Source organism: Schistocerca nitens, chromosome 4 (genome assembly GCF_023898315.1).
Source record: "Schistocerca nitens isolate TAMUIC-IGC-003100 chromosome 4, iqSchNite1.1, whole genome shotgun sequence".
Lineage (NCBI taxonomy): Eukaryota > Metazoa > Arthropoda > Insecta > Orthoptera > Acrididae > Schistocerca > Schistocerca nitens.
In genome coordinates this window covers 154521506-154792735 of record NC_064617.1, presented here as the reverse complement: position 1 = coordinate 154792735, position 271230 = coordinate 154521506, and the positions used below count along the sequence as shown (strand labels likewise).

Below are 271230 nucleotides of genomic sequence, written 5' to 3'. Positions count from 1 at the left end.
GCTAAGCGGGTGTTTACACTTCTTTTCGTTGTTCCAATATATACTTGTCCACAACTGCATGGAATTTTGTATACCCCACGTCTTGCTAGGGGATGTCGGGCGTCTTTTGCAGTTCTTAAATATTCCTTAATCTTCTTGGTGGGTCTGAAGATTGTTTCGATCCCATACTTGGCCAACACTTTCCCGATATGGTCCGTGACCTTATTAATGAACGGTAGGAAAACTTTTCTAGTAGGTGACCATTGTTGCTCTGGATTCTTTTCTTCTTTGATGGAGAGCTCGATCAATTTTCTTGCTGGTATATCCGTTTTTCATGAAGGCTGACTGTAGGTGATTCAGTTCATCTTGTAATTAAGCCGGTTCTCAAATTTTGTTGGCTCTGCCCACCAAGGTTTTCATGACACCTCTTTTTTGCCTAGGATGATGGTTAGATTCCTTGTGGAGGTATCGATCCGTGTGAGTGTTCTTTCTATATACCTTGTGGCCCAGCGTCCCATCCTCCCATTTAATTAGCGACACATCCAGGAAATTGAGTCGACCATAAATCACAGGTCCCGTTGAGACCAATTGTGAGTGCCATAGGATCTCCAACACAAGAGGTGGCCAGATATCTCACCTGCTTGCTGCAACCACACACAGGCAGAACCAACAGTTACATTAAAAACTCGGTGCATTTTATTGAAAAAATGAGGGAGATTAACGTCAGCCCAAGTGATATTCTTGTGAGCTTCGATGTGGTGTCATTGTTTACCATGGTGCCTGTAAATGAAGCTATTTCATATATAGCAGATATTTTTATGACTGACATAGTGGCTTTATTTAAAAACTGCCTGACAACAACTTATTTTAAGTATAACAAAGAGTTTTACGAACAGAACGACAGGGTGGCGATGGGAAGCCCTCTCAGCCCAGCTGTTGCCAATTTATTTATGGAGATCTTCGAACAGCGAGCGCTGTAGACTGCCAGTAAAAAGCCTGCTAAATGGAACCGCTATGTTGAGGACACATTTTTAGTGTGGACTCATGGTAAAGAAGAATTGGATGTCTTCTTGGTGCACCTGAACTGCATTAACCCGAAGATACAGTTTACGATGGAGAAAGAGAGCAACGGTTGACTCAATTTCCTGGATGTGTCACTAATTAAACGGGAGGATGGGACACTGGGCCACAAGGTATATAGAAAGAACACTCACATGGATCAATACCTCCACAAGGAATCTAACCATCATCCTAGGCAAAAAAGAGGTGTCATGAAAACCTTGGTGGGCAGAGCCAACAAAATTTGAGAACCGGCTTAATTACAAGATGAACTGAATCACCTACAGTCAGCCTTCATGAAAAACGGATATACCAGCAAGGAAATCGATCGAGCTCTCCATCAAAGAAGAAAAGAATCCAGAGCAACAATGGTCACCTACTAGAAAAGTTTTCCTACCGTTCATTAATAAGGTCATGGACTGTATCGGGAAAGTGCTGGCCAAGTATGGGATCGAAACAATCTTCAGACCCACCAAGAAGATTAAGGAATATTTAAGAACTGCAAAAGACGCCCGACATCCCCTAGCAAGACGTGGGGTATACAAAATTCCATGCAGTTGTGGACAAGTATATATTGGAACAACGACAAGAAGTGTAAACACCCGCTTAGCCAAACATAAAAGAAACTGTCGCTTAGGACACGTCGAAAAATCGGCCGTAGCTGAGCATGTTTTTCGAGATGGGAATCATGAAATTAAATTTAATGAGACAAGCACGAACATCCCATTATCATGTGTGCATGTATAGAGAAGCAATAGAAATTCACAAATACCATAACAATTTTAATAGAAAAGAGGACAAAATATGGATGTCGACGTTGTGCCAGCAGAATGACAATCGATTACTCTTAATCGAGAATGATGACACCTTCCAAAGATAGGCATACCGTCGGCATCACGTGACGCGCTATAAATGTGAGAGTACCTGGAGCCTCAGTGGCAGTAGCCGGACAACCTCAGAAGATGTCTCCCGCAGATGGAGATGAAACCTCAGATGGAAATTTTATACATCGACCACGGCCTCTCAGCCCGGAAGTTTCAACTGAAGACAACGCTGGCCGTGAAAGCCTACATTGTATGACTAAAGATGATTGTTCCACAACTAAAACCAGTTATGTGGCAGCTTCTTTATGTTGTGATCACAACAAATAAATTCAAGAGATAGTAACTACTGAACAGTAGGTGTAAAACAAACCATAGGGCAATAGAGACAGAATTGTGATACATGAACCCTTCAGTGACTATCTTAGCAAAACTGTATCAAAACATCTCTCACTAACTGTAATGAAATTCTGGTCATATGTAAAGGCTGTCAGTGGCATCAAAATTAGTGTCCAGAAACTCTTGCATTTCAAAGGAACTGAAACTGAGGGAAATAAATCAAAGGCTAAAGTGAGTAACTCTGTAAACACATTCTCAGTTACAATGAAAAATACAGAAGTACTGTTCCACTTTAATTCTCACATCATGTCTGAATGAATGATACAGATACTAGTGTCAGCAGTGCTGAGAAATGCCTCAAATCTGTAAAACTCAAACGGCCTCAGGGCCCGATTAAATCCTCATCAGATTCCACACAAAATTTGTGACTGAGGTAACCTCTCTGTTAACTGTAATATACCATAGATCATTGAAATAAAAAGCTATGCCCAGTAGTTGAAAGAAAGCACAGGTAACATCTCTTTACAAGAAGTGTAGCAGAAGTGATCCTCATAACTATCATCCAGTACCACTGATATCCAGAACATAGATAAGATTAGATTCAGTTTTCATTCCACAGACCCAGACCCAAAAAATTATATGACTCTTGTGGGTGTGGAACATGTCAGAAAGTATAACATAAAACATTTGAATATAATACGTACTACCCTGATCATTTGTCAGGAATTGTCAAACTAGGTGAATACAATACAGTAAACTGGAACAGCAAATATTTAGAGAATTAATATGCTGTCAAAATGAAACATTGTTATGCAGTATTAATAAATTTACCATACACAAAATACCTGATCTTGAGTGTTGTGACAAAGTGCTGTCAAAACTGAAATCTAGCAGACATTGTTACTTAAGCTGGCCTACCAGTCTCTGTTAAAATATTCATGTATAGAGTGGAAGGAGTTGCCCATCAAAAAGCCTTTCAAACTCTGTTTAAACTGTGCTCCATCCGAAACCAAGTTTTTACTGGTTGCTGGCAATTTATTGAAAAAATGGGTTCCTAAATACTGACCCCTTTTTGGAGCAAGGTAAGTGATTTTAGGTCTTTACATAGATTATTCTTATTCCTAGTATTGATACCGTGTATTGAGCTATTGGCTGGAAATAGAGATGTATTACTTGCAACAAATTTCATTAAGTAATAAATATACTGAGAAGCAGTGGATAGAATACAAAGTTCCTTGGACATGTTTCTACATGATGTTCCCAAATTTACACTACAAATAATTCTTATTACATGCTTTTGCACGCTAAAAACTTTTGCTCGGTTTGATGATTTACCCAGAATATGATCTTGTGTGACTCAATAGAATGAAAGTAAGCAAAATATCATTCTTACTGCAAATACAGACTTGTTTAGGTGCTTACGCAATTCTGTGATATGCCCTTCCCAACTGAATTTATTAACAACTTGTAATATCAGAAATTTAACACTGTCAACCTCTTTGATCTGCATGTCTTCATATGTTATACACATGGTGGAAGGAAATCTCTTACAGGTTCTGCACTGCATATAGTGGGTCTTTTCAAAGTTTAATGACAGTGAATTAGCTTTAAACCAATAATTAATGTCAGTGAAAATTTGATTAGTAGCTATTTCTAAATTTGTACTTGATTCACTACTTATTACAATGTTTGTATCATCCGCAAAAAAACAAACTCAGCATCTGGCAATGTAACAGATGAGAGATCATTAATGTACACAAGTAAAAGCAATGGACCCAAGATGGAACTTTGGGGAACATCGCATGTAATTAATTCCAAAACATATGAAGTCTGACTGCTTACTGCACAGGTATTTCACAACAATGCCCTTAGTTTATTGTTAGTTAGATAAAATTCAGACCATTTCGCAGAACTGACAGTGACACCGCAATATTCTAATTTACTTAAGAGAATGGTGTGGTTCACATAGTCAGAGGCTTTTGACAGGGCGCAGAAAATGCCAGTAGTCTCTAATTTATTATCTAATGAATTAAGTACATTCTCACTGTAAGGGTTAATAGCTTTCTCTATATCAGAACCCTTAAGAAATTCAAACTGTGCCTCGGGCAATTTATTGTTTGCAGTCAGATGCTTAAGGAGATGCTTGAACACAACCTTTTCAAATATTTTTGAGAAAGTTGGCAGAAATGAAATTGGTCAATAGTTCGATAGTATCTCTTTATCCCCCTTCTTGTTAAGAGACTTAACTTCAGCATATTTTAGCCAGTCTGGAAATATTCCACTGATAAGAGCCTTAATATAGAAAACTCACGTAAGCACTCTTTGATTAACTTCATTCATATATGTCATCTTACCCACTAGAATAATTAAGATTTTAAGGGTTTTTATGATGGAAGCTACTGATTTTGGGAGATTTGTGAGTCATTTCCATTTTACTGAAGTTATTTTAGAGACAGGTCTCAGATACTCCATTGCACTGTGAGCTGAACCTGATAACCCCAAGCTGTCAGTAACAGAAATGAAGTATTTGTTTAAGAGGTTTGCAACACTAGATGCACTTGTTACCAAAGTCTCATTTATTTTTAGAGCTATCTGTTCCTCTTCCTTTTTTAGCCTCACCTGTCCCTGTGTTTACTACATCCCATACTGTTTTTATTTTGTTACCCAATGTAATTATCTTTTTCTCAAATAAAGCTGCTTTGACTTCTGGATTACTTGCTTCAATATTTTGCAGTATTCTTTGTAATGCATTACAGTGCTAACACAGAGGTGTTCCTAGATAGTAGATACAGTCTCCTTTTTGTCCCACATGATGTCTTAATTCCTTGTGTAATCCATGATTTATTTTTTGACTTCTGTGTGATTTGAGTTACCTTTTCACTGACAGCACTTTTCAATAAATCCACATTAAAATCACCAGCAATGACTATTTCCTTGTTTTTTACTGTGAGATGGGACAAAAGAGCTTCCAGATTTTTTATGAAGAGTTAAAATTGCCTGAAGGTGATCTGTATATATTTACTATTATAAAGGACTTATCATGAAATACTACTTCTGTTGCACAAGCTCCTAAGTGCTGCTCTGAGGAAAATTTATTAATATCAATATTCTTGAAATCAAAAGTTTCTGACAAATGTAGCATCTCCTCTTTTCTTCATATTTTCTCTACACAAGTAAGAAGCAAACATGAATCCTGCAACATTTAACATATCTATACCAGTGATTACATGATGTTCAGAGAAACAGATTATATTAACTAGTTTGCCCAACTTTAATTCTTCAACACAAATAAGCAACTCATTAAGCTTACCCCTTTGTCCTCAGATATTCTGATGCAATAAGGATCACCAATTTTGTGCACTGGCTGAATTACAATTGGATGAACCTAATTTTCTTGTCAGTTTTTGAGTGTGTCTAGTTTCAATCAGAGGCTGTCTGCATGAATTGTGTATCGACGACCCCATACCTGATCCAAGCAGATGTTCCACCTCTAGAAGAGTTTAAATGAGGCCAGTAATGATGCCTCAGAACACACACAAGCCCACCATCAGTATGTCTTGTTGCTGAAACTATCTTTACCAGGTCAATCTCAGTTGTATAATTAGGGTTCCTATCTATGTTGTTGCCCATCCCACCCACTATTACCATACTGTCTTCCTTTGTGAAGTCTTTGCAAAGTGAACCTACATCCTCTATCACCTGACCCTGACTCGCACTAGGTTCAAAAAAACTTGTGACCTGGTAACTTGATTCCAGTTCATCCTTCAACAGTTGGCAAAAACCTTTACCATGTGAACAACCTAACAACAAAACTTTCTTCTTTTTCACAACTTTTTCTGACTTTTTACTTTTCAAACACTTTTTGAAAGTTTGTTGTGTCTTGTCTACCCCTAAATCTACTTGTGACTCATCAGTTTCCAACTGTGGCAACAGATCAAACCTGTTTTCCATATTGACAACAAAACTGTCTGAGAAAGTCATATTCCCATTTCTTCTACAACCTGTTGTCACTTCCCACCTCTCTTGTCCCTTCTCCCTCCTTAACCTTGTTTTGCTTTATCTAGTTCCACCTGAAGGACAGCAATCTTCTCCTCCTGTTCCACTATCTTGCTATCTCTACATCAAATCCTTCACAACCAGTGAGCCTTGTTTATTTCCCCAATCCCCACGCCACTACAGTCACCCACATGAAAGAAACTGCAACAACTCTCACTCCACACCCCAGAACTAACAATCCTACAGCAAGTTATACACTCCTCACTCATGGCAAACAAATTTTAGCTTTAGTGTATTTTAAAACAAGAATAACTTCCTAGACTACTCACTTAATATAATAAATTTCTTAGAAAGTTTAGGCCTAAAGTTTGGATGCTAATTCAAAAGTTCCGGAGAAACAAAAACTATTTAACCTGTATTTTTTGCGTGATGAAATAAAAAGTAAGCACAGAACTGAGCCTACACTATACAAACTTTTCACTTATTTTGGAACTTCCCACTTCAGCTACTTACTAGAGAATCAAATGGATAGCGTGTAAGAATACACTAACAGCACAAACTTTACTTTATTGAAATATTCTGAGCTTAAGCACAATGAGGTATCTCGGACAGAATGACCTCCTCCATGCCAACCAGAATGGATTCTGTAAACATCAGTCGTGTAAATCCAAGTTGTACTTTTCTCACAAGACATCCTGAAAGCCACAGATCAAAGCAGTCAGTAGATGCAGTATTTATTGGATTCCAAACAGTTTTTGACTGATTGCCAAACTAATACTTACTAACAGAAGTATGGTCATATGGGGAATCAAACAAAATTTGTGACTAGATTGAGAATTTCTTGGTGGGGATAAAACTGTGTTATTTTGAATGGACAGTCATCAACAGATGTGGAGATAACTTAAGTAGTGCTGTAGTGATGTGAGTTGGTGCCCGTAATACTCATGTTGTATGCTGATAACCTGGTAATCAATATTAATAGTAGCCTCAGACTCTTTGCAAGTGATGCTGTTACAGTAATTAGGTAGTATTGAAAAAAAACCTCACATATATTCAGTGAGATCATGATACGGTTTCAGAGTGGTACTCAGATTGCCAACTTCTTTAAATGTTCTGAAATGTAAAAATGTGCACAACACGAAACACAAAAACACAGTGACCTATGATTACATCATCAGTAGGTTGTAATTGGAATGTCAAGTTATATAAATATTTGGAAAGCTATAGATAATGCAAGTTGCAGACAGGTTTGTTGGCAGAATATCAGGAGACTGCTTGCAAACTTTTTGTGCAACCCATCTTAGAGTACTGCTTGAGTGTGTGGGATCCATACCAAATAGGTCTAACAGTGAATATTAAACAGATACAAAGAAAAGTGGTATGGACTATGACAGAACTGTTTGACCCATGAGTGTGTCACAAAAATGGTGAAAAAACTGCACTTGAAGATTGATCTCAACTATGTCACAAAAGTATTTTACAGAGCTCAAGACCCAACCCTAAGTGGAAAATCTGGAAATATTTTGTTGCCTTCTATGTATCACTCCCACATGGCCCACAAACACAAAATTAGACTGTTTACCACACACAGAGCCATTTAACCCGTTCGTTGTTGAGGGAACACATATGACGCTCTAAAGTAATATGCAGTAATGAGAATTAGGGCATTGATGTCCCATATCTATCATATGCTGTTATCTGGAGAGAAGCTTTTGGATCTTTGAGCAATGAGCTGGATATATAGGGGATTGTGAGTGGAGTGACGTGTGTTGATAACTGGAACAGTGCTTCTGTTTCACGAAAATCAAATCACCATCTCCTCTGTTCCAAGAATGTCTGAAATGTGTAAGTGTTGTTTCCTTACACATCATAGGAATTGTTTTGAAACTTTACTACACTCTTCAGTAATTCTACTGGTTTGTACATGAGTTGTAGTTAATGGGATGTATACAGTTCAGCAAACTTCATCGAGTGGGAGAAGCTCTGGTGTGTGTATGTCCATGGGTGTCAGCAGAATTTTTTCTAAGAGGGAGCATGTGTCAAAAGTTGCATTTTGACATAACTGATGGGCGAGTTTGAAAATGTGAGTGCCGCATAAACCAAATCTGGTGAGCGGCACACAAAACTTACTGTATCTCAAAATATTGATAGCTATCTTGGTATTTTGAACATGATTACTTTGGTACCTAAACATTAAAAATATTTATGTTTCTATAATACATGCAAAGTACATGTTGTTGTTGTTGTTGTGGTCTTCAGTCCTGAGACTGGTTTGATGCAGCTCTCCATGCTACCCTATCCTGTGCAAGCTTCTTCATCTCCCAGTACTTACTGCAACCCACATCCTTCTGAATCTGCTTAGTGTATTCATCTCTTGGTCTCCCTCTACGATTTTTACCCTCCACGCTGCCCTCCAATGCAAAATTTGTGATCCCTTGATGCCTCAGAACATGTCCTACCAACCGGTCCCTTCTTTTTGTCAAGTTGTGCCACATACTCCTCTTCTCCCCAATTCTATTCAATACTTCATCATTAGTTATGTGATCTACCCATCTAATCTTCAGCATTCTTCTATAGCACTACATTTCGAAAGCTTCTATTCTCTTCTTGTCCAAACTATTTATTGTCCACATTTCACTTCCATACATGGCTACTCTCCATACAAATACTTTCAGAAATGACTTCCTGACACTTAAATCTATACTCGATGTTAACAAATTTCTCTTCTTCAGAAATGCTTTCCTTGCCATTGCCAGTCTACATTTTATATCCTCTCTACTTCGACCATCATCAGTTATTTTGCTCTCCAAATAGCAAAACTCCTTTACTACTTTAAGTGTCTCATTTCCTAATCTAATTCCCTCAGCATCACCCAATTTAATTTGACTACATTCCATTATCCTTGTTTTGCTTTTGTTGATGTTCATCTTATATCCTCCTTTCAAGACACTGTCCATTCCATTCAACTGCTCTTCCAAGTCCTTTGCTGTCTGATAGAATTACAATGTCATCGGCGAACCTCAAAGTTTTTATTTCTTCTCCGTGGATTTTAATACCTACTCCGAATTTTTCTTTTGTTTCCTTTACTGCTTGCTAAATATACAGATTGAATAACATCGGGGAGAGGCTACAACCCTGCCTCACTCCCTTCCCAACCACTGCTTCCCTTTCATGCCCCTCGACTCTTATAACTGCCATCTGGTTTCTGTACAAATTGTAAATAGCCTTTCGCTCCCTGTATTTTACCCCTGCCACCTTTAAAATTTGAAAGAGAGTATTCGAGTCAACATTGTCAAAAGCTTTCTCTAAGTCTACAAATGCTAGAAACGTAGGTTTGCCTTTTCTTAATCTTTCTTCTAAGATAAGTCATAGGGTCAGTATTGCCTCACGTGTTCCAATATTTCTACGGAATCCAAACTGATCTTCCCCGAGGTCGGCTTCTACCAGTTTTTCCATTCATCTGTAAAGAATTCGCGTTAGTATTTTGCAGCTGTGACTTATTAAACTGATAGTTCGGTAATTTTTCACATCTGTCAACACCTGCTTTCTTTGGGATTGGAATTATTATATTCTTCTTGAAGTCTGAGGGTATTTCGCTTGTCTCATACATCTTACTCACCAGATGGTAGAGTTTTGTCAGGACTGGCTCTCCCAAGGCCATCAGTAGTTCTAATGGAATGTTGTCTACTCCCGGGGCCTTGTTTCGACTCAGGTCTTTCAGTGCTCTGTCAAACTCTTCACGCAGTATCTTATCTCCCATTTCATCTTCATCTACATCCTCTTCCATTTCCATAATATTGTCCTCAACTACATCGCCCTTGTATAGACCCTCTATATACTCCTTCCACCTTTCTCCTTTCCCTTCTTTGCTTAGAGCTCGTGATATTCATACAAGTTGTTCTCTTTTCTCCAAAGGTCTCTTTAATTTTCCTGTAGGCAGTATCTATCTTACCCCTAGTGAGATAAGCCTCTACATCCTTACATTTGTCCTCTAGCCATCCCTGCTTAGCCATTTTGCACTTCCTGTCAATTTCATTTTTGAGACGTTTGTATTCCTTTTTGGCTACTTCATTTACTGCATTTTTGTATTTTCTCCTTTCGTCAATTAAGTTCAATATTTCTTCTGTTACCCAAGGATTTCTACTAGCCCTTGTCTTTTTACCTACTTGATCCTCTGCTGCCTTCACTACTTCATCCCTCAGAGCTACGCATTCTTCTTCTACTGTACTTCTTTCCACGATTCCTGTCAACTGTTCCCTTGTGCTCTCCCTGAAACTCTGTACAACCTCTGGTTCTTTCAGTTTATCCAGGTCCCATCACCTTAAATTCCCACCTTTTTGCAGTTTCTTCAGTTTTAATCTACAGTTCATAACCAAACGATTGTGGTCAGAGTCCACATCTGCCCCTGGAAATGTCTTACAATTTAAAACCTGGTTCCTAAATCTCTGTCTTACCATTATATAATCTATCTGATACCTTCTAGTATCTCCAGGATTCTTCCATGTATACAACCTTCTTTCATGATTCTTTAACCAAGTCTTAGCTATGATTAAGTTATGCTCTGTGCAAAACTCTACCAGGCGGCTTCCTCTTTCATTTCTTAGCCCCAATCCATATTCACCTACTATGTTTCCTTCTCTCCCTTTCCCTACTCTCGAATTCTAGTCACCCATGACTATTAAATTTTCATCTCCCTTCACTACCTGAATAATTTCTTTTATCTCATCATACATTTCTTCAATTTCTTCATCATCTGCAGAGCTAGTTGGCATATAAACTTGTACTACTGTAGTAGGCGTGGGCTTCGTGTCTATCTTGGCCACAATAATGCATTCACTATGCTGTTTGTAGTAGCTTACCCACACTCATATTTTTTTATTCATTATTAAACCTACTCCTGCATTACCCCTATTTGATTGTGTGTTTATAACCCTGTATTCACCTGACCAAAAGTCTTGTTCCTCCTGCCACCAAACCTCACTAATTCCCACTATATCTAACTTTAACCTATCCATTTCTCTTTCTAAATTGTCTAATCTACCTGCCTGGTTAAGGTATCTGACATTCCACGCTCCTATCTGTAGAACGCCAGTTTTCTTTTTCCTGATAACGACGTCCTCCTGAGTAGTCCCTGCCCGGAGATCCGAATGGGGGACTATTTTACCTCCGGAATATTTTACCCAAGAGGACGCCATCATCATTTAATCATACAGTAAAGCTGCATGTCCTCGGGAAAAATTACGGCTGTAGTTTCCCCTTGCTTTCAGCCGTTCGCAGTACCAGCACAGCAAGGCCGTTTTGGTTAACGTTGCAAGGCCAGGTCAGTCAATCATCCAGACTGTTGCCCCTGCAACTACTGAAAAGGCTGCTGCCCCTCTTCAGGAACCACACGTTTGTCTGGCCTCTCAACAGATACCCCTCTGTTGTGTCTACACCTACGGTACGGCCATCTGTATTGCTGAGGCACGCAAGCCTCCCCACCAACGGCAAGGTCCATGGTTCATGGGGAAGGCAAAGTACATATCTTTATGTTATTAATATAGATGGCTCTGAGCACTATGGGACTTAATATCTGAGATCACCAGTCCCCTAGAACTTAGAACTACTTAAACCTAACTAACCTAAGGACATGGATGTCACATTTTTGATATAATGACCTGAAATTTCAGCCTCATACAGTTAAATCCAGGCTGTCCAAGGATTTACAAAATAAAGCTTGAAAACATTTTTGAAAATAATTTATTTATACTCACATGTTATTAGGTTAAACCAAAAATTAAAAATCTTAAATATGGACAAGAGTCATAACGAGTAGAAAATACTGCTGGATACCAATAAAAATGCTGCATTAATACCCCTCCAAGTGGAGAAAAGAGGGAATAAGATTTAAAATAAGACTTCTTCAACTTTGATACCTTCTGTATTACAGTTTCCTTATAAAACTCCACATCTGTTCATTTTAATGGATTTATTGTGTTATTTTCTTGATTTATATCTTTTACAAAATTGTTAAGGCTTTCGTGGCCACTTGTTGACAAACTGCCAATTGGCTTCTGTCTCGGGTTCTTCGGCCGACGTTCATCTAATGATTTTTCTGACGTTTCGCCAGCACGAGTGGCTGGCATTGTCAAAGCTTCACCCTCCATTGCCGGTGGTGAACTCGAGCCGAGCTCGGGGGCGCAGACAATATGTACCTGGCGCGCCAACGTCCGAGGGCTTCTCCGCGGTCATTTCCAGTGCGGTTCTCTTCTTGCTACCTACGACGGTCGTTCGCTGCAGTACGGGAAGCCAGGATCCATTGACCTTAAGGTTTTCCTCTTTCTTGTTCAAACTGTTCGCGTGTTTTTGTATTTCTACAGCTTCTCTGAACAAGCGCGTGTGATAATGCTTCTCTACAGCCAGAACTTCCGTGTCGGCGAATTTTATTACGTGGTCAGTCTCATTCAGTGTGTGCTCTGCCACGGCCGATTTCTCCACGTGCCCCAACCTGCAATGTCGCTTATGCTCTTTGATCCTGGTGTTGATGGATCGTCCAGTCATTCTGACATAAACTTTTCCGCATGTGCATGGTATACGGTATATTCCCGACATTGCAAGTGGGTCTCTTTTCTCCTTCGCCGATCTAAGACACTCCTTGATCTTCCTTGTTGGTTTGAAAATCGTCTTTACGCCATGTTTGCGCAATATACAGCCGATTCTGTCCGTCACTCTGGGAATGTATGGCAGAAAGGCCGTACCCGACATTTCTTATTCTGGTTCCTTACTTCACCGAGTGTTTGGCTCTGTTACACTTCTAATATAATTTGTGGAGTACCCATTGCTCCTCAGGACAGTTTCCAGGTGTTGCATTTCTCGTTTGAGGTGTTGCGGCTCACATATTTGTCTTGGTCTCGTTACGAGCGTACTAATCATGCCTCTTTTCTGGCTCGGGTGGTGGTTTGACAGTTTGTGCAGGTATCGGTCCGTGTGTGTTGGTTTTCGATACATGCTGTGTCCCAGGGTTTCGCCGTCCCTTGTGACCAGCACATCTAGAAATGGCAGTTTCTTGTCCTTTCTACTTCCATGGTAAATGTTATGTTGGCATGGAGGCTGTTCAAGTGTCTTAGGAAGTCACCGAGCTGTTCTTCACCATGGCTCCACACCATGAAAGTATCATCGACGTACCTGTACCACACCTTAGGTTTGCAAGTTGCCGAGTCCAGTGCGTGTGCTTCGAATTGTTCCATGAAGAAGTTGGCCACCACTGGACTTTTACTGTCAACTGACGTTATTATGTCTCCATGTTCGTCATCAAATATGGGGTGTCTAGGAACCTGGTTTCTCAGATCACTAGACAACATTCAAACACATCATATTGAAGAGTTTTATTACAAAAAAGTAATTGACAATACTTTGACAATTAAACAGAAGCGTCACAAGCAAAGGCTGACATATGAAATAATGAATCCGGTTCAGTATAAACAATTCCAAGTCTGTACAAGTGAAGTAATGAGTGTTGACGCTCTATCCATGTGCCTAATCTTGAAGCTGCTGCTGTCATGTTGTCGTTCTGGAGAGGGGTCGGTCAGCGTGCTATTGGTTGACGTCTTCTCACAGCCATCTCTTCTCTATCATTCCCGACTAGCATGCCAGTGCTTGACTTTACACCATAACAGACGTAGCTAAACAGAATATGTTTTGAAAGGTACATTATTTGGGTTGATTATGTTAAGTGTAACCCAGGGCCAATAAATGAATAGATGAATGTAGGAATCATCCCAAAACCATTCTCAAATTGGCTGGTAGAACCAACTTTTAGCAGCCTAGGATTGTACCAGGGTAATCATTGTGTCTCCAGTTTGTCACACTGTTGTGCAGCATGCCAATTGGAGGGCAGACTTCATAGTTCTGTGACTGCATGAGGCACTGTGTTGGTACATATAAGCTTTGAGAAAGTCCCAATCCTGGAGAGGACATCGTGACTGACGTGTTTGGGGTGAAGTGTAGATATCGATGCGTTTGGGATTAAATGTAGATGTGTGCAGATTCGCATCCATAAAGGCTTCTCAACAGAGAAACCAATACGTGATCCCACAAACTCTGTTATGGCACACATAAACAAGACAACATGCTCTGTTATCATTTTCAAACAGTGGAAAATCCAGGATAGAATAATGTCAATATTATGAAAAGGATAGAGTGCTACTCACCATATAGAGGAGAAGCTGAGCTGCAGATAGCCACAACAAAAACGTGACTATGCACTTGAGCTTTCAGCCAAAAGGTGTGTTCTAAAGTAGAAAACACACACACACACACACACACGTCTTTTCTACTTTTGTAATCATTTTCTCTAGACCCTTAGCAGACATCGGACCAATGCCCTTTTTTTCATATCCTTGAGTGTCGAGAAGTTCTGCAGGGCTACTGGCGTACAATCACTGTTCTTGTGAAACAGCTTTACCAGCAGCAAGCAATTATTCATGGAGGTAGTTAAATTGGGCATCTTGGATGCAAACAGAGGAACAGCCATGTGCCACACATCTGTTGGTGTGCATATTCTGATGCTTACAGCACCATCTATTGGTCAAATTTTCTTTTTGTTCCATGATGTTTCCCCTGCATCTATAATATGCTGTTCAAATCTGACATCATTCTGCATAGGGGTTCTCTTTCTACAGCACAAGCAGAAGACTGAATGGAAAGGAAACTAATATAATAAATGTTTTCCATTATATACTGTATCATCTGACGAATAAAGATACATTCCTGAGAACACTGAATAATTATCTGTTTTGGACACAACAACAATATGGGTAAGACAGATTGCTACTCACCATATAGAGGAGGCTCTGAGTCGCAAATAGGCACAATGGAAAAGTACGCTAGAATGGTTCAGCTTTCAGACTATGTCCATCATCAGAAAGAGAACCACCACCACCACCTCCTCCCCCCCCCCCTCTACACCCACCCACCCATACACCCAGTGCCTAGAGGCGACTGAGGCCATGTGTGTGAGGGTGCTTGTGAGAATGTGTATTTGTTTTCTCTTTCCGATGAAGGACGTAGTCTGATAGCTGAACAGTTCAAGCATACTTTTTCACTGTGCCTGTCTCTAACTCAGTGCCTCCTCCATGTGGTGAGTAGCAATCTATCCTTTGGAAATTGTTGTTGCTCCTTCATGTGCTCTCCATTGTTTAGTTTAGACATAACTGAGAATGGATCTCAAATGAGCCCAAAACATTAAGGTCAAAAGTTACTGCATTATTGTAAAATGTCATCTTCACCTTCTCTCACAATATTTTGTTCCTGTTCCACAAGGCTCTTTCTTCAGTGATCTTCACTTCACTATACTTTCCACAGTGTGTGAACTTTCCACAATTTACTTAGAAAGCAGTTTTCTGTAATGACAGCTGTTACTGTTTGATTTGCTTTGATGTATGAATACTTCTTTCCTTCCCAGTGGATGCAGAGAAAGAGAGGTGTTGGTAACTACGGACACAAACAAGTTTGTTGTCAAGTGTTCCTTAGCTCCCGACTGTCTGACTGATGCCACTCGTTTCTCTAGTTTCTACGCTTTTGCACGACACACATTGGTGAGTTATTTTTGTTATATCAAGGGGGTGGAATTCACACCCCTGGAAATATGAAACAGTCTTCCCTGTTGTTTTTTGACTACTATCTTTGGAACAGCCTGGGATGCCTCACTAGTCCTAGGTGAGATTCAGTTACAGATTATTATTCTACTTCTTCTTCCTGAATCATTTCTGCTTATGCAGGTTGTTCACAGAGCCTCTTCCAAGCTTCTCTTTTCTTCCACAGTCTATCATTTAGCATCTCCTCCAATTGCTGTCCCCTTCAGTTCACATCATCCTTTACCCGATCACTCCATCTTGTTCATAGCCTTCCAATTGGTGTTTGTCAAGATTTTGTCCATTCTACAGCCCTTCTCGGAAGTCTTTCTGGTCACATTCTTTTATTGGGGCCAAACCATTTAAGCCTATTACCCTCCATAGTTTCTTTTAGGTGCTATATTTGCAGGGTGTTTTGGAAATTGTTTTATTCCTTATCCTATCCGTTCTCATCCTAACCCAGGATCACTAGTAGAAAGTGCATTTCTGTTGCTTGTACTCTGCTCAGATCTTTCTATGACCAAGCCCAAAATTCTGATCTATACAGCAAAACTGACAGATAATATGACTTGTATATCATGATCTTTGCTTTGGGAGGTACCATCCAATTATGTCCAGTATACAATAATACAATTTCAAACAATTTTCTATTCTCTCTGAAATTCCTGGCTTTTTTGGTTAATTTGCTTCCTAGTACTTAAAAAGCATCTACTTCTTTAATAATTTTTCCATTGCAACTTACATCATTCGTTTTTCCTGCTGATTTTCATTACTTCACTTTTTGTTAACCTTATTTCCATGTCTGCTTCTCCAATTACTCTCTGCCAGGTATTTACTGGTTCTTCCAATTTCTGCTAATTTTCTCCCCAAGTCATCACACCATCTGCATATGCTATGATTTTCATATCATCTGCTGTTCATTCTTGGTGAGCTTTCATTACGATGTTGTCTGAGACTATTTTAAAAAGCACTGGTGGGAGCCTGCTTCCTTGCTGAACCCCTCTGTCCATTATAAATCATTCTGATTTTTTGCCATCTATTATAACACAGTTCTGGTATTTATTATATATGTTTCTGATTCTCTCTTGCATTTCTTTTGACAATTCCAGCCTATTCAGATCTTGCCATATCTCTTCCCTTCTAACAGTGTCATAAGCCTTTTTTTAAACGTATGAATGCAACTAATATGTCTTTCCCAATTTCCCATTTCCTTTCTACGACCTGTCTGGTTGTAAATAAGTCATCTATAGTTGACCTTGTAGGTCAAAATCCTTGTTGTTCTCTTAATTGTGGTTCTATCTTATTCCTTATTTTCTGTAGAATTTTCTTTTCGTAGTTCTTCACGCAGTGGCACAGTAAAGTGTTATACCTCTGTAATTCTCACAGAGTGCCTTGTTACCCTTCTTAAAGATAGGTACAGTAATGGCATTTGTCCAATCGTCATGAATCTTTCCATATGTCCATACTGTTCTCATTATTTCGTACAGCCATTGAGTTCTGATAGGTCCTGTGGCTTTGATGATTTCCAATGTGATGTCATCTACTCAAGGAGCATTGTCATTGTTCACTTATAACACAGCTTTCTCTACATCCTCCATCTGCAGATCTTCTCTTTCGATTTCCTCTATGATGGTGATATTTCTGTATTCTCCCTCAGTCTCATGATGTGTATTTGTTTCACCTTTTCTTCTCAGTTTCTGGAAGTTCTTTTTCCTTACTTTCAAAATTACTTCTTTCTCCCACATAGGTTTTCCTTCTTTAAGACTTATGAAGTATTTTCTTTTTGATTCTTTCTGTTACCTAATATGTGGTATATCTCTTTGTCATCCTAAAAATTCTCATCCATTTGTTTTTAAACTTTTCCCAGCACTATCATTTTCCTAGCAGCTCTGCTTAGTCGTTTCCATTTGTCTCTATTATATTCCATTCTGTTTTTTAACCATTCTCTCCATGCATTATGCTTCTTCTTCTTCTTGACAGTTTCTGAAATTCCATCACTTTATCATGGAGTTTTGTTGTGTCTAACTTTTGTTGATGTCCTTCCATGTGTTTCTTCCACTGCCTTGACCAGAGCCTGTTTGAGCATCCCCCGTTCTTCCATGACCTTTAACTCATTCTACAGCTGCTCATTCTGTGTATGTTCACATACACTATGGCATCTGCATAGACACGATGTCTGCAGATCATTCTCTGAATCTATTTATTGGCTATAAAATTCTTTATTTCATTTTAGTTGAAATACATGTCAGTCCATTTTTCTCGAGGATGTTCCCTATGGGGTTGGTCACATTTTTAAGAAAAGGAAAAGCACTCCACTTATTCTCCTCATGGTAACAACTTTCCAGTCATTCATTTCTTTTTTTCTAGTCTTGACATTGTACCCATTATATATAAATTCTTTCACATTGCTGACTGCTGTGCCTACATTTCCTTGCCACCTCAGTCAACATGTACAGTACTGACTGCTTTGGAAATGGTGATCATGTGATGGAGCATTGAGGAATCAGCCAGTACACATTGATTTTCTCTACCGTTGACACTTTGGAACATCACTGGGGGTTGCTATACACCATAACATCTCTGAATTGCAAGCTCTCTGTAAACCCCTTCTTCAGTGTTAAAGAAATATTGAGATATCTGGATGCTGCTCCGAAATAAATTGAATTATATACTGATTAGGAAATGAGGCACTAAAAGAAGAAAACGAGTTTTGCTATTTAGGAAGCAAAATAAACAGTGGTTGAAGTAGAGAGGATATAAAATGTAGCCTGGCAACTGCAAGAAAAACATTTCTGAAGAAGAGAACTCTGTTAACATCGAATATAGATGAAGTGTTATGAAGTCTTTTCTGAAGGTATTTGTCCAGGGTGTAGCCAAGATGGAAGTGAAACATGGATGATAAACAGTTTAGACAAGAAGAGAATAGAAGCCTTTCAAATGTGGTACTACTGTAGAATGCTGGGGATTAGATGGTAACTAATGAGGAAGCACTGAACAGAATTGGGGAGACAACAAAATTTATGCCACAACTTGATTAAAAGAAGTGATCAGCTCATAGGACACATTCTGAGACATCAAGGTATCAACAATTTAGTATTAGAGGGAAGTGTGGGGGTTTAACATCATAGAGAGAGAGCAAGATATGAAGACAGTAAGCAGAATCAGAAGGATGTAGGTTGCAGTAGTTATTTGGAGATAATGAGGCTTCTACAGTATATAGTTGCATGGAGAATTGCATGAAACCAATCTTCTGACTGAAGATAACAACAACAATCACAAACAACTGTACAATTACAGAGTAGCTTTATCCATTAAATAATTGTGGCCATACTGGCTATGTCTGAGAATTATGATTTTTTGGAATAACTATTTATTTGTATTTTTTGCGATCAGTCATGTTTATTTGTTTTATGTTTAACATAATTTCAGTTGTTTATGCATACAGAAAACTGATACTTAAAAATAAATTCTCTTATACTAGCTTGACACAGAATTTTTTGTTTATTGCTCATTGCTGGAGGGGCTGTTGGGGTATTTGGAGGGAGGGAGTTGGGAAGAGGGGACAGTGGTTGACCAGAAATTGATGTCCAATGATGTCTTCTGCTTGTGTGGAACTGTGTTTCATTGTTTACTATGACTATCACCACAGCTTGTGTTGTAGGCAAATAGTTTTGCATCAGTTACTATGTTGTGAAAAGTGTGTGATACCCTTTTCTTTATGACTGTTTTATCCATAATTTGTAGCTCAGAATGTTGCATAAAAACTTCCACAATAAATGAGGATATAGGATGACGTGTTGCAGCAAAAAAACTTCCTAAAAAATAACTGATCTGAAGGTAGAGTTGAATCATGCCACATACATCTGACACCAGTGACTTCTCAAAAGTTCTAAAATTTCCAGACTGGGAATATTCATAAACATTGGTTTACTGTCAAAGCTTATCATCAAATCTGAGGGGGCTGAAGAATACCCCTGGTGAATGGATCCTCCAATGGCACAGAAATCTTGAGGAAAAAAAAAAAAAACAAACAGAAAATGATGCAGCATGATAACCTAACAAGTTTTGACCTAAACTACAATGGCCATAAAGGCACACCCAGATATATAAACTCAAAATAATACAGTGTGAGTAATGACATTAAGGTCACTTAAAAAACAGCAGGGATAGTCAACATTTCTGTAAGCATATGGAGCTCTTGCACACGTGCGGACCTCTTGCATCCAGATGGTTCTTCCATCTGACCGCACACTTTCCCCACTGTCAATGAAAAGCAAAATTATATTGTAACTGACTGTTGGTGCAAGAGAATACTGTATATTCATTTTCTTTATTTATTTATTTTTTAAGCTGTATCTGCAACTACAAAACACCAGCAATATTGTGTGTGGCACATTGTTTCCTGTAGACTCTTACAACAATTAAGCTTTCTTGAATATAGAAAGAGAGTCAGAAACAACTAGTCTCTCTAGCACGAAGGTAAAGGTGGAGCAAATGATTCTTTTATGTGTAGTTACAGACAGATTTTACTATCTGGAACTACTATACTGACATTATAATGGCACCATTTCTCAGTAACAGAGATCACAAACAAAACAAAATATTCACTATTATTTATTTTTTGGTTTGCTGAACACAAAATAAAATTTTTATCACACACGAATGGTTGACACAAAGACAAACACAGATTGTTTCACAGATTTTCCTCAGGCTGCCATGTAATTTTGTTGTTTAGTTCAAAAAATGGCTCTGAGCACTATGGGACTTAACATCTGAGGTCATCAGTCCTCTAGAACTTAGAACTATTTAAACCTAACTAACCTAAGGACATCACACGCATCCATGCCCGTGGCAGGATTTGAACCTGTGACTGTAGCAGTCGCGCGGCTCCAGACTGATGTGCCTAGAACCGCTCGGCCATTGTTTAGTTTTTTTTTAACCTATAACATTCATATATTGACTGACAAACTGATATAACTTTTGCAGTCTCATTATGGAGATACAGAATTTCTTCCAAAGAAAAACTTCATGGAACTAATGGACACCATTAATGTAAGAAAATCTGTCTTTTAAACTGGAAATGCACTGCAGATTGATCAGTTCCATATGCATCTGCACAGTGCAACTTTCAACTGAAAAGATAAACAGTCTTGAAAACTACTCAAAAATAGATGTAAGATTGGCAGTGTTCTGAAAACATTTCGAAAACTGTTCGTATTATGCTTTCTATGTGCTGTAATGAATTCTTCAAAATTTGCATTTCCTTTGAAGAAGAGAACCTAGGGAAATTGTCCCTTCCAAAGTCAGATTTTCTTTTTAATTGTTTCCACTTCCCCATAAAATGAGAAATACATTGCTTCTCATCTTTCAATGCACAACTTGGATGTTCAAGTGAGAAGTCAATTCTATTAAAAATGTGAGGTCTGCAGTAAAGTCTGGATTTTGTAATTCTGGTCCATGCTTTCCCATTTCCATTAGAAATTAAATGATAGTGGGTCTTAAACTGAAAAACTGCTGCAGGTATGAACCCTGTCTTAACATTTAGAATGCCGGCCACATAAAACTTACTATTTCTTAGGATGTCAGCCATTTTTATGGCTGTTTTAGGGTCTACATGTCTCCTGCAACACAATGAAGACCAGTCAAACCCATCAACATATGCGATTTCATATTTAAAATTGGGAAAAATCATAACCCATCAAATTGACTGATCGACAGTCTCCCGAAACTTTCACATCCCATCAATTGATGGCATTGCAATGAATTTCACTGTAATATATAACATCCCTAATCTCATCATCCAATTCCATAAAAAACTATTGAAACTGACAAGTATAATAATTCATTTGACTTATGACAATTTACTATTTGTACCACTAATTTCATCATGTGCTCATGCTTGGAAATTTAGTACAAGGTGCTTCTTGAAGTACAAAACAATGAATCCTACAAAAATCGTGAGTTGATCATTGTAATTTTTTGGTTTTTGCTACCTAAATGTTTAAGTTCTTCAAGCATCATGCCATGATACCACTCTATAATAAATTTTTGGTGCCCAATGATTAAGCAGCTGCATAATAGACATTGAAAATTCTCATCCTTCTCTTCAAAAAAGTCCTATGACCCCCCTTCTATTTTAAGGCTTGTGGTGATAGATCACTTGACTGCCTATTGTTCCACTGTGTTTGTCCCACTGCAACAGCCATTTCCTTTGTACCACAAGCAAACAGTGAGGGATAAACAGTACTGCCACTATGATTCTGCCAAACTGAAGAAAGTCATGCCTACTGGAAAATGGTGCACCACATGCTGGAAGGAATAGTCTTCCATCGCACTTCTGAATGAAATGTCATGCTGCACCGAGCAGTTCTGAAAAGGACAAAATAAAGCTGCGATGAACCTTGAAAAGCAGATATGTACCGAGTAATGGTGAGACGGGCTGAGTAATGGAATGAATGCGTGCAGTACACGGAGCACATGTGAAGTTTTGTAAGGCTTGGCTGACTCTGTTCTAAGGTATGAGAATTTGAACAAATGACACTGCACAATTCATGAAAAACACTGACCAAGTTATACATGTTTTTCAATAGATTAGATTAGATTAGATTAATACTAGTTCCATGGATCATGAATACGATATTTTGTAATGATGTGGAACGAGTCAAATTTTCCAATACATGACATAATTAAGTTAATTTAACAATATAGTTATGTTAATATAACAACGTTTTTATTTTTATTATTAAAAATTCTTTTTTAATTTTTTTTCTTTTTTTCTTAATTTATATCTAAAAATTCCTCTATGGAGTAGGAGGAGTTGTCATTCAGAAATTCTTTTAATTTCTTCTTAAATACTTGTTGGTTATCTGTCAGACTTTTGATACTATTTAGTAAGTGACCAAAGACTTTAGTGGCAGTATAATTCACCCCTTTCTGTGCCAAAGTTAGATTTAATCTTGAATAGTGAAGATCATCCTTTCTCCTAGTATTGTAGTTATGCACACTGCTATTACTTTTGAATTGGGTTTGGTTATTAATAACAAATTTCATAAGAGAGTATATATACTGAGAAGCTACTGTGAATATCCCTAGATCCTTAAATAAATGTCTGCAGGATGATCTCGGATGGACTCCAGCTATTATTCTGATTACACGCTTATGTGCAATAAATACTTTATTCCTCAGTGATGAATCACCCCAAAATATGATGTCATATGCAAGCAATGAGTGAAAATAGGCATAGTAAGCTAATTTACTAAGATGTTTATCACCAAAATTTGCAATGACCCTTATTGCATAAGTAGCTGAACTCAAACGTTTCAGCAGATCATCAATGTGTTTCTTCCAATTTAATCTCTCATCAATGGACACACCTAAAAATTTTGAATATTCTACCTTAGCTATATGCTTCTGATTAAGGTCTATATTTTTTAATGACATCATACCATTTACTGTACGGAACTGTATGTACTGTGTCTTATCAAAATTCAGTGAGAGTCCGTTTACAAGGAACCACTTAGTAATTTTCTGAAAGACATTATTGACAATTTCATCAGTTAATTCTTGTTTATCAGGTGTGATTACTATACTTGTATCATCAGCAAAGAGAACTAACTTTGCCTCTTCATGAATATAGAATGGCAAGTCATTAATATATATTAAGAACAACAAAGGACCCAAGACCAACCCTTGTGGAACCCCATTCTTGATAGTTCCCCAGTTTGAGGAATGTGCTGATCTTTGCATATTATGAGAACTGCTTATTTCAACTTTCTGCACTCTTCCAGTTAGGTACGAATTAAACCATTTGTGCACTGTCCTACTCATGCCACAATACTTGAGCTTGTCTAGCAGAATTTCATGATTTACACAATCAAAAGCCTTTGACAGATCACAAAAAATCCCAATGGGTGGTGTTCGGTTATTCAGATCATTCAAAATTTGATTGGTGAAAGCATATATGGCATTTTCTGTTGAAAAACCTTTCTGGAAACCAAACTGACATTTTGTTAGTACTTCATTTTTACATATATGTGAAGCTACTCTTGAATACATTACTTTCTCAAAAATTTTGGATAAAGCTGTTAGAAGGGAGATTGGACGGTAATTGTTGATATCAGATCTATCCCCTTTTTTATGCAAAGGTATAACAATAGCATATTTCAGTCTATCAGGGAAAATGCCCTGTTCCAGAGAGCTATTACACAGGTGGCTGAGAATCTTACATATCTGTTGAGAACAAGCTTTTAGTATTTTGCTGGAAATGCCATCAATTCCATGTGAGTTTTTGCTTTTAAGCAAGTTTATTATTTTCCTAATTTCAGAGGGAGAAGTGGGTGAGATTTCAGTTGTGTCAAATTGCATAGGCATGGCCTCTTCCATTAACTGCCTAGCATCTTCTAATGAACACCTGGATCCTACTATTTCCACAACATTTAGAAAATGATTATTGAAAATATTTTCAATTTCTGACTTTTTGTTCATAAAGTTTTCATTCAATTTGATGGTAATACTGTCTTCCTGTGCTCTTGGTTGACCTGTTTCTCTTTTAATAATATTCGAAACTGTTTTAATTTTATTATCAGAGTTGCTGATTTCAGACACGATACACATACTTCTGGATTTCTTAATAACTTTTCTTAATATAGCACAGTAGTTTTTATAATGTTTGATAGTTTCTGGGTCACTACTCTTTCTTGCTGTCAGATACATTTCCCTTTTCCGGTTACAAGATATTTTTATACCCTTAGTAAGCCATGGTTTGTTACATGGTTTCTTACAAGTATATTTAACTATTTTCTTGGGGAAGCAGTTTTCAGATGCATTTACAAAAGTGTCATGAAATAACTTATATTTTAAATTGGCATCAGGTTCACGGTACACCTCATCCCAGTCTAACTGCTGTAGGCTTTCCCTGAAATTTGCAATTGTTAAATCATTGACTGAACGTACTACTTTGGAGGACTGTTTAGTACTGCTGAATGGAGCTATGTCATATATTGTAATTAGCTGTGCACCATGATCAGAAAGACCATTCTCAACAGGCTGAGCATTTATCTGGTTAAACTTATCTGTCAGTGTGCTGCTATCCTTTACCACCCGAGTAGGAAAATCAATAACGGGTGTCAAATTGAAAGAACCGAGTAATACTTCAAGGTCATTTTTCCTATTAACCTCCTTCAGAGAATCTACATTGAAGTCCCAACAAATAATAATTTGCTTCCCCGTCTGACACATAGCACAACAAGGAGTCCAAATTTTTCAGAAATAGACGAAAATTTTCCGATGGGGACCTATATACAGTTACAATTATAAATGTGCCTTTATTTAATTTAAGCTCACAGGCACATGCTTCTATATGTTTCTCTACACAAAACTTCTTTGTTTCTATACTTTTTGCACAATGATAACTTTTGACATATATGGCAACTCCTCCTTTCTCCATATTTTCTCTAATTACATGTGCAGAGAGCTTATATCCACTTACATTTACCTTATCCATATCAGTAACAATGTGATGCTCAGACAGGCACAGTATATCTATTTCATCCTTAGCTTCTAAATCTTCTAAACAAACCAGAAGCTCATCTATTTTATTCTTTAAACTCCCAATATTTTGATGAAATATACTTACATTATTTTTAATTATACTTTTATGAGAACCTTCCCTTATTCTAACATTTGCAGTGCTCTCCTGTCTGAGTTTCTCGTTGTGCTTAGACCTAGTTCCTATACCAGTGGTCACATGGTGTTCAGAGAGGCAGATTATGTCAACTGGGTTGGATGACTTTAATTCATCAATGCAATTACCTAGGACTGAGATACAACTTGGTGGAGATAAAATTTCTGGTGATTGGTGAAAATTTATAATTGACAGCTGTGATTGGTGATCCAATGTGCTAGAATTGTGCTGTTTAATTTCTTTCCTAAACTGAATATTTGTTTCAATCCTGACCTCTCGTAGAACTTGACATCTTTCTGTCTTACCTATCCTAAAAAAGGTGCTGCTCCAACACCTGTAACCACTGGTATTTTACCATTCATGGCAGTGCCTCCCCCCCCCCTTACATTTCCAGCAATTATACACTCTTGGAAATGGAAATAAGAACACCGCGAATTCATTGTCCCAGGAAGGGGGAAACTTTATTGACACATTCCTGGGGTCAGATACATCACATGATCACACTGACAGAACCACAGGCACATAGACACAGGCAACAGAGCATGCACAATGTCGGCACTAGTACAGTGTATATCCACCTTTCGCAGCAATGCAGGCTGCTATTCTCCCATGGAGACGATCGTAGAGATGCTGCATGTAGTCCTGTGGAACGGCTTGCCATGCCATTTCCACCTGGCGCCTCAGTTGGACCAGCATTCGTGCTGGACCTGCAGACCGCGTGAGATGACGCTTCATCCAGTCCCAAACATGCTCAATGGGGGACAGATCCGGAGATCTTGCTGGCCAGGGTAGTTGACTTACACCTTCTAGAGCACGTTGGGTGGCACGGGATACATGCGGACGTGCACTGTCCTGTTGGAACAGCAAGTTCCCTTGCCAGTCTAGGAATGGTAGAACGATGGGTTCGATGACGGTTTGGATGTACTGTGCACTATTCAGTGTCCCCTCGACGATCACCAGTGGTGTACGGCCAGTGTAGGAGATCGCTCCCCACACCATGATGCCGGGTGTTGGCCCTGTGTGCCTCGGTTGCATGCAGTCCTGATTGTGGCGCTCACCTGCACGGCGCCAAACACGCATACGACCATCATTGGCACCAAGGCAGAAGCAACTCTCATCGCTGAAGACGACACGTCTCCATTCGTCCCTCCATTCACGCCTGTCGCGACACCACTGGAGGCGGGCTGCACGATGTTGGGGCGTGAGCGGAAGATGGCCTAACGGTGTGCGGGACCGTAGCCCAGCTTCATGGAGACGGTTGCGAATGGTCCTCGCCGATACCCCAGGAGCAACAGTGTCCCTAATTTGCTGGGAAGTGGTGGTGCGGTCCCCTACGGCACTGCGTAGGATCCTACGGTCTTGGCGTGCATCCGTGCGTCGCTGCGGTCCGGTCCCAGGTCGACGGGCACGTGCACCTTCCGCCGACCACTGGCGACAACATCGATGTACTGTGGAGACCTCAAGCCCCACATGTTGAGCAATTCGGCGGTACGTCCACCCGGCCTCCCGCATGCCCACTATACGCCCTCGCTCAAAGTCCGTCAACTGCACATATGGTTCACGTCCATGCTGTCGCGGCATGCTACCAGTGTTAAAGACTGCGATGGAGCTCCGTATGCCACGGCAAACTGGCTGACACTGACGGCGGCGGTGCACAAATGCTGCGCAGCTAGCGCCATTCGACGGCCAACACCGCGGTTCCTGGTGTGTCCGCTGTGCCGTGCGTGTGATCATTGCTTGTACAGCCCTCTCGCAGTGTCCGGAGCAAGTATGGTGGGTCTGACACACCGGTGTCAATGTGTTCTTTTTTCCATTTCCAGGAGTGTAAATTCATAACAGCACAACAATATATATTGCAACATATTTGGAAGAGCATATCAGAATTGTGTCAGAGGCACATTCTGCAAACTGTACAGCAGTAAAAAGTGTACTTTCAACAATTATTACTGTAAATGTCTGTTTCATGCACTTATATTCTAATAAAGAATCAGAAGGTGTACATTTTATTGATGAAATCAACTGCCATTCTTTCTTGATCTTTCAGCATTCTGCACCTTTACTCTGATTGTGGTAAGGAAAAGAAAATACTTTTATACTTCATACTTTCAAAGTTACAAGAGGCTCCTACAATGGAAGAACACAGTATAGATAACTGTTACCTAGGATGTTGTCTGCTTAGTATCAGATGAGAACAGAAATGAAAATCAGATAGATTGACACACCATGCTAGTCTGTAGCACCCCAAGGCAACAACTGGAAAAGTGAATTTATGTTTTGGTTAATCACCTTCACCAGCACATTATAATCTTGTTCTGTAAGGCATAAAAAATAATTTGTAATTTAATCTGGGATTGTGATGGGCAAAATACCAAATAAAAATTGTAAATCAAACTTTTCATTTACTGAGCCAATCAGATAGTGGTATATTTATTTCAGTTTATGTACAGTGTGTTGTCATTTATAAGGTCTTCTGTAACCATTATAAAATATAAAACTGTGGTTTGTCTGTACAATACAACATCAACATCATCATATACATATGTATAAAAGTGCATTCTGAAGAACACACTAATAAATATTTTCAACCAATATTTAAGTGCGAGAAAATTTCATACAATGATTCAAAACAAAGCAAAAGCAGAAAAATTGTAGAAACTGAAGTTTATTTTTTTTTTTCACCAGCCCTATCTTCACATATTACTCTCTGGCATTCCTGCTATATACAATGCTCTATACTGTACAATCACAATACTGTTTCATAGCAAGCATGAGCAAAGCTAATCTGGTGGTGAGCCGTTTCCCTCACTCATGATGCAGCATAAGTGCATGTTGCATATCACACCATAATAAATATCTATATATCAGTTCAGCATCACCAGCAGCAGATATATGCAGTTCAATGAACGAAAAAAAAAATAATAATAATAAAAGTATAAAATAAATGCAAAGAAATGTGGGAGTCTGAAGTTCCATTTCTGACCTTTCCACAATTTCTATTATATGTATACTGATTGTGTAACAATTACACTATAAAGCACCTATTTAATTCTAACTGTAGCAGCAATTAACAAGAGAAAACTGTTGATCACTGACTGTTATAAATGTAATAGAGTAAAAGCTGTAAAGTTGATGGAAAAATGGTTTCTTTGAAGCAAAATTGTTGAACAACAAGCTTTTCAAATAGTTACAAAATCACAGATAATGAATAAGGTTTAATAAAATGGTATCAACAGTAACTGTACTCAATATAGGGGAGGCTCAGTCAAAAAACTGCAGTCTGTTGCAGAAAAATTAATAATCTCAGAAAATGGACAATATGGATCACAGCTGCTTCATGCACCATATGATCAAGTAGCATGCATTCTGGGATACATTCCGTTCTCTTTACTTTAAATTCGTTTTCTCAGGAAGGTGACTCCTTTTTTAAGAGCTGGTCAATCTGAAACAAAAAACTCATTTTTACTTTCTAATTAAATTTATAACAAAACAATAGTGTAGACGAATCTGAATATAACTTAGATCCTCTTTCTTTTATTTTTCCATGGTAAGTTGATATAGGGAAACATTCCACGTGGGAAAAATAAATCTAAAAACAAACATGATGTGACTTACCAAACGAAAGCGTTGGTATGTTGATAGACACACAAATAAACACAAACACACAGACAAAATTCAAGCTTTCGCAACCCACGGTTGCTTCATCAGGAAAGAGGGAAGGAGAGGAGTCCTACAAATGTGCAGGTCCAAAAATCTGCAGCCATGACCATCACAGAATCGATGGAGCCTCTGGTTGATGAGACCAAAACCAAAGGACCCCAACAGATTCTCGATACAGTGCCACAAATTGTGAGCTCTGCTTGCAGGCTGCGAGTAAGGCCAGCAGTTTTCACTACTTCCACTATCTGCCTGTAGGAACTGAGGTGGTCCTCAGAACCCAGCGGTGCTAACATAAGCAAGAACTTGCACACTTCTGCACCCTCCACCCTTGATAGCTGCAGGCAGGGTGTCCATATCTGGGACGAGCCTGGGCCGCAAGTTTGGATGCTGCCCAACATGAGTCCATGGGATGTTCATCATCCACCATAGGTCCATGATGTGTACCGTGGCCTAGACCCACACACTTCTGCAGCAGAATCGAAATCAACTTTGGACCCTACCATCCTGGGCAGCAGCTGGCTGTGTCTCCTTGCCCAGTGGGCCCTTTCGTCCCCTAGTAAGATGTGCAACTTACATTGAGTTTTTCTCACTACGGATTTTCACAGTGGCACCAATTGGCATTGATCCACTATCCCTCCTGGTCGGCTTCTCCAGACCACGCACCACCTACATTTTTCTCCCAAGGCAGTTGCTGTTGGCAGAGGAGGGGACAGCAATGAAGTGGCACCAATTGTTACTATGGAAACTGAGTAACTGCTACAACATTACTGTCAGCTTCTGTGGTACCATTAAGCAGATGGCACTTCTAATCAGGAACACCCTCTGACAGGACAATGTCAGACCCCCACATAAAAATTGGCCCAGGGCCTGTCTGAGTCGATAATGTCAGACTCTGACGTAAATTGGCCCAGGACCCGTCTGAGTAAGCTGTAATGAAATAACAAATTATGCATCATAGGCATATTGGTTTAATTTACAGTGTTAGCATTCTGGACTCCTGTTTTTTTACAAAATAGCTTGCAATGCTCTGGACATGTTCTGTAATAGATCTCAAATTGTCTAAGTAATCAGAGATAAGTCTCCTTCAGTTTTGTGTGCAACCTGCCTTTATAAAAGTCTGACTTGGTGTTCTCTCACACTACAGTTTCAGTCAGGGTTACTCAAACCAAAGTGTAAAATAAATAGTGATTTATCTCTTAATATTTTTTGTTTTGTTTAATTATTTTAACATTCAAACATAAAAATGTTTTACATCATCAATGTTAGTATTACATACCTGAGTTTTATACATTTCTTTGACATCTTGCAGGTCAAGTTTGAGTTCTTGTGTCTCTTCCACTTTCTCTCCATACATCTGCAAAAGAGCATCATACTTGTGCTGAATATCTTCAAACTGAGCTCGCAGCTCTTGAGCACTGGCGAGAGCTGTCTCCTGTTCTTCAATGCGTGCTATCAGTGCCGATACTTCCCCTGTAAGTGCTGCCCTCTCTGCATCCCGACGTGAAAGTTCCCACTGCAGCTGCTGGACTTCACCTGAACAGAGCAAACAATGACTATAGCTTTTTGGATACTTATTATCTGATATTCTGTCTCATGCAAAAAACAAAAAAAATTAAGAGGAGCAAATGACATAATTACTTAGATAAATGATTAATGGAAAATCTCATATAAAGATGTGAAACAAATACTGACAAATAGATAGAGGGGCTGGCCAGTACTTACCTCAGCTCAGTACAGCCGATAGATACACATAAAACAGAACCGAAAATTTAAGTTCCTAGCTTTCGGAACAAATGTTCCTTCATCGGGGAGGAGAGAGGGGAAAGAAAGGGAAGAAGGGAAAGGAGATTCAGTTACTCACAACCCAGGTTATGAAGCAACAGGGAAAGGAAAATAGGGAGGGTAGCAAGGATGGAGGCATGGTTGTCAGAGGGAAGCCAAAGATATTCTACTGTAAGTACTGTGCCAGCTTCAAACCAAAGAGGATGCATACAGAAGTAAAGAGATATATAGTATAAAGATAAACACAACTATGTAGGATGAAAAGATGCGTGAATGGCTAAAGAGGAAAGGGAAAGAGGAGAAGACTGAGGAGTGAATGGGAGTGAGGTTGTTTAACGTAGGTTCAGTCCAGGGGGATGGCGGGATGAAAGGATGTGTTGGAGTGCAAGTTCCCATCTCCGCAGTTCAGAGGGACTGGTGTTGGGTGGGAGAAGCCAAATGGCACGTACGGTGTAGCAGGTTCCTAGGTCCCTAGAATTATGCTGGACGGCATGCTCCGCTACTGGGTATTGGGCATCTCCTAGGCGGACAGTTCGTCTGTGTCCGTTCATGCGCTCAGCCAGTTTAGTTGTTGTCATGCCGATGTAAAAGGCTGTGCAGTGCAGGCATGTCAGTTGATAAATGACGTGTAGTTTCACACGTAGCCCTGCCTTGAATTGTGTATGTTTTGCCAGTAGCGGGGCTGGAGTAGGTGGTTGTGGGGGGATGCATGGGGCAGGTTTTGCAGCGGGGTCGGTTACAGGGGTAGGAACCGCTGGGTAGAGAAGGTAGTCTGGGAATATTGTAGGGTTTAACAAGGATGTTACGGAGGTTAGGGGGGCGACGAAAGGCAACTCTGGGTGGTGTGGGGAGAATTTTGTCAAGGGATGATCTCATTTCAGGGGTTGACTTGAGAAAGTCATATCCCTGGCGGAGTAATTTGTTGATGTTTTTGAGGCCAGGATAATATTGGGTGACAAGGGGGATGCTTCTGTGTGGTCTGGGGGTAGGAACGTTGTTGTTGGATGGGGAGGAATGTATTGCTCGGGAAATCTGTTAGTGGACAATGTCTGCAGGATAGTTGTGGGAGAGGAAAGCACTGGTCAGGTTATTGGTGTAATTGTTGAGGGATTCGTCACTGGAGCAGATACGTTTGCCACAAATACCTAGGCTGTAGGGAAGGGAGCGTTTGATGTGGAAAGGATGGCAGCCATCAAAGTGAAGGTACTGTTGTTTGTTTGTGGGTTTGATGTGGACAGAGGTGTGGATGTGAGCTTCAACAAGATGAAGTCAACATCCAGGAAGGTGGCTTGGGTTTTGGAGAAGGACCAGGTGAAATTCAGATTCGAAAAGGAGTTGAGGTTATGGAGGAAATTAAGGAGTGTTTCTTCACCATGAGTCCAGACCACAAAGATGTCATCTATAAACCTATACCAGGCCAGGGGAAGCAGCTGTTGGGTCTTCAGGAAAGCCTCCTCCATGCGGCCCATGAAGAGGTTGGCATAGGACGGAGCCATCCTGGTTCCCATGGCCGTTCCCCTGATTTGTTTGTAGGTTCCGGCCCTCAAAAGTGAAGTAATTATGGGTGAGGATGAAGTTGGTAAGTGTGATAAGGAACGAGGTTTTTGGAAGATCTTTGGGTGGGCGTTGGGAGAGGTAGTGCTCAAGGGCAGAGAGACCATGGGTATGTGGGATGTTTGTGTAAAGGGATGTAGCATCTATGGTGACAAGAAAGGTTTCAGGTGGGAGAGGAGTGGGAATGGATTTGAGGCGTTCTAGGAAGTGGTTTGTGTCTTTGATGTAGGATGGGAGTCTGCGGGTGATAGGTTGTAGGTGCTGGTCTACCAGAGCTGAGATACGTTCGGTTGGGGCTTTGAAGCCTGCTACAATGGGACGGCCAGGATGGTTCTCTTTGTGGATTTTGGGTAATAGGTAGAGGGTAGGGGTACGTGGCTCAGGTGGAGTGAGTAAGTCTATGGAAGCCGTTGTGAGGCCTTGTGAGGGACCTTGGAATTTTAGGATTTTTTGCAGCTCAGTCTGGATGGAGGGAATGGGGTACTGGGTAACAGCTTTGTAGGTTGAGGTGTCAGAGAGTTGACGCAGTCCTTCTGCCACACACTCCACACGGTCAAGTACGACAGTTGTGGAGCCTTTATCCGCTGGGAGGATGACAATAGAGCGGTCTATTTTCAGCTCCTTAATGGCACGGGATTCAGCTGGGGTGATGTTGGGGGTTGTCGGTATGTTTTTCAAGAAGGACTGGGAGGCAACACTGGATGTGAGGAATTCCTGAAATGTCTGCAAGGGATGGTTTTGGGGGAGGGGAGGAGGATCCCTTTGAGAAGGCAGTCGGAACTGTTCTAGACTGGGTTCAACACTGGGTCTAGTATTTGGGGGCTGTGTTTGGGTAGTGAAGTGATATTTCCAGTTGAGGTTCCAGGTGAATGAGAGGAGATCTTTAACCAGGGCAGTGTGGTTGAATTTAGGTGTGGGGCTAAAGGTTAAGCCTTTTGATAGAACAGATGTCTCTGGAGGAGAGAGGGATCTGGATGAGAGGTATAGGACTGAATTGGGACTGGTGATATGTGGCATTTGACTGTGGTTATAGTTGAGATTTGGTCTGTGTGGGGTATGTGCTGGGATGGGGAGACTGAGTAGGGTGGCTAGGCTAGTGTGCTAGTTTCATCTTCCTCCTATTATCTTGTTCCGTTTATAGTCCTCTTCTCTTTTTTATTTATTGATTTATTTATTCAACATTCCATAGTTTTAACGTTTGTTATTCGCTGTTTCCCAGCCAACAATCACTGCCAACAATCTCTTCCACACCTACCAGTCTCATCCATTTCCGTCGATTTCTTGTTGCTGGCGATATTTTTGTGCCATTGGCTATCTTTCTCTGCCACAAGAAAATTTTTTTGGGACATTTCTGCGCCACCCGCGATCTTTTTTGCGGCACGCGCGATTTTTTTTGCGGCACGCGCGATCGCTTTTGCGGTACGCGCGATCTTTTTTCGCCACTCGCTATCTCTGTTTTTGAGCAACGTGTGTTCTTTTCCCCTGATCTGGACATACTTGCTTGGTCTGGTCAACTTTTTCCGTATTTTTCTTATTTAGTGGTCTTCCTTTGGTATTGAACATTACCAACACAATTTCTTTCCTTCTCGTCCTTCCCTCCGTGTTTTATTCCTTCTTATGACTACTATTTCAACTTTAGTTATTTAATTTCCCTACCCACCAGTTACCCACTATGTACCCTAGTCCTATACCACATTATTTACATTCATTCCGGAAACATGCATTCACCATAGCCAAACTGCAATCCCACATACTTTTCCTCCGGTCCTGCTTAACCTTTGGAATTACCCCTAAAGGGCTTACCTTAAAAGTTCCCATCTCTGGGTGCAATTCCTCCTTCCACGAGTCTCTCCTGGACTTCCAGAACCTTCAATCCTTAGCCCTTACCCAACTTCTCCTGAATCTCTACACTACTTCATGTAACCACCACTCCCAACAGCTCCTATCTCTCTTCAAAGTCCTCCACCTCTCAAACCCTTGCTTAGAGAACACACTCAGGAACATCATCCTAGAAGCCAGCTGCAAACTTGAGTTCCATGCCACACACCACCTGAAAAAACTATCCACAGTGCTAGTGCAACACCTAAGAAGTGGGGTCCCTCTCCCTATCCCTCACAAACACCAACCACAACAGAACCTTCAACAAACCCCCCTCATAGCCAACAAACCTAGCCTAGCCACCCTACTCAATCTCCCCATCCCAGCACATACCCCACACAGACCAAATCTCAACTATAACCACAGTCAAATGCCACATATCACCAGTCCCAATTCAGTCCTATACCTCTCATCCAGATCCCTCTCTCCTCCAGAGACATCTGTTCTATCAAAAGGCTTAACCTTTAGCCCCACACCTAAATTCAACCACACTGCCCTGGTTAAAGATCTCCTCTCATTCACCTGGAACCTCAACTGGAAATATCACTTCACTACCCAAACACAGCCCCCAAATACTAGACCCAGTGTTGAACCCAGTCTAGAACAGTTCCGACTGCCTTCTCAAAGGGATCCTCCTCCCCTCCCCCAAAACCATCCCTTGCAGACATTTCAGGAATTCCTCACATCCAGTGTTGCCTCCCAGTCCTTCTTGAAAAACATACCGACAACCCCCAACATCACCCCAGCTGAATCCCGTGCCATTAAGGAGCTGAAAATAGACCGCTCTATTGTCATCCTCCCAGCGGATAAAGGCTCCACAACTGTCGTACTTGACCGTGTGGAGTGTGTGGCAGAAGGACTGCGTCAACTCTCTGACACCTCAACCTACAAAGCTGTTACCCAGTACCCCATTCCCTCCATCCAGACTGAGCTGCAAAAAATCCTAAAATTCCAAGGTCCCTCACAAGGCCTCACAACGGCTTCCATAGACTTACTCACTCCACCTGAGCCACGTACCCCTACCTTCTACCTATTACCCAAAATCCACAAAGAGAACCATCCTGGCCGTCCCATTGTAGCAGGCTTCAAAGCCCCAACCGAACGTATCTCAGCTCTGGTAGACCAGCACCTACAACCTATCACCCGCAGACTCCCATCCTACATCAAAGACACAAACCACTTCCTAGAACGCCTCAAATCCATTCCCACTCCTCTCCCACCTGAAACCTTTCTTGTCACCATAGATGCTACATCCCTTTACACAAACATCCCACATACCCATGGTCTCTCTGCCCTTGAGCACTACCTCTCCCAACGCCCACCCAAAGATCTTCCAAAAACCTCGTTCCTTATCACACTTACCAACTTCATCCTCACCCATAATTACTTCACTTTTGAGGGCCAGACCTACAAACAAATCAGGGGAACGGCCATGGGAACCAGGATGGCTCCGTCCTATGCCAACCTCTTCATGGGCCGCATGGAGGAGGCTTTCCTGAAGACCCAACAGCTGCTTCCCCTGGCCTGGTATAGGTTTATAGATGACATCTTTGTGGTCTGGACTCATGGTGAAGAAACACTCCTTAATTTCCTCCATAACCTCAACTCCTTTTCGAATCTGAATTTCACCTGGTCCTTCTCCAAAACCCAAGCCACCTTCCTGGATGTTGACCTTCATCTTGTTGAAGCTCACATCCACACCTCTGTCCACATCAAACCCACAAACAAACAACAGTACCTTCACTTTGATAGCTGCCATCCTTTCCACATCAAACACTCCCTTCCCTACAGCCTAGGTATTCGTGGCAAACGTATCTGCTCCAGTGACGAATCCCTCAACAATTACACCAATAACCTGACCAGTGCTTTCCTCTCCCGCAACTATCCTGCAGACCTTGTCCACTAACAGATTTCCTGAGCAATACATTCCTCCCCATCCAACAACAACGTTCCTACCCCCAGACCACTCAGAAGCATCCCCCTTGTCACCCAATATTATCCTGGCCTCAAAAACATCAACAAATTACTCCGCCAGGGATATGACTTTCTCAAGTCAACCCCTGAAATGAGATCATCCCTTGACAAAATTCTCCCCACACCACCCAGAGTTGCCTTTCGTCGCCCCCCTAACCTCCGTAACATCCTTGTTAAACCCTACAATATTCCCAGACTACCTTCTCTACCCAGCGGTTCCTACCCCTGTAACCGACCCCGCTGCAAAACCTGCCCCATGCATCCCCCCACAACCACCTACTCCAGCCCCGCTACTGGCAAAACATACACAATTCAAGGCAGGGCTACGTGTGAAACTACACGTCATTTATCAACTGACATGCCTGCACTGCACAGCCTTTTACATCGGCATGACAACAACTAAACTGGCTGAGCGCATGAACGGACACAGACGAACTGTCCGCCTAGGAGATGCCCAATACCCAGTAGCGGAGCATGCCGTCCAGCATAATTCTAGGGACCTAGGAACCTGCTACACCGTACGTGCCATTTGGCTTCTCCCACCCAACACCAGTCCCTCTGAACTGCGGAGATGGGAACTTGCACTCCAACACATCCTTTCATCCCGCCATCCCCCTGGACTGAACCTACGTTAAACAACCTCACTCCCATTCACTCCTCAGTCTTCTCCTCTTTCCCTTTCCTCTTTAGCCATTCACGCATCTTTTCATCCTACATAGTTGTGTTTATCTTTATACTATATATCTCTTTACTTCTGTATGCATCCTCTTTGGTTTGAAGCTGGCACAGTACTTACAGTAGAATATCTTTGGCTTCCCTCTGACAACCATGCCTCCATCCTTGCTACCCTCCCTATTTTCCTTTCCCTGTTGCTTCATAACCTGGGTTGTGAGTAACTGAATCTCCTTTCCCTTCTTCCCTTTCTTTCCCCTCTCTCCTCCCCGATGAAGGAACATTTGTTCCGAAAGCTAGGAACTTAAATTTTCGGTTCTGTTTTATGTGTATCTATCGGCTGTACTGAGCTGAGGTAAGTACTGGCCAGCCCCTCTATCTCTTTGTTGGTATTAATTACTTAGATACACTCATAAGCAATTTAATTAGAGTTAGATGGCATGTCATTTGACTGAACAACTGTCAGACTCTTCAGCATGGTAGTTGAGTGGAAGGTTGTAAGAGCACATTTCACTGCAGGCAAATAGTGGGGTCTGGAATGTGAAACAATTCCACTTCAAGTTTGTGCAGGCACTGGGAACTCACTCGTCACAATATAAATGGTAAACTGCATGTAGTTCAATTTGGAGAAAGCTGCCGCATAAGAGTCAACACCTGTTTCGGCAACAATGTATTGATGACAGAGGTTGCCTTTGATTACTGTAGATTGCAGCAGTGGCAGAGAGACTAAAATATAGCAGTCAAGAATAAACCCCAACCTTTCAGAACTACCATCATTGCTATGCAATACAGAAGTGGCCCCTCACATGTGGATCTCTTCTCACAGTATGCCATGAGGAATAGACATTAAGATAGGCACAGTAGCAGCACCACTGCATGCACAAAGCGCAAAAAAGTGTCACGAAGCTGAGAGTTCCCATACATGTGGCAGAGAAAGAATAATTATGTCAAAAATCAATGAGGGGAAGCAACCTGCTTGCCAATATAACACCACTAATACAAATGGCAGAGATGTTCTTTTGATTACATATAATGAAATGGAGCCTCTGAAATAGTTACTGTTACCTCTACTTGCAAATGATGCAGGAGCTTACTGTCCTGCAATGCGCATACATTTTCTCACTTACAGTGTTTTCATTAACACGTTGCTCTACATCAACATTCCTGAATTGTGTCAGATTTGTCTGAGGATGTCCTACAGACTTGAGAGAACCTGTGTGGTATCTAAGATCAACTAACCTTAATCCTTTTGGGCATACCCGAAATTCCATCAAGCAAGCTGTGTGTGCTTTGGCCCCAACTCTGAGTAATCTCCATAAGTTGTGGGTGGCAATTTAGAGGACACGGATCAAGATGGCTCTCCAATACTTCTGGTGTCTCATAGAGCTCATGTCAACATGTGTCATCACCACTGTTAGTGCGAAAGGGAGTGCTATACATTACTTGGAGTGTGTGTAATTAAACAGATGAGTTCTTTATTCAAATTTTTCCGTCAACCACTGACCATGAAAATGACATGGGTTTTGATACGCATGCAGTAATAAAAACTTTAAAAATTACACATTGCTTTTAGATTTTACATTAAAATTTACGTGTTAGGTTTGGGATAATACACTACCACAGAATTCTTCTACCTCATAAACACAGCTGTTGATTAATAGTTTCTGTAGATTGGTTGTCTGTTGGAGTTAAGAGAGACCAAACTGTGAGGTCATCAGTCTCTTCATCCTATCTGTGTTGAACCAGGAATAGTCCTCAAACAAAGGATACAAGAGGCAAATCCTGGGAAGACCAATTAAGCATGATACAATATGACAGAAATAAAATAAAGGAAAAGCAGGAAAGGAGTGAGAGGGGGTAAATTCGGTAAGCCACTCCATGCACAGTGCAGCTGGAGGTCACCAGGACATGATGGGAGACACACCCTCTACATACCACCAGCACAAAGTCACTGTCTGTTACATCAAGGAAATGACCAACACAGACAAGATGATAAAAGCTCTGGAACGATAAAACATTAAAAACAGCAAACATAAAAGAACAATGAGAATAAAGAGGTGGGTCGGGTAGAGGCCAGGCCACACTGCCAAGCAAGGGTCACTATGGCATCCCAGGGCCAGAGCAGCCAACTCCTAAGTTGGTCAATGAGGCTAAAGTCCCCCACCTGACAGAGACAAGTAGAAACTACCTTCACTGGTGAAATGTAAAACCAGGTCTTCCGCTAACACCAGCAGTAGCGTATCAGGAAGGTTAAGAGATTGCCACAAAGCAACCAGATTTGGGCAGTCTAGTAGGATATGGGCCACCATCAGAAGGGCACCATATTGGCAGTAAGGTGGGTCCTCACATCAGAGAATGTGGCTGTCGGTCAGCCAAGTGTGGCCAATGCACAGCTGAGATAGGACAGTGGACTCCCTGCGAGAAGCATGAAGGAAAGACTGCACATGATCATGGTCTCCTTTATTTCTCTCAGTTTGTTTGGGGAGTTCATGGAGAACCATTCCGCATTCAGACATCCAACAACTGATGGTGGTAGAGAGTAAACCGAAGGTACAGTTCTGGAAGCTCCATTTCCAAAATTGGATCCTGGCAGCCAACTTTGCCAAATGGTCGGCATGTTCATTCCCTGAGATCCCCCCATGTCCAGGGGTCCAAACATAGATGACCGGCCATCCAACTTGATGGAGTCAGAGGAGATCCTGGATAGTCATCACTAATGAGTGACGAGGGTAGCATTGACCTATAGTCTGAAGGCTACTCAGGTAATCACTGCAAATTAGCAGCATCTTGACGATGCAAGGAAGAGCATGGATAACGGCTCGTTTACTGGTCACCAATTCAATAGTGGAGACACAGGATACATTTGACAAGGACTGTAGTTCACTGAAATTTGCATGAGGATATGCAAAACCGATCTGAGCTGTAAGTGTATAGCACTTCTGAACTTGGAAATGCATTGAGGACGGCAATGAACAGGTGGAAAAAACACCATGGGGTCAACTGAATCTTTCAGCAAAGGATAAATCGAGACATATGTGAGGTCGGGATACATGCCATGGGGACGTAACCGATAGCTCCCTTACAAGAGGCAACAGTGGGGGAAGTGGATTTCAGAGCTCAGACAATGTAGTCTAACTGTCATTACGACCCTAGTTCTGGGTCTCTGTTGTGGGAGGTGAACCTCCCTACTAGGAAAAAGGACACAGTAGTTTGGATGCTTCCGGAAGCTGTGAATATGTATAGCATAATTGAGTACCTGTTGCTAGCATCTGATCCATAGTGAAGGGACCCTAGCCTCCATGAGTAGGCTTTACACAGGGCTAGCTTGAAAGGCTCCTGCTGCAAGTCGGAACCCACAGTGAAGTATCAGGTTCAGCGACTTTGGGCAATGCCGAACCATATGCCACACTCCCATAACTAATACAGTACAGAATCAGGGCTTTGTAAAGCTGCAGTGGAGTGGTCTGCATCCTAGCTGGTGTTACTGAAGCAGCAAAGTGTATTAATGTGTAGCCAGCACCTTTGCTTAAGCTGGCGAAGATGGGGAAGCCACATCAGCTGGGCATCAAGGACAAGTCCCAAAAAGTGATATGTCTCCACCATGTTGATTAATTGGTCGTCACAGTAAATTTCTGGTTGTGGATGAACTGTGTAATGGCAACAGAAGTGCATGACGTGAGTCATCATGACAGAAAACTGAGAACAATGGGCGAGGGCCCATGACTGCGCCTTTCAAATGGCGCCCTGCAGTCGGTTTTCAGCGACACACACACACACACACACACACAAACACACACACACACTAGAAGAGCAATAGTAAAAGCAAAAATCGTTAGCACATGAGAGGGGACAGGGACTATTAATACAGAGCCCTGTGGGACCCCTTTGCCGTGGATATGGGGGTACCATGGAAAGCACCAACTTGGCGTGGCATGATAAGAAGTTATAGACTTAAATCAGAAGTGGGCCATGGAGACCCCACTCACGTATGGTTGTGGTGTTGCCATGTGATGTCATAAACCTTTTGTAGGTCAAAGAAGACAGTGAGAAGGTGTTATCTCAAAAGCTGTCCGGATGGCAGATTACAGGCAAGCCAAATTATTATCAGCAGTAGAACAGCCTTGACAAAAACCGCCCTGGGATGGAACCAGAATGCCCCGAGACTCAAGGAGCCTACACAGCTACAGGCTCACTATGCATTTGAGAAACTTACAGAAAATATTGGTGAGACTAATTGGGTGATAGCTGTCCATATCTAGGGGACGCTTCCCCAGTTTCAGTACTGGGATGATGATGCTCTCCACTCACTGACATGGGAGCTACCCTCACTCCAGATACAGTTAAAAATGGTAAGAAGAAGGTGATGTCAATCCACTGATATGTGTTTGAGCATTTGGTTGTGGATGCTTTGTAGTCTTGGGGCTGTATCAGCGCAAAGGGCTAAGGTGTTGAAGAATTCCCACTGACTGAATGGAGTGTTATAGGGTTCCAGGTGCTTTGTAGTGAGAGGTAAGTACAATCGCTCAATTCGCTGTTTAAGGACTGGAAAAGCAGGCTGACAGATATCAGATGTAGAGGCTCATGCATAATGCAGAGCAAAATGTTTGACTATGACATCTGTGTTAGTGAAAACAACACCGTTCAAGGAAATACAAAGTACAGAGGCAGAGGACTGATAACCACAGAGGTGTCTGATCTTAGCTCAAACCTGCAAAGGAGGCACGTGTGGTCCAATGGTTGAAATGTGCCATTTTCGGCATTCTTGCTTCTGTTGTTTTATTAAGTGGCAGACCTGGATATGGAGCTGTTTAAAGGCAATTAGGTGCTCGACTGATAGATGCTGTTTATAGTATTAGAGAGTCCACCTACAATCTCTAATGGCCTCAGCAATTTTTGAGGTCCACCGAGGTGCTACCTTCTGATGGAGGGAGAACCTGAAAAACAGGGTTTTGCTAAGTCGGCTGCTGACAAAATGGCTGCTGTTGTATTCTGAACAGCCTCGCCAATGTCTCCATTTAGTGGGCAGTGACACGTGATGTGAAAGCATCCCAGTTGGCATTGTGGTCAGCTCATCTAGACAGGCACCCATGAGAGTGATGCTGAGGGAGGGACAGGAAGACTGGGAACTGTTCACTACCACACAAGTCTTCATGGACCCTCCAGTGGACGGATGGGAGAAGACCAGGGCTGCAAATAGAAAAATCAGTGGCCAAATAATTTCCATGTGCCACATTGAAGAGTGTGGAGGCACCAGTGTTTAAGAGACAGAGGTCAAGATCTGCCAGTAAGTGTTATATGTCTTAACTGTGGCCAGTGATCATGGTTCCACTCCAAAAAAGGGTTATGGGCACTGAAGTTGACCCAGATTAGAAAAATTGGGGGGAACTGAGAAACCAATACAGGTAATATTTTCTGAGGCACTCCACCACTGGGAGGGAGATAACCATTTCAGACAGTAAAATACTGAAATGCCCTTGCCCAAACAGCCACAGCCTCCAAAGTTGTATCAAGAGGCACAAGTTTGCAATATACAGAGTTCAGAACACATGTGCAAACTCCATATGACACCCTATCATAATTGGTACGATTCTTAAAATATCCCCGATAGCCACAGAGGACAGGGGTCCATGTTGCCAGAAGCCAAGTTCCTTGAACGGCAAAGCAGAAAGCAGGAGAGGAGCTTAAAAGATGTCATAGCTCAGTCAGGTGGTGGAAAAAAACCACTACAATTCCACTGGAGAACTGTGCTGTCAATTTACTGTGAGGGCGTGAAGGGACCAAGGAGGCAGATTACATCTACTGGTTAAGAGGGAATGGTATAAAAATGTACAGGTTCTGAGACACGTTGAGTAGTAAGATTATGGATCATAGGCACCACTGGGATTGCTGCTGTAGTCCCTCTAGTACCTTCCGCCGCCGAAGTCGAACACGCGGCAGAAGAAATGGACATGGTCAGCCCATAGAGGGCTCCGCCTCCGCGGCGGCTATTCCGCGCAGCGGCTCTCGCGCAGCGAGGGCGCCACTGCTAAGCCACGTGCAGACAGTGGCCAATAGCCGCTCCCTCCGGTTTTGTATATAGGGACCCGCTCTGCCCTAGTCCAGCCAGTCTGGTACTCGCTCTGGATTTCGTTTCTATCTCGGCGGTACTGCGTTCTGGTCGTTGTTCGTTGTTGACATTTGCCTGGCTCTGGTTCTGAGTGGATTTACGTTTCATGTTTGGTGTTGTGGTTTCCACAAGCCTCTGTTGTTTCTCTCTTCCTTGTTGTGTCGCTCATAGTCGGTAGTGGTCAGCTGTTGTCAGTTGTTGTTGGTCTGTCGTCCGACTCGTCCTGTGTTTACCCGGTGGTGCGTGCTCCACTGCCGGCGGATTCCCCGCCTGGCAGCTCCGATCTGCAGCACAAGGCGTTCCCACTGTTGGTTGTGGTTACTACAGTCACAGAAGCAGAACATGTGGGATTCGGTGGTGTGGGTACCACCGGAATTTTCGGTGAGGGTGCCACCAGAATGATGGGAGGATGACTGGGAGGACTTCCCTGAGTCAGTTTCAGGGACTGAAGACGCTCATGCAGCTCTATGATCAGCAGTCTGTGGGTGCTTCAGCAAATGGCTGGTATCCAGTTGCAGACCAGAAGAAACCTTGGAGGGGAGTGTCTCAAGTGACCCCTTCTTGACATAAGAAACTGGACAAAGATGGTGCGTCTTGGCATCTATGGTGGGTGGGGAGCCATTGCTCCAGAAGTAGGTGTGGGGGAAGCAGCAGGAGGAGAACCCCCAACCATTAGAGGAACAAGCATTGTCGAGCAGTCCCAAGGGCTCACTGTAGGATACATTATGGAGGAGAGCACCAATGGCAGAGAGGGTGATGTCATCATAGCTGCAGCATATGACACTGTCATGCATGCACGATATAGATGCTCATACTTTTCCTTGGCCTCTTCGTACATCAGCCTGTCCAGAGTCTTATATTCCCATATTTTTTTCTCCCTGCAGTCTGGTGAGCAGCTGGCGCAGACAAGGGGAGGAGGACAAGGAATGTTCATATACAACAGTTGTTCACAATCTCTACAGACTGGGCTGGCATTGCAACATGAAGACATATGCCTGAATTTCATACCTTTGAAGTACTGCATGAAGTTGGCAGGATGAAGGGACATATGGTGTCACAGCACAGCGGTATACCATCACCTTGACCTTTTCAGGCAGCAAGGAGCCCTCAAAGGCCTATTGACCTTCGGACCCTTGTGGACACGACGGACAAAAAGTACACCCGTCACTCCAAGATGGCACGTATATAATCATCGGACTGCAAGACGACATCATGATGGAAAAGGATGCCTTGAACCCTATTTAGACTATTATGGGGAGTGACGGCCACCAGAATGTTACCCCTTTGTGGCCAAAAAAAGAATCCACATCTGTCCTTGTACAAACCAGGTATTGGGGAGAGCATTTCTCTTGCTTCTCACTTTGGTGATGTTCCTCCCGTGGTACACCCAGGAAAGGAAATATTTTGGAGTCATATTGCTCTGCCATGGGGAGGGAGTGTTTCTACAGATACCTCTCAAAGTAATTCTATGGTAGGTCTATCACTGCCACGGGTAGTTCAATATACAGCTGTATGCCAGTATATTGGAAACTATTTTGGGGCTTGTTAAATTTAGCCTAAATCTACATTATTTGTGTTCTTTGTTCAGTAATTGTGTATAGAACTTCTCCAATTTAAAGTCTCCAGCTGCTTCATCGGTATTGTCTCTCCCAACTCCATAGAATAACCACCAAATTCCACAGAGATCAGTGAAGGTGAAAGCAACAGCTACAATATAATATCCGTGTTGCTCTTATGAGCCATTTAATTGCAAAATGTGTGTTCATTACATCATTACATGACGTTCCAAAAGATGCCTTGGTACTATTTATTGATCATTTTTTATGGCTTTATGAAGCTTAAACAGTACAACGAAGACTACACTTTTAAATACGGTTGGTACAAATACCACTGACATGAATGTCTGAACCCCCTCAGATTTTCTAAATTAATAAACATGATCAAATCAGTGTAGACCATAGGAACCTAATGATTTTATATAGCACACCTATCTACTAGGATTTTGTTATAAGTGACAACCAACTAAAAGATGACCTCTTGAACACCGTTGATAATCAGCTCAGTAAAGTCTGGCACATGACTATTAAAAAGCTGAAAAACAACTGACATCAATAGTAAACCATTGCAGTAGGCTTTTACACCAGTCCCAATAAAGTGCATTTGGAGATTGAGTAACCTGTTTCAAATCTAGGAAACAAAATTTAATTATGTTTGCAAGAGATGCTGTAATAGTGCAAAGTAGCTAGTAGTGGTTTTCTAATGCAGCTTATACCAGCTGTTCTTGTGTTCAAACAGAATAAACAATCACCAAGTGTACAAACTCATTCAATCATACATTTTACATTATTTTACAATGAAAAAACTATCAACTAAAAAGAGGTTTGGAAGTAAAAAGCAATGTGAAATTCAAGACCACCCTACAGAATAGGCAATCAGTTTGGAGGTATCAACCTGTAGTGGTACCTGACATCAACAGCAAACATTTTTACCAATCATAAAATTTTGGGTGTGGTGTAGAATGGTTGTTGACACCTTTCCCAACATTTCCCCCGTGTTTTCCCCCTTGTTCAGTCCTTTTTAAAATGAAAATTCTGCCATATGTATGATAATGTATCTTACTAATCTGTCTCAAACATAATTTGCAAATTCAATTTGAATTAATACACATATATTCTTAGAAGACACCATCAAGGTGGCCACAAAGAGCAGCCGAACTGATAGAAATTGAATGACATTGTGCAATGTTGTCTGGTGTTAAGCTCCTGCCAACTTACCTAACAAACAACATTATGTTTAATGTCTCTACCTTATCTATGTAAGATGATTTCAAACTCCATTACAAACATTTCAGCGACTGTTCATTCTACAAGTCACTTTTACTTTCTTAGATAAGGACACAGAACAGTGTAATTATTTTCTTCAATGATGTACTGAGGCAGAGAACAAAGTATCTGTGAAAAGTTTGAATTTTATGTTGTGCTATAGTGGATTCCCTTAGACGTTTCTTGCATTTGAGAATGTGATTAAAAGGTTTCATACTTTGTGTTCAGTCCTTTGAATGTGTTCCAAATATATAAATAGATTCAACTGTGTCAGGCATCTTAATTTTAACCAAAGCAAACAAAACTTCTAAGTGATTTTTTTTGTAACAATGTCAGTTATAATCTAATCCCCTAACATGGCTTTGTTATGACTTTCTACTCAGGTGCAGCAAATGCTTCCAAGTATTTTCATCCATTTTTCCTGCGGCAGAAATGACATACTTGAGTTATTTTATCATGATCTTGTCTGCGTGTCAATCACTGCTGCAAAATGTCTCAGAGATTCTCAAGTGTGTTGCAATTTGCTGTTCTATATGCTTTGATATTTATCTTCCCTGGAGTTAATCACATTGATTATTCATACAACCAGCCAAAAAATCTGAATCATATCACAGTGTCTCCAAACAAAAATTAATACTGTTTAATAGTACGGGAAAAAAAAAGATCAAAATGCTGCGCATCCACTGGTCTGCCACAATGTATAATAGTATATACTACCCTTCTGTTATTCCAAATTCCTACCATGCCACATTTTTACCACTGTAATTGACAGTGAGTGTTTAGGTATGTGACTCCTGTTGTATGTGCTGTTACTCATGCTAGGAAACCAATTATAGACATTTCTTGATAAACAGTGAAAGTACTTGCTTAATCTCAAGATGTCATCCAAAATCTGGTGTTTTAGTTCCAAGTGGATTTTTTCCAGCTTCATTACATGTCAATAATGTCAACAGTATGTGTCTAGCAAATCCATGCTCATCATTTTTAGTTTCTTCTATATGGCCACCTGTGACATTATCTCCAGTATATGTTTACATTACTAACATTCTACTTACTCCAACATATGCAACTACCTAAAAAATTTTGAGATTTAATAACAGTGTGCTGCCAACATACAAAAGTCAGAGCAATGTCTTATATTAGTTGTTGATACACAAAGTACTAACCATCCCGTAACTTCAGCTGTGCCTGAAGTCCTTCGAGCAGTGATGTTGTGTTTCCTGAACGCAGACTATCATACACATTGCTTAAGCGCCCAGAATTTGATGCTGTGTCAAATGCCTCATCAGGAAACTGAAACAAATCACTTGTTAATTATAATGTACATTAAATGTACACTCACTGACCGCTAAAGACTGAGAAATTGTCAAAAAGGTTAACTACATTTTAAATCTCTATTTTTGGGTGGAAAGCTAGAGCAACAGTAATTCGTCTAGGGAAGAAATCAATACTAGCAGCCAACTCAGTGAAGTTGCAGACAAATGTAATACTATAGCTATGATTTTTTACCAATTATTCTAGTTTTTCCTAATATTATAAAATTCCCCGAAAAAAATGTCACAATAGATGGAGGAAGGTCAAAACATCAAATCATAGCTGCATTTCATAAAATTACAGGACTTTTCAATAGAAAAAGTACAACATATGTAGGGGACTTCTGAAAGAAAGTTGCACATGTGGCTCCACACTAAGACCACTGCACAACAAGAGTGGCACATTGTCAGAAGACAATACATGTTCTGGGTTTTCTGCAGACACAAATCTGTGTATGACTGAAATGGTGTAGAAAATGGAAATACACTATAAAGTTGAAGTATACAGGAAAAAATGATTCTTATGAGCAAAACATCTAACTTACCATGAAATTTTGGTGGTATATGGACCAAATACAATGTTGCATCAAGTCATAGAGAAATAGTGCCAACAATTCGACCAAGACTGTTTACATATGTGTGTGATGCCAATCGGGAAGGAAGGTCATGAACATCGACCACAGATGACAATATCTGAGCAATTAGTAAGCTGAGAGAACATCTGGGGACAGAGAGATTTTCTGTCAATGAGGACATTCACGCAATGGTTCTTGAAGGTTCAAGGAGCAGATTCTATCACTGAGGAATCGAACGATTATTAGAATATTTCGAGTGTCCTTTATAGATACTTGGTGACTGTGCTGATAAATAGTGAACATATATGCATTAGTCTGAAGTGTGATGCAGCATTCAATGATAGTTACTTTGCCTGCAATATAATGTGTAATTTACTTTTTGAAGTGCTCTTGTACTACAAAAATTTTGCAGTTCTTTCTTCAGATAAAAAAAGATGTGATGGTAGACAATTCCAAATTTATTTAATTTTTACATTTTTTGGCCTTCACTGAACCACTCTAGCCAACTTTATACAAAGAATTTTTCAGTTTCCTGTCAGCCCAGTACTTCTTCATTCTCTCGGATCTCATCCTCTTTCTTCATCGGAAATCACCCTTTCTATTGTCTGTTTGTTGATTCTCATTTGCAGTCTGGTTTGTTCGTCTGTGAGATTCCTGATTTTGTCAGATTTGTTTCTTAGGTCTTCCAATGCAATGTGTAGCTCATCCATATCTTCCTTGATTTCTGTAATCCACTTAATGTTGCACTTACTATTCCACAATTTTTCTATTATTCTCCAGATGATCCTGTTCTCTGGTGTTCTGATTAGATGTCCGAAAAATGAAAGGCATTTCTTCCTGATTGTAGTCATTATCGGTTCTATTTCCTTGTAGACTGTTTCATTTGTAGCTACTCTCCACTGTCCATCTTTCTGGTACGATTTGTTGATGCAAGTTCTGATGATTTTTCTCTCTATTTTGAGTATTTTGTCTATTTGTGCAATGTTAGTTGATTTGAAGATGGTTTCACTTGCATATGTTATTTGTTGTTGAGTGGCTGTTTTGTAGTGTTTCAATTTTGTTGCTATTGACAGGCTCTTTATGTTGTAGGTGTTTTTGGTGATATATTGTGCTCTAGTCCATGTGTTTATTCTGTGTGTCATGTTGGCTTTTCATTGAGGTTATATGTTATGATTTCTCCCAGATATTTAAATTTACCGACAATTTTGATTTCTTGGTTTCCTATGGCAATTTCGTTTACGAGTGGTGGTCAGTTAACATGATGACTGTTGTTTCAAAGGATATTCCAAGACCAATTTTCTGTGCTATTTCCTGTAGTGAGATAACTTGTTGTTTGGTTTCCTGAATACCGTTGGACAAGAGAGCAAGGTCATTAGCTAATCCTAGACAATTTAAACTTACATTGTCTTTGGGTCTTCCAATTTCGATGTATTCTGGGTTAGTCTTGTACCATTCCCTCATTATGTATTCTAAAGCACAGTTGAACAGCAGGGGTGGCAAGCAATCTCCTTGTCTTAAACCTGTTTTTATGATGAATGGCTGAGAGGGATCCCCCCTGAACTTGACTTTTGATACAGTGTTGGTTAAGGTGAGTTCTATCAAATTGATTAATTTTGTATGGAGCCCGAAATTTCTTAAGATTTTTAACATTGAAGGTCAATGGATACAGTCATATGCTTTTTCAAAGTCCACGAAGGTTATTACAAGAGGTTTATTTCATTTCTTGTAATATGCAATGGCTAATTTTAAAGTGATGATCTGTTCTGCACAGCTTCTCCAAGGTCTGAAGCCTCCTTGGTATTCACCTAATTCTTCTCTAGTTGCTCTCTGATCCTCTTGTATAGGAGTCTGGAGAAAATCTCCAATGTGCAGTCTAATTTGCTTTTATCTCCTTTTTGTGGAGTGTGTGGATTATGGCTATGGTCCAATGTTTGGGAAACTTTTCTGTTACCCAGATTTTTGTTAGGGCTATGTTTAAGGACGTTCGAACTGTATCACTGGCATATTTCCACATTTCTGCAAAAACTTCGTCTTCTCCGCATGCCTTATAATTTTTCATCTCTCTGAGTGCTGTTTCCACCTCTTGGATTGTTGGAGGATTTATGAGATCAGGTGGAGTCTTGATGGGTGTGTCTGTATTAATTGCTAAAAGTTCCTGGAGTTCTTCACAATTCAAAAGTTTACTAAATGCTTTGCCATGATTTCGGCATTTTCCTTGCCATTATGTGCCATTTTTCCATCTTCCCTTTTCAGCATTAATGTGGGAGGGGCAAATTTTTGTAATTGTCTTCCAAACATTTTGTAAAATGTCTTTGGAGTTTGTTTTGTGGTAATTTTCTTCTATTGAGTCAATTAGATCTTTCGGTGATTGTCTCTTGGTTTGCCTGATAATTTGTGTGAACTTTTTCCTGATATTTTTGAGATTGGTTGCATTTTCTTCTGTTTTCTGTGTTTGAAATTTTTACCATGCATGATGTCTAACCATGCATGATGTCTTTCTTAATGAATTTTGTCATATTCTGAGTTCCACCAGACATGTCTATTACGTGGGTTCAATGGGGCTAAATTTTCTGCCTGTTGCCTGAGAATTTGAACCAGTTCTTCTAAATTATCTGTCAGTTTTATATTTTGTGTGACATTTCTGTATTTATCATTTCTAATTAATTGGTGGGGATCGAAGTTCCTCTTTTGTTTATTGCACTTTGGTTTCTTTTTTAGTGGTGTCAACTTAATTTTTATTTTGACAATGTAATGATCTGAACCTGTATCTACCCCTCTTAATATTTTAACAGTTTAGATTTCTCTGTGGAAGAATTTGTCCATAAATACATGATCCAGCTGCCATTCTCCTTTTCTCCAATCAGGATGTTTCCACATTATGAAATTATGAAAAGATGATATAACCACATATGAGAATTTGTCATATTTGGACTCTTAATCAAAAGAGAGAGAGAGAGAGGGAGAGAGGTGATTTGTGTGTTGGAGCAGCTGATATGGCATACTTCTACATTTTAGTCAGTTCAGAGCAGTTGGCAAAAGACAGAAATTTGAATTCAGAACCTGATCTGAAATACATTTGTGATCTTCCACATAAGTTCACCATAACAGACAGACCTGTCACCCTCTGTTCATGCTCATATTGACATCAGTGGATGGACAAGTAGTTAGTTATATCATTTATCCAATATGCATTTTATATTTTATAACAGGTTTCCAAAAATCAGGACAACTGTTTTATGCTCAAGTCAAGAAAAAGCAAATTCTGTGACACAAAATATTTACAATGAAGAACTGAGAGTCGCAAATGTGTAATGAACTCAAACACACTTGACTGCTGGTCTCTGTTGGGGTCTGCTGTGTTCATGACACCAGTCATTATACAGTGTGACTCCGAAAAGAGTACTGCTTGAGTACTGCTTCAGGTACTTGCAGAATATCACTTCCGATCTAGGGTTCCAAGAGCATTGTTATCTTTCCTCTGCCTACCTACCTATTTGCCTGAATTGGGAAATTCCAACATACAAAGACAGATGCAACACGCTCAGTTATTTTGTGTCTATTCATTTTTACAAAATGCTTATATTTGGGTAACTGTTAACTGCTAAGCAAATGCTTTTATCCAATCTGAACAGAGCCTGTGTACTGCTGTGCAGGAATCTTGTTCAAGTCTTATGAGTATTTCAACAATTAGACTAATTCAGGAACTAAACGAACTATCTTGATGGTTAAATTGAAGGTGGGTAAGCAGCAATGGTTGCTAGTGAAGGAAACAAGTTTTGTGGCTAGAGAAAAACTGAAAAAGGAGGACAAGGAGGAGGAGATTAGTGTTTAATGTCCCATTGACAATGAGGTCATTAGAGATGCAGAACAAGCTCACATTAGGGATGGATGGGGAAAGAAATTGGCCATACTCTTTCAAAGGAGCCATCCTGGTATTTGCCTGAAGCAATGTAGGGAAATTGCAGAAAACTTATATCAGGATGGCTAGACACATGCTTGAACCATCGTCCTCTTGATTGCGAGTCAGAGTACTAACCATTGTGCCACCTCACTCGGTAAACTGAAGAAGATGCTTCTCGTTTCTAATATTACATTTAGTGTTCTCTTGTTATCTGACTGGAAGCTGTCTTTGAGATGTTACAAGAGCTGTTTACCATCAGGAAGGTTGTGTTGGGAGAGATCACACTAAACAACCAAGGGGTAAAAGCCTCAAAATTCGGATTTCTGTCAGCAAGAATTTAATAGGCTGAACACAGGCAGATGAAGTATGACTGTGTGAAACTGGCCTGCACCAAAGCTACCTGTCATGTATCTGGTTCTTGCCCCAATGATTTCCCTCTAACAAAACTTATGAGAGTAAGAAATGAAGGCAGTGTACTTATATGCATTTTCTTCATTACAATAAACGTTTTACCACACTCTCATTCGAAGAAAGATCAGCAATAACTGCAGTTATGTATGCTGTAGTTTCCCCCCATAAGATTTTAGTAAGCACCCAAATATGAGCCGTACCAGATTTTGTGCTACCACACCAATGTACTGGCTATTGTAATCATATGTCAAAAAGTATCAAATTCAGACAATTCGGCAACTGTCTCACAGCTGAGTTCCTCATGTGAGCCCTTCTTCTCCCAAAGGTGGAAGAGTGCAGTTGCTAGTGCACTAAGAAGCAGAAGTATCTGTTTCCTTCATTAACTGATTTGGAAAGATACATTGGTGCATACAAATTCAAGGTGAAAACTTGGAGAAAAGAAGACATATAAGAGTTATGTTTTCCTGAAAATGTAGATTTGTGTCACCTTCTCATATGGAACTACTGGTTATTATGAAGTGTTACGAAGCAAGACCTCATTAAGTTGACTACATCTGACATGACAATCACACAATGTGTGTACAAGTTTGAAGAACTATGTCACATGTCCTTATATACTACATGCAGCTTTAACACATGGTGGAGAAAAAAATTAAATAAATAAAACTTACAGCAGATTTTCACTGATGAAATGCTCTTGGGTTAGCTAGTTCAATTTTCAATAGATTATATTCATTACACACATTATCATGTGGAACGTGTCAACTGAACAAAGGAATGCTTTTAGCCATTTACAGATTTATAAATGACTACATATGTCTATTAAAGAAGTTTTCTGTGTATAGAACAGGTTGTTATGGAGAAACAATCTGAATCTGGAAACACATATGTTGTCAGTCATACAGCCCATGGCCAGATTATCACAGAATTTTGTATCTCTTTCAAAAGGAAAGTTATCTTCAGAAAACTATGAAATTATGGTACAGACTTGTTGGCCAGTACTTCACATCAGAAAGCAAAATTAAGAGTACTGCCGACAGGCACACATGAAAGTATGATAAACTATCCTATCCATTGTATTATTAGATCCTTTCTTAGGGATAAGTTGGGGAAAGTTAAGAAGGGAGGTCCGAGCACTCATATCCCAGGATGAGAGGAACTTGCCCTCTGTGAGGAGGAGGGTGATCTCACAACAAACGGGTCTCTCTCATCCTGGTATCTGAGTAGCATGATCATCTTTAGTTATCTTTCCCAACTTACCACTTTTCCCTATCCAATGAAGCAGCTAATAGCTTAAGAAACTACAACAGTTTCTTGGACTTTTATGTGTGTCTATCAGCAGTACTAAGAATTTTGCCTCCTTAAGATTTCATAGCTGAGTATTTGTGGTGTCACCGCTAGACACCACACTTGCTAGGTGGTAACTTAAATCGGCCGCGGTCCTGTAGTACATGTCGGACCCGCGTGTCGCCACTGTGTACTCGCAATCCTAGCGCCACCACATGGCAGGTCACAAGATACGGACTTCACCTCGCCCCAGTTGTACGGACGACATAGCTTGCGACAAGACGTATCACGTCTTCCTCTCATTTGCCGAGAGACAGATTAAATAGCCTTCAGCTAGTCCATCGCTACTACCTAGCAAGGCGCCATGTGTATCATTGCTAATTGCTTACTACTATGCAAGAGATGTATTTCAACAAGAAGAACATCATTAAAAGTTAAGTAGATGACAATCTCTCTTCTTTTCTTTATAGTTTTTCATCCAGTCTCCTGTTTCAGAATTTACGCCCGTCTGCGTTAGTTTCGCGTGCACCTAGCCACTCATTGTGTCGAGACCTTAGGGAATCGACACAACAATATTTTTCTCCTCTCTGTGCAAAAGTTAGATTTACTACAGAGAAGTGCAGGTCATGTTTTCTTCTAATATTGTGTTTCTGAATATCTACATTATTCTCACAATGCAATGGCTTGTTGGAAATAAACTTTCATCAGGAAATAAATACACTGTAACACTGTGGTTAATATTCCAAATCACTTAAACAAATGCCAGCAAACTACATGCATGTGCACCACAAATGGTTCGAATTACTTTCTTCTATTGAATAAACACTTTTTGCATAAGCGAGGAGTTAACCCAGAATATTAGCCAGCAGGGCATCAGTGAACGGAAAAATGCAAAATAAGCCAACTCACTATTTCCAAGTCCACATAATCGTCAGTTATTCTTATGTGAAAAGTAGCTGAATAAAAACGTTTAAGCAGGTCTACTATATGGGCTTTCCAGTTTAAATGTTAATCAGTATGGATATCCCAAACTTTAAAACTTTCTACTCTGTTTATTATTTTTTGTTGGCACACAACATTAATATGAGGTGGGATGTTTTTGACAGTAAAAAAATGGACGATCTGTGTTTTTTCAGAGTTTAAAGCTAATACATTCATTCAAAACCAGTCAATCAGTCAATAACTTTAACAAAAGTGTCATTTACTGCTTCCCTGCTATTGCTTATATGTTGGGCTTGACAATAATCCGTATATCATCTGCAAAAAGGGACTAATTCTGCCTCCTGATTTACAGAAAATGGTCGGTCAATAACATATAAGACTACCGTTTTTTGTTACACTTGCATATGCACCATGCATCAGTCCACTATAGGTGAGTGGTCACCTTTCCCTTATTTTACACATAGCAAGAATAGTAATTGGTACATAATCAAAACCTGTGGATCCCCTGTTGTGATTTCTTGTCATGCAGACAACATGGCACCCCTAATTGTACAACTCTAACAGTCTTGCTCAACTTTTCGCCTCTTGTAGCTCAAATAGATACTAAACCAGGCATGTGTTGAATAATGTATTCCATAAAAACTTAATTTCTATTAATAGAACATTATAATTGACATTCTGAAATGCCTTCGATAATTCACAGGGGAACCAAATTGGTGAAGCTCCATTATTTGAAAATTTTATTACAACTTCAGTTAAAGCATAAACATCTTCCTCAGTAGAGTATCCCTTTTGACGTCTAAACAGTGAATGACGAAGTATCACCTAACTACAAAGATGGATGACAATCCTTCAGTACATCACGTCTCAACACAGCTTCGTCTAGGAATACCATTAAGCTTGGACTCTTCTGTCTATCTGCCACTGCCTGTCATCCTACTCCTTTTAGTGAGCCTTTTCCACAGACCTCCAACACCAACTAGAACTAAATTTCTATTCCATGCATTTTTGCATTACTTGAGATCTCTCTTTTATTTTGTACTTCTTCCCTTTGTTTCCACAACAAGCAACATAGTCTTCTTTGGATATAAAATCTTGAGACTGCATCCATTTAATTATACACATCTGCAGCAATTTCAAAATTATTTTGTTATGTGTAACAACTTCATCTATATTATTAAAGTGCTTGCACTATAGAAGAAACTGGTGTCTTAACCAGAAAGTTTTTCCTTCTCCTTAAAGTTCAGTGTTCCAATGACAAAAATTGATTCCTGACAGTTTACTAACTTGAACAATGTAAGAAAAGATAGATTTGCTACTTACCATAAAGATGACATGTTGAATCATGGACAGGGACAATTAAGACACTTACACACAAGCATCCTGCTCTGAGCTTCCACAGTTTGTGGGCAGGGGTGTGTGAGGTGTGCTTGCTTGTGTGAAGGAATGGTGTGTGTTTCTCTTTCTGTTTCTGACAAAGGCTGTGGCTGAAAGCATGTGTGTAAGTGTCTTAATTGTGACTGTCCGTGACTTAATGTGTCATCTTTACGGAAAGTAGCAATCTATGATGTCATCTCTACAGAAAGCAGCAGTCTATCTTTTCCTACATTGTTGATATTCAATCTGGTGTTTTCATTGTTTGAGTTTGATAACTTGATGTTTCTTAGAAGGACCACAAAGAAATCAGCCACTATGTTGTTGAAAGAGCTATTTGATTGTATGTCTGAATTAATTCTGGAAAAAACACAAGTAAATACGCCCAGTCAGAACTCGATTTGAATCCAACTCCCTCTGAATACAAGTCAGCATGTTATCAATATAAGTCCTGCACAACAGAAACATGAAGGCTTAGCTTACAATGTGTCCCTAATTCACACCATAATAATCTCCAGCAGAGTATGTTAGCAGGTGTAATACTGAAGTGGTGGAAGAATTTGCTTCTTGATGTCACAGAATTTGGGGGGGGGGGGGGGGAGGGGGGCAGGGGGGGAGGGGGGGGCGGCAGGTAATCACCATCTGCAGATGAACTGTGAATGGTGCACAGGCACACATAAATCTCATAAAATCATATTAGCATTCAACATTTTGCTCATCTTTTAGCTGCAGAATAGCTCAATCTCACCCTCAACACCACCAACCTGGCCACCACAATATCACACATCAAGCTGACATACTGGACTTGCATTTGGGAGGATCAGTGTTCAAATCCCCATTCAGGCATTCAATTTGATTTCCATGGTTATTCAAAATTGCCTAAGTGAATGCTGGGATGGTTCCTTTAAAAAGAACAAAGCCAATTTCCATCTCTACTCAGACCAATCCAATCTTGTGCTCCATCTCTACTGGAATTTTAAATACTAATCTTAATTTTCTTTTCCCACAAATGCAAAGGATGATATTCAAGACCACAGCAAAAAATGACAAGTGAAGTAGGAATAAAAATTAAAAGACATCTAGCACACAATATTAGCATTGTCAGAAACTAAAATGGTGAACTGATGTGCATCACACAGAGTTCTGGCTGCCCTCTCATATAGGGTTGCTTTTTCTTCACCCATAAATGGAATAACAATGTAGTATATCAATATGTATAATGTCTATTGCTGTACTCAATAAAGAACATAATGGCAGAACATACATACCTGTGGCCAAGTTACACTTGACACAGACTCTGACAGTGACATTCTGCCAAAGCTCAATGTGGGTGATGACCTTGGAGTTCCTGCAGGAGAAGAACCTCTGCCACCAGAACGCTCCTTTTCAACTGCTATGTCTCGTAACTGATCCTGTTCAAGAGAACATTAAACAGTTATAACACCTTTACTATTATAAGTGCAATTATGGTAATTTAGCCACATCATCTGCCTCTCCATTTATTTACATTATATCATGAAAATAACCTGAACTCTCTCATCTGAACATTATATTCCCGACACAACATGAAAAAGATATGACAGTTTCCACTTCTTTATGTACTTGTTTAACACTAGTATGACTTGCTTACTGGAAACACACACATACCAACAAATATCTGCAATAGTCAAATTACTACTACACAGTGAGAAATGACAGAATTTTCAGTATTTTTGTATACAGACCTCACACCCATACAAAGGAATTCTTTGAGAACAGCTACATCTGGAACTGGTACCCAAGAACAACAAGTACAGTTATCAACAGATAATATGAACATTCCAATCAAATCCCGCAAAGAAACACCTGAATCCAAAACAGAAAAACTACACACAAATGTCTTATCAAACGCTATCCCCACATCTAGAAGCATCAGTCACCATTTAGTAAAATCGGTACACAGAGAGGTCTTCCAACTGGTAGTCAAAACATATTTTGAAGTACATGCTCAAGAGTGACGGCCAAGTCCAATAAATGGTTATAAGTATAATTTGCTGTGAATGTGAGCAAAAGGACAGTGAGTAACCAGTACAAACAACACATATACAGTTGATTGAACATTTGGTCCACACCTGACTACTGTCCTCAAACATCTCAGTTGCTGAAGAACTCTGTAGAGTATATTATGGTGTGTGAACAACCAAAAGGGATAACATTGCCAAAAGGATAGTGGAAATTTGTCTCATTAATCATTTCATATATTAGGATAAAGGGTACAACATGAACACAGAGTGGGACTTTGTATGGAAATTGTTGCAGAATTCATACCAATTTACTGGTAATAAACACATGGCAGTACCAGGTACCAGGTTTGGGATCCCCTGGATGAAGGTGATCCACAGAACACACCTGCGAGGAAGTACCAGAGCTAGATGTGAACATCATTCATCCACAGAGACAGAAGTTTAGCAACAGGGACAACATAACAGTATTTCAATCTATGAGAGATCCTGATAGTAAAATCTCAGTTGTGATTTTTTCCCTGGCATACCACCTCTAAAAAAGTTTGCATTATTGTGTGATTGTGGCACTTACAAGTATTATTATTATTATTATTAATATAATAGAGGGAAACATTCCACGTGGGAAAAATATATCTAAAAACAAAGATGATGTGACTTACCGAACGAAAGCGCTGGCAGGTCGATAGACACACAAACAAACACAAACACACACACAAAATTCAAGCTTTCGCAACAAACTGTTGCCTCATCAGGAAAGAGGGAAGGAGAGGGAAAGACGAAAGGATGTGGGTTTTAGGGGAGAGGGTAAGGAGTCATTCCAATCCCGGGAGCGGGAAGACTTACCTTGGGGGGAAAAAGGACGGGTATACACTCGCACACACACACACATATCCATCCACACATATACAGACACAAGCAGACATATTTAAAGTTTTAAATATGTCTGCTTGTGTCTGTATATGTGTGGATGGATATGTGTGTGTGTGCGAGTGTATACCCGTCCTTTTTCCCCCCAAGGTAAGTCTTCCCGCTCCCGGGATTGGAATGACTCCTTACCCTCTCCCCTAAAACCCACATCCTTTCGTCTTTCCCTCTCCTTCCCTCTTTCCTGATGAGGCAACAGTTTGTTGCGAAAGCTTGAATTTTGTGTGTGTGTTTGTGTTTGTTTGTGTGTCTATCGACCTGCCAGCGCTTTCGTTCGGTAAGTCACATCATCTTTGTTTTTAGATATATTATTATTATTATTATTATTATTACTATTTTCATGAATGGGCAGTTTAATACAGATGTAGATTTCCACTGGAAAATGTTCTGTATGACATTTGAAACAAAAGAATTGAGACTGATGTTACTAACTGCCACTAATTTGCAGTACCAGTTAGCAGTGGTCAACTACAAAATAGGATGCTTACAAGCCCAGACACTTCTCCATTCATTCATTCATTTTACCGCTCAAAGTAGTTATTGCATAGCACTGTTTGAGATACTGCTTAGGAGTTATTCCACTATTGCTGACTGATGGCATACAGGAGCATGCTTACATAAGAGGCAATTAAAAAGTTTCTGTTTGAAGGCGATGCAGTCCAGACTCACTATGCCAATCTGACAAAATTGCTGTGAGCATTGAGGCAATCATCCCATTGATGCATTATGTTGAAGGTAAAACACCATGTTCTGTTCTGTGAAGAAGCCGTAACTGCCTGCTTCACATCCTTGTCCAACAGAAACTGTTGACACTTCAAGCCCTTTTTTAAGGGACCGAAGGTGTGATAATTGCATGGGAAGAGATCAGGACTATAGGATGGATGCTCAAGTGTCTCTCACTTGAATTGGACTCCCAGATCGACCGGAGTCTTGTGTCAAATGTGCATCTCTGCTTGCTTGTCATCAACTGGTTCAAGAACAACACCGATTACTCCTATTCTGTATCATTACTGGTGGCAAGATATGGTGTCTTTATACTAATATAAGGAAAAGAAAGGAATGATTGAGCCCAAACAAAGCAGCAACTCTCCGACAAAAACCTGCTTGATTCCAGAAAAGATAAAGTTATGCATCTGGTTGACAGTGTGGTGTACTATGAAATGCTTCCCAAGGTGTAACCATCACTGCTGACATTTATTGTCCACAACTGAGATGTCTTGTAGATGCAATCCAAGAACAATAAACTGCATAAAGTTATGCTACTCCAAGATAATGCCTGCTCACATTCTGCTAGACTGATAAAGAATGCTATATGGGAGTTTGGCTGGGAAGTCATTCTGGAGCCACCTTATTCACCAACTCTTGTGCCCTCAGATTTTCTCATTCTCCACTCTCTATTGAACAACCTTCAAGGCATTCCCTTTTTGGATGAAAATTTGCTCCAAACATGGCTTGTTGAGTTATTCGCCTTAAAACGGCTTCATTTCTACAGCTGTGGAATCAAAAAGTTACCACAGCACTGGCAGAGTATTGTAAATAGTGAAGGAGAATATATTATGGATGACTAAATTTTCTGTTATGTGTATCTGTTGTGTTTGTCAAACTTATAGAAAATCACTATGAACTTATGCACCAAGCCAATATTTTACCACAACTCCACTAGCCTTCAAAGTAATCATCATTAGCTACCATAAACTTCTGACATTGGTTGCACAGCTGTTCTAAACTGCCAGCAAACACTTGTTATGGAATCTCTTGAAGCGCCATGGACATGCACTGTTGGATATTTGTTTGCATCACTACTGAAGATGAGAACTGATGCTACCAATACGATCCGGAGACCAAGTGACAGTCGATGGCATAGTATTCATTGCCTTCCCTGCCTCCCAACAAAAGTCAGCTGACAAAATCCAAAATTAAGACAACATTAATTGTTTTATACAACAGCAAAGGCTTGATCCATAATGAATTTTTACTCAAGGGAGGCAGGGAAGACGACGAACACCATGCCATTGACTGTCGTTTGTTCTCAGATCATATTAGTAGTACCATGTCTTATCTGTAATGGTGTGGATATCCAACAATGTACTACCATGGTGCTTGCAGTAATTCCACAAGAAGCATTTGCTGACAGTTTGCAACAGCTTTGTTACTGATGCCAGAAGTGTGTTGTAGCTAAAGGTGATCACTTTAAAGTCATTAAAGGTATTTACTTTCTAACTATTGTTTCTTTGATTTTCTGAGACCATTCACTGAATTTTTCAGGCAAACCTTGTATAACAACTATGGCATTGTGCTTTTCTAATATTATAGTTTGCACCTGTGACAAGATGTGCATACTACAGTGGGTGTATCATTCACCCATTCCTTAGAATACAATACGTACGATGACATATGAGAGTGTTGTCAACTAGTAAAATCACTTCAAAGCTCTTTTGAAAATAAAACTCACATTTTAAATGTAACAATTATGTGTAGCTTCAACAAATTTATCTTCATAAATTATCAAATAACAGCGTGGTAAAAGTATGACAGAATCAAGTAGACAAATGCACATGCATGGCCCTCTCCCCACACACATGCTATTCTTTAGGGGCACTTAGCACACATATGTTAATAAATTAATTGATGGGACAATATGTTCATAGATGTACTATTATCTCAATATAGATGAAAAGAGCATAACCTGGAGCATGGCAGTTTTCCTTTTCTCAGCTTCTGTAGCAGCACGCTCTACTGACAGCTGCTGCTCTAAACTGTTAATTTGCCTCTGTAAGTCCTTCATCTCTTCTGCCAATGTCTCCTGCATAGACTCAGATGTACGGTGTTCCCTGTGTGGCAGACAAAACTTCTAGATAAACTACTGAAATTTGTTTTAATCCACACACACACACACACACACACACACACACACACACACACACACACACACACAGAATCACAGTGCTTATACAACAGTCTACCAAGGGGCACATGCAGAAAGTTTTCTATGTCTACGAAGCTGCTACCAAAATGAGACACTGCACATTACCATTCACCTTGACTGCAAAAACAGTTGCCTTCATTTATACTAAAAGTGGAAGCCAAAGAAGAAATGAACATGTCTCACTCTCATAAGTTGTGTATTAATATGACTTTATGGCACAATACTGCTGACAGAGATCATCTGGTTTACAATGACATCAGAGCTCACCTAAAAACTGTTATGATACCATCACACCACACAATGCAGACAACTAAATGAAATTGTTGGCCAACCAGAATACTCCCAAAGCCTGTTAGATCTTCACATGAATTTAGGTTAGTGATAATTTAATTCGCTTACCGCTGCTTTTACAATCTGTACACATGTGTGCTTGGCAGATCAAGCACTGCCCAACAATGAGTTCTGACCACGCCGACTTTTTTTTTAAGCAAGGTGGTAGTGGTAATGAATAAATAAAAGTTGTGTGGCACCATGGCCTGGTGCACATCTTTCGACTGGATGCCATTCCTGCGACTTGCTTGACCTTAAAATCAATGACACCCATGTTTCCCCAAACACTCATTCATCCAAGTACTATCCTGGCCCAATGTTGCTTAACATCGGTGATCAGGCAGGGACCGATGTTATCAGTGTGGCAAGGTTGTTGGCTGGTAGTATTGGTCATCTTCAGCAACTTACACTGAGTTATACAAAATTCTTTTGATCTTGCATCATAGCTAAGTGACGACAATGCAGTTCAGTCACACACTCCTTTGGTTATCACACTTGAACTCCACATCCCATAACTACAATCCCCTAGACATTTGGTTATGAAACAATTGATGGAGTTTGTCTATGACCCTCCAGTCAATGATGTGCATAAATTTACAGGATTGTTCTTCAGTGCATGTCAGTTCGTACAACACCCACCAGTATTTTTCATCAAAATACAGAAGCCTGTTATCAGAATAATATCTCATGCTAATTCTAGAACTTCCTACGAAGACATCTACTTTTAATTTTTTTTTTTTTTTAATGGGGGAGGGGAGGTATTCTGACAATTAGTTCATAAATGTCCTTAGTCACTGCCAATATTTCTCTCAAATGAAGCAACAATTTACTGTTTCCAGTCACAATTTATTCTAACAGTAAACTTGTGACTGATACCAGTAAACATGTTGTTTCATTCCATATCAGTAACAGTAACCAAAAATGTTCAGAATACTTCTCTTTCCAAAAACCAGAGAAAAGCATAAATACAGGGTGTTTCAAACAGAATGACCTCATTTTGGATGGTGATAATTACGAAACTTAGGGAGGTGCTGGCATGGAAAAGAGCATTGTTTGAATTGGTGTAACCTAGATTTTCAGAAATCGCTGTTAGATGTCAGTCAATGCGTCTTCTCAGTTTGCAGTCAGTCAGAAGCAACGTAGTATCTGCTTAACAGAAGGAATTTTGTCTGCTGCAGTTTGCAAAGAGTGAGTCATTAATTTCGGTCCAGCATGCTTTTTGTCGGTGTTCTGAAACTGATCGGCCTGCACTCAAAAACATTAGTCGTAGGTATAGTCAATTTGAAGAGACCGTATGATTGCGCAAAGGTAAGAATCCAGGTGGATTTTGCACTTCTGATGACATGGCAAAGAGAATGTGGTAAACAGTGAGCTACCTTCAAAAATGCTGCAGAGCTGGCTCTCTCCACAACTTCAGGAGGATTCCAATGACTTTATTTTCCAAAAGGATAGAGCTCCACTACAATGGCACGACAATGTACATCAGTTTCTCATTGGCACTCTGCCTCAATGCTGGATAGCTTGCATGGGACCCCAAGACACTGTCCTGCATTCTTGGCCTCCAAGGTCACCAGACATAATCCATGCGATTTTTTCTTGTGGGGACATGTGAAGGAAAGTGTGTTGCCCTTTACCTCGTGATACCGAAGAAGTGAAGGAGTTGCCATAACTTCTGTAAAAGCAAATACAATGTGTAAAGTTTATGACAAATTTAACTATCATCTAGATTATGTCCGTGCTGCTGCTGGGGGATATAGAGCATTTTTAACAGCTTAGCTAAAAATTTAAGATTTTGTATTTTGCAATGCACCTCCCTTTGTAGCATGTTTTCATCAATAAATATGGAGTTTTGAAATAAGGTCATTCTTTCTGAAACACTCTCTACAATGACTTCTAGGGGCTAAGATTAGTAAAGAAAAGAGTCGATATATATGTACTCAACAATGTTACTTATTTGCTACTTACTTACTTACACTGACCACATGAATGGAGTTGATCCTTGGCCTCACTCATTTCAGCCTTCCACACCTTTTTGTCAGCTGCATCTTCAGCTCACTGACCCAGTATCTGCATGTCTGCCAGGGTATTATCCTTCCATCTCTTTCTCAGCCGTCCTGGTGGTCTCGTTCCTTTGGCTTCTCCATCCATCAGTGCCTTTATTACTGTGTTTTCATCTCTCCTCCTCACATTTCCATATCACCTGAGTCTTTTAGTTTTCACACTCGCAACAATGTCATGTAGTGTGTATAACTGCCTGATTTCTCATTTTTCCTTATTCTCCACTATACATTTTCTTTCACTGGTCCATATATTTTTCTCAGTACTTCATTTTCAAAAGTGATGAGTTTTTTCTCTGTTTTTGTCAGGGTCCATATCTCGCTTGCACTGTTGGTTTGATGATGGTCTGATATATTCTTATTTCTGCCTGCCAGGATAGTAACTTAGATCTTATGATGTTATGTATAGTTCCTAGACATCTTCCCCTGGCTTGAATTCTTGTTACAATCTCTTGTTCAATAAGGTTTCATTGGTTGACGTTGACACTGAGGTACATGGATGTGTCTGTCTTCTGTATTGTTCTGTTCCTGACTGTTAGATGGTTTGGTCCTAACTGAGCTCTTCTTCCCATTACCATGAACTTTGTTTTATGTTCATTTATGCTTAGGTATACTTTCTTAGTTTCTTTCATCAGTACAGTTCCCATTTTCTTCAGGTCTTCCATGCTCTTTCCTATCACCACAATATCATCCGTAAAAGCCAGAGAATTAATCTTTTTCCCTATGGTAACTCCTGCACATTTTTTTGTTACTCTCCTCAGGATGTTGTCAAGTGTCAAACTGAACAGGGTTGGTGATATAATATCTCCCTGTCTCACTCCTGTTTTTACCTCAAATGTTGCTGAGAACTCCCCCTGTACTTTCACTCTACATTTTGATTCCATCACACACATTTCAGTTAGCTTGTTTGCTATCCCATGCTCTTCTGTTATACTCCACATCTCCTCTCTCACTATGCTGGTCACATGCTTTGTTGAAGTCTATAAACATACAGAAGGTATCCTGATTGTGCTTCCAGTCCTCATCTATCATTTGTCTTAGTGTGAATATTTGGTCGGTTGAAGACTTGTTGTGAACCCCACTTGTGCTGTGTCTAATATTTCTTCATTGTGTTGGTTGAGCCTTTTCAGTGTAATTCTTGACGTTATTTTATAGCAAGTGCACAGTAGTGATATCCCTTGTAGTTCTGTGCCAATGTCTTGTCTCCCGTCTTGTATATGTGACACAGAGCAGCAGTTTTCCATTCCTCCAGCATTACTTCTTTCCTACACATGTCTTGTATCAATTCCGCTAATCATTCACATGTCTTTGTCTCCCCCTCTTTTGTTGAGCTCAGCTGATATCATTTCTATGCCTTGAGCTTTCCCATTTTTCAATCTTTTTATTGCCTCCTTCACCTTTCTCAGAGTTTGTTCATCAACTAATGGTTGTACTTTCTGGTTGTTTTCTGCCCTGTTCTCATTGTTGTATCTGTCTACCGTATTGTTCAGCAGTTCTCTGGTGTTTCCCCTCCAGTTCTCTAGATATCCTTCATTTGTAGTGATCAGTTTTCCATTCTCATCCTTCATTATCACAGGCTTAGCTCTGTACTCCTTTCGATAGCTTTTCATTGTCCTGTAAAACTATTTACTATTGTTCTGGCTATAGTCCTCCTCTGCCTTCTCTATGTGTTTATTGATGGATGATCTTTTCTTTCGTTTGATTGTTCTCGTCATTTCTCTCATGGCTGTCCTGTATTTTATTTGATTTTCGTATTTGTTATTGATATTCATTACTCATCAGGCAGTCTTCCTGGCCTGAACTGCTTTTCTACACATTTCATTTAACCATGGTTTGTACTTGATATTGCTCTTATTGTTATCTCATAGTAGTTCTTTATCTTCTTTCCTATTGCTTTCATTCTCTAATTCTGTGAATCTATTTCTAAGCTTCATCTTATACTGTTTATTCACCTTCTCTTCTTTGAGCCTTTTCACATCTACTCTTTGGGTTCTTTCACCACTGTTGCTCTTACTTGGTTGTTTTGGTAATGATTGTTTCATCTTTATTAGCACAAGAGAATGGTCTGATCCTATCTCAGCCCCTCTCATTGTCCTAACATCTATTACTGCCTTTTTTTCTCTATCAACACATGGTCTATTTGGTTCCTTGTTAGTCCATTCGGTGAAGTCCATGTTGCTTTGTGTGTGTTTCTACGGGGCAATGACGTATTGACTATGTTTCTAACTGTGGCGAAGTTGATGAGCCTTATACCATTATCATTTGATTCAGTATGTAAGCTGAAATGCATATATGTGGTTGCCATTGGTGTTTTTGTCCTATTTTGGCATTTAAGTCTACCAGCACAATTTTCATGTCATACTGTGATAATCTGGAGCACATCTGATTTAAGGGTCATAGAATTCGTCTTTTATGTCTTCCTTCTTGTCCTCGGTTGGGACACGGACACTTACTAATGAGATATTTCTGTATTTACCTTTGATTGTGATGCAGGATATCCTTTCGTTGACATGTTCCTGTGGCATCACACTGACCATTATTTTATTATGTACCGCAAATCCTGCCCCAAATATATGGTGACCAGGTTTGTTTCCACTGTATATGATTGTATAGTTTTTCTTACTGTGCATGCCTTGCCCAGTCCATCTTATCTCCTGCAGGGCTGTAATATCCATCTTGTACTCTGTTAGTTCTTCATCATACTCTGTTACTTCCTCATCAAATATCTTTGTCTGCCCAGCAGCGTATAGTGTTCTTACGTTCCATGTTCCTATTCACAGTCCTTTCCTCGTAAGCTTGAGTTGTTTTCCGTAATATCCATTCCACTTGAAGGCTGGGTGTAAGTTTATAGGAACCCTCCATTTTTTACAATGTAGAATGGTTAGTTCAACAATTAACCCTGCCACTTTATTTGGGCCCGGAACTGGCTGGAAGGCTATCTACCCCCAAGAGCAAATTAAAAGTTATATAGAAAACAAGATGGAGTTTAAGACTGAATTAAATAACTTTCTATTGGGCAATTCTATCCACTCCACTGAAGAGTATCTTCAAAGACACTCTTAAGTTTAATGTTCTACATTAGTTTATAATTACAATTAGCACTGTAATACAGCAACACAAAGTCATTTCACTTTATTGTACTTAAATTACATTAAATGTACATCTTCGGCTTCCATTAAGTGTACATCTCCAGCTTTCTTTCAACAGCTCAGAGACTAGTTTCCATGGGATCAATGGAACATGAGTAATGCAATGTAACTATTACATGTGAAAATTCTTCATCAATCAACTTACTTATCTCGCTCCTCACGTAGTTCAAGGTAGAGTTTCTGTTGACAGCTCAGATCATCCTGCAACTGGGCAATCTCAGCATTAGCGCTCGATAGCCGGTGTTCCAGAGAAGAAACTTGGGAATGCAGAGATATGTTTTGCTCCCGAGACATACGTTCCTGTTCTGTTAGAGCAGACATTCGGCCTTGCAGCTCACCTATGCAATCATTGAAATATTTAGTATTGTTTAATATACTGACACTGCAATATTTCACACAGTAATATTCTAATGAATGGGTGACTAAAAAAATGGTTCAAATGGCTCTGAGCACTATGGGACTCAACTGCTGAGGTCATTAGTCCCCTAGAACTTAGAACTAGTTAAACCTAACTAACCTAAGGACATCACAAACATCCATGCCCGAGGCAGGATTCGAACCTGCGACCGTAGTGGTCTTGCGGTTCCAGACTGCAGCGCCTTTAACCGCACGGCCACTTCGGCCGGCTGGGTGAGTAAGATTATCTTTCATGACCTACTTAACATTTCAAATTTAATACGTACTAATACATTTCTCAATTGGTAGGCTGTGTCTAAAAAGGTAAACTGTGTCCAGTTCCATTTCTGATACAATCACCTTCATGGATCATTCATGAATACATTTCCTCTCTAGTTTATGATATTAGAACAAAGCATCTGCAGTGTGGTAGTTTTGAAATGGGAAAGAGCCAACATAATAACTACTAACATGAAACATAATGCCACACACATGCTGTCCTCTTTGTTTAGTGGCCTATGTCACATGTTTAAAGGTTATAGAGGTTAATACTGTCTTTTGCAACTACAATAAAAATCCTATCACGACGAAATGCATTTTACTTTATTTTAAAGCATTTTCAGTGGTCACTGTAACAATTTGGCTTTTGTTATAAATCTAGGATCATGGAACAGTTCTCATACTTTAACTTACTACTAGAAACAATATTGAATTATTATCATACTTGTGTTTCTCTTTTTAACGTTCTCCTACATATGTGGATTTTTGTATACAGTGCTTTCACTGATACAAAATATATTTATGTTTTTATGTCATGTTGGTCTACCATCCTCTTACGATTTCGTATACTTTCTTTTGGTATTGTGGGTTGCAAACTTCTTTTGTTTCGTTTTGAGGCTAGTTGTAGGCTTAGGAGATGTTTCTCATTACGAAATATGTCTGTTTCTGTTGTGGTAGGAAGGAGGAAGAAGGAGCTTAGTATTTGATGCCCCATCAACATCAAGGTCATTAGGGATGGAGCACAAGCTAGGATTAAAGAAGGATGGAGAAGGAAAGTGGCCGTACCGTTTGGAAGGAACCATACCGGCATCTGCCTCAGAAGATTTAGGGAAATCACAGAAAACCTAAATCAGGATGACCAGATGTGCATTTGAACCACCATCCTCCTGAATGCGAGTCCAGTGTGCTAACCGTTGCGCAATCCCACTCAGCCTATTGTGGGTGGGTGGAGCTTTTCTTGTTTTACACATGTTGAATGGCCCGTGTCTTTGCTCTTTATGTTCTTTATATCTTACTTCAAATGTTCTGCTGATTTGTCCAGAATATAGAGTGCCATAACTGTTACAATGAGGTTGATAAATGCCATATTTTAGATATAAGTCAGTGTCATCCTCCTGCTTTAGACATTTATGTATTGTATACTTATATGGATATGGTGTCTGTGACCTGCAGCCGTCTAGAATGAAATTAGAATTATATATTAATACCTTCAGCTGCTGACGGGCGTTGATATATATCAACGGGGACAGGTGAAACTGTGTGCCCCGACCGGGACTCGAACCCGGGATTTCCTTCTTACATGGCAGACACACTATCCATCTGAGCCACCGAAGGCACAGAGGATAGTGTGACTGCAGGGACTATCTCGCGCATGCCTCCCGCGAGACCCACATTTTCACCTTATATGCCAACACACTACATTCGTAGTGTCCCTACCCAACACACTCGTGGAAGACATTCTTACCAAGTCCCTTAAGAGTTCAGGGAACATGTGTGCATCCGCACAGAAGAAGAAGGTCATGGCCGGTATTGCCAGAACTATATACTTATATGGATATGGTGTCTGTTCTTTCAGACATGGCAGTATGTATAACTACAAAGTCTGTCACATTTCCTGTACTGTTTAGATAATAAAACCCATATTGTTTCAATCCGACAGAAATTAAAGATATAAATGATGCTGCAACACACACAGAACTCAATTAGCTCAAGTGAATAACTCTGAACTTTGATGAAGTAGTTGTGGTGAACAAGGAGTGATTTTTTTTATACATATATGGGAGCAGAGTCAGCAAACCAATAAGCAAGCAAAGGTAGGTGTATGTGAGGCACAAGGCTACAGGGGAGGTAGTTTGACAAAATGAGAGGGTACTGGGAGAACAGAAAGGAAACTGTGTGGGGGAGTGTACATAGTGGAAAGGTGAAGAGGTAGTTGAAGGACAGAGAATAAAAGAAGCCATGGGAATTGTAGTATTGAAGGAGACACTGAAGGGACAGTTAGAACATACAGTATATGTCATGTGTTTGGTGTGAAAAATTTATGCTGTTCAATAGTTTTGAGAAACACTGCAACAATTATAAACATGGTAGAAGCATTCTTTAGCATTCTGCCAGACATATGTTCAGCTGATCCTGTTTCATCCATGAACTTTCACAGACTTCTTTATCCTGCAACCAAAGAAAATATTCCACTACCTCTCATAGCAACACTTACCTATTGTGTCCATGAGTGACTTTTCCTGTTTCTCGAATGTCGCCTGACGACTCGCAGCTGTGGCTTGCAGCTGTTCCAGCTGCCTCAACAGTGGTCTCGTTGCTCCTGAGGCTGCTTCAGCCAGCTCCTCACTCCGTGCCTCTGCTGCCTCAAGTCTACGAAGAAGCTCAGCAGTTTCTTGTCGTAAAGATGCCTCCCGCCTGTAAATTACTCTCATACAATCTACTTCTGTAGTAAACCAATGTGCACCATTAATAAAACACTAACTGACAGAAAGCTACTTACAGTTGGTTATTTGTTTCCCAATCAAACAATACATTTAAATACTTTAGAAAGACAATTTGAAACAGCATTATCCTGGTGCAATTGTCTTTAAGAAGTTGCTCACATGCAGAAGAAAGCGAACTGGGAATCTCCATAAATTCAAAACTAAATTAAAGTCAAACACTGAGGTGACAAAAGTCATGGGATAGAAATATACACGTACACAGATGGCAGTAGTATTGTGTACATAAGGTATAAAAGGGCGGTGCATTGATGGAGCTGTCATTTGTACTCACGTGAAAAGGTTTCCAACATTATTATGGCTGCAAAATGGGAATTAGCAGACTCTGGATGCAGAATGCTAGTTGGAGCCAGATGCATGTTATAGTCCATTTCTAAAATCACTAGAGAATTCAATATTCCGGGATCCACAGTGTCAAGCGTGTGCCTAGAATATCAAATTTTAGGCATTACCTCTCATCAGGGACGACACAGTGGCCAACAGCCTTCACTTAATGATCAAGAGCAGTGGTGTTTGCGTGGAGTTGTCAGTGCTAAGAGACAAACAAAACTGTGTGAAATAACCGCAGAAATCAATGTGCAATGTACAATGAACATATCCGTTAGGACAGTGTGGCGAAATGTGGGGTTAATGGGTTATGGCAGCAGATGACCAATGTGAGTGCCTTTGCTAACAGCATGACATAACCTATAGCACCTCACCTGGGCTCAATACCATATCGGTTGGACCTAGAAGACTGGAAAACGGTGGCCTGGTCAGATGAGTCCTGATATCAGTTGGTAAGAGCTGATGGTAGTGCTTGGGTATAGTGCAGACCTCACCAGGCCCCAAGTTGTCAATATGGCACTGTGCAAGCTGGTGGTGGCTCCATAATGGTGTGGGCTGTGTTCACATGGAATGGTATGGGTCATCTAGCCCAACTGAACAGATTATTGACTGGAAATGGTTATGTTTGACTACTTGGAGACCATTTGCAGCCATTCATGGACTTCATATTCCCAAACAACAATGGAATTTTTATGGATGACAATGCGCCATGTCACCGGGCCACAACTGTTCGTGATTGGTTTGAAGAACATTCTGGACAATTCAAGTGAATGGTTTGGCCAACCAGATCACCCAGCACAAATTCTATCAAACATTTAAGCGGCATAACAGTGAGGACAGTTTGTGTACACAATCCTGCACCAGCAACACTTTTGCAATTATGCACAGCTCAGTATTTCTGCAGGGGACATCCAACGATTTCATGTTGAGTTGCTGCTCTATGCCAAGCAAAAGGTGATCTGATATGATATTAGGAGATCTCCCATGACTTTTGTCACTTCAGTGTATATCATCAGCCATTCCTTTTAAGGATTATTTGAATATTTTGGTTCTGCTTTTGTACAACTCCTATTACCGCTGTATGAAATAATGGTTATTTAAATAAGTCTTGACCATACATCTCATAGTAACAATTGTTCTTTGATAGTAAACTCAAATAAATGTTAAGTACTTTGTAGTACATATAGGTCGACAGAATAGTAAAACTGGAAAATCAGTAGTTTTTCAATTAATTATTGAATGCTTTAACTTCCAGCCTTCTCAAATATGAATAGAATTTGGTCAATGTATTTGTCAAATGATCTGGGATACCAGTATCTATCTTTAATTATGATTATTTATTTAATACTATCCCATCTGGTAAGTCTCCTCTGACCTGGGGTTCTGGGTGACTTTTCGGCACTGTACCCCTTTCCTTAAATTTCTCCAGTCCTTTTCCTTCACCCCTCTTCCTTCCCCTTCAACTCTTCTGCCAGAAGGAGGAGCCACTGGCTCCAAAAACTTTTAAAAGTTAAATCTGTTTGTGTGTGTGTGTGTGTGTGTGTGTTCTCCTTCCGCCGCTTGGTGAGTAGATTTTTTTTTTGTATCAATCCATTGACATTACAAGAACAAGTTTGTTATAGTTGCATCTCTGAGATAATTTATGAAGTGACTTTTCCATCTCTGTAGTACTCATGCTTGAGCATTCATCTTCACGGTCTATGACAGCTTAGGATCCACGAAAAATACTGTGTGAATGATGACATACAACCAAACTAGGAAAGTTCAAGGGATGCTTATGTTGAGAATGTGTTTACTGCACACATCAGCACAGTAACTAGTGTTATTACCAAAACAATATCAATCAAATGTGGCAAAAAATATCTATAACATAATGGAAAATCCAAGATGGAATAACAACAATATGGAAAGGATAGATTGCCACTCACCAAATAGAGGAGTTGTTGGGTCACTGACAGGTACAATGAAAAAGAATGTTGGAAATATTCAGCTTTCAGACATAGAAAAAACACACACATTCACATGAGCTCAATTCTCTCTCTCTCTCTCTCTCTCTCTCTCTCTCTCTCTCTCTCACACACACACACACACACACACACACACACAAACACTCATGCCTACTATCGTTACCAGGCACTAGGCCAGCTGCAATTGCATCTGAGGTGAGCAGCAATCTAACTGGAGTGGGTAGTTGGGGGTACAGAAGAGGCATTTGGGGGGCGGGGGGGGGGGGGGGGGAGCAGATGGGGAATGGGGAGGGATAGCAGGGCAGAGGTGGGTGTGGGGCAAGATGCTAGAGCTGTCTGTGTGAGCTAGAGCTGCCTGTGCGAGCTTGCAGGGATGTAGCAGGGACAGGAGAGGTGTGTTACGTGCAGCATCAGGGGTTGTTCCATGGGGGTGGGGAGGTGGGTGGGGATGGAGGGTTAGATGGCATGTATAGCATGTTTGTGAGCAGGGGAGAGGATAGGCAGATGGAGGGCAGGGACTACTGAAGTTTGAGACAGGGCAGTTACGAGAGCCAAGGATATGTTGTAGGGAGAGTTCCCACCTGTGAAATTCAGAAAAGCTGGTGTTGGTGGGACGAATCCAGACAGGACAAGCTGTTAAAGCAGCCATTAAAGTGATGCATGTTGTGTCGGGTGGCATGCTCAGCAATTAGCTGGTCTAGCTGTCTCTTAGCCACAGTCTGACACTGGCCATTCTTGTGGACAGACAGGTTGTTACCTTTCATACCCACGTAGAATGTGGCACAGTGGTTACAGCTAAGCAGGTAGATCACATGGCTGCTTTCACAGATGTCCCTGCCTTTGATGGGGTACGAGATGCCTGTGACAGGACTGGAGTAGGTGGTAATGAGAAGGTATATGGATCAGGGCTTGCACACATAAGAATCTGGTACAGTGATGTTTAAAGGCTTCACAAATTGCCTTCTTGAATTCAGCATCCATCTATCTATGGTCCTATGGTTCATCAACATTATACAGAAATTGCTGTTTCGTTAAAAGTTTCTTCACAGTTATTGTATACCTTCCAATCACGAACTGTACTAAGTACATATCTCTCCTGTCTATGGTCAACTATTCTTTTAAACTTGAGCCACAATACTTTTGCATAGTGCCCTTGAGCCTGGTACAGCAACAATGATTACTAAAGTGCAACTGGCCACTAAAACAAGTACGAATATTTACATATTTAGTAAAATTATATACTTACCAAGTGGCAGCAGAACACACGTATAAAATACTGTTGTAATTGGCAAGCTTTCAGAGCCAGTGGTTCCTTCTTCAGGCAGAAGGGTTGAAAGGGAAGGAAGAAGGGTGAAGGGAAAGGACTGGAGAGGTCTAAGGAAAGGGGTAGATTACGGGAAAGTCACCCAGAACCGTGGGTCAGGGGAAACTTACCATACGTGATGATAATTTTGTCAATAATTGACTGCTTTCGTTGTTAGTAAGACAGATAAAGAGGCAGTCTGTCACATCTCAAGGAGATAATAAACATTTAATGATTTAGTTGATGAGGAAAGAGCAAAAAACCACAATAATCAACAGAGATTTGTATGGGATTCATTGTTCTGTGCTAAATAAGAAGGTGTGAAGCATGTGATGAAATTGGTGGTACAAACAGTAAATTTTCTGAAGACCCATGCATTATTACATCATTAGCTGTGATAGTTTTTGATAGAACTGAACGAAGAGTATGGAGATATTATATATTACTGCAATGAACATTAGTTGAGTCAACGGGCATACCTGGAACAGTTTTTCAACTTAAGACTTGCTATTGTTGAGATTACAAAGGAAAAAGGAAAGCACGAACAAAAATTAGAACAGTCAGAATGGATTGCAGACATCTCACTTGAAGTAGACTTGACTGCACAATACACACAGTAAGATGCTGCAAGGTGAGAAACAATTTATTTCTGATTTGGAGGGGATGAATTTAGAAAGAAAATTGCAAGAAATCCCGTGTTCCTTGTGTGATTGCTTTCCGATCTAAACGTGATGCATTTGCAGTTTCTCCCTCTTCCCACTCAGACAATATAGATGTGTGCAGCCAGGCAATTCAACTCCTCATGCGAGCGTGAGCACTGCATGCTTGGAGAATTCTTGGCTCTCAATTCATGACATGATGCAAAACTTCACTGGTGGGCAAAACTTTTGCATGATACGTCACTGCCAAGTAACACAGCTTGATGAAACTTGGACCATACATAGAAATCACTGCTATAGTATAGTATGGTATAGTGTAACATAGTACAGTATAGTAGAGGAGATAACTGAAAAAAATATGCTATGAGGCGAACAGAAATGGCACATATATTCAAAGACTATAATTACACTGAAGTGACCATGATTTATGATGGTCCTCTGGACTTTACAATAGGTGGGACACAGTTCTTAACAAGTTGTATGATAACAATGGACAGCACAGTATGCACTGCGACATGCTCCCATGTTGGCCACAAAGATGGTAAGGAATTTTTGTGGTAGTATGTTCAGTTTCTTTACCAGCATACTTGACAACTGCTGGATGGTCATTGGTATATATGGACGTGCCGCGATATGTCTCCTCATCATGTCGCACAAGTGCTCGATTGGATTAAGTCAGGGGAACGGCAGGGCAGCCCATTTGCCGAATGGCTTCTCGTTCTAAGAACTCCTCCACCTGTGCAATCTGATGCTCTCATGAACTGTTGTCCATTAAAATGAAGTCAGGGCTGAATGTAACACTGAAAAAGTGTTAATATTGACCAATGAATTTGCTGTGTTCAAAGATTTGGTGGTAAATAATCTCAAGCGATATTATGCCTCCCTACATCATAATACCTGACCATCAAAATCATCAAGTTCGACAATGTTCCTGGTTGAATTACATGTTCTTGCCTTTAGTCATATGAGGGTAAGTTTTAATTGTGTATTCCCACCTCTAGTCATATAAGGGTAAGTCCAAAATCGCTACTCAGACTGAATCTGTTCACATCTGAGAAAAGAACGTGATCTCGCTTCTCATTGGTCCAGTCCCTACACTATTGGCACCATCGCAAATGGTGCGACCAATGTGCGGGTGCAGGTATCAACAGAACACAACGTACTGGCCATCATACAAAGAGACTGCTCCCATACGTTTGCCATGCCACTATGAAGCATGTTCAAATGGTTCAAATGGCTCTGAGCACTATGGGAGTCAACATTATGAAGCATGTAATTGCTTGTCTTACAATACTGTTAAATGTGGTTGCCATTGCACCCACTGTTTGACATGGGTCCTCCTTTGCCTGCTGCCCAATGTAGTGGCCATCTGCTGCCATAGTTGACAGTGGTCTTTGGGCAGCAGTGCCTGTGGTCCAGAACCTCCCCGTGAATGAGAAAGAATGCTGTGAGCAATACCACACTCCTGGGCTCCACTTGTGAAACTTTGATGTTATTTCAATTTTCTGATTATCCTTCCTCTGTTGTTTCAATGGAGAACACTAACACACCATGCACCACAACTACTCACTGATTGTCACACACTGTCTTTTCCCAATCCTTCAAATGCCTCGTGTTGAACGACTAGCCCCATTTGGCACTACAGTCACGCTTACATCACGCCATGTGACGTCCAACTTTCCGTGCAAGCTGGGAGACCTCTCACACAACATGCTCCGTTTTCATTCATTTCCAATGAGTAGTTAACACGTTATGTTACATTATGTACCTGATCCACAAGTTTTGCAGAGCAGTTTATTTCGTTAACAGAAGTAACCTTATTTTACAGCAAAAAGAACTTTTTTCGTGGAAACCTGACAAAATTGTATTAATGGCACATAGTGTTGAATAATTCTGATTCCTGATAAATGAAAATCATTGTTATTTAGCATGCCATTACATACCCTGAATGCTCTTCTTCAGTTTGGCGCAGACGCTGCCGCAAGTCTTCAATTGTTGCATTTAAGTGTTGCTGCTGTTCCTGTGAATTACGTTTTGCCTCTTCAAGAGCAGCTTCCAGTTCCTGTTGGGCCATGTTTTCAATACTCTCCATAGCCTTGGCAAGTTGTTCTTCTTTGAGTGCAAGAGCTTTCTTACTTTCACTCATCTCCCTAAAAAAGTTATAGTAAAATAACAAAACAGAAATGCAATACTATAAATGGATCAAGCAGTCATTGTATTTTTTTCCTTAAGAACTGTTTTTCTTAAAGTCAATGTACTTGCAGTAATTTTCAAAACAGAGTTGCCTGTCATCATCTCAGCAGGTATGTTTCAAAGTCTTTTAACATTGGTCATATTATGTTATCATGTTTGCAGTTCCTATTAACAGTGCACAGAATTCACACCTAATGGAATGAAGATCACCTGAAATGCAACCCTAGAACACACTAAATAAATAAATTTCTTTTATTTCTGTCTATGAGCACAAAAATGTTTGGACTATAGGTTTCGGCCAGTGATGACAGCCTTCAGATCTGTAGCAAAGCATGGGAAAACCAATACAACTAGTGTGCAGTATAAATCTTATTTTCCTTTTTACCAATTTAACTTTATTCTTGTTTTTAATTTATTACATTTTATCACTGTAATAACTTACACACTCTATAAGCCTACTTTTGTATTCTTCATTTTATTGCTTTCTCTACTATTTTACAACAGAAAAATTAGTGCAGACTTACAGCAGCAACATCTACTGAACTTACAACGCAAACATATTTTGTGGCTACTGTACTACCGTTTGTTATGAAGAGTAGACACTTACCAGCATGACTCGCTAGGTCTGTGGCCTAGTTTACACCACAATGCAAACATGTGTGATGTTGCTAAGCTGATTTTGTATGTTTTAGGAAGATGCCACTGTGGCTTCATTATATTCGGACATGTTTAAAACCAGTATGCTTGTTATATTTTAAGCACAATTTTTCCACTTGTATATGTAATACTTTTCATTATGGCTTTTATTGTTTTAAGAGATCTACTTCCCACTTGTTGTATTTGGTTTTTCCATGTTTTGTTGCAGATTTGAAGATGGTCATTGCTGACTAAAACCGATAGCCAACGGATCAAACAATTTTTTGATTGTAGACGGAAGTAAAAGAAATTTATTCTACAGTTTCTAGATCACTGTTCTAGTCACGATTATGTTGCAGCTTGTGAAACATGAAATAAAAAGTAATTTACAGATTTTGTAGTATTTAGTAATTAGTGATAACCTATACGATAACAATTAGGACTGTAAAGAAAGTGAATTGCAATAAACGTTCAACTGAAAAATGAAAATTAGCAGGGGTCAAGAGAGAACTCAAAAATAATTACTGATGACCAGACAGGATGTTAAAGTTTAGTATCTTGTTGACAGCAAAATCATTATAGATGATATAGAAGCTCAGTAGGATAAACCACCACCACCACCACCATTAGCAACAGCAGCTGCTGCACCAGTTGCATCACGCCTTCTGGACAAATGCTTCCTGTACTCTTTTCATAGGTTTTGGTTTTCATATTGCTTCCGCACATCTTCCATCGAACACTAACTAACTAACTAACTAACCAACCAACTTCCCATTTAACCGTGTCCCCCCCCCCCCCCCCCCACCTCCACCTCTCATACAGCCATTTTTTACGGGAAACATGACAACAACTGGTCAGTATGTGAGGATTGATGCTACCACTTTCAGATGTGTGTTTTTACAATTTCTTTGTCCAGTGCGACCAGTTTTGGTGCTACAATGCACCATCATCAGCTTCTGTGTACATCAGTGTGACAACAGTGTTAGTTATCCAAGAAACATAAAGACAATGTGCCAATAAATGTTATCAAATATTCTTTCTTTAAGAATCAACTTATTTAGGCACATCATCATTGGATGAAGAAAATCATAATAAAAAGTAATTTGTTATGTTCATTAATTATATTAATAGTAAATCTCATATGACTATGAAACAAGTTTGTTGCTTAATAAGAGAAGCCACTCACTGAATAAATCAACCTTCGAGAGCACGTACTGACAGTAATTGTGAATTCAAAATTGCCACAAAACAAGACTGTTGCACCCGGAAAGTAATAAATTATATGTTGTTGTTGTTGTTGTGGTCTTCAGTCCTGAGACTGGTTTGATGCAGCTCTCCATGCTACTCTATCCTGTGCAAGCTTCTTCATCTCCCAGTACCTACTGCAACCTACATCCTTCTGAATCTGCTTAGTGTATTCATCTCTTGGTCTCCCTCTACGATTTTTACCCTCCACGCTGCCCTCCAATGCTAAATTTGGGATCCCTTGATGCCTTGAAACATGTCCTACCAACCGATCCCTTCTTCTAGTCAAGTTGTGCCACAAACTTCTCTTCTCCCCAATCCTATTCAATACCTCCTCATTAGTTATGTGATCTACCCACCTTATCTTCAGCATTCTTCTGTAGCACCACATTTCGAAAGCTTCTATTCTCTTCTTGTCCAAACTATTTATCGTCCATGTTTCACTTCCATACATGGCTACACTCCATACAAATACTTTCAGAAACGACTTCCTGACACTTAAATCTATACTCGATGTTAACAAATTTCCCTTCTTCAGAAACGATTTCCTTGCCATTGCCAGTCTACATTTTATATCCTCTCTACTTCGACCATCATCAGTTATGTTACTCCCTAAATAGCAAAACTCCTTTACTACTTTAAGTGTCTCATTTCCTAATCTAATTCCCTCAGCATCACCCGACTTAATTTGACTACATTCCATTATCCTCGTTTTGCTTTTGTTGATGTTCATCTTATATCCTCCTTTCAAGACACTGTCCATTCCGTTCAACTGCTCTTCCAAGTCCTTTGCTGTCTCTGACAGAATTACAATGTCATCGGCGAACCTCAAAGTTTTTACTTCTTCTCCATGAATTCTAATACCTACTCCGAATTTTTCTTTTGTTTCCTTCACTGCTTGCTCAATATACAGATTGAATAACATCGGGGAGAGGCTACAACCCTGTCTCACTCCCTTCCCAACCACTGCTTCCCTTTCATGCCCTTTGACTCTTATAACTGCCATCTGGTTTCTGTACAAATTGTAAATAGCCTTTTGCTCCCTGTATTTTACCCCTGCCACCTTCAGAATTTGAAAGAGAGTATTCCAGTTAACATTGTCAAAAGCTTTCTCTAAGTCTACAAATGCTAGAAACGTAGGTTTCCCTTTTCTTAATCTTTCTTCTAAGATAAGTCGTAAGGTTAGTATTGCCTCACCTGTTCCAACATTTCTACGGAATCCAAACTGATCTTCCCCGAGGTCCGCTTCTACCAGTTTTTCCATTCGTCTGTAAAGAATTCGCGTTAGTATTTTGCAGCTGTGACTTATTAAACTGATAGTACAGTAATTTTCACATCTGTAAACACCTGCTTTCTTTGGAATTGGAATTATTATATTCTTCTTGAAGTCTGAGGGTATTTCGCCTGTCTCATACATCGTGCTCACCAGATGGTAGAGTTTTGTCATGGCTGGCTCTCCCAAGGCCATCAGTAGTTCTAATGGAATATTGTCTACTCCCGGGGCCTTGTTTCGACTCAGGTCTTTCAGTGCTGTGTCAAACTCATCACGCAGTATCTTATCTCCCATTTCGTCTTCATCTACATCCTCTTCCATTTCCATAATATTGTCCTCATGTACATCGCTCTTGTATAAACCCTCTATATACTCCTTCCACCTTTCTGCCTTCCCTTCTTTGCTTAGAACTGGGTTGCCATCTGAGCTCTTGATATTCATACAAGTGGTTCTCTTCTCTCCAAAGTTCTCTTTAATTTTCCTGTAGGCAGTATCTATCTTACCGCTAGAGAGACAAGCCTCTACATCCTTACATTTGTCCTCTAGCCATCCCTGCTTAGCCATTTTGCACTTCCTGTCGATATCATTTTTGAGGCGTTTGTATTCCTTTTTGCCTGCTTCATTTACTGCATTTTTATATTTTCTCCTTTCATCAATTAAATTCAATATTTCTTCTGTTACCCAAGGATTTCTATTAGCCCTCGTCTTTTTACCTACTTGATCGTCTGCTTCCTTCACTACTTCATCTCTCAGAGCTACCCATTCTTCTACTACTGTATTTCTTTTCCCCATTCCTGTCAATTGTTCCCTTATGCTCTCCCTGAAACTCTCTACAACCTCTGGTTCTTTCAGTTTATCCAGGTCCCATCTCCTTAAATTCCCACCTTTTTTCAGTTTCTTCAGTTTCAATCTGCAGTTCATAACCAATAGATTGTGGTCAGAATCCACATCTGCCCCAGGAAATGTCTTACAATTTAAAACCTGGTTCCTAAATCTCTGTCTTACCATTATATAATGTATCTGATACCTTTTAGTATCTCCAGGATTCTTCCAGGTATACAACCTTCTTTTATGATTCTTGAACCAAGTGTTAGCTATGATTAAGTTATGCTCTGTGCAAAATTCTACAAGGCGGCTTCCTCTTTCATTTCTTCCCCCCAATCCACATTCACCTACTATGTTTCCTTCTCTCCCTTTTCTTACTGATGAATTCCAGTCACCCATGACTATTAAATTTTCGTCTCCCTTCACTACCTGAATAATTTCTTTTACCTCGTCATACATTTCATCTATTTCTTCATCATCTGCAGAGCTAGTTGGCATATAAACTTGTACTACTGTAGTAGGCATGGGCTTTGTATCTATCTTGGCCACAATAATGCGTTCACTATGCTGTTTGTAGTAGCTAACCCGCACTCCTATTTTTTTTATTCATTATTAAACCTACTCCTGCATTACCCCTATTTGATTTTGTATTTATAACCCTGTAATCACCTGACCAGAAGTCTTGTTCCTCCTGCCACCGAACTTCACTAATTCCCACTATATCTAACTTTAACCTATCCATTTCCCTTTTTAAATTTTCTAACCTACCTGCCCGATTAAGGGATCTGACATTCCACGCTCCGATCCGTAGAACGCCAGTTTTCTTTCTCCTGATAACAACGTCCTCCTGAGTAGTCCCCGCCCGGAGATCCGAATGGGGGACTATTTTACCTCCGGAATATTTTACCCAAGAGGACGCCATCATCATTTAATCATACAGTAAAGCTGCATGTCCTGGGGAAAAATTATATACATTAAATTAAAAGTCAACCAATACGAACATGTAAAAAGTATCTCAGGAGCAATAGATGCACTGCAGCAGTCATAAGTTAGTCAAAATGCACTGACAGTCTACGAAGTTCCACTATCTGTGTCTAATATAAATATAACATGAGAAAAATGTTCTTAAATAAAAGTAACAAGAGTAAGCATATAGCTCAACAACAGCATAGAGTACAAAACTCTTACGGGCTGCCCTCCTTCTCCATAATAAACAACACTTATTCTCTTCTCACCACAGAAATGAAGTACGAAGTCAGTAAAAATAGAATTATAAAATAAAATCCTTCCATAAAACCCTGTAATATTATATAAATACTACGCTTTGGCACTGAGTGTATGTTTTATATATACAGTAACTCGTTTAGTGAGGCAACATACAGCTTCAGGTAGGATTTGAATTTACCTGTCTTACACGTTACCTGTACCATGCAGCATGCTGTTTGGTCATGTCTAACCAGTGATAACAAATGGTTTTATTTTGTGATCCTACTTTTCAGTGATTGAAAACTTCCATTTTTGTGGTGAACGGAGAATATGTGCCATTTTTTATGGATGGGAGGGCAGCCCGTAACAGTTTTGTACATTGTGCAGTTGTTGGGACTATATGTTTGTACTTGTTGTTATTCAAGAACTATTTTATCACATTAAACTTATAGGAGACACAGAGGGTGGAACTTTGTAGACAGTCAAGCTACAATCTATATATTGATGGTGAGATACCTTTTACATTTTCGTAATGGTTGACTTTTGTTCATAATGTACACAACTTACTACTCTCATTGAGCAACAGCTCTGTTTTGCAGCCATTTTGAATTCACAATTACTGTTAGTACATATTCTCAAAGACTGTTTTGTTCAATGACTGGCTACTCTTATTAAGCAACAGAACTGTTCTGCAGCATTATGCGATTTACAATTAATTATATAATGCACAGTATAAATTACATTTAATGTATGATTTTCTTCATCTAATGACTATGTGCTTAATTAAATTGTTTATTAAAGAAAGAATATCTGATAGCATATGTTGTAACATTGTTTTTATGTTTCTTGGATAACTAACACTGTTGTCACACTGATGAACATATAAACTGGTCACACAGAATGAAGAAATTTTAGAAACACATGGGTGAAGGAGGTGCCATCAATCCTCACAACCGCCCATTAGGTCATCATCTTGGTCTTTTCAAGTCTTTTGGAATCCAGGAAGGAACTTCTTTCAACCATCATCTATTCATCCACTTCAACTGTATTTTCATAATGGTCAAAATTACATCTTAACTGAAAGTTTTTCCTGGTCTGTTTATTTATTCTCTCTCTCTCCAAGAAATTCTTAACATAAATCTCTCCACTGCTCACCACACAACACTCAGTTCTCTGGCATATTCACAGTCATTTTCCTCTATTTCTGACACAGTTTGCAATGACATGAGTCTTCACAGTAACCGTGTTCCATTGATTGTTGCAAATATGTCTAATTCAGTGTAGTATATTTGACACTGTGTGGTGCTGTTCAATGTTGTTGTTGTTGTGGTCTTCAGTCCTGAGACTGGTTTGATGCAACTCTCCATGCTACCCTATCCTGTGCAAGCTTCTTCATCTCCCAGTACTTACTGCAACCTACATCCTTCTGAATCTGCTTAGTGTATTCATCTCTTGGTCTCCCTCTACGATTTTTACCCTCCACGCTGCCTTCCAATACTAAATTGACGATCCCTCGATGTCTCAGAACATGTCCTACCAACCGATCCCTTCTTCTAGTCAAGTTGTGCCACAAACTCCTCTTCTCCCCAATTCTATTCAATACTTCATCATTAGTTATGTGATCTACCCATCTAATCTTCAGCATTCTTCTGTAGCACCACATTTCGAAAGCTTCTATTCTCTTCTTGCCCAAACTATTTATCGTCCATGTTTCACTTCCATACATGGCTACACTCCAAACAAATACTTTCAGAAAAAGACTTCCTGACACTTAAATTTTATTCTATGTTAAGAAATTTCTCTTCTTCAGAAATGCTTTCCTTGCCATTGCCAGTCTACATTTTACAACTTCTCTACTTCAACATTGATCAGTTATTTTGCTCCCCAAATAGCAAAACTCCTTTACTACTTTAAGTGTCTCATTTCCTAATCTAGTTCCCTCAGCATCACCCGATTTAATTCAACTGCATTCCATTACCATCGTTTTGCTTTTGTTGATGTTCATCTTATATCCTGCTTTCAAGACCCTGTCCATTCTGTTCAACTGCTGCCGTTCAATATGTCTCCCAAAATGCATGTATGTGGTTTTGTCACACACTGAATTTTAAATATTGGCCTCTTGACCAAACTTTTCAGATGTAGCTTGTACATCTTCCACTGACATGCAAGACAAACAAACATGGCTGAATTATTTCGCAAGTCTCTAATAATATTGTATTTGCCACAATAACTAACATCTTTCATGTTTCACAAATAAAGAACAGTTAACAGAGATATATAAAAAAATAAATAAATAAATAAATAAATAAATAAAAAAAATAGTGGAATTGCTTACTTTGATGCAGCTTCAAGTGAAACACTTAATGTTTCCACTTTCTGATTCAGATCATCAATCTGGCTATGCAGAGCAGCTATCTCCTTTTCTTGGTTTTTGGTTCTTGCTGTCAGCTGATGCACTGCCTCAATCTGTGTCCTCTCCACTTCTTCCTTGGCAGTAAGAGATCGTTTCAACCTTTCAACTTCTTGTGACAATTCTTCTAATTGCTCCCTAAAGTTTCAAGATGCAAAAATAAGTTTGCAAAAATATATTTCATTGATTCACATCTTGTACATGATTATTTTATAGGTCCTAAACAGATAACAGCATAACTGAAAATCATTTAACTTATTAGCATCAATAAAAATGTATGTATTTATGCAGCTGAACGTAGCTGGCTTATAGCTATTAGTAACATAATTTCACATTTTTGTTCAGTATATGCAGAGCCAATCACAGTGAAGATATTTGCATGTGTCCTGTGCCATTCTGTGTGGAGAATGTCCTAGCTCACACAGACATCAGACTTAATGAGTTAATTTTATTCATAATTTAGCAAAAGTGCACTTGTCAGCAAAAGCTTTCATCAAAATTTTGATGAGAAACTGCTGCTCATTATAAATAGTCCTAATTGTAATAGCACTTAAGCTAATTTAACTAATGGAGCAGTTGTTGTTAGTTGTGTTTTAGTCTTTACCCTTGATAATAAAAGGAAGCAAGTTCCTGATAAAAATATCAATTCAACTTTTGTTACTTCATTATGTTGTTGCTTCACATTGAAGATACTATACATTTAGTTTTCTCCGTAAAATACTGAATGCAATATTTTTAGTACTTATGCCTTACAAGAGATTTTTGCCTGAATGAAAATATTATAAGGGAAAAAATAAGTGCAGTCATTCAGTGAACTGTTGGTTCATGAAGTTACCTTTTTTTATTTAAATGGAAGTGTAGTGTTTTAAGTTTAACTGTTCAATATTGGTGACAATAACAAACCAATCCAGAACAGTGATGCACCCTGTTGTTGATGCCAAAAGAGAGAGTGTGTGTGTGTGTGTGACCTGTTGCAACTGTGATATTTTCCACTAAGTAATCAGATACGCCACAATTTCAGTAACAAAATTTCAATAAGACGAAGAAAGTTAACACATTATTTTAAAACATTCTTCTTGAAATAAACCTTACTTCTGATTCTTGATTGTGTTGTCACTTTCTTTTTCCTTAACCCTGAGCTTCTTGATAATATTAGAATATTGCAATTGCTGTTTTGACAGTTTTTCTCCTTCCTCTCTCAGTTCTCGTATTACTTCATCCTTTTCTGCCACTAAGCCTTCCAGTTCAGTTTTTGATAATCTTGATGCTGCATCTAATCTTGCTTGCTGTAAGAGAGAAACAGAATTGAACTATCACACTTAACACAATTAAAAAATGTCATTCTTAAAGTAAAGCGTACCTCAAGTTGCTTCCTCAGTGTCTCCTTGTCACGTATAGCTTGCTGGAATTTACGTTCTAGAGACGACAACCTCTGGGTATATTCCTCCGTCACTTGATGAATGTCTTGGGATTCTGACACACTTGACTGTAGGGCTGTTTCTAACTGCCTGAGGAGAGTTTCCAAAAGGTATTGTAAATTTCAAAAGGAACACGAATCTTATCTGTTATAAATAAAATATTTCAGTAATAACACAGACACTTAACAATGCTCATGAATCCAAAATTACCTGGATGATCTCCAGAACTCTACTTAAATCAAAATTTTAAGGATGGGAAAAGCAAAAGAGAGGAATACCATTAGAAGAAAGACAAGCTAAATTACATTTTTAAAAAAAAGTTCAACAATAAAATGTAAAGAGAAGATTAAAGAAAAAAGCTAAATGGAGTCAAGCAGTGATGAGATGTTAGTGAGAAACTACTTGTACTATCCATGGCCAGGTGAAAGAAGGCAATGAAGCCTGGCTGGACATAGATGTGTTGCACATGATGAATTGACATAGAATAGAAATAAGAGAGAGGGGAAAAGTGTGAAAAGTAAAAAACGATGGAGAATTAAAAGAAAGTACATAAGAATAAATTTATTTTGTTTATTTAGTCATCCAATGGCATCTAGAAATGATGTAGTATGTGTCATAACAATAGAACGAAATAAATAGCTCACACACACACACACACACACACACACACACACACACACACACACAGAGAGAGAGAGAGAGAGAGAGAGAGAGAGAGAGAGAGCTTAATGTAAAACTGGGTGCCTAGACAGAGCAAACTCCATCCTCCCAAATGTGAGGTAAGTGTCTTGAAGCAAAGGATGAAGATGTTGGATGTGTTGCTATAGGAGACGGCTCAATGGCTGTGTTTTAAGAAAGAACCAGTTTAAAATATGCTTGCACCCCAATTAAAATGTTTTAAAGGTGAACCCCACCACCCAAATGAACCATGGACCTTGCCATTGGTGGGGAGTCTCGCGTGCCTCAGCAATACAGATAGCCGTACCGTAGATGCAACTACAACAGAGGGGTATCTGTTGAGAGGCCAGACAAATGTGTGGTTCCTGAAGAGGGGCAGCAGCCTTTTCAGTAACAGTCTGGATGATTGACTGATCTGGCCTTGCAACACTAACCAAAATGGCCTTGCTGTGCTGGTACTGCGAACGGCTGAAAGCAAGGGGAAACTACAGCCGTAATTTTTCCCAAGGGCATGCAGCTTTACTGTATGGTTAAATGATGATGACGTCCTGTTGGGTAAAATATTCCAGAGGTAAAATAGTCCCCCATTCGGATCTCCAGGTGGGGACTGCTCAGGAGGATGTTATCAGGAGAAAGAAAACTGGCATACCACAGATTGGAGCGTGGAATGTCAGATCCCTTAATCGGGCAGGTAGGTTAGAAAATTTAAAAACGGAAATGGATAGGTTAAAGATAGATATTGTGGGAATTAGTGAAGTCTGGTGGCAGGTGGAACAAGAGTTCTGATAAGGTGAATACAGGGTTATAAATACAAAATCAAATAGTACCCCTAAGTAGGAGTAGGTTTAATAATGAATAAAAAAATAGGATTGCCGGTAAGCTGCTACAAACAGCATAGTGAACGCATTATTGTGGCCACGCCTACCACAGTAGTACAAGTTTATGTGCCAACTAGCTCAGCAGGTGATGAAGACATTGATGAAATGTATGATTAGATAAAAGAAATTATTAAGATAGTGAGGAGAGACGAAAAGTTAGTAGTCATGAGTGACTGGAATTCGATAGTAGGAAAAGGAAGAGAAGGAAATGTAGTAGGTAAATATGGAATGGGGGTAAGAAATGGAAGAGGAAGCCGCATTGTAGAATTTTGCACAGAGCATAACTTAATCATAGCTAACACTTGGTTCAAGAATCATGAAAGAAGATTGTATACATTGAGGAAGCCTGGAGATACTGGAATGTTTCAGATAGATTATATAATGGTAAGAAAGAGATTTAGGAACCAGGTTTTAAGTTGTAAGACATTTCCAGGGGCAGATGTGGACTCTGACCACAATCTATTGGTTAGGAACTGTAGATTAAAACTGAAGAAACTGCAAGAAGTGGGAATTTCAGGAGATGGGACCAGGATAAACTGAGTAAACCAGAGGTTGTACAGAGTTTCAGGGAGAGCATAAGGGAACAATTGACAAGAATGGGGGAAAGAAATACAGTAGAAGAAGAATGGATAGCTTTGAAGGATGAAATAGTGAAGGCAGCAGAGGATCAAGGTGGTAAAAAGACAAGGGCAATCCTTGGGTAACAGAAGAGATATTGAATTTAATTGATGAGAGGAGAAAATATAAAAATGCAGTAAATGAAACAGGCAGAAAGGAATACAAACGTCTCAAAAATGAGATCGACAGGAAGTGCAAAATGGCTAAGCAGGGATGGCTAGAGGACAAATGTAAGGATGTAGAGGCTTGTCTCTCTAGCGGTAAGATAGATACTGCCTACAGGAAAATTAAAGAGACCTTTGGAGAAAAGAGAACCACTTGTATGAATGTCAAGAGCTCAGATGGAAGCCCAGTTCTAAGCAAAGAAGGGAAATCAGAAAGGTGGAAGGAGTATATAGAGGGTCTATACAAGGGCGATGCACTTGAGGACAATATTATGGAAATGGAAGAAGATGTAAATGAAGATGAAATGGGAGATATGATCATGCGTGTAGATTTTGACACAGCACTGAAAGACCTAAGTGCAAACAAGGCCCCGGGAGTAGACAACATTCCATTAGAACTACTGATGGCCTTGGGAGAGCCAGTCCAGACAAAACTCTACCATCTGTTGAGCCAGATGTACGAGAGAGGCGAAATACCCTCAGACTTGAAGAAGAATATAATAATTCCAATCCCAAAGAAAGCAGGTGTTGACAGATGAGAAAATTACCGAACTATTAGTTTAATACGTCACTGCAAAATACTAATGCGAATTCTTTACAGACGAATCGAAAATCTGATAGAGGCCGACCTCGGGGAAGATCAGATGGATTTCCCAGAAATGTTGGGACACATGAGGCAATACTGAACCTACGACTTATCTCAGAAGACAGATTAAGAAAAGGCAAACGTAAGGTTCTAGCATTTGTAGACTTAGAGAAAGCTTTTAACAATGTTGACTGGAATACTCTGTTTCAAATTCTGAAGGTGGCAGGGGTAAAATACAGGGAGCAAAAGGCTATTTACTATCTGTACAGAAACCAGGTGGCAGTTATAGGAGTCGAGGAGCATGAAAGGGAAGCAGTGGTTGGGAAGGGAGTGAGACAGGGTTGTAGCCTATCCCCGATGTTGTTCAACCTGTATATTGAGCAAGCAGTAAAGGAAACAAAAGAAAAATTCAGAGTAGGAATTAAAATCCATGGAGAAGAAGTAACAACTTCGAGGTTTGCCGATGACTTTGTTTTTCTGTCAGAGACAGCAAAGGACCTGGAAGAGCAGCTGAACAGAATGGACAGTGTCTTGAAAGGAGATACAAGATGAACATCAACAAAAGCAAAACGAGAATAATGGAATGTAGTCAAATTTATTCGGGTGATGTTGAGGGAATTAGATTAGGAAATGAGACACACAACATAGTAGATATGTTTTGCTGTTTGGGGATGTTAGAAGTAGAGAGAATATAAAATGTAGACTGGCAATGGCAAGGAAAGCGTTTTTGAAGAAGAGAAATTTGTTAACATCGAGTATAGATTTAAGTGTCAGGAAGTTGTTTCTGAACGTATTTGTATGGAGTGTAGCCATGTATGGAAGTGAAACATGGACAATAACTAGTTTGGACAAGAAGAGAACAGAAGCTTTCGAAATGTGGTACTACAGAAGAATGCTGAAGATTAGATGGGTAGATCACACAACTAATGAGGAGATAGAATTGGGGAGAAGAGAAATTTGTGGCACAAGTTGGCTAGAAGAATGGATTGGTTGGTAGGACATGTTGTGAGGCATCAAGGGATCACCAATTTAGTATTGGAGGGCAGCTGGAGGGTAAATATCATAGAGAGAGATCAAGAGATGAATACACTAAGCAGATTCAGAAGGATGCAGGTTGCAGTAGGTACTGGGAGATGAAGAAGATTGCAGAGGATAGAGTAACATGGAGAGCTGCATCCAACCAGTCTCTGGACTGAAGACCACAACAACAACAGGTGAAAACTGACATGCACAAATAACTGCATTTTTCCTTAATTATAATTTTATATACAACAGAATATGTTACAACACTGTAGAAGTTACTGAAAACTGAAGCAAAATATTTTTGTTTGTAATCTCCACTACTCATGAATGTCTCAACTTTTCATTTGCAGGACAATTAACAAGCACCTGTCTTTTTATTAGTTCTATCAATTCATCATATTTATTTATTTTGGGTGTTTTAGATGTTAGGCTGATGTTATTGGGAACTGTGATGTCAATAATCATGTGCTATGGCAAGACTTACGCACTACAATTATTAATTATACCAGGACAGTTTGCTATGTTAGTACTGTTCAGCTCAGTACATTTCTCATTGACCATTTTCCGTTACACATGAAACATCGGCATTTGTCATCAGAAACCAAATATTGTGTTAGATAAGGTTCCAGAAGTACTATTCCTCAACTAAGTACAGAACTAGTTTTATCTTACATTCCTGACATCCTCCAATATATTGTCTCTAGAGCATTGTACTCATATTGAGAGTTGTTTACTGTAGGAGTCTCTTGGAGTGTACTTCATGTTGTCTCTTATCATGATATCATGGTTTCTTACAGCCAGGTTACAACCCACAATTTCCAGGAACAACTGCATAAAGGTCAAGAAATAGTATTACCATATATTTCTGTGTTATTTTTCATGTTGACTTCATTAGGATGTAATCAAAGCAAGGATTTTGCCATCCATACATTCATTTTATTTTTACAATTACAGATTTTATGAATTCCTACATGACTGAGATTCAGAAGTACGGGGTGTATCAAAAGGAATCATCTGATTTGACATGTCTATATTTCTGAAACTAATACACATATACAATGAATTTTGTTTTTTTTGATGAACGGGAAACTCAGAAAGTCTTTTTTCATACCATTTCCTAAGTTTTCAATATGACCCCCCCCCCCCCCCCCTTGAGACGCATGGCTTATGTCAATGCAGTATTCAAACGGTCCCCACACTGCAGCGAGCATGTCTTGAGTTATAGCTTCCACAGCTGCTGTTATGTGATGTTTCAGTTCATTCATTGCTATTGGTAACAAAGGTGCATATAGAGTCTTTTATAAACCTCCACAAGGAATAATCAAATACAATCAGGTCTGGTGATCCTGGGGGCCAGTAACGTAAGGCTGAATCATTTGGTCCAGTGCAAACTGATCCATCTTTCAATAATCCTTTGATTTAAAAATTTCCGCACTTCCAGATGCCAGTGTGGTGGTGCCCCATACTGTTGGTACAAGAAATCATTCAAATCAGTCTCCAACTGTGGGAAATGAAAGCTCTCAAGAATATCGTGATATGAACTTCCTGTAACAGTGTTCTCGGCACAGAAAAATGGACCAAACACCTTTTCCCATGAAACTGCACAAAGCACATTAAATGTTGGAGAGTCCCTCTTATGTAGTTCAACTTCTTGTGGTTGTTCCGTACCCCATATTCTCACGTTACGATGGTTCACCTTTCCATGTAAATGGAATGTTGCCTCATCACTAAACACTAAGCATGGAAGAAAACTGTCATCCTCCATCTTGCCAAATACAAAATTGCAAAACTCCACACGTTGTTTGTCACCTTCATTAAGAGCTTGCAGTAGCTGAATTTTGTACGGTTTCATGTGTAAACATCGATGCAACACGTGGCAGACAGACATCTGGGGCATGTTGAGCTGTCGGCTGCATGGCGAATGTATTTCTGCGGACTCCTCGTGAAACTATGGCAGATGCGTTTGACATCTGTGAGAGCCACTTGGGGATGGGCAGGCGATTTGCCTTTACACAAACAACCTGTTTCTTGGAATTGTTCATACCACTGTGTAATGCTCTGTGCTGTAGGAGGATACACACCATACCTAGTATGGAAGTCAAACTGAACAGTTATTATTCAACCACACAGGCCAAACATAGAATACAAAACACTTTCTGTTGTCCTGACACCATTTTTACTAGAACTGAAATGTGTGCACACTGCTGCTACCTAGCAGGAACCATGTAAAACTCAAAAGATGGCCCTTTCCAATACTATGTTGTTCAAGCACATATCTCAATTTTTTAAAATTGGATGATTCTTTTTGATATACCCTGTATTTAACTGTCTGCATGACACGCAGCATGATGTAATGAAAACCTGTGAGAGATTATCTTATTTTTATGTTACTATTGATTTGTAGACTTCGTTTCATGTCTTGGAAGTGTGATTTTTTACTCTTGACTGGAGAACATGTTTGCAAGCTTTTATCACAAACTCTCCAAGGTTTTGATGTAGTTCTTCAATGGTAGCATTTAAGGTGGCTACACCAAATACATAACCTTACCAGGCATCATAATTATTAATGGATTTGACCATGTTTTGCTAATCTGAGCTGTTATTCAGGATCTTATGCCATGAAAATTCCCCACCCAGTGATTTTTTTTTCTTTTGGATATCACAGATACGTGTCACCAAGCTAATTTCAAGATGCCCATAGGTTTAGTACATCACTGCAAAACTGAAGACAGAATACATGTGTGAGGACAGTTCAAGGTTTGCTGATTAACAGCCATGCAGTCACCCCCCCCCCCCCCCCCCTACACACACACACACACACACACACACACACACAGACAGAGAGAGAGAGAGAGAGAGAGAGAGAGAGAGAGGCTGTTACTGCAGCCCAAAAGTGTAACTAGTCAGCTCAAGTGGGATAGGTGAGGAGAAAATCAAAACTTAAAATCAAAATCCATTTATTTGTCTGGAGACAACATTACTGTTAAGTGAGACATCATCTGTATAATAGTCATTTCTTTAACAAGTGTTTCATAATTAACTAATGCATACCAGTTACTTATAAAATATTCACAGTTAGGTATTACACTGTTTACACATGGTAATTTATACTAACAAATTACACTGGTTAAAAAAATTTACACTTCCACATTACACTGATTACCTTATATAACATTTGTTTCAGATATTCTTTAAATTAGTGGCTCATTTAGATTATTATGCATGAATTTCTCAATACTATAGCTCTCTTTTTGGCCAAGGATCTATTACTATTTTAATTTTATCCTTTAATATTTTTCACACTTTGGTGGTGCTTCATTATAAATACTTTACCAATGTGTGCAAAATGGTTTTTGCTTTTGCATAGTCTGGTTCACAGATTATTTATCATACCTCTATTTTTAATTCTGTAAGCATAATTTGGAATATCCTACAAGCTGGGGAAAGTACATATTTTGCATTCAATGAAGTACACTTTTTTCAAGAAGTAGTGCTGCCTAAACCAAAAATGCATCTTTAGAATTTCTTCTGCCAGAAGGAAACATTCTTAGTTCACCAGGATTTCTCCAGAGAATTAGTGCACGGTTCAAACATTTACAGAAAATAGCATAATAAACTATAAGAAGAAGATATTATGGACACAATATTTTGATTTTCTCTTGCTGTACACTACCTCTGACAAGGCTTTGCTAAGAACCACTAGAGCAGCACAGGTGAGTTGTCTACTATAAAACCATGTAAGGTCAATAACACAACTACTTTAACTGACTTGATTGTAGATAATCTACTTTAAAAATTATGCTGTGTCTTGTGTTTAACAGGTTGCCAACTTTAAAAATGTTTTGTCGGTTTTTCTCGTTATTGTTTCAATAACTATTTACATTACTGACACTACTGAAATATGCCTGCTGTTTGTAGGCAAGTTCCTCCTTTTTTATACATAGACAGGACAGTGGTTAAGATGGAGGGGGAATGTGGAAGTGAAGATGGCAGGTGAGGGAGACTATGAAGATCATTTATGTTGCCCATATATGTGCAAAGGGGATGTGGCTTACAGCTACTCAAGAAGGTGGAGAGTATGGTTGGGGCCACTAGATAAGAAGCACTAAGAAAATATCACACGGAGAGTACAGAAAGGCATCTACAGTCGACCTCATCACAGAACTGAGGAAGTTTCTGATTTAGACATTACACCTGCCTCCAGACAAGAGGTACCCAATCACTTCCCTGAATAAAGTTGCAAACTGACAGCTGTTCTGAGACCACAGTAGTGAACCTACCTGCCTTCTTCACTTCTGTCAGCTTCTAGAAAGTTACAAGACAACATTGTTGCCAACAGGAGCAATAATCTGCAGCTGGCTGTATTCAGCATTTGTCCACAGCAGAGTATCTTTCCCTTTGCAGACGATTTCTATCACTGTAGTGTCGGTGAGAGAAGATCCCTGACGGCTTTGATGGCCTTGAGGCAGCTGCTTTGCGTGACTACCACAACTAATCATATAATGCGATTTTGTACGTGTGTCTGTGGCAACGCTTCACTGTTGTCAGAACTCTATGTTTACATTTCACATTTGAAAGTTTGCAACACTGCTGCCAGCTGTCAGGGATCTTCTCTCAGTGACTGTACTACAGGACGCAGACCAAGTGTACACTTGATTTGATCCCCTCTCTTGAGGTGACATCGCATGCCTAATATCGGAGATGCCTACAACCAACACCCCTCGTTTCCCAACAGCGGCTGCCTGAAGCTTGACAATTGACAGACTACTGGTCAAGAAGAAGAGGCACGGTCTCATTATCAGCGGAAGGTAATGACTCAAACCTATTTACTACAACTTTGGTCCTATAAACAATAGCTGTACCAACTTTCCACAGCCATTTAATTTTGATGATTGAAATGGAATAAAAAAAAGGAAAGGAGGAGATCTGTATTTAACGTCCTATTGACAACGAGGTCATTAGAGATGCAGCACAAGCTCGGATTTGGGAAGGGTGGAAAATGAAATTGGTCATGCCCTTTCAAAGGAACCATCCCGGCATTTACCTAAAGCGATTTATGGAAATCAAGGAAAACGTAAATCTGGATGGCTGGATGTAGGTTTGAACCGTCGTCCTCCCAAATGCGAGTCCAGTGTACTAACCACTCAGCTATCTCACTTGGTTGGCATAAAAATTCTGGAATTAAAAGTAAGCACTTTTCTATATGAGGTACCGATTTTACATTTGGAAAAGGACTGACATGAATAAATTACTGGGTAAAATAGTAATTAATAATTCATACGGCACATACTATCCACTGTTCTTCCTCAGAGTGTAACGGGGACATATGCACACCCATTCATAGCAACATGACACAAACTATGACCAAAATACAAATTCTGTGATAAACAGAACATGTAGTATTTTGCCCTACTACATAGGGCTTTTATATGTTTATGTAAAATATTTATTGCTTGCTGCCATCTTACACTGAATGAGATGTTATCTGATTTGCCTCGACTTCATCAGCTACTATTCTTATAATGATTATAATGAGAATTTATATTTTGTTCTACTATTTTCATACACCTCGATAATTCTGTGTTCATATTCCTTAAGTTATATCATTATTTTGTCCTGTTCATGTAATTTTGCTTCATTTATTCCCAATCTGTGTGCTTTTTGAAAGACAGTTTCATGTCTGATATTCTCCAATATTTACTAGTTCTAAAACTCATATTCTGTGTGTTTACAATTTTTGATGTGAACTAATTAATAATAATAAAAGTATCAAACTCCAAAATTAAAACTGAAGAACGAATAACTTTTTTGACAAACCACTAACATACACTCCTGGAAATTGAAATAAGAACACCGTGAATGCATTGTCCCAGGAAGGGGAAACTTTATTGACACATTCCTGGGGTCAGATACATCACATGATCACACTGACAGAACCACAGGCACATAGACACAGGCAACAGAGCATGCACAATGTCGGCACTAGTACAGTGTATATCCACCTTTCACAGCAATGCAGGCTGCTATTCTCCCATGGAGACGATCGTAGAGATGCTGGATGTAGTCCTGTGGAACGGCTTGCCATGCCATTTCCACCTGGCGCCTCAGTTGGACCAGCGTTCGTGCTGGACGTGCAGACCGCGTGAGACGACACTTCATCCAGTCCCAAACATACTCAATGGGGGACAGATCCGGAGATCTTGCTGGCCAGGGTAGTTGACTTACACCTTCTAGAGCACGTTGGGTGGCACGGGATACATGCGGACGTGCATTGTCCTGTTGGAACAGCAAGTTCCCTTGCCGGTCTAGGAATGGTAGAACGATGGGTTCGATGACGGTTTGGATGTACCGTGCACTATTCAGTGTCCCCTCGACGATCACCAGTGGTGTACGGCCAGTGTAGGAGATCGCTCCCCACACCATGATGCCGGGTGTTGGCCCTGTGTGCCTCGGTCGTATGCAGTCCTGATTGTGGCGCTCACCTGCACGGCGCCAAACACGCATACGACCATCATTGGCACCAAGGCAGAAGCGACTCTCATCGCTGAAGACGACACGTCTCCATTCGTCCCTCCATTCACGCCTGTTGCGACACCACTGGAGGCGGGCTGCACGATGTTGGGGCGTGAGCGGAAGACGGCCTAACGGTGTGCGGGACCGTAGCCCAGCTTCATGGAGACGGTTGCGAATGGTTCTCGCCGATACCCCAGGAGCAACAGTGTCCCTAATTTGCTGGGAAGTGGCGGTGCGGTCCCCTACGGCACTGCGTAGGATCCTACGGTCTTGGCGTGCATCCGTGTGTCGCTGCGGTCCGGTCCCAGGTCGACGGGCACATGCACCTTCCGCCGACCACTGGCGACAACATCGATGTACTGTGGAGACCTCACGCCCCAAGTGTTGAGCAATTCGGCGGTACGTCCACCCGGCCTCCCGCATGCCCACTATACGCCCTCGCTCAAAGTCCGTCAACTGCACATACGGTTCACGTCCACGCTGTCGCGGCATGCTACCAGTGTTAAAGACTGCGATGGAGCTCCGTATGCCACGGCAAACTGGCTGACACTGACGGCGGCGGTGCACAAATGCTGCGCAGCTAGCGCCATTCGACGGCCAACACCGCGGGTCCTGGTGTGTCCGCTGTGCCGTGCGTGTGATCATTGCTTGTACAGCCCTCTTGCAGTGTCCGGAGCAAGTATGGTGGGTCTGACACACCGGTGTCAATGTGTTCTTTTTTCCATTTCCAGGAGTGTATTTACCAAATCCGCAACTCTGATACCAATTTGTTTTTAAGTAGTTTCCTTGCGGTAGTCCACAAGGTTACATTTCTTTGATGACATTTACTTAAGCTCACTGCTGATGTCAATGGGTGATTACATATTATGCATACCAGACTTCTTCATAAGTTAATTGCATGCTGTCTTCTCGAAAATTTCTGATAACAGTAGTTGTAGTATACTTATAAACCCTATAATTATACAACAGCAACAGTTCTCTTAATGTCTAATTTCAGAAAGAGATCATTAAAAATAACCTAGATAGGTAATGAGAATGTTATATGCTTTCCAAAACTGTACCAAAGCTATAAAGTTTGTAAGTTCATTGTTCAAATCTTGATCATTCTTCTTTTTCTGTGGTTAAAAGATTGACGAAATTATATATTAATTATACTTTCCTATAATTTCCTAGCAGATTCATGATGGAGCTGTTGCAAACCAGCAGATCTGAATTGACTAACAAGTCTAATACTACGCATAGGTGCACAGATTAAATCTATTCTTGTGGCAGGAAAAGAAGAGTTATTTCTTTGAAAATACGTTTTACTTACTAAGCATACATTTCTTGTCATGTGCATTACTTTAATGGTTATTTACTTTAGCTACAATTTTGATCATTAAAGCCCATAATGTCTGAATAACTGGCAGGAGTTCAATTAGTTAAATTCATCAAAAACTCTTGATATTTTAACAAGTAACCCTGTCTTTTCAAAATACGAACTGAATCCAGTGGTACCCTGCAATACAAACCCACGGTGGGAAAGGCTGTGCAAGCATGAACCAAATAAGATGTTATACAGGGCAACAGACAACACATAATCAAAACTAGCACCACAGTCAATGCGAAATAACAATCGCAGAGGTGTATTGACGAAATACTTATATAAAGGATCCCATTCAGAATTCAAATAAAATCCTTTATCCCTTGTTACAAGCGGAGGACAGTGTCAGAAAAGCATTAGATCAACTGGAATAATGATGATGGTCACCAATCAAAGCAACCAATTACTGTTCACTAATACTACTACAGTGTGGAGAAGTATAACAGGAACTTTAGAATAGGTTTGCTGAATTGTTCTACAAGGTGTTACAGAAATGCTTTTACAAAAATTTTCAGTTGTATTTAAGATCAATGCATTCTGTGTACAAAACAAATTTTTAACAATGATTAAAATTAATTTTATCACACAACTTACAAAAATACAGAACTGCCAATTTCAATGAATGTTTTATATCATTTCCATGTGCCACATTTCTTAATGCTGGCTGGTATAATTAAAGCTACACGAATGTCTGTTGAAAGATACATATTTTGGGCAGTTGGTGGGAAGGGTAAGGTAGGTCCAGAACTTGTCTAGTTCAACATAATAAATTTCCTAAAATCGCCTCAAATTGTCTGGCACAATTGACTTTGAACAGCCTGTGGCTGTAGCATGTGTCAAAAACTCTGGATATACCAGTTTCCAAATTTGATGAAAAATTCACAATTTTCGCCCAACTTCTCATGTGACTCGAAATATAAATCTTTATCCATAAGTAAAGGTTAAAGAGAAAACCTACTCTGTAAATGGCAATGTCTCTCAGTGTCTACTACAATCATTCTACCATAGAAAATTTGTCAGTAAGCTACTACAGGTCTAGGCTGTACATAGACAAAAGGTATAATACTGTGTCTATTAAGTTGCACAGATGGGTGGTGTGGGATGGGTATGAGGGTGAGTGTTCTTCATCTCTGAAAATAGGCAACTGATGACTGCTAAGTGTCAACTACTTCTACTGAAAGAGGTGACCCTGTGGTAAGCACACTAGACTTTCAGGAGGATGATAGTTCAAAACTCATGCAGCCACCCAGGTTTAGTTTTTCCTGATTTCTCCGAACTGCTCCAGACAAATGCTGGGATGGCTCCTTTGGAAAAGGAATGTTCAGTCTCTTTCCCCATACTTTCATAATCTGGGTTATTGCTCCACCTCCAGTGCCCACAGTGTCACAGTGTCAATGGGAAGTTAAACTAAACTATACTCTGCCTTCTATCTACACTCTGTAAGCCACCTTATGGTGTGTGGCAGAGGGTGCTCTGCATACCACGGTCTGCTGGTAAGCTTCCATGCACACTCAAATCTCTTTAATTTTATCTTCAACAATATTATGAAAAGAATAGTTGCTACTCAACAAATAGCGGAGATGCTGAGTCACAGATAGGCACAACAAAAAGACTGTCAGAAAATGAGATTTTGGACAACAAGGCCTTCATCAGAGGTAGAACACACACACACACACACACACACACACACACACACACACACACACACACACACACATGCACGCAAGACCGCAGTCTCTGGCTGCTGAGGCCACACTCCAATGAATGTCTTGTTGGCTGAAAGCTCATTTTCTGACAGGCTTTTTGTTGTGCCTATCTGTGATTCATCATCTCTGCTACACGGTGAGTAGCAAATATTCTTTTCATAATATTGTTACATTCCATCCTCCATTTTCTATTGTTTAATTTTATCTTCATGGTCTATTTACAAGATATATATAGGGAGAAGCAAAATAATGTTTGACTCTTCTAGGACCTTGAACAGTAAATCGTACTATGATGCAAGAAAACTCTCTTGCAGCATCTTACTTAGGTCATGGGGGGTAAGGTGTTTATGGGGCAGTTTGAGGTATAGCATTTCATATCACGTCTATGGTAAGTAAGAGATGGTAGCGGACAGGCAGCTTCAAACAATGAGTCATGGTTACTGCATGACAGATACACTCTCATTCAGTAGATAGCTGCAAGTAGTTACGAATGTGGCTGAAAGATGTCAGATTCTTACGGATTGTGAAGTTATCAAGTAGTTAAACTTTGGAATCAATACTTTAGTTATTGTGATTATTGTGACTGCCATTAATTATTGTTAATTTGTTTACTATTGTGAATGATGGTGTAAATGGAAAGTGAGATATTAAATAAATATTTTATGTCTATTAAGTGTTTTACACATTAGTGTGAGTACTGTGATTGTAGAGAGAGACTGAATCATGCTCTCAAGGGAATTTTGTAATGTACAACTAGTCAGTTCATGGGACTGCGAAAACAAACGTTTTATAATGTTCCTGTTATTTGAAGAGAGAGTTATTTAGATATTTGTGGAGTTTCTAAATTTGTTCATTTAGTAAATTGTTCATAAAAGCTATTACGTTGTGACTGGTCAAATGTGAAACACTTAGGATTGCATGGTTTAATACTAATATCAGATTGGCTATGACTTGTATCAGGCAAACAGAGGACAGTACTTTTGTATGTACACTCCTGGAAATTGAAATAAGAACACCGTGAATTCATTGTCCCAGGAAGGGGAAACTTTATTGACACATTCCTGGGGTCAGATACATCACATGATCACACTGACAGAACCACAGGCACATAGACACAGGCAACAGAGCATGCACAATGTCGGCACTAGTACAGTGTATATCCACCTTTCGCAGCAATGTAGGCTGCTGTTCTCCCATGGAGACGATCGTAGAGATGCTGGATGTAGTCCTGTGGAACAGCTTGCCATGCCATTTCCACCTGGCGCCTCAGTTGGACCAGCGTTCGTGCTGGACGTGCAGACCGCGTGAGACGACACTTCATCCAGTCCCAAACATACTCAATGGGGGACAGATCCGGAGATCTTGCTGGCCAGGGTAGTTGACTTACACCTTCTAGAGCACGTTGGGTGGCACGGGATACATGCGGACGTGCATTGTCCTGTTGGAACAGCAAGTTCCCTTGCCGGTCTAGGAATGGTAGAACGATGGGTTCGATGACGGTTTGGATGTACCGTGCACTATTCAGTGTCCCCTCGACGATCACCAGTGGTGTACGGCCAGTGTAGGAGATCGCTCCCCACACCATGATGCCGGGTGTTGGCCCTGTGTGCCTCGGTCGTATGCAGTCCTGATTGTGGCGCTCACCTGCACGGCGCCAAACACGCATACGACCATCATTGGCACCAAGGCAGAAGCGACTCTCATCGCTGAAGACGACACGTCTCCATTCGTCCCTCCATTCACGCCTGTCGCGACACCACTGGAGGCGGGCTGCACGATGTTGGGGCGTGAGCGGAAGACGGCCTAACGGTGTGCGGGACCGTAGCCCAGCTTCATGGAGACGGTTGCGAATGGTCCTCGCCGATACCCCAGGAGCAACAGTGTCCCTAATTTGCTGGGAAGTGGCGGTGCGGTCCCCTACGGCACTGCGTAGGATCCTACGGTCTTGGCGTGCATCCGTGCGTCGCTGCGGTCCGGTCCCAGGTCGACGGGCACGTGCACCTTCCGCCGACCACTGGCGACAACATCGATGTACTGTGGAGACCTCACGCCCCACGTGTTGAGCAATTCGGCGGTACGTCCACCCGGCCTCCCGCATGCCCACTATACGCCCTCGCTCAAAGTCCGTCAACTGCACATACGGTTCACGTCCACGCTGTCGCGGCATGCTACCAGTGTTAAAGACTGCGATGGAGCTCCATATGCCACGGCAAACTGGCTGACACTGACGGCGGCGGTGCACAAATGCTGCGCAGCTAGCGCCATTCGACGGCCAACACCGCGGTTCCTGGTGTGTCCGCTGTGCCGTGCGTGTGATCATTGCTTGTACAGCCCTCTCGCAGTGTCCGGAGCAAGTATGGTGGGTCTGACACACCGGTGTCAATGTGTTCTTTTTTCCATTTCCAGGAGTGTATTTTCTGGGATAAAGAATTTCTCTGCGAAAGCTTGGAGCACACTCATTCTCATGTTCAGATGCGGACAAAAGGGGCTTGGAACAGAAGTGATAATTTTGCAGAATAATGATTAAACTTGACTGTGGAATGCCACAAAGTGGACACAATGTTTGAGAAAAATGACCAAGTGAAATTCTGATTTCAATACATAAACTGCAACTTTTGAATAACCAAAATCCACACGGCATGTTATACAAGTTGTGACTGCAAACTGAACATTCACAATGGTGAAATTGTGTAATATTTGAGCTAGCTTTCTGTCACATAGAAACTGTTTGGTAATCCTTTTGGTAATGGGTTCAGCTAATTACCAAAGCTGGCTATTATGAGTGACTACAACTCTGTGTGTGTGTGTGTGTGTGTGTGTGTGTGTGTCAGAAACTACCTTTCCATTAATGCTCAGCTAACTTGATACTGAAAAAACATTTGTTGCACCCATTGGATTTGTATAATGCTACTGGTTCTACTACAGTTTTCCCAGAAAGGGACAACATTCATTTTTAACAGGGAAGGTGTGCAGACCGGACTGTACAAGAAGAAATGACCACAAGGTGAGTGAACACATTTCTGAATGAAGAGTATATAATAACTGTGACACTACAAGTTGTGAGTCCTTGTGAGGGGACTATGGATTCAGGATTTGCCGTAACTCAGTTTGGAAGGAAGGAATGGTATCATTAGGAACAGTTTTATATGTTGAGTCATCTGAGAGCTGTCTCCAGAAGCTTTCCCCCCTGATTTGGGATAGATTTATCAATTACATCTTTGTGGTCTGAACTTATGATGAAGAAGTACTCCACTTCAAATAACAGCTTAACTCCTTTTACCAAAATGAATTCACCTGGTCTTTTTCCAAATTCCACACCACCTTCTTTGATATTTACCTACATTTCACTGGATTTTACATCCAGACCTCTGGCCATATAAAATAAACTAATAGACAACACTACCTCGACTTTGATAGCTGCCATCTTTCCACATCAAAAGCTCCCTTCCCTGCAGCCTAAGCATTCATGAGCAACGTACGTGCTCTGCCTCTGAATCCCTCAACATCTGTACCAACAACCTCTGCCAGCTTGTCCTCATCCACAACTACTACTAAGGTCTTGTCCCGCAAACAAATCTCCTGGGTAGTCTCATCCTCTCATCCCCCAACAAATACAACTCCTACTTTCAAAACATCTGTAAGTACACAGCTTCACTCAAGCGTCAAATGCCTCCATACATTATTCCGTCAGGGCTATTGCTTTCACAGGCCAAGCCTTGAAGATAGGTCGTATCTCCCCAATTCTTCCCATATCACTCACAGTTGTCCTCTGTCACATTCGTAACATTCCTGGCAAACCATATGACATTTACAGACCATATCTCCACTCCAAGGTTCCCACTACTGCAGTAAAACTTGGTCCAAGCACCTAGTCGCTAACACTTACTCCATCATCACCACTGAAACTTGTACATCAAAGGTAGAGCAACATGTGAAATAATTCCTACTGTTTGACAACTGTGTTCACTGCCTGCTTTTTATGAAGTAACGACTCCCACTAAACCAGTTGAGATTGTGTATGGACACACAAGAAATGTCCACTTTGGAAATAGCCAATGTCCAGTTGCTGAACAGCATGAATCAAGGGATCTCAAGACACTGAAACACCACAAAGGCCATCTGGATTTTACCACTCTATACTGTTTTGGCGAATTCCAGATTTAGGAACATTCTCTCCAACATATCATCACATCCTCCCACCCTCATGGGCTTAATCCCACTATCTCCTTCATCCCTTGTTTTTGTATTTATTTATTCACATACTCAATAATTTACTGTGTTACTTTCCTAACTTCATGCAAAACGCCACCCCCTTTCTGTTTTCATTTTTTTCCATCTTTGCACCCACTTTCTCTTTAGCTCTTGATTATAATATTTCTTTCGGTTCTCATTTCTCTTCCATTCACTACACTCTGATCCCTTAGAGACTCTGATTCTCTTACTTTGACCTCACCCCCCTATGACACCTTCCCATTCATCTCACTTTGTCTTCACAACAGACAGGTCCCTCTCAAATTAGTGTCCGAGTGACCCACTCCTACTTTCTTTCTAATCACCTCCAACCTATCCCTCTTTCCTCCCTAAAGGACAAACTAAGAATTTTGAAAGCTAGAATGCTTTTTTCTATTTACAGGAATACAAGCATCTACTGGCAGCACTTGGAATTTCACTTACTGAAGACAGTCATTTCGTCACTTTGTAATTTTATAGTTTTCTCAAGTAAATTTTCCTTTTGAAACAACTAAAATTATGTATTCTGCCCATTGAGAGAATAATTTTGTTTGTAATGAAGATAAAATTTAGGGATACAATTATAAACCAGGCACATATGCCACCAAGTCGACATGAAGAAGAATTGACTGACAAATGTATGATGAAATAGGTTACTGGAAGAATCAAGGAAGACAAAAGCCTTATTAAGCTCAATAATCTGAATACTGTATTGTTGGAAATAGAATGGAAGCAGAAATGGCTGTGGGCTGGAATCACAGAAGACACTCTTGTGGAATTCTTTATGGGAAAGAAAAAGTTTCCACAGTGTACACGTTTTTTAATCATCACCCACACAGACGAAATTGCATGAAAATAGTAAGAGACATCAAGTTGGTTTCAGAAATGTTAAACAAACATTTGGAAATTGGGTTAAAGCCTAGAGAGCTTATCTATGCTATTATATAAAGACAAGTCATCATTTAATGTTGTTATCAAAAATCTCAAAAAGTTGTTGACCGATTTACTTCACATAATCACATGATACTCTTAATAAATGTTCAAATGAGGTGAAGGTTACTGGCAAAACCAGTTGATGATCAGTTCAGTTGGACCAGAGGACCCAGTCCCTTCCATGTACACAGCCCACACAATTCTGGGGCCACTACCAGCTTGTCTTGTTGACAACTGAGTCCACATATGAACCCTGTCATCAGCACTTACCAACTGAAATCGGGACTCATCTGACAAGCTCTTGGTTTTCCAGTTGCCTATAGTAAGTTTACAATTAGTTGCGACTTTTGACAGTTCAGTACAGAGTGAGCAGAGTGAATGTAGTTGCCAGCATGTGCTGGGTGTGTCAGCTGGTGACGATAATGCCAGGCCTACTTGGTGCGGAACCTGTCAGGCTCGCTTGCCTGCACGAACAGCAAGCTGCGCAAGCCAGCAGATCAGCTAGCTTTCTCAAACGATTTTAAAGAAACTATTGAGTAAAAAGTCTGATTCTCACAAATCTTGTAGCTTATTTCATCAGCTTAATGTTGAACTGCCTCTGATATTGCTAATGGCCATAGTTACTGCGATATTTTGATAGCAGGTAAACTACTAAACGAAATTCTTAAAGTTTGCAGTGAAAAATAATGGTCGCTATGAATTTCTGTTTGGTGCATGTTACATCATGTGTTGCTGCTTATGAAATGTAGATAACATATTGCATTATTCTTTAAACTTGGATGGATATAGCTAACTGTCTCAGTCTCGAGAAAATGGAATGTATGTGAAGAGCGCACTGTCACGAATGCAGAATGAAATATTCACAAATCCTTTGTATCTCATAAAAGGTCTGAAATATCAAAACGAGATTTTGGCAAATGATAGCACGCAAAGAGGAGAGCATTTTGACATATGATTAATATGTGAAACTTCCCAATCTACTGTGATATTGAAGCACCTACAGATTTTTTTCAATGAAATAATGTAATTTTTAAGGATCATCGATAGCTGGTGAAACGAGAATTGCTGTGGGTTTTGCAACAATATAAGTGAAGATATTTCACACTAATTTTTATACGAAACATGGCCTTTTTCATAAATTATTGGCCTGTCTTGCCCTCAGTTGCTAGTTTAATATTATACTGTTTCAAGATTGTGTTGCAATTTCTTTTCCAGCTGCATCAGAAAGTTAGTGACACCGCAGTTTTTTGGCAAAAGAAGCCCGATTTTAAAACAGCAACAAGAGAAGTTACATATTCCTCAAAACTCATCACAGTCCTTCATGAATCCCTTTCCTCAACTACCTTCTTGATGCGGCTGAGAACTTGAGACTAGTTCTGTGGTGTAGCAGTTGCAATGGCTTCTTTTGTCAGTTTTTCAACTTCACTGAGAGTAAATTTCTTGTTGTTTTTTGCTACATTATTTTTCACTAGGCACATACATTCTGTGTTGGATTTAAAAGAGCATGATACAGAGGAAGTCTGATTAAATTATGCCCTTTAGCATTAGCTAGTTTGTCGATCTGGCAGCATCGAGTGTTTGGATTGCACAGCGCTACAAGTTCCATTAACTATGCCTTATACAAGCTATGTTCAACTTTATCCAATAGACCATTTCCTTCTACCCATAGCAATATATCTGCTTTCCTCCACTGCATTGTTGGGGCACTATCAATCACAACAGAGTGGTATGCGCATTGTCCGTTACTATTGTTGAATATGAAGGACTATTTTGCAGCAGAACGTTATCTTCACATCTGGTGAACATGTTCTTGGACAACAACTTTTAATGCATACCTCTTTTTCAGACGTGCTGCACTGTTGTTATTAATGCAATGCCAACACAAAACACTTGTTCACAATAACTGATGGCTGCAGAACACTTCAACACTGTTCGGTTTTTCCACACCATTTCAACAGGGGTGCTTTACCAACCAAATTGCTAGCGGTGTGGTAGGGAAAGTTGGCTCGACATTGGTGTCACCTGGGCAATGGTGTCACATCCCCTGCAGGGGGCCACATGTCAAAAGTTGCAACTAATTTTAAACACACTGTAGGGCCCAACCTGTATAATCACGAGCCCCAAAGAGGCACTCCAGGCAATGTCGTGCTGTTGGCAAAGGTACTCGTGTGAGTTGTCTGCTGCCATAGCCCATTAACACCAACTTTCGATATAGTGTCCTAACAGATAAGTTCATCATACATCCCTCATTGATTTCTGTGGTTATTTCACACCATGTTAGCACTGACAACTCTATGCAAATGCTGCTTCTCTCGGTTATTAAGTGAATGCCATCAAACATTGTGTTGTCCATAGTGAGAAGTAATGTCTGAAATTTGGTATCCTTGGCACACTCTTGACACTAGGGATTTCGGAATATTGAATTCTCTAACCATTTCCGAAATGGAACATCCCATGCGTCTAGCTCCAACTACAGTTCCATGTTCAAAGTCTGCTGATTCCCAAAACCTCTTCCTGTCACCTGTATATGTGCATATCACTATACATGACTTTTTGTCACCTCATTGCATGTATGCATATTTAAAACAAGAATGGTGTAGCCTACACAACATTGTGCTATTTAGTTTTCTTCCTCACAGTTGGTTTTCACAGAAAATAGGAAAGTTGTATTCATGATTTATCAGGTTTGATTCACATACTACTATAGAATCTGAATTTACAGCAACAATAAACAACACTCAAGGTCAGGGAGAGGGTGGAAATGGAATGGGGAAGGAGGAGATTGACAAAGTGAGGATGTAGGAGGAGATGGAGAGAGATGAGAGATGGGATGCAGGAGGATGTGGACAAAGAGATGGAGAAAAAGGTGATGGACACAGAGGAGGGGGAGGAGGAAGAGATGGATGAAGAGTGGAGGAGGATGATATGGACGAAGAGTGGAGGAGGATGATATGGACAAAGAGGTGAGAGTAGGTGATCAGAGGGTATATCCAGTTCCCATACATGTCTGGCAATTGCAAAGCAGTACGCCATTTGATAGTTTGGGGTACAAAAGGGGAAGTGACTTTTTTTCTAATACTGAAAAATGAGATAAAATTCACGAAAATAACAAAGGAAAACAGATGTAAATGGTACTTAATGCAGGTAACTGTAATAACATCAAATAAATTTGAGTGTTTACAAAGATTAGTGTTCTTGAAGGATGGAAAAAAAGGCGATGACCATAAAGAATGTGCTTTACTGAAGTTCTGAATATGATGGAACACAAACAGAAACAAAAAACTCTGACATTATTGAAAAATAAATGAAAAAAGCAAATAGTATGAGTGAATCTGTCGCAGAAGCGATATCCAAATACTTGTTGAAAGGTTTCTGTGGTTGTACAGTACGCTTGTAATCCAAACTGCATGCAAGACATTGGTGTGACCAGTTTTAAAAAGGTGATAATGTTCTCAAGAAAGCAAACTGGATAAATTGAATGAACTGGAATTTAAGAAAGTTCATGTGATAATTCTGTTACCACCAGTGTGTATCTGGTGTAGGGATCATGAGATTAAGATAAAAGAGTTAGAGTGCACAGCCAAGTATATTTACAGTCACTTTCCCCCTGTTCCATACTGAAATGGGAAAAGAAAATGTACCCTCCACTTAATGCCAGCTTTGGCCTGTGGTTATTTTCAAATGTCAACAATAACAATACCAACAAAAGGAAAAAGTAAAAAACTTTTCCGACATCATTATATTTTGCGTATTGTAGTTGCTTTTACAGTACTTACAGTTGTGTCTTGACACACACACACACACACACACACACACACAGAGGCATGTGTTGAAAATCTGCACATCTAGTTTTTCACATCACATACTGCACAGAGGAGTGCTGTTGACAAAGGGCACCTAGTCCTTGTTTAACATATTTATATATGCGTAAACAGGCAATGCTCAAAGAATGTCTGTGTGGAAACAAGTCCCTGTTCCCAAGTAGAACTAAATAGTTTTTAAATGTGGGGCAGACTATCACTGGTGCAGTTGTGAGTAGTGTAACAGCAGTTATAATGTGCAAAATGTAACAATGTTGAAAAAGTGTTTTACCTTTTTCCTTTGGTGGCATTTGAAAATGACCATTGGGCCAAAACTGGACGGTAATGTAAGGCAACACTTGATACAATAAAAGTCACCTCAGACAATGGTAGATATTTAAAATGGTTTAGCATTCAGAAATTATGGCAAGGCTGTGGACCCTCATGCCATGAAACTACAGGTACACTTCATTGTTCTCTGAGGGTTGGCTTGTGAAGTACATATGCAGATTTGGACATAGAAAGATGTTTCAAAAGTATCCAATGACACCTGTATCAAGGTGCTGCTTTAGCACCATTTCTATTCAAACCTGTGACTGTTGCATCAGACCTGTACCAGTCAGTACGAGGGCTACCTTTTAAATTTTGGGAAAAACATTAAAAAAATTCAGTACAGATTGCTTTATTGTTTTTCAAGAACTTCCTCTTATAAATTTATACACTTAAGTATGTGTTTGAACAAACTCTAGAAACATTCCCCCCCCCCCCCCCCCCCTCGAAAACAAGGTTCAAGAAGGATTCCACACCTTCCTAAAGTGTTTCAAATCAGTGTCCACAAGTTTTTTGTTTGACAGAAGGAAACAAAAAGAAATGATTACGTGATAAATCAAGTGAGTCCAGGTAATGAGACATTAATTTCATGATTTTTCTTTGTGAAGCTATAAACTGATTGGTGTGTGGCAGCTGGCATTGTCATGAGGAGAATGATGTGATTTTATGGTTGACTGGTGGTAAAGAAATTGTTGTACACAATTCAGCATTAACTGTTCTTTGATCCTCTAATGTAACTGTCCTGATGCCATCAAACAAGTGAACATTTTCTTCGGAGGGCTTCATGAACAAGTCACTTTTGTTTATTTCGGTTCATCTTGGAACACCAAAATAACAGATTGCTGTTTAGTTTCTGGGTCATATGAATGTATGTTTTTGAGGTTCATTCAAATTGTGTGGAATCCATCCTTTTCACAACTAAATGTTCATGCAAAACTGAATGTACTGTAGTTTTCACTATACCTATGGACATGTCTATCTCAATGTAGCTCACATGTCAATTATCTTCAATCACACTGTGCACAAAACTGACGATTTTAGAACAAAAGCTGATTCTGGTCAACCATTCATTGCTCATGAGAGCACAACCAGAAAAAATTCTAAAAATGAACTCAGAATACTCTTCTCGGCAGCTGATTCCCAAAAGTTAACTGACGCTGCTTGAGAATCGTTATTGAGTCAGTCCTTTAAAAAATCATCAAACAAAAAAACTTAACAATGAATGTCCATTTACCACAATACCATTTCCTTGAACTCTCACTGTAATCTAACTACTCAGACAGTTTCTGAGGTGCATGTTTTAACATGAATATATCATACATTAAAAAAAAAAAAAAAATTATGTCGCATCTCAATGGTGTCATCTAGGCTACCCTTGAGGCCTGGAGATTTTCTTAGATTAGATTCCGTTTTCATTCCATAGACCCAAAAATGAGATGATTCTCATGGGTGTGGAAGAAGTCAGAAAGTATAACATAAAAAAATAAAACATTTTAATATAAGAGGGTGGTTTGAAAAGTTCTCAGAATCACTACGAGAGGTCAGAGCTAGCGCAACGAGTTGTTCACTTGATATTCGTTGGACCGTTGCCTGTAAACACTTGCCATGTCAGTGCTCTTGGAAGAGAGCTGTGGCGGTGACGTGGCGCTGTTGTTGTTGCTGTTTAGTGATTTGTGAAGATGGAAAATATTGAAATTCGAGCAGTGATTAAGTACTTCGTAAAGAAATGTATGAAAGTAAAGGACATTCATGCCGATTTCCAGAATACACTGGGGGTCTCTGCTCCTACATATTCAACTGTTGCCATGTGGACAAATGAATTTAAATTTGGTCGGGAGAGCTTAGATGATGATCCATACAGAGGTTGGCCAAGATGTATCACTACTCCAGAAATCATTGCAAAAGTGCACAAAATGGTCATGGAGGATCGCCAATTGAAAGTGTGTGAAATTGCTCACACTTGCCAGATGTAATCTGAAAAAATATATCACATTTTAACTGAAGAATTAGAAATGAAAAAATTATCTGCAATATGGGTGCAGCGACTCTTGATGCTGGATCAAAAACCCATGAGAATGGACATGGCAAAATTACATGAACTAAGGCATGAATTGTTGCCACACCCACCTTATTCACCTGATATGGCTCCGTCAGACTTCCATCTCTTCCCAAAACTGAAAATTTTTCTTGGTGGATGAAAATTCACTTCAAACGAAGAATTGATAACTGGAGTTGACAACTATTTTGCAGGCCTGGAGGAAACTCACTTTTGAAATGGGATCAAGGCACTGGAACTTCATTGGACCACGTGCACATTGCATTAACCTACAAGGAGAAGTTCCAAGAACTTTTCAAACCACCCTTGTAATACTCAATACCCTGATAATTTGTCACGAGATTGCAAAAAATATGTGAATACATTACAGTAAACTGGAACTGCTAATATTTACAGAGTTAATAGACTGTCAGAATGAAACACAGTTATGCACTTTGTGACCAAGTGCTGTCAAAACTGAAATCTAACAGACATTTTTACTTAAGCTGTTCTAACACTCCCTGTAAAGATTTTTGTCTATGGAGTAGAAAATGCTGCCTATCAAATAGTCTTTCAAACACTGTTTAAACTGTGCTTTGTCTGAAACCAAGTTTTTAATGGCTGCTGGCAATTTATTGAAAATGTGTGTTCCTGAATATCGGACCCCTTTTTGGACCAAGATAAGGTTTTTAATGTCTTTATGTAGATTGTTCTTATTCCTAATATTGATACTATGTATTGAGCCATTGGTTGGAAGTAGGTATATATTACTTGCAACAAATTTCATCAAGGAATAAATATACTGTCAAGGGAACCTCCCCATCGCACCCCCCTCAGATTTAGTTATAAGTTGGCACAGGGATAGGCCTTGAAAAACTGAACACAGATCAATCGAGAAAACAGGAAGAAGTTGTGTGGAACTATGAAAAAAAATAAGCAAAATATACAAACTGAGTAGTCCATGCGCAAGGTAGGCAACATCAAGGAGACTGTTGGCTTACGAGCGTCGTGGTCCCGTGGTTAGCGTGAGCAGCTGTGGAACGACAGGTCCTTGGTTCAAATCTTCTCTCGGGTGAAAATTTTAATTTTTTATTTTCAGATAATTATCAAAGTTCAGGCACTCACACATAATCAACTTCGCTCTCCAAAATTCCAGGACATGTTCAGATTTGCTTGGACATATACAGAATTTGACGGTCTACGCACGGAAACATTTGAAAACGTAAAAAACATATGTTTTGACAGAGCACAGGGAAAACTGTGCGACTCTGAAACTGTTGCATTCATTTGATGCAGTTTATGTGACAAACTCTTATGTTTTCATGACTTTTTTGGGAGTGATTATCACATCCACAAGAAAACCTAAATCGGGCAAGGTAGAAGAATCTTTTTACCCATTCGCCAAGTGTGCAAGTTAGGTGGGTCGACAACATATTCCTGTCATGTGACGCACCTGCCGTCACCAGTGTCGTAAAGAATATATCAGACGTGTTTTCCTGTGGAGGAATCGGTTGACCTATGACCTTGCGATCAAATGTTTTCGGTTCCTATTGGAGAGGCACGTCCTTTCGTCTACTAATCGCACGGTTTTGCGGTGCGGTCGCAAAACACAGACACTAAACTTATTACAGTGAACAGAGACGTCAATGAATGAACGGACAGATCGTAACTTTGCGAAAATAAAGAAAGTAAAATTTTCACTCGAGGGAGGACTCGAACCAAGGACCTTTCGTTCCGCAGTTGCTCACTCTAACCACGAGACCATGGCGCTCATCAGCTAACATTCTCCTTTATGTTGCCTATCTTGCACATGGACTACTCAGTTTGTATATTTTGCTTATTTTTTCATAGTTCCACACAACTTCTTCCTGTTTTCTCGATTGATCTGTGTTCAGTTTTTCAAGGCCTATCCACTGTGTCAATTTATAACTAAATCTGAGGGGGGTGCGATGGGGAGGTTCCCTTGTGAGAAGCATCAGTTAAATACGAAGTTCCTTGAACAGGTTTCAACATGATGTTCTTGAATTTACACCACAAATGATTCTTATTACGTACTTTTGCAAGCTAAAAACTTTTGCTCAGTTTGATGAGTTACCCAGGATATGATCCCGTATGACATAAGAATGCAATCTTTTTATATGAATCTCTCTTACATCTGACATTCTCACTGCAAATACAGATTTGTTTAGCCGTTTCAGCAATTCTGTAGTTTTCCCTTTCCAACTGAATTTATTATTGAGCTGTAATCCCAGAAATTTTACACTGTCAACCTCTTCAATCTATATGTCTTCATACATTATACACATGCTAGGAGGAAATCTCTTACAGGTTCTTAACTGCATATAGTGGGTTTTTTCAAAGTTTACTGACAGTGAATTAGCTTTAAATCATTTATTAATGTTAGTGAAAATTTGATTAGCAGCTATTTCTAAATCTGTACTTGACTTGCTACTTATTACAATGTTAGTATGATCTGCAAACAAAACAAACTTAGTATCTGGCAATGTAACAGACAAGAGATCATTAACGTACACAAGAAAAGGCAATGGACCCAACATGGTATCTTGAGGAACACCACATGTAATTAAGTCCCAATCAGATGAAGACTGACTGCTTATTGCACAGGTATTCCTCAACAACACTCTTTATTTCCTGTTAATTAGATAAGCCTCAAATCAGTTCGCAGCACTGCCGGTGACACCATAATATTATAATTTACTTAGGGAATACTGTGATTCCCACAGTCGAAGGCTTTTGACATGTCACAGAAAATGCCTGTAGCCTCTAATTTGTTATCTAATGAATTGAGTACATTCTCACTGTATGTGTAAATAGCTTTCTCTATATCAGAACCCTTAACAAACAAAAACTGTGACTTGGACAATATATTATTTGCTGCCGGATGCTTAAGAAGACACTTGAAAACAACCTTTTCAAATATTTTTCAAAAAGCCCGCAAAAGTGAAATTGGTTGATAGTTTGGTGGTAACTATTTACCCCCCCCCCCCCCCTTTTGTAAATAAGTTTAACTTCAGCATATTTTAGCCACTCTGGAAATGTTCTGTTCTGCTAATAAGAGATTGATTACACAAATAACTTAAGATAGAGCTCAAATTGCATAAGCACTCTTTGATTAACTTTGTTGATATGTTATCATAACCACTAGAATGCTTAGATTTTAAGGATTTTATGATGAATGCTACTTTTTTGGGAGATGTGTCATTTCCATTTTACTGAAGTTATTTGTAAAGACTGGTCGCAGATACTCCGTTGCACTGTTTACAGAACCTGACAACCCCAAGCTGTCAGTAACAGAAACAAAGTACTTGTTTAGGAGGTACGCAAAACTACATGCACTTGTTACCAATGTCTCATTTTTAGAGCTATCTGTTCCTCTTCTGTTTTGGTCCCACCTGTCACTATATCCCATATAGATTTTATTTTGTTTCGTGATGTAATTATCTTTTTCTCATAATAAAGCTGCTTACATTTCTGGATTACTTGCTTCAATATTTCACAGTTTTCTTTGTAATGCATTACAATGCTAACATCAGAGCTGTTCCTAGATAGTAGATACAGTCTGTTTTTTGTCCCATATGATATCTGTATTATTGTGTAATCCCTGGCTTATTTTTAGACTTCTGTTTGACTTACCTTTAGGGGAAAAATTTTTTCAAAAGAGCAAGTAACTTTATTAATGAATGCTTTGTATTTTCCATTTGAGCCAGAAGTATTGTAAGCTTAAATCAGAAGAAAGGTCAGCATTGGCCGTAATATTGATGGTTTATTAATAGCAAAACTGATTTTCAATCACATAGTGATCATCTTCAGTGCTGTGGTGTACAAATTGAACTCATAGGCACTGGTATCAGTAACCAAAGCTAAGAAACGATCACACTCCATGGAGTCACCAATAAATAGTATTGTAAGCATCTATCCAGTTTATGTCTCTGAGAAATCTTCTAAAATTCTCAATTTTTGAGTGATTTTTTACCATCCTGTACTCAGATTTAATAGATTCCTTACATTAACACAACATGCTCCACATTATTATCAGATAGCCCATTTATATTGGTTTTGTGATATGACCTTATTTTCCTATCTTAGTCTACAAAGATATTATCAATAGCAGTTTCAGGGCATTTACATGCCCTAGTTGCAAAGTTCACTGTAGGAATTAAATTGAATGACAGTGTTACTTATTGCGATAATTGTTCACTGGCAGAGCTTTTCAATAAATCCACATTAAAAATCACCAGCAAGTGCTATTTCCTTGTTTTTAACTGTGAGATGGGACAACAAAGCATCCATATTTTTCATGAAGAGGTTTCAGTTTCCTGAATGTGCTGTGTATATACCTACTATTATAAAGGATTAATTATTAAATACTACTTCAGTTGCACAAGATTCTAAGTGCTGCTCTGAGCAAAATTTTTTAATACCAGTATTCCTGAAATAAAAAAAAGTTTATGACAAATAAAGTAACTCCTCCTTTCTCCTTATTTTCTCTACAGAAGTAAGAAGAGAACTTGAATCCTGCAACATTTAGCATATCTATACCAGTGGTCACATGATGTTCAGTGGGGCAGATTATATCAACTGATTTGCTCAACTCTAGTTCTTCAACACAAATATGCAACTCATTACACTTACCCCTTAGTACTCAGATATTCTGATGCAATAAGGATAACCGATTTTGTGCACTGGCTGAATTACTACTGGACGAACCCAATTTTTTTTGCCAAATTTTGAATATCTTCAGTTTCAATCAGAGGCTGCCTGCATGAATTGTGTGCATTAAAACTTGCTTCCTGGCTGCCTGTTTTATCAATGTTAATGTCATTTTCAACCTGTCTCTGAATGTCTTTCGTTTCTGCCCCCTACCCCAAAAAACTGCTTTTCTGTCACTTGTAACCATTAGTAATTTAATATTTGTGATAGTTAGGCAAGCTGTTAACGCAAATCTTTGCATGATGGATATATACATAAAATAAGTGATGGCTGAAAGACACCATCAAATTGTAAAATACAACACGGTATTTAGAGTATTGTTTACTTTACTGCCGAAGAAGAAAGTAATTTAAAAAAGCATATAAATGACCAGTGTGGAAAATTTCTTTGTTGTTGTTGTCTTCTGTCCAAAGACTGGTTTGATGCAGCTCTTCATGCTAGTCAATCCTGTGCTGGCCTCTTCACCTCTGCTTACCTACTGCAGACTACATCCATTTGAACCTGCTTATGGTGTTGAAGCCTTAGACTATAGCATCACATTTCAAAAGATGCTGTTCTCTTCTTATCTGCACTGCATATATTTTTTTACTCTTTTAAATGTCATTAATTCAATATTTTATGGTTTATGGTATTTTTTCAATTGTTTATCAATGTGTTTCACATAACAAATTTCAAATAACTCTCACTTTTGACACTCATCTTTCAAACAAATAATCTCATGCACACTACAGCTGTAGTCTTATATGCTCCAGTGTACTAATTAAAAATTAGGGCACCAAAACTTCTAAAACATCTTCGGTAAGCAATCAATAACCAGGGCATGCTAAGAGAAAAAAGCTCTGTAAATATGTTTCCATACCAACCTCTTTAAATCTGTGTTGTGCTCCTCCAATTCAATATTTAGCCTGCTTATTTCAATCAATTTTGACTCCCTTGACTCCAATATCTCTGTCATATCAGCCACTCTCTAAAAACAAAGAAAATTTATTGAATTTTTATATGAGAGAGAGAGAGAGAGAGAGAGAGAGAGAGAGAGAGAGAGAGAGAGAGAAACCAATTTACTCCGTTGGTTATAATTAACTCAAAGCTTTTTGCGAACAGATAATCAATCAAGTTTTCATGAACACACGTACACCATGTAAACCACCCTCATGACTTGCATCATTTCTTCCTTTGTTTCTTTTTTCCCTTTTATCTGAAAAGATTTCCTCAAAAATGTCTTTATCAAAGAAATCATTATTTACAGTTACAATGTCACTAAGGGAAAGCAAACTGGCATTCTTACTGCAGTTCAATACAGCATGCTGTGCTTCAGATGCTGTTCAGCCTGTTAATATCTCTCAAAGGATCACTGCATGTTTAAGCTGTGAGAGCATTGTGACTTTATTGCAAGAAGTATTGTTAGCACAAAAAATTGCCACCTGAAATGGAGTACATCACAGAAACATCATAAGAATATCCAGCTGCTACAGTGACACAAAAATATTAAGATCTGCTTCATAATGGTTCCCCACTGTCGCAACACAAGCTGATGACTGTTACCTACAAATTATGGCTCATAGGTACACTTAAAGGTACACCTAAAAAGAATGCGACTGGGCTGGCTGCATCAACTTTGACAGTATGCTATCATTTGGCCTCTAAGTGTTCATCACACACAAATTTACAACCCCCCCCCCCCCCACAAAAAAAAAAAAAAAAAAAAAAAAAAAAAAAAAAAAAAAAAATTGTGCTTAAAGAAGAAGGGCAAGTATACACATTAAATGGAGCTCTTTATCAATGGCACTGGGTTCTCTTCACAGCTAAGCACTGGATTTGTGTGGTGCTCAATAATCATTTTAGAAGAGTGTAGCGGTGGCCAGATACGCAATGTGATCAAAAGTATATGGACACCCCGAAAAAAATACATTTTTCATATTATGTGCATTGTGCTGCCACTTACTGTCAGGTACTCCACATCAGCAACCTCAGTAGTCATTAGACATCGTGAGAGAGCAGAATGGGGCACTCCACGGAACTCACGGACTTTGAATGTGGTCAGGTGACTGGGTGTCATTTGTGTCATGCATCTGCATGCGAGATTTCCCCACTCCAAAACCTCCCTAGGTCCACTGTTTCTGATGTGACAGTGAAGTGGAAATGTGAAGGGACATGTACAGCACAAAAGCGTACTGGCCGACTTCATCTGTTGACTGACAGAGACCGCCGACAGTTGAAGGGTCGTAATGTGTAATAGGCAGACAACTGTCCAGATCATCACACAGGAATTCCAAACTGCATCAGGATCCACTGCAAGTACTATGACAGTCAGGCGGGAGGTGAGAAAACTTGGATTTCATGGTAGAATGGCTGCTCATAAGCCACACATCATGCCAGTAAGTGCTAAAAGACACTTCGTTTAGCGTAAGGAGCGTAAACATTGGACGATTGAACAGTGTAAAAACGTTGTGTGGAGGGACAAATCACGGTACACAATGTGGCGATCTGATGGCAGGGTGTGGGTTTGGCGAATGCCTGGTAAACGTCATCTGCCAGTGTGTGTAGTACCAAAAGTAAAATTCGGAGGTGGTGGTGTTATGGTGTGGTCGTGTTTTTCATGGAGGGGGCTTGCACCCCTTGTTGTTTTGCATGGCACTATCACAGCACAGGCCTACACTGATGTTTTAATCACCTTCTTGCTTCCCACTGTTGAAGAGTAATTCGAGGATGGCGAATGCATCTTTCAACACGATCGAGCCCCTGTTCATAATGCATGGCCTGTGGTGGAGTAGTTACACGATAATAAAATCCCTGTAATGGACTGGCCTGCACAGAGTCCTGACCTGAATCCTATAAAACACCTCTGGGATGTTTTGGAATGACTACTTCATGCCAGGCCTCACTGACCGACATAGATACCTCTCCTCAGTGCAGCACTCTGAAGAATGGGCTGCCATTCCCCAAGAAACCTTCCAGCACCTTACTGAATGTATGTCTGCGAGGGTGGAAGCTGTCATCAAGGCAAAGGGTGGGCCAACACCATACTGAATTCCAGCATTACCGATGGAGGGCGCCATGAACTTGTAAGTCATTTTCAGCCAGGTGTCCGGACACTTTTGATCACACAGTGTATCAATGCAGGACTTCAGCGTGATATTCCACAGGTTCAGCAAGGATATGGATCAGTCATATCTCTAACATCTCACACCACTATTGAGGTTAATTTGAGAGTTCTGAACTATCGGGACTGTATTCTCCAATCTCCTATCCAGCCCCCATGTCAACATTTAGATGATGGGTTCATCCTTCAAGATGATAATGTATTAGCAAACCGTACTCACATCATTAACATTTTCCTCTGGAAGCCAGGAATCAACAAAATGGAACAGCCTGTGGTAAAGCTGACATGAACCTGATTCAGCATTCTTAGGACCAGTCGAAACTTGCAATGGATCAACCCAGGAAGCCTCCTCACACACTGGATGACTTGACGAGGACCACCATCAAAGAGTGGGGCAGGTTTGAAGAGCTACAATCTGACTCCCTTGTGGACAACACACCAAAGAGAAATCAAGCATATTGCAATGGACTGGGTGGAGCAATATGATACTGAATGCCATCCAACTGAAAAGTTTGATTTCACTAAGTTTCACTTTTATATAGATTACCTCTAGCAAGCAAGACACAGTATTTACAAATGAGCAAGAGAAAAGTACTGCTGTCAACAAGCAAGACATCGTATTTACAAACGAGCAAGAGAAAATGTGAGTAAACCATTTCAAAATATAAAACATAATCCACGAATAACAAACTACATGAAATAGTTCGTCATATCTAAGCTTCACAAAACTTTTACCAACGTTTCAGCCCACCTATACAAAAACACAACTGGCACACAAAACAAATTTATCACAGCTCAGGACTAACCATATAGTACAACGGTAAGGCCAAAAATGGACATATGCCACAGATTTTACCAGAACTACATTTTAAAGATTGGATAATAAACAAAAATTTAATGCAGACAATTTTCTAACACACCTAATGTTTGCAGATGACATGGAGTATTCATTTAGACCTGTGGCTGATTTTGGTTGCCAGCCACAGGACACACACAATGTACAACAAAAGGTAAAGTGCATATACAATATAAATAACAACAAAATCTGATGGACCGTATTTCCTAACCTAAAGATAATCCCTACATATGTATTTTCATGAAAATAAAAAAAAGATACCACTGAGGATGGCATAACTGTGGTGAAACATGTTTGGGTGGTAAAACAAAACAATAATTTGTTTACCGTACTTGCAAAAAGATGGACCCATACTTAATTCATTATTATTTTTCTGCAAGCACAGGAACTGAGCTAAAAAATTCAGATATGAATTTAGTGTATTCATTTATAACCTGTTTTCCTTCTGCTAGTGCCACTGCCTTCTGTACATTGAAGTTTTACTCTATTGCTAGTTTATGGTTTAGGCTGTGGCTGGATTTTAATATTTTTAAATCTTTTCCTATTGTGATTGGGTTATAGTTGAGGGCTATTATGTGACCTGCAAATGTGCTATGGGACCTGTTACTCTCCAGAGCTCTGAGATGTTCTGAATATCTTGTTTTAAACTTCCTGCATGTTTCTCCAATGTACACCAAGTGACATGTGATGTATGTAGGAATAGATGGAATATGGTAAATGCACAAAACAACTCATGAAAATCTATGGCTTTGTGAAAGGCCTATATTGATACCTCGAAACGATGAACCTCCTAGAACTAACTCTTACATACTTACTCATGCTGAGGAAGAAAATGTTGAGTACATCTCTATTAACAGAATGAATGGATGATTCTACCAATTACGATTCTACCAATTATCCAGACCAATTTTTAAACTCTTTTAGCACACCCAACCTTTCATCACACAAAATTAATTTGAAGAATGGCTTTCGAATTACTTTGTTGTGAAATCTGAACCCACTGAAATTGTGTAATGGTACAAGGCTTAAAGTTACTTCTCTCCAATGTAATATCATAAAGCAGAAATTTTGATAGGAAATGGCACAGTTCAGCTGAGCAAGTTTTTATACATGTTAACTGAATCTTCCATCGGTTCTTGGTAGAATAACATTATAATAAATGAAAAGCACTAGTTTGCTTTCGTTCTACAGTATTTAATGCTGCGTTTCTCAGTTAGTTCTACACTGAAGATCTGTGGATGCAATCATAAGCTTTTTTAGGAGTCTACAAGATCACTGGTTATATAAATATAATAAAGACTACTATTCAAATTCCGCTCCTTAAAGGTGGTGCCTGTTTATCATATTTACTTAATTGTAAGATGAGGCTTTTCCCCAACTTTGTCACTTGAAAAATACAGGGTTGTCTTACATTATCAAAATATTAGTACATTTACAGATTAAAATTTGTCAACTGAGGTCTTGTAAAGATTTATTTTGAAGAATCCGGTAAGGTTCTGTAGTGTCACAAAATTGCTGACACTAGCACTCGTACTTCTGCCACTGGTGCAATCACAGACAATGTCTAATTTGACTATGGTTTGTTCTCATTGACTATTATTTAATATACTGAATTCTTTCTTTCAGAAGAGTTTGCTTTCAACATAGATTGGCCGCTGTTGCGCCTGAGAAAACTGATCCATACTATGCTTCTGGTACAACGTAGACCAAACCAACAACAGGCCAGAATGATGAAGCCAACAGCATGGCACTGCATCTGCTGTGCAGCCCACAGATGTTAAGCACGAGTTCCACGACAGTGCATCAAGGGAGTTAGAATCTATTTTAACCTCTTTGCACTGCACAGATGCTGTTCCTTTTTTAACAATGAATTATTATTAATTGCTTTTCAGGACTGAATGGAGAAAGTTGTTACAAAAGTAATAACACTTGTTAATTAGCTTAATTGAGTAAAATGTAATTTTACCACTATTTTTCTTTAGCTATTTTCACAGCAGTGATGAAAAAAAGATCATAACTGAAACCCCTTTTGAGTTAGCTGCCTTTCCATTTGTTGTGTAAACTGAACTGACCTTAAAATTAGACAAATAATCGATAATACTACACATTTCTGCAGGAGGCAATAGAAGTCTTGATGGTGGCGATTGGCATGCTGAAGTGTTTTTTGCAGTAATCCTGTTAATGCTCACTGTGAAGTATGACAGGAAAGAAAGTGATGTGTCACCTGTTGGTTCTATGCAGTCAGTGAGAGAGCAACAGGCAAATGGCATGTTTGGAACAAGAGACAAAGGAAAATATTGCCATATTCTCACATCAGTACAGACACAAAATCCACTATGAGTTTGGTGAGAAAGGGGGGGGGGGGGGGGGGGAAGAGAGAGAGAGAGAGAGAGAGAGAGAGAGAGAATTGTGTTCTCATTTAACTACCTGCTATTTCAGCTGTGCAATGAGGTCCCAGCCTAAATGATACCTCAGAAATCATGACGTACTTAACAGCCAAATATTTGCGACAACCAAGATTATATAAATTTCATTGCTGCACATATGTGGGAATACACTGCCTCTTTTCCTGCCGCTCACTGATTAGGTGAAACTATTATCTCAGATACTAATAGTAATACCACGGGTAGCTGGCTCAAACAGTAAGCAAAGAAGGAACTGAAGATTAAAATTAATGCAAATAATTTCTTTTTGTTTATTTTATTTCCCCTTATATTATCAAAATGTAGAAAATCAATAAATGGCACAAGTTTAGAATTTGTAAAATGTTAACTTTTTGTGGCAGATAATTTATACCATGAAAGTGTTCATAATTTTGATTAGTCCAAACATGTTAAAAACAAAATTTTCTCAAAGAGCCTCTTTTTTTTTTTTTTTTTTTTTTAAAAAAAAGTGTCATGTTATATTCACAGTTGTCTTTTTTGTAAACCCTCATCACCAATTTTGTAAAGGCCTCGTTGCCACTGCTGCGGAAGCCGAGTTGCCGCTGTTGTTATGGTAGGCCGAGTTTGTGAGTTCGTGAAATGGCTTTTGGTACAGTACACCAGTAAGACAATTTCTCCCTGCCACCATTACACAGCTATGACCCAGGGTCCGGTGACAGAATAGGAGAATGAAGGTTCTACAACACTCATACAAATTAATAACAAAGTCACACAAAAAGTTTACTTATCTTTGTGACTCGTTGAATAATGAAGTCTGCAACACTGCTTGTAATATAACACGCCAAAAGGCCATCAATGGTTAAGTGCAAACAATTGTGTGTGAACTTCACAGCACGCAGCAAACACAATTTACAACAACTGTCTGTTCACTTCTATGAGTTCACTAAATGACGTTCCCTGTCTAAGTCAGCCCTGGATGATAAGCTGCTCTTCTATCTTACAGGTAGGCTTCTGTCCACTGTCATCCGGTCATCGGTCGGTTGAACTCGGCTTGCAATTGGCCGAGGCAAAGTCGATATCTTCAGCGCCGCCCATGGTGCTGGTGGAACTTGCATCAGTGACAAGTCTCTATGGCACTGGCACCAGCATCTTTGTGCCTGAGGTGCTTTTGCCCTGGCTGTGTCTTCTTCGGGCGACACAGCCGTCTTTTTACTTAGGTAAATACTGTAATTAATATTTATGGATGGCAAATCAACCAAGCCATCGCAGAGTACCCTCGTGTTATTAGTGCTGCTTTCCGGCAAAAGATATTAGTTGTGCCATTTTGGTGAAGACAAACAAAAACAAAGTATGACTGCCACAGCTAATCTCCGAATTCTTCTGCTGACTGAGAATATCACATTTAAAAGCAGGTCTGTGCAGTTTATTCAGAGGATAGATCTTGTTCTTATTAATAACATTATCAGCCAGCTTAACTTCAATTGATTCCATTAGAACACAATCCAGACACGAGAAGCGGCAGCAACAACATGTTTCTCATCGTACTTCATTTAGTGTTCCTTAGTTAAGAAGTGCTCCACCACAGTGGATTTTTTTTTTTTGGTTATCATAATCTTGTGCAGCAGCAATGTTCTACACACCTATCCCCAATAGCACGAATAGTTTGACCAATATGTGCCTTACAGCAGTGCATGGAATCTCGTGTACACTGGGTTCCCTCAGCCGCAATTCATCTTCAACTCCTAAACGATTTTTTTCCAAATTATATTCCAAAAAGTATTTGTTCTTATAAAAAAAAGTCTTATAATGAACAAAATTATATATAAACATATAAAGACAGCTTTTAAAGCTCAAAATAGTGAGTTACTAAATTCTGAAGATCGCCGATAATAAAATCCCAAATATACTCGTGCACTGGACTTTGACTAAAATATCCAGAAATTTGAAGTCATTTTTTAGTTTCTGTGTAGCTTTGAAGGCCAACCATGTGTTTCACAACAGTATCCCATGAACATAAATCTTGGAGGAACTGGCTGGAGCACAGTCGATGTATTTATCTACTACCACTGGCGACCACTTGTCACTCAACTGACAAACTGTCATCCCTTCAGTCTCTAATGAAGTAACATCACATTCTTCTTCCCTTTCTGAGGTGCTAAATTCAATGTCAAACTCAGGAACACTATATCCATCCTTTTCTGAAAGCATTCACTTTGTTACCAAGTATCCAAAGCTGCAGATGGTAAAGATGACATTGAGTGGAAACCACCTCAACCAAAACATGACAGCCAGGCTACAAATGTAGTACCAGATGCTCTCTAGTGGCTGCACACTTAACTATCAGAGCTGAAGTGGATATAAGTGGTTTTTACTTTTCCAGAGATCTGTTCGTAAGTTGCTCGCTTACACTCGGGATTTTAAGTTTCTGTTAAAATAATAAAAATGAGATAACTCAGGGTTTTAAGTTAAGGGATTAACAGAACTCAAAAGGGCACTAACTTTGGGTGGTGGATAAAACACAGTCTCGGTGTTACAATTTCTTAAAATTATCCCTATTTCAGCCGAAACTTTCCCAGCATATGGTAAGAGAGCAACTGATGTAAACTCATCTTGCTTACTTCCAGTGATGGTCTGAACTCTAGGCCTGATGGATCTGCTTCTTAGAGAATCAGTTCCACTTAAATACAGGCTGTAGGTGTTCAGTGTCCTATAGTAAGCTTTCCACACCAGATAATGTGGAAGCCACTCTTTGCACCAGGATCGCATGTGCCACAGTGTATTGGTAAAGAGGATGACTGCTAACTGCACGCAGATACTGGTCAGTACATCTAGATTTGTTGTAAATGTTATATCCCAGAGTGCCATCTTTCCATTTGTAGACAAGAACACCCAAAAATGTAATTTTTAAGTCAATCTCCACTTCCATGTTGCAACTGTAACCTGTTACACACCTACAGAGCAGCATTTTACTACAGTAGAACCCCAGTAATTCAAGTTAATTAGGGCTGAGGCTACCTTGAATTACAAAAACAGTGGATAACATGGAAATATCACAAAATCCATGGGTAAATAATGATTAAATGTTTAATGAGTGCAATAATGATTAAAAAAATAAATAAAAAAGGTGTAGTACAAACCTGTGTTACATGTACATACATTGGTACACAATTCCAAGTTGCAAAAATATAAGTTACATTTTTAAAAAAATTGTCCTTAGTCTTTCATTTTAAAACAGAACCTCATTTTTTAAATGCAATGTTGCATCATCTTCTAACAAGCATGGTGTCAATTGGAGTAGCTTCTGCTTGCTGTAATGCAACGCAGATAGTGCTGCAAAATCCTTTGCATAAGTGATCACTGGTACAATTCTTCAGGCAATTCCCCATCATCACTGTCTTCTGTGGATTCAATAAGTGTTTCAACAATTGCAAGATTGGTCACTTCAAACAGTTCATCACATTCTTAAACACCACCCGCTTTCGCATTTTCACATCCAGCAAGCTTTTTCCATCAGTTTTGCCAAGGCTAGGTCATTTTTGTCTGTACTCTAGATATCCATTTCATTCCATAAAATCTGGTTCCAAGACATTTTTAGTGTCTTTCCCTTTATTTCGGACCATTAATTGGCTATCCAGTAAACTACATCTTTTGTCACAGTTTTTCTTTTTTAGAAATTTTTTGATGGTTCTTTCATCTTCTGTCATTTGTACAGGCGTCTAAAGCAAATGATGACAATGCCCCCCCCCCCACATTTTTTTTTCTTTTTTTTTTTTTGGGCTAGGTCCATAGGCTAAACCCATCATGTTAGGAGGTAAGAACAGTGCACAAATGCTGCCACACTGTAACTCTTCCTCATCAGGGAGTGAACAAGCATGTCAAGCATTAAGATTGCTTTGGAAGGCCAGTATCTTTTGATCTCTGGAACAAAATCTTCAAAATGCAGCTGGTTATTGTTAAAGTCGTGTTGGTCAGCAATACGAGGGGGGACCCAAAAATAACCAGAATTTCTTTCTAGAAAGCATATACTTAATTGTTTTCAAATACAACCTGAATCTCCTTCGAAGTACTCTCCATTAGCATTAATACACTTGTCCAAACGTTCATTCCAGTGTTCGAAGCACCTTTTAAATTCGTCCTGTTTGATACCTGCTAGCACTTTTATGACATTGCATTTTATGTCTTTCACATTCGCAAAACGCTTCCCTCTCAAGTCTCTTTTCATCCTCGGGAATAGGAAGAAGTCCGTGGGTGCTAAATCCTGTGAATAGGGCGCGTGGGTCAAGGTGGTAGTCTTCGTTGAGGCCAAAAACTGGCGAACGCTGAGAGCCGTGTGCGTGGGAGCGTTGTCGTGATGCAGGAACCACACGTCAGAATCCCACAAAACTGGACGTTTTCGCGACAAACTTCTGCGAAGCCGTTTCACAACCTCCAAATAAAATTTTTGGTTTACTGTCTGGTTTTCAGGGACAAATTCAGAGTGTACGATCCCTTTGATGTAAAAAAAAAATAAAGAGATCAACATTGTTTTCACATTCCATTTCACATTTCACTTTTTGAGCTTTTTTTGGTCGAGGTGAGCCAGGTGACTTCCACTGTGATGACTGTTGTTTACTTTCTGGATCGTTCCCATAGCACCATGACTCATCACCTGTAATGATTTTGTTTAAAAAATGTGGATCATCTTTGAACGCGTCCTTCATTTCGATACAGGCTTGAACGTGACGATCCCTTTTAATCTCTGGTAAGAAGCTTCGGCACAAATTTTGCTGCCTCTCTTCGCATCCCCAAATCGATGGTCAAGATGTACTGGACTGAGCTCCAGGACAACCCGGATAAGTTCTCGAGTTGGTCAATTGTCCTGCGTCGATCTTCACTGATGAGATCATGGATTTTATCGATGTTGTCTTTGCTTCGAGCAGTTGAAGGTCGACCAGAACGGGGCTGATCTTCAACCACCATTTCTCCCTTTTTAAACCGAGAAAAACATTCGTACACTTGCATTTTATTAAGAGCATGGTCTTTGTAGGCTGTCTGAATCATGGCAACAGTTTCTGCTGCGTTCTTGCCGAGAAAGAAACAAAACTTCACTGCCGCACGTTGTTCGTAAGAACTAGCCATTTCCTCGTGTCACGTCTGCACTGTACGCACACTCAAAGAACTGCCAAAGAAACCATGCTTCTCACTGTTGGGTGATGCCGTGTGGCAGAATGACTCAGCAGAGCTCCTACTACAACCCTCTGGCGGCACAACCTGCTACTAAAAGTACACGATGTGCAGCATTACAATTACGGTTACTTTTAGGTCACCCCTCGTACTTGCACCTAATGTTGACACAGTCAATTTACCCTGCATTAAGAAGGCGTAGTTGCTGATATGGGTGTTGGAGTGCTGTTCCTTTTCTAATGTTGTATGTGCTGCCCTTGCGAGCAAGGTACTTGTTACTTGATTGATGCAAGTGCTCCTGTGTTGAGATTGCTCCCACTATGCTGGATTGCCTCTGTTTCTCCATCACTCTGTTTCGAGAATGTATTTACCATTTCATGTCTCTGTTTGACATTATTTGAGTGTCACACATTTGTGTATTTTAAAATTTCCTTTCATTTCAATTTGTCCCTGATCTGTATTGGAAGTTGGTGCTTCCCTGACTGACGTAGCGACTATAAAATTGTCTACAGCTGTGGTAAGCAAATGCTAGAGGCTCAGTGAATTTTGGCTCTTTGCACAATTGGTTTCCATTACTCTGATGAGATTTACCCTTTCAGGAAAATTAATATTTATTGTTTAAAAAAAACGATTAAGACAGTAGTTGTCTGAGCGCTAGCCCTCAGGATTTGCCTGTTACCTTCTAGGCCACTTCAGTTAATGTGACTGAGGGTTGTGTGTGACTATTACATTAAATCGTTATATTTTATTGTCAGATTAATCAGTTAATCATTAATAATTCATTTGTAAATTGCTGGTTGTTACATATAAGGTTTGATTGGCCTGAGCATTTTCATATTTTCTATTATTATTATGCATGACTTATATTTTTGCTTGTTTTCTCTCAGCCTTCTGAGCCTTTGTAGGCGCTGCTCCAGGATCATATTTTGTTACCTGCCAGTCCACTGGGCATAGCTGGTCCGTGTCGTCTGTATACATGCATGCGGGTGGCGTGCTGCTTCCCATCTTACTGCAGCATCTGAGACATTATGGCTCCCTGGTTTGCTACAGCACCCTTTATAAGTCGAGTTTCTACCTCACAGCAATCGGGCATTAATTTACCCAGTAGTGCCCATTGCTTTCCATCTTATTAAAACTTGGGCTGCTCCTTCTGTTGTTTCCCCGTCTGAAGTTTGGCTTTTTTAACATAAAAAGTCTTAATGTTGATGTAATGCTCAGTTGTGAAATGGTATTTTATTATTTTTCCATACCAGTATCTTCAATATGCCAAAGAGCCTTCCCTTATTGATTAAAAATGTTTTTGAAATTATGCCATTCACTTTGACTAGGGTTATAAGGAATTTATCTTTTTTATTATTTATACTGAACCTACTTTGTGTTGTTTAGCCGTAAATCTGAATTGAAGAGTTTCCATTTTTAACATACAAGAGCAATGCTCTATTTTTATGCTTGAAAAGATGGAATAAGAGAATTCAGTGGAACAACATTACGAAAAGGATAGTTGCTACTCACCACATAGTGGAGATGCTGAGTCACAGATAGGCACAACAAAAAGACTGTCACAAAATAAGTGTTTGGCCCACAAGGTTTTTGTCAGTAGTGTGGATTCAGCTGAGACTGCAGTCATATGTGTGTGTGTGTGTGTGTGTGTGTGTGTGTGTGTGTGTGTGCAATCTATTTTTGACAAAGGTCTTGTGGGCCAAAAGCTTATTTTGTGACAGTCTTTTTGTTGTGCCAATCTGTGACTCAGCATCTCCTCTACATGGTGAGTAGCAAATATCCTTTTCATAACATTTTTACAGTGCATCCTGGATTTTCCGTAGTTAAAATTCAGTGAAATGTGTTTTGGTCAGGTAGCTGAATTATAAGATTTATCAGTGCAATAAAATATTGCTGAACTTTTGTGAATGGCCTGCACCTTCCCATGCTGGTTAGTTGTTCCTTTATCCTAAGGTGTCCACTGATATTTTAGTGTTAGCCTCAGAGTGTGGTTGTCCTCCGAGAAGTCATTTGTTACTACCTTCTATATTGTGCCTAATACAATGCGTTACAATTGTTCCAGATTTGAGTTGGCATTATGGAGAGCAGGGCTTGTGTTGGGTTATCTTATTTTTGGTGCATGTGGATTGCTATGAATTACTGCTAAGGAAACAAGAGTCGGCAGGGGTGTTCCCATAACTTGAGATTCATTTGCATACCATTTGGTCCAGACCACTTAATGTCATGGCAGACACTATTGGCAATTTCTACCTGTTTGTCTGCCTTACAAGAAGTTGATTGAAATCTTAAGTTTCCCAGAGACAGCAACACCATCTATAAACAGTTGCTTAGGATACAAGCTGAACTTTGCCAGGTAGCATCTGGCTGCTTGTTGCTACTGCTGATACAGCTAACAGCCACACTTCAAGTAGCCAGAAGTGGGAGAAAGTACTGCTTAACTGCACATGCGTGTGAGCCCGCGAGCAACTCCTCAAACAAACTTAATGTAAACAGTTGTGGACATAACACTCGTCAGCCGCAGTTCACTGTTATGAAGTATTCCACAGTCTCCATCCTAAAGCCTGTTTCATCTATTATTTCTAGCCAAAATCAGAAAAATTTAATTGAAGACTAAAACAATGAAAAATTTCCTGAATTCTAAAACATTCCCGGTTTTTTCCCAGATGAAAAAATTCCTGGGTTTTTCCAGATTTCCCGGAGCATATACACCCTGCAAGAGCACTAACTGACTTTTCCTGTTAGGCGCTTGCAGCGGAGAAGAAGGGGGGAGGGATGTCTTTGTATTTAGTGAGGAAGATTGAGCTGTGTAGGCTCATTCCATGTTTTTACATTCTTGCCTACTGAAGCGTAAATTGCTGGTTGTTACATATAAGGTTTGATTGGCCTGAGCATTTTCATGTTTTCTATTATTATTATGCATGACTTATATTTTTGCTTGTTTTCTCTCAGTCTTCTGAGCCTTTGGTTGCAGTTCCTTTGGCAGCTTGTTGATTACATTGGTGGTCAGTCAGTCATAGTCAGGGCAAAAGAGAGACAGTGGCACATGTGACGTATGGCGGGTTGTGCATGGAGGTTACGGGCGCAGGTTGTCTAAGTGGCTGGTTGTCACCAAAGTTGTGTTGGACAGCAATACTTGGGCCTAATATCGATGCACCTGATTTCCCTGCATTAAGGAAGCATAGTTGCTTATATGAGTGTTGGAGTGCTGTTCATTTTCTAATGCTGTTTGTGCTGCCCTTGTGAGCAAGGTACTCATTACTGATTGCTGCATGTGCTCCCATGTTGAAGGTGCTCCCACTAAACTGGATTGCCATCACACTGTTTCAAGAAATGAATTTATCTTTTCATGCCTCTGTTTGAGATCATTTGAGTGCCACATTTGTGTGTTTTAAAATTCCCTTTAATGGCTAAAATGGTTCAAATGGCTCTGAGCACTATGGGACTCAACTGCTGAGGTCATTAGTCCCCTAGAACTTAGAACTAGTTAAACCTAACTAACCTAAGGACATCACAAACATCCATGCCCGAGGCAGGATTCGAACCTGCGACCGTAGCGGTCTTGCGGTTCCAGACTGCAGCGCCTTTAACCGCACGGCCACTTCGGCCGGCTAAAATTCCCTTTAATTACAATTAGTTCAATGCCTGCTTATTTGTTAGTTGCATCTGAAACTAAATGTCTTATGTTCTAGGCCCCCATATGTGTTAGTGACCACTGGGGTCAAAATTGAGTCTGATTTGTATTGGAAGTTATTGCTTCACTGACTGATGCAGTGGCTGTAAAATTTCCTACAGCTGGGGTAAGCAAATGCTAGCGGCTCAGTGAATCTTGGCTCTTTGCGCAATTGGGTTCCATTACTCTGGTGAGATTTACCCTTTCAGGAAAATTAATATTTATTGTTTCAAATATGATTAAGATTTTAGTTGTTTGAGTGTAGTGCCTAGGACTTGCCTGTTACCTTCTAAGCTACTTTCAACAGTTGATCTGACTGAGAGTTGTGTGTCATTCACATTAAATTATTGTATTTTATTGTAAGATTATCTGGTTAATCATTAATAATTCTTTTGTAAAATTCTGGTTGATACACGTAAGGTTTGGTTGGGGCTACACTCATGCTGAGCTTTCTGGGCATTTTCATATTTTCCAGGGTTATTATGCATGATGTTTTTGTTTGTTTTCTCTCTGCCTTCCAAGCTGTTCATAGCATTCGGAGGCACTGCTCCAGGGTCTTATTAGGTACTTGCCACTTCACTGGGCATAGCATGTCCGCATCAGCTGTGTACATGTGCATGGGCTGCGCACCGCTTCCTGTCTCACCATACCTCTGAGACATTATGGCCTCCGGGTTTGCTACGGCAACCTTTATAAGTTGAGTTTCTATCTTGTAGAAATCAGACGTTAATTAAATCAGTAGTGCCCATTATTTTCCATCTTATTCGGACTTGTCCTGCTCCACCTGTCCCTTCTGTGGTTTCCCTGTCTGAAGTTTGGCTTTTTCAACGTAACAGTCTTATCGCTGGAGTAATACTCAGTTGTGAAATGGTATTTTATTATTTTTCCACGCCAGTGGTTCATGGTGTGGGTTCCTGTAGTCATGTCCTAGTTCATGAACCACGGGCAACGTATGAGTGGCCAAGTAAGTGGTCCCGACAGTCAGGATACCAGTTACTTTGGAATAAGGCTGGGCATCTCGGACATATTCTGAGTCGTGGTCACATTTTTGCTCATACGGCAAAGACTACCAAATCCACTGGTTAGTCCCTCAACCGTTAGGGGTAAAACTCAATGGGACTCAGGGCAAGTAAGGCTAGCAACCTGCTTCCCTGGTACTTTAAATATGATGCTGGCAACAATCAGAGCAAAATGCCTCGGACCATTGGAGGTGACGGAGTCCCACCTCTGACAAACAAGGGACTCCTAAGATACGACTTGGCAAACAAATGGTAATGAGATGGGGAGCTATTAATATCAATGGGGGCCACTCTGGGAAGAAGGTAGAGCTGGCAGAGGCTGCAAATAAGATGGGGCTGGACGTTTTAGCTGTTAGTGACACTCGGGTAAGGGGTGAGAAAGAAGAGGAAGTGGGAGAAGACAAGGTCTACCTGTCAGGAGTCAAAGCAGGAATAGCACAATGGGGTTTAGGGCTTTACATCAGGAAAGAAATGGAACCCAGCGTAGTTGCAATAAGGTATGTAAATGAACGACTGATGTGGATAGATTTGACAGTGTCTAGCAAGAAAATTAGGATTGTGTCAGTATATTCACATTGTGAAGGGACAGATCAAGAGAAGATGGATAGTTTTTATGAGGCACTCAGTGATGTAGTTGTTAGAGTAAAGGACAAGGACAGTGTTCTGCTCATGGATGATTTTAATGACAGGATTGGAAATCGAACAGAAGGGTATGAAAAGGATATGGGTAAATTTGGAGAGGATATGGAGGCCAACAGGAACGGGAAACAACTCTTGGATTTCTGTGCCAGTATGGGCTTAGTAATCACAAACTCCTTTTTTAAACATAAGAACACTCACCGGTATACTTGGGAAGGCAGGGGAACCAGATCTGTCATTGACTATATAATAACAGATCAGGAATTCAGGAAGGCTGTGAGGGACACGTGTATTCAGGGGATCCTTTGATGACACTGATCATTATTTTTATCTGCAGTGAAATTGGGATTGTGAGGCCGAAAGTGCAGGAGGTCAGGTCCACATGTAGGTGGATAAGAGTGGAGAAACTTAAGGATAAGGAAATCAGGCACAAGTACATAACAGTGATCTCAGAAAGGTACCAGTTAGTTGAATGTAGTCAATTACAGTCATTGGAAAAGGAATGGACAAGGTACAGGGACACAGTACTAGAAGTGGCTACAGAATCTCTTGGAACAGTAGTGTGTAAAAGTAGGATGAAGCAAACAGCTTGGTGGAATGACACAGTCAAGGCAGCCTGTAAAAGGAAAAAGAAGGTGTATCAGAAATGGCTACATACTAGAACTCAGGTAGACAGAGAAAGTTAAGTGGAGGAAAGAAACAAAGCCAAACAGATAATTGCAGCATCCAAGAAGAAATCTTGGGAAGACTTTGGAAACAGGTTGGAGACTATGGGTCAAGCTGCTGGAAAACCATTCTGGAGTGAAATTAGCAGTCTTCGAAAGGGAGGTAAGAAGGAAATGACAAGTATTTTGGACAGGTCAGGAAGACTGCTGGTGAATCCTGTGGATTCCTTGGGCAGATGGAGGGAATATTTTGAAGATTTGCTCAATGCAGGTGAAAATACGATCAGTAATGTTTCAGATTTCGAGGTACAATGGAATGGGAATGATGATGGAAATAGGATCACATTTGAGGAAGTGGAGAAAATGGTCAATAGATTACAGTGCAATAAAGCAGCTGGTGTGGATGAAATTAAGTCAGAACTCATCAAATACAGTGGAATGTCAGGTCTTAAATGGCTACACAGGATAACTGAAATGGCCTGGGAGTCGGGACAGGTCTCATCAGACTGGACAAAAGCAGTAATCACACCAATCTTTAAACATGGTAACAGAAAAGATTGTAACAACTACAGAGGTATCTCTTTAATCAGCGTTGTGGGTAAAATCTTCTCAGGTATTGTTGAAAGGAAAGTGCAGGTATTAGTTGAGGACCAATTGGATGAAAATCAGTGTGGGTTTAGGCCTCTTACAGGTTGTCAGGACCAGATATTTAGCTCACAGCAAATAATGGAGAAGTGTTATGAGTGGAACAGGGCATTGTATCTATGCTTTATAGATCTAGAAAAGGCATATGACTGGGTTCCTAGGAGGAAGTTATTGTCTGTTCTACGAGATTATGGAATAGGAGGCAAACTTTTGCAAGCAATTAAAGGTCTTTATATGGATAGTCAGGCAGCAGTTAGAGTTGACGGTAAATTGAGTTCATGGTTCAGAGTAGTTTCAGGGGTAAGACAAGGCTGCAACCTATCTCCACTGTTGTTCATATTATTAATGGATCATATGTTGAAAACAATAGACTGGCTGGGTGAGATTAAGATATGTGAACACAAAATAAGCAGTCTTGCATATGCGGATAAACTTAGTTGTGATGGCAGATTCGATTGAAAGTTTGCAAAGTAATATTTCAGAGCTAGATCAAAAATGTAAGGACTATGGTATGAAGATTAGCATCTCCAAAACGAAAGTAATGGCAGTGGGAAAGAAATATAAATGGATTGAGTGCCAAATAGGAGGAACAAAGTTAGAACAGGTGGACGGTTTCAAGTACTTAGGATGCATATTCTCACAAGATGGCAACATAGTGAAAGAACTGGAAGCGAGGTGTAGCAAAGCTAATTCAGTGAGCACTCAGCTACGATCTACTTTCTTTTGCAAGAAGGAAGTCAGTACCAACACTAAGTTATCTGTGCACCGTTCAATCTTTCGAACAACTTTGTTGTATGGGAGCGAAAGCTGGGTGGATTCAGGTTACCTTATCAACAAGGTTGAGGTTACGGATATGAAAGTAGCTAGGATGATTGCAGGTACTAGTAGATGGGAACAATGGCAGGAAATCAAAGAAAAACTGGGAATGAACTCTATAGATGTAGCAGTCAGGGCGAACAGGCTTAGATGGTGGGGTCATGTTACATGCATGGGAGAAGCAAGGTTACCCAAGAGACTCATGGGTTCAGCAGTAGAGGGTAGGAGGAGTCGTGGCAGACCAAGGAGAAGGTACCTGGATTCGGTTAAGAATGATTTTGACGTAATAGGTTTAACATCAGAAGAGGCACCAATGTTAGCACTGAACAGGGGATCATGGAGGAATTTTATAAGGGGCTATGCTCCAGACTGAACGCTGAAAGGCATAATCAGTCTTAAATGATGATGATGATGATAATGAGTATATTGACTATGCCAAAGAGCCTTCCCTGATTGATTAAATATGTTTTCAAAATTACGTGATTCACTTTGGCTAGGGTTAAGTGAAATTTATCTTTTTTATTATTTATATTGAACCAATTGTGTTGTTTACCTGTAAATCTGAATTAAAGAGTTTCCATTTTTAATGTAGTTGAACAATGCTCTATATTTATGGTGGTAAGATGGAATAAGAGAATTCAGTGGGAATGTATTTTGGTCAGGCAGCTGAATTATAATATTTATCTGTGCAATAAAATATTGTTGAACTTTTACGAATAACAAATGACTTGTGATATGTAGTCTGCACCTTCCCAGGCCAGTTTAGTTGTTCCTTTATCCTGAAGCGTCCACTGATATTTCAGGGATTGTGAGTATTCATTGCAATTAGAGGCAGTGAGTACGGGAACTGTGTCCAATCACTAACTCTAGATACTACTCATAATCCCATCTATATACTCTGCCAAATAGGTAAGGGCGCCTAAATGACTAACAATTGGATATAATAGCATCTCTTCCTTGTGAATTATGGGCGAACCATACTCTCTCAGCAGATTGGCAGCACCGGGCTGCAATTTCCTAATATTATCTGTAAACAATGAGATCTTTTTCAGGACTCAAAATGTCTTCTGTTTTATCATTTCTATTACTGGCATAGACCAGCTAAGAAAGGAGGACCATGGCATTCCTCTTGTCTGTGGGTAAAACTACTAAATCTTTATTTTTTCTGATAGAATGAATAGCTGCCCCTTCAGCAGAAAATATATCATTCTTTGGTGGCCTGATGCAGCATATAACACATGCCTTTCCTGATTTTTTATGCTTCATCCTATGGGAGACAGATCACTGTATAGTGTTATGGTTAAAGTCCAGAGAACAACTTCAGGCAACTGAATAACATCACTTTCCTATATTTTAAATGATTTAAGCAGTTGGGCCAGGAAAGTTGTCAGGAGACATGAATTTTAGGTGTTCCACATTTAATTGGTGTTCAGAGAGGCATCTCATGGCAATGATGGAAGCTACAAGCTCTCATGCCACCTGGCCCAACCTGACTCAGTGTATTTATTAGTAAAAACTGTATCAAAACGTGTACAGTCATTCAGAAGGTTAGCCTTCAAATACAGATGAAAAACATAGTGGGAGGCTTTATGAAATGTACAGAAGAAGAAAATATGCATGTATGTGTAGATTCTGGTAACAATAGTTTTGTATATCTCAGTGGCATAGTGCAAGTTTTTCAATTAAATGCCACTTCACATCTATATTGGTCAACACTGACCTGATCCATGAAGATGTGCAGCCAGCACAAAATGTGCAAACCCCAGAATTGTAAATAGATCATACAACTGTGATGATGGTGTCTCAGCATGAGTGGAGAACCATCATCACTGCAGAGAGTGGTGAAGATAAAATAAGCACTCTCAATAGTGCAGGAATAACCCGCTGTGAATTATGTCATTCACCACTAAATGCGAATGGTCCTGTTTACATAGCAGTGGCTCACTTTGAATTCTTCTCAGTTCAGCCAATATGCACGAAATGTTTATAAATTATATACATAAACCTTACTCAAACAATCAGTCTACTCATCAGCAAAAACATGAAAATCATTACAGTAGTTCCTGAGGTTACTCTGTATGCATCGACAGTAACATATAGAAGACTTCAATTTATGTAAGTAGAGATTATATCCACTTATGATATTATTTTGTGAGACAAATGCATGGTATCTTTGAGCTAAATTAGCTTTAATGTAAGTGTACTTCTCACTTCCCGCCTTTTTATTTACGTTAATGCCATCTAGTATTGAACAAGTTTGGAAGTTTCTTCGAAGTATTATGAAAATTTTTGGTACAAACTCAATGTAAACAGGAAATCAGCACAAACTGAAACATATTAATATAACCCTTATAATGTACTACATATTAATGTACATATAACACACCTTTAGCAGTTTCTCCACCTCCTGGCAGTGACTGTCATCGGAACCTCCACTAGAAGTCTCAGAAAGTTCCCGCTGGTGGCCTGTTTATCATTAAAAGTGTTATCTTTTTTGCACACAAGAGCAATATATATGATGGTCTTAAGGAAAGGAAACAAAAGCTAAGTCAGACCACTAACACTACAAACAAAGGCTTTTTAGCAAGCGTTCAAAAGCTTTTGTAGTCATCTTGGTAAGATTTGTGGAATTTATCACACTTATTATCTGGAATAATATACATTAATTGAAACAGCTGAAAACAATGCTCATCCAACAAAAACTAATGACTTTACTAAAATAATACCATACATATAGAAATCTCTGTCTGTCTGACACACACACACACACACACACACACACACACACACACACACACACACACACACACATATACATATAACACCTTAAGGTAGACCTGGAGCTAATGACTTTACTAAAATAATACCATACATATAGAAATCTCTGTCTGTCTGACACACACACACACACACACACACACACACACACACACACATATATACATATAACACCTTAAGGTAGACCTGGAGTATGTACTACAGATGACTAATAATACTGCTCACCTTTTGTTTTTGGAATTACTGAAAACTTGCTCTCTGACCCATGTGAACTCGAACATTCATGTTCAGCAACTGCTAGGGCTAGTTTTCCTCTTGTGGCTCGCTGTAACAATTTTGCTGGACTATGACGGGAGTGTGTGCTGCTGCTGTCTCCATTTGGACTATGTAACAAATAAGAGTACTGTCAGCATAAACTTGATTACTCACTTATGGATGATATTTCAACACATCACAAAAAAGAACAAAAGTTATTACCACACATGACATAAGTAATATTTTATCACACTGTTTATGGGATTTACTATTTGAAAAATACTTTATTAAGAGTTACATTTGGTACAGGATGAGGGAGGCACAAATAAGTAATTTTTTTTCCCTATTTTCATGAGCTGGATGCCAAATATTAACACTGTCGTCCAAATGTAACCACTTACCAGCTACACAGTGACAACTCTATAATAGCAAAATCTGCAGTTAATCTAGATCACGCCATGACACATTGGCTCAGAACAGACTGCGTAACTAATTTTAAAACATGTGGTAGTAGGAGGTCACAATGAGAATAAAGTGGGAGATGATTTACAATAGATTCACATTAGAAAAAGTTTATAAACCTCTATAATACCATGTACCTCAGATAATGTGCTTCTGTACATAATCATACCTTATTTATCAGATTATAAAATGACATTGAATATAAATTCCCTATTCTGAAGAGGCTTCTTGAGAACATTCTTATTGTAAGCAAATTCTAATGAATTAATTGATTTATGACATCTTAATATTCACCAAAAAGTTAGCACTACTTATCGTAAACTTATTTCAGTTATTGGTTACCTAAATTATGACGATAGTGGGAAAAAATAAAATAAGTAACATTAACCGAACTTTCCATCAGTGCTTGAGAGAACTTGACAATAATAGCAAAAAGGAAACACTTTTCTGACATTCTACAATTGTAATTAATGTCATCACAAACAAGTTTCTGACTCATTAGGCCATCATCAAGTGCCAACTGAATGTCGCAATTACAGATTTAATAACAGGCAACTTACTGAGCTACTAGTGATACAAATAAAGATTGTTTGAAAAGATAAGTATACATTTTCATATTATAAAGGAAATTGTTATATTTTAAAAACGGATAATACCATTGATTTTTACTATTGCAACCTAACATTTTCATAAATGAAACTTATTTAATGAGGGAGTATTGTGTTTAGGCTTCCAAAAACTAACTGTGTTGCCTGTGTATCGACCAAGTATTTCCAGTAGTGTCATCTTTGTTTTTCTTAACAGTGTGTAAAGTGTCACAATGTACATCATGTGGATGGTTTTCAGCTAAAAGACATTCCACAGATGTCAAATCTGCCTTTTGGATTCACTACAGACGTCTTAAGCAAGCTCACTCACTATAGGTCTTTACTTTGTTTATAAATAAGATATATTCTCTGAATACAATGGAAAATCCAGGATGGAATGTAACAATATTAGAGAAGGAAAGTTGCTACTCACCATATAGCAGAGATGCTCAGTTGCGATAGGCACAACAAAAGATTCACACAATTGTAGCTTTCGGCCATTAAGGCCTTTGTCAGCGACAGACACAAGTACACACACACTCATGCAAACGCAACTTGCACACACGTCTGCAGTCTCTGACAACTGAAACTATTGTGTGTGTGTGTGTGTGTGTGTGTGTGTGTGTGTGTGTATTGCTGACAAAAGCCTTAATGGCCAAAAGCTTTCTGTTGTGCCTATCGTGACTCAGCATCTCTGCTGTATGGTGAGTAGCAACTTTTCTTCTCTAATACTGATATATTATGTAAATACTTTTGATAAAGTTTACTCACCTAGAAATAATTTCTATATCAGATGAAGTTGTGGTTTCAAGTTCATCTCCAGATGTATGGCCACTTGTCTGCTCTGACTCTACTTTCACAAGATCAGATCTGCTGAAAATGATGATATGAATTATATTTTATAAAGATGCAAAGGTCATTAACTATGAGCCAAGATCCAAAGTAATACAGTGTAACAGAGTGATGTCCTCAACTTCGAAATGAGGGTTAAGAGGTCTTAAACTCAAACACTGTAGTCAGATCAGTTCAGGAAAATAAAATCAAACTATTAAAATGTTCATGAAGCAAATATTTATCGAGGCACAGATTGATACATGAGCTTACTAAATTGCCAGTCCTTATTTTACAAACTCACATCCCACATGACCTGTTCTATTCATGACTAAATCTACATACTGATGAGCCAAAACATAATGACCACCTGCTTAATTAGTCCATTGTTCTGCAGACTTGGTAACAATTCAGCAGCAGTGCTGCAGGGCGTGGATTGTACAAGTCCTTGGTATGTTTCCAGAGGTGTGTGGCACCAGATGTCTACAAACAAGTCATCCAATTCCCATAAATTATGGGCCAGTGGTAGTGTACTAGATACATTCCATCTGGTGCCTGGTAGTGTACCAGATACATTCCATCTGGTGCCTCATAGTTTACCAGTTACATACATACATACATACATACATACATACATTTAAAAAGAAAGATGATGAGACTTACCAAACAAAAGCGCTGGCAGGTCGATAGACACACAAACAAACACAAATATACACACAAAATTCAAGCTTTCGCAACAAACTGTTGCCTCATCAGGAAAGAGGGAAGGAGAGGGAAAGACGAAAGGATGTGGGTTTTAAGGGAGAGGGTAAGGAGTCATTCCAATCCCGGGAGCGGAAAGACTTACCTTAGGGGGAAAAAAGGACAGGTATACACTCGCACACACACACATATCCATCCACACATACAGACACAAGCAGACATATTGTGTCTGTATGTGTGGATGGATATGTGTGTGTGTGCGAGTGTATACCTGTCCTTTTTTCCCCCTAAGGTAAGTCTTTCCGCTCCCGGGATTGGAATGACTCCTTACCCTCTCCCTTAAAACCCACATCCTTTCGTCTTTCCCTCTCCTTCCCTCTTTCCTGATGAGGCAACAGTTTGTTGCGAAAGCTTGAATTTTGTGTGTATATTTGTGTTTGTTTGTGTGTCTATCGACCTGCCAGCGCTTTTGTTTGGTAAGTCTCATCATCTTTCTTTTTAGATATATTTTTTTCACGTGGAATGTTTCCCTCTGTTATATACATACATACATTCATTCATTCATTACATTACATTACATTACATTACATTACATTACATTACATACAAACAGATGACAATGATGATGATGATGACTTCTAAGGTTTGTTTACAATATTCTCCAAAAACACACATATATCAGTTTTTTTTACATTTTTACACAATAATCAAATTTAAATTCTATCACTGTGCTTACTAGTGCATTACTTTAGTCTCATTGTGAGCAGAATACGTCACAGCCAACATCACGCAACGTTCATACTTCAACAGTCTCTGATATGCACAGTAGCTTGCTGTATGCCAGTCTTTCCTCAGTACAGTATGCAACCCTTTCATACTTTGTCACAAGTGGTTAAACGTTTGGCTTGATGCATCAAGATCATCAATAGAAGAGGAAATTACACATTGTAACACAGAAATAGCAAGGTAAATATATAACATATAGTACAATAAACACACACAAAATAAATGTTGCTTATACTTGCAATATATATAATGACATTAATTTAATGATTTTTAATATCTTTGCAGATTGATCATCATGTGCAGTGTTTGCTAAGTGTCCAGACACACTTAAAATCGTTCTAAGGTTAGTGTTTCTGAAATTAACTGTTTATTCGACATCATTGTTAAGAGTGTCTTTTCTCATAATCCATATTCATTCCATGCTTTACATACATTGTTTTTTTTTTCTTCTTCATTGCTCCTTTTTTCACAGAGTGATACAATTTCTGCGACTACTGTTCTTTTTGGACGCTGTACTAGGCAGGTGGGTTGCCATCGCGTTGCTGAGAACATTTCACCCTCCAATTCCCACACTACTTTTCACACCCATAGTATTCACTCGTTTATATTTGCTTTTGCAACTTGCCGTAGCCCTGCACATGTTTCACTGTACACTACATTGAACTTCAATGTTCGAATTTATCACAGTTTATGGTATCTTAAAACATTCCCATCATTATTTATACAATTTTGTTCATTGTTTTTTATCATTCTAAACACTCTACTATACATTTGTTTATGCAGCAATTCTATGTTTCTTTTATGTCACCATATAATTTCTTCTTCTTTTTTTTTTTTTTTAATTACTAGTGAAGCCTGAAAGGGAAGATTAGGCACAGCACAAGCCACACAACAACAAGGGAGCTCATGCGCATATCTATGAATCAAATACTACAGTTTAAGTAAGAATTAAAATTACTCTAAATTGGGATACAGGATACAATACTTGATGTATTTGTGGACCCTAATCTGTTTTCAAATTTTGTGTAATGATTTTGTACTTCTACATCACTTGTCTGCTTCCTTTGACATTTTACATTATATTCTGAAAGTATGTGGTTTCAGCCTGTGTTTTGAAACGTAGTTCATTTCTAGGTATGATTTCTGTTTGTACTCAGTCTTCGGCCATAACTGTTACACTGTAAATTCCTGAGTGAGTGGCATAACCTTCATTATGCAGCATAATAAATTAAATAAATCGTTTAACATAAGGACATCATTTAAATCATAATAAAGTTTTCTTCTTCAGCATCCCTTCTTTCTTCTTAGCTGCTGACCTAAAATAAAATATCTTAGACAATTTTGTATATTTGTAAGCTGTAGACACGGTGGTGTGCTTTACATTTGTGGTTTGTGATTCACTTACCTGCATGTCTCTTTAATGACTTTGTTTATGCTTTTATATGAAACTGATGTGAATCTCTATGATGGTATAATCCAACTATTTTATTTGTTCTAGGATTCTGTAAAAAATACAAACCAGCTTGTGGAATGCAAGCAGTTATGTATGGACTTTCACAAAGGAGTGCCCAGTTAGTGTTAAGTCGCTTCAATGGACAAGATTTTGTGTGGATATTCAAAAGTAGCTGCACACCTATTGTAAATTTCTGAGTCTGTTTTATAGTTTCGTCCAATTCATGTTTTCTGATTCTGGCATTATTTGCTAGAATAATCAATACATCTCGTATCTTGTTGTCATAGGATTCCAGATGTCCAAGGATCTTCGGAGGGGGATCACAAAAGTCTTTACTTTCCTTTACATCTAACATCATCTTTAGGTGTAGAGTCATATACTGGCAAATATTGTAAACTCCCTCGAAAAGAGACAAATAGTTCACCCACTTGGAATGATTTCGTGACATGTAAGATCACATAAAATAGTTTAGTTTCCTGAAGACCCTTTCACATTGATTAGACTGAGGGCTGAATCCTGAGATAAGGACAATTTTGATGTCATTATTTTCCAAAATCTACCTCCACTTATAACTGTCCGAGAGGATGGCGACAGGTTTGCGGATGCTAGGTATATAATCTCTTCTTACCCGTTTAATGATTGTGTTGGCTATTGTGCATTTTATGGTATACAGTTTCAAATATTTTAAGAAAAGGTCATACAGAGTGAGTACATACTTGACACCGCCTCTACGTCTAGGATACTGTCCACCTATGTCTGTTGCTACAATTTCTTTAAGTTTACTGAGAATAATCGGATTCTCAGAATTTTCCTTTTGACAAATAGTACATGTTTTGAAAATTTTGTGAATTTTCCTACACACATTTGTGAAATAACAGAAAGTCTTTAGTTTCTGTATACATTTCTTTGTTCCATAGTGTCCCAAAGTAAAATATACATGCCAGATAAGATTTGCTTCTGATTCTTGTGGAGTATAGAAGGCTTGAAGAGGCCTGCACAAGATAGACTAGTGTAGCGAGCTGCATCAAACCAGTATGAAGACCGTAAAAAAATTTGTGTCGCACACATTTGGGTTTGAAGAAATTTTTATATATTTGCTAATATGTCATAAAGGATTTGACATTTTTTAAGCCTTGGGTTAATGGCCAAAAAATTTAATGTATAGGCTATCCAATAAGTGTGCTTGATGCACCGTGCGATACTGAAACAATTAGATAATTTACATTAGTCTGTTTAGACTTCTTCCATGTTCTAAATGGAATCAAACCATGGTAATGATGGAACTGATATTTAAATTTATAAGAATTTATCCACTGAGAAATGTGAATGCCAATGTGATGGTTAAGGAGCTGTAGTAGCCACCAGAAAGATCGCGGGAGGCGCACATTGGCACGGCGCGTCACGGGCGGTAGTTGCCGCAAGTAGAGTCCCGTCCACCAGAGGGCACGCGAGAATTCAGACGCGACCTCTGCCGGCGTAACAACAAGATCAACAACAACAACTCCAGCAGCACGGGCCGTGCCCGTTCAGTTAACATCGGGCATGCCTAGGACACAGTCCCGGTCTACGCTAAGTGAAGTGCGACGTAAACGTGAACAGTGTTACTACACAATTGGCGACGAGTAGGGTCGTTCTTTCGCGTGTTGTGTCGTTGTTCCGGTTTCGCAGTTTCTCCACGGCATGGAGGATTTGGTGCGAGTTTTGGTTGCGCAGCAGACGGAACTCATGGCCACCATGAAACAAGTGCTTCCGGCGTTGCTCTCCACGCCGTCTGCTCCGGCGCAGTTCCCTCCTCCCTTTCCCCCGTATGACGAGACGGCGGAGGATTGGGACGCATATGAACATCGCCTTCGGCAGCATTTCCAGGCGTTTCATGTCGCCGATGCGGAGGTATGTCGTGCTCTCTTCTTGTCTTGGATATCTCCCTCGCTGTATCAAGTTTTGCGGCAGCTAGCGCCGTTGCAGGAACCCTCGTCCTTGACTTTTGACGCATTGTGTTCGTTGCTGTCTTCATATTATCGCCGCCGCACGCATGTTGTGGCGTCTAGGGTCGAGTTCTATCAATGCAAGAAACAGCCCCATCAGTCTTACCGGGCGTGGGCCGCAACCCTGCACGGTCTTAGTCGCAAGTGTCATTTTGTCACGGAGCAGTCGCGAGAGTCATATGCCCACGTTATGGTACGCGACGCCATAGTTCGTTCGGCCCCTGATAGGGAGGTCCCGCAACGGGCCCTGCAGTTAGAAGACCCTTCCCTCGAGGAAGTACTATCCATCGCTCAATCGTACGAAGTCTCGCACGCGGCAGGTCAACAGCTGGAAGCGTGGTGCGACGTCGCGGAGGTTCAGAGTGGCGCGGCCGCGTCCACTGTGTCCGGGGTGGACGACGTGCGAGCGGTACAATCCGGCCGTTACGGCCGCTCCCGCACGGCGCGTAAACAGAATTCCGGCCGCCGGCCCCTGTTGCCGTCCTGTGCGTCGTGCTATATACATCACGATCGGTCAGAGTGCCCCCAGCGTTGGGCCGTTTGTCGCAAATGTACTAAAAAAGGTCACATTGCTAAAGTTTGCCGCTCAGCCTCCAAAGCATCGAAGGAAGCAAGTACAGCGGACATGGACGTTGACATTCAGGAAGTTTCATCGGGCCAGGCTCCCGACGCATCGGCCCACAAACTCTTTATCGAGGTGTCGGTTCGGTCGTGTCGGTTACAACTGCAAGTAGATACGGGCGCGGCAGTTTCTGTGGTGTCACCGCTAGACACCACACTTGCTAGGTGGTAACTTAAATCGGCCGCGGTCCTGTAGTACATGTCGGACCCGCGTGTCGCCACTGTGTAATCGCAATCCTAGCGCCACCACATGGCAGGTCACAAGACACGGACATGACCTCGCCCCAGTTGTACGGACGACATAGCTTGCGACCAGACCTACCAAGTCTTCCTCTCATTTGCCGAGAGACTGATAGAATAGCCTTCAGATTATTCCATAGCTACTACCTAGCAAGGCGCCAATTGTATCAGTGCTAATAGCTTACTACTATTCAAGAGATGTATTCCAACAAGAGAATAAAGTTAAGTATATTATTCCAGCTACGTACTTTTCTTCTTATTCATTAATAAGTCTCATGTTCCAGTACTTCACGCCCGTCTGCGTTAGTTTAGCGTGCACTTTCAGCCACTTCGATCTACAAGGTGTTGGCCCCGCTGCCGACACATCACATGGCGACGAGGATGGGATAGTGTTTTTTCTGCTTTGGACTGATTTGTTCTTTTTCCCTTTTTGTGCTCTGATTTGCTTGTGTCATGGCTTCGCCACAATCTCCAGATGTACTGTCCGAATTTTTTCGCTTGCAGAATCAGCAGACGCAGGCGTTATTGGAAGCCCTTGGACAGCTCGTCCAGGGTCAACGTGCGCTGCAAACCGATGCGGCAGCCGCCGCTTCATCGCTACCGCAGCCACACAACGCTGTCGCACCGCCATTTAGGCCCTTTGAGGCCGAGTGCGAAACCTGGACTGAGTGGGCCAGCCAGTTCCAGTTTCATCTCGCCGCGTACAGAATACAAGGTAAAGAGCGGCAGCCGTTTTTGCTTTCTTGTGTCGGTGTGTCTACCTACCGTGTGATAGTGAAATTGTTTCCCCGACGCGACGTAGCAACTCTGACTTACGAGGAAATTTTGTCGGCTTTAGATGCCTATTTCAAAGAAACAGTAAATGTAGTTGCAAAACGGTATACGTTCTTTCGTACAAAACGTACGGCCGGTCAGACTAATAGGGAGTGGGTTGCAACTTTGCAAGGCCTTACTAGAGACTGCGCGTTTGCCTGTGAATGTGGCCTCCCATATTCCGATACAATGGTGCGTGATGCAATAGCACAGAACGTTTCTGATGTTCGCATACGGGAACAGATTTTGAAACTCGTAAATCCCTCCCTTCAACAAGTGATAGACATATTGGATAGGCAAGACACACTTGACTTTGCTCAGGACTCATTTGAAACTTCGCCAGCAGTGTGTCACACTAATCAGCCCGCCGGGCCCGCTGCACGGGACGCTAAGCGGCCCTCGCGCCCGTCGCAGCCTCGCTCGCAAACACGTGCGCCGCGTCAGCAAGCAACTGCAGTGAAATCATGCCCGCGGTGTGCAACTAGACATTCGCGTGAAAATTGCCCGTCACGCCAAGCTATTTGCTTTTACTGTCAAAAGAAGGGACATGTTCAAAGTGTTTGCCAGAAGAAGCTTCGATCAGACAATCGCAATAATTCCAGGCCTTTTGCTTCGCGCCGGAATCGCACCCAGGACAATCAGGCTCGTGGACCTTCGCCCATGGACATTAATGTAGTTCATTCCCACCCGTCCAGTGACACTTTAGCTAACAGTGACTGTGTTCGTCCCACCCAAAGTGTGTGTCGACGTCGCAGGACATCCCGTAAAGTCGCAAGTGCTTCTGTACCTGTATCAGTTCAAATTGCACGTGACAGTCGCTCTTGTCGTCAGCAGGACAATAAACTTTTTGTGGACCTAGACTTTGCAGGCAAAGTGATACCATTCCAGCTCGATACCGGAGCTGCAGTTTCGTTGCTCAATCACGACACGTACAAACAACTGGGCAAACCGCCATTGCGTGCCGCAAATGTTAAGTTAACTAGTTACTCAGGACAGCAGATCCCTGTGTTAGGACAGTGCAGCCTTCTTGCAACATACAAGGGACAAACAAAACTTGTATCATTTTACGTTCTTCGTTCTTCTAGTGCAGTGAACTTGTTTGGTTTAGATTTGTTTCAATTGTTTAATTTGTCTATAGTAAATCAGGTCCTATCAGTGAATCAGACTGTGCCTTCCGCCAGTGTTTCTAGTCTTTGTGAAGAATTTGCAGACATTTTTGCACCGGGCCTTGGTTGCGCTAAGAACTATGCTGCACATTTGGAATTGACAGACAACGCGCAACCGAAATTTTTCAGAGCGCGCAATGTTCCCCACGCATTGCGTGATGAGGTCGCAAGAACATTGGCCGAGTTAGAATCTCAAGGTGTAATTGAACGTGTGCAGGCTTCTCTCTGGGCCTCACCCTTAGTAATTTTGCCAAAACCTTCCGGAAAATTGAGACTTTGTGTGGACTTCAAGGCCACTGTGAATCCACAACTTGTGACTGCTACTTTTCCTTTGCCCCGCCCGGAGGATCTTTTTGACAAACTGTGCCCGGGAAAATATTTTTCAAAATTGGACCTAGCAGATGCGTACTTGCAGATACCTGTGGACGAAGACTCCCAGCGCGTCTTGGTGGTAAACACGCATCTTGGCTTGTATCGCTTCAAAAGACTGCCATTCGGGTGTGCATCCGCCCCTGCATTGTTTCAGCAATATTTACAAACTGTTTGTGCGTCGGTCCCTACTGCTGCGAACTATCTGGACGATATTGTGATCTCAGGACAGACAGAAGCAGAACATTTGCAAAATCTCCGAACATTATTTCAGGTCTTGCGTCAGAATGGTCTTCGCTTGAGGAAGGACAAATGTGTTTTTTTTGCTCGGGACTTACCCTACCTGGGGCATGTCATAAATGCCCAAGGTATACATCCGAGTCCAGAGCACCTCCGTGCCATACAGGACTTACCTGCTCCGCAAGATTTGAAACAGCTACAGAGTGTGTTGGGTAAAATAAATTATTATCATAAATTTTTGCGCAATGCTTCTTCCATTTCAGCTCCGCTTCATCGCTTACGCCGTAAAGGTGTTCCGTTCGTCTGGACGACGGAATGCGAACGCGCCTTTCGCCAGTTGAAATCGGCGTTACTTTCAAATACTTGCCTTACGCCATTCGATCCCCGAAAACCCCTTTTGTTGATGGTAGATGCATCGGATTTCGGGATCGGTGCTGTGCTTGCGCACAAAGATGGCTCGCATGATCGCCCTATTGCCTTTGCGTCCAAATTGCTCTCATCTGCGCAAAGAAATTATTCACAGATAGAGAAAGAAGCTTTAGCTCTCGTGTTTGGTGTTACCAAGTTCCATGACTTCTTGTATGGTCGTCACTTTACCATCATCACAGACCACAAACCGTTGACATCGCTTTTTCATCCGCACAAGCCTGTACCTCCACGTACAGCGCAGAAATTCATTCGCTGGTCACTTTTTCTCTCGCAGTACCGCTACGATATTTTGTATCGGTCCACTGCTAAGCACGGAAACGCTGATGCGTTGTCCCGTTTGCCTGTTGCTGAGGATAAAGCATTCGATTCTTCCGAACTTGCTTGCATGTTCATTGATTCGGAAGCCGATGACGTGGTCGCATCGTTTCCGATTGATTTTCGTCGTGTAACTACAGCCACAGCTGCTGACCCTATCCTTGCTACTGTTTTGCGTTTTGTTGCTACGCAATGGCCCTTGTCAAAGTCACGGATCGAAGATCCTTTGGTTCGCCGTTTTTTTGCTCACAAGGAGAGACTTTTTGTACGACGTGGTGTTTTGTTGTTGCGTTCCGATAATGATCAATCCCGAGTCGTAGTCCCACGTTCGTTACAGTCCTCTGTCTTAAAGCTTCTTCACCAAGGACATTGGGGTATAGTGCGTACGAAACAACTTGCTCGTCAGCACTGTACTTGGTTCGGAATCGATGCTGCGATTACGAATATGTGCTCCTCTTGCGTGGCGTGTGCAGAACAACAATCCGCACCGCCGCGGAAATTCTTTGCATGGCCGAAAGCCACTTCCCCTTGGCAACGCTTGCACATAGATTTTGCTGGTCCGTTCTGTAATGCTCGATGGTTGGTTGTGGTCGATGCTTTCAGTAATTTTCCTTTTGTTGTCCGGATGTCTTCCACGACGTCTTCTGCCACAATCCAAGCCTTGTCTGCTATCTTTTGCATTGAAGGTCTTCCGCAGACTCTTGTTTCCGACAATGGCCCACAATTCATGTCCGCAGAATTTCAGTCATTCTGCAAGGCCAATGGTATTCAACATCTGACGTCCGCGCCGTTTTCGCCTCAGTCAAACGGTGCCGCTGAACGATTGGTCCGGACTTTCAAGTCCCAGATGTTGAAATTGAAAGAGTCGCATTCTCGGGAGGACGCTTTGTTGCTCTTTTTGTCTTCGTATCGCTCTCAGCCCCGCGATGGTCGCTCGCCGGCTGAATTGCTCCATGGTCGATCTCATCGCACCCTGATGTCTTTGCTACATCCGCCGCATCCGGTTCCTGTGCAGCGGCAGGCTCCTGCTTTTGCTCTTGGCGACGTTGTCTATTATCGCAATTATCGCGGTTCACGGCGTTGGCTCGCAGGGCGCATTCTTCGCTGCCTCGGCCGCGCGATGTATTTGGTTTTGGGGGCCTCTGGTGAGGTGCGTCGGCATCTCAATCAGCTGCGCCTCTGTCGTCGCCTGGGTTCTGCCGCTCCCCGTCTGCTTTCAGCGACGGAGCCGTCAGGTCAGCGCCTTGGGGACCCATCTACTGGCTCGCCTCATCCCCAGGTGTTGCCGACGCTGCCTTCCATTTTGCCACATGGCGTCGCGCCGCCGCCACCGCAGCCGCCGCCGGCGCCGCCCGCAGCGGACGCTTCGCTGCAGCCGCCTGGCGCCTCACTGGGTCACGCGCCGCCGCTCGCTTCCCGTGCCCAGCCGTCCTCCGCCATGGACCTCTTGCCCGCTCCGGACCAGATGTCGTCTTCGCCCGTCGGGTGCTCCGACCACATGGAGGTCGACCCTTCTGTCTCATTACGTGCGCATACACCTCATGTTGACGTGCACCCTGGACTAGGTTTGCAGGCGTTTCCTAGCTCCCCTCGGACCGAATGGCCGGGTGCGGGTGGCACAGCCTCGCCTGTTGTTAGGCTCCCCACCTCATCGCATACGTCAACATGGGGTCCTCCCCACGGCGGGCGGAAGCCTTATCTCACAACCGTTCGCCGATTTGCGGTGGAGGAATGTGGTGTCACCGCTAGACACCACACTTGCTAGGTGGTAACTTAAATCGGCCGCGGTCCTGTAGTACATGTCGGACCCGCGTGTCGCCACTGTGTAATCGCAATCCTAGCGCCACCACATGGCAGGTCACAAGACACGGACATGACCTCGCCCCAGTTGTACGGACGACATAGCTTGCGACCAGACCTACCAAGTCTTCCTCTCATTTGCCGAGAGACTGATAGAATAGCCTTCAGATTATTCCATAGCTACTACCTAGCAAGGCGCCAATTGTATCAGTGCTAATAGCTTACTACTATTCAAGAGATGTATTCCAACAAGAGAATAAAGTTAAGTATATTATTCCAGCTACGTACTTTTCTTCTTATTCATTAATAAGTCTCATGTTCCAGTACTTCACGCCCGTCTGCGTTAGTTTAGCGTGCACTTTCAGCCACTTCGATCTACAAGGTGTTGGCCCCGCTGCCGACACATCAGTTTCGTTGTTGAATGCCCAAACGTATTCGGACCTTGGATCGCCCCCGTTGGCGCCAGTTTACCGGCGTCTACGCGGTTATGGTAAACAGTTCATTCCCCTACTGGGTCAATTCACTACCGACGTGACTTACAAGTCAGTCACTCGGCCTATTACTTTTATTGTTGTCAGTGATGCGAGCTCCGCTAACCTTTTTGGCCTGGATGCCTTTCAGGCTTTCGGTTTTTCTATTGCTGACACCATACAGTTGGTCTCAGAAGATGTTCCCTATCACTCATTGGAATCTTTGATCTCAGACTTTCCAGATCTTTTTGAGGAGGGCCTGGGGCGTGTTTCCGATTTTGAAGCTCACTTAACATTGAAGGCGTCGGCTCGCCTGCGTTTTCTACGCGCGAGACAGATCCCCTTGGCTCTCCGCCCTCAGGTGAAGGAAGAGCTAGACCGGCTGACAGCCCTAGGGGTCGTTCTCCCCGTTTCTTCCAGTGAGTGGGCTTCGCCCCTCGTTATTGTCAAGAAGCCCTCGGGAAACTTACGTCTTTGTGGCGATTTCAAGGCCACCCTTAATTCCCAATTGGTGGTGGACACCTATCCTTTGCCTCGTGCTGATGAATTGTTCTCCGCCGTGGCGGGAGGCCAATATTTTTCGAAAATCGATCTGTCGGAGGCTTATCATCAGATACCACTTGATGAGGACTCCAAACGGCTGGCGGTCGTCAACACCCCGTTTGGCCTTTACCAATACCAGCGGTTGGCTTTTGGAATATCCAGTGCCCCGGCGATATTCCAGCGTTATCTTGAGCATGTCACGTCGACAATCCCTCATTGTATTAATTACCTGGATGACATAATTGTCACAGGCCGCAGCACGAAGGAACACTTGCACAACCTTCGCACCCTCTTTCTCAAATTCAGGTCTGTGGGCTTGCGTTGCAACCTGCATAAATCAACCTTCTTCCAACCGTCCATTGAGTATGTGGGCTACACCATATCTCGGCATGGCATCCAGCCACTAGGAAGTTTGGTCCAAGGTATCGTCAACCTTCCTCGGCCCACTTCGCTGAAAGAGTTACAAGCTTTTTTAGGCAAGATAGCCTATTACCACCGGTTCATTCCCAGGGCTTCCACTATAGCCCACCCCCTGTACTGCCTTCTGCACAAGGGTGTTCCTTTTGATTGGTCGCCTGCATGCGAGCGAGCGTTCACCGCGATGAAGGGCCTCCTCACTTCAGCCCCTTGTTTGGCTACTTTTGATCCCAGTAAGCAGTTGATCCTGGGTACAGATGCTTCGCAGTATGGGGTGGGGGCGGTCCTGGCCCATCGCAACGCAGACGGTTCCGAACAACCACTGGCGTTTGCATCTAAAACGCTTAGTCCCGCGCAGGCCCATTACTCCCAGGTGGAAAAAGAGGCTTTGGCCATTGTCTACGCTGTTACCAAGTTTCACCCTTTCTTGTACGGCACGAAGTTTCAGTTAATCACTGACCATAAGCCGTTAATATCGTTATTTGGCCCCGCCTCTCAGATTCCGGATAGGGCGGCCCACAGACTACAGCGCTGGGCCTTGTTCCTCTCTAAGTACCATTATGACATTCATTTTCGCCCTACAGGACAGCATGCCAACGCCGACGCTCTTTCCCGTCTTCCGGTGGGCCCGGATCCTACGTTCGATCGAGAGGAGATTATGTGTTTTCATTTGGATGTGGCATCCCGCCAAGCAGTTGATGGCTTTCCGATCACTAGTTCTAGAGTCGCCAGAGAAACGGCGGCTGACCCAGTTCTCCGGCAAGTAGTTCGCCTCATTCAGCAGGGGTGGTCCTCCCGCCCTCCGGGCCGGGCCTCGGACCCTCTTCGTAATTATTTTCTTCTACGAGACCGCCTCTCGGTCTTGGAAGGAGTTCTCCTTCTGGCTACCGATGATACAGCTCCTCGAGTGGTTGTTCCTGCAGGTTTACGAAGGGAGGTCCTCACGTTATTACATGCGGGGCACTGGGGTGTTTCTCGTACTAAAACCTTGGCTCGCAGACATGTGTACTGGCCCGGTATTGACAGAGAAATTGAGCACTTGGTGGCCGCCTGTTCCCAGTGTGCGAGCCAACAAGCATCTCCCAGGGCAGCGTTCTCTTCATGGCCGCCGGCAACCCAAGCATGGGAACGTGTTCACATCGATGGCTTTTGGCTCATTGTCATTGATGCTTATTCCCGCTTCCCATATGTGGTTCGCTGCTCCTCAACCACTTCAGAAGTTGCAATCCAGGCACTAGCAAAAATCTTTTCTGTGGAAGGTCTGCCAATCACCCTGGTCTCAGACAATGGACCGCAGTTTATTTCGCAGACCTTCCAGGATTTTTGTAGGCGCTTCAGTATTCGGCACGTTTGCTCTCCCCCCTTCCATCCACAATCGAATGGGGAAGCCGAGCGCATGGTGCGCACATTTAAGACGCAGATGAAAAAGTATGTGCACGAATTTCCTGCAGAGGAAGCCTTGACGTTTTTCTTGACGGCATACCGGACCACACCAATGGGCGACCGCAGCCCCGCAGAGCTCCTTCATGGGCGTCAACCTCGGACTCTGCTGCACCTCCTCCGGCCTAGGCCTCGCCAGTCTTCACAACACGGAGTACCTGGCTTTCCACTGGGTATGTCCGTCTGGGCCCGTGGGTTTGGTCGCAATCCACGTTGGATACCGGCAGTGGTCCTGCGCCGAAATGGCCGCCGGCTCTATACCTTGCAGGCGGGGGATCGGGTGGTACGTCGTCACCAAAATCAGCTACGTCCACGTTCGGGCGCCCACCCTCCCACCTCTCGGACACCGGGTTCCCCATTGCCGGCACCTGTATTGGTTTCACAGGGGACGTTACCTCCTCTCCCCGCTGTGACTCTGCCGCACTGCGATGGTTCTCAGCCTTGGCAGCATCCAGTAGCTCCAGCACCGGCATCGCCATCATTAGAGATGCCCCAGCGAGAGCCGGCCCCCCCTAGCAGGCTCGGTTTCTCGGGGGGCTAGTTCACCTGTGGTCGTCCCTTCCCCTTCGTCCCCGCCACTGGGTCTTGCCCCTCCTGAGGTGGAACAGGATCCGGAGTTCAACAGCTTGTCACCCGTTCTGTCCCGAGCTCCGGTTGTGGGACGACGGGGGCCTCTTCGTGTGGGTCACTTCCAGCCGTATTCGAAGGTTCCGGCTCGAGGGTTGGCAGATCCCCTCGACTCCGGCCATACAATGGATGTGGAGGTCATCGCTCCTGCCTGACGCTCCACCTTCCGACGCAGTGGATCACAGTGGCTTCACCCCCCGAAGGAGGAGGAGTGTAGTAGCCACCAGAAAGATCGCGGGAGGCGCACATTGGCACGGCGCGTCACGGGCGGTAGTTGCCGCAAGTAGAGTCCCGTCCACCAGAGGGCACGCGAGAATTCAGACGCGACCTCTGCCGGCGTAACAACAAGATCAACAACAACAACTCCAGCAGCACGGGCCGTGCCCGTTCAGTTAACATCGGGCATGCCTAGGACACAGTCCCGGTCTACGCTAAGTGAAGTGCGACGTAAATGTGAACAGTGTTACTACAGGAGCATTCTGACAATTATGTTGAGAATGTGATTAAGCCCAAATGCCTACAGACAGATAAAAGGCCACAGCAAAAGGCATGGAAACAATTTCTTAGAGGCAAAAGAAATATGCCAAATTCAGATGTATAACTGTTGTCCAATTTCCAATCTGGTTGAGGCAATACAGTGTAAAATAGGTGACCTATGTCATGCCTATTCTGGTCAGTAATGTGAGGTTTTACAAAGTGCTACTTGAATGGGAACAAGAATAAATTTTTAGTGGCTCTAGAAAGCAAATAGAAATTCAGTAAGTGCAAAATTGAAAGAAATGTTATGCCAGGCTGGTCAGGTCCATAACTTATCGTGTGGTTGACTATTTTAATAAGAAATTATTTGAAATCAGTCAAGTTTTTGAAAAAGTGAATTATACATTACTACAAAGTTGATGCTGTGTATGAAAACTCAGAGAAGCTCTTTTGTCCACAAGACAAGGAAAATATTACACCATATCATCATAGTGAAGGCTACAATGTATTGGAAAAAGACTGGACAGAAGAACCTGAAGACTGGGCTGTATTAAACAGAACGTTACATTATTTTTCTTGAAGTGTCACAGAATGGCTTAGGTACTGTCAATCATAATTTTTAAGTGACTGCTGTTCAGTGCCGGATATAGAAAAACCTCAAGGATGGGGAGCTAAAGATATCTTGAGCTAACTTACGTATCAATAGTTTCCTGTATCTAACTCTTATTAGGAGTTAGGAATGGAAACTACTGTTATGTTATTAGTAAAAATATTGTTATGAGTCTTGTAACAATATTTTTACTGACAAATTACTATGAACTACTATTATTAATACTTCACAATCAACTGATCACTCTCATTCTTGACTAATCTTCACACTTGCACTTGCTACAACTTGGACTTTTTACTTATTCATTCTTCCATCTTATTATTTCTGCTGAATGTAAACTAGCTTCCTATTCGTTGAATACTCTGTATTTATAATGCTACATATTGAAGGTTCTCTGTACAAGAAAACAGTACAATATTCATGACTTTTCTCGAACAAATGCCAGATGGAATAACGTATCGAGATCACAAGCTACCTATGGGCCAGACAGAAACGAATAAAATACGATAACGCGGACGTGCCTGCTACACAGGAAACTACAACTACTTGATAACTCAATTCAGTCAAGTCGACTGACAAAAGAAATGAATGAACATCGTGTGGGTTGACTGGCGGGGGCGGCACGGGTGGCAATATGGGCGGCCCTACAAGGGTGCAAGGGTGAGAGGTGGGGGGGGGGGGGGGGGTGGCCGCCCTGCGACCCCCCCTCCCCTCCATACATATCCACCAATGGTGCTATTGGTAGTGTCAGCAATAGTGTAAGAATGTTTTGTGTGAGCTGTTGATATAAGCAGAAGGCACTTGAGCAGAAAAAGCAACCATTGAAACTGAACGTGAAGATGTGCTTACACAAATGTGAGAGTAAAATTGTTTCAGCAATGCAAGAGCCACAGAAGAAGAAATCCTACGTCTTGTGCACATGCACAGTATAAACAATGCAGATGTATGGCTTTGAGGTTATGTGTTAATACGTATGTGAATGGTCTGACTTGTGGTGGAATGTGGTGCCCATGCTGGTGCCAGTGTAAGCAGCTTGAAACACCTGTCTCAGCTGGGCATACGGCAGAATGTCACACATCAAAAATAGGCAGATTAACACTTCCTTTGGTCAGCCACTCCCAACTGTGGTCTTGAATACATCAACCTGTCATCATAATGGAGGTATATGACAGTAATGATCTACACCAACAAGTACATCCACCTCAACGTCACCCCATTATCATTTTCATAAATTTTAAATCCTTCATTTCCTCATATCTTAGTTGAAATGTGAGTCTGGTTTGGCTATAGCATGTTTCCTTAATAATAACTGTATTTGACTACTCTTCTTATAAATTTTCTAAGAAATAAAAAAGCCAGTATATGAATTTTCATAAAAAAACTGAGTTACATCATGCATGCTAAACACACACACTCACAAACTAAACATATCAGGTAATATCTCGGTCGGGCACACAGTTTTAATCTGCCAGGAAGTTTCATATCAGGTAATTGTTAAAATAAATATTGAAGACAGAATTAAACTAACAAAGCTTTCAGGTGCCCTACCTTTCTGATGATATAGGGGACTGGTCACGAGTAACAAGTGATGTTCTGTTTTCCTCCTCACCCATAGCATCAGCTAGCATAGTTTTAACATAATAAGAACTGGATTGCTGTTGTGTTATGGGTGCTGATGGTGTGCTTTCCTCAATGCTGCTATCCATCAATGTGGCGTCACCGCTGCTATCTGTGCTCATAAGTGTTCGGCTGTCTGACAATGTGGATCCACTTGAGCCATCTTCAGCTGTCGAGGTAGCTTCTATCACCTGCAGATTATTCAATCTTTGTTATGGCACACTACATATTATGAAATACACACATCAAAAAAAGTTTTGCATCACCTCGGTTCCGAGAGTTCTGGAACCTGTTCAGAAAATTGGAACAGAAATCAACATAAACATCATTTCCACCCATTTTATTACTTATGAAAACCATGCACTGCATCTTGTACCACCATATAGCGAGATCTTCACAGGTGGTGGTCCAGAGTGCTGTACACACTGGTACCTTTAATATCTAGCGGCACATCCTCTTGCATTGGTGCATGCCTGTATTTTTCATGGCATACTATCCACAAGTTCATCAAGGCGCTGTTGGTCCAGATTGTCACACTCCTCAATGGCGATTCGGTGTACATCCCTCAGAGTAGTTGGTGGGTCACATAATCCATAAACAGCCCTTTTCAATCTATCCCAGACATGTACGATAGGGTTCATGTCTGGAGAACATGCTGGCCATTCTAGTCGAGCAATGTCGTTATCCTGAAGGAAATCATAAACAAGATGTGCACGATGGGGGCACGAACTGTCCTCCATGAAGAGAAATGCCTCACTAATACGATTCTGATATGGTTGCACTATCGGTCAGAAAATGGCATTTAGTACTGTACAGCTGTTACGGTGCCTTCCATGACCACTAACGGCGTACATCAGCCCAACATAATGCCACCCCAAAACAGAAGGAAAGTCCACCTTGATGCACTCACTGAACAATGTGTCTGAGGCATTCAGCCTCACCGGGGTGCCAACGATTGTCAGGTTGAAGGCATATGCAACACTCATCGATAAAGAGAACGTGATGTCAATCCTCCAGGTCCGAACAATATCGCTTTGGTTCACTCCAAGATGCCTGGACACTTCCCTTATTGAGAGCCCTTCCTGGCACAAAGTAACAATGCAGCACGATCAAACTGTGGTATTGACTGCCTAGGCATGGTTGAACTACAGAAACCACAAGCCATGTACATCCTTCCTGGTGGAATGACTGGAACTGATCGGCTGTTGGACAAAAAATTGTTCAAATGGCTCTGAGCACTATGGGACTTAACATCTGTGGTCATCAGTCCCCTAGAACTTAGAACTACTTAAACCTAACTAACCTAAGGACATCACACACATCCATGCCCGAGGCAGGATTCGAACCTGCGACCGTAGCAGTCGCGCGGTTCCGGACTGAGCGCCTGAACCGCTAGACCACCGCGGCCGGCGGCTGTTGGACACCCTCTGTCTAATAGGTGCTGCTCATGCATGGTTGTTTACATCTTTGGGTGGGTTTAGTGATATCTCTGAACAGTCAAAGGGACTGTGTCTGTGATACAATATCCACAGTCAACATCTATCTTCATGAATTCTGGGAACTGGGGTGATGCAAAACTTTTTTTGATGTGTGTAGTTATTCTATTCAAGTATTCACTCGAACTTAATCAATTGTATATCTTTATTTACTGTTTCTTAGCAGTAAAGAGAATGTTTCTTTTCCAATGTAAGCGTTCTTTTACATTTATTGTCAATTTCTTGGCTTGTATCTCAAGTTTCCTCATTCATCCACTTCACTGCCAAAAAAATGTTCTTTAATACATGTTTTAGTGACTTGCCAATTTCTTTGCTTGTATGAAAACACACGACATGTAACACAAGCAGGAATCAAGGATACAAAATCCTAACTACAGTGAATTGAGAAAAACTGAATCTGGCAGAATATACCTGACAAGTTCTTACTACACAAGCATTGAATATGCATGTCTTTATTGGTATATAAGTGTGTGATTCCTTTGGTGAAGGGCACCCTGTCACAAAGTCTTACTGTCACTGACTGAAATATCAATCTTCTGCTGTTAGCACCAACGTATAACTTATTAATAACCCTTTCAACTGAACACCACATGTTGCCTCTAAACTCTGCAATAAAAAGTATAAAAATTAGTTGTTCTGGTGAATTAAACAGAATCCCACACTGCTCACCAACTACACCTACTTCTCTCAGCAGATAAAATGTCCAGTCTCTTGTCCTTTGCCACTTCACAGATAACCTGCTTGGAAACAATTAATCAGATGAGTAATAACACATCAAGTGGACAAAGAGGCATGTGACTGAAGCAACATATTCTCTCACTAGAAAAAGAATGATATTTACCACACAGGACGCAAAAAAGTTCGTTGGTTTTTAACAACTGCTTTTGCATCTCTCAGATGGAAAAACTCGAAAGGAATACAGAGAAAAACATAGTAAGTTAATATACTGAAGTTCCATTATTTAATACTGAGCTCCAAAAATTCTCATTTTTACTACATTCGAAACTGTCATTACGATGTTGAAGGACCTTATGGCCATTATAGCCAATTTGCTTTGTTCTTTGATAAAAATTTTGTATCTGAAAATTTTTGGCTGGAAGAGAGGTAATACTTCAAAGAGTAGCAGAAATACAGTATATATATGATATTTACATTACAGTATTTATGGGAAGGGGATAAAGAGGAATTTTTCTTATATTTATACAGCACCCACAGCTATAATATGCCAGGGAAATGTAAAACCCTTTAATAAGTCAACAAATAAATAGTAACAAAGTAAACTTCAATAATTTTGAACACAGTCCTGGATAATGAATGAGAGAAAATATTGCGCATGTTTAAAACTTGCTGTGAATGCTGTATTGTATAATGGTCATGCATGAGAAAACTTTGTTCAAGTTACTTTATTACAAAAATTAATCAACAATACCAATATGAAAAGACAGTAGTCTACACGCAAATTACATGAAGGTCTACATTTTCTCCTAAGTTTCTGTTTAAAATGTTGTACAAATGTGATGTACTGTATCCAACACATCGAAAATATCTAACACACACAATTACAAAACATCAGTAATGAATACACTGTTATTCTACTTCCATGCCTTGAAAAAACAACACATACTGGAATTTAATTTTCTAGTTTTCTACAACTACAGTAAAGACAGTGTTGTTTAGTTTTATAACAAGTTGCCTGAAACTTAAAATGCAGTTCAGTATGCATACCACAATATATTGTTCTATTGAGGGTTATCAGTTATCTTTGACTGCTTTTTGCATTTAAGATGTGCATACACATCTTGCATTTGACAATACGTTTGTTTTATGGCCTGATTTGAAACCAACAATCTACAGAAAACATGAATTTGTAAATAAGCATTACATTGTTGTCAGAAATCCCCAAATATGTAACAAACAAAAATGAACATTGGACGTTATAATCAAGTTAGAATGACTTCTCTGAATATGTAATAAAAATATGTCATTTTATACAATAAGCCACAATAAGCACTCTTGTACTAAGCAATTTTTAAATATAACATTTACATAGAATTTAGACGGGACCATTAGATTTTGCTGGTGTAGTCAATTTGTTGTTAAAAGCTATGTTGCTATAAACGGTGACTGTGTTTGGAGTTGTTTGTAAATTTTATACTCCCACAATATGATTGGTTGGTTGGTTTAAAAGAGAGAGGGGGGGGGGAGGGGAGGGACCAAACTGCAAGGTCATCAGTCCCTTGTTCTGGTAGAAGAATGACACAAGGGAAAGAAGAAAAGAAAGGAGAAGTACAGCACAATAACAGGAGAAAGGAAGAAACATAAGAACGACAGGAGGACAACCAACACTACCATGGAGAAAACAGGAAAAGAAAACCACAGAGATATGCAAGAAACAGGTAGAAGGGGTACAAACAAGAGAGCAGATGACCAAGGCTGGCCGACCACGAGAATAAAATGGAAAAGCCAGCCACTCTGCGACACATTAAAACATCCACTCTAAAAGCATCAGAATGGAAAACACAAAGGGACAAAGGACATGCGCTAAAACTTATATAGAATGACAAAACCCACCGTCACGTATAAAACGTAAAACTAAATTAACCAATGAGGTGTTGTCAGCTAAAACTAATAGCAACGAGTTCAGTAAATGGCAACGAGTCCAGTAACTGAAGAGTCCATTGCAGGGCAGCCAAAGATGGACAGCTCACCAAGATATGGGCCACTGCGAGCCAGGTGCCACACTGATACTGAGGTGGGTCATCACGCCACAGGAGGTAGCTGTGTGTCACTCAAGTGTGGCCAATGAGGAGCCGGCAGAGAACCACAGAGTCCCTGCGAGAGGCCCACATGGAGGACTGCCACACATTCATAGTTTCCTTAGTGGCAAGCACTTTGTTGTGTGTGCTGAGGTTATGCCATTTCGTCTCCCAAAGCTGCAAAACCTTATGGCGTAGTACTGTACGCAGGTCAGTTGCAGAGAAGCCGATCTCCATAAGCGGTTTCCGCGTAGCCTGTTTGGCCAGCCTGTTGGCAAGTTCGTTGTCTGGGATTCCAACATGACCTGGAGACCAGATAAACACCACTGAATGACTGGACCATTCCAGGGCATAGATGGGATCCTGGATGCTCGCTACCAAAGGATGACAAGGGTAGCTTGTAGGCTGCTCAAGGAGTCAGTACACAGAAGAAATGACTCCCCAGGCCTTGAACAGATGTGCTCAAGAGCACGAGGTATAGCCACCAGCACTGCAGTGAAAACACTGCAGCCATTGGGCAAGGAATGCTGTTCAATATGTCCTCCATGGACATACGCAAAGCCGACGTGACGATCAGCCACTGAGCCGCTGGTGTAATCACTTTGTGGCCTCGGTACATGTCAAGAATAGAGAGGAAGTGGCAGCAGAGAGCCGCAGGGTTAACTGAGTCCTTGGGCCATGTGAAAGGTGCAGGTGATGCCACGGCCTAGGTGTACACCATGGAGGTATACGTGAATGGACCTCAAGTAGAGGTGGTAAAGGCAAGGACTCCAGTTCAGAAAGAAGGGATCAGACATGAACTACAATTGGAAGCCCTGACCTGGGCCATCAATGCCAGAGATGAATTGCTGTGGGTGGGAAAAGGAGATGGTAATTCGGATGCGCAGGAGAACTGCGAACATGTGCAATGTAACTGGTCTGCAGTTGTGCGCGCCTAACCTGCAATGGAGCGACTGCAACCTCCACAAGCACGCTGGTCACTGGACTCGTCCTAAAAGCTCCTGTTGCTAGGCAAACGCCACAGTGGTGCACTGGGTCGAGCAAATGCACCACTGAGGGTGCCGCTGAACTATAAACCAGACACCCACTGGCGGGATTGAACAAAGACTCTGTAGAGCTGCAGCAGTGTAGAGCGATCTGCACCCCAGTTGGTGTTGCTCAGGCAGCGGAGGGCATTGGGGTGCTGCCAGCATTTCCGCTTAAACTGACGAAGATGAGAAAGCCAAGTCAATCGGGCATCAAAAACCACTACTAAAAATCGATATGTCTCCACTACAGTGAGGGGGTCATCAGTAAGGTAAAGTTCTGGTTCCAGATGAATGGTACGACGGCAACAGAAGTGCATAACACATGACTTTGCAGCCAAAAGCTGGAAGCCATGGGCTAGAGCCCTTGACTGCACCTTGTGGATGGCTCCCTGTAGGTGCCGCTCAGCAACACCAGTACTGGCAGAGCAGTATGAAATGCAGAAGTCATCTGCATACAGAGAAGGTGAGACGGACAGCCCTACGGCTGCTGCTACACCATTAATGGCCACTAAAAATAGAGACACACTGAATACAGAGCCCTGCGGGACCACATTCTCCTGGATATGGGGGAAACTATGGGAGGCACCAACTTGGACACAGAAAGTACGGAGCGACAGGAAGTTTCAGATAAAAATCGGAAGCGGGTCCCAGAGACCCCACTCATACAATGTGGCAAGGATATGATGTCGCCAGGTCATGTCTAATGCTTTACATGAGTCAAAAAAGATGGCAACTAGATGTTGGCATCTGGAAAAGGCTGTTCAAACGGTAGACTCAAGGGACACAAAATTATCAGTGATAGAGTGCCTCCCTGATATGGAGCCAGTAGGCCACGTGACTTCGGGACCCAACTCGACTGCCAACACACCATATGTTCCAGTACCTTACAGAGAACATTGGTGAGGCTGAAGGGCCGACATGAAGCTGGTTTTTACAGGGTTTGAGCACCAGAATGATGGGCTCTCCTGCCATTGCGATGGAAAGACACCATCGCACCAGATCTGGTTGAAGATGATGAGGAGACAGCGCTTGTAGTCAGATGAGAGATGTTTAATCATCTGACTGTGGATCTGATCTGGCCCAGGAGCTGTGTCATGGCAGGGCACTGAGGAGCTCCCACTCAGTAAGTGGGACTTTATAGGATTCACTGTGGCATGTAGTGAACGAGAGAACTTTCCCTTCAAGCCACCGTTTGAGAGTGCAAAAGGCTATGAGGTGCTCCAGGGAAGGGTGCCGCTTATGCCACTGTAGAGCTTGCCGATTCTCCTTAATTGCTTCAGTGACTTCCGTCAACCACCAAGGGACTGCCTTTCACCGGGTGCACCCTAAAGAGCAAGGGATCGCGTTTTCTGCCACAAAAGCGGTTGTTGTAGTCACCTGCTCAACCATCACATCGATGTTACCGTGTGGAGGAGATTCAACAGTGACAGCAGAGGTGAAAGTTTCCCAGTCCGCCTTGTTTAAAGCCCATCTGGGCAGGCGTCTGTGGGCCTGACGCCGGGGCAGTGACAGGAAGATGGGGAAGTGGTCACTACCACACAGGTTGTCATGTGCTCTCCAGTGGGTAGATGGGAGACATATCCTGGGCTGCAGATTGATAAATCAAAGGCTAATTAATTACCATGAGCCACAATGAAATGTGTGGTGGCCCCAGAATTTAAAAGGCAGAGGTCGGACTGAGGCAGTAAAGTTTCGACATCTCTGCCTCGGAGTGTAAGTATGGTGCCACCCCACAAGTGGTCATGGGCATTAATTTATCCCAAAAGTAGGAAAGGTTTAGGGAGTTGATCAATCAGTGCAGTTAATACATTCAGGCATACTGTACCATCTGGAGGAAGATATACATTGCCGACAGTTATTTTCTGTGCCGTCCTTATTCTGACAGGCACAGCATCAGAGGGGTTTGAAGGGGCACAGTTTCACTACAGACTGAGTTAAGGAAATGAACGCAAACTCCACCTGACACTAGATTATAGTCGCTATGACTCCTGTAGTATCCCTTATAGCGGTGGAGGGCAGGGGTCTGCATTGCCAGGAACCAGGTTTGCTGAAGGGCAATGCAGAAAGCAGGTGTAAAGCTAACAGTTGCCTTAGCTCAGCCAGGCGGTGGAAAAAACCGCCGCAATTCCACTGGAAGATGACATCATCGTGAGACTGGGAAGGCATGGAACATTCAATGAGGCAGTTTACACCTCAGGGTCACCTGCTCCCACCAGCTTTTTGCCTGAGCAGTCTATATCCATTGTGTCTGAAGGTCTGGCGAGATCTAGATCCTCAGCGGACGCAAGAATATCCACCTCATCCGCAGACACAGAGCTTGCAGGTAGTGGTGGTGTGGGTGTCACTGCAATTCCCTGGGTCTTGAGGACCTTCTTTTTGGATTTCTCTCACTGCTCCTTGGGTTTCCCTGGCTGGGAGGACTTTACTGATTCAGTCTCCATGACTGAGGACATGCGTGAAGCCCTACGACTAGCTGCTTTTGGGCTCTTCAGCCACTGGTGGGTGTCACCTTTCCCACTCTCAAAAACCCGGGAAGGGAGTGGCCCAAAGGACCCCCTCCTAGCGAGAGGAGCTGAAGACGACTTACACTTCTCCAGTTCAATTGTGGGGACTGATATTCCCAATGGTTGGGGGGGGGGGGGGGGAGGGGGTGTTGTTCCCGAGGTAAGTGGTGCGGAAGCAACAGGGAGGGAAGTGCCCCACCATCAATGGGGCAGGTGTGGTCTTCTGATTCTGAGAGGTGACAGGAATGTGAGGAACTGATGGGGCGACAACTGTTCTCGTAGCGACTGCGTAAGAGGAGGTCATAGTCACAGGATGTAGGCACCCAAATTCTCTCTCAGCCTCAGTGTAGGTCAGTTGGCCCAGGGTCTTATATTCCATGATTTTCCTCTCTTTCTGTAAAATCCTGCAGTCTGATGAGACAGTGAATGCTGCTCTCCACAGCTGACACAGGTGGGAGGTGGGGCACATGGAGTATTGGGATGTGATGGACATCCACAATCTCGACAAGTGACGCTGGAAGTACAGTGGAAAGACATATGGCAGAACTTCCAGCACTTAAAGCACTGCTTTGGGGGAGAGATATATGGCTTGAAGGCACAGCTGTAGACCATCACCTTGACATTCCCGAGTAATGAAGATGAAGGTAAGATGAAGGCACCGGTGGCAGCCTGATTATCCCTCGGACCTCAATTGATGTGGGACGAAATGAACACCTTGCTGCTCTAAATTGGCACACAGCTCGTTTTCAGACTGCAAAAGAAGGTCCCTGTGGAATATAATACCCTGGACCATATTTAAGCTCTTATGGGGCATGATGGTAACAGAAACATCCCCAACTTGTCACAAGCAAGTAATGCCCCTGACTGGGCAGAGGATGCTGTTTTTGTAAAGACTGACCCAGAGTGCATTTTGGACAAGCCCTCCACCTCCCCAAACTTGTCCTCCAAATGCTCCACAAAAAACTGAGGCTTCATCAAAACAAAGGAGTCCCCATCAGCTCTCATACTTACAAGGTACCGGGGCGAATAAGCTTCACTGCCATCCTTAGCCTGGCGTTCCTCTCATAGTGTGGCCACGGAGGTGAACGATTTGGGTTCATATTTCTTAGCACTGAAGTTAGAATTTGCCTGCTTACTTACAAACTGCTGGCGGCAGACCACCAGCCAGAGATGATGTACTACGCTTCATGGCGTGTCATTCACCGTGATGCCACCCACTCCGACCAGGGGCCCTCCCCACAGGCATCACCCAGCCTCAGCAAGGGCCACCTGGCAGGATGGCCTTTGCCGGGAGTCCCAATGCCCCAGGGAGATGGGCATCTACTCCATGGCATACGTGGGGAGTTAACGGTGCAGGCATCAGCAGAGCAATCCCTGTGTTGTCTGGGGGTTACGATAAACAGGGTACATGGTGGCCCTACCACAACGGACTGGCTACCATGCTGGATACGTGCTAAGAAGGCCATGGTCATCAACGGTGCAGAAAGTAACACTGCATAGTGCTTGGTGGAAAACGCACCCAGGAAGGTGTCCTTGCCCAAGAGATGGAGAATGAGCAGGACTGCAATGTGACAACGAGGAAGTGGGCTAAAGATCTCAATGCACGATGGACACAATGCACCATGTAACGTGTCCTCCTCCAATTGGCTCGATCTTCAGGAAAATTTAGAAAGATGGAGGTCGAACCCGACAGGTGTGAGACTCCTTGTAGTCACCTCTTACGACAGGCAGGAATACCTCAGGCCTCTTCTAACCCCCGGACCCGCAGGGGGACCACAATATGGTCTCTCATGGTCAGGAAAATAAAATAGAGATACTGCAAATCAAAGTAAGTTTTAAGCCATGTTTATAATAAATAATAATAATAATAATAATAATAAGTCAGCAATTTACAACAATATTTTAACTTTTGTTCCAAATTTCTGAAAGTTATCCAGGACGTGAAGTACATTTGATATTAGAATAAAATGTACCATTGCTTGGAGACCTAGAGGGTCATACCAATTGGAAACATTTCTTTTATTCTCAAACACTACAACTTCTCCTTGTGAAATACAAATATTGTCACTTCCAGATGAGTTGGCATAAGTTGATCACTTGCATTTGCAGTAGGCTAGGCACAGCAGCTTCACCGGCCTATCTCAACCAATAACGTAACACCATTTTGTAAATAACTCCACGGCAATGACCTAAGTGTTTTCATTACTCTGTAGACAGCTACTGTTTTTGCATGTAGCCGTTAGCGCTCGCAGCTGAAAGCTTGCAACAGTGAGCCTAAGCAATGACACCTACAGTTGAGACGGTGTAAGAAGATCCCTACCTTCTTATACCATCACAACTATAGGTGTAATTGCTTAGGTTGGAGGACCAATTTAGACAATAGCGTGCACTGTGTTTTTGTACTTGATGGGGACAGAGGTGGGAAAGGGTAGTCATAATGAGCTAATTCATTTTCAGCATAAATTGCTCTGAGGCATAAAAAACACAATAGCATTACAGTTGCAATGTTGACAAAAGAGTTCACGGGTGAACAGCTGAGTGTTAGTGTCCAACCAGCACAATATTTCGGCAAGCGACCACATTGTCATCATCAGATGCGCTGACAAACTGACCGCTGAGACACCGATGTCAGGCTTTTATCTCCTCTCCCCCTCCAGGTATTCCAGATGAGGTCTAAGCCCAGGCACAGAGTGTTCAGCACCCTTTTTATCAGATTCAAAACAGGTTCCCAGGCATTATTAAGGATGTAACCGCTATCTTGATTGATCAGTTGTTCCCATGCTCGAATCTCAATAGCTTCTTCAATGACGCAGTCCCAGAATTTGGAAGTCTGTGTCAGAACCATGGTTGGTTGTAATTCTTCCTGTGCAATTTCGAGAGGTGATGTTCAACAACCACCGACTTGTTAGGCTGCTGCAGTCTGGTGTGCTGTTCATGTTCTTGGCAAGCATCTTTGATAGTATGTACCTTTTGGCCAATGTAAGTCATGCCACATTCCCAGTGGATCTAGTAGACTCTGGATTTCCGTAGTCCTAGATCATCCTTGACATTACCAAGCAGTGCCAATGTCTTAATTGATGGGTGGAAGACAGTCTTCAATTGATGCTTTTGAAGAAATAGACCTATCTCTCCCGATAAAGTGCCACAGAATGGAGTAAATGCTATGCTCTCATCGTGCTGAGGTTCCACTTCTGTTTCCTATGGTCGTATAGTTGGTGCAGGATGTAGAGCTCTCTGAATTTGCTTCTCTGTGTAGCCATTTTTCCGGAAAACCAGCTTCAGGTGTTCAAGATCTGAGTTAAGGCTCTCATTGTCAGACAGGGTATGGGATGTGTGAACCAATCTTTTGAAGACGGTGTTCTTCTGTGCGGGATGGTGCCCTGTTTGCATGTAAGCAAAGGTCAGTGTGCGTCTTCTTACAGTACATGCTGTGGCCCAATGTACTGTCTGCCATTCTTTTAATCAGGACATCCAGAAAGGGGAGCACTCCCGCCACTTCGGCTGGCAGAGTAAACTTGATGTACGGAATTGAGATGCATGAGAAAACCATCTGCTTGTCACTATCATGTGGCCATATGACAAAGGTGTCATCAGTATAGTGGAAGAAACAGGTAGGTTTCCACTGCGCTGAATGCAGGGCTTCCTCCTCGAAATGTTCCATGAACAAGTTGGCGACGACTGGTGAAAGTGGACTCCCACTGGCTACTCGTTCAGTTTGCTTGTAATATCCACCATAGAAGAAAAAGTATGCCGATGTCAGGATGTGCCTAAAAAGGTTGGTCGTCTCTGTGTGAAATTTCTGGCCAGTAAGTTCTGAGGCTTCCTGCAAAGGCACCCTTGCGATGAGAGAGACAACATCGAAACTCACAAGGACGTCGGAATCACGGAGTCTGAAGTTGTTAATACGCCCGATAAAATCCAGTGAGTTGCGAATATGATGTGAACATTTTCTGATGTAAGGGCTAAGCATATCCTTAAGGTATTTTGCAAGTGAGTATGGCGAAGCACCAATGTTGCTGACAATCGGTCATAAAGGCACTCCCTCTTTGTGTACCTTGGGAGTCCTTAAAGTCTCGGTTGTAGCTTCTTCACAACATCCTCAAAACATTGGTTCACATAGCCCATACCCTGTATGGCCCATACCCTGTCTGACAATGAGAGCCTTAACCAAGAACTTGGCTACACAGAGAAGCAAATTCTGGAAATATGGCTACACAGAGAAGCAAATTCAGAGCTCTATGTCCCACACTGACTGTACAACCAGGGGAAACAGAAGAGGAACCTCAGCAGGATGAGGGCATAGCATTTAATCTGTTCTGTGGCACTTTATTGGGAAAGATTGGTCGAATTCTTCAAAAATATCAAGCGAATACTGTCTTCCGCCCATCAATTAAGTCACAGGCACTGCTTGGTAATGTCAAGGACGACCTAGGACTATGGAAATCCAGATTCTACTAGATCCCCTGGGAGTGTGACACAACTTACATAGACCAAACGCTGCGTACTATCTAAGATCTTTGTCAAGAACATCAGTGGCACACCAGACTGTAGCAGCCCTAACAAGTCAGCAGTTGCTGAACATTGCCTCTTGGAATTACACAGAATGAATTATGACCAGAACAAGGTTCTGACACAAACTTCCACAAACTGGGACTGTGTCATTAAAGTATCTATCAAGATTTGAGTATGGGAACTGTTGATCAATCAAGATTATATCCTTAGAAAGCCTGGGAACCTGCTTTGAATCTGATAAAATGTAGAAAGAAGTCATCCATCACAAACTGACTTCGAGAACAGGCAGAGATACTACGTAGACGCTGTCAGTACCTGCCCCTGGGTGCAGACTGTGAACAGAACAGATGCTGGACGCTCTGCGCCTGGGTGCGGAACGCGTTTGGAACACCTGGAGGCCGGGCGCCAATACCTCGGTGGTCTGTTCATCAGCCCATCTGAAGATGGCAATGTCATCACTTGCCAAAATATTGTGCCAGTTGGACACTAAGACCAGGCTGTTCAACCATGAACTCTTTAATCATGAAGTATGCTGGAAGAAATTGAAGAATCAGTTACAATGTTATTCAGCAATTTATGTAATATCAGAATATGATAAACTGCTCACCTTATCCTTCAGAGATGGTGTTGCTGGCAGCACTACAGAAGGCTTTGGTATATCAACTGACACAGAGACTGGAATTCGAATGGGTTCTGTAGTATGAGCAAGAGCAAGCTGGAGCCCAGCTCGACAGCCAGTGTGAGTTGCCACAGGGATTTCTGGAGGTGCCTCTGTCCTACTGGCCCCCAGTAAGCCACTGTCACCAATGGGCTGCGACTGTATCACAGCCTGAGAGAACTGCCTGCCACCAGATGCTTCCATTATCGTCACAGTAGCTGTTGCCGTGCTTTCTGATGCTGATGTGTAGCTGTCATCTGCCACACTCTCATCGTCTTCTTCTGGAATAACTTCAACACTCTCAGGCGAAGTTTTTTCTGATGTATCACCACTCCTCGTTTGTGGCCTGAATCCAAGAAGAATTAATCAAACAATGCACAGATTACAAAAATGAAGAGGATATTCACATGTAGGCAGCATGATTACTACAAATACACTGTATCATCTGAAATGCACATGAGATCATTTACTCCACATTGAGGAACTTGGAAAATTGTTAGTCTTTTCTTGCTTTCTTTTTTCCCCTCTTTTTCAAATGCACACATTGTACCACTGAAAGCTGCAAATAATAGAAATGACAAGTATTTTGGTAGTAGGTATGCTAAAAAAAAAATCAGTAGAGCATTATATGATGGAAGATATAAGCATCTTTTCTTGCAAAGTGGGAGACAACAACTTTATGTAGCTTAACCCAATCAGGTAAAATTTTTAAATTTAATCTAAAAGCTGTATGAATAAACTTTATCACATCTACCACCCATTTATATGTACAATTATTGTCTTATGCTTATGAAATATCTGACATTCATATAAAAAATGGACACTGCTTGCAACAGCAAGAAGTTACATAGTTAGCAAGATCCGTTGTAATTAAAACAATGAAATGGTTGCACTAAGAGGTACCATACCTTGTTGCAACAAAAAAATAAGCAGCCCAGAGTATTGCAAATAAATATCAGTGGCCAGTATAGTAATTCTTTTAATTTTGTTTTAGTTTCATCGCCACTCTTAGTATTGCTGCTTCTGATTTTTCAGTTACAATAGGCTCCATTTATGTATCTTCTGCAATGTCACAAACATCACTATCTGCAGAAAGCAGTGAATTATGGCATATTTAATTTTATAAGGATTGGGTAGCTGAGTATGTGAGTGTATCAAAATTGGTAATCACAATTTTTCATTGGGAAACATCTGCAGCCACATATCTATGAAGTGCCTGAACTACTGAGATTGCCTTCAATAATTATCAACGAATTTATAGATGGGAACAGTTAAATTAGATGTCTTGAAAATGAGCTAATATGAACACAAAGCCCTGCTATCTAAACAGTTTATATACTGCCACAATTGCTGAGGCACAATGATTGTAAGCCATTCATTTCAGGACAAAAGTTTTTGCTAGGTGAATTTTTAACATTTCTAATGACAGAGTGTAGAAGATATAGAATTGAAATTAAATGGAGGAAAGGGGGGGGGGGGGGTGCTTAACTACCTGAAACAGCACAGTACAAATGTTGCGCAGCATATCATCTAAAAATCTAACAAATCCAAAATAATAGTTAAAGGCACAACCCCCTTCCTACTTTCCATGGTTGACATATGGTATGCAGTATGTTATATATGGTATGAATGGTGGCAACAATGGAACAGAAATGACTGAATCAATTACAATGCAGATTGGGTATTTCGTCATAATGGGGGTAAATGTTGCCAATGACAGGTACCGACCTCAAGTTACACTACAGATCAGCAGGTTACCGCATCCTTTATTTTATATTCACTTTTTTTGGTTTCACCACCAAACAACTAAATGTCACATCTACCTAAGACCATAATGTAGATTATCTGTTGCAATCAAGATTTTCTGGAAGAAGGGGTGGTGGATGCTATCATGCTCAAAATCTTATTTCACACCAGATTTTCATTCATCTGAAACTGAGTGCACCTCTGCCAATATCAAGAATGACTTGCTGGTTATACATTCAGAACACATCAGCTGCATACCTGACTTTCTAGAAAATCTTGAAATTTAAGTACTCAAAAAACACCAAAATATGCAAGCATTTATGACCTAAAACTTACATGAATATGACCTTAAAAATTAAATATGACTTTATAAAGTTTATTTAAAAACATACTTGTTGACTGTTTTATATACCATGTAACAAAATTCACTTCTGAACAAATTGTAAGTGTAGTACTTCTTTTTTGTGGTGTTTGAAACTAACTAGAACTTATTTTTGAAATGTCTGCATTTGTCTGAAAAAACACGAAGCACAGTAGAAACAATACTATCTATCCAGGTCATAAAACCATTTTTTTACCAATTATTTAAAATATTCTAAATTCTTTAACATGCTCCGCCAATCTTCAGTGTATGCAGAATATCATTGGATCACAAAGTGTATTTTCAGGTTTTCCAATTTCAATTATCTACAGGTGCTGAGGACAGTTTTGTACCTGGAACAGTTTCTCTCCACATCACAGGATGTTACAGAACGTATTTGAAGGTGGCAAGGTCACTGCAAGCCAGTTTTGGTTCACTGTCTTTAGATGTTGTGGCATTCCCAAAAAAACTGTCATTAATTTTGCACACTGTAGAATATCCAGGATTCCACTGGAGAGCATTTTTGCAATTTGTTGTTCCCTTTGTCAGTCACTTGACCACAAGCTTGGCCCAACTCACTCTGCACATGCTGCACAATACTCAGGGCATCGTAAGGTTGAGTAGCAGCAGCTTCCAGTCATGTGCTGGCTTCTGATACCACTGAAAAGGTAGGCCAAGTTTCCAGAAAAGGTATCTGTACAGACTTCTTCCACGGTTTTAATAGCACTTGATTCATCAGTATCAAGTTCACAAAAGATAGTCTTTATATTGGTGTAGTTGATGCAATGATACTCGGCAGCATTAAGCATTCATGTAAGAACAGGATGAGAGGGAGGGGCATCGAAGGTGTTTGTTCCGTGAACTGTCTTTATTTTGATGTAGGTGGCACAGTAATACTCAGCAACATGAAGTCAAGAACACCATCGTCTAAGAATAGGTTGAGGGGGACGGGCAATGAACATGCTAGTCCCTTGAATTTCTGCACCTGTATTGAAAGTTTCACTCAGATTTTCTTGCCCCATGAAATTAGGCCTAGTTTGTTCGTATCATGGTAACCTGACCGCACCTCTTTTGAAGCTCTTTGTACTGCATGTGCAAGGCAAGTGACATACACTATACTGGAGTGGAGAATCTGAAGCCCCTTGTTGCTTTAGCCATGTATGAAGCACCATCTGTTACTACCACCAAAACATTGTTTCTGTTCACACCATCCAGGCATAGTAGGTTTATGGAATTGTCGAACAAAATGGCTACTGTCGATTTGTTTACTCTCTCAAGAGGTTCACGCATAAGGATGAAAATTTCTCCAGGTCCATTAATTTTTAGAACACCACCAACAACAACATTTAGAACGTAAGGCCCATCAACATCAATGGTTTCATCTGTTGACACCCAGACCTTTTTGTCAGCAACACTAATTCATGAGTTGCTGAGCAACTCCTCATAGCACACAGATCAACAGTTGCTTCTCACTGTAGATTCATCTGGAACTGGGTGTGTCACGCACTTCTCCAAGAATTGTCTGAAGCATGAATTATTCAGATTCTCCAATGGCATGTTGCAAGAGACAACAATCTCACACGAGTCCTTGAAGAATGATTATGTGGTTGAGTAACAGCATTTGTCTGCTGTCATTTTCATCACTTCTATTTACACAGCAACTGTGTGTGGTGGTATTACAGTGTTACTGCATATTAAATTGCTTTTTAGCACTAATTTTAATTTCACACAGTTATAAAATAATATTTATCCACTAATGCTGAAGGACTTCTCTCCAAAATCACAAATAAAACCTCACAGGCTTCTAGAGCATTTTGTCAACACCACACAACAATATATTAAGTCAGCAAGCTGACTAATGTGTTGCACTGCTTGTCTGGTATAGTCCTGACAAATAAAGCTTCATAGTAACTGTTGTGCTTATTTGTAAAATACTACCTGAAACATTATCAACATTATCATTTCTTTAAGACATGACAAATATATTCATTTTTGGCAGAAGTTTGCCAAAGTATGACCTATCACAGCAAAAGCTGGCTGAAATATGACATAACTAGAAAACGTGTAAATATGATTTATATGCAAAACAAAAATATATTTTTCTACACTACAATACCTGGATTTATGCATAAATTGTTGTAAGATTCACACAAAAATACAGGAAAAATATGACTTGTCTTTAAAATCTGGCCCATACTAATAATTTATTAATTGGAAGGACATAAAGTGAGTAAAGAACTGTCTATAAAACATAACATAGTATAGTGCATATCAACAACTGATAAAAATGTGACACCTACATAATTCAAATGAATATCATTACTGAATGCTGCTCTTTTTGTTTCTTCTATAACTATTCACCATGCACAATAACTATGCTGAACCACTTCACAATTAGATGAAACAATCTTGAGCCAAAGTCTACGGGGGGTAACTTTACTCAGTAAGTGGTATGGGAACTTATCTATGAGGAAAATTGAGCAGGACTACTCTAAAAAAAAACTGTTGTTATATACTGTCCACCATCTTCATAGACTTTCATTTGTTTTTTGGGTGTTACTGGAATAATCCAAACCTGACTATAATAATTTCTTTGACTGTAAAACATTATCTCCATAAATTATCTACAGAGAACAGTGTTAAAATTAAGATACTTCAGTACCATTTAATTCATGATGAAAGAAACAAATATAAATCATTCAATGAAGCAATTGCTGATAAGTTTCAATGTATCTTACAACTGTATTGGTTACATTCATCAGCCTGCATAAAATTCACATTATTCAGAAATGCTTGCATAAAAAGCTATCCTATCACTTGAAATGAGGCATAGCTATTTCACTGTGGGTTTATCTTTTTCTCTTGTTTCTTGCATATTTGTATTCTGAATCAAAACCGTTTAATACCATTTAATTATTGTTTCTTGAATAAAGTGCATACTGAATTTATTGAATTATATTAGAACATAAGCATAAATAGAATATGCCAATCTGGTGATAAAAGTTTAATCATAAGTATAATGTATCTGTAGTCTTACTATTGTCCAGACAAACTATTTCCTTCTAATTATATCACAGTTTTCATTTCTCAATAAAAAGAAGAAACAATAGTATTCTAGCTGATGACACTTTCACAATCATTATGACAAAGGGATCCCACATCTGGCAAACCTTTTTATGGGGTGATGTTGGCTGCCAATATTTAAAAGATTGAGAAAGACATGACCTTACACACCTCCTTTGACATATCAGAACCTCGTGTCAAATAGGATGGAGTACTGTAACACATTTATTTTACAATAACTTTAGATGTGAAAGAACAAAAGGCACTGTACACATATCAAGCTGGCAGTAGATGCAGTAATGTGAAAGGAAAAAGAAATTACAACTAATGAAAAGCACCAGTTTGCTTTTGTTCTACAATATTACTCTTATTGTTAACCGGTTTTCGGCTTACAAGGCCATCTTCAGACATTTACTGAGTATTATCACCAAAGAAGTTAAATGTTAGCAAACAACACTAGAGGAGAAGTAACACATCTAGACTGAAGTAGAATCATACACTAAGTAACATCGTTGCAATGAAAAAGTAAAAATTGAACAGTACATAAATAACAATGGAGTAGACAGGAAAACCTTTAGTACAAAATAGGAATAGCATGCCTACATAACAGTTTCTATTAATAAACAAAAATAATAAAATAAAATAAAATTAGTATATCTAAAAACAAAGATGATGTGACTTACCGAACGAAAGCGCTGACAGGTTGATAGACACTCAAACAAACACAAACACACACACAAAATTCAAGCTTTCGCAACAAACTGTTGCCTCGTCAGGAAAGAGGGAAGGAGAGGGAAAGATGAAAGGATGTGGGTTTTAAGGGAGAGGGTAAGGAGTCATTCCAATCCCGGGACCGGAAAGACTTACCTTAGGGGGAAAAAAGGACAGGTATACATTCGCGCACACACACACACATATCCATCCACACATAAATATGTCTGCTTGTGTCTGTATATGTGTGGATGGATATGTGTGTGTGTGCGAATTTATACCTGTCCTTTTTTCCCCCTAAGGTAAGTCTTTCCACTCCCGGGATTGGAATGACTCCTTACCCTCTCCCTTAAAACCCACATCCTTTCGTCTTTCCCTCTCCTTCCCTCTTTCCTGATGAGGGAACAGTTTGTTGCGAAAGCTTGAATTTTGTGTGTGTGTTTGTGTTTGTTTGAGTGTCTATCGACCTGCCAAAGCTTTCGTTCGGTAAGTCACATCATCTTTGTTTTTAGATATATTTTTCCCACGTGGAAGTTACCTCTATTATAAAAATAAAATTAGTACTAGACAAGGCTGCATCAGGAGGTATGAAACGTGGAGAGTGATACACAACCAATTAAAAGAAGAGACAGTTATTAATGTTAATACAGAATACATAAGAAACTTAAGCAATATCAATAAGATAAACAGAATGCTCACAACATCCCATAGCTCACAAACATGCAGCTTTCCACTCAATGGTACACCGTCTCATATCTATCCCCATGTTGAGAGGTGATTTTAAAGCAGAGTTAGATACAATAAAATTTATTGCCACAGCCAATGGCTGCAATCCAGTCCTTATTGACCACATCTTGCACAGGAAACAAAAACGGGAAACTATACCCCTCCTCTATGCCCTACCCGCTTCCCCATCCACTGTCTGCAAGAAATGGTGTGCACTACCATTTCTAGGTCAGGTATCACAGATTGTAGCCAAGGCACTGAAATCCTGCAACTATAGGCTTTCCTACTATGTCAGGAACGCGACAGCCCAGTGTGTTTTTAATAGCAAAGACAAGATCCAGTTATTATCCAACAGTGGGGTATACAAAATAGCCTGTTCTACTTGTGACAAAAATTTTACATTGGTCAGTCAGGCAGAGACATATCAACTAGGCTGGCTGAACATGAATGCAGCTGGAGGTTGCAGAATTCAGACTCTGCATTTGCTGAACATGTACTGAGTGAGGTTCACAACTACCAGCCAGTGTCCCATGTACTTCACTTAGCAAACAAAGGCCATAAACTCAACCTGCTGGAAGCCCTAGAAATTAACAAACATCTTGCTTACAGTCCAGATCTCATCCTAAATGACCAAACACAGCTCAACACTTCCCCTCCCCGAAACTTCATATAATCATCTTTGTTGTTCATTACTTCCCACACTCTCTCTTCCTACATATTCCCATTTTCCTGTATTCATTAAGTTGTTTTGTTTTGTTGAAGTTGTCTTTGTATTCCGCATAGACTGTAGTTTCAATAGTTAAGGCTTTCTTTTAACTGGTACTTGTATTACTGTCCATGTTTAACACCCCTTGTAGTTGTCTCATCAAATACTGTTCATATTTTACTTTGCTCATTTATTTAATGAAAACTGTTACACAGCCACTGCTTTGATTATAATGTTAACGTTAAAATGCAGTACCACCACACTCTCAAACTGTAGGTTCCCTCAAACACCTCCATTTTCCTGCATTCATTTATATCTGTTTATCTTATTGATACTGCTTTAGTTCCTTACGTATTCTGTATTTACATTGATAACTGTCTCTTCTTTTAATTGGTTGTGTATCACTCTCCATATTTCATACCTCCTGAAGCAGCCTTGTCTAGTACTAATATTATTTTATTTTATTAGTTTTGTTTATTAATAGAAACTGTTGTGTAGGCATGGTATTCCTATTTTGTGCTAAAGGTTTTCCTGTCTACTCCATTGTTATTTATGTACTGTTCAGTTTTTACTTTTTCATTGGAAAGATGTTACTGTATGTTTCTACTTCAGTCTAGATGTGATACTTCTCTCCCAATGTTGTTTGCTAACATTTAACTTCTTTGGCGATAATACTCAGTAAGTGTCTGAAGATGGCCTTGTAAGCAAAAACCGGTTAACAATAAAAGTAATATTGTAGAACAAAAGCAAACTGGTGCTTTTCATTTATTATAATGTTGTTCTACCAAGAACTGACGGAAGATTCTGTTAATATGAAAAGAAATTACATTTTTTAAGTGAGAAAATATTCCAGTAACTACACACTTAACCTGTTTGAATACTGTGTGTACACAAAATTGGGCAGAGATGTTAATACAGACATTTCTGTGCTCTGAATAAATAGGGCTGTAGATTAATGTAATTCATGTTCACTGAGCTCTTGGGAGTGGAGTTAGAACATCATTAGTTCCTGAAGCACTGTTTACTTTCATTTATTCATTGTGACGTCAGTGCATATGGTGCAAATAGAGGCCTAATATGATATGACTTCACAGTACATGAGACATATGATAACTGTAACTTGAAAGCACTTGCATCAAAGATGCACTTATGCAGTTGGACAATAAAAGTTATGAGTAAGAACAAACAAGTTCTGCAGTGACTGTCAGGTCAGTTGCTGGTCAAACTGGCAGCAGACAATGAAATACAAAATGATGTGGACCCATAACAGAAATCTCTCTTGTGGGGAAAATGAGATCAGAGATGGAATCCACTTCCATATAAATAAACCTTCATTTCATTCATCTGAGTAATCTGCTAGTCAATGTCCACAGTTTCTTAAAGTGTCAATCAACAAGATTTTGGTTATTTCAATACCTATGGTGTGTTAAACTATCCTTCTTTTTCTGCTATGTGGTCAAAGAGCAATTCCATACAACTTCAAAATACGTAGGAGTTTGCCATTGTGCATCAAGCAATCACATCTGGGATTCTTCCTTCTAAGTAGGCATGATCTTTCATTGATTCAATGAATTCAGACATGAAATAAATTATTTTGAAGATGAGATGTAGCACACGTGCCTCGTAACAGCAAATACTGAGGGGAGCACATTTCATGTTGGATAATGACTGAAGATGATGTTCACTGTACAACACAACACATTTATTTTAGACTTCATACTGGGCTAACAGCTACCTCTAACATCCTGAATTAGTCTTTAAGTTCCAACGATGAGCAGTCAGTGAAAACCACACCATCAAAGACAGGAAAAGAAGGTTTGGAATTTTGTGTTATGTTAACAATTGCTTAAGAGTCATAATATCAGCAGTTCACAAACAATGCTCAATATACGAACTGTGGTGAATTTCGTCTGTACCAAGTAAATTTTGTGTGTCAGTCACATATATGCTCGATCTTCCATGTTGATACTCCTCCTACAAAAGTGAAGAGAACAAGGAATACGAACATAACCAATGTGGCCATTTCCTTTAATCCAAGCAGCAACATCACCACAGGGCCTCAAAAAATTGAAAAAAGTTGGGACTCATATGCTGGAGTTTATTCCCTGAGCTTTTAGAAAGAATATGAATTTTGACAAATTGCCTGATGGCATCTGTTTTGGTTTCTTTGGCCAACACTGTCTGCTAATTTTTCTGATGTTTCGCCAGTACAAGTGTCTGGCATTGTCTGAGCTTTACTCTGCACTACATCAGCAATTGAGAGTGAAGCTTTGATACTACCAGCCACTCGTGCTGGTGAAATGTCAGAAAAAAACAGCAGACAAATGTCGGCCAAAGAAACTGAAACAGAAGCCTACAGGCAATTTGTCAACAAGTGGTAACGCTAGCCTTAACAATTTTGTAACCTTGCCTGACCACACTTTGTATGATGATGATGAAGATTTTGTATGTGGGGTGCTCAACAGCATGGTCATCAATGCCCTTGTGGAGAATCAGTATGCCATACATACGGGGCGGGGGGAGTGATGGAGGCTGTCTGCATATCTGTTTAGGCTGTGTTGTTTATAATGCACTGAAGTCCACCTCCTCTCCCCAGCCCTATAGGGATGAGGCCCAACACTTTACAAAATTTCAAAACCCACGTGACACTGAAGTCGGTGTCAGTGAGGATGGAGGGCAGATCTCCAGCAAAACCGAGGGCTGCCTCGATATCAGTATTTTAAAACACACAAATGTCAAAACATGTTGAGCCAGAAACGGCACACCACAAACTTCACTGAGTGGAGGATTTGCCTGCCAGAGGACACTGAGTGTTTATGGACTACATCCTATGTGCAGTCTAGTGAGCAGTACTTCCTTCCATCAATGTGGTTGGCATGAAGTCAATCATGCCTATGTGGCCAATATGAGCAACCACAGTTTGTTGTCTGTCACTTCCAACCACCCAGTTTCCTATTGATGCATGATTCTTCTGTCTAATAATGAGATGACAGTGTTTTAGGGGATGACACATTGACATACAACACCATCCCAACATGTTTCTCTGACTGCTTTGTCAGCTATGTTATTTCTCTGTCTCCTGACTTGTCCAGGTACTCACAAAAAGACCACCTCCTTGCCTCAGTGTTGGTGCCATTGCAAGGTGTCATGGATGAGCGGAATCAACTGGTCTACTGTACACATTAGGTAGACCATTTGTAATGCAGTGAGTCAGACCGGATTAGGAACCTCGTACTCTGATGCCTCCAAATTCACTCCAGTGCCATCATAATGTCATATAATTCAGTCACATAATCTGCAGATCTGATATATCCAGATCTGTGAGACTGTTGGTGGCCTGTATCCAGAATGGCTTGTTGCATGGCACCGATTCCTGAATCGTCAAAGTTGGCTGTCAAAGTTGGGTTGGACTGATGCACTAAATGTCATTCATTGAGGCAACCCTGACATTTTCAGGGCCTGCTGGACCAGAAGTAGGTGCCGCTGAATCCAGAGTGGTGGTTCACCAGCCTCTGCACACATAGTCTGAACTGTCGAAAGGCTCCAGTTGATATCTGACTGTCCTCATGGTGGACAGTGTCTAGCATCTTGAGGTAGAAATGTGGCTGACCCATACACCATATTGCCACAATCTTTGGTCTGACATATACCCTATAAACTTGTTACCTCCTCACCTCTTTCTGCTGAGGTATTTCAAGACATTTCATGATTTGAAGCCCTTCATTCACAGGTCTTTCCGGTGTGGGAGCCAGATTAATTTCAAGTCAAATAGTAGGCCCGAAGAGTGCACACTTTCCTTAAAATTTAAATGTGTCCCCATCGTGAGCTCCAGTGGTGAAAACTGTGACAAGCACAATTACAGATGACACAAGTAGTCTTCTCAAGTAAGAACTTAAAATCAATTTTATTTCCCCAAGTTCCCAGCCTCCTTAAGGACAGCTGAAGTTGTCTCACTAACGTGAGGAGGAGGAAAAGTAGAAGATCACACAGTTATTCACAATCAACTCTTAAATGGGCTTCTCACTGCAGAGGAGATGCCATAATAGCAATTGTGAATGTAATGACAGTTCATATGCTGCTTTGGAGGACCCCTTCTCCTGAGCAAAGCAGTCAGCAAGGAATGGTCAACACGTTAGTGTAACTGCATCCTCATGGAAGAAATGAATAAGAAGTGGCAGACATTCACATAGCTTCCATTCATGAAATTGCTGAAGGATGTTAAGGATGTTATATCTACAAGTGGTATCATATGCTTTTTCAAAAATCACACCAGATAAATGGTTGCAACATAAGAATGACTCCAGTATCACCATCTCCAGTAGAATTAACTTATCATGGTCAGAATGGTAGTGCCTGAAACTGCACTGGGGGCAGCCACATGGCCCCAGGATTTGAGGAGCCAAATGAGTTGGTGTTTGACCATGTGCTCAAAAGTAGCTAAGCAGGTAAGGGCTACATCGTGTAATTATTAGGGCTGGCATGATCCTTGCCTGGTTTTTATAGGGGGATTAATATTGCTTCCTTCCAAGATCTGATCTGACTGAAACAAGACAGGAGCTTGTCTTTAGGGCACAGACGGACTATGGCAATAATGAGTGTGATGTGGTACTGGAGCAGTGTCCCTGGCTGCTGACAAAGCTGACTCCTATTTCCACATGGAGAATGGAAGATAGTAGACCTCTTCAGTACTCAAGAAGAAGCAGAGCCTCCTCATCTTCACAGCCTTACAAAACAACTGAAATTCAGGAGTTTGTCCAGATGGCCTGGTGGAAGTAAAAAAGTGTTTAGTGAAAACCTGAGCCATGGCTTTAGGCATATACACCAAGACCCCATTTCTCAACAAATCCATAAGGATAGATGTACTGCCCTTGCCTGAAATCTGCCTTATTGGTTCCCACGCTTGTGCAGTGGACATGGACCGACTAATGGAAGTCACCAATTCCTTTCAGGAATTCCTCTTCTGTTCTTTTATAATTCACCTCATTTGTGCTCTCGCAGACCTACTAAGGCACAAGCATTTTCTGTAGTTGGATGGTGTTGGAATTAGTGCAAAGTTGCACGCCCGACTCTGATAAGCAAGCGACATTCTTTATTTCACCAAGTGACAAGCTGTAATGTAAGGTGATTAGTAAACAGGATAAAATCTGCAGCTGCTTGGATCGCACAAGTGACACGGTCCATCATCTCCTGAGCACATTCCTATTGTTCAAAAATGGTCTGGCGACTGTATCAGAACCAATTTGACCTCCAAAGCATTCATCTTTCTCCTGTTGACCACAGTTCGAGTCAGCAAGTCAATCCACATCAGAAAGTGGTCACAGAAAGCAAATCTGTGGCCACATCCCACTGAACTGAGTCTGCAAGAGATGGGGAACCAATAAAAAGGACAATGGCTGAAAATGACCCTATAGCTGTAGGAAAGTTTGTCATCTGACCACAGTTCAAAAGGCAAATGCTCTCTAAATGGAGTAGGTGTTTGACAATTCAACCACTTGAGCTAATGACAGCCGAGCGCCACAGCACATTGTGTGCACTGAAGCCATCCTTGAGAAGGAATGGACGGGGGAGTGCTAGGAAGAGCTCTGTCAGTGCATCTCCATCCAATGGATCATGATGTGGAAGAGATCAAGAACACACTGTGATCTGAACTGATGTGACAAAATCCACTGAAAATGCTAGTATGCCTGTTCTAAGAGGGACAGGAGAGCAGGAGCATTTGTTGCCAATGGTTGAGGGTTAATCTTATAGAGGTGTGTACCTTCCTCTCTGTCCAAGAGGTGAGGCCAAAGCTCCTTTTCCCAAGACACACAATGTTCCACCTGCTGTGACTAACAGTAGTTCTTGATTTATGCCCAGAGTTTACGGGAAAATATGTCTGGTGATGCTGGCCAGTTCCCAGCTTGGGAAACCTGACATCACCATTCCTGTGCCCAACTACTGCTAGCAGAGCTCCCTGGAGAAACACACAGCCCTCCCTCTCCTACACTGCCAGACATCTTCATCAGGCCCCTCTGTTCAGGCCTGTCAAGCTTGGGTGGCCATGCTAGTAGCTATGCAACCACCAGCACAGCCCTCAGCATCACAGAGGCATACAGGTTCTTATGATAAAGTGGTGCCCCTGTGAAGGCCACACCTTGTAGGTAGTAAAGAGCCTGTAATGATATTATGTGCACTGTAGATTCTTTGAATAATGATTATATGTCCTTAGGCTTCAATCAAATAATTTACATACAGACTTTTTGCAGTTTACAATTACATTATATAGTTAATCACTGTATGCTGTGTTAATTAAATAATATTTTCACAAGACATTTGGTGATCCTGAGTAACCTAATCAAGCACTGGGATGGCCACATAGCAGCCAGGAGCAATTAAATTACACACTGAAGTGATACAATACTTATTACATTCATTTTGTGTGTCATCCATGTAAGGAATACTACTATCAAAAGTAGTATCACACAGTAAATCGTAACCTTTATGTATCGGTGGTTCTCTGGGACTTCTTGAGCTGAGTGCATCTTTTTTTTGGAATGGGGACTGTCTTGCTGTTATTTTCAACAATGCACTAGCACTACCCATCATGTGCCATAATACAAGGTGGGAGATGTCATTCCGTGTGTAACACGTGTGGCTGCTTTGCATCAAAATTATTTGAACAGTTTGCTGAAATGGTGAATTATGAGTTTGGAAGTGTTATGTCAGTCGGTGGGGTAATAGGGAGTAATAATTCAGTTTATTCACAGAAGGTGCACGTAATTACCTATGAAATTAGTGGAGGAAACAGTATCGTTGTTCTTACTCAGTAGCTTCCATTAGGAGAACTTATGTTTTGAACAATTATGAAAGGGCTACTGTGGATAGTTATTATGTGGCAGAATAATTTGGAAAAGCAATACAGCAACAGCGAATTTCAGTATGAAAATGGAATACATTTAGCTGTTAATACGAACATGATTGGGTCTAGACATTGTTAGCTTATGTGTTACTTGCAAAGTATCAATAAATGAAGTAAAATGGTTTATCCTTTCACCAAAACATTTTTTCATCTAATGTTTTTAGGAACTTTAATATTCATCAAGTAGAGAGACACTTTTCATATTAGGTAACACGATTACATTTATTTTGCGAAAAAAGCATGTTCTCTCTGACAACCATCCCCACCCATGCATGATCACCAGAAATTAATATAAAAGAAGGTATGGAGGAGGTTAGAGGTGGATTATTGTGAAAGAACCAGCTTTTCAGTGAAGAACAGTCAAAACAGAGAACTCTGGGATGCAATAATAAGAAACAAACAAAACAGTAAAGCATCCACGTAGAGAGATACAGTAAAAATGTGTGTCACCATCAAAAAAATTATGTGAGAGATGGCAACTGACAGCAACCTGGATTACATGTCCAACATGGCAACACACACCGGGCAGCACAGTTTCAGCACTGCAACACTGAACAGCAAACATCAGTCACAGAAAGAAATGTGTCACTAGATAATGCTGTGGGAGCTTGGCTCAGTAGAGTGGGAGAATATCATAATGCAGGACTCAAAGGTGAGGATGTGACTAACGAAGATTTCTTAGACAAGCAGCTTATGATCAAATTAAACTCCCAAAGCCACAGATGCAAAAAACAGGAAGGGTTAGAGGGGACCTTACTTGTTAGTAAAACTGAGCATCAGTCCCCTCCGGATATATCAGTTGGATATGATGGTGCTATTCAACGTGACAAGACAAAATCACAAAGGACAGGCAACAGAAAACAGTAAGGAATGAAAGAAATTTAAGGAAAGTCAAGAGAAATGCACAAAGGGATTAAAAGAATTAAAGGAAAGTCAAGAGAAAACTAATGAAGGAATTAATGTAAGAAGTTTGGGAATGTCAAGAGAAATTCATGAAAGAACTAAAATCGACATTTACAAGGGAGGGGGTAAAAAAATTACACGAAGGAATTAAAGGTGGGTTAGACAGAGAAATGTGTGGCTACATGTAATAAAATGCAAAACACACCTACTGTCCTCCCCCCATGTTTGATACTAATGAAGCCACAGTCACAACCAACATCAGACTCAGGCTTGTTAATCGATATACCTAGTTCCAATCTCGGCATCTTGTGCAGAACATCTGCTAATAAGATCTCAGATTACAAGATGAGCAGCATCTGCACAAATGGCGATGGCACTGAATTAGATGATAACAATCTCAGTGCTGTTTCAGCTGCATTATCAGTGAGTAAAGAATGTAATTTGAAGTGGAAAATTTCAGTAAAGAAAGAAACAAGATTTAGAAGAAATGACACAGAGGTTTTTAGACCAGAAAAAACTTAATACACTTTAGATCTAAAGGAAGAAAAAGAAAGCACATTGTACATCGAGTTTGAGACAAAGTTTCTGGCGGTATACTGATCTAAAAGCAAACAGGTGAGAATTTAAATTTGATTTGCAACTGTCTGTACAACAGATAATGTGACAAAAATATGTGGAATAACAGGGGAGATCATATTGGAGTCAACAATAAGCTTGTAGGCAAAAATCACAAGGGCAGAGCCAAAGGAGCAGCCACCCCCTCCATCCAGAAGTTTACAAAGACAGAAGTATTATATGATGGAAGAAGAGGCGGAAAAAGACAACAAAGATGTCAGCAATGATGTGGCTGAGCATTAGGTAGGCCAGCAAGAAGACAAGAGTGCCACCCACAAAGGAAAGGACCTGTGAATTTTATGAACAGTGGTTTATGCAGTGTTTTTACTGTTTGAGTTAGTGTACTGTAGGTGTAGTGCTAACACAAAAGAAGAGTGTTACTTTTGCAAAAAGTGAAAGCTTCCTTTTCCCCCTACTTTTGGTATTTAGCATTGTAACATGTACAAGGTTAGTTATAGAGAATGTGGGGATATTACCACACTGTACTTATTTTGATTTTTGTTGTGCATATTGATCCTAAGCTGGTTTCTTGTTTACATATCCGATGAGTTACTCCGGCAGCAGAAAGAGGGGACAATAGCATGATGCAGTTCTCGCTCCACCTGCTGCAAACAGCTGAGGCAGTGATACTGAAACTACACAGTGTTGCGCCTGCCTGGTGGGGGATTGGTGGGCTGTGCAGTCATCTTGTTTCACTTTCCACGTTATTCTAGGCAGCCAGGAGGTCATCGACACTGCCCTCGCAGCTGATAACCCAAACAGTGCAAATGACTGTACGAAGGCCACTTGCCATGCCATATAGTGTGTCCATATCAACGCGAAGAACATGCGCACTAACCCAAGTGATATTAGCTAGCAGTACACATCAAAATCAGCTTGTAGTTGTGGTTTCAAGCATTGTGTCGCAAAGAAAAACACTAATCATGCTTGTGTTAGTACAGTATTTTCTTTAACAACTGCAACCTACATCCTTCTGAATCTGCTTACTATATTCATCTCTTGGTCTCCCTCTATGATTTTTAATCCCCACACTTCTATTTAAAACTAAACTGGTGGTCCCCTGATATCTCAGAATGTGTCCCATCAACCGATCACTTCTTTTGCTCAAGTTGTGCCACAAATTTCTTGTCTCCCCAATTCTATTCAGCACCTCTCCATTAGTTACATGACTGACCCATCAAATTTTCAACATTCTTCTGTAGCATAACGTTTTGAAAGCTTCTATTCTCTTTTCGTCCAAACTGTTTACCATCCATGTTTCACTCCCATACATGGCTACACTCCAGACAAATTCCTTCAGAAAAGACTTCCTAACCCTTAAATCTAAATCCTGACAGACTTAAAGTACTCTACTGACATAGTAAGTTGTGAGGAAACTTCTTACATTACAAGCACTATCCTTTTCAAATAACAGTTTTGATCATGCTCAGTGATTACAATCAAATATGTGATTTTGGTTTTCTGTATGTCCTCTCAGTAACTAAAACAGTTAGTAAAAAGTAAGAAAGGTGTTTGTTTCTGTGTGCTTCTCTACAATTTGAGAAACAAATTCACCATTCATGGACGACAATCTAAAGCTGAAAAATAAAATTAGTCTTCCAGTTTTCACTTTCTCTCCAAACTGTTCAACTAAAGTAATGGAGACACATCAACTATCAACTGCATTATTTTGTTTCTTTGATCCTACTATACATTCAATATCATCTGAAGGTTTAAAATGTATTCTAGCTTGTATACAGAATAAGGATATTTTTTCTTATAGGTTTTCACAATTTTAAAATGATTTTTCTGACAACTGTCTACAGCAAGAATGTCTACTAACTGACTTCTTAGTTTGTGACTAATAATTAAACAACTGGATAATATTTAACTTCCATATTTAACAAATTATATGAATCATTCAATTATCAACGTATAACACTGTTTTTATTCCCAAGTCAGTTTACTTAAAGTTTAGTTTTCTATGTTTTAGATGTCTACCTTGATGTTGAAATACCTTTATTATTTGCACATAGGCCTAGTTGTTAAAGGTAACAATCTTTTAGCAGACCACATATGTCTATGACAATGATAATACAAAGTTGCATAATGAAACTGATGTTTGTAACCCTCCCTCTGTGTGTGTGTGTGTGTTTTTTTTTTTTTTTTTTACAACTAGAAAAATCTTGTTGAATTCACATGCTGAGAACATCCCATCTCACCTGGAAATTAGGAAAATAGGCGCTCTGTAAACATGAGTACATAGGATACTTGCAACTGACGATGTACCCAGAAAGACGAAGTGAAGAACAATTCACAAATTTCTCTCTAAGGTCATACAGAGATAAAGACAGAGTTTCACAACCTGTCAGGTGCCTCAAATCACTACTTGACTGGTCATGGTCATTATGCAACATAGGCTCCCTGCATAAAATCAAGAACAAATGATCAGTGCTTTTGGCAGTGTGGGTATCGCAAACCAGTCATTGTGGGACTGCGCATTCTATGAAGGTGCATTAAGTCACTGTAGGCAGGCAGTGAGGATGCGAGATTGAGCCTATGCTGCGTTTTCCTTTTAAGTATAGCCATTTGCTCTACTTAAGTAGTTAAAAATCACCTATCACAATAAATGTTTCTATTACAATTTGCAGGCAGGGAAGGGGGTGTCCTGAAAGAGTAAAAGAATTACAACACTTGGGTGTTCTCCAAAACCGGTGATCGCCGGCAAATCCTTCCGCTCCAGAAGTTCCAACAAAAGAAGAAATCAGCAAAGTCTCAATCAGGGCTAGTCGCAGTCACAGCTGATTTCTCTACTGCTTTTAGGTTGGCAACGTGTAAGTTTCGTGTAGTCAATAGGATGATACTTTCATGTAATCAACAAGAGGTGAGAAAAGAAGCAATGAATTTCTAGCACTGTGTCTTCTTCACTGTTGTCACAAATATCATGCTGTTTTTTTCTGAATATGACACGAATTATGAGGTTGTGCTTGAGTTGGAATGTGACAGTTTGGTTTTCGGCAAATGTGAAAGTTAAAAAACCTGATTGTAGTCACAAATTGATCTGTAGTTTAGCTAAGGTTCAGGTTAGTGTAGAATGTGACACTTTGGTTGTGAGTTGGTAAATTCAACAAATGTGGAAGATAAAATACATAGTTGTATTGACAGATCCACCTGTAGCTTAACCGAGGCCTAGGTTACAACAGAATAACAGTTTCACTCACAAAAATTTACTTAATAATCATTGTTATTACATACATATCTTTCTCCTGTATATGTCATGAGTTAGAGGTTGTGATTATGTTTGGACCTAACAGCACAGCTTACATTAAATTAACAATTTTGGTTGCCAAAATATTTGCCTGTTTCTTCCAAATGAGTTATGATTTCATAGGTTGTGATATATTGACATAATAATGTGATGATATTCCTCTGAAACACATTGCCTGTCCATTGCTTGGAACCAGCAGCTGACAACCTCTTTCCATTCCGTCATACCTCAGGGTGAACACTGACGACATTGCTGCACGAAACACAGAAGTACGCTGCTAGCTCTGATCTACAATTTTACCGACGAAATTAATAAAAAACTTGTTGTTAGAATCTTCTGTGTGTGTTATATTAGTAAATATGTCATTATTATTAAAAAGTGTCATAGGGCTAGTCCACAGTCCCACAGTACACAACTCAATTTCAACTGGAAAAGAAGAGAATCTAAGACTTTGAGATATTTAAAATCAGTTGGGCATATAACATATGGTATGAAGAGATTCTTCAATAAACCAAAGAGGAAAGGAATGTGCAGAAAATGGGGGCAAAAGAAGGGACACAATGACAGAATGTGCATACTGGTGGGAGCTGTTGAGGCTAAAACCTGTAATGAAAGACAGAGACTGGAATGTATCCAGCTGAGAGTGCAGGGTGAAAGTTCTACTCTGAGTGTGAGGTGAAGAGGCTGCCAAAAAGAGAGGAGTTTGTGGCAGGCCACATCCAGTCAGTAAAAAGTTTAAGGGTAATGCATATCCCTTGATGGTGAGAAGATACAGACATCCACACTGATTTTGAGATGATGAAAATGGGAATTTTTCTCTTCATTACACACCACATGTTTTGGATGAACTCTGTAAATCACTACTAGACATGAAAGCAATGCTATAAGATGTCCAGCAAAATGGCATAAAGTGAGAGTTTCTAGGAGCATTACAGAATGACCAGACTAGACTCCAACTAATGATGAAAGGTATGAAGCGAAACATTTATGCTCATGAATCACAACAGATAACAACTCTCACAGACTCAGTAAGGTCTAGGGGAATGTTCAATACTAGCTATTGGCTTTGACCTTTGATCTGATGGCTGCTGCAGTGTCATATTTTTGTGTGTATTTTGAACTGATTTTCCATGTAGCCTCAAATTCTATCGAATGTAATCTTGTTGTTTTACAGAGAAAGTAATGTTAGTCTTTGATGTTCATCAGAAATGGAAATCTGTCTTTGCACCGGATTTGATGTTTTTTAAGTATTAGTAGTAATGCAAAATATGGAGGCAGTTGCGGAGCCCAATTCTATTGCTGATTTTGAAGGTACGGAAAATAATCCCAAATTCCTCCTGTTCATTTCACTATTTTGATATTGGTTGATGAACTGAGAGAACTGATGAATGCAATCAGTTTTGCCAGACAGTACAGCCTAATTGCTAGTTATTGTATCTGTAGTGTTTGTGGCAGTGTTTCCAAGAAATGTGTGAATGATTTGTATATGTGGTGCTGCTGAAAAGATCTTATGTGGCAGTCTATTCATAGTGAGATGTGGTTTGATAAATCATGGCTTCCTATGAAAACAATTTTACTACTTTCTTACTACTTTTGCTTAAGATCTCCTGTTTGGCTTGCGGCTCATGAGATATAGACAGACTGTAAAAATGTCACAGACTGGTATTTGTTTTGCCAGGAAGTTTGTTCACATTTTGTTATGAAAAAGAGACAAAAATCGGTGGGCTGGAGGATCTAGAAATAGATAAGTCACAATTTGCAAAATACAACAATAAATAAATAAATGTAAACAAATAAATGGGAGATGTTATTGAACCAAGGGTGTCAGGGACAGTTGTGTCAAGAGATCACTCTTCTCCAGACATGATTTTTAAGGTATTTAAAGGTAGGATAGCTTGTATTGTGTTTCAGTTATTAAAAAGTTGCAAAGCAGATTGGTCTATTATCACAGATGGTGGGCCAGTTAAAGGGGTTACATGAAGCTCGGTACATGCATTTGGCTGTGAATCATTTCATTGAATTTAGGGATTAAAAAAAAAAAAAGGGGTATATACAAACATAATTGAAGGTTATTGGGGGGCAATAAAGATTATTATTGTGTGAGAGAAAAGGAGAATTTCAGTGCTACACAGTCATTTACGTAAGTATGTCTGGAGGAAGAATGTTCCACAAAAAAACTGTTTGCTTGAGGAATTTTTTGGAAGGTGTGGAGAGAATGTTTGTGGTAAGGAAAGAAAGGTTTTTATTTTGAAATGGTTGTGGATTTTTTGTTATTTATTTTAATTTTTACATTTTTTGTTTCATGTTTGGTATTGAATTCTTAGGGGTGTCTCTTTTTTTATTATTATTAATGGTTTCACAGATAGCATTGATTTCTTGGACATCAATCCATTGGGGATAATCATCTGCTATTGGTAAGTACAGCTGCATATCTATTACTGAATTTTCAATTCTATAGTAATTCTGCCCAACAGGGACTTGCTGTTTGACAGTTCTTGCATTAAGTGGTGATGTTGGCAGTTGTTTGAGATTAGGTGTTAGCCAATTTGTAGGAGGCATGGGGCGAGTAGGGCAGCAAAGCAAATTGGACTGTGGGAAGGTGTAGTGCTGATGGTGGGAACATGCAGGAATGTAATGGGGAAAGGTTTCGCTACTAGGTACAGTCAGGTGGTTTTGGTAGGGCGAGGGGTGGGGTGTGGGAGGAGGGGGGAGGAGTGGGAGGAGGGGGGAGTAGTGGGAGGAGGGGGGAGGAGGGGGGAGGAGTGGGGGGAGTAGTGGGAGGAGGAGTGGGGGGAGTAGTGGGAGGAGGAGTGGGAAGAGGAGTGGGAGGAGGAGTGGGAGGAGGAGTGGGAGTGGGAGGAGGAGTGGGAGGAGGAGTGGGAGTGGGAGGAGGAGTGGGAGGAGGAGTGGGAGGAGGAGTGGCAGGAGGGGGGGAGGAGTGGCAGGAGGGGGGAGGAGTGGCAGGAGGGGGGAGGAGTGGCAGGAGGGGGGAGGAGTGGCAGGAGGGGGGAGGAGTGGCAGGAGGGGGGAGGAGTGGCAGGAGGGGGGAGGAGTGGCAGGAGGGGGGAGGAGTGGCAGGAGGGGGGAGGAGTGGCAGGAGGGGGGAGGAGTGGCAGGATGGGGGAGGAGTGGCAGGAGGGGGGAGGAGTGGCAGGAGGGGGGAGGAGTGGCAGGAGGGGGGAGGAGTGGCAGGAGGGGGGAGGAGTGGCAGGAGGGGGAGGAGTGGCAGGTGGGGGAGGGGGAAGTGTGGGAGGAGGGGGAGGAATGGGAGGAGGTGTGGTGGTGGAAGAAAGGGAGAGGGGGAGGAGTTGGGAGGGGGAGGAGTGGGGAGGGAGAGGAATGAAAAAATTAGTGATTTACAAGGGTGTGTAGTTGAAATAGAAAGCTGTGCTGTGCTTGGTTGGGAGAAGGGAGGGGATACATACGTAGAGGGCAGGTACTAGCGAAGATTTAGTCGGGGGCTTATGGGAAAGTAGAAAACATCGCAGGGAGAGTTCCCACCTGTTCAATTCAGAAAACCTGGTGTTGGCAGGAAAGATCCAGATGGAGCAGGCTGTGAAGCAGTCATTGAGCTGAAGCTCATTGCACAGAGCACCACATACAGCAACTGCGTGGTTCAGCTGACTCTTTGCCCCAGTTTGACAGTGTCCATTTATGCCGACAGACAGTCTGATAGTTGTCTTGTCCACATAGAAAACAGCATGTTGGTTGCTGCATGGTTTGAAGATCACATGGCTTCTTTCACAGGTAACCCTGCCTTTGATGGGACAGGAGACATCTGTGATCTACTGGAGTAGTTGGTGGTGGGAGGATGTGCGGGATAGGTCTTGTATTTACATCTATTGCAAAGATATGAGACAGAGGCAAGGAGTTGGGTGCATGGATGGAGTAGGGATGGAAAAGGATATTGCAGGGTTTCAGTGGGTGCTGGAATACTACTGTGAGAGGCGTGGTAAGGATGGTGGGTGGGATACTCCACATTTCAGGGCATGCAAGAGGTAGTCGAAAGCCTGGGGAGAATGACGTTCATTTGCTCCAATCCTGGGTAGTACAAGAGGTAGTCGAAACCCTGGGGAGAATGATGTTCATTTGCTCCAATCCTGGGTAGTACAGAGTCATGAGGGGAGTGCTTCTTTGTGGTTAGAGTGTGGATGTGTGAGAGGTGGTAGGTGACTGGAGAGACAAGGTATTGGAGATCTGTTTCTGTACAAGATTGGGTGGGTAATTACAGTCTGTGAATGCCACAGTGAGGGCCTTGGTATATTTGGAGAGGGCCTGCTTGTTGCTGGAGATGTGACACACACACACACACACACACACACACACACATGGGTGGCTAGGCTGTATTGAAGGGAATTCCTGATATGGGTTGAGTGGTGGCTGTCAAAGTAGAGGTATCGATGGTAGCTGGTAAGATGGTTATTGACAGAGGTATTGATGGTCTAGGGCATCCCAAGGAATCCTTCCTGACCATGCAGTATTCCAAAATCTTACCTATTGATCTAGAATGAGGGTGAGGATGTCCTATCCAAATTCCTCCGTAACGACATCTTCTCCCCCATTTGCTTCATCTGGTCCTCCTCAACCCAACAAGCCACTTTCTTCAATGTCGACCTCCACTTCAAGGATGGCTACAACTTGACCTCCGGCCATATCAAACAAACCAGCCACTAGTAATACCTCCACTTCGACCCACTCCGTACTAGAGATGGGCAAAACTGTTCTTTTCACAGATTGGATCAGAACTGTTCACTCCCTGAAATGAATTAGCTCTTTTTCATGACTCGCCACTCATTTACAATAGAAAATAAATGGAAGGCACATTGCCCTTTAAACTTGGTTTATTCCAGTACTATACCTGTATTTTGATCTTATTTGATATTATTTTGAAGTAACACACATAATGAGTAAGAATTTTGTATTGTTTATTGAAATTTCCACGATATGACAAAGTTTTTGATTATTGATGTATTTTGCACTATCGTGGTTTTTTGGGTGATCAGAAAATGTTGTAACTTGAGATTTACATTAACAATATATTTGGCTATAATGTATTAAAATTTCATTAACCTCATACAAATACATCGCAAGCCATATATTTTTAAAGTGAACGTTTCCTTCCGAAGACGCCTAAAATCGCAAAATCCGTACCAGAATAAGAAAAAAATATATAAATTTGACTGTAAAACGAAAGTGCTGCATATAGCCTTACGCAGAATAAAACAAGGAAAATATTGGTGTATCACATTTTGCGATACGTTTATCGGTTCGCTCGTAATTAAAGCGTAAATTCGAGTGTCCATAATAAAAATCCTATGGTAAGAGGAGTCATCAGGAACCTAATCTAATCAGTTTAAACAAATAAAAATAAAATAAAAACGATTGATGTATACATAACATAATAATGTAATATACATAGCGGTATTACTACGAAGAACAATATCCAGTGGGGACGAACTCCGATGCAGAGGCGCTGAGTCGAGCAGGTCGAGCCGCGAGCTGTATTACTGCATGAGCTGAGACCGCAGAGACCAGAGTGACACCTGAGTCGCTTTGCTCAACGCTCTGGCTAGAGTCGAGACGGTGGGGTGAGCGTTGAGCGGGCGAGTTCCGAGGCTGGGGGAAGCGGTGAACTCACCCGCTCGGAGCCAAATCGTCCATTCCCTTGCGAGCAGGTTTTTGCAAGTAGTTCCTATGTTATCCGCTAGGTGGCTCTCTGTCCTGTTGCTCGCATCAACTGCCCAGAGGGCAGGACGTGCGACTGAAACGATCGCTGACAGAGTGCGATGCGAAGTTAACCTGCGCCAGACACTGCACACGGCAGACGACGCACAGAGACGGCACGGCATATGTGAAACACAAAATCCAATGGGGCACTGCACAATGCAGGCAGCCAAGGTAGAAGCAGGGCAGAGGCCGGCGCTGGCTGTGTTGTGTGGCGTGCACTGTGCTCTGACCAGCAGAGGCGCTGCTGATATGCTCCGTCTCTCTCTCTCTCTCTGCCGTGGGAAACGTTTGGAGCTACCGTTCTTTTTTTCTGAATCACTGATTGTTCATTCCTTTGAAAGATTCAACTCTATGAATTAGTTCAAGAGCGGATCCCCCATCTCTACTCCGTACCAGGAAGTCCTCCCATCCAGCATAGCCAGCCGTGGCAGCTGCATCTGCATTAACAGGGCTCTCTCTCCAAATATAAAGGGTCTCACTGGCACCTTCATGGACTGAAATTACCCACCCAATCTTGTACAGAAACAGACCTCCAGTGCATTATTCTCCAGTCACCTACCACTTCCCACATACCCAGTGTCTGGCCACAAAGGAACACTCCCCCCACGACTCAGTACCGCTCACGATTGGGGCAACTGAACAACATTGTCTGTCAGGGTTTCAATTACTCCCCCTCATGCCCTGAAATGAGGAATATCCTACCCACCATCATTCCCACCCCTCTCATAGTGTTGTTCCACTGCACACCAGACCTTCATAATATCCTTTTACATCCCTACTCCACCTCTGTCCCCAACCCTATCTCAATGCTCCTATCCCTGCAATAGGCCTAGATGCAAGACTTGTCCCATAAATCTTCCTACCACCATCTACTTCAGTCTGCTCAGAGGCATCTCCTCTCCCATCAAATGCAGGGCTACCTATGAAAGCAGCCATGTGATCTATTAACTAAGGTGTAACCAAACTATGCTGTTTACTACAAGGGCATGACAGCTGACAAGTTGCCTGATTGCATGAATAGCCACAGTCAAACTGTGGCCAAGAGACAGTTACATCATCCAATTGCTGAACATGCCTCAGTTCAACAACTGCTTCACAACCTGCTTCATCCGGATCCTTACTACCAAAACCAGACTTTTTGAATTGGGCAGGTGGGACTCTCCTCGCAATATGGTGTATCCGACGTTCCCATAACCTTTGAGAATCCCTGTCTTCCACTTACCTATCCCCTTCCCTACTCCCACTCCAGCTCAACAGCCTTCTATATCACCAACATACTCTTTTCTAATTCTCTGCTTTTCTGCTCCCCCTTCCCCCACCCCCAAAATCTCCGAACACTGCACCAATTAGCCCTACCCTGCCCCTGCATGTTCCCACAAGCAGCACTAAACCTTCCCCCACCCCACCCTGCTATGCCCCCCCCCACCCCACCCCCTGCCTCCTCCTAACCCCAGCAACAGGTTGCTCCTCCCATAAGGTGCACTTACAACTCAGCCTGGCCACAGTGGTGAAAGGCAGTGGCCATGTGTGTGAATTGCATGTATTTGAGTCTGTACATGTTTTCTACTTCAGATGAATGCCTTTCTGTGCAAAGCCAGAATGAATAGCAGTTTTTTAGTTGTGCTTGTCAGTGTGACTCAACATTGCCTTTATACAGTTAGTAACAATGTATCCTTTTCAATACACTGAAGTTATTCCATCCTTGACTTTTTTCACTGTTTGTTTCAACAAAATAAATATTAAAAACTGAATCACAACTTACATCTCGACTGGTGTCTGCAACTCTCCAAATGCTTCTTCATATGAGCAAGGCGCAACTGCACTTTCAGGAGAGATGTACGGTGATGAAGTAGTCCGTGACGTTCGTCCACTACATGAGTCCCCCAGAACCTCTACAGAGCTTGTCGTATCTGGAATAACCTCTACAGACTCTGGAGAACTAGTAGCAGCACATGACCTAACACCTGTCACTGAAGACGACACAGACATATCTGGGCTCATAAGACCCAATTCCGACTCTGGAGATGTTGTGAAACTGCTGCCACATTCCGAACCAATCACTTCAACACTCTCCGACGACTTTTTGTCACTTTCAGAAGAAATGACAGATAGTCTATTATGTTTAAAGCTACCTGTCGATGGAAGTTCACGCCTATGAGTAACAACCACAGCATTCTGATCTCCATCATCAGTACTTTGCCCCACAGTCACAACTTTATGGTCCACTGCACAACACTCAGCATCTGCATCTGTATCTTCACTCTCTACAACTAGTTTACTCCGGCTAAATCCTTCATCTGAGCGAAGTTCACTTGGATCGTCACAAAGTGCTGATGTCTCATCACTATCCATGTAACTGAGAACTCCCCCTTCATCCCAGCTCTTCTTTCTCTTCTTTGCAGCTATGCTTGCATCTTTGTTCCTGGAATCATGCTTGAGAGAACTTGTGCGAATGAGACCACCTTTTTTAGGCTGCAATGACACTGGATCTGAGCCTTCATCACCATATACTCCAGCATTACCTGCAATCACACAAACACATCCCTCTCAGCACACTCAAGGTTACTCTCATCATACTGTGTTTGATATGTGTATACTGACTACTATTTAAGAAATAATCATCATTAGCCTTGAAGCTGCTTTGAACAGATTAACTATAGTGAAAGGTGGTTACTTTGAAGACATTACACTCATGTTCAGAAAAAAAAAAACAGAACATCCTGAATGACAAGAAATAGGACATTCATATTCACAGGGCATGTACATTAGTATGTTCTGCAGAAGTGATTAGCATTTCAGTCACCACAGTTCAGCATGTGTCCTGTTGCCTCTTAGGCACAGGAACTGCCATGGACCCTGACAACTTGTTCCATGCATGATGGCATCAATGCGTACAAGGCATGAATGGTATCCTATGGTACAGCAATCAATGCTGCATTCACCTGGTTCCAAAGTTCATCTGTGATGGTTGGAATTGGGTGACAGCACTGCACCCATCATTTCACCACATCCCACACATTTTTGATTGGCAACAGGTCTGGTGATCTCATGGGCCACGGCAAAGGGCTGACATCCTGTGACCAAGAAGGCAACTGTTGACGCAGCAACATGTGGTTGTGCATTGTCTTGCTGAAAAATGGCATCAGGGGGGACAAAGGGTGTGGCTACAGGTCACAGGATGTGATTCACTCAGATCACACTGGTCACAGTGCCCTGGACACACACCAACTGTGATTAGTGGTTGCACTCAACAGCACCCCACACCATATGGCCTAGAGTTGGTGCTGTACATCTTGTGAGAATGCAGTCACTGTGATGTCACTCCCTCCATCAGTGGCAAACCAAAATACAGCCATAATTTTCAAACAATGACAATCTGAACTCATTCGAAAACACTATCTGATGTCATTCCTGTCCCCAATGACATTGGTCCATACACATATTCATCAAAGGTAGGCAAAGAAGTGGATGAAGCACAGTAACCCACGTGTCACCCCTGTGCTCCACTGTTGCACCAGAATTACGGAGAACGCAGATCTGTCCTGTAATGCCATTAGGATGAGGGGAAAAGGGGGGGGGGGGTGTCTGGGTGGTGCGACCTGACCCATATCATCATGTTCTATGACCTTCTGCGAACCATTCGGCACACACCCCTCGCACTGCCAAAACACTTAGTCCCACAAGAGCAGCAATTTCCAGGATGGATGCATCACATTCTCTCAAATGCCAATAATGCACCCTCTTTCGGTGATTTGATCATACGGTTCATGCATACATCTGTGAGGTATCCTGCAGGTCTGCTCAAGTCACACTGATCTATGACCTGTGGTTTGTAGCAACAACGAGAGATGCGGGCATGTTTTACCGGTAGGTGGTGTTGCACCACAATATTAATGATCACCTACAATCTAAGAAACATTATGTTTCAACTGCAACATACTAATGCACAAGACCTTAGAATATGAACATTCTGTCTAGTCATTCAAGGTGTTCAGTTTTTTCTTCTTATTTTTTTTCTGAACATGAGAATCTCTTCTACTCCAACCACATCCATGGAAGTCACAACTATTTAAAAGCTAGGACTAGTTGCTAATAGACAAATTTAATGGAAAAATATATGTACTGCAGAGCTGTGAAGGGAACAGAGAACTTATTTAAGATGCACTTTGAAGTTTTCATGGTAAGATGTTAAAAACTAATCTTTCTTTCTAGCTGTTTACAAATCATACATATTTTCAAGAATCTGTTGACAGTGTTACACCTGAAAAATTAACAAACACATTATTAGAGTATGACTAGCTGTAAGCATGAAGTTCATGACTTAATACATAACTGATTTTTTTATTCTTACTTAAACACGGAGCACAGCAATAGCTCCTACGTCTTGTTGATTATACAAGCTGAAATGCAGCTCTCTACGAAGAAAAACCAGTGTTTCGATACATATACACATGTTGACAAAGAAAGAGAGCACTATTAGACAGAATCTCACATTAAAGTTACAGAGTTAGTGATATGACTAGTCAACAAAATGTACAGACTCTGAACAATATTCTGGTTATCAGTCCTCAGTGCTGAATAGGTATTATCCTTTTAGGTTTCTCCGTGTCAGTATGATGTTGGGTAGGTAAGTGAATATTCACATTTTCTCTACAGAAAATCTGCTAATTGTTACAGCTTAGGATAGTTCCTATCACCATGATCAGCATGATGCACAACCCTAAAGGTTAATCTTACTAGCTCCCATCCAAAATATGCTGACAGGAAAAATAAATAAATAAAAAGGAGACTAATGAAATTTCAAGAATATAGTTGCTTAGGTTACATACTTAAGTGTTTAACACTGCAAGATCACAGGTTAATGTAAGTGTGAGATAAGCCAGTGCAGATGTGGAATGCTGATACAATAATAACCCATGAAACCTCCAGATAGTTGAATGCATGCATGCAAACATGCATATGTCATGTTGTCCAGGTGCTGCATGTCATTTTGTGGGATAGAGAGCCATGCCTGTTGCACTTGGTCCATCAATACAGAGACAGTTAATGCTGTTTGTGGATGACACTGGAGTTGTTATCCAATGATGTCCCAGATGTGCTTGATTGGAGACAGTTCTGGTGATCGAGCAGGCCAAGGCAAATGTGGACACTCTCTAGAGCATGTTGGGTTACAGAGTCTGTTGGGTTACAACAGCAGTATGTGGGCAAGTGTTATTCCGTTGGAAAATGCTCTGTGGAATGCTGTCCATGAACAGCAGCACAAGAGGTAGAATCACCAAAACGACGTACAAATTTGTGGTCAGGTGCACGCGATAACAAGAATTCTCCTGCCGTCATATGAACACATCAAACCATAACTCCAGTGTGTGTAGCACGTAGGCAGGTTGATTGCAGGTCCCCAACTAGCCTCCACCTAACCAACACATGACCATCACTGGCACCTAGGCAGAACCAGCTTTCAGCTCGTGCTTGACACCACTGATGTCACAAATGGTGATGGAGTCAGTGGAATACACACTACAGGGTATCTGGCTCAGAGTTGCCCTAGAAGTGACCAATTTGTAACAGTTTGTTGTCAGTGTGGTGTCAACTGCTGCTCAAATTACCGCTACAGATGCAGTATGTCATTCTGGAGCCACACACTGAACACAACAGTCTTCCCTCTCAATAGCACCATGTGGCTGTCTGGAGCCCAGTCTTCTTGCAATCATACATTCTCGTGGCCACTACTGCCTGCAATCATGTACTGTGGCTACAATCCTGCCATGTCTTTCTGCAATATCACAGAAGGAACATTCAGCTTCTCGTAGCCCTATTACACGACCTCATTCAAACTCAGTGAGGTTCTGATAATGGCACCATCATCACCTTAAAGGCATTCTTGACTAATATTAACTCACCACGTGCAATCTCAAAGGTAACTAACACCGACTCTTATTTGACTGATGCGAAATTTGAATTGACGTCATCTCTCAGACATAGCATACCTAACAACTTTTATTTATGTTGTACAACTCCTTTTTGGTGTTGCGATTTTTTTTCTTCGTCAGTGCAGTTTATTTTCTGGAGTCATATACAAACTGCCTAAAAAATGAAATAATGAAGAAGCACCCAAAACACACACACACACACACACACACACACACACACACACACACACACAGTACATTAGTGTTGTTCAAGTATACTGTTGTTACCAGGCCTAGTTGGGGGCACGAACAGTGTCAGATGATGTGTGATTGATGTGAATAACATGTAAATACCCCACATACTTGTGTGAGACAGCATTATAAGTGCCTGAGAGAGATTGAAAGGGAACCCCATTGTGGGCCTCCATTTGGCCAGCTGGCTCTATTGTATATTTTTATCCAGATTTACAGCAGCCGGTTGTTGGACTGCACGGGAACATGAATACTGGCACACTCTTTATATCAAAGTTCTGGTTGACCATCACAAGTGAGGATTGCAGAATTGTGCACCAAGCACATCATAACCCATTCACAGATGTGCCTATCATCCAAGATTAAGCAATGGACTCACTGCAACATTCTGTGTTACCTCGTACCATTGGTCAGAGCCTAAGAGCAGCTGAGCTAGGGATTTCCATCACATGCTTATAGTAGACTGCAGTTACCACGACACAAATGGCTGTGTTTGAAGTGGTGGTGTGACAGGAAAGCATGGACTGTTGATGAATGTTAACACATTGTGTTCAATGATAAATAGTTGTTGATGAATGTCACCACATAGTGTTCAGTGATAAATAGTGGTTCTGGACTACCCAGGTGATCGTTGTCAGTGACTAAGATGGTGCCGAGGGGAGAGGTTCCATTCAGACACACCAGTATCCTGCATCTCGCTGTATCATCTCTAACTCGACAGTGCGCTGGTTCTATTTTTCAACAGGATAATGCTCATCCACACACGGCACATGCCTCTATGAACTTTCTGCATGATGTTGAAGTACTCCCATTGTCAGCAAGATCCCTAAACTGTCCCTGACAGTGCATGTGTGGGACAGATCGGAAGTTGACTCTATCCTAGTGCCAGTATCCAGGACACGAAAGACCAGTTACAACAGTTGTGGGCCAGCTTGCCTCAAGAGAGAATACACTGGTTTTATGACGCTTTTCCCATTCCCCTTCTGGGTTTCATTATTTTTTTTGTCAGGCATCGTATGCATACAGGTGGGTGTCTCATCCTGGAGCCTGAGTGGCCTGTCCTTTCTTTTTTAACTTCCCCCAACTTCTCCCTCTCTCCTCCCCCATAAAACCATTCATCCAGAAATCACAAAGCTGGTACTCGGGTGGAAATTTTGTAAGATGCCTGGCTATCAACTTCGCACAACAGTCCTACTGCACACCTCTATAGAATAAACACTTTTTTTGACCTTAGCTGCACTGCCTCAAAAGATTATGCTGTGGCCAGTTTTGTGAAAGTATGCTAGCACTCCCATCTGCAGGTGAACACCAGAGAGACCTCCAAGACCAAAGAAAGAATCTGGTGACTCAGTTAATTATCATCCTCATTCTGGTGCCACAATAATTTAGCATGCACATTGGTGCCCTGAAAGTTCACACCAGGTGCCACATTCAATGTGTGCCCATTGATCTTGACTTCTGGTATCTGTACGTGATTTTTATTTCTCTGAAACTGTGTTGTACAACTCGTTGTCAATGGGTAATGGGTATACTTTTGAGCTAGTTATACACCAGTGCCATTGTTCTCCTGTTTGTGTTTGGTGCGGATGCTCCTAGGTTTCTGATCAGCATACCTGCCTCATCAGTAAATGCAGTACAACAGTTCTTGAAGCATCCTCCACCGTCCAGGCAAATTGTTTACGTATGCCAAGAACAGGTGCAGATCAAGCACCAAACCCCATGGCACACTATATTTAATGTTTGCCCACTCTTAAGAGTGAACATTTGTTTACATGACCCTCTCTTCTTTATCTATACTAATAATAAAACTCTAAAACCATCATGTCTATCTGTTTGAACATACCAATCTCCAAAACCACTAGATGAATTTTCTTGGAGTTTTCAGTTGTAACTTGAATGTAGCTTAGAGGTATGTACAGGTTTTATTTCATCAAAGTTGGGGGATAACAGTAAAAAAGACATTATACTTTAAATTTTTATCTAAATCTGTTTTGTCTACCAGTTGGAAAATGCTAATCTCCAAAACTACTAGAACTTTTCACATGATTTTCACAGGTAAGATGAGCATATCTTGTAGTAAGCTATGGGTTATATATATATATATATATATATATATATATATATATATAAAAGAAAGAAGATATCTTAATTTAAAGTTTTTAGATAAAACTGTCTGCTCAGCTCAGTAGTTCAGATGTTTACCTCAGTGACATGATCTGCATTGTGTAGTATTCCAAAGAAGCAATAGATGGCACTGTTTGTTTTCTTAAAATGAGTGAGGTTTTTTTTTTTTTTTTTTTTTTTTTTTTTTTTTTTTTTTTTTTTTTTTTTTTGGGAAGTTTATGTCAGTGACATAAGTAAGTGCTGCAATCTCTTCACAAATACAAACTAACATACATTGAATTTACTTGTTTAGGATATATGATTTACTGATTTCGCTTTCTGTATTAGGAACTTAATGGCATTGCTTTGCTTCTTTTGATATGTTTTACTTTAGCTCTTTACTAGTAAAAACAAATTTACTGAATTCGCTTTGTGATTCTGGTGTCCTACTCATAACATTTTCATTTTTTTTTTTTTTTGTTTGTTTATTAATAAAAATGCCCTGAAAACAGTTGAGTGTTTCTGAATACACCAAAAGGCTAAAAGACTGAGGACTATGTGACCTCAAGAATCCATGAAGATTGCTAGGTGAGACTTATTGCGGCTCGAGAACATCAAGCTATAACTTGCTCTTTGGAAATACCTTCCAAAAGTGAGGAGCGAAGTAGCTCTTATCAAAACCGTCACACATTAACTCGCTCGTCAGTACCCTTCCCTCACATAGTAAACAACTGAAGTTCTCAGTGTGTTAGCACAGCTGTTTCATGGTCTATCCCGTGTTTGAAGCAAATAAGCTCTTGTTCATGTCCCCAATCATACTACTTCAAATGATGCATACAAAGAAGCTTCATAAATCAAAAAGAAATTCCACATATAGGAGATGAGGAGGAGGAGGAGGAGGAGGAGGAGGAGGAGGAGGAGTAAGAGATCAGTGTTTAACGTTCCATCAATAACGAGGTCATTAGAGATGGAGCAGAAGCTGAGATTAGGAAAGGATAGAGAAGGAAACTGGCATTGCCCTTTTGAAGGAACCATCCCGGCATTTGCTTCAAGTGATTTAGGGAAATCATGAGAAACCTAAATCAGGATTGCTGAACATAGGTTTGAACCATCATCCTCCTGAATATAAGTCCAATGTGGAAACAACTGCACAACCCTGCTCAGTTCCATAATATGAAATCTAGGGCACAGCTATAAATAAATATCCAGGCAAAGCTGTGTTTCTCAGTTAGTACTTAACTATGACTTCATCCAAGCAAATAGAATGTCACCAACACCAGGACTACCGGTAGTTGCCCTAGAAGGACATGAAAATTCACAAATTGAGTGTTTTGGCAAGCTCACAGATGCTAACAGAATAACTTTTATTATGTAGCTCTACCACAGCTGAGTTTGTGAGACCATTTACTGCTGGCTTCATAGGAAGCAACACCGAAGTGATGTAAAATGGTCATACACAGGAAAGTTGTTCCATATTCTGCTGGAACTCAATTTAAAAACAAATAAATACGTAAATAAATAAATAGAAAATTTACGTTCCTGCTTTCGGATCTTTGTTCCTTCGCCAGAGAGGAGAAAGGGGAAGAGGGGAAAGTGGATTCAGTTACTCACAACCCAGGTTATGAAGCAACAGGGAAAAGGTAAACAGGGAGGGTAGCAAAGATGGAGGCATGGGTGTCAGAGGGAAGCCAAAGATATTCTACTGATATTTTGTGCATCTATCGGCTGTACTGAGCTGAGGTAAGTACTGGCCAGCCCCTCTATCTCTTTGTTACTATTTGTTTTACATATTTATATGAGATTCTCCATTAATCATTTAAACAAGTAAACAGGCAGAACTTGGAGGGAGATATGTCTTTAATTATAGATCACTTACCCATACCCACCTTTATAAATGAGTTTCACTGCCTCACATTTCAGTCTTTCAGAAATTACACACTAACTTGCCAAATGATCACATAGGTACTTAAGGGGGGGTGAGGGGAGGAGGGGTGGGCAATATTTTTAGCCGCTGTTAGCAAGGAGTTGGAAAGAAAAACATAGGTACAAAGAAGGTAACTGTGAAGCAACCATATGTAACAGAAGAAATATTTCAGCTTATCAATGAAAGAAGGAAGAACATAAAAGTTCAAATCAAGAATACAGGCCTACAAGTCACTCTGGGATGGAATAAATAGGAAGTGCATGAAAGCTAAGGCAAAATAGCTGGACAAAAGATATGAAGAAATTGAATGGGTTTCAGAAGGACTGATTCAGCATATAGGAAAGACAAAACCACCCTCAGTGAAATTAAAAGCAAGGACAGTAACATTTAAGAGCACAATGGGAATTCCACAGTTTAATGCTGAGGAGAGACTACATACGTGGAAACAGTACACTGAAAGCCTCTATGAGGGAATGGACTCATGTGTTGACATAATAGAAGAAGGAACAGGAGCCAACAGAGTGAGAGGATCCCTTATTAGAATCAGAATTTAAAACAACTTTGGATGATTTATGATTAAATAAGGTAGAAGGAATAGATAAAATTCCATCGGAATTTCTAGTCACTGGGGGGATATGGTAAAAAAGCAACAATTCAAGTTGGTGCATAGAATGGATGAGGCCAATGATATACCATCAGACTTTCAGAAAATTATCATCCACACAATAGTAAGAGCTGAGAAGTATGAGAATTATTGCAATCAGCTTAACAGCTCATGCATCCAAGTTCCTGAAAGAATAATATCCAGAAGAATGGAAAAGAACATTGAGCATCTGCTAGATAATGATCAGTTTGGCTTTAGGAAATGAAAAGACACCAGAGAGGCAGTTCTGACCTTGCAATTGATAATGGAAGAGTAAAGGAAAATCAAGACACACTGACAGGATTTGTCAACCTGGAAAAAGTGTTACACAATGTCAAATGGCACAAGATGTTCGAAATTCTGAGAGAAATAGTGTAAACTGAAGAAAAAGGTGAGCAATATAGAATACATGCATGAACCAAGAGGGAACAATAAGGCTGCAAGACCCAAGATCAAAGTGTTTGGATTAAAAACGGGGTAGGACAAGAATGCAGTCTCTCGCCCCTACTGTTCAAGCTATAAATCGAAGAAGCAATGACGGAAATAAAAGAGAGGTTCAAGAATTGGATCAAAATTCAAGATGAAACGATATCAATGACAATATCTGCTGATGACATTTCTATCCTCAGTGAAAGTGAATGGTACTTACAAGACCCGTTGAATGGAATGAACAATCTGATGAGTATAGAATACAGATAGAGAATAAATTGAAGGAAGATGAAAGTAGCAGAAATGAGTATAACGAGAAACTTAACATCAGATCTGGAAATAATGAAGTAGGCCTACATGAGGCTAAGGAATTTTCCTACCTTGGTGGCAAAGTCAACTATGATGGATGGAGCAAGGAGGGCATAAAAAGCAGACTAGCACTGGTAAAAAAAGCACTCCTGGCCCATAGATGTCTATTAGTGTCAAACATAGGTCTTAATTTGAGGAAGAAATTTCTGAGAATGTTTGTTTCAAGCTCAGCATTGTATACTAATGAAACATGGATGGTGGGAAAACTGGAGCAGAAGAGAGTTGAAGCATTTGAGATGTGGTGCTACAGAACAATGATGAAAATTAGTTTGACTTATAAAGTAAGGAATAATGAGGTTCTCTGCAGAATCAGTGAGGAAAGGAATACATAGAAAATGCCGTTAAGAAGAAGGGACGTGTGTTAAGATTGCAGGGAATGACTTCCATGGTGCTAGAGGGAGCTGTAGATGATAAAAATTGTAGAGGAAGACAGAGACTGGAACAAATCTAGCAAATAATTGTGGATGTAGACTGCAAGTGCACAAGGAGAGAAAAAACTAGCCTATGGTTCATCATGACAGTTAACTTTCAGTTCCATATTCGACAGGTTATTCTGCAACTGTAACGAATGGTATGTTGGTCAGCTGTTGTATTGTAGCTAAGTTTGTACAGTTTTTGAAGCTTGCAAAACATAAACCTTAAGCTGCTTGTAATTTGAACTAGTTGTAATTTAAATAAAATTTTTTAAATAGATTTGATGATGAGCAAGCAGCTCGAAAGCGGTCATGTGGAAATAAAGGAAAGTGATCTGGAGATCAAATTTGGACAGGTTCCTTTTTTTTATATACATCATGAAGTATTGTCTGAAAATGCTGCATTAATAGTCAAATCTGACAGGATTTCAAAAGTGGTGCTAAGATTGGCATTTCTTCAATGGTAAACTAATGCACTTTATAAAATGCAAAACTGTAATATTCTCTGACTACAATATCAGTGAGTCCCAACTGGAGTCAGTAAACTCACACATATATCTGGGTGTAACAATTTGTAGGGATATGAAATGGAATGATCACATAGGAACTGTTGGAGCTAAAGCAGATTGTAGATTTTGATTCATCGGTAGGATACTGAACAAATGCAGTCAGTCATCAAATGTCGTCATTTACAAGCTCGTGGTCTCGTGGTAGCGTTCTCGCTTGCCGAGTGCGGAGTCCCGGGTTCGATTCCTGGTGAGGTCAGGGATTTTCACCTGCCTCGACATGACTGGGTGTTGTTGTGTCGTTTTCATCACCATTCATCCCCATTACGGCCGGAGGAAGGCAATGGCAAACCACCTCCGTTAGGACCTTGCCTAGTACAGCGGTGCGGGTCTCCCGCATTGTCCCCTACGCTCTGTCAAGGAGTATGGGACTTCATCATCAATACAAAGCACTTGTATGACCCATCATAAAATACTGTTCAAGTAAATGGGACCCATACAAAACAACAATAGCAGAACATATGAAACACATACAAAGAAGGGCAGCAAGTAGGGATACTGGTTCATTTGAACCGCGAGAAAGTGTCTCAGAACTGCTGAAAAATATGGTCTAGCAGATGTTTAAAAAGTAGATGCCAACTATTCAGTGAACATTTTAAGAATTAGTATTATACGAGGTGAGACAAGGCAAGCTAACTACAGAGAGGCATTTAAATGGTAATTCTTCCAATGCCTAAATAGATCGGCAAGAGGCTTAAGTATGGTACAATGGGAACTATCCCCTGCTGTGCACTTCACAGGGTATTTTGTGTGTGTGTGGGGGGGGGGGGGGGGAGAGGGTGTTTATCAGTCTTATATTGAAAGTACCAAATGACACTGAAGGTGATAGGTGATGAAGTGGTTGGAATGCCAAAGAAATTTACAGGCTACTGTGTATAAACTGGGCCAACATGCAAGATTGGCCATGTACCATTTACAATGCCACATTATGACCTATGAACAGGACTTTCTCCCTGCATCATCCATATGCTGCAGGAGAAATACTGACACTCTGATAGAAACAATCCCAAATCACAGACCTGCATTTCACACACTACATCCATCAACCAATGAACTTTGAAAATAATATTGATCCATGAAAGTCATACAGGAAGCTTTTTCAATATAGCATTCTCTTGAACAAAGTCCAGAAATAGGATATTGAGGAATACTATAAATGAGTTATGGGCTTTGACCAGTGATGTAGGAAACGTGACAAATGACATAAACAACATGGCAACTTTATGCGTGTTGATGTGATATGAGTGACAATTTTTTTTCAAATGGTCTAAGCTACGGATCAGTCGTCACAACAACTACTTTCCTTTAGTTTCACATTCACTGACTTCATCATCTCACAACCGAAGTTTCAGCTGCCAATATAATCTAGATCTCAGGCAAAGTTACATATTCGTCTGACACCACAACCATGATTTTTTACTTTCACACAAACTGGCTTTGCCAACTCACAACCAAACTGTCAACTTCCAACCTAACACAGGCCTCAGGCAAAGCTACAAAGCTATATCTTTCTGCTTTCACATGCATTGGCTTTGCCAACCAAAACCAAAACTGTGAGTACATGCCCGAAAAGTGACACCACAGCAGTCCTTAACATTACATCAGTGGTCAGACCCAATGACTCATAGCAAATACTCCTCAACACCAGAAATCAATGTACATCATCTCTTTGTAAAACACTGATATCTGGAACTGCGCACTTTCAGTAATTGCTGACGATAACAACACTGTAATCCAAGGTGAGGATAAAGCATAAAAGTAAAGAATGAGAAGCACATTGAAGTTGACATTTTCTGAAGATGAGTCCAATACAAACTGGATACACTACACACTGGAAAAGAAATTTAAAGGAACTACTACCAATGAGGTTCACTGATTAAGCTTTGAGAGAAAATCTGACAGGAGACGGAGCAGTCCTATTTTGAACTAAAATCTGTCGAGGAAAAAATTTAAAGAAAGATATGGTCTCGTAAGAAAAGTTACAACAATTAGCATATCAATCAGTAGAAAACCTATGACCATTTTGTTGGCAATTACGTATCATATAGTGGAAACTGGCGAGAATGAGATGTTATTTGAATAATTAAGTGTGCTGACAAATGCACTCCTCAAAATAATAGGAAATGACGAATGAGGTTTATATGATAGCACATAAGAGATATTTGTATAACTGTACAGTGCAGATTGAGAGATTACAACTCAGTGAGAATGGTCAATCAGACAATGTGTACTTCGTTTTTACTTTTTTGCTTGGTGGAAGGTGATACTATAGTCTCCGTTTGAAAGCAACTACAAAACTTTAGTGGGACGCAAATAGTAAATGGCTTGTGATAAACAAATGATGATAAATAAGTTTGAAATGGTTATGTCTTACCTTCCGATGTCCTCGGATTTTCAAAGAAAGATCCAGTAAAAGAACCCCATAAACTTGCTGTCATATTCAATTTACTGTTTCCTTTCGGCGACTCCTTTTGGGACGAGATGTCGGTATCGCTAGGCTTATCCGTCGCCAGTGTGTCCACTCCTGACTTCAATCCCCATGTAGCGAAAAAGTCGTCGCTTGCAGCTTCTAATGTGGGATCTCGTGTCTCTGGATGTTGCTCATCTTCCTTTATATCTAGTGCTTTATCTATAGTTTTCTGCGCTTCTTTCAGGGCATTTTTGGCAAGACTAGCTATCCCAGACGCATCAAACCAGCTCATGATCAACTGATACTCGACATAGTCTGCAAGAAAAGACTGCAGCAGAATTATGTTATTTAGTATGTACGGCAAAAAAGCAAACGAAATGTGCCTGTAATACAGTGAGACCGGTATTTTTGTCTATAATTAGGATACTATCAATGACTACCAGAAATAGAGAAATGGTCAGTTATCTAGGAACTATCTATTTAAGGTTACTAATAATTACCTGTCACTTGAACGAATTCGGCGAGTGCTCTACTCAATAGGAAAACCGAATACTTGATTGCAACAATAATTAAGTAAGTACTACGTAACACAATTTACAATGTATTTTTTTAACAATGAGACCACGTAAAAATACGTGTTCTGCTACGTATATGTAAATTATCTCTGCAATAGACGCGTACGTGTTTATTTTGAACAGCTGATATTCACAGCATAAGATCTCTGTGCATGAATTAACGTCAAAACATACTTTAAACATATATGTGTGTCTATCGAGGTAACAAGTGTGGAACAGCAACGAAATGTTTTATTTGAGTACATAATAATTCCAAATATTGAATACTTCAGCCAGTGTTCATAACTATTAAATTATGCATAAATTGGTAGAGGAGCATTCCATGATTAAACACAGTCAATAAATTTTAAAAAAGATTTTTACCAATACCTTCTAATCGAAATTCCAGTTTTTATACTTCAAATTCCAAAATACAGGATTTTCACAAACAACCTCTCTGACTCAAAACCACCTCAGAGTTAATAACGCTAGGAACAATGATTGCACTCGAGCAGTGAGAATATAAAGAGTTTACGATAAAATATATAAACAGTAAATATCTTACACAGTAACTGTAAAAGAAATATGTAAACCTATATTTAAACAGTATCATAAACTGTTATAAGACGTAGCGGTTCCAGTGCTCCAGTGGCGCAATCGGTTAGCGCACGGTACTTATAGACAGTAAGTCGTGAGCAATGCCGGGGTTGTGAGTTCGAGCCTCACCTGGAGCAATATTTTTACTTAGCTCACGTACTCTATATTCAACTAATATTATGTCCTTTCATGGTTTTCATCTAATTCCGCTCCTTTTAATGTACATTTTTTTTTATCAAACCTGGGCTTGAGTAGCACAAGATAGAACACACGTTTCTGTATCCAACGAGTGGAAGACAGCTATGGCATCTACTTTCAACCCCGCCTCCCCTTCCCCCGCCGCCTTAAATAACAATAAAGTTCTCAGAAACTGAACTTTCATCGTGATCAGTGAGAAGAATAGACGAATCAGTCTGAAGAAGGAAGAAATTTGTTCGTGATATACGACAATTTTCGAAACAAGTTCTATTACAGGCACATTTGATAATATGGATCTGCAGCTCTTATCTTTCTTTCTGTGTCTGCATTTAAATTATAGGATGTAGGTTCCCCTTTTTGTAAACACGCTTTTTTCGTTTTTACCCAAACTTGTTAGATCAGTTACAGCCTAAAACGTTCACTTTTTACAGTTTTCAATAAACCCCACTGATAATGACACAGAGGTTACAAAGAAAAAAAGGAGGGACATATTTCCTACAACCTTTGATAATGGTGGTGGGAACTTAGGCGTATACTTTCCCGAGCGGGAAGGCGTGCCGGTCCCCGGGATGAATCCGGCAGGCGGATTGGCTTATTTCACATCAACCCGGCAGCCGACATGCCGGTATTTTTGCCGGGCCGATACGGGACCTACCGCCTCTTCACACGTAGCCGACAGCCGCACGGCATGCTGTGCCGTCCTTCCGTGTCTTGTGCATGTTCAGCTGACCTCGACTACAAATGGAGCACGACTAGCTATTAGCGTTTGAAAAACAGAAGAAGAGGATGTGTGCATTGGGTCCATCCACTCAATATGAGAAGAGACGAAGTGGGTGCATTCTTTATTCTTTTTGAAGGATTAAGGGGAATGAAGACAAGTTTTTTAATTATTTTCGGATGAGTTTACGAACTTTTGACGATTTACATGCACGAATGAAGAGTTTCATTCAACACCTTAATACATCCTTCCGAGAATGTATCCAGCCTCTACAAACGTTGGCAATTACCATCATGTGAGAGGGAAAGAAAACGAAAGCTAAAATTAAAAAAAATTATCCTAAAGGATGTATATTTTTGTTATCATCTTAAAAAATTAAAACATTGGTTAAGCATTTCCACAACCAGTAAAATAGTCAGATGTGTGTGTCAAGTTATTTGGTCTCTGCGTTATGAATGTATGTCTCTACCCAACAAAGACGACTTTGAAAACATAGCTGGAAAATTTGAGCCAAGAGCAAATTGGTGCTGTAGATGGAAAACTTAATGTGCCACTGACGTAAAGAATTTTTGTACTTAACCTAAAAAATAAAGATTTGTACTTACCATAGTCGTCTCTGTCTTTGTCACACGTCGTTCAAAGCTTCGTTTAGTTCTTTGCAAACTTCGATCCATGCATTCCTTGTTTGTATTCTGTTCTTATAAGTACCTAAAGTCTTGTCCCACAAAACTAGTCGTTCCAGAACTAATGTCATAAGGACTTCGATATCAATAACCGCCATTACACAGTAGACTAGAAATGTCCAGAACAGATTGAACCACCAACAAAGCAAAACACAACTGGCCGGCACACGATAGTTGTAGAGTATACAGGGTGGTCCATTGATCGTGACCGGGCCAAATATCTCACGAAATAAGCATCAAACGAAAAAACTAAAAAAGAACGAAACTTGTCTAGCTTGAAGGGGGAAACCAGAGGGCGCTATGGTTGGTCCGCTAGACGGCGCTGCTATACATCAAACGGATATAAACTGCGTCTTTTTAAATAGGAACCCCCATTTTTATTACATATTCGTGTAGTACGTAAAGAAATATGAATGTTTTAGTTGGACCACTTTTTTCGCTTTGTGATAAATGGTGCTGTAACAGTCACAAACGTATGACACAATTTTAGACGAACAGTTGGAAACAGGTAGGTATTTTAAGTTAAAATACAGAACGTAGTTACGTTTGAATATTTTATTTCGGTTGTTCGAATGTGATACATGTACCTTCGTGAACTTATCATTTCTGAGAACGCGTGCTGTTACAGCGTGATTACCTGCAAATACCACGGCCGGCTAAGTGGCCGTGCGGTTCTAGGCGCTGCAGTCTGGAACCGCTACGGTCGCAGGTTCGAATCCTGCCTCGGGCATGGATGTGTGTGATGTCCTTAGGTTAGTTAGGTTTAACTAGTTCTAAGTTCTAGGGGACTAATGACCACAGCAGTTGAGTCCCATAGTGCTCAGAGCCATTTTGCAAATACCACATAATGCAATAAATGCTCAAAATGAAGTCAGTCAACCTCAATGCATTTGGCAATACGTGTAACGACATTCCTCTCAACAGTGAGCAGTTCGCCTTCCGTAATGTTCGCACATGCATTGACAATGGGCTGACGCATGTTGTCTAGGCGTTGTCGGTGGATCACGACAGAAAATATCCTTCAACTTCCCCACAGAAAGAAATCCGGGGACGTCAGATCCGGTGAACGTGCTTCGACGACCAATCCACCTGTCATGAAATATGCTATTCAATACCGCTTCAACCGCACGCGAGCTATGTGCCGGACGTCCATTATGTTGGAAGTACATCGCCATTCTGTCATCCAGTGAAACATCTTGTAGTAACATCAGCATACATTAGATTGCCATTAATAAAATGGGGCCCAATTATCCTTCCTCCTATAACGCCGCACCATACATTAACCCGCCAAGGTCGCTGATGTTTCACTTGTCGCAGCCATCGTGGATTTTCCGTTGCCCAATAGTGCATATTATGTCGGTTTACGTTTCCGCTGTTGGTGAATGACACTTCGTCGCTAAATAGAACGCGTGCAAAAAGTCTGTCATCGTCCCGTAATTTCTCTTGTGCCCGGTGGCAGAACTGCACACGACGTTCAAAGTCGTCGCTATGCAATGCCTGGTGCATAGAAAAATGGTACGGGTGCAATCGATGTTGATGTAGCATTCTCAACATCGACGTTTTTGAGATTCCCGATTCTCGCGAAATTTGTCTGCTACTGATGTGCGTATTAGCCGCGACAGCAGCTAAAACACCTACTCGGGCATCATCATTTGTTGTAGGTCGTGGTTGACGTTTCACATGTAGCTGAACACTGCCTGTTTCCTTAAATAACCTAACTATCCGGCGAACGGTCCGGACACTTGGATGATGTCGTCCAGGATACCGAGCAGCATACATAGCACACGCCCATTGGGCATTTTGACCACAATAGCCATACATCAACAAGATATCGATCTTTTCCGCAATTGGTAATCGGTCCATTTTAACACGGGTAATGTATCACGAAGCAAATACCGTCCGCACTGGCGGAATGTTACGTGATACCACGTACTTATACGTTTGTGACTATTAAAGCGCCATCTATCACAAAGCTAAAAAAATGGTCTAAATAAAACATTCATATTTCTTTACATACTACACGAATGTGTAATAAAAAATGGGGGTTCCTATTTAAAAAAAACGCAGCTGATATCTGTTTGATCTATGGCAGCGCCATATATCGGGCCAACCATAGCGCCATATGGTTTCCCCCTTCAAGCTAGACGAGTTTCGTTCTTTGCAGTTTTCTCGTTTGACGCTTATTTCGTGAGATATTTGGACCGGTCACTATCAATGGACCAACCTGTATGTGTAGCGCTCTACTGTTTTGCATGCCCAATCACCTGCGCCGGTATTTCCGCATGACACCGACAACGGGCCGACACAGTGGAGGCCGCTTGTATCCCACAGCCTCGGTCCGGCTGTCGGCTGTCGTTCAGCCGTCCACGTCGTCAGTCAGCCAGGTGTGAAACGTCCCGTGCCGGCCGCTGTGGTTTAGCGGTTGTAGGCGCTTCAATCTGGCGACGCACGGCTGCTACAGTCGCAGGTTCGAATCCTGCCTCGAGCATGGATATGTGTGATGTCCTTAAGTTAGTTAGGTTTACGTAGTTCTAAGCCTAGGGGACTGATGACCTCAGATGTTAAGTCCCATAGTGCTTAGAGCCATTTGAACTATTTTGAAACGTCACGTAAGCGCCTCACCCTCACAACCGGCTAGCGGTTCCGGCTGCCGTGTCGAGGTCCGGTGAGCCGACCAGCCTGTGAATGGATAAGGACTGGTTCCCCTTATTCCGTCTCAGTTACACGCTATATCGGCGATTGCTGCGCGAACACTGTCTCCACTTACGCGTACACCATAATTACTCTATCACGCAAATATTTGGAGTTACACTCTTCTGGTATGAGATGTTGCCGGGAGAGGGGGGGGGGGGTTCACTGGGTTCAGTGTGGAGCGGTGGGGTTGTGAACCACTGTGGGCTACGGCGGGACGAAACCTCTCCGTCGTTTGTAGGTCCCCGGTTCAATACACAAGGCCTACTCCTCTTCCAGATTTGTCTTGTTCATGAAATAGGTATAAGCTACTTTCGTTATAAATTCTCCATGTCCACAGCTACTGTTCCCCTAACCCCGCAAATATGACTAGATGCCGGTATTAACGTGCCCTGCCAGAGTCACACGCGTACCCGTAGTACTGATGAACTGGGGAAGTCCTGTTAAGCAATAAGTCTTCATATTATTTACCATATATGATTTTACTTCCGTATTGGCTGTCACTCTGGACATCAGAGACCATTTGTGCAAGCAATATGACGTGACACCCAGCCCACTATGGGCGTGATGTTGCACCAGTACTGAACATCATATACAACCGTTCGCTCGGCGAAAGATCCGTACCCAAAGACTGGAAAGTCGCACAGGACACACCAATATTCAAGAAAGGTAGCAGGAGGAATCCACTAAATTACAGGCCCATATCGTTAACGTCGATATGCAGCAGGATTTTAGAACATATATTCCGTTCGAACATAATGAATCACCTCGAAGAAAACTGCCTATTGACACACAGTCAACATGAGTTTAGAAAACATCGTTCCTGTGAAATACACATGAAGTACTGAGTGCCATTGACAAGGGATTTCAGATCGATTCCGTATTTCTGGATTTCCGGAAGGCTTTTGACACTATACCACACAAGCGGCTCGTAGTGAAATTGCGTGATTATGGAATATCGTCTCAGTTATGTGACTGCATCTGTGATTTCCTGTCAGAGAGGCCACAGTTCGTTGTAATTGACGGAAAGTCATCGAGTAAAACAGAAGTGATTTCTGGCGTTCCCCAAGGTAGTGTTATAGGCCCTTTGCTGTTCCTTATCTATATAAACTATTTGGGAGACAATCTGAGCAGCCGTCTTCGGTTGTTTGCAGGTGACGCTGTCGTTTATCGATTAATAAAGTTATCAGAGGATCAAAACAAACTGCAAAACGATTTAGAAGAAATATCGAAATGGTGCGAAAAGTGGCAGTTGACCTTAAATAAAGAAAAGTGTGAGGTCATCCACATGAGTGCTAAAAAGAACGCGTTAAACTTCGGTTACACGATAAATCAGTCTAATCTAAAGGCCGTAAATTCAACTAAACACCTAGGAATTACAATTACGAACAAATTAAATTCGAAGGAACACATAGAAAATGTTGTGGGGAAGGCTAACCAAAGACTGCGTTTCATTGGCAGGACACTTAGAAAATGTAACAGACCTTCTAAGGAGACTGCCTACACTACGCTTGTCCGTCCTATTTTAGAATACTGTAGTGAGGTGTGGGATCCTTACCAGATAGGACTGACTGAGTACATCGAAAAAGTTCAAAGAAAGGCAGCACGTTTTGTATTATCACGAAATATGGGAGAGAGTGTCACAGAAATGATACAGGATTTGGGATGGACATCATTAAAAGAAAGGCGTTTTTCGTTGCGACGGAATCTTCTCACGAAATTCCAATCACCAACTTTCTCCTCCGAATGCGAAAATATTTTGTTGACCCCGACGTACATAGGGAGGAACGATCACAAAGATAAAATGAGGGAAATCAGAGCTCATACGGAAAGATATAGGTGTTCATTCTTCCCGCGCGCAATACAAGATTGGAATAATAGAGAATTGTGAAGGTGGTTCGATGAACCATCTGCCAGCCACTTACATGTGATCTGCAGAGTATCCATGTAGATGTAGATGTAGAACAACACATTTCCTGGGTGGTCCTCAGGAATGCCCCACACAATCGTTCTATTCCGTGCTAGTAGATTCTGTTTGTGGGGATATCTAAAGAATCGTGTTGATGTCGCCGAACCCACAACTTCAGGAAGCTCGTCGCTCCGAGACACCAATGACTTTATACCTCGTCTGCAGGTCGTTCAGACGCTGCACTGAGTTGAGCATTCAAGAAAACGGACACTGGTTTTGAACACCTCAATTAAATGAACATTCTACCGCCAGAAAAGCCATCTGAAACTCAGTCACCAGGTGTTCGGTTCTTTACCAAACTGCTCGGTATTTCAACCCCGTGTTCGGTGTTCCGTACCGAAGTATGAGTGGTTCGGTATTTTTAGAATTCCATTCATATAACTAATCTATTTAATGATTTGCAAAATTATCAATGCAGCAATGCCACTGTGGCAAGTCTTCAGTCACACAAACCATTTACAGTCTGACGCTAGAAATCAAACGAGCGTCGATACGGTAAAAACATAACTACGCATTCGTTGTAATTTGAAGTTTGAAACATACAAAACATACGACGACTTTTATCAAAAAATTAAAGATAAAAAATGTTGAAAGCTAGCAATAATAATTAGAATTTTTAATGTTTATTGTTTTCACTCTCTGCTAAGCAGATCCTTTCGCCAGGCAATGTTCGGTAATTTTGACAATTTAATCTAGCAACCCAGACGTGAACACAATCAAGCAGGGCATGTTGCAGGTAACCCGAAAATTTGGGGCGTTTGCAGCTTCTACTTAAAACTGTCAGAAATATGTTTTCAATTGATTAGTGCACAGTTGTTTTAAATACATCAGTTACACGATACAAAAAATAATGTTCTGTTAAAAAAAATAATAACTCATCGCTGGAACTCTCTGGAGAGTAGCCGCACAGTTTGAGGCGTCTTGTCACGGTACGAGCGGCTCCCCCAGTCGTAGGTTCGAATTCTGCCTCGGGAATGAGAGTGTGTATGTAAGCTTAGGGACCGATGACCTCAGTAGTTTAGTCCCATAAGACCTTACTACAAATTTCCATTTTTTTCTGGAGTGTAACTAAACAACTATGTTCAAAACTTTGCAGAAAGAATAACTTTTCTGAAGTTTACCTTTTATTACTTGTTAGTTATACAGAAAAAAAACATCCTCAGTGACATGTTGCAGTATGTTGGCGGTAGGCCATCGCATGCGGCGATGGGCCAACGGACCCGAGACCACTGCCGCGTGTTCGGGTACCGACTCGGCCTTGATATAAATTAACCTGCTGAATGCAACATACGCCGCAAGATGTTGCCTTTTACAGGAAGCTAGAAAACGACGCACGCAACATTTCCATAGCATGCCACAATGTTGCAAGCCTTTGGCCCACCACAAACGAGCCTTTACTGATGCGCCTCATGTTTCTTTTTCATATATGGTTTATAAAGTCAGCTGCCGTCATAGTCTAAGTCAACATTGCTTTTACAGTTATTTTCATTTGAAAACTAGACATACTGTCGTAAAGCCAGAAGGATCTTTATACTGTTTGCATCGCTTTTTTCTTGTCAGTAACTTAATAGTTCAAATGGCTCTGAGCACTATGGGACTTAACATCTGAGGTCATCAGTCCCCTAGAACTTAGGACTACTTAAACCTAACTAACCTATGGATGTCACACACATCCATGCCCGAGGCAGGGTTCGAACCGTAGCGGTCGCGCGGTTCCACACTAAATTGTCAATAACTGCTATGGTTAACACAGTTTAAAAAAATAAGGGAAGGTGACCTGAGAAGAATTTCGCTTGCGACTAAATGACGATGCAAATTTCAGAAAAGTGTGAAAAAGTACGCATAATTTTATTACAGCAATAAGTGTTCTCAGCCACGAGGAAGTTGCGCAAGTAAGTTTATTTTTCAGCTGGTAGTCGCGGTGTACCTTACGAGAGGATGAAACGAATTTTTTCAGTCACTTCAGAATTTCTATCACAAACTTGGATGAATTACATTGCGCGCTTGGAATCGTATTACAGAACCAAGACATAAATATACCAGATGTACCGGTATGAAATGAGAGTTAAGATACAAATGTGTCAACAGGAAACATTTGTTGTGAACGAGCCTTTTTTTTTTTGCCTGGTTGGTATGACATCTGTTAAAGATACTTAGTATACATCAAGTCATGGAATAAACAACATCATATGTTTTTATCGTGTCAACAATGTCGAATTTTGTACCAGAAAGTGATGATTTGCGTAAAGCATTAATTTTTTGTTTTCATTTGAAAAAAAGTGCTGCAGAGTCGCATCAAATGCTTGTCGAGGCATATGGTGATAATGCTCTATCAGAAGCAACATGCAAAAGATGGTTTCAACGGTTCAGAAGTAATGATTTTGATGTAAGAAATGAAGAACGTGGAAGACCAGCAAAAAGTTCGAAGACGCCGAATTGCAAGCAATATTGGATGAAGATGACACTCTGAGTCAGAAGCAAATGGCAGTAATGCTAAATGTTGCACGACAAACAACTTCTGACCGTTTGAAAGCTATGGGAAAGATCCAAAAGTGTGGAAAATGGGTGCCACATGAATTGAATGAAAGACAGATGGAAAACTGAAAAACCATTTGTCAAATTTTGCTTCAAAGACATGAAAGAAAATCAGTTTTGCATCGAATTGTTACTGGCGGTGAAAAATGGATTTATTTTAAGAATCCTAAACGGGAAAAATCATGGGTTAATCCGGGACAACCATCAACATCAACTGCAAAACCAGATCGATTCGGCAAGAAGACAATGCTCTGTGTTTGGTGGGATCAGAAAGGTGTGGTGTATCATGAGCTTCTAAAACCCGGTGAAAATGTGAATACTAATCGCTACAGCCAACAAATGATCAGAATCAAATGGTTCAAATGGCTCTGAGCACTTTGGGACTTAACTTCTGAGGTCATCAGTCCCCTAGAACTTAGAACTACTTAAACCTAACTAACCTAAGGACATCACACACATCCATGCCCGGGGCAGGATTCGAACCTGCGACCGTAGCGGTCGCGCCGTTCCAGATTGTAGCGCCTAGAACCGCTCGGCCACTCCGGCCGGCAACAAATGACCAATTTGAACTATGCGCTGATCGAAAAAAGACCAGAATGGACCAGAAGACATGGAAAAGTCATCAAACAAAACGCTTGGCTGGGAGCTGCTATCCAACCCGCCGTATTCACCAGACTTGGCCCCTTCCGACTACCATTTGTTTTCATTAATGGGACACGCACTGGCTGAGGAACACTTCGATTCCTTCTAAGAAACCGTAAATTGGATGTCTGATTGGTTTGCCTCAAAAGACGAACATTTCTATTGGCGTGGTGTCCACAAATTGCCAGAAAGGTGGTCAAAATGTATAGAAAGCAATGGTCAGTACTTTGAATAAAATGTTTTTACTTTTCAATTCAAAATTAGTGTTTCATTTACACAAAAGAAACGCTGATTTCATACCGGTACACCAGGTAACCTCGAACAAATGGTATGTGTTCCAGTGAGTAATGTACATGAAATTGGATTTTGCTGTGTTCTGCATAATTATGTACACGACTGAGGTGATAAACTTGAAGACATGGTCACTCTGAAAACATTTGAGTGTGCAACACACGTGGGTGGAAGGAGAAGTTGTGCGTCAACAGTAAGAAAAAGCAATGCATTGGCAATTGTTTCGTAAAATGCTTTGGCGGGACAGCATAATGTGATTTGTTGCGTAAGGCAGGGGTTTCCAGACTTCTTGTCAACATGTAGCACTTTACGTTTTTAGAAATTTGGGCGTACTAATGTAACTTGTTCAATATTTAAGGAACACTGGTGTGGGGGAGACAGGGGGCGGATGCGAAGGTTGAGTGTCGAAGCATGATTTCTTCGGATCAGGACGTCATTTAGCGTAACGCCCAAAATAGTGGGAATAAAAATTAACCATTCACTGCGTAACGACTGCTAACGACCCGTGTAACCGCACGTATTAGTACGGTACACAACCTAAGTTGGCACCAGTTGGTTATTAGGGTCACGAAAAAGGGGTGGAGGGGGGGGAGGTAGAATCCGACAGTCCGAAACAAACATTCTGCCGTAAATCCACTTTCTTAGGATTATAAGGTCACTGCTTTTACTTACCAATTTTCTCACTATCATTTTACTTTAAAAATAAAGCAACGTAAGTTAATAATATTACTTACGTCAGTACGTATTTTGTTTACGTACGCGTTACGGCACGTTGAAAAAGAGAGTGAGGGAGAGAGTGTGCTATATATACGTGCATATGATAAACCTCTCCCCTTAAAAATATTGAATGTTGCCGTGCGGAGTGGCCGCGCGATTTCAGGCGCCATGTCACGGACTACGCCCCCCCCCCCCCCCCCCCTCCTCGTCAGAGGTTTGAGTCCTCCATCGGGCATGGGTGTATGTGTTGTTCGTAGCATATGTTAGTTAAAGTAGTGTGTAAGTCTAGGGACCGATGACCTCAGCAGTTTGGTCCCTTTGGAATTCACACACATTTAAACATTTAAAAATATTTCTCACCTTCATACCTCCTCTGTGTTAGCACATATGACGTGTCACTGATCTCATTTGTACTAAGATTGCATCACATGCGAGGTGCCTATTTGCTTCCACCGCCCTGAGTGGAATGCACAAGTTCTAATAATTGTTCACCAACCTACAGCCTTCTACAATCGTTATCCTCTGCGCAGAGAACAGCATGTAGGTCGTGAAACCGTTATCTTGGGGCTCTAGGAAACACCTATCGCTGAACTGTTATTTTAGAAATAATTAAATTTCCAAACAGTTTGTTTATACGGGATGCCACTCGCTTTTTATGAGCAGAAAACGATAAACTGCGCAATTACATTCCACTTTAGTCACAAATAATTTCTAATCTTCAACAAATTAATGAACTGCGTATTTCTGCAATTACAATCACACTGTTCTCAGCTAAACGTCCATGTAACCATACTTGCTAAAAAAGGTCTTAACTAAGGCTAAATTTACACTGCCCGCGATGCGATGCGATGCGATGCCGAGCCGAGCGGAGCGATGAAATCGCGTGACAATGGGCAGGCTTGGCTGAACAGTGGCAACAGAGCGGTGCCCGTTTAGACTGCAGGCTGGGCCGAGCGATGTGATGCGGTGCGATGCGATGACTCCGCTGTAGTCGCAACCGAGTTTGCGTTTCGCGCGAGTGTTTGGAGCGATTGCTTGTTTGTGCTTGCGTCTGAAGTAATTGCTTGCTTGAAATGGACATCGAAAGACTAATTAACAGTGTGCGTGAACGCTCCGTGTTGTGGGAGCAGAAAAATAAATATTACCACAATAGGGATTTTGTTCGTCAAGCATGGAATGAAATAGCTGAAGATTGTGGAACAGACAGTAAGTACAAAAAAGTAAAATAAATAGCTACAAGACTCCAAGAAATAAGTAACACAAACAACTTAATGAAATGACGTTCACAATAGTTACAGTATTTGATAATTTCGACATGAAATATATTTGCGTTAATGACTGTTGACATAGTTTTTGAAGGCCTCTCTGACACTCCTCGCTCTTCTTGAAGCACTACTGTTTGCTCTGTCATTTTGGAATTTCACGTCTATATTTTCAGACGAGGTACTGAAGAATAAATGGAAGAACCTACCAGGTCTTCAAGACTGTCTGTAAGTTCAGAGGGTAGCGTTTCGATGCCTCCTCCCTCACCCACCCTACACACAAACCAAAACAAGAGATCGAAGAAATCGACGAAGTCTGAGTTGCTAAATATAGACGAGCAATAGTTGAAGCTAATTGAGCAACAAATGTCGAAATCAGAAACGCAAGATGGCAGCTATCATTTTGTAGTGAGTTTGCTGCCAGCAATGCGAAAACTATCACCAGCAGCTCAGTTGAGAGCCAGGATAAAAATTCAGCGGGTTCTTTTGGAAGAATTGGGACAATCAACCACTTCCACTGCACATTCGTTGATGTCACCCTATGCACCTGAAAATCCAGTTGAAATCGTAATTGCTGGAAATCCGCAGAATGAAATAGTCATTTCTGAAATTGAACCTGATGACATTGTTATTTCAAGCCACCAAGATTCTGAAAACTTTGATACTTAAGTGAGTGAACTGTGTTGTATTTTACTTCTCATTGTTAACTATGTCTAAATTTATTAAAAGAAAGTTTGAATCTATCACAATTTGTAAATTTTTCATAATAAAATGATTGCTGTAAACTTAATATTGTACTTACCTAATGGTGATCATAACTTTTTCAGGGTCGCACCACATTACGTCATCTTGCAACTGCTGCATTCTCAACTGCTCTAAGAACGCGGCTTGTACCTGGATATGATGACTGCAAAGCTAGCAATATTATAGCGTACCACCTGAAATGTCCTGCTTGCATTAGACATAACTTGACCTGTGAAATGCATTACAATTAAAATTTCATTTTAATCTTGTATCTTGAGTGTTATTTCGACAGTTGCATTGTAAATTCGTCTGGAACACAATGAGACAAACAAAAATCTGCTGTTATCTTCACTATCTCACACATTTAGCTTCAGTACAGTGTTTACTAGAAGTGGTTTGTTTTTATTGATATAAGTACCATTAATTATGTAAACATAATTTCGTAAGGCATTCATTTGGGTTTTAATTTACATCATGTTATGTATAGGAACAGTTGTCATTATTGTCTGTTCTCCATTAAATGAGAAGGGGGATAATACAGGTATCTTGGGTTCGTAAGAAATTATAATGCGTGCTGCTACCGCTGCTTCTTTCTTGTCGGTCACTGACAGTCGGTGAACAGAGTAAAACAACTTTAGAAACAAGTAGTGTGCACATGGATGACATGAAACTGATGCTAGCACTTCATTGCAGAATGAAACTTTCACGTTACAATACATTAATCTTTAAATAATAATACTTCCAGAATAACTGTTCACTCACGTACCCGGATCTGTACAACGACTATTCTGCCGTCGTAAGAGATGATTACAATTGATCGCTGGTAACATACCGAGTGGACTGAGCAGCACTTCACTCGGACATAATTAACTTCCCGGCTGCCGTGGCGTAAGGAAAACACTAGAGGACTTGTCTACGTCGATGCCTCCGATACGTTGCTGCGTTTGGCAGCGATCGCCATTACTTGTAGTACCATGTTGAGGTACCAACTTTTGAATGGTACCTCGTTCTGCAGACGACACAACACTTTATTTGTACCAGAAGTGTGTGAAACCATCATCAGTGTTTTGTAAGCATACATTAAGGTACGTGGAAAGTTCTCATATGTTTCTAATACAGATTTGACATTATTTTTTATTTTTCATTATTTTTTACTATTTTTAATTTTTTACTATTTTTATTTTATTTTTTATTTTTTTATTATTTATTCTCTGTAGTGAAACATAGTATACAAGAAAAATACAACAATAAAATGACGCAACAGTAAATTATGAAACATAACAATGTTTGTTGTTGTTGTGGTTTTCAGCCCTGAGACTGGTTTGATGCAGCTCTCCACGCTACTCTATCCTGTGCAAGCTTCTTCATCTTCCAGTACATACTGTGAAAGGTGGCTACACTGAGCCACAGCGCCAGAGATCGCTAGAGAGCATTGTTCCGCCGCCTCCACTGGCAGTGATTATTGAGAACTCGTAGTGGGCAGTGCTTGTTAAGAACTCGTAGCAGAGAGTGTTTGTTGAGATGTGCTAGTAGGGAGTGCTTGGTCAGATGTGATACTGAAAAGTTCTTGTTGAGATGTGGTAATAGCGAGTCGGTGTGGAGATATATTGTAATGATTAGAGTGATTTTGGTCAATATATGAAGGTAACGAAACTTGATTTATTTTTCATTATTTCCATGTTTTAAATAATGCGTCATTACAGGTTCAGTCAACAAAGCATCTGGCTTGTGTTCTTGGATTAGAGTGTAATTCTGGTTTTCTTGAGTAATTATGGTATTTCTATTTCCTTTAATTAATTCAGTATAAATGATACTTAAAATTTCTTGTGTTGTTGAAGAAGAACCGTGCCAGATGCGTACGTTGAGTCATACTTCCACACACAGAACAGTTATACTTGTGCTTTGGTTTCGTAGGTTTTATAGTTGCTGGGGACTTAATTAACTAATTGTGTTAATGAAAATTTCCATTTCATTCTTTGTTGTTGTTCTGTGCAGTCAGATTGCGTAACAAAAACTAGTCGGGGCCAACCGTTACGAGACTTTGTAATCGGACATACAGCTACTAAAACAAAAAATTAAAATTATTTGCATTCTATTTTAATTAAGCCCCCATGCACGTGGCGACCCTGCCAGGATCGTCCCTTGGAATCTTCTGATTGTAGAAATAGTAGACAGTAGGATTGTTGTAGTAATTTGTAGTTTAGTAATTGTAGCCTATTTTGCATGTGTAGATTTGGTAATTGTCATTCTTCTAATGGTATTTTTTTTCTCTGAATTTGATTTGTTGTCTTGTATACGCGTTTGACGATTTAGTGCAATTATTTCAATTGTTCGATGATCGTGTTTGAGGGAAACATCTCGTGTGAATGATATTGTTGATGATAAAGTGTCATTGTGTGTAATTTTTTTTATAGTGACGAGTTTTGTATATTTTGTAAATGATCACGCGATCAATGAAAAAGGCAAAAATGATGGATAGTGAGAATGACGAAATTGTTAACATGGCGAACTCGCCAACAGAGGAAAACAGTATGATGGATAATGAAGTGGAAAACAATGTAATAAGTCGGGAAAATAGTCCGGAACCATTTCAAAATTTTTCTCAATCAGAAAATTCACAGAATAAGAGATTAACGACAGAAGATTCTGTAATAGTATCGAACACAGATAGCTTTACAGCTATGACGAAGGAAACTGGTTTTGCGAGAAATGTTAGGGGCGAAAAGAATTTCGAACCAGATCATACGGAACAGTTGATGAGTGCAATATTAAATTTGGGATCACAGTTACGATCTGAATTAAAAACAGAGATGGGAACTTTGGCAACACGGTTAGACTCACAAATGGAAACACGGATGGGAACAATGGAAACTCGGTTAGGATCTGAATTAAAAACAGTGGCAACACGTTTAGAAACAGAGTTGGAAACAATGGAAACACGGTTAGACTCACGAATAGGGACATGTTTCAAAAATATGAAAGATGAGTTAAAGAAAGAAATCAGAGAAGAAGTACAACCGATTTTGAATTCTCACAATAATACATTAATTGCAGTAGAGATTAGACAAAGGGAACAGGATAGAGAACAGGAAGAAAGAGATCGCGTGATAGTACAAAAATTTTCAGAGTTAAATTTACAACGTGCACACGATAAGAAAGAAATATTTGAGAGAATCGAGGAATCCGTACCAAATGACAGAATAAATAATCTAACACAACAATATGAACAGTTAACTACCAAATGTGTCAACACTGAAACCCGAGTCGCGACACTTACGGAAGACGTAAATAAACAGAAAGAAAAAATAGGTGACTTATCGGAAAGAGTTGAGGAGATTTCAGATAAATTGACGAATCTTAGTTTACATGGGGACAGGGATTCAGATGATACAGCACCATTGCCATTTGCAGAAACCGAAGAGTATCAGAACATAAATAAGCATGTTGAAAATCAGGGAAAATTTAATGAACGCGTTAAAAGGGAAGTTGAGGCATTACGAAAGCAAGTCAAACAAATTGAAGGCGAAATCGTAGGAAAAGGCAGCAGAAGAAATTTAGAATCACAGATAGCAGAGGGCTTTGAAGAAGATAATTTGTTTCATTTACGGGACGCAACAAGAGAGCGCCAGGCGCGCGAACTTGACAATAATCGACATTCAAACTGGGACAGACGCGGTAGATCTTTGTCACCACGAGGCGAAAACTTTGACTATAAACACTTTTTGACTGTTCGGAAATTTAAAATTTTCCGCAATTCTAAGAATGACATACATCCATGTGCATGGTTAGATCAATTTATGTACGCACTCCCACCAAATTGGCCACTAAGTCACAAACTGGAATTTATGTGTGGATATTTAGAAAACGAACCGGCGACGCGGATGCGCGCACTCATTAGAGATTGTAATAATCTAAATGATTTTTATCATGCATTTCTATCGGCATATTGGTCCGAAAACACACAAGACAGAGTCAAACATAGTCTGATTATGCAGCGTAATTTTAAACAGTCTGAGTTCCGCACGCCGGCAGAATACTTTGAAGACATGATTCGAAAGAATCAGTTCCTTTCCAACCCTTATAGCCCGACTGAATTAATTCGCATTTGTTTAACTAAGCTGCCACAATCCATAAGACAAATTGCTTTAGCTGGAAGATGTAAAGACGACATCGAGACTTTTAAGACTTTATTACAAGAACTTGAGTATGACAACGACGACGGGACTTCTTGTAACTTTTTCAGTAACAGTAATTACGATAGATTTTCAGAGAAAAGGGATAGTGATCGGAACGGGCGTTATATGGGTAATTTTGAGAATGACAGACGTAACAGACAGGACAATAGATACCAGCCCTATGACAATAACAGACGTTCTAACAGAAATTACACAGACAATTATAATAACGGTAATTCTTACCGGAATGATCAATCATACGGAAACAGTAATCGGTATCATCAAGACAGAAATTATCCATACAGTAATAGAAATTCTTACTACAGAAATGACCAGGGTAGTAGATACAACAATAATTACAGAAGTGACAGTCGAAATTATACAAGAAGTAGTTATGCAGACAGACAGGAAAACAGAAATTTTAATAACAGACACAATCAAGAATTTGCATCTAACAGACAGGAAGGACCTAATTGGCATCCTCCGCGTGACAGAAATTCAGAGAGACAAGTGGAAATAGTAGAAATTGATCCGCGAAATGTCGGGAATAATCAAAGACGTGACGCAAACAATCGACAATGACTAGCAGCTTCGGCTTCTGGCAGCAATATAGACGGGTCAGAAAGTAATGACACTACAACTTTACACTACGTACGCCTGGAAGATATGAGAGACATTTTGCTAGGCGAAAAGGAAAATAATGTAGACGCATTTTTACATCCTGTTATTGAAGTATGTGTGGGTAAGAATAAGTTCACTGCAGTTTTAGATTCTGGGAGCCCATTGAACGTCATTAGTGAATCAGTTTTTCGAATATGTGAAAGAACTATTGCCTGTCCTGTGTTACCTATTTCTAAAACTACAATTCGAGGAGCGATTTCTGGAAAAAGTGTGGAAGTTAAACAACAGGCCAATCTAAATTTCATTTGTCAAGGATACGAATTTTCTGCTAATTTTATTATTGTTCCATTACTCAACACACAAATTATATTAGGTATGGAGTTTCTTAACACACATAAGGCAATTTTGAACTTTAAAGAAGGAAGTGTGAATTTGACTGTTGCTGGAATGCCGAAATGTTTGAAATTTTTCGAGTGTTTAGCAAGATCTGATTCAGATACAAAATGTTTAAGGTTTCTTACTTCTGATGTTTTCGTTGAGCATTATGACGACAGTGTGTTTATTCATGACAATGACAATAGATACAGAGACGCGATGGAGGATATAATTAGTAGCGAAGAATTAATTAATGAAAAGGTTAAGAAAGCTGAAGTGCCAGATGACGTTGCAAAAGAAGAGCTGCACCACATTTTGACTTCACATGCTACAGTGTTTAGTCATCACACAGGAACTATACAAGGCTTACAATATTTATTTAAAGTAAAAGAACACACACCACTTCGCGGGAAAACGTACGCTATTCCTTTGGCTTACAGAGACAAGGTTAAGAATGAACTTCAATACATGTTAGATCAGGGCATTATTGAGCCAGCAGTCAGCCCTTATACCAGCCCATTACACGTTGTTCTTAAAAAGGATGGGTCAATTCGTTTGGTTCTGGATTCCAGACAGATAAATAATATTATTATTCCTGAAACTGACCGTCCACAAAATTTAGATGAACTTCTTCAACATTTCCATGGAATTAAAGTTTTATCCACGATTGATATGCGCGCAAGTTTTTGGCAAATAGAACTCCACCCTGATTGTAGAAGATATACTGCCTTTTTAGTCTTTGGTAACTGTTACCAGTTTCGGAAATTACCGTTTGGACTTACTGTATCTTCTGCAGCATTCATTCGTAGCTTAAATGAAATTTTACCTGTTTATCTTCGTGACAATATTACTTCATATGTTGACGATATTCTTATTGCTAAACGTTCTTGGAGTGAGCACAACAAAATTTTGGATTCATTATTACGTACTTTTGCAAGAGTTGCCATTACAGTGAACTTAGAAAAATCTGAATTTGGTCGTTCTCAGGTGAAATTTCTCGGTCATATTATTTCTACAGACGGTATTCTTCCTGATCCAGAGAAACTAGACGCTATTCGTAATTATGCTGTTCCTTCCACAAAACGTGATGTTCGTAGTTTCCTTGGTGTCTGTAATTTTCTTAGACGCTTTGTTAGATTGGACAATTTGGCTACACCTCGTTTATGTGAACTATCTGGAAAGAATTCTAATTGGTGTTGGGATGAGGAAGCTCAGTCAGAATTTGAACAACTTCGTGATGCTTTAGTTGCTGCTCCACTTCTTTCACATCCGGATTTATCTAAAGATTTTTGTTTGGCGACGGACTCATCGTACAAAGGCCTAGGTGCACATTTATTTCAAGAGATAGAAGAAAACGGCGTTGTAGTACAGAAAACTATTGCATTTGGAAGTCGTGTTCTCTCTAAATCAGAAAAGAATTATTCGATAACGGAACTTGAAGCTTTGGCTGTTGTATGGGCTTTCACAAAATTTCGCACATTTTTGTTTGGCAGACATACTAAGGTTTACACCGATCATCGAGCTCTGGAATTTCTTATGTCGACAAAATTAACTCATGGCAGATTGTCACGATGGGCGTTGTACCTACAGGAATTTGATTTTAGTATTGTTTACATACAGGGATCTTCAAATATTGTTGCTGATGCTTTATCACGTGCACCTATGTGTTTGAAACAAAGTGCTGAAGAGGACTGCAAGGGAAACAATTATTGTCTGATGTACATTCAAGGTGTTGCGTTTGAGAACTTTATTTCGTCTTCGCTCCAGGACATCGCTAAGGAGCAAAATAAGGATCCAATCTTGAAGGACATTAAGGACAAGTGGAGGAGAAAGGAAAGCGTAGCGATTAGACAGCATTATTTAGTTCGCAATGACATTCTTTTTAAACGGAAATCGGTCGACAACTCTGTTTGGTTAGTTTGTATTCCTGATGAGTGGGTCAATAAATTGATTTGGTACACACATTTCAGTTATGCGCACTTTGGTCCCAGAAAATGCTTTCATAAATTACGAGAAAATTGCTACTTCAATAATATGGAAAAACGTATTCGATCTGTTCTGGCCAAATGCAAATTATGTCAAAAGGCTAAGCCGCCAACAATTTCTCACAGAGCACCGTTGTTTCCTATCATTCCAGCGAAATTAAAGGAGATGGCTGCAGTCGATTTGTTCGGTCCAGTGGTTCGTTCTACTAATGGTTTTGCCTACATTTTTGTAGCAGTAGAATTGACATCAAAATATGTGTGTTTTACACCGTTACGCAAAGCAACAGCTCGTTCAGTATCTAACGCTTTCATCAAACATTTTCTTAAAGAAGTTGGTCATGTTGATAAGGTTATATCAGATAACGGATCACAGTTTCGCTCTAAAATTTGGCTTCGTACTCTACGGCGTCGTAAAATTAAACCAATTTTCATTTCACTTTTTCACCCCCAGTCTAACGCTTCAGAAAGATGGATGAAAGAAATTAATAAATTGTGTCGTCTTTATTGTCATCAGAATCACAGAACGTGGGATCAGTATCTTCATATTTTTCAAAACATTCTGAATGAACTTCCTAATGACTCAACTTCTTTACCGCCTATACTGATATTAAAAAATAAAGTACCAACAAATCGCATTTCTGAAATCGTCCCTTTTCTGCCTTCACGGAAACTGCGGCATTCTGAAGTTGTCAACCTGGCTCTACGAAATATTGCGTCTGCGGCTGCAAGAAGAGAGAAATCAGCTAAACGTCCTGGTCGTTTAAAAATTTTGTCAGTTGGTCAAAAGGTGTTAATTAAGTCTCATCGTTTGTCTCATAAAGGAAAAGGCTTATGTCGCAAATTTTTTCTGCTTTATAACGGTCCATACAGAATTCGCAAAATTATCCATGATAACACTGTTGAAGTAGAAACTCTTAAATCTCGACGCTCTAAGGGAATACATCACATATCTAACGTTAAAATTTTTGTGGAATGACATACTTTAGAGAAACTAACAGCTACATGTAAACATGCGGAGAATACAAGGATACCGCGCCGTGTTCCGGCGGCGGCGCGTACTCAAAGCAACAGTGAAGTCTGCGCGCCGCACAAGGCTGTCGTTGACCGCAAACAATTGCTTCCTACGTCACGCGCCTACAGCTGATCGAGCGCTGAGTGCGAATGCACTGACAGACGTAAACAAATACTCAGTCTAATTTCTCGGATTAAATTCAGTATAAAGCTATGGTGACTTTATAAATTATGTTATTAACGTTCAGTATTTTTCAGGATACGGTTGTATAAAATATTTAAGAACTTCAGGTAAATTCTGTGTGTGTCCGACGTTAAGAGGACTTGCTATCGAGAAATTTTCAGGAAGAATGTAATTAAAAAAAAAAAAAAGAAGTAAAAAACCAAAAAGGTAACGATTAATTAAGTTTATTTTTCAGGTAACATATTTCCACTTAGGTACGTACTTTAGACGTAATTTGCTGCTTGCGATTACGTGATTCATACTTTGTACTAAATCTCATGTTCTATGAATTTACTTGTGAAGCGACGTGCTTGTGTACATTTACTGATTATGACAATTGATTAATGAACAGTGTTATTACTTGTGTATATTATGCATCGCTTGGCTGCTATGCTTTTTCACTGATGTCATATTTTTTAATTATGTGCCTGCTGTGCTTATTTATTTAAATTATAATTGCCACCTGATTAGTTGTGCTGTTATGTATGTAGGTTACACTTTGTGATTTATCTGCTTGCGCCTTCATGTTTACTTATTAAGATTACATACAAACATTTATTTGCTTATGCTGATATGATGCTAATGACTTGTTTATCACGTAAGATATATGTTTGCTGCTTTTTGTATGGATTGCATATTTACACATTTCTGTTTTGTTGTCATAACTACTCTCCAATTTAGAATATAGCAATGATGATGTACAGTGTACGAACATAGAGTTTAGGTTACACTGTGGTATTAATTATAGATTGTTCGCTTGGCAGAGCCTCGTTGTAAGAATTGTGCTGCATCCACTTGTTGACATTCTGTTCTCTACTGGTATATTTACTCGCTATTGCATGTTTTGCTTATGCTCAGTGCCTTATATTTTTAAGATAAGAAAATGAACTGCTATAATTCGACGAACGACATGAGTACAAGAAACTTCATAGAAGTCACATGAGCTGAGGTTTTATGGAAGCTGTATAAATTTATGCTAATAGGAAGGAAGCTAACGACATGACATACCAAAACTAGGTTTAGACCATTGACAGTTATTACAGTGCATTTTTCGTGAGCAATTGAAATAGGAAGTGACACTTGACACAAAAAATACTCCACATGTTTGCTTCTGCTATGATTCTTGAAGTGGTGTACACACTGTGAAATATTATGATCATTCACACTCCGTAATCGTACTTAATTACTGAGAGTTATTCAAACTAAGTCTGTTAGAGCTCATGTATGCATTTCTTTTATTTAATGATGGACAAGGAACCAAAATGTATCTTATAATTTATAATGAGTAGCAGATTTGGATCAGATGGATTACACGAGAGGTTGTGTGTTGACATTGTGTCTTCGGATTGTATGAGATGATGAATTGAAGTTTGCACTAGAATTTTGTCTGTACTTGTTCGAGGAGACTGACTAGAGGAAAGAGTTGTTATGGAAGTAAAATGATATTGGTGCTGAGGTTTATATATATCGACGTAGTGAAGAGGTATTATTGAAGTATTAAGATTAAGTGATGATTATTGGAGTTTTCGTGGACAAGAGGTAAGGTAAATGATATTGATGATAAGGTTTATATGTATCGACGTATTGAAGAGGTATTAGTGACGTATTGAGATTATGCTGATGATTATTGGAGTTTTGGTGGATAAGAGGTAAAGTAAGTGAGGAGCATATTTTTTTTTTTTTTTTTTGTTGGTCCATATGGAACAAGGAGGATGAAGATGGCAGACTAGAACACTCAAGTAGAGGGAAGATTGTCTACACACACACTTTGTCAAATCACAAAGCAGTATATACTTTTTTTTGAGAGAGGAAGCATGTGCATATCTTGGCTCACTGACAGTTGTTCAGCAACCGTACATTTTGATCTGGCTTGGCAAACATTGGTCTTGACATGATGACTATGACGTTGACTTAACTATTATTGACTGTTATACATTGCTGCCACTACTACTTGGTACACATGATGAACATCAAATCTTGGACAGAGTTACATTTACACAGTTAACACTATTCAATTACACAGTAGTACTTAATGTGGATGAAAGATGAGTGAGTGTGTTTTGTGTGTTTTCCTTTCCTAATCCTACCCACCTATCTCCTAAATATTATTTTATTTGTTGGTAGTGGCTTGCACTGACACCCATAAATGTTATAGGTTTACTGGTATTTGTGTATTGTAATAGTTAATAGGACAATTATCTGATATCATTTGTGTGTTTGTTATGATTTGTATGTTTAGTGTAAAAGCATTGTATGTGTATTCAAACTATTGTTCATGCCTGAACTGTCTGATTAGTGATGGTGCTGCACTTTTCAACATGATGTGTGACATTTAGTCATGTTTAATTTCTGCTGATGAACTGTGTGATCAGTGATTGTAAAAATTATGGACTGTTACTTGTACCTTTTCTACATGATTGGTGCCACTAGGACATGTTTAATTTCTGCTTATAAACTCTGATGAACAGTGTGATCAGTGATACTGAATTTTATGGAACTGCTTCTGCTGAGAAATGTGACTTGTTGCTGTGTGTACCTGCTCAACATTGCTGGGTACCACTGATGGACTGCTTCTACTGAAATGATGTTGCTTCTTGCTGTCTGCACCTGGTCAACATTACTGGGTGCCACTGATGGACTGCTTCTACTGAAATGGTGTTACTTGTTGGTGTCTGCACCTGCTCAACATTGCTGGGTGCCACTGATGGACTGCTTCTACTGAAATGAAGTCACCTGTTGCTGTGTGCACCTGATCAACATTGCTGGTGCCACTAATGGACTGCTTCTACTGATGTCTGCACCTGCTCAACATTGCTGGGTGCCACTGATGGACTGCTTCTACTGAAAAGATGTCACCTGTTGCTGTGTGCACCTGCTCAACATTGCTGGTGCCACTAATGGAACTGCTTATACTGAAATGGTGTTACTTGTTGGTGTCTGCACCTATTCAACATTACTGGGTGCCACTGATGGACTGTTTCTACTAAAAAAAAAAAAGTCATTTGTTGGTTTTGCACCTGTTGACCATTGCTGGGTGCTACTGCTGGAACTGTCAACTGCTTATTCTTGAGCTATGGAAAGCGTTTATGTGAATATTTGTATAAACTGATTTTTTGTGTATTACTGGTTGTGAAAAGTTATGAGACTCTTACCTGCACATATTCGTCATTGCTGACGCTATTGACTGAATTGTTTAATCACATAATACTTGTGTAAACTATTATGTAAAGTCACATGTATGAAAGAATTTGTATTGCTTACTGTATTCTATATAATAGGTTATTGAAAGGTCAGTGCAAAGCCAAAATTTTATCTAGTTATATGATATTTACGTATTAATATTATCTTTTATTTTTGTCTGTATTTTTTTTGACGAATTTGGTGGTATTTTCACCACCAATGCTGGAAAAAATACCATCAAATTCTAGCCGTGGAGGAAGGGCATATGAAAGGTGGCTACACTGAGCCACAGCGCCAGAGATCGCTAGAGAGCATTGTTCCGCCGCCTCCACTGGCAGTGATTATTGAGATGTCGTGTGGGCAGTGCTTGTCGAGGACTCGTAGTAGTCAGTTCGTGTTCAGATGTGCTAGTAGAGAGTGCTTGATGAGATGTGATACTGAAAAGTTCTTGTTGAGATGTGGTAATAGCGAGTCGGTGTGGAGATATATTGTAATGATTAGAGTGATTTTGGTCAATATATGAAGGTAACGAAACTTGATTTATTTTTCATTATTTCCATGTTTTAAATAATTCGTCATTACAGGTTCAGTCAACAAAGCATCTGGCTTGTGTTCTTGTATTAGAGTGTAATTCTGGTTTTCTTGAGTAATTATGGTATTTTTATTTTTTCTTTAATTAATTCAGTATAAATGATATTTAAAATTTCTTGTGTTATTGAAGAAGAACCGTGCCAGATGCGTACGTTGAGTTATACTTCCACACGCAGAACAGTTACACTTGTGCTTTGGTTTCGTAGGTTTTATAGTTGCTGGGGACTTAATTAATTAATTGTGTTAATGAAAATTTCCATTTCATTCTTTGTTGTTGTTCTAGCAGTCAGATTGCGTAATAATACTAGTCAGGGCCAACCGTTACGAGACTTCGTAACCGAACAGACAGTTACTGAAACAAAAAATTAAAATTATTTGCATTCTATTTTAATTAAGCCCCCATGCAACTGTAACCTACATCCTTCTGAATCTGCTTAGTGTATTCATCTCTTGGTCTCCCTCTACGATTTTTACCCTCCACGCTGCCCTCCAATGCTAAATGTGTGATCCCTTGATGCCTCAGAACATGTCCTACCAACCGGTTCCTTCTTCTTGTCAAGTTGTGCCACAGAGTCCTCTTCTCCACAGTTCTATTCAATACCTCCTCATTAGTTATGTGATCTACCCATCTGATCTTCAGCATTCTTCTGTAGCACCACATTTCCAAACCTTCTATTCTCTTCTTGTCCAAACTACACTCCTGGAAATTGAAATAAGAACACCGTGAATTCATTGTCCCAGGAAGGGGAAACTTTATTGACACATTCCTGGGGTCAGATACATCACATGATCACACTGACAGAACCACAGGCACATAGACACAGGCAACAGAGCATGCACAATGTCGGCACTAGTACAGTGTATATCCACCTTTCGCAGCAATGCAGGCTGCTATTCTCCCATGGAGACGATCGTAGAGATGCCGTTCCGGCTTGCCATGCCATTTCCACCTGGCGCCTCAGTTGGACCAGCGTTTGTGCTGGACGTGCAGACCACGTGAGACGACGCTTCATCCAGTCCCAAACATGCTCAATGGGGGACAGATCCGGAGATCTTGCTGGCCAGGGTAGTTGACTTACACCTTCTAGAACACGTTGGGTGGCACGGGATACATGCGGACGTGCATTGTCCTGTTGGAACAGCAAGTTCCCTTGCCGGTCTAGGAATGGTAGAACGATGGGTTCGATGACGGTTTGGATGTACCGTGCACTATTCAGTGTCCCCTCGACGATCACCAGTGGTGTACGGCCAGTGTAGGAGGTCGCTCCCCACACCATGATGCCGGGTGTTGGCCCTGTGTGCCTCGGTCGTATGCAGTCCTGATTGTGGCGCTCACCTGCACGGCGCCAAACACGCATACGACCATCATTGGCACCAAGGCAGAAGCGACTCTCATCGCTGAAGACGACACGTCTCCATTCGTCCCTCCATTCACGCCTGTCGCGACACCACTGGAGGCGGGCTGCACGATGTTGGGGCGTGAGCGGAAGACGGCCTAACGGTGTGCGGGACCGTAGCCCAGCTTCATAGAGACGGTTGCGAATGGTCCTCGCCGATACCCCAGGCGCAACAGTGTCCCTAATTTGCTGGGAAGTGGCGGTGCGGTCCCCTACGGCACTGCGTAGGATCCTACGGTCTTGGCGTGCATCCGTGCGTCGCTGCGGTCCGGTCCCAGGTCGGCGGGCACGTGCACCTTCCGCCGACCACTGGCGACAACATCGATGTACTGTGGAGACCTCACGCCCCACGTGTTGAGCAATTCGGCGGTACGTCCACCCGGCCTCCCGCATGCCCACTATACGGCCTCGCTCAAAGTCCGTCAGCTGCACAAACGGTTCACGTCCACGCTGTCGCGGCATGCTACCAGTGTTAAAGACTGCGATGGAGCTCCGTATGCCACGGCAAACTGGCTGACACTGACGGCGGCGGTGCACAAATGCTGCGCAGCTAGCGCCATTCGACGGCCAACACCGCGGGTCCTGGTGTGTCCGCTGTGCCGTGCGTGTGATCATTGCTTGTACAGCCCTCTCGCAGTGTCCGGAGCAAGTATGGTGGGTCTGACACACCGGTGTCAATGTGTTCTTTTTTCCATTTCCAGGAGTGTCTTTATCGTCCATGTTTCACTTCCATACATGGCTACACTCCATACGAATACTTTCAGAAACGACTTCCTGACACTTAAATCTATACTCGATGTTAACAAATTTCTCTTCTTCAGAAACGCTTTCCTTGTCATTGCCAGTTTATATTTTATATCCTCTCTACTTCGACCATCATCAGTTATTTTGCTCCCCTAATAGCAAAACTCCTTTACTACTTTAAGTGTCTCATTTCCTAATCTAATTCCCTCAGCATCGCCCGACTTAATTCGACTACATTCCATTATCCTCGTTTTGCTTTTGTTGATTCATATTATATCCTCCTTTCAAGACCCTGTCCATCCCGTTCAGCTGCTCTTCCAAGTCCCTTGCTGTCTCTGAGAGAATTACAATGTCATCGGCGAACCTCAAAGTTTTCATTTCTTCTCCATGGATTTTAATACCTACTCCGAACTTTTCTTTTGTTTCCTTTACTGCTTGCTCAATATACAGATTGAATAACATCGGGGAGAGTCTACAACTCTGTCTCACTTCCTTCCAAACCGCTGCTTCCCTTTCATGCCCCTCGACTCTTATAACTGCCATCTGGTCTCTGTACAAATTGTAAATAGCCTTTCGCTCCCTTTATTTTACCCCTGCCACCTTTAGAATTTGAAAGAGAGTATTCCAGCCAAACATAACAACGAAGTATTGAATAAACTTTGTAATGAAACATTGTGTAAACGAACATGATTAATAACTGTAAAGTACAAATATATACAAGTTTTATGTCCCTTTGTAGTTGGATATATACACCGACGAGACAGGAAATTACCGCAAAATAAGAAGTGGTGGTTTACGGGCGCGCAGCTGGCGTCCAATATGTGTTTCATGGGGTCAAATCAGGCACATCTGCTGGCCAAGACATCAATGTGAGTTCATTGTAATGCCCCTCAAACCACTGTAGCACGATTCTGGCCTTGCAACAGGGACAGTTATACTGTTGGAAACTGCAATCTCCGTAGCGGGGACTTCAAGCACGAAGCGATGCAGATGGTTGTAATAATGTTCACACAGTTCATTGCTGTCATGATACCATAGATAACCACCATAGGTCCCGTGGAAGCCCAGTTCAGTTGTAATGTTCTTTTACAAACAACTATTTACGATTACATTGAATGAATGTCTGAACTGTGGAATGAGTACTAAATTCGAATTATCGTGTAGCATGTTGTAAGTGCAAGTGGGGTGCTTACTCTGTCATTGTTATCAAAAACTTTATACGAACAGTTTGGGCAACGTAATTTCCAGTACCAATAATGAAATACAGTCACTGCAAAATGCATTCAGCCCCTTAGGCACTGAATCCTCTGGCCCTGTTCAATACGATAACTTTGGTCCTCGTGCACATAACAAATAAATTAAACTGTTTTATCTCTAAAGCAGCAACGGTGGAACGCGATAAATTCTGGTCTCTCATAAAAAAAATGCTAGTTACATGTTCAGCTGTGTGCAACACTGGCCGTAATACTGTGAAATGCACATGAAATTATTTTGACTGATAAATGAAAACATTTAATAAAAATCCAACTTCTTTGAAAATCATATGACCTGGACAGGGTGGCGGTACTGATTGTGGTGAATTACTAACAGAGATTTTTTTTAGCAATGCTATATTGCAAATTAAGTTTGTCTTTTCAAAAACATCTACAATTCAAGTTACATGGGTTAGAATAATATAGCATATCTACTAATTGATCCGCAAACAACGAGATTTATACGGAAAGTATTATCTAGCCTTACTAAGCTAGCATAAATGCAAATCATCAAATTACATAAAACTCTGTTAACGAGTTTTAGAAACATCACAAAAGTGAATTATCTAAGTAGCCTTTTTATCAAATCAATTTACGTATATTCTGGGGTTACCCAACAATTAAAAATTAAGAGCCAACTTATCTATGCTAACGCGCTGGCAAAACAAAAACCTTAATTATTTAACATCTTTACCTTGCTTGCATGAAGACTTCTGCTTCTATGTTCTCGTAATACCTATATTAATCTAAGACTTGGTGGCTTTAGAAAGCACACCACAAAAACTGCCTACTCCATCGTCTTTCGCTCAGAGACAGGTACCTACAACAATGCGCCCAGCGCTCACTTACTCCAACACTACAGTCTCAGACCAGAAACAGTATCTTTGTCTCTACGGTCGTGCACAGTCAGCGATCCGCTTTATAAAGCCTATCAGAGACATACGCCGTTTATAATATTATAGTTTCAGTTCGGTTTACATTAATATTCTTATCATATTCGGGTGCCACATACAAGTGTGCCCTAGTAAACTCCTTTCACAGTGTACCGCATAGCATAATTCTGTCCACATTGGCCTGCATCTGTGGTGTGGTGCATGTTTCGTGCAGCAATTCGCCTGGATGACGGCGTGTAAGGACTCAGCCAACGACATGGTGTAACAAGAAATGCGATTCATTCGACAGGTGACAAGCTTTTAATGGTCCACAGTGAAAAATCAGTGATTGTCTGCCCTCTGCAAGCATAACTGTCGATGTTGTAGGGTCAACACAGGAGCGCGTAGGGGTAGTGTGCTTTGGAGCTCGATGTTCAACAATGGCCTTTGAAGTAAGCTGATGAAATAGCTCCGTATTTAGCAATTATATACAACCACTCGTCCACAGAAAGATCCGTACCTAAAGACTGAAAAATTGCTCAAGTCACACCAATACCCAAAAAGGGAAGTAGGAGTAATCCGCTGAATTATAGGCCTATATCACTAACGTCGATTTGCAGTAGGGTTTTGGAACATATACTGTATTCGAACATTATGTAGTAACTCGAAGAAACCGATTTATTGACACATATTTAGCACGGATTCAGAAAATATCGTTCTTGTGAAACACAAATTGCTCTTTATGCTCATGAAGTAATAGGTGCTATCGATAGGGGATGTCAATTTCATTCCCTATTTTTAGATTTCCAGAAGGCTTTCAACACCGTTCCTCACAAGCGCCTTCTGACCAAACTGCGTGCCTACGGAGTATCGCCTCAGTTGTGCGACTGGATTCGTGATTTCCTGTCAGAAAGGTCACATTTCGTAGTAATAGACGGAAAGTCATCGAGCAAAACAGAAGTAATACCCGGTGTTCCCCAAGGAAGTGTTACAGGCCTTATATTGTTCCTGATCTATATTAACGACATAGGAGACAATATGAGCAACCGTCTTAGATTGTTTGCAGATGAAGCTGTCACTTACCGTCTTGTAAAGTAATCAGATGATCAAAACGACTTGCAAAATGATTTAGATAAGATATCTGTATGGTGCGAAAAGTGGCAATTGACCCTGAATAAAGAAAAGTGCGTAGTTATTCACATGAATACTAAAAGAAATCAGGTAAATTTCGATTACGGGATAAGTCACACAAATCTGAAGGCTGTAAATTCAGCTAAATACTTAGGGACCACAATTAAAAATAACCTAAATTAGAACGATCACATAGATAATATTGTGGGTAGAGAAAACCAAAGACTGCGATTCATTGGCGGAACATTTAGAAGGTGCGACAGGTCTACTAAAGAGACTACTTGCACCAGGCTTGTCCGCCCTATTCTGGAGTGTTGCTGTGCGGTGTGGGATCCGCATCAGGTGGGACTGACGGATGACATCGAAAAAGTACAAAGAAGGGCAGCTCGTTTTGTATTATCGCGAAATAGGGGAGATAGTGTCACATACATGATACTTGAATTGGAGTGGCAATCATTAAAACAAAGGCATTTTTCGTTGCGACGGGACCTTCTCATGAAATTTCAATCACAAGTTTTCTCCTCCGATTGCAAAAACATTCTGTTGGCACCCACCTACATAGGGAGAAATGATCATCACGATAAAATAAGAGAAATCAGGGCTCGCACAGAAAAATTTAAGTGCTCGTTTTTGCCGCGTTCCGTTCGAAAGTGGAACGGTAGAGAGACAGCTTGAAGATGGTTCATCGAACCCTCTGCCAGGCACTTTATTGTGAATAGCAGAGTAATCACTTAGATGTAGATGTAGAACGGTGTGCTCCGAAACACTTGTGCCTGTTCCAGAACTGAACTCCGTCGCTACCTGCCCTGAATTACAACGTGGGGGATCCTCCGACCTCTACGTTTTGTGATGAGACGTGATCATCCAACACTATACTGCCTACTCGTTATTTCAGCATCCTTCAAGCACTTTCCAGAAGTGCTCACGACAGTAGTACATTAACAGGCGACCGGATTCGCCGTTTCAGAGATTCTCGTTTTCAGCCGAAGCGCTATAACAATGTGACCTTTGTCAAAATCGCTTATATGAGTGGATTTCCGCATTTTTGGGCATCTTCGCTGTAATGGCTGTCCATTCGTCTCTCTTTCGCTTACATTCTTTCCTTACTGCGTCGCCGGCCGGGGTGGCCGAGCGGTTCTAGGCGTTTCAGTCCGGAACCGCGTGACTGCTACGGTCGCAGGTTCGATTCCTGCCTCGGGCATGGATGTGTGTGGTGTCCTTAGGTTAGTTAGGTTTAAGTAGTTCTAAGTTCTAGGGGACTGATGACCTCCGATGTTAAGTCCCATAGTGCTCAGAGCCATTTGAACCATTTGAACCTTACTGCGTCACGTGTCCGAAACTGAGGCTCACACGAAAGAAAGGCCGTGACGCGTATGTCACTACACGTGGCATTGCAAGCCTTACTTGTTAAAGAGCCAGCAGCCGTCTCCAGCCAACGCCACCTAAAAGACAAGGCCGCAGAACACGGCTGTGACGTTATGAGTCTAGGGCGGCGGGAGCCAGCAAGCTATGCCGCTATGAGGGCTAAGACGTTGCACTGGATTGATTTTGGAACTCGAAAAACAGCAGACAGCCAAATGCATTACGGATAGGCGCAGGAAAATTTCGCGAAAACGATAAATGACGCGAATTGGTGGTTTTCAGTGAAATAACATAGATTTGAAGAAATAGCGTGATTTGTGTCACTTTTTCGTACAAACAATAGCAGAAGAAGACAGTTTACGACATTTTCGTAACTTTCAGTTTTTGAATGTTGGACTTTACTTTTGCCTTTCTGTGCTCAAGGCCGTGATTCGTGTATTATCTTAAAATATAGTTCATACCCCACGTAATAATCTGTCATGTCATGTAAACAAAATAGCACTGAAATTGACAAAATAAACCACCGGAACTGGCTAAAAACACAAAATTGGACAGTAAACCACTTTTACTTGGCAAAAGCAGCGAAATCGGCTAAAATAACGAATTTAAAAAAGAAATATCATTGGTAAAACATTTAATTCTGCAAAAATAGCACCCGTGTTTGGCAAAATAAATTCCCAACTTTTGCCAAGAAATATACTGAAACAATTTCTTCCTGTCCCTAAGTATGGATGTCAAAGTAATGAATATGACGTAATTAAGACGTTATTGATCATGCTATCACTGACAGCAAGTACTTTACAAGCAGGTGCTTTGTAAAGTACATCAGCTGTGAAACAACGGATGTGTATCATTGTAACAAAACTGCTTTTACAGTGGATTTGTTTCAAAATAATTTTTGTTTCTTTAACACTGACACAGATAACAAGTTCTATGAATAAATAATTACGAGAATTCAGCTACAAACCTCAAACATGTTTTAGACCGATACAGCTTATGGCATAAAATGCTGTGTGATGCTGTTGCCAACAGTTCTCTTTCAAGAAGGTTTCTGCAAATGCATTCTTCAATAAGAAAGTTTTGGTATTGAAGAAAGTAGAGGTTTATCACTATACTCAAGTTTTATTTACGCTAAATATGTTCGATTAATACAGCTGGTCCATTAACATTACGACAGCTAACAGAAAGCTGACATTTACGTCTTATAGGCACAAATACTTACGATAATTCCTCTGAAAACTTGTAAGAACTGCTTCTCTGGTAAGGCTTATTGCACAAAACCGTTCAAATTGCTTATTATTTTATTTTTCAGGAAAAAGAAATGAAAGAGCTGGTGTCAGTTGTCTCTCACTGTTAACAGCACAAGTATTTATGAGAATAAAAGTGCCCCACTGGAAAATAGCTAGGAAAATTAATGATGAAACCATTCAGACTTTTAAATCACATTTCCAAGACATGGACTGGAGACCAGTATATAATTTAGGTAATGCCAAATGCAAGTATGGTTTAATCACTACATGTTAGTGGTCATACTAAGTTATGAATTGTAGTTTTTTTAATTATTACCAATTTGTATTTCAAGCCTTTGTCTGTAGCTCTTAATGATATGAACAAAATAATGAAACTACTGTTTTGATTCATTCCACATCCATGCATTATCACGCAATAATGAGTCTATGGAATACATATAACAAATAAATAGATAAAAAATGCTAACAGATGAGCCAATCATGACAGAACCATCTTCCTACGGTACTGGCAACAGTACAGCTCATAGTTAAACTTATAGGCTTCAGTAAATGATTCATACAGTCAGTAATACTTACTTTTTGCCTCTAGCTCTACACACACACACACACACATACACACACACACACACACACACACACACACACACACACACACACACACACAAAAAGCACTATCACTGTAAACAGGATTATGTAGAAAAAAACTTGCAAATAACAGGAATGAGTTGTATTGTACTGTTTATTAATCATCGGGTAATACAACATGAAAAGAAGAGAAGTCATATAATACATAACTACTTATTGCCTCTCTACCCTTAACAATTTATACATTTTGAATGACATGCCTCACATTTAAGGGAGGACACAAACACGTGGGAGTACATTGTAAAATTGCTTAACTGATGCCATAAACTTAGTTACTAAGTCACTGATAAATAAACAAGAAACATATAAAATTATGGACAACTACTTTTAGTTTCAGTGTTTAAAATATGTCCTCCTGCAACAGTTTTCAGTTTTCTTTTATTTGAGGATCTTTGCACTTTGTCGTTTTCCATTTTACAGTAGTTGATAAGAAGTAATAGACTTCAAAATTTCTGTTGATGAATGTTTCTCACATACTTCTACCAAAAAATCATCATTGTTTAGTATGGAATCGAGGATTAATTTGCTTTCTACTTGACGCTGGTTTTGAAGTCTAGGGGAGGACTCACTATGGTCATCTGACAACAGCTTTTGCATCCAGCAGAAAGAATGCATCACAACCCACACTGTAATTTTGTGAGGATATTTCAAGCTACCCCTGTCTAAAGTTTTAATAAGTTCGTGCTCTGCACCACATGCTAGTTCTCCACCCACTGTGAGGAATTGAGCACAATTGCTACACTGTAATTCGTTAAGGACACTGTAGCAGCAATAGCCTGCAATAAATGTAAGCACTGGTAATTCTGGGGTTATACATTCCAAATCAGCCTGACTGAGAATTATTTGACTCAAAGTATTTGGTACAGAGCTGTCAATAACTGTGTCAAGATATTCTGATTGATCACAACTAGGTAGAGATCTAATTATAATTTTCTTAGTTGAACCACTTTGTAAATAGAGCTCTAATAAGTCTCAGTTTCTTTTCTGCTTCATATATCTGCGTCATTGATACATGGTACTGGGTTCCTGAGAGCCTTTGATATAATCCAAACCTAGCTTCCAGTGGATCCATCTGAAACTTTCCTGGTAGTACATATGACATTTTTAGTTCTGATACACAATAGGCTCTCAATTCTAGTAATGCATATGTGCTATGCCTAAGTGCAGAATGTGTTTATTTAGTGCGCTTACCTACTGACAAACTCATGGACTCCCATTTATCTAGCCAATCAAGAAACTTCTTGATGATTTTTAAGTGGTTTCTGCATCACTACCTTAAATCTTAGTCCTTTAAAAGGGCTCTTAACATTAACAATCTGCCACCAAGTGCTAATTATGTTTACAAATTCAGTAGTGCCTTCACAATATTCAGTATGATATGTGGATCCTAACTCAAGTAAACTACTCTGGATGTTTTCATTGAAAATTTGGCAAACAAGCTTTACATTCTGTTTTTCCAGTGAACATGGCCACAGTGCTTTCAAGCTTAAACCATAGCCAAATTTTAGTAATTTGTTGCTTTCAGTTTCAAATAATGATCTTCTTGCAGAAAATGCAGCTTGCATTGTAATAAATGTGTTCTCAAAACTGGGGAAAAAGAATGTCATAAAATCATTTTTCAGGTTAATCCTTATGCATTTGAAAATATGAACACTGTCAATAACATAGAACAAAGGCCTGGAATGATTTGCAGGGTGTGGGAAAGCAATACTGAACTATGGTGGAGATGCAAAATTAGATACTGCCTTTCTGTTAATTGAGTTGTTGTCTGTTGTAATACAGATAACTCTTAAACCTAGATTTTCTAACCCAATCAATACATTTCTGATTACACTGTACAAGTTATCAGCAGTCATCTTATTTACAGGCAAGATGTGAACAACATCCTTGAATGGTGACATCACACCTTGCACCATAAACATGTGTGCTGTTGTAAGAGCTGTTCTGTCAAGTGCCATTCCTACCAGATTTCCACCTTTATAATCCATGGCTGATTTAATGAGTATTTCATCCAACATGAGTGTCACAAAACACTCATGTGGTTTCAGATTGAATACTTTCTCCCTAATGTATGCCATGAACTACTAGGATTAACTTCAGCATTACCACAAATGTTTCCGAATGTATTGGGATGGGGCAGAATAATATTCCCAGTACTGTGTATAAAACTGCATGCATGACATGAAATGAAAAACAACAATGATGCTAAAATTAATACATCAGGAGCAAATTTGTGTCTTTTAGGAGGTGAAAAGCTCAGTTGAAGCTGACTTTTTATAAACTCAACAGAAGTTTTAGTTCAGTCTTCACACTCTAAATTGCACAGCAGCTCAACAACAATATCATGTAGGTGACTTTCTTCTTGAGTATGTATCAAACCTTCTACAAATGTTATAAATCTCTCTATATCAAGAATAGTACTTACAATTTTTGCAATTTTTTTTGCAAGAGACTTCTTGGTCCTTGAGAAAAACACTTACGCTCAGGTTTGAATTAATAACTATGTACAGAACATCATGTGGCGTTTCCTCAATATCAAAATAAAAAAATAAAATACATGAATCCTTAACTGCTGTAGACTACTTTTCACTACACTTCACACACTCAAGTTTCTTCATTAGTTCTTCAAACGAGCTGAAATTTATCTTCTTATTGTATTCCTCCAGTGACTTAACACTGGATACTATTGCTGATTTCAGTGCAGCAGCCTCACGTTTTTGCTGCTTTTCACATGGGGATTCCCTGTTGGATGGCATTGTCTTGGACAAGTAGGATTGGCAGTTAGGAAATTTGCACGGTACAGCATTTTATCTGAGTTTTGGCTTGCTCAGAGGTGTAACTCCCATCTTCCCATCTGCTGCACTCGTTTCCCTTAATAGATCGCCTTCGAAACAGTGTAGGTGACATATCTATGAACAGATGAATGATACACAGTATTGACATTCTAATACTTTTACTACGAAACTACATTAAACTGCTAGGTACTTTCGTCATACTATCAGTGCTTAAAATGAATGATACTTACCACAGAATGCTTGCTAGGAATAAAATTATCCCTTTTGATTGCAGATAACCATTATCCACGCATTCCTTCATCTGAAGGGAATGTAAATACGTGCACTTTGTTCTTGTCGTTGTAGTTACCGACACAGCCACGAACACAACAATTGTTGACCATTGTATTGACTAAAGGTGGGCTGTTAAAGATACCTTATGCCTCAGGATCCACTACAGTGATTTCCAACCACATTTCAGTCCAGCACAGGTAAACCAAGGCCGTTAACTGTTTGAAACAATAAGCTCCTTTGGCGGGAAGGCAACTTCACCTTCATGTAGAGTCGTTTCCAAACAAGATATTGTCGTGGCTCTGGCTAGTTCCACCTAACCGGCATAGGTGGCGTTGCTGGAGCATAGCCGGTAGACTGTGACGTCACAGCCTGATTCTCACAAGGGAACCTCCCCATCGCACCCCCCTCACATTTAGTTATAAGTTGGCACAGTGGATAGGCCTTGATAAACTAAACACAGATCAATTGAGAAAACAGGAAGAAGTTGTGTGGAACTGTGAAAAAATAAGCAAAATATACAAACTGAGTAGTCCATGGGCCACATAGGCAACATCATGGACAATGTGAGCTCAGGAGCGCCATGGTCCCGTGGTAGCGTGAGCAGCTGCAGAACGAGAGGTCCTTAGTTCAAGTCTTCCCTCGAGTGAAAAGTTTACTTTCTTTATTTTTGCATAGTTGTTATCTGTCCGTTCGTTCATTGACGTCTCTGTTCACTGTAATAAGTTTAGTGTCTGTGTTTTGCGACCGCATCGCGAAACCTTGCGATTAGTAGACGAAATGACGTGCCTCTCCAATGGGAACCGAAAACATTTGATCGCAAGGTCATAGGTCAACCGATTCCTCAACAGGAAAACACATCTGATATATTCTATACGACACTGGTGACGGCATGTGCGTCACATGACAGGAATATGTTGTCGACCCACCTAACTTGTACACTTGGCGATTGGGTAAAAAGATTCTTCTATCTTGCCAGATTTAGGTTTTCTTGTTATGGCTGTGTTAATCACTCCCAAAAAAGTAATGAAAACATAAGATTTGGTCACATAAACTGAAAATAAAAAATTAAACTTCTCACTCGATGGAAGATTAGAATCAAGGACCTTTCGTTCCGCAGCTGCTCACGTTACCACGAGACCACGGCGCTCCTGCGTTCCCAGTGTCCTTGATGTTGCCTATCTTCCCATGGACTACTCAGTTTGTATATTTTGCTTATTTTTTCACAGTTCCACACAACTTCTTCCTGTTTTCTCAATTGATCTGTGTTCAGTTTTTCAAGGCCTATCCACTGTGCCAACTTATAACTAAATCTGAGGGGGGTGCGATGGGCAGGTTCCCTTGTCAGTGAGCTGGGAGGTCTTGTCTTTTAGGTGGCGTTGCTCCAGCGGGGAGTGAGTAACTATTTCAGACGAGTTTAGTAATTCCTGACTGTGCGTTTCAATGCATGCATGTTCTCGATAGCACACGAGAAAATTAAGGTCCTTAGTGGGTATCTTTTCGATTAAATATTGATTTCCTGCAGGCCCTGCACAGAACTGAGCGTTCCCGAAGTGTGGCGGACAAGCCTACTAGTGTGACGTCACAACTTTGTACAGGGCCTGTGTATCTCGTTAGTCCCACCCGAAACACCACCAGGAGATATTCAACCTCGCTGTGGCCAGTGTTCATAATTTTTTGACTCATCACTATATGGTTATACATTATACCCAGGATCAGAACCACTTTCAGAATTGAGAGATGGAGAAGAGAAATTGTTACTGTATCTACAGACTGATTACCTGTTGGATTGGGGCTGGAAATGTCTAAGTTGTGCGCTAAAAAAAAAAGGGTTTACATGTTCATTCAGTCACATGAAATGTTTCGCGTTACACGCGTGCTAACCCCTCGTATTGGCACGACTACGAGTGATGATCACTTACAATCCGATGTTGGTATAATTTGTAGTCAGTGCATGCGTCAAGAGGAATTGCTATGAAGAAAGTTCAAGGCAAGTGATCAATATTGTCCGTTTTTAAAAGACAAAGGAATGATGGTAAGTAAATATTTATTACAAAATTTACTCCAATTTACTCAATTTTGCCACCATCTAGTTTATGGGAATTTATCAACAGTTTTTTTTAGCCTGATCTAAATGTTTCATTAGCCTATTATACTCTATACATATTATTTGCTAATGTTTGAAACATTTGTAAGACTTATACTTGTGTTCCCGGCTTCAAACTGCAAAACAGAACGCAGTTTTAGTGCTCTACGACGACTGAAGAACTATCTGTGTTCAACAATGACACAGTGGACGCTCACTCGCGTAGCAGTTTGCAATGGACACAAGTAGCTATTGGATAAAATAGACCTAAGAATTGTTGCTACAGTCTTTGTATCCAAATTGATTACAAGAGAAATGGATCTGGATGACTATAAGATGAACTTTGAAATATTATTTTATCTTATGCTCTTGACACCATATTCAATTACCGTTTCTGACTTTTTAACTATTAACATTTTTATTTCTGGTTTTCATATCTTTCTCTTTGTGTTTTCATATGTGTTTTTAATATCTGAAAAATAAAGTAAATGAAATCGTGTTTGTAACTGGCTATTTATTTGCATTTCTAATAAAAACCAAGCAGAATTTAGTTTGAAAAACTATTCAGTTTGAAATAGTTTCCACAGTTGTTTAGGACATAATACATAACAATCATACACACATTGTTGATAAATTAAATGTTAATTTTTACACTCGGCAATCGTAAAATACGTTTTAATTCAAGTTTGAATTAGCACGCTTTAGGTGTTAAATTTGTCACTGAAATACATGGCCTGAAGCATTCATTAAGCTCCAGAAGGTGGTTTTAGGTCAGAATATTTTCATCTTTTTTCGTGGGGATCTCTCGTTTAGATCCCCTAGTCATCTATACCTTATCTATCGAGCCCCCTCCCCACCCCCCAATAATTTACTGCTGGTGATGGCCTTGTGCTTGCAGCAGACCTGTGTTAACAGTCGCTGACACAAGACGTTTTTCAGCGGATGGCTTATATTTTCTGCAATAATATCTACGTCACGATCCAGCACCGAAGAATGTTCTCAGCCAATGTTTAAGAGTTGAAAATGGGAAAGCTATTAGACGCCATTATTAACGCTCTGGATGTGTTCTAAGTCTTCCTCGCGTATCATTACTTTTTCTGGGGGAAAGGAAGTTATTAAAGAAAGTAGCTCAGTTGAACAGGAATGGGCATTTCTAAAAAGGGCAGTCACAGAAGATACAAAGAAAAACGTAGATACAAGGAAGGTAACTGCGAAGTAATCATGGATAAGAAAAAAAAAATACTTCAGTTGATCGACGAAAAAAGGAAGTACAAAATTAGTTAGGGAAATTCAGGAATACGAAAATAAAAGTCAGTAAGGAACGGAATAAACAGGAAGCGCAGAGAATTTAAGGGGAAATGGCTGCATGAAAAATGTGAAGTAATCGAAGAAGAAATGATTATCGAAAGGCCTGACTCGTTATATAGAAAAGTCGAAACAACCTCCAGGGAAACTAAAAGCAAGGGCGGTAACATTAAGTATGCAATGGAATTTCACTGTTAAAAGGAGATGGTAGAGCGCATAGGTGGAAAGAATACATTGAAGGCCTCTGTTAGGGGGAGACTTGCCAGATGACGTGATAAAAGAAGAAACAGGAGTCGACAGCGAAGAGGTAGGGAAGCCAGTATTATATTCAGAATTTAAAAGAGCTCTGGAAGACTTAAGTGCAATTAATGCAGAAGTGATTGATAACATCCCAGCGGTATTCGTAAAATCACTGGAGAAGTGACAACAAAACGACTACACACGTTGGTGTGTAGAATGTGTGTGTAGACTTCCGGAGAAACATCATCCATACAATATCGAAGACTGCAGGAGCCGACAAGTGCGGTAATTATCGCACAATCAGCTTAACAGCTCATGCATCCAAAAGTCACTGACAATAATAATACACAGAAGAATGGAAAATAAAACTGAGGATGTGTTACATGACGATCAGTTTGGCTTTAGGAAAGGTAAAGGCACCAGAGAGGCAGTTCTGAGATTGTGGTTGATAGTGAAAGCAAGACTGAAGAAAAATCAAGACACATTCGTAGCATTTGTTGACCTGGTTAAAGCATTCGACAATGTAAAATGGTGCAAGATTTTCCTGAGAAAACTAGGAATAAGCTAGGGGGAAAGACGGCTAATATACAACACGTACATGAGTCAAGAGGGAACAATAAGCTGGAAAGACCAAGTACGAAGTGCACGGATTAGAAAGGGGGTAAGACAGGGATGTAGTCTTTCGGTCCTATTGTTCAATCGATACATGGAAGAAGCAATGACGGGAATCAAAGAAAGATTCAAGAGTGAGATTAAAATTCAGGATGAAAGGACATCAGAGACAAGTTTCGCCGATGACATTGTTATGCTGACTGAAAGTGTAAAAGAATTACAGGATCTGTTGAGTGGTTTGAGCAGTCTATTAAGTACAGAGTATGGCTTGAGAATAAATCAAAGAAACACGAAAGTAATGAGAAGTAGCAGAAATGAGAACAGCGAGAAACTCAGCATCTGGATTGATGGTCACGATGTAGATGAAGTTAAGGAATTCTGCTGCCTAGTCATCAAAATGACCTATGATGGGCTGAGCAAGGTGGACATAAAAAGCAGACTGACACTGGCGGAAAGGGCATTCCTGGCCAAGAGAAGTGTATTTGTATCAAACGTGGGCCTTAATTTGAGGACGAAATTTCGGAGAATGTAAATTTGGAACACAGTATTGCATGATAATGAAAGACGGACTGTGGGAAAACCGGAATAGAATCGAAGCATTTGAGATGTGCTGCTGCAGAGGAACGTTGGAAATCAGACGGACCTGTAATGAGAATGTTCTCCAGAGAATTAGCGAGGAAAGCAATGTTTGGGAAACCCTGACAAGAAAGATGTAAATGATGGTAGAACATCTGTTAAGACATCAGGGAATGACTTCCATTGTATTAGAGAGAGCTGTAGAGAGTAAAAACCGTAGAGGAAGACAGAAATTGGAATATATAATTAGTAGTTTAGTTGTGGCCTCGGTGCAATTTTGATATCAAATTGATATGCAAATTCAATACATTGATCAAGTAATCATCACCGCACCCGGCCTCCCGCATGCCCACTATACGCCCTCGCTCAAAGTCCGTCAACTGCACATACGGTTCACGTCCACGCTGTCGCGGCATGCTACCAGTGTTAAAGACTGCGATGGAGCTCCGTATGCCACGGCAAACTGGCTGACACTGGCGGCGGCGGTGCACAAATGCTGCGCAGCTAGCGCCATTCGACGGCCAACACCGCGGTTCCTGGTGTGTCCGCTGTGCCGTGCGTGTGATCATTGCTTGTACAGCCCTCTCGCAGTGTCCGGAGCAAGTATGGTGGGTCTGACACACCGGTGTCAATGTGTTCTTTTTTCCATTTCCAGGAGTGTATATTTCTTACATTGGGATAGTAACAGCGTTGCATTCCACACGTCTAATAGGATGGAAACCGCAACGATCTAACATTATAGCGTGTTTTAAGTGCAGAGCATTGTAGCTTTAGGAGTGCATGTGTTTATGTTCTATCTTACCAATACCTTCTCGGTAATGATCCTAGACACTAGAACAATACTTCAGAATTGCTAGCGCAGTTTAGTTACGTAAAACCCAGCAAACTCCATCCGTCTGGAGTTCCATCATGCATATAAACCACCCGTTTCTTGTTCTTAACCATCTGCTATATCATCACAACAGTTTCATATCTACTTTACACCGATAAGGGGTGCTAATCTCCTCGACATTCGCGCATATGGAGAAATCTTGAGCCATAGATGGGTGCGGGACAGCGGTTACAGCCCCTAATATTTTTTTCACAACGTGGGGCCACAGTCATAATATATTTCTTTAAAGTCAGTACCGCCATTAGACTGTTGTTTATTTGCAGTGTTACATTTACAATTAGACAATCATGTTTTCGGCTTCAAAGTGCCATTATGGAGTGTTTTAAGTGTTATACAGTGCCTCGGATAGCATACTGTCGTATTTAAAATGCACTATAAGCCGAGTTGATAGAATATGATTTGAGGATATGAGGCCTCAATCAATCAAACACTAGCGTTGTTAAGTTCATTTATTAAACTACTGAAAATTAGCACAATATGACGAAATATTTTCTACTGAATAAGAATATTTACCACCTGCTCATAGAGCCAGAGTTCCATAGAGCGCTTCACGTGGGCAGCAAGAGAAACAATGCAACACCGGTGAGCAGTAACCTTAGTACCTTACAGACATACTGGGCAAATGTATTTCATTGACCTTAGGCCGTCCTAGAGTTAACCTCATAAGTAAGCGTTTAGACAGTCCCCTATCGGATCCGTGTTGCAAATTTCTCAACTAATGTCCCTCGCAGTCTGAAGGACTATCGTGGTGTAAATTGATAAAGAGCGGTTGCTGATAGCTTCGTGGGTAACTACAATTGATACGTAGGCATGCTATCGCCGTGAGTAAATTTCAATTAACAGAGTTCTCAGATTCATAATCACAAATATGCCCAAAATTGAAAAAAATATTACGCACTTTGCCAACACGGGATCTCGGATGGATTGTGTTCAAGAATTGACTTACTGAACTAGGATGCTACACTGAAGCGCCAAAGAACTGGTACAGGCATGCGTATTCAAATACAGAGATATATAAACAGACAGAATATAGCATTGCCGTCGGCAACGACTGTATAAGGCAACAAGTGTCTGCCGCAGTTGCTAGCTAGGTTACTGCTGCTACAACGGCAGGTTATCAAGATTTAAGTGAGTTTGAACGTGGTGTTATAGTCGGCGCACGAGCGATGGGACACAGTATCTCCGAGGTAGCGATGAAGTGGGGATTTTCCCGTAGGACCATTTCACGAGTGTACCGTGAATATCAGGAATCCGGTAAAACATCAAGTCTCCGACATCGCTGCGGCCGGAAAATAATTCTGAAAGGACGGAACCGACGACGACTGAAAAGAATCGTTCAACGTGACAGAAGTGCAATCCTTCCGCAAATTGCTGTAGATTTCAATACTAGGTCATCAACAAGTGTCAGAGTGCGTTCAACGAAACATCATCGATATGGGCTTTCGGAGCCGATGGCCCACTCCGGCACCCTTGATGACTGTACGGCACAAAGCCTTACGCCTCGCCTGGACCCGTCAACATCGACATCGGACTGTTGATGACTGGAAATATGTTGTCTGGTCGGATGAGTCTCGTCTCAAATTGTATCGAGCGGATGGACGTGTATGGGTATGGAGACAACCTCGTGAATCCAATGACCCTGCATATCAGCAGGGGACTGTTCTAGCTGGTGGAGGCTCTAATGGTGTGGACCGTGTGCAGTTGGAGTGATATAGGACCCCTGATACGTCTAGTTATGACATCTCTCTGACAGGTGACACGTACGTAGCATCCTGTCTGATCACCTGTATTGCGCATTCCGACGGACTTGGGCAATTCCAGCAGGACAGTGCGACACCCCACACGTCCAGGATTGCTACAGAGTGGCTCTAGGAACGCTCTTCTGAGTTTAAACACTTCCGCTGGCCACTAAACTCCCCAGACGTATTTATTATTGAGCATATCTGGGATGCCTTGCAACGTGCTGTTCAGAAGAGATCTCCACTCCATCGTACTCTTACGGATTTATGGACAGCTCTGCGGGATTCGTGGTGTCAGTACCCTCCAGCAATACTCCAGACATGAGTCGAGTTCATTGCTTCTGCGCGCTCGCGGTTGCCCTGCACGATTTTAGGCAGGTGTACCAGTTTCTTAGGCTCTTTAGTGTATTATGTCATTGTGCTTGAAGTCACGAAGTGCAATAATGCATCAATCTGTTTGAAAGTAAAAGTTACTGGATGATGGCATTGTGGCTACTGTTATTGACTTTCCACAAAAATACAGGGCGTTGAGGGTATAAATGCAGATGTTATGATCTTTGATAACTTACTATGTACGCACTTCAGTCTGATAGTTGTTTTTCCTCTGCGTTTATCAATCTTCCTGCACAAGACACATAATTTACTACCTGATGTTTTTTGCGCCGTAGTAAGTGCACCACTAAGTCGACTACACCTGTCACTATAGACTAACCGTTCGAGTCCACGCTTCCACACTTCAGGGCCTGGCGTGCTGTCCAGGAGAAAATAAGCATTAATGGTTTGCAAATACCACTTGTAGTTGGAGATACCTAAAAACCTAAAAACATACTACTCCTAATAGCTGTAATTATTAGTCTACAAACAAATACTAATTTAATGTTGTTCAGTAGACTGTCGTCAGTCACAAATAAAGATAGCTACATTTATACCCCTAATACCCTGTATATTTCTGCAGCACAAGCTAGGAAATGTTGATCACTGCAACATCTATAGGAACAGCACTTTTACAATTGTATTCCTTCCTATGTGGTAACTTGTCCTTTCTCCACACCTGACCTGCAGCAACTGGATCCTAAGTTATATACATCTATGTTCAGCATTCCTAAATGTGTTGTTAACAAAGAAATTCGCCAAACTGCCGTGATGATTGGGGAGTTACTTTATTTTATTTCCACTAACAGTTTTGGCTATTCAATAAGCCATCTTCAGGCCCCGTAGGCACCTTTCAAAAGTTATCGATATCGGCACACGGGGCCCATTTGTTTCTGGATGCCGTGAATTCTCAAGTTCTTCCTTCGAAGACTTGACTGTTAGTCTTCAAGTCAGCTGCTGTCCCACTTCCACCGTGGATCAATTGTTCCTAAATCTGTTGCCAAATAATTTTCAATCTACTTACCATGCAGACTGCAGTTCATCTGAAGACATAGGAAATTCATCGATTTTGTTTTGTAACCCTTTAATATTTTGAGCACTAGGTTTTTTGAGCACAAGGTTTATTTTAATCTCCTCTTTATCTTCATATACGAGGTGCATTCAAGCTCTAAGGCCTCCGATTTTTTTTCTAATTAACTACTCACCCGAAATCGATGAAACTGGCGTTACTTCTCGACGTAATCGCCCTGCAGACGTAAACATTTTTCACAACGCTGACGCCATGATTCCATGGCAGCGGCGAAGGCTTCTTTGGGAGTCTGTTTTGACCACTGGAAAATCGCTGAGGCAATAGCAGCACGGTTGGTGAATGTGCGGCCACGGAGAGTGTCTTTCATTGTTGGAAAAAGCCAAAAGTCACTAGGTGCCAGGTCAGGTGAGTAGGGAGCATGAGGAATCACTTCAAAGTTGTTGTCACGAAGAAACTGTTGCGTAACGTTAGCTCGATGTGCGGGTGCGTTGTCTTGGTGAAACAGCACACGCGCAGCCCTTCCCAGACGTTTTTGTTGCAGTGCAGGAAGGAATTTGTTCTTCAAAACATTTTCGTAGGATGCACCTGTTACCGTAGTGCCCTTTGGAACGCAATGGGTAAGGATTACGCCCTCACTGTCCCAGAACATGGACACAATCATTTTCTCAGCACTGGCGGTTACCCGAAATTTTTTTGGTGGCAGTGAATCTGTGTGCTTCCATTGAGCTGACTGGCGCTTTGTTTCTGGATTGAAAAATGGCATCCACGTCTCATCTATTGTCACAACCGACGAAAAGAAAGTCCCATTCATGCTGTCGTTGCGCGTCAACATTGCTTGGCAACATGCCACACGGGCAGCCATGTGGTCGTCCGTCAGCATTCGTGGCATCCACCTGGAGACCAGCTTGTGCGAGCCCGAGGTTGTTTCGGTTTGTTGGCACACGATGTTTTGCCTTCATTAAACTGTTGCGCCCACGAACGCACTTTCGACACATCCATAACTCCATCACCACATGTCTCCTTCAACTGTCGATGAATTTCAATTGGTTTCACACCACGCAAATTCAGAAAGCGAATGATTGCACGCTGTTCAAGTAAGGAAAACGTCGCCATTTTAAGTACTTAAAAACAGTTCTCATTCTCGCCGCTGGCGGTAAAATTGTATGGTGCTGCCATCTCTGGGACGTATTGACAATGAACGCGGCCTCATTTTAAAACAATGCGCATGTTTCTATCTCTTTCCAGTCCGGAGAAAAAAAATCGGAGGCCTTAGAACTTGAATGTACCTCGTATTTTAGGCTCAAAATTTTCGTTTGTATGTACTTCTTCCAATAAAGATAGCCTGGAATCTGAATTTGCCCTAATAAAGTGCTGCCTCCACAACAGTGATTACAGAGACACCCATTATGTGAGTGGTTCAAATGGCTCTGAGTACTATGGGATTTAACTTCTGAGGTCATCAGTCCCCTAGAACTCAGAACTACTTAAACCTAACTAACCTAAGGACATCACACACATCCATGCCCGATGCAGGATTCGAACCTGCAAACGTCGCGGTCGCGCGGTTCCAGACTGTAGTGCCTAGAACCGCTCCGCCATCCCGGCCGGCATTTATGTGAGTGTCCATCCTTGAAAAGTCTGCTGTCAATCCAGCACATTTCCCATTCTTAATCCTTGTAAAACCCCATCTGTTACTGGCATCAACAGAAACCAAACCTACGTTTGACCCAGTACCTGACAGAAGAAGCTGATCCAAAAACATGTTAACACTAGCTGATCTCCTGGGGCGGAATCTAACGCCTCAAAATAGGAACGAACTCAATATTTGTACCGCTTGTTGCTGAAGCTATATTTACCAACCCACTCTCGATGATATAGCCTTGGTTTGTGACATTACTCATTCCTGTCTCACCCACTATTATAACAAGATCCTCCTTTCCAAAATATTTACACAAAGAACCTATATCTTCTACCACCTGACCAAGACTTGCATATGGATCGAAACCCTCTTCCGTAGCTACTATCTGACAGAAAGTCTTTCCCCCTCTCTCCTATCTCTTCTGAACCTACCTGTTTCCTGTTGAACGCCTGCTATGCGTCGCCACCAACTAAATCTGTTGTAGACTTTTCCAGATCTAACTGCGGCAGCAGGACAAACGTATTTTTTGTGTCAGTGATAAGGCTGTCGAATACTGTCCTATTGCCTGCAAGCACTTACCACTTCTCTTACAATTTATATTACAATCGAATGAGATTCTGACGGTGGCATTTACAGGACGTGCGTGATGGGTCCATTTTTTTGTCTCCCTCTCCTGCTAAACTCTGGGCATCATAGAAGAAGCATGCTTTACATACAGAGAAAACGTAGAGAATATTTGTAATTCAGAGGGGAACTGTTAATCATTACAGCAACAAAAACAAAAACAAAAACTACCCATATTTTCCCCCTTCTCAGAGCATTGAGATCAAGCTCACTTAACATTTAACTTTAAATTCACATCTGTCTTTTATGTTCAGTTTGCGAGCTGCCAATTATTGGGACCTTAACATCTCAATGTACATGAAATCTGGTTTCGCAGTATAGAACGGATCAAGTTATGGTTGAGGAGGGGGGGGGGGCGTAATTAGTTACTGTCAGTTGCACAAAATCCACAAACTCTTATTTTCCTAAGAACCACTTAATTACACATTGCCTAAAAAGGATCAAAATAGAACAATATGACTGAAGGCATAGTTAGGAAAACTTGAGATACCTCCTGGGCTGTAGGCCCAAAACCACACCCAAAAGAAGAATGTCTGAAGGCTTGAACACAAGTTATAAAAAATTGCTTTTAAGAATACACGCGGCTGAAGGCCATACTTAAAAAAAAATACACTCTTGGAAATTGAAATAAGAACACCGTGAATGCATTGTCCCAGGAAGGGGAAACTTTATTGACACATTCCTGGGGTCAGATACATCGCATGATCACACTGACAGAACCACAGGCACATAGACACAGGCAACAGAGCATGCACAATGTCGGCACTAGTACAGTGTATATCCACCTTTCGCAGCAATGCAGGCTGCTATTCTCCCATGGAGACGATCGTAGAGATGCTGGATGTAGTCCTGTGGAACGGCTTGCCATGCCATTTCCACCTGGCGCCTCAGTTGGACCAGCGTTCGTGCTGGACGTGCAGACCGCGTGAGACGACGCTTCATTCAGTCCCAAACATGCTCAATGGGGGACAGATCCGGAGATCTTGCTGGCCAGGGTAGTTGACTTACACCTTCTAGAGCACGTTGGGTGGCACGGGATACATGCGGACGTGCATTGTCCTGTTGGAACAGCAAGTTCCCTTGCCGCTCTAGGAATGGTAGAACGATGGGTTCGATGACGGTTTGGATGTACCGTGCACTATTCAGTGTCCCCTCGACGATCACCAGTGGTGTACGGCCAGTGTAGGAGATCGCTCCCCACACCATGATGCCGGGTGTTGGCCCTGTGTGCCTCGGTCGTATGCAGTCCTGATTGTGGCGCTCACCTGCACGGCGCCAAACACGCATACGACCATCATTGGCACCAAGGCAGAAGCGACTCTCATCGCTGAAGACGACACGTCTCCATTCGTCCCTCCATTCACGCCTGTCGCGACACCACTGGAGGCGGGCTGCACGATGTTGGGGCGTGAGCGGAAGACGGCCTAACGGTGTGCGGGACCGTAGCCCAGCTTCATGGAGACGGTTGCGAATGGTCCTCGCCGATACCCCAGGAGCAACAGTGTCCCTAATTTGCTGGGAAGTGGCGGTGCGGTCCCCTACGGCACTGCGTAGGATCCTACGGTCTTGGCGTGCATCCGTGCGTCGCTGCGGTCCGGTACCAGGTCGACGGGCACGTGCACCTTCCGCCGACCACTGGCGACAACATCAATGTACTGTGGAGACCTCACGCCCTACGTGTTGAGCAATTCGGCGGTACGTCCACCCGGCCTCCCGCATGCCCACTATACGCCCTCGCTCAAAGTCCGTCAACTGCACATACGGTTCACGTCCACGCTGTCGCGGCATGCTACCAGTGTTAAAGACTGCGATGGAGCTCCGTATGCCACGGTAAACTGGCTGACACTGACGGCGGCGGTGCACAAATGCTGCGCAGCTAGCGCCATTCGACGGCCAACACCGCGGTTCCTGGTGTGTCCGCTGTGCCGTGCGTGTGATCATTGCTTGTACAGCCCTCTCGCAGTGTCCGGAGCAAGTATGGTGGGTCTGACACACCGGTGTCAATGTGTTCTTTTTTCCATTTCCAGGAGTGTATTTCACCTAAATAAACGGCTGAAGGCCACACACTGGACATTGAACAACTCAGGGCTTAAGGCCTTGATAACAAGAATTTCAGTTAGAACAAACTTTCAAAATTTAGTTTTAACCAAATAAATCTTCAAATTTTAATTTAAGTCAGCTGAAGGCCTTATTTTAAAATTAAAACAAACTAAATTAATAGACGGCTGAAGGCCACACTCAGTACTTCAGACTAAAATGAAAATCACAATCTAAAACCAACAGAACAGTGGCGCTCAGAAGTGTTCCAAGGGTCGGTGGGCAACGAACTTTGTTGCTCTCACAACTAGCGCCTCACAATCCTACCGTGTGTGCATGCTGCCAGCAGTCGCGGCCTGTCCTGGCACTGCGGACACTTTCTCGCTGCTCTGTCCCAACTGATCGACTGCCACACGCACCACCACACGGAAATATAGCAGTCACACCAAAGATGGTACAGCAGTACTAGTATCGATAAGAGCTGCTGCTGCCACTGACGGAGGCAAGTCAGAAAATCGTTATGGTAGTAACTCAGGGAGAAATAAGACGCCACTCGATTGTGACAAAATGTCAAAGAACAAACGGCACCAATAGCTGCCGGCCACAGCTCAGTACACACTACGAATATATTACTATTCTAGTCAAGTTCAACATTTTATGGCTGTTTTGATGAAAGTATGGATCTAAACTGAGCTTTTCTTGTTCACCGACGCAAGTGAATATTTTCAGGCTTGAAGTAAGTAGGAACCTAAGTGCCAATTTACTGACAATGGGATCTATGTGCCAACGCCAGCAACATAAAAGGCGATTTAAGTGCCAGTGATCGATAACAGAATGCGCTGGCTATATGTGGCAGACGGTCGAACATACAAAGGGATCTAACTTCTGAAGCGCCGGCGACTTGCATCGTGTTTATGAGTCCTCTTGTTGTGTTACATTGCAGCCTGTTGTCTTTGTAGTGTGTATTAGTGGTTAGTGTGAGTGACTGGGCCTATAATTAGAAGGCTTATCAGTGTTATTTAGCGTAAACTATGGCAGACGAGGTTGTTAAGAAGCGTAGGAAGAAAGGAGAAGGAAGACTGTTCGACGAAAATGAGAAGCTAAGAAATGCTGACAAGCCCTATGTTACAGCTACTAGCACTGTAGCGAAGGTGAAGGTTGTCCTACCCCAACAAACTAAGTGCAGTCACAAGCGCAAATGTATACTCTACGACCAAACCTTTCGCTCTTTGATGTGTTTTATAATTCAGACCAATGTAAACAACAAAACAATCTTGTAGGACTAATGGAAGTTAAGCGTGTTGCGAGACGCAGGCATGGTACATACGTATATACTGCACAAGTAGGCGTCAAACAACGGTGACGTACACTGTTCCAAATGGCGAAGGGGAAGTTGTGCAAGTCTGTAAGAATACTTTCTGCAATATTTGTGCTATCTACGGCAAAAGGTGCCAGCTTTCAGTAAAAATCAAGCAGACTGCTAACTCAATGTATATTGAAAAAAAGGGATAATAAGAAAACTGATCGAAAATATACTCACGATGACAAGGCTCTTGTGTGTGAGCACATTACGGCTAGTTGAAAAGAGAGAGAGGAAGAGAGAGATAAAGTATATACATACATGTGATAAACCCATTCCCACGAAAACTTCTCTCTTTCATACCTTCTCTGAGTTACCACAGATGATGTGTCACTGATCTCATTTGTACAAAGATTGCAGTACACGCGAGGTGCGTATTTGCTTCCACCGTCCTGAGTAGAATGCGTAAGTTCTAATAAATGTTCACCAACCTGCAGTCTTCTACAGTTGTTGTACCCTGCACAGAAAACGGCACGTAGTTCGTTATCTCAAGGCTGTAATAAAAATGGTTCAAAAGGCTCTGAGCACTATGGGACTTAACTTCTGAGGTCATCAGTCCCCTAGGACTTAGAACTACTTAAACCTAACTAACCTAGCGACCCTCTTCACTGTCGCTTAGGACACATCGAAAAATCGGCAGTAGCTGAGCATGTTTTTCGAGATGGTAATCATGAAATTAAATTTAATGAGACAAGCGTTCTAGCACGAACATACCATTATCATTCGCCCATGTACAGAGAAGCAATAGAAATTCACAAACACCATAACAATTTCAATAGAAAAGAGGAGGTTTTAAAGTTGGACAAAATATGGATGTCGACGTTGCGCCAGCAGAATGACAATCGATTACTCTTAATCGAGAATGATGACGCCTTCCAAAGATAGGCACACCGTCGGCATCACGTGACGAATGGTGGTGCCCTCTATGCGCTCTTAAAATGCGAGAGCAGCTGGAGCCTCTGTGGCAGTAGTCGGACGACCTCAGAAGATGTCTCCTGCAGATGGAGACGAAACGTCAGGTGGAAATTTTATACATCGACCATGGCCTCTCAACCCGGAAGTTTTAACTGAAGACAACACCGACTGTGAAAGCCTACATTGTATGATTACGCCTCTACGGGGAGGAAGTGTCAGTTTTGGTTCGGCGACTGGAGGGACTGCGCAAGTAGAAAGCACAACAACTGTGTACGCTTACTTTCCTGCTACGCTGCCGGGACACCGCGACAGTGCCGAAGTTTCTGAAGGCGAGGAGAATGTTTCACTCCGCGCAAGCGCACCGTATTTACAACCGCATGGAACTAGCGATGCTACGGGAACGAATTCACCTTACGCGGCGAGAACTAGCGGAAACTAGCAGTAAGCTGTTACATCTCCATTTATATATCAGTAACATAATGCAGTGTTATGACTGGAATAAGGTGGACTGTCTAACGTTCAGGACCATGGAGCTCAGTGCAGAAATGGCAACTAATAGGCAAAAGAGGAAATTCGATGGCCTAAAGAAAGGCAGAGGTGAAACATCAGTCGCTGGCAACTCTAGAACTGTGATTAACATGTCTGGGAGAGAATTAACAAAATAGGAACATTCCGTTCTGTCGAAAGGAGGCTACTTTGCAGTCACGCCACTAAAGGTTCCTACGGAGGACATTATAGCGAATGTGGAGGCAGGAATCCGTTTGTTATAATCGCATTCCGCGGATGAAATCAGGACTGAAACAGCCAGAATATTACGCCAACTGAAACCACCTACTAGCAATTTGTCTCAGTCGGAAAGGAGGGCACTGAGGGAGATCAATGCGGATTATTGTACTTGCAGCTGATAAAGGAAATGCTACGGTTTTGCTGAACACCGAAGATTATCACAAGACAATTAGTGACCTTTTGGATCCCACTACGTACAAAAAGCTTCAGAAGGATCCTACAACCAAAATTTTGAGAAATACCAATCAACTGGTGAAACAATCTTCTCTTTCTGTGGATGATAAAAAACAACTCTGCAAAACGGAAGCTTATCCACCCAGACTTTATGGACTCCCAAAGGTGCATAAACCACAGGTCCCGTTGAGACCGATTGTGAGTGCCATAGGATCTCCAACACAAGAGGTGGCCAGATATCTCGCCTGCTTGCTGCAGCCACACATCGGCAGAACGGACAGTTACATTAACAACTGGGCGCATTTTTTCGAAAAACTGAGGGAGATTAACGTCAGCCCAAGTGATATTCTTGTGAGCTTCCATGTAGTGTCATTGTTTACCATGGTGCCTGTAAACGAAGCTATTTCATATTGTAAGGTGCCAGGCCCCCCCATGAACCATGGACCTTGCCGTTGGTGGGGAGGCTTGCGTGCCTCAGCGATACAGATAGCCGTACCGTAGGTACAACCACAACGGAGGGGTATCTGTTGAGAGGCCAGACAAACGTGTGGTTCCTGAAGAGGGGCAGCAGCCTTTTCAGTAGTTGCAAGGGCAACAGTCTGGATGATTGACTGATCTGGCCTTGTAACAATAACCAAAACGGCCTTGCTGTGCTGGTACTGTGAACGGCTGAAAGCAAGGGGAAACTACGGCCGTAATTTTTCCCGAGGGCATGCAGCTTTACTGTATGATTAAATGATGATGGCGTCCTCTTGGGTAAAATATTCCGGAGCTAAAATAGTCCCCCATTCGGATCTCCGGGCGGGGACTACTCAAGAGGATGTCGTTATCAGGAGAAAGAAAATTGGCGTTCTACGGATCGGAGCGTGGAATGTCAGATCCCTTAATCGGGCAGGTAGGTTAGAAAATTTAAAAAGGGAAATGGATAGGTTAAAGTTAGATATAGTGGGAATTAGTGAAGTTCGGTGGCAGGAGGAACAAGACTTCTGGTCAGGTGACTACAGGGTTATAAACACAAAGACAAATAGGGGTAATGCAGGAGTAGGTTTAATAATGAATAGGAAAATAGGAATGCGGGTAAGCTACTACAAACAGCATAGTGAACGCATTATTGTGGCCAAGATAGATACGAAGCCCACACCTACTACAGTAGTACAAGTCTATATGCCAACTAGCTCTGCAGATGACGAAGAAATTGAAGAAATGTATGATGAAATAAAAGAAATTATTCAGATAGTGAAGGGAGACGAAAATTTAATAGTCATGGGTTACTGGAATTCGAGTGTAGGAAAAGGGAGAGAAGGAAACGTAGTAGGTGAATATGGATTGGGGCTAAGAAATGAAAGAGGAAGCCGCCTGGTAGAATTTTGCACAGAGCACAACTTAATCATAGCTAACACTTGGTTTAAGAATCATGATAGAAGGTTGTATACATGGAAGAACCCTGGAGATACTAAAAGGTATCAGATAGATTATATAATGGTAAGACAGTGATTTAGGAACCAGGTTTTAAATTGTAAGACATTTCCAGGGGCAGATGTGGACTCTGACCACAATCTATTGGTTATGACCTGTAGATTGAAACTGAAGAAACTGCAAAAAGGTGGGAATTTAAGGAGATGGGACCTGGATAAACTGAAAGAACCAGAGGTTGTACAGAGTTTCAGGGAGAGCATAAGGGAACAATTGACAGGAATGGGGGAAAGAAATACAGTAGAAGAAGAATGGGTAGCTTTGAGGGATGAAGTAGTGAAGGCAGCAGAGGATCAAGTAGGTAAAAAGACGAGGGCTAGTAGTAATCCTTGGGTAACAGAAGATATATTGAATTTAATTGATGAAAGGAGAAAATATAAAAATGCAGTAAATGAAGCATGCAAAAAGGAATACAAACGTCTCAAAAATGAGATCGACAGGAAGTGCAAAATGGCTAAGCAGGGATGTCTAGAGGACAAATGTAAGGATGTAGAGGCTTATCTCACTAGGGGTAAGATAGATACTGCCTACAGGAAAATTAAAGAGACCTTTGGAGATAAGAGAACCACTTGCATGAACATCAAGAGCTCAGATGGAAACCCAGTTCTAAGCAAAGAAGGGAAAGCAGAAAGTTGGAAGGAGTATATAGAGGGTCTATACAAGGGCGATGTACTTGAGGACAATATTATGGAAATGGAAGAGGATGTAGATGAAGATGAAATGGGAGATACGATACTGCGTGAAGAGTTTGACAGAGCACTGAAAGACCTGAGTCGAAACAAGGCCCACGGAGTGGACAACATTCCATTGGAACTACTGACGGCCTTGGGAGAGCCAGTCATGACAAAACTCTACCACCTGGTAGCAAGATGTATGAAACAGGCGAAATACCCTCAGACTTCAAGAAGAATATAATTATTCTAATCCCAAAGAAAGCAGGTGTTGACAGATGTGAAAATTACCGAACTATCAGTTTAATAAGTCACAGCTGCAAAATACTAACACGAATTCTTTACAGACGAATGGAAAAACTAGTAGAAGCCGACCTCGGGGAAGATCAGTTTGGATTCCGTAGAAATACTGGAACACGTGAGGCAATACTGATCTTACGACTTATCTTAGGAGAAAGATTAAGGAAGGACAAACCTACGTTTCTTGCATTTGTAGACTTGGAGAAAGCTTTTGACAATGTTGACTGGATACTCTCTTTCAAATTCTAAAGGTGGCAGGGGTAAAATACAGGGAGCGAAAGGCTATTTACAATTTGTACAGAAACCAGATGGCAGTTATAAGAGTCGAGGGACATGAAAGGGAAGCAGAGGTTGGGAAGGGAGTAAGACAGGGTTGTAGCCTCTGCCCGATGTTATTCAATCTGTATATTGAGCAAGCAGTAAAGGAAACAAAAGAAAAATTCGGAGTAGGTATTAAAATCCATGGAGAAGAAATAAAAGCTTTGAGGTTCGCCGATGACATTGTAATTCTGTCAGAGACAGCAAAGGACTTGGAAGAGCAGTTGAACGGAATGGATGGTGTCTTGAAGGGAGGATATAAGATGAACATCAACAAAAGCAAAACGAGGATAATGGAATGTAGTCGAATTAAGTCGGGTGATGTTGAGGGTATTAGATTAGGAAATGAGACACTTAAAGTAGTAAAGGAGTTTTGCTATTTGGGGAGCAAAATAACTGATGATGGTCGAAGTAGAGAGGATATAAAATGTAGACTAGCAATGGCAAGGAAAGCGTTTCTGAAGAAGAGAAATTTGTTAACATCGAGTATAGATTTAAGTGTCAGGAAGTCATTTCTGAAAGTATTTGTATGGAGTGTAGCCATGTATGGAAGTGAAACATGGACGGTAAATAGTTTGGACAAGAAGAGAATAGAAGCTTTCGAAATGTGGTGCTACAGAAGAATGCTGAAGATTAGATGGGTAGATCACATAACTAATGAGGAAGTATTGAATAGGATTGGGGAGAAGAGAAGTTTGTGGCACAACTTGACCAGAAGAAGGGATCGGTTGGTAGGACATGTTCTGAGGCATCAAGGGATCACAAATTTAGTGTTGGAGGGCAGCGTGGAGGGTAAAAATCGTAGGGGGAGACCAAGAGACGAATACACTAAGCAGATTCAGAAGGATGTAGGTTGCAGTAGGTACTGGGAGATGAAGAAGCTTGCACAGGATAGAGTAGCATGGAGAGCTGCATCAAACTAGTCTCAGGACTGAAGACCACAACAACAACAACAAGGTGTCAGGCAAATCCAACACCTTCTATGAAAACCCTGACATGATAAGCAAATCCAGTAGTATGTCACATATCTCCGAATAAATCGTGACATTAAATTAACCAAAGTAATACGAGTAACGAGTGAGCAAATGGAATAACACACACTAACACAAGAATGCCTAAATGCATGTCATACCTTCCCACCGTGAGACAGACGCAGCTCCGAGGGGAGAAAGGAGAACAGAAGCCGAGAGCAGAACCGTGTTAAGCTGGAAGGCCCTACGATAAGGGACGGACGGGCACCCACGTCGCCAGCTAACTGCTAGGACCACACCACGCGCAAGTTTTAGCGTGAGAATTTTTCGCGTCTCTGTTACGTTGCAAACTTTAAAAACATTGCCCCACCACGAAAAGTATAACGTTTGTCATTGGATAGACAGAATTTTTGTAGGCAGAGCTTAAGGTTAACATTGAGACCCTGATTGGTCAGATGAAAACACAGCCAGAAATTTTTTTTTTTAAACGAACTTCGGTAAGTTGTAGTAAGGAGAAGTTAGGGGAGAGTTGCTTCGGAGACGGCGAGGTGAGCGGAGCTGTGCTGCCCGCCGCCCCCTGACGAACACCGACAAGGTAATGAACGCACGCGATGCCGCATAACAGCGCATAAAGCTTCACTCATAACTGCAGAAGTCTCATCTGTTACATCCCCTTTTTGCGTAATAGTAGTGTCGATCGTCAATTAAAGCTCATGGTGTTCACATTTGCCACTTGAAGTAAAAATCTGAAACGCGATGATTTTTCTGTTATATAGTTATTGAGAAGCCACATCAGCCACTGTAATTTATGACAAGTTAGATAAGTAATTAAAGATAATTGAGCGTCACTGTAGACCATTTTGATAGTTTTCTCTCTTGTGAAACTTAATTTAAACCTAGATTGTAGATGTGATATGGCATAGGTCATCCTTTGATCCATTGTAGAACTTGGAAACCCATTCAGGGAATATTCGTTCACATTTTTGTTGAACTCAGTTGGTTTTTATCATCCTGTATTAAAACATTTCCTTTTATCAATAGTGCAATTTATAAACTATGTTTTGTGAGTAGAATAAAATTTCCAATGGTAAACTTGACTGATTTTTCGACGTTATTTTACCAGCTAACTAAAAATAGGAAAGCCTTGAACCCTTCCACTAAATTTAGTTAGTATTAAGATTCTTTTACAGGGAGTGCAGTGGAGCTGACGCTGAAATCATTAAGTATTTGGTTATATCATCGCTAGTGTCACTGAACTCTTCTGAATTCTACATGTCATGTGTGGTCTGACGTCTCCGTACCAGCAACAGGTCCCAGGTTCAAACTAGTCAATTCCCTAAACAACACGCTGAGAGCGTCGTTGCGCGAAAGTGGTAGGGAGACACGATATAGAACAAACAGACACCACGCAGAATGTTTAGAATATATAGCAGATATTTTTACGACTGACATAGTGGCTATATTTAAACACTGCCTGACGACAACTTATTTCCAGTATAACAACGAGTTTTACGAACAGATCGACGGGGTGGTGATGGGAAGCCCTCTCAGCCCAGCTGTTGCCAATTTATTTATGGAGGTCTTCGAACAGCGGGCGCTGCAGACTGCCAGTAAAAAGCCTGCTAAATGGTACCGGTATGTTGATAACATATTTGTAGTGTGGACTCATGGTGAAGAAGAGTTGGATGTCTTCTTGGTGCACCTGAACAGCATTAACCCGAAGATACAATTTACGATGGAGAAAGAGAGCAACGGTCGACTCAATTTCCTGGATGTGTCGGTAATTGAACGGGTGGATGGGACGCTGGGCCACGAGGTATATAGAAAGAACACTCACACGGATCGATACCTCCACAAGGAATCTAACCATCATCCTAGGCAAAAAAAGAGGTGTCATTAAAACCTTGGTGGACAGAGCCAACAAACTCTGCGAGCCGGCTTACTTACAAGATGAACTGAATCACATACGGGCAGCCTTCATCAAAAACGGATATACCAGCAAGGAAATTGATCGAGCCCTCCATCAAAGAAGAAAAGAAGCCAGAAGTCCAGAGCAACAACGGTCATCTACTAGAAAAGTTTTCCTACCGTTTATTAATAAGGTTAGGACCGTGTCGGGAAAGTTCTGTCCAAGTATGGGATCGAAACAATCTTCAGACCCATCAAGAAGATTAAGGGATATTTAAGAACAGCAAAAGATGCCCGACATCCCCTAGCATCACCTGGGGTATACAAAATTCCATGCAGTTGTGGACAAGTATATATTGGAACAACGAAAAGAAGTGTAAACACCCGCTTATCCGAACATAAAAGAAACTGTCGCTTAGGACACATCGAAAAATCGGCTGTAGCTGAGCATGTTTTTCAAGATGGGAATCACGAAATTAAATTTAATGAGACAAGCGTTCTAGCACGAATATCCCATTATCATTCGCGTATGTATAGAGAAGCAATAGAAATTCACAAACACCATAACAATTTCAATAGAAAAGAGGAAGTTTTAAAGTTGAACAAAATATAGATGTCGACGTTGCGCCAGCAGAATGAGAATCGATTACTCTTAATCGAGAATGATGACGCCTTCCAAAGATAGGCATACCATCGGCATCACGTGACGAATGGTGGTGCTCTCTATGCGCTCTATAAATGCGAGAGTACTTGGAGCCTCAGTGGCAGTAGCCGGACGACCTCAGAAGATGTCTCCCGCAGATGGAGACGAAACGTCAAGTGGAAATTTTATACATCGACCACGGCCTCTCAGCCCGGAAGTTTTAGCTGAAGACAACACCGGCCGTGAAAGCCTACATTGTATGATTAACCTAAGGACATTACAAACATCCATGCCCAAGGCAGGATTCGAACCTGCGACCGTAGCGGTCGCCCGGTTCCAGATTGTAGCGCCTAGAACCGCTCGGCCATCCCGGCCGGCGAGGCTGTAATATAGTCTTAGCGAGGAATGATATTTAGAAATAATTAAACTTCTACTTAGTTTGTTAATACGGGATGCTGCTCGGTTTTTAATAAGAGAATACGAGAAACTTCACAATTACATTCCACTTCAGTCACAAATAACTTCCATTCATCAACAAAATAATGAACTGCGTATTTCCGTAATTACTATCACACTGTCCTCAACTACATGTCCAAATAACCATACATTGCTATCAAAGTCATAACCTGATGCCAACCGTGGCGGACAGCATGTCTGTCCTTCGAGACTGCCGAACCAACTATGATCTTACAGCCGAAACACTTCGCGCGCGTTCCAAGTTAGGCGCGATCCGAAGGTCACCGAAGTGCTTAGTCTGCCTTTCCGTTTGGCAGTTGTTTACTATTCTGCTAGTTATTAATATTTGTGAAATAGTGGAATTATAGCACGCTATTGAGAGATGCTTTAATTTGAAATGCAAGTAAATACGCTGTTTAGTTTGTCTAATATTAATAATAACAGAAGACAATCATTTTGGCACGCAACTTCCGAATGCCGCAGCCCAACGCGGAAAAGGATCAGAATTGCAAAGATAGCATTTCCTGAGTTGTGCAAATCACATATTACAGAAGATAAGAAGACCGATTTGAAAACTATGATTTAATTTTTGGTGAAACCGGAAGATACACTGTTTTATGAAAGCATCACATCTTAAAATTCAAGCTATGCACAGAATGTTTTTATTATTCCAATATGATTGTAATAATGGATTTCAATAGTGTTGTGTTAATAACTTGAATATTACTTAAAAAGATGTGGGTTTTTGTATTACTGTACCAGTTTCTGTTATCATCACAAGCAAGAACAAGGAACCAAGAACTATTCTATGATTAGGTATTATGCAATGAAACACTTGCATAAAGGGATGTAAGTGCCTTAGGTCAAATACTGTGGACATAGGATTGACCGCATGTTGAGACATTTGCGATTTTTTTTACTGTTCTTGATTAATTTTTGTTTTCATAATGATTGATCGCAGTGTAACATGTCTTCAGTTAAGTATATAAACCTATTTTGAATTAGAAAATTAATAGTAAGTACTAACCAAAGAAAAAACGCATTTTCTGTAAAATGTTGGGAATGGCACTTTGATCCCCACTTACTTCAAGCCTTTGTTTGTGTGTTACTCAGCACCCTAGAGCTCACCATTTCCTAAATCTCGTTAAGTCTGTAAAATTTTCCTGTAGTTATAAGCCACCTAAACAGCGTTCACGGAATAGAAAAGATACACTGCTAAAACTACCGTTATAACAGTGTAGACCCAGTTAAATATACACAGAATAGGGAAACGTGAGTCTAAGAAGCATAGCCAACCCTCCCCCCCTCCCCCCTCAAGGACTGTCCCTCAATCCCCTTCTCCCGTTTGCCAATGACAAAAGAAAAAATTAATTTTGCAACGGTCTCTTCGCACTGTCTACGGGCAGGCATTAACAAGCACACGAGTGCTGACTTCGTTGCCTTACTACAAGGCGGAGATCGATGCAGTTTGCTGCCGCTATTGGGCTGCAATCACCAACTTGTTCAGCAGGCTTCTGTTCGTCATCGTGTTCGCGGAATACCGCCGCGGCGATCCCACATTCATCGGACTGCTGCTGTGTGTGGCACGGTATGGATCCCTTTATTTA

The 271230-nt window shown here is 40.9% G+C and overlaps 1 protein-coding gene and 1 non-coding gene across 4 annotated transcripts; one reads left to right on the top strand and one right to left on the bottom strand.

Moving 5' to 3' along the window:
• Positions 1-27899: 27899 nt before the first annotated feature.
• LOC126251768 (TATA element modulatory factor) lies at positions 27900-209667 on the bottom strand. Of its 3 annotated transcripts, none has more exons than XM_049952388.1 (20): positions 209516-209667; positions 208980-209343; positions 195760-196519; positions 169244-169640; positions 156272-156531; positions 139161-139262; positions 137311-137468; positions 136694-136773; positions 116214-116317; positions 85705-85852; positions 85437-85630; positions 84270-84482; positions 76500-76706; positions 70015-70214; positions 67270-67462; positions 61349-61493; positions 57004-57147; positions 47099-47225; positions 30421-30677; positions 27900-28926 (listed from the first exon to the last, which is right to left on the bottom strand). In XM_049952388.1, the coding sequence occupies exons 2-20, from the start codon at positions 209305-209307 to the stop codon at positions 28891-28893; spliced, it is 4053 nt and encodes a 1350-aa protein (XP_049808345.1). In that variant the 5' UTR covers positions 209308-209343; positions 209516-209667; the 3' UTR covers positions 27900-28890. The 3 variants fall into 3 exon arrangements, with proteins under 3 accessions (XP_049808345.1, XP_049808347.1, XP_049808346.1); XM_049952390.1 differs by having other exon boundaries at positions 139161-139259; XM_049952389.1 differs by having other exon boundaries at positions 208980-209330.
• Positions 209668-210211: 544 nt separating this feature from the next.
• Positions 210212-210303, top strand: Trnai-uau (transfer RNA isoleucine (anticodon UAU)). The gene is given in 2 exon segments: positions 210212-210249; positions 210268-210303. It is a non-coding gene; the product is annotated as a tRNA-Ile (tRNA).
• Positions 210304-271230: the final 60927 nt, after the last annotated feature.

Bases quoted from the DNA above. Each gene is read 5' to 3' on its own strand.
- LOC126251768 (XM_049952388.1), bottom strand. From the start codon at position 209,307: ATGAGCTGGTTTGATGCGTCTGGGATAGCTAGTCTTGCCAAAAATGCC. The intron at 139,263-156,271 runs GTAGGGCACCTG...CATCATTTTCAG, and splicing joins TCCCCTATATCATCAGAAAG to CAGATCTGATCTTGTGAAAG. The intron at 30,678-47,098 runs GTTAGTACTTTG...TGCTCTGTTCAG, and splicing joins ACAGCTGAAGTTACGGGATG to GTGAAGTCCAGCAGCTGCAG.